This window comes from Grampus griseus, assembly GCF_964374135.1.
Source record: "Grampus griseus genome assembly, chromosome: 10".
NCBI classification, from domain to species: domain Eukaryota; kingdom Metazoa; phylum Chordata; class Mammalia; order Artiodactyla; family Delphinidae; genus Grampus; species Grampus griseus.
In genome coordinates, this window is record NC_139004.1 from 55,433,918 (window position 1) to 55,660,398 (window position 226,481).

Genomic DNA, 226,481 nt, shown 5'->3' on the forward strand with positions numbered 1-226,481 from the left:
TTCTCGTCAGGATTTCTGAACTCTTTGCACGTGTTTTTGTTTCTATGATAGCCTTAAAAAGTTAATACATACATATGCCGGATCATCAGCCTGATAAATGAAGGGAAAATCATCAAACCACATTCCAGGCCTTTGTTTCACATTTGTTAGGATATTGCTTGGTTGTGTCCAGTACTACTGTTTTAATTGTTGCCTGTTAGTGAAACAGAACAGAGGTGGACTGACTTCCTAAGGAAGCAGTTATACTAAGAAGTAAAAGCCAAAGGACTCAGCTGCGAGCTCCGTAGCGACTGTAGAGAAGGGCTGTGGGAATTCCATCATCGCAAGGCTCTGACACACCTGACCCAGAAGAATCTGAGACAGAACAGCAAGGAGCATAGGTGCAGTGCAAAGACAATTTAGTGGAAGCATTGTCCCTCCCACTGAGTTGATGAAGGTTATTGATGTAGCTTTATTTGAAGTTAACTTGTAATTTTGTTTTGCTTTTATGGTCGTGTATGAATTATACGAATAAGAAATGTATGCCTAGTATTGTTTGAAATATTTAAGTTTCGTTATATAAAATGATTTACTTCTTCTAACTGGTCTTCCTGTTACTATCCCTCTCCCCAGTATACACATATATACAGTATTATTTGTTGAAGGACTTACGTAAAGCATACAGAGGGTATGCTAGAAATTTCTTTCTCTAAAACGGATCCATATATGACTCAGTATTAGTCAGGTTTTGGCTGCAATAGTACTGTGCTGTGTACCAAACAACCCCCAATTTCCAGTGGCTTACAATGATCATTTGTTTTTCTCATCCACCGGTCTGCAGGTCAGTTGGAGGCACTCTGCTGTGGACTGCAGGCCGGGTTCCGGTCTGCTCCTGGTGTCTCTCGTCTTTGAGCCAGCTCATGCTCTTTTTGTGGCAGATGGCAGAAGCACAAGAGGCCAAGCTAAACAGGTAAGCACATTTAAAGCCTCTGCTCACATCATATTTGCTCACATCCTATTGGCCAAAGCAAGTCACATGGCCAATATCAACAGGGCAGGGATAGATATACCTCCCACGGAGGGTGAGGGAAGCCAGGACAAGGGCCAGGAGGGAAAGTAGAGTTGTGGACAAATCATACAACCTATCACAGACCCACATTTTAGAAATACTGCCTTTAAGGAAAGGGATCATTTATATTCCCATTATTCCCTTTAAAAAAGTATAGCATCTCCCATCCACGGGGTAATCAAGTCTGTGCATTTAATTCTCTTCTCCCATTTCTGAAGTCTCCATCAAAGTAACTAAATGAACTTAGGGTCAAAAATTCTAAATTGCAACAGGAAACCGGAAGGGGAGCAAACACATGCTTAAAACTTAAAAACTGGAAAATTACAGACAAAGGGGACCCTAGAAGTAGTGTCAGCCTTTTCACTGTCTGCTAAACAGGCTTCTAAGAAGGGTCCAACTGGAAGTTAAGTAACGTGATCCCAGGAACCTTGCTTTCACCCATCTTTTCACCTGTCTTTCAACTCTGAGCCAACGTGGCTAGAGATGGGGAAGGGGTACAGTCCTAGCAAAAGCAAGTCCTAGAAGAATGGCACCTTACCCTGCTGTCAGGGCCAGATGGAATGTGGTCCTTGGCAGGGTGACCTCACTCTCCCACAGCTCACCCGTGCACTGAACCTGTGGGGAGCAAGCTTAGGTGCTCGGGCCCTGCTGAGAATGGCTCCCGCATGGGCAGCTGGGCTGGTTGATGAGGGGACCGTGAGCCTGGCAGCTCTGGTCAGCTGAAGTGGGCATGGAGGGGAAACGCCCAACACAAAGCAGGCACTCCCATGGCAAAGGGCCTCACTCTGTGGAGAGGGGAACCTGCCCCAGGGTCCAGTCTCCTCTATGAGGATGAGCAATCAGAATAACCGTGGGATGTACAAAACAACTCCACGGTGTAAAAGAAGCAGCCTGTAGTCATTAAAGCATGGTGACTCTGGCACATGGGTTAACAGGTTAATGAAACAGAATACAGATGGTGCCTGGCTTACAATGCTTCAACATGATTTTTCGACTTCATGGTGGGGCATAGACATATGCATTCAGTAGAAACTTATTTTTTTACTTCACATTTTGAATTGTGATCTTTATCCGGGCTAGTGATGTGTGTGATGTGTGATAGATCCTCTCTCGTGATGCTGAGCAGAGGTAGCTCCCGGTCACCCACCTGATCATGAAGGTAGATACACTTATAGACATTCTGTACCCAGACAAGCATCCCACGTTTCACTTTCAGTACAGTACACTTTCCATAAATTCCATGAGATATTTGACACTTTATCATAAAATGGGCTTTGTTTTAGGTGAGTTTGCCCAACTGTAGGCTAATATAAGTGTTCTGAGCACATATAAGCTAGGCTTGGTTAAGCTATGATGTTCAGTAGGGTAGGGGTATTAAATGCATTTTCAACTTAAGATATTTTCAACTTATAATGGGTTTATTGGGACACAACCCCATCATAAGTTGAAGAAGATCTGTGTACTTTAGTTACAGACTTAAAGCATAAGGAAATTCAGTATGTAACTAATGAGGTACTCTTTAAAAGGAAAAAACAATGGATAAGTCAAAAAAAGTGTGTCAGGGCAGCTGGCTAGCCACCTGGGGGGAAAAATAAATCTGAATTTCCTACCTAAATCCTTGCATGAAAATTAATTCTGGATCGATGAAATATTTACTGTTTAAGTGTTTAATAAAGGTACACATAGGAAAAATTTTTAATATTTAATCGTGGTGTGGGAAAGGTCTCTCTAAGCAATACATCAGCCTCAGAACCCAAAACAGAGAAGACCAGGGAGGTGGACCATCAGAAGAGGATCATTTTTCCTTGAAAGGGGAGCTTACCAGGGGTGTGCCCCTGAGCCATGGACAGAAAGCAGGAAGTGGCATTTAGGGGTGGCAACAGAGAGACCCAGTATTTCCTGCCCGGCCCATACCCTCCTCTTCTTAGGAAACCCCACTGTCCTCCCAAAGGGGCAGCCCTTTATCCTGTGATCTTCCACCACCATCAGACACAGTGGCGGGGGCTAGATGTGAACCCCTGACCCACACTGGGCCGATCCAAGTCCTTTCCCAGGAGTTTGGAAATGGACCCCTGAGAGACTGGCCCTGCTGGCTCTGAGGAGACAAGCTACAGGGTAACGGGGACCCGGGAGCCAGAGTGGGCACCTTGACACCCACAGATGCCAGGCAGGGAGCCCCAGGAAGCTGGGGTGAAGCTAGCTGTACGTGGGAGGCTGGGGGGTGACACCCGGTTCAAGGCTGCTGGGCCTCAGAGAGTCAGCGAAGCTGGAGAGTCCGTACCGTGACCCCGGGTTTTCTCAGGAAAACCTCTTCTGTGAGCGCCCCCCATGACCTAGCAATGCACCCCCTTCTACCTGCTCACCTTACTTGCAACTTCGTGACATTGGTCAAAGATGCAGCTTCTATAGATAATTGTACAGTTGAGTTAAGAAAAGTGCCTTGGGCTTTCCTGTTGGTGCAGTGGTTAAGAATCTGCCTGCCAATGCAGAGGACGTGGGTTCGAGCCCTGGTCCAGGAAGATCCCACATGCCGCGGAGCACCTAAGCCCGTGCACCACAACTACTTAGCCTGCGCTCTAGAGCCCGCGAGCCACAACTACTGAAGCCTGTGTGTCTAGAGCCCGTGCTCCGCAACAAGAGAAGCCACCGCAATGAGAAGCCCACGCACCACAATGAAGAGTAGCCCCCGCTCGCCACAACTAGAGAAAGCCCACATGCAGCAACGAAGACCCAACACAGTCAAAATATAAAAGAAATAAATTAATTTAAAAAAATAGAATCAAACTTCGCTGATGGCATTTTGGGGAATGGAGACTCTTCAGGAAAAAGCAGTTTTGTTTTTGTTTTTTAATGAGTGCAAAAGTGCAGAGCGGCCCAGGGCCACAAGCAGAAAGTCAACAGATGAGCCTCAGAGAAAAGAGGAAATGGAAACTAAGAGGCATCCAACAGATCAGAGACCACTGTCATCTCTGCTGGGATGTTTCTAGCCAGCGAGCCTTTGTTGATTGGTGAAGAATCTGAGCTGAAAAGCAATTTTAATTGCTGCTGATGACTAAGGTGGGTGAGGGAACAGGTATCTCCCTTTCTGTACATCTGTCTATGAATCACCAACTGCCATCTCATCCTCTCCTCAGTATTAGAGGCACCAGGCGTGAGAGCTGGAAGGAGCCTTTGAGACAGAGCCCAGCCCTCTAGTTGTGTGTGGCCAGGTAGTATCCTGAGATATTAATTTATGATTCATCCGCCCTGCATGTCCCCTCCCTTTTTCCCTCAATTCAAACTGGTTTCAGGGTACACAGCAAGACAAAAAGAGATGCAAGCCATAGGGTCTTCTTCTGCTTTTGTTTCCAAAAACCATGGCCAGGATTAGGGTGAGGCAGTCTCTTCAGCTGCAAAATTTAAGGAGCCATCACAAAACTTAATAATCAAGATCAAATAACATTTTAATGCAATAGTTTTAAAAAATCAAAATAGGGCTTCCCTGGTGGCTCAGTGGTTGAGAGTCTGCCTGCCGATGCAGGGGACACAGGTTCGTGCCCCGGTCCGGGAGGATCCCACATGCCGCAGAGCGGCTGGGCCCGTGAGCCATGGCCGCTGAGCCTGTGCGTCCGGAGCCCGTGCTCCGCAAAGGGAGAGGCCACAACAGTGAGAGGCCTGCGTACCGCAAAAAAAAAAATAATAATAAAAAAAATAATAAATACCCCCTAAAATCACAGTTTTTAAGGTTGTACTCATAAATTTAATGGCTGAGGAGAATACCTCATTCCCCTCACCTTAATCCCAGCCCTGCCTGAGGGAGAATTTGGAGGATCTACGGAGGTTATAGGGAAGGAGAAAGGAGTTTTCAGAGAGGGAAGGAGGAAGGAAGGGCTCCCTCAAGCCATACAAAGAGATTCTTCCTGGCTTGAGGAAACAGAATTCTATAGGCCTTGGGAGCCCCAGGCTTCCAAGTAGAGACATGGTAAAAGGTCAGGACTCCAAAGAAGAATAATCAGTTGACCATGGAGATAAGAATATGGACAGCTGTACAAAGGGTTCCCAGGCCCTAGAGTGGCAAGGGGGCAGCAGAGAAGTGGGCTTGGATGGTGGATGTGTCAGCAGTGACCCCATGGGAACTGGTCACTAAAGGACGCTCCCCGGGACTTGACTTCACAAGACCCTAGAACGGTGGTCCAGTGTGGAGCAGATGGCTGAGGTCACTGCCCACCAGCCAGTAGGATGGGGTACACACTCAAAACATAATTCAACTGACAGAAAATAAAAGTATGCAATAATTGTTGCACAACTGTGGTTCCAGACAAACGTTATTAATACCTGCCAGATCCAGACTGGGAATCCAAAGTCCAAAGGTTAATTAAGCAACTTGCATCAAGATTGGATTTTTTTTTTAAAAGACCGGATGAATCTACATTTGTTGGAGAAACATCAATTTCAACATGTCAATTTAAAATGACATCCTTAGTTTTAGGAAGAATGTTTATTAAAATCATATTTTCTGTTTTCAGTTACCTCCGTGATGCTCCTGCATAAATCTTCTCTCTCTGTCAAATGCCTGGCAGCCTTTGGTGATGGCTGATGAGAAATCAGAGCAATCTGAGAACCATCTGTCTTCCCCTCCCCCCACCTCCCACCAAAAGTTCTTTTGGGAACTGAAAGTTTATACAGCATGCTTCCTTCTATCAGATCAGGAGAGAGCCCAAGATCTCGCAACTGAAATTTACTTTCAGATCATTATGAAGTTATTGGCTTTCTGTTGACATAAATTACATGGGTACCACAATACACGAAGCATCATTTTCTCTGTGCTGCATGGATTTTATAATAGCAGCTGGATTTCTCAATGTAATTTTTCTTAAGGTCAAATTTTCTCCTCCTCCAAGTATATTCAGTGATATGAAACTTGTCAGAACAAATCTAGATATATTTTTATGTTCTTGTGTTATTCAATTCCCAGATCCTATCAGGAAGATAGACAAGGAGAAAAACAATATACCATTAACACCAAAATAAATATCTGATGCTGCTCTTTACAGTATCTGTGTTAAACAGAAAGAATACAACCCAAGGGAAAGAGAGAAATTTCCACCATTTATTCCAAGTACCACTGCTTTCTGGAAACCAATACAGAGTTTCCACTGCAATTTACTTCCAAATTCTAGGACATCATTACTGCAGGATACACCCTAGGTTTAATAAGAGCTTTCAAGAGGGAAAGGAAACTATGTTAAGTACTCATCAATTGTAAAATGCATTACAAGAATCAAGACGAACTACAGTCCTGCAGCCTGTGGAACAAAAACCACATTCACAGAAAGACAAGATGAAAAGGCATAGGGCTATGTACCAGATGAAGAAACAAGATAAAACCCCAGAAAAACAACCAAACAAAGTGGAGATAGGCAACCTTCCAGAAAAAGAATTCAGAATAATGATAGTGAAGGTGATCCAGGACCTCAGAAAAAGAATGGAGGCAAAGATCGAGAAGATGCAAGAAATGTTTAACAAATGGGCTTCCCTGGTGGCGCAGTGGTTGAGAGTCCACCTGCCAATGCAGGGGACGCGGGTTCGTGCCCTGGTCTGGGAGGATCCCACATGCCACGGAGCGGCTGGGCCTGTGAGCCGTGGCCGCTGAGCCTGCGCATCCAGAGCCTGTGCTCCGCAGCGGGAGAGGCCACAGCGGTGAGAGGCCCGCGTACTGCAAAAAAAAAAAAAAAGAAATGTTTAACAAAGACCTAGAAGCATTAAAGAACAAACAGAGATGAGCAATACAATAACTGAAATGAAAAATACACCAGAGGAATCAACAGCAGAATAACTGAGGCAGAAGAACAGATAAGTGACTTGGAAGACAGAATGGCGGAATTCACTGCTGTGGAACAGAATAAAGAAAAAAGAATGAAAAGAAATGAAGACAGCCTAAGAGACCTCTGGGACAACATTAAATGCAACAACATTCTCATTATAGGGGTCCCAGAAGGAGAAGAGAGAGAGAAAGGACCCGAGAAAATATTTGAAGAGATTATAGTCGAAAACTTCCCCAACATGGGAAAGGAAATAGCCACCCAAGTCCGGGAAGCACAGAGAGTCCCATACAGGATAAACCCAAGGAAAAACATGCTGAGACACATAGTAATCAAATTGGCAAAAATTAAAGACAAAGAAAAATTACTGAAAGCAGCAAGGGAAAAATGACAAATAACATACAAGGGAACTCCCATAAGGTTAACAGCTGATTTCTCAGCAGAAACTCTACAAGCCAGAAGGGAATGGCATGCTGTACTTAAAGTGATGAAAGGGAAGAACCTGCAACCAAGATTACTCTACCCAGCAAGAATCTCATTCAGATTCAACGGAGAAATCAAAAGCTTTACAGACAAGCGAAAGCTAAGAGAATTCAGCACCACCAAACCAGCTCTACAACAAATGCTAAAGGAACTTCTTTAAGTAGGAAACACAAGAGAAGAAAAGGACCTACAAAAACAAACCCAAAATGGTAATAGGAACATATATATCGATAATTACCTTAAACATGAATGGATTAAGTGCTCCAGTCAAAAGACACAGGCTTGCTGAATGGATACAAAAACAAGACCCATATATATGCTGTCTACAAGAGACCCACTTCAGACCTAGAGACACATACAGACTGGAAGTGAGGGGATGGAAAAAGATATTCCATGCAAATGGAAATCAAAAGAAAGCTGGAGTAGCAATACTCATATCAGTTAAAATAGACTTTAAAATAAAGAATGTTACAAGAGACAAGGAAGGACACTACATAATGATCAAGGGATCGATCCAAGAAGAAGATATAACAATTATAAATATATATGCACCCAACATAGGAGCACCTCAATACATAAGGCAACTGCCAACAGCTGTAAAAGAGGAAATCGACAGTAACACAATAATAGTGGGGGACTTTAACACCTCACTTACACCAATGGACAGATCATCCAAACAGAAAATTAATAAGGAAACACAAGCTTTAAATGACACAATAGACCAGATAGATTTAATTGATATTTATAGGACATTCCATCCAAAAACAGCAGATTACACTTTCTTCTCAAGTGCACACAGAACATTCTCCAGGATAGATCACATCTTGGGTCACAAATCAAGCATCAATAAATTTAAGAAAATTTTTTTGAAAAAGCATTACAATTGGAGAAATGCTGAAATGGGAAAAAGTAGCCATCTTAGAATGAAGAAAAACAGCTAAGGAGATTCTGTCTCATTGCAACTCAACCATTAGTACTTGACCTAGAGGGATGGCCGTTGTGATCCCACATGGGAACCAAAGGCAAGGTCATAAAACTTGGGATCAAGAAACAGAAAACGGGACGGATGTGCTTTTCCAGGTTCCCTAGGCAAAGTGACATGGAGAGAGGAGCCATGCCTTTGGTAATTATGGGGTCAGATCCCAGCTCTGCCATTCACTACCTGTGTAATATGGGTCCTTGGTCTCCTGGTCAGGGGAAATCAGGGACTTCTTCATTCATGCAACAAATATTTATTATGAGCTTAAAATGTTCCAGGCACTGTTCTAGACACTGATGATACCTAAAGGAACAAGACAGAGAAGGTCCCTGGCCTCCTGGAGCTTAGATTCTAGCAGTGGAAGCGGAGGGGGCAGGGCACACAGAGAAGTAGACAAATGAAATAAGATCACTCCACACAGTGCGACATGCACAGAAAGAGATTAAACGGGGATGGGACAGCATCTCAGAGAGGCAGCTTCTCTGAGGAGGGATGCTGGAGGGAAGTCATTCCAGAGAAAGAAAACAGCCAGTAAAGGCCCCAGAGATGCTCGGCATCACTAATTATTAGAGACATGCAAATCAAAACCACACCTCTCAGAATGGCTGTCATGAAAAAGACTACAGGTTACAAATGTTGGTGAAAATGTGGAGAAAAGGGAACCCTCTTACACTGTTGGTGGGAATGTTAACTTGGTATAGCCACTATGGAAAACAGTATGGAGGTTCCTCAAAAAACTAAAAATAGAACTACCATAGGATCCAGCAATCCCACTCCTAGGCATACATTCAGAAAAGACAAAAACTCTAATTCGAGAAGATACATGTACCCCAGTGATCACAGCAGCACTATTCACAGTAGTCAAGACACAGAGGCAACCTAGTGTCCATCGACAGATGAACAGATAAAGATGTGATACACATAGACAATGGAATATTCATCATAAAAAAAAGAGGAATATTGCCATTTGCAGCAACATGGATGGACCTAGAGAGAGAGTATCATACTAAGTGAAGTAAATCAGACAGAGAAAGACAAATATATGATATCATTTATATGTGGAATCTAAAAAATAATACAAATGAACTTACTTACAAAACAGAAACAGACTCACAGACAGAAAACAAAGTTATGGTTACCAAAAGGGAAAGGGGTGGGGGGATAAATTAGAAGTTGGGGATTAACAGATACATATCACTATATATATAAAATAAACAATAAGGTCGTACTGTATAGCACAGGGAACTATATTCAATATCTTGTGATAATCTATAGTGGAAAAGAATCTGATATATATATCTGAATCACTTTGCTGTATGCCTGAAACTAACACTATATTTAAATCAACCATAGTTCAATAAAAAAAAAATAGTCTTTCTTGTTGTAGCTTCTAGGAAAACAGACTCTGATTTATCTCCTAACTCTCCATCCATTCTTCTGCTGGTTTCTTGTCCTCTCCCTGACCCGCTGATATTAATGGGCCCAGATGCTTCCACCCTTTCTCCCTGCAATCTACTCCCAATACAGCAGCCAGAGTTAGTCTTAAAATGTGAGTCAGATCATGTTACTCCTTTGCTTGGGACCCTCCCATGGCTTACTATTTCACTCAGAGTAAGAGTTCTTACAGTCACCCTTGAGGCCCTTTGTGACCTGCCTTCCCTAATCTCTTTGACCCCAGCTGACTCTGCTGCAGCCACTGTCCTCTTTGCTGTTCCTCCCACACATTCAGAATGCTTCTGCCTCAGGGCCTTTGCACTGGCTCAGAATTCTGTCTGCCTGGAATCCTCTTTGTCCAGATATCTCGGGAGTCAGTCTCTGAACTTCAAGTCTTTGCTCAGATGTCACCTTTCAGAGAGACCTTCCCTGACCACTCCTTTTTTTTTTTACTTTTTTTTCCACTTTTTTCCCCAAAAGTTTTATTGGGGGAAAACTACAAAACATTTACAGTACAATGTTTACAGTCACAATTTGTACTGAACTGATTCCCCAAATATATTATAACTCAAGTTCACTTAACCTTGTTACATTTAAATACTTCTCTCAAAGTAGTCCAGAATACATACATACATAGTGCTCCAACTGTACCCACATACAAACAAACTAAAGCTACTGCTCACTCATCTGCTGTCCAGGAAAGCATTCCTGCCTTTCCACACAGAAAAAATATATATATATAGTACAACTTTTGGAATTTTCTGTAATTAAACAAGGCATATTCATGTACTACATACCATTTTTGTACCATTCATGTACTACATACCTCCTCACTTTATTTCTATATAAAAAATGTGATAAAAATCTTTTCCTTTTGTGCAGGTGAACCCATCCTACATTCAAATTCTCGCAAGCACTAATAGACAAAATACTTATTTGGTTGAGAAAGATTTAAGGCAAGTTCTGGCCCTTCCAAAGACACTGTGAGATTACCCTCCCCCCCCATTATTGCTACATGTCTTTATATGCAGAGTATGTCACAGTAGACCTGGTGGAATAAGCAAACAAAAAAACATTTTTTGCTGATTTATAAAGATGGAATGAGAAAAGCATGCCACATGTAAGCCTGATTGCAAAGTATGGCTGACCACTTCATTTTAAATTGCAACACTTCCCCCCATCCTGTTACCTTTTTTCGTTCTTTCTTTTTTAGTAGCCCTTATTACCTCTTAATAATACTATATCATCTACTTACTTGTTACATTTATGCTTTACTGCTTTACTGTCTCTTTCTTCCACCAGAACATAAATTCCACAGAGATGGGGTTCTTTCTGCTTTGTTCACTGATATAATCACTGATATAATCTTTGGATGATTCTAGATACATCCTGGGGTTTTCCCTAAGGGCTCCCCTCTACCTGAAGGGGACTGTTCCCCAGACCCTGGGTGCAGAAGGTCCCTCAGAGTCTACATACCCTGCAGATGATAAGGCTATTTAGGATATAACCTTGGATTTGAAGCAGACAAGGTAGATGTGGGGCTGAGTGGCCCCTTCCCAGCTCTGTGATCTGGAGCAAGTCACTTCACCTCACTAAGATTCAGTTTCTTCATCTGTACAATGAGGTTAATACTTGTCCCTCCTGCCATGCGGGAGTGTGGTGGGAAGTGACCCAGGGAAATGGCCCACACGTTAGCAGGTGATGACCAAAGGTCTATGTCCATGTGTGCCAACTGACCTTTGGGAAAAAATATCGGTTCTGGGGGAGGACACATTGTGTTTAAAACTCAGAGATCCTGGGCTTCCCTGGTGGCGCAGTGGTTAAGAATCTGCCTGCCAATGCAGGGGACATGGGTTTGAGCCCTGGTCCAGGAAGATCCCACATGCTGCAGAGCAACTAAGCCCGTGAGCCACAACTGCTGAGCCTGCGCTCTAGAGACCACGAGCCACAACTACTGAAGCCAATGTGCCTAGAGCCCGTGCTCCGCAACAAGAGAAGCCACCACAACGAAGAGTAGCCCTCGCTCACCACAACTAGAGAAAGCCCGCGCGCAGCAACGAAGACCCAACACATCCAAAAATAAATAAATTAAAAAAAAAAAAAGACAACTCAGAGATCCTGAGAGCATCTGGATGAGGTGGAGGAGGAGTGAGATTAGGGTGTTCCAGACAGAGCGGGCCATATTCACAAGGGTGGAGGAGGGCCATGCATGCCATGGTCATGGGATACTAACATGGGAAAGCCAGGCTTTGAGAGAGTGAATCCCTTCCAGAAGTCCTCATAGACCTTCTGGTGACTCCAGGACTTCTAACTCCCAGACCAGCACTTTCTCCATCACTCCCATCTTCCTGAAGAGTGATAAATGCAATTATTTTAGTAATACAGTTTACATTTTCAGGTCCAGTTCCTTGGGCTCACAGGATACATCACAGATCGTTGTGCTCCTGTTCAGCAGCATGAGCTGTGTCTGTATCTAGTTTCCAAGAATCTTACCAGAACAGGAAGTAATCCCAGGTTATTGTCCCAACTTTGCCACTCACCTGGGTCCCTGTCCGTCCCATAGCTCTGTGTCTCAGACCACATTTCCCTTTTAACACAGTGGTACAAGTTTATGCCCGTTGGATCTTCTATTTTTTGATACCTTATTGGCTTTGTCTCGGGTTTATTAGTCTGTAATTTCAGGCTGGGCCCCAGGGGTATTTCTGAAATATAATTGTGTGTTTTGTATGTGGGTGGGTGTGCAGGCATGGTCTGTGGCTTTGAATCTGAAGTTTAATTGTTAATAATAATAATTGATAATTAACAATTTGGATTAATAGAATAACATTTTAGTGATAAAAATAATAACACTAGTCATCCTATATTAAGTGATTGGTTTTTGCCAGCCACTAAATTAAATTGAGATAGGGAGTATTTAGGGGTGAAAAAATTGATCACACGATGTCAGTGACAGAGCCAGGATTCAAGTGCAGGCAGACTGACTCAGGAGTCCTTTCTATTCTTTACAAGCAATCACTGCATTCTCATGTTCTCCCCTCCTCCATTGCTCTTACATCTCTTCAGTAATGGTTCCCAGAACTTCCCTGGAGACTCCGTTGGGAGACTCCACGCTCCCAATGCAGGGGGCCCAGGTTTGATCCCTGGTCCAGGAACTAGATCCCACATGCATGCAGCAACTAAGAGTTCACATGCCACAACCAAGGAGCCGGCGAGCGGCAACTAAGGAGCTGGCGAGCCACAACTAAGGAGCCCTTGAGCCGCAACTAAGGAGCCCGCCTGCTGCAACTAAGGAGCCCACCTGCTGCAACTAAGAAGCTGGTGAGCCGCAACTAAGGAGCCCATGAGCCACAGCTAAGGAACCTTCCTGCTGCAGCTAAGACCCGACACAACCAAATAAATACATATCTTTTTAAAAAATAAAAATAATGGTCACCAACTCTTTGCTGCCCCAACTCACCTGGTGGATGAGGCTTCCTACAGAACTCACTTCCTTGGTGAATCTCCAATTTCTAATGCATCCTGCCCAGTTCTCTGCTGCTCACTGATTACGTCTCAGGAGTGACTGCAACAACATCATGGGGACCTCTGCTCTGGGAGAAAGGCCATACTCTGCAGACAAGCAAGAAAGGATTCTCCCACTCTAGCCCCTTCCCCATATCTCCCCACACCCCGATTCCTCACACTTCCTCCCTTGAAGTTTCCCTTTGAGTCAGGCCAAGAAGAGTTCATGAGAGGCTCTGCTGAGAATGTGCCCCTCACCTGGAAGAAGCTATTCTTGCTGGCTCACATCCCACATCCTCCAGGAACCCTCTTGTACAAGGCAGGGTTCTCAGGCTGCCAGCCAAAGAAACTGACCCTTAAAAGACCTTATTGGAATAATATGGGGAAGCTCAGAGAATTTACAGAATCTGACATGATAGGCCCCAGAAAGAAGAGGAATTAGGGTACCTAAGGAGTCCAGGTAGCAGGAGTTAGTGGGCAGTTCTTTAAGGATCCTCCATCAGGGTAGGTTTTCTACCCTTATCTTCCTGTGCTCAAGGTCCAAATTCCTTGAAGAAAGAGTGTGAATGGCCTGGTTTGGGTCATTTGGTCACACATACCCCTTGGCCATGGCACTTGAAAGAATCCAAGATTCTATGCAATGCGTTGGGGCAGTTTCCCAAGGGTAATCAAGGTGCTCCAACCGGAAGGAGAAGGAAGGGATGCTGAGCAGATGAGACCCTAGACCACAGCCTCCCCTCCTTTCTCTCTAACCTAGATCCACATTTCTGTCTTCCCTCACGATGGCCACTCACCCATCCGTCTTGCTTAGGGTTGTTATTTAAACTGCGTGCAATGAAATCATAGTCATAAGCCATCATTGGGCCTTACGTTGTGGCTTTCTCTCTTCTGAGAGGGAAATTTCCTCTCTTAATCTTCCTGTTTCTTCCTCAGAGAGCAGAATGTTTGCTTCTAGGGTACCAAACATAATCTTCCTTAATGGTTTTTTGGGGGGGGTCACAGATTCAAGTGTACACTGAAGCCAAGCAGGAAATGTCAATTGTGGCAGACAATAGGGAGTGTTGGGGACTCTGATAAACTGGAGAGCCGAGCCCTGCGTGGCCCAAATCAGACTTTTAAAAAGTACCATGTGGGCCAAGCAAACCTCATCTGTGAGAGCTCTAAGACCAGTGGACCATCAGTTTATGGCCTCTACCAATCTTTAGGAACAAGCCAGAAAGATGTGTCAAATTTTCACCCTGCAGCATGGCTCCCCTGAGACCACATGACGGTCTGCTTAAGTGGAGGAAGGGGAGAGGAGGAGATGTCCACTGGAAAACAGGATGTAGGTTAATATCTTCAAATATTATCCACCCAAAAAAAAAATTATCCAGCTATATCCACATTTGGCTCAGGTAGAAACTTGTCTTGGGCTAGACTACATAAAATTGCTATAGAGGCACAATTACTGGCTCAAACAAAAGCTGCCTTTGACCATTGAGAGAGGAGAGTCTGGGTCAGAAGGATCAATTTTCTGATGAATCAGTGAACAATTCTGAGTGGAACTAATCAGGTTGGTGTTGTGTCGCCCTTTCTTTATAACCCATGGTTGAGTGATTTGAAATCCAACCACCCTCCTGCGATATCCCCACCTCCTCTTTTTGCTTTCCTAACATGTGTGCAAACACACTGCATATGTATGCACACACAGAGAGAATAAGAGGATGTAGAAAAGTACATGTTAGGGATAAGAAGGCTCAGAGAAATGCTAGAGGCTTCCTGCACAGGACTGGAAACAGAGATGCAAGAGAATGACGACCAGTGGAAGGAATTCAGCTCTCTGCCTCCAGGGAATCAAGGTCTCGGGGAAACATAGCCCTGGGTAACAAATTAACTCCTCAGCAAGGCAAATTCCTGGAGGATTAAAAGATGGGGAGCATTCCTAGCAAAACGTACAGTTACTGAAGCCAAGAGAATAGGAAGGGTAATCAGTTTTTCCCTCAGGATTCCAACTGATGTTCTTCCACAAAGGATTGAGTCCTATCTCCAAAGCCATGTTAGGTCAGGCCTGGATTACCCATCATACTAGTTAAGGTTATATTGGTTTCAGGGAAGAGAAATGGACTTTGGCTGACTTGAACAGAAAGGGGGATTATCGGAAAGCTCCCGGGGTCTTTTATGAAACCAAAGGGAAGCTGAACAACCACAGCTCAGCAAGGGGAAGACCATGAGCTCCAGGAGTGCATGGCTGTGTTGACATTGATGGGGCCGTCTCAGTGTGCCTAGGCGCTCGGCTCTTTGGGGAAAGAGGATCTTATGGGCCCTATGACTTACCTCGGTTTTCCTAGAAGAGGAGGGATGCTGGTGCAAGTGATTTATTGGGGGAGTGCTCTCAGGAGAAACCTGATAGGCAGTGAGGGAAGCAGGATGGAGCAGGAGACAGAGCTGCACTTCTAGCCTCAGGCTGCTCCCACCCTGGAATCTGGAGAGTGTACAGCACTGCAGTTACCCCATCTCGAAGCATGGAGCCTGCTTTTGTACCCCGATACCCATCAGTTATTGACTGTGGGCTGCCTCTGGTGGGGGAGGGCATAGTTTCTCAAGCATTTCTGGGCAAGGCGATTCAAGAGAAAGGGCAGCTGTGAGCTGCTAGCAGCCAGCGTTCACAGCAGCTGGGGGATGGTGCACTGCCCAGGCAAGGGGATCGGGGCAGAGCCTCGACTGCGTCCACGGCGCCTGGTATGGGTAAGGTGCCCACTCACGAGCAGTCAGCCGTTGAGAGAAAGAGAGGCGGAACCTTGAGGTCTAGACGTGGTCATGGGGCTGTTTGAATTTGTGGCCCCAGGTCTAAACCCCTTAGGAAGATTTATGTTAGGTGTCTAGGTATGTACCTAGGTATGTACCCAGAAGTGGAATCTGTAGGTTATCGGGTATGAATGTGTTCAGCTTTAGTAGACATTGCCAAAGAGCTTCCCAGAATGATTGTACATTTGATACTGCTTTTAACAACGTGTGAAATTTCTTTGTGCCCCACATCCTTACCAGAACTTCATATTGTCTGTCTCTTTCTCCTTTTATTAAAATTTTTAAAAATTTTTTGGCTGCACCATGTGGCTTGTGGGATCTTAGTTCCCCAACCAGGGATTGAACACGGGCCCTCAACAGTGAGAGCGCGGAGTCTAACCACTGCACTGCCAGGGAATTCCCTGTCTTTCATTTTAGCTCTTCTGGTAGACATGTAGTATTCTCTCATAGTGGTTTTAATTTGCATCTCTCTGATGATTAAGGAAGTCAAGCACCATTTCATATAACTTTTTCTTATTGACTTATGGGAACTCTTTATATATTCTGTATATGTGTCCTTTGTCAGATATATACCTAACAAATGGTATATGTATATATATATATATATAAATAAGATAGGTATAGATATAAATATAGATTTATAGATATACACACATATACACACACACACAAACATACACATATATAGAGTTGGAGGAGATACATGTGATTTATATACAAAAATATATTTGTTATATATTATAATTTTACATTTAATATAAACAACATATTTATATTAAATATATTTATTTAAATAAATATTAATAAAATACATTTTTGTATTTATATAATTATATATTACATAGGTTTGATGAATTATATATATAAATCACATATATCTTCTCCCACTCTGTGGCTTGCTTACAGTTCATTTTCGTAAAGATATTTTTTAATGAATACGAACACTTAAATTTAATCTAGTTCAATTTATCAATTTTTTTCCTTTATATTTAGCATTTTCTGTGTCTTACTTAGGAAATCTTTATCCATATCATGGTCGAATAGATATTCTCCTATTTTTTTCCTAAAAGCTTTATTATTTTATCTTTTCAATTTAGAAACATAATTCATCTGGAATTTATTTTTTGTGTTATGAGTTAGAAATTGAGGTGTTTTTTTCTCCCTGTGGATAGCCAGTTATTCAGCACTATTTACAGAAAAGACCATCCTTTCCCAAATGGACTACTGTTGGGCCATATGTCAAAAGCCGATGATAAAATATGTATGAATCTATTTCTGGTCTCTCTGTTCTCTTTCATTGGTTTATATGTTTATACTTGAGCCAATATCACACCATGTTAATAACTATAGCTCTATACTAAGTCCTAGGGTGACTGACGTGTCTTGGTTTTCCCAGTACGTTTTGGTCCCCACCCAACATTTTTATTGAGATATAACTGACATATAACATTGCATTAGTTTAAGATGTACCACATAGTGATTTGATATATTTAACTTTCTAGGTTTTAAAACTGAAAGTATTGCATCTCAGAAAACTCCTCAGTCCCTGGCAAAGTAGGACAGTTGGCCATCCTAGTAGATGTGATATCTGGTGACCTAGATGCTCCAGCTTTGTTTTTCTTCTTCAAAATTGCCTCAGCTATTCTTCACCTTTTGCATTTCTTTATAAATTTTAGAGTCAGCTTATCAATTTCCACCAAAATAAAAAGTCTTCTGGGATTTTCGTTGGGATTGCGTTAACTTATAGCCAATTTGAGGAAATTGGCTCACATCTTTTGTTATATTTAGTCCTACATATTTAATGTTTTTTGATGCTATTGTAAATAGTACCATTTTTTAAATTTCATTTTATTTTTGTTGTTATTGTGTTGCTGGTACAGAAATAAGATGAAATTTATATTGACCCTCATCCAGTGACTTTGCTGAATTCACTATTAATTGTAATATTTAATAGATTTTTTGAATAGTATATGTATATAATCACACCTGTAAAAAAAAGGTAACTTTTTTCTTTACAACCTTTATGCCTATTATTTCACTTTCTTATCTTACTGTGCTGGCTGAAAAGTTTAGTGCAATGTTGAATAGAAGTGGTGATAGTGGTTACACAATTATATTTTAATTTGATCCTCTAAAAGTTATTGTTCTTTAACTTAAAAAAATTTGTCCTGAGGGTGAGAATTTTAGGTACTGTGGCCAAGGAAGAGTTTTATGGCAGGTGGGCCTAATTATGCCCCTCCTTTTATACCAACATGAAATGGAAATACCCCTAACTGACCCCCAATGAGATGACTTACTCACATTTACCCATTTGGTGCTGAAGTTGGGATTAAAGCCTGTGTTTCCTGAGAAGCTCCCTGTGAGCACATCTGCTGGTTTTTGTTTGCCTGGCATCCCATCCTCCTTCTTACCTCCTCTTTCTTCCTTCTTCATTCCAACCATGGAATTCCAGTGAGTTCCCACACACATCGCTCCGTTCCCTGGGCTCCAGGGCCATAAACTGGGCCCATCAATTTATTTCTCCCAAAAATTCAAATAGAAGCCTCCTGAAGTCTTGTGGAAATGCCCTGAGAGCAGATCCAGGGTCTCTTGCTGCTGGTGACCTGGAGCTTACCAGTCTGCTGTCCTTCCAAAGGTCATGATCTCTAGCTCTTCCCTCAATTTTGGAACTGCTCAAGAATCCTCTTTCCAACGAACTTCCTCTTTCCCTTACTAAAGTCGGTTTCTATTGTATGTTAGAGAATAAATATACTACTCCCAATTCTCTTTACTTTGCTACCAACATTGAGCAAAATGAGAACATATTTTTAAGGATTTAATTGCATTCCATTTATTTATATTTTACTTATTATATAACTTTTTCTTAATTGACTCAAAACCAGTCATTGTATATTAAAACCATAACTGGGGGTTTCTTTTGTTGCATATACATAATTTGAGTCCATATATCCCAGGTTTATTTATCCTGAGATAAAAAAATAACAAAATTTTTAAATTTCTGTCCCTTTGAACCTTCTATTCTGGCAATAGGCAAACTTTTCTGTAAAGAGCCAGATAGTAAATATTTTAGGCTTTGTGGACCATGTATGTGGTCCCTCTCACAGCTCCTCAGCTGCCATTGTAGCCATAGACAGTAGGTAAATGAATGGGTGTGGCTGTGTTCCAATAAATAAATGGACACTGAAATTTGAATTTCATGTAATTTTCATGTGTCATAAAATATTCTTGTTTTGAATTTTTTTTTTTTTTAAATTTCAAAATGTCAAAACAGTTCTTAGTTTGCAGGCCATACAAAAATAGGTGGTGGCCAGATTTATGCCATGGGCCATAGTTTGCCAACCCTGTTCTTGTTCCCCAGTTGATTATATATTATTGAATAGAAGAAATATTGATTTATGAAATTGAGATTATAAAATAATAAGCATGATTTATGGAATATGTAGCAACTTATTTGTCTCCTAAATTGATGGGCATGTATTCAAGGATATAACTATAAAATATTAACTGGGCAAGATTTTCTTATTTCCAGGAATTCCTATGTAACATAGGAGAATGCAGAAAGATCATACTATACACTAAATTTCTCTGTAGTTGTTTCTTGACTATCTAGTTTTATAATGTACTAATTAAATATTTATTACTAGCATAGAATCAAAGAAATAAGAAGCTTTAAGATATAAATCAGCTAGGGGTTTCCCTGGTGGCGCAGTGGTTGAGAGTCCGCCTGCTGATGCAGGGGACACGGGTTCATGCCCTGGTCTGGGAAGATCCCACATGCCGTGGAGCGGCTGGGCCCGTGAGCCATGGCCGCTGAGCCTGCGCGTCCAGAGGCTGTGCTCTGCAACGGGAGAGGCCACAGCAGTGAGAGGCCCGCGTACCGCAAAAAAAAAAAAAAAAAGATATAAATCAGCTAGTCATTTAAGGTCAGAATGATATTTGACCTTTATATCAAATTACATATTTGAATAGCATTTTATAGTTCACAAAAATTATACTTCCATATATTATCTCTTAAGATCCTCACAACAGCCCTGGAGGTAGAAAGGCAAGGTATTATTATCCTAATTTAAAGAAGGGCGACCTGCCCAAGATTATGCAAGAGACAAGGAAGTGGGAGGAGCACTCTGGTCACGCCACCAAATCATGGTCAGAGTCATTTCCATGTAATACAATGATAGAATCATGCAATTCGAGAACTGGGTAATGAGTAAATCCTGCTTCACCAGCTGACAAATGCACAGTGTCTCACCATAGGGATGTCTCTGGTTTGTCAGTGCAAGCCCCATACGTCTAGATCAGTTGGGAAACCCAGACCCCCCCTTCTCTCCTTCTCACTCCACTCCTTCCCCTGTGTCTAGGAATCACAGCCATCACAACCAGGGCTGATTGCTCTGGAAGTTGTTACCCTAGTGCTGTAGCAGCTGGGAGCCTGGCGTCACTGCTGGCTCTGGAACATTCCATAGCTATGCCCTTGGAAAGCAATGATCTTGTCAACATCCACTGCTGCCCACAGGATTTGAGCACACTGTCCTTATACCTCTTACGTATGCCCCAGTCTAAGATAATCACACCACAACTCAGACCCCAGCCCCAGGTGTCAGGGAGGGCTTCAGCTACCACTCCTTTGATCACCTGTGGATACACAGGCCGTCCAAAAGAAATGATTTGGATTGAGCTTCTTGTCCTCACTGTGGCCGTTACTGGTGCGTTTCCCCTCAGGGGTTCCACAAAAAAGAAAGGAAGATGCTCCTTTCCTCAGGATTATACATTTAGACAAGTGCACCCATACTAACTGGCTCAGGGATCCCAATATTATAGTTTTTTGGATTCATTCACTCAGTCTCTTCCCCAGGTAACAAGTCAGGTGCAGAAGTAAGCCGCCCTAAAGCCTTTATATATGTATGTATGTATGTATGTATTGATTTAAATTTTGACTTCCTATTATGGCAAATTTAAAACACACACATAAAATAGAGAATATAGTATTATATCCCATCTCCAGCATATGCGCATCACTCAGCTTTAACACCTATCAACCCTCGCCTAATCTTGTTTCATCTGTCCTGCCATTTCCCCCCTTCCCTCTAGAGTATCTTAATGGCAGTCCTGGAGATCATAGAATTTCACCCTTAAATTATTCATTATATGTCTATAATAGACAAAAGACTGTTTTCAAAAACATAACCACTGTATGCTGTGACACAATATCATTATGACACTGACAAAATTATTAACCTTTAATAATAATTCCTTAATATCATCTAATATCCAGTCTTTGGTCAAATTTCCCCATTGTCTCAAAAACGTCTGTTTATAATTGATTGGTCAAATCAGGATCCATATACTGTATTTGGTTGTTAGGTGTCTTAAATCTCTTTTAATTTATTAAGGTAATTTCTTTGTTGAAGAAATCCTCTCATTTGCCCAGTAGAACTTTCCACATTCTGGGGTTAACTGATTGCATCTTCTTGGTGTTGTTTGACACTTTCCTATATTGTTCATTCTCCCTTCTCTCCATAAATTGATAGTTACATTTACAGGCTTGACTGGATTCAAACTCAAAATATTTTGGGGAGTGGCAAAAATACCTCATAGGTGATTCAGTATATTTTTGATTGCACCACCTTAGGACGTGTAGATGTATGGTTGTTCAACTCTTAGTGATGTTACAATTGATCAGTGGGTCCAGGTGTTATAAGCCCAATCCATCCATATAACTCTATCCATCAGTCTTTCACTTAATGGGTTTAGCAGGCATCGATGATTGTCATTTAAATCTGATATTTTTTTTTGAGTCTCCGAAATGATGAGTTTTTAAATCATTCCTTTTACATTTATTAGTTGGAAATATTTCATACAAAAGGACTTTTCCTTAACAACTCTTTGGCTACCCGAAAATACAATTTGTACAAGAAAGGCAGAATAAATGTTTTATTTACCGATTACCATTAATGTATAATTTAGCAACTTACTGTAACAACTTATAGGTAACTTGTAAGTTCTTTCTTTTCTTAATATTACTATAAACTTGTGGATGTTAACATCACTGATGTGATAAATGATTTAGAAAAGTTCTGTAGGCAATGGTGAACCACCAAAGGCAGTTCCCAACTTTCAAATGTAAAGCACACCTGCAAATGTATCTAACAATCAAATAATAAACTTCCTTGGTTTAGGAGGAATCCTTTCCTACAGAGCTAAAAAGTAAGATCGAAATCTCTAAACATAGCTAAACTTTTAGCTATGACATTGAACAATGAATATTTCCAAGATTCTGCTTGGTCTCTGATTTTCTTCTTTCCTTCACTGTCTACAGGCCTTCATTTCATGAATGTCTCATCGTCTGGTTGAGGCTAGACACTCACTGCTTCTGGCACACTTGAGGATTTCATCTTTACATCATTCACACTACACTTACAAGATCTACATTTCCTATAACTAGTATTTGTGTTTCATTTTTACAAAATAAGAGCAAGTAAATACTCGAATAATTTTTTCTTTTTTTTTTAATTGAAGTATAGTTGATTTACTATGTTATATTAGTTTCAGCACAGTGATTCAGTTATATATATATATTCTTTTTCAGATTCTTTTCCCTTATAGGTTAATACAAAATATTGAGTATAGTTCCCTGTGCTATACACTAGGTCCTTGTTGGTTACCGATTTTATACATAGTAGTGTGTATATGTTAATCCCAGCCTCCTAATTTATCCCTCCTTTCCCTTTGGTAACCACAAGTTTGTTATCTATGTGTGTGAATACTCAAATAATTGAACGCTGCTCTAATAATTGAAAACTAGCGTGCGGACAGCAATGGGGATGAGGCTCAGACTGAAGCATGGACCAGCAGTGAGTGGCACCATGGGAGAGTTCAACATGCTTGTCAGCTGATGTGCCAAGGCCAGAATTTATTCTGTAAAAGGAGGGTTGGGTATTTTGGTGGGAGTGCATGAAACTGCTATTGAATATGACACACTGGGTTTGCTGTCAGCTTACTCATTATCCACTAGACAGTCAGTTAGTTAGTTAGTTAGTTAGTTCTAGGAGGGCAGGAGCCGCACTTGTATTGTTCATTTACTCCCAAGCATCCAGGACATGCTTTTTTGTTTTAAATGAAAGAATAAATGATGTATGCCAAGCAAGAGAAAAATCTACAATGGTTTTGAGCAGTGAGAATCATAATTAGATCTATTTTTCAGTTGTATCTGTTGCATATTTTTGACTCTGGGGTATTGGTATTATAAACTCTTTTCTTTAAAAATTAATTTATCTGGGACTTCCCTGGCGGTCCAGTAGTTAAGACTTTACCTTCCAATGCAGGGGGTGCGGGTTTGATCCCTGGTCAGGGAGCTAAGATCCCACGTGCCTCTGGGCCAAAAAAACAAAAAAAACATAAAACAGGAGCAATATTGTAACAAACTCAATAAAGACTTTAAAAATGGTCCACATCAAGAAAAAATCTTTAAAAATTAATTTATTTGAGACAGATGTAGTACATTTCATCTAGGAATATTTTGAAAAGTAAACAATCAAGTCAAATCACTGATAATTTCATTTCTTAAGGTTAACATTTGGGTATCTCATCCTGTAATTCTCTATGTATAATATTAAGAATAATGGAATCATCCAGAACATATTGTTCAGTAACCTACTTTTGACATTTAAATACATGCTTAACACTATCCTATGTTACCTTTTCCTGCAATAGAAAATTTAAAAGTAACCAGACCTGGGCTTCCCTGGTGGCGCAGTGGTTAAGAATCGCCTGCCAATGCAGGGGATTGGCAGGGACACGGGTTCGAGCCCTGGTCTGGGAAGATCCCACATGCCGCGGAGCAACTAAGCCCGTGCGCCGCAACTATTGAGCTTGCACTCTAGAGCCCGCAAGCCACAACTCCTGAGCCCATGTGCTACAACTACTGAAGCCCATGCACCTAGAGCCCGTGCTCCGCAACAAGAGAAGTCACTGCAATGAGAAGCCCGCGCACCGCAACGAAGAGTAGCCCCCGCTCACCACAACCAGAGAAAGCCTGCACACAGAACGAAGACCCAACGCAGTCAAAAATAAATAAATTAAATAAATTTAAAAGTAACCAGACCCAAATCCAATTTCTAAACATGAAATTCTGATGAACAGGACCACAGAGCAGTGATTCTGATCAGAATTGTGCTTGTTAATAAAAGCAGGCTATTCCGTGGCACACACAGCTCCAGGATGTGAGATTAACTTCAACAACCATTCATTTAGATTTGGTTTGATTTTCGGCCAGTCTCATGACCAACTTGAAGCAGGTCCTAGGACAGAGAATGTTATGTTTGGTGTCCAGGGAAGCAGCAAAGTAGAGGAGCCACCCCAAATTCCAGACAAATAGATAGAGTCAACATTCTCTTTATAGCAAAGTTATCCATTTACTGCAGCAAAATTTAAACTAAAATGTTAAAAATGCCACATAATTTAGGTCAGACATCTTGTGGGGAAAGTAACCTGTTAGTATAGAAAGGAATGGAAACGGTGAACCTGAAAAGAAGCTGAAAAGACATATCTGTAGATACATTTTGCTTTCAAGATTCTACACTATGTAAATGTCCTTCTAGAAGATGAATTTAGGCTGATTCATTGTCACTTGCTTCTGCAGTGGTTTTCCAGGCACCTTAGCTAGCAGCCGCCCTGCCTGCAGGCTGTTGAGGGCAAAAAAATATGTTTCAGGCAGACTGACAATAGGAAATAATTGTAGGACAAGAAACTACCTGCAATACCTAGGTGGGAGTATCCTGGAAAGTGTTGTGCTGAAATATTGACCCTTCCAGCTGGTTAACTTTGAGGTTCCTGCATTTACTTTTGGTGAGGTTCACTCAGCAATAACAAGTGAATATATGACAGCCTAGTGATTCATGGGGAAATAAAGTATTGCATACAGAATCGGAAAAGATTCAACATGAGTGCATGGCATTACTGACTTCTTTTAAAAGCTTAAGGAAGGAACAATGTTTAGGCCTTTCGAGTTACCAGGTGTAGAATGCATTGTTTTTTGACATCACTATCCAGTTCCTTGTTTTGGTGACAGCAACCCATTTTTTTCCCCAGGGAACCACTCCTCTTCTATATTCCATGCTCTTTGGGTGAACCAGAGGTGAAGCATATGACTCATATTTGGCCAATCACAGCACAGAATTTTCCTAGCTCAGTAATTTGTTAAGGGATGGGCAGTTAACCAGGTTGGTTCAATTAGTGAATCCAGGACTACTGGGAAGGATCTCTTTCTTGCCGGACTTGGACTGGGGTGGAGGTACACTTTGAAGTTGTTGGGAACTGTCTTGCTATCACGTGAAGTTTGAGTATAAAGCTAATATGGAGGAGGGCTGAGCCTTTTTTTTTTTCTTTCTTTTCCCCAAGAAGGCTCTCTCTTATTCATCCAAAGTGATATGGGCGTGAGGGGCAAAAGACTGAAAATTCTAAGTCTACCCTTATTTTCGTTAAGTGTAAACTTATGAAGCTACAAGTGTCCAAATTAAATATTTGTAAGAAAATTGATGCTTTATGATAACAACAAACTCTACATTCCAATAATTTATTATATGAGCATTGTAAAATGTCTTTGTGATATGGCATTGTGGAGTGTGTAAAAGAAAATAGATCTTTTCTCAAGAAATGTATAATCTGTTTAGATAAGACCAACATTAAAACACAAAACCCTTTAGAATGCAAGTGAATAGCAGATAGTGATGCATATAAATATTCTGAATGGTAATATAATGTAACTGGTAACTACAGACAAAACTAGCCTAGAGGGCTTCCCTGGTGGCGCAGTGGTTGAGAGTCCGCCTGCCGATGCAGGGGACGCGGGTTCGTGCCCCAGTCCAGGAGGATCCCACATGCCGCGGAGCGGCTGGGACTGTGAGCCATGGCTGCTGGGCCTGCGCGTCTGGAGCCTGTGCTCCGCAACGGGAGAGGCCACAACAGTGAGAGGCCCGCGTACCGCAAAAAAAAAAAAAAAAACTAGCCTAGAACAAAAAGCATGACAGGCTTTAGGCTAAACTGAGTATCTCCATTTAATTCTCAAAGCACTGATCTTTATATCTTAGTCTTTAGGTGGATTCATACATTTGTATTTCCTACCTGGATGTTTCCTGTGAATTAGATTTGTATATTCAATTGCCTATTTGATGTCTCCACTTAGATGGCATCTAAGACAGGCATCACAAACTCACCTTGTCCAAAAAGTCTTTTCCTCCAAACCTGTTTGAATAGACTGCCTTTCAGATTTCAGTAGATGACAACCCCATCCTTCCAGTGGCTCAGGTCTAAATGTTAAGTGTTATCTTTTTTCTCACATCTGGCAGCCATTCTATAAGCAAAGCTTACTGGCTCTATCTTCAAAATATATTTGGAATCTAACCACTTCTTACTATCTTCACTACTATCTGAATTATTGCAGTAGTGGTCTTCCTGATCTCATCCTTCCCCCCACTAAAGTCTGTTTACAATCCAGCAGCGGAAAGTCTTCTCATTTTATTAGGAAAAATTTAAAGGATACAGCAAAGTTGAAAAATTTTACAGTGATCCCTCTGTATACCAATAACAGAGCAGTCCTTTTCAAGATGACAGATTGTGTAGCTCCTCTGCTCAAAACTCCTCAACAGCTTACATCATTCAAAGAGGAAAAGCCAATTTCTTACTGTGGTCTACAAGACCCAGCACGCCCTGGTCCCTACTACCATTCCTCCCTCTTGTCCATTACTCTTCAGCCACACTGGCCTCCTCTTTGCTCCTCAAACATGGTAAGTACATTCTTGCTTTAGGGCCTTTGCGCTTGCTTTCCCTTAGCTTGGGATGCTCTCCCCACCACAAATTTGCACAGCTTGCCTCTTTCTTTGCATCACCTCATTAGGTCTTCTCTGACTCTACCAAATATTAGGTTGAACAGTATAACACTAATGTCATCCTACCAGGCTGTACCACATAAACTTAATATCATCCTGAGGTTAAAAAGAAAAAAGATATAAAAAGATCAGTACTTTCATATAGTTCAAGCTAATAAAATAGCAACAGCACCCCACTCTCTTATTCTTACCTGGGTTCCAATACTCTTGATAGCACTTCCCACCATCTTATGTACCATTTATGTATTGTCTGTAAGATCCTCAAAGACAGGGAGTCTGTGCATTTTGTCCACCACTGTGTACTCAGTGTGCAGACCAGTGCTTGGCCTATAGTGCGCACCCAGGTCACATTTATTTAAAGAATGAATTCTTTACACTGAAGCTAGAGTGATCATTTAAAACCACAAAGTCTGATCATGTCATTCCTACTAAAACCTCTTCAATTCATTTGCATTGCTTTCAAAACAAAGATAAGAATCCTTAGGAAGCCTGTAAGGCCCTGCATGGTGGGCCTTTGGTTCTCTAGACTCATCTCACATTATCTCCCTCATTTCTTTATAGACCCTGAGACTGCTTGTCCCATCCTGAGGTCTTTATGTTCTTCCTTTCTCTTCCCTAACTTCTGCACTGAGTTCACTCTGAAGCAGTTTTAAATCTTGGCTCAGAGCATCTCTTGCTAGGAGAAGTCATTTCTGATACTTCTGATTAGGTTGAGTTCCACTTTGATGCCCTTGATTCCTGTGGTCAAAAGCTGGAAGAAGGACCTTTGTGTTTTCTTTGAAGAAATAATTCAGCCAAGAGACCAAGATTGTGTAAAAGATAAAAGCATTTATTAGAAACAAAGTACGTGTGGAAGGAACAAAGTATGTGTGAAAAAAGAAATATGTGTGGAACACACAGTGAGCTCAGAGTGAGTTGCCCCCAGTAGGGGCAGCTTAGATTGCTTATTAGGGGCAGTTTTCCAGCTTGTCTCTGGCCAGTCATCTCCATAGCTTGTCCTGGTGTGCGCACGCATCTCTCAGCCAAGATGGACTCCAGCTGGCATCTTCTCCCTCCTTTTGTCCTTCCCCTAGACTGAGGGCCTCTTCTGCACATGTGCTGGGCCGGGAAATCCACAAGAATGCACCCAGTCAGGGCCCAATGCTCCTGCTGGTTTCCCATCTCAAAGCATCAGCAGGAGACCAGTTACAGCTGCTCAGACTGGGGCCTGTCTCTCCTACCTCACCCTCATGCACCACATACCTACCCTTAGTAATACCTATTAGGATTATAAAGTTAATTTTGTGTGATCGTTTATCTCCCTTACCAGACAGTAAGTTTCCTGAGAGAAGGAAACACAGCTTTTTAACTTCTCCTTGAATCCCTAGCATCTAGGAAGTATCTTGACACATAGTAAGAGCTTAATACTTAAAAAATAGATCCTGTTGGGCTTCCCTGGTGGCGCAGTGGTTGGGGGTCTGCCTGCCGATGCAGGGGACGCGGGTTCGTGCCCCGGCCCGGGGGGGGGGGTCCCGCATGTCGCGGGGTGGCTGGGCCCGTGGACCGTGGCTGCTGGGCCTGCGCGTCCGGAGCCTGTGCTCCGCGGCGGGAGGGGCCGCAGCGGTGAGAGGCCTGCGTACAGAAAAAAAAAAAAAATCCTGTTGGGCTTCCCTGGTGGCACAGTGGTTGAGAGTCTGCCTGCCGATGCAGGGGACACAGGTTCGTGCCCCGGTCCGGGAAGATCCCACATGCCACGGAGCGGCTGGGCCCGTGAGCCATGGCCGATGAGCCTGCACGTCCGGAGCCCGTGCTCCGCAACGGGAAAGGCCACAACAGTGAGAGGCCCGCGTGCCGCCAAAAAAAAAAAAAAAAAAAAAAAAAAGATCCTGTTGTGTTCCTGTGTTACTAGTGCCTAACTGGGGGCCTGGTATACAGTAGATGAGTAAGTTTGCTAAATGAGCTGTAATATGAAGAATGTTTGATTACTCATTTACAATGTATATACAATGCAGAAGAGCCATCACTTGATTATCTGTGATTAGGCATTTATACATAACTGATACCTACACGAATTTCCAAATTCTCCCTTCTCATCAAACTTTCCTCATCACTAAGTCTGAAGAAAGTAACTTACACTTCTCTTTCCTTCGTTTGCTCTCTGGTGGAGTAAAGGATGAGCTGCTCTGGCTAGGAGAATCCATATGGAGCTAGAATTAGCCATAAGTGAGATCTGGCTTCCAAACCAACAGACCACAGCATTCTCATTCGGATAGTTAGATGTTTACAAACTTTTTTCTTTCTTTTCCCAGTCAAATGAGGACTTTTGCATTCTTTGTTTGTTTGTTTTTGCGGTACGCGCGGGCCCCTCACCACTGTGGCCCCTCCCGTTGCGGAGCACAGACTCCGGACGCGCAGGCTCAGCGGCCAGGGCTCACGGGCCCAGCCGCTCCACGGCATGTGGGATCTTCCTGGACCGGGGCACGAACCCATGTCCCTGCATCGGCAGGCGGACTCTCAACCACTGCGCCACCAGGGAAGCCCTGCATTCTTTTACTTTAATAGCAATCTCTTTGAAAACATTTCAGTGGTCAGAGAATGTATTAAAACACACACATACGCAGGTTGTATACATTTATAGGTTTATTAGGGCAGGAAGACATGGAACAATATAAGCAGAAAAAACAAAAATCTTACAAATAAATCACTTTTAAGTGTGTTGACCCACAGAATTTTTTAGTAAACTTGTAATTCCAGACGAGTATTGTGGCAAGCTTATTGATATTGTCGTCTGCTAATTAAGGAAAGGGAGAAGCGCCAGATATAACAGAAATGAATTGTTGCAAAGTGGTAATTTTCTGATATGATGAAACACAAAAAGAAACTAAAAGTCTAACGATAGCAAGATGTCAGTTTCTTAGTTTTAATAATGTATTATAGGTTATGTAAGATGCTGCCAATGGGGGAAACTGGGTAAAGAGTACACAGGACTTGTCTGTACTATTTTTGTAACTTCTTGTGAATCTATAGTTATTCCCCTCCCCACCCCCAAAAATAGGAAAGCAAGAAAAAAATAGGAAATCTAGATAAGAAATAATGTTTGGAAAGAGAGCTTAAAGCAAATATACATAGTCAGCAGTCACAGACTGTTGCTTTGCTAGGTTTCCATAGGTTTGTAAGGAGTTAACCAAAATTTTAAAAATTCTTTCAAAGTATGCTACATATACACTTTACTAATAAAAATACTGGGCTCTGAAAAGTAGCATCCTATTTTTAATGTTTGAACTAATGTTTTCCAGAGATGTGTGTAGAGTGAAACATAGTGTTGTGTTTGCAAAAGTCAATTTTGTGAAAGCCACAAAAATGAGTGTTTGCTCTTGAGAAAGGAAAATTTGTATTTCTTGACATCATCAAAGAAAAATGTGAAGGATCTGATATGAAATGAACAAAAATGTACAGATCCTACCACCTCATTGCTCAAAACCATATAAACACTTTCAAAATTTTCCTTCATCTATTAATATGTCCCTAGAGCGGACAGCCCACACAGACCTGGGGGCATTCACATGTCAGAATTATTCCATAAAGATTTGGGAACCCATATTTTTGGCAGAAAGAATGTGCAGGGAAAGACTGTTGTGAAACAGTTCAGAGTGATGCATTGTCAGGATCCCCTTGCAATGACAAAATGTTAGTGTCATACTTTATAACATTCTTGGGAGCCTTTAAAAGACACATGCCATCATGAACTTTTGTTTTGTTTTGTTTTCGGTACGCGGGCCTCTCACTGTTGTGGCCTCTCCCGTTGTGGAGCACAGGCTCCGGACGCGCAGGCTCAGTGGCCATGGCTCACGGGCCCAGCCGCTCCGTGGCATTTGGGGTCCTCCCGGACCGGGGCACGAACCCGTGTCCCCTGCATCGGCAGGCGGACTCTCAACCACTGCGCCACCAGGGAAGCCCTGAACTTCTTTTTAATATTTATTTATTTGGATGCGCCAGGTCTTAGTTGCGGCATGCAGGATCTTTAGTTGCTGCATATGGGATCTAGTTCCCTGACCAGGGATCGAACCCAGGTCCCCTGCATTGGGAGTGCGGAGTCTTAGCCACTGGACCACCAGGGAAGTCCCCATTGTGAACTTTAAAACAAGTGGAATAGTTTTTTTGGCAACAGATGGCAAATATCCTATAGTGGGAGAAGTAAAAATACAGAGAAGCTCCAAAATTGCCTCATACCACTCTACCTTAAAGTATACTCTTATAATAAAATTATAAGAGCAATATAGAAATTTGCTTGGCCGTACACTTCATTTATATTTCCTTTTTAAATATTAAAGTACAGCAATATAGCATAAAGTAAAAGGGGAATTAGGACCAGAAAGACTGGAGTTTCAAATTCTGACTCTCAGCTACTAGTTTTGTTACCTTAGGCAAGTCATAATTGCTCTGAATCTCAGTGTCTTTGTTACTAAAATGGGTATAATAATCTCCATATCTCAAGGCTGGTCCTAGTACTGAAAGGGATAATATATTTAATAGCTTAGTACAATGCTGTGCAAATAGTAGGTAGTCAATAAGTGTGAGCTTCCTCCCAGTTTTCCCAGAAGATATGGCAAAACCTTTCTTTCTCTGTTAGTTTGCTATGAGCCAAAACAAGTGGCTAAGGAGTAAAATTTTAAAAAGCAAGAGCATCTAATCCTAATATTACCCAATCTTTCCATTAATTATGCAGTTATATAAACTTAAATATTTAATAAACATTATTGGATTTATTGGTATTATTCAGGTACCTGAATAGGTTTTCTCTTGAAAGTCCTCTTTTTATTTTATCTTTAACTGATTTAGCAAAAATATGTCATTAATCCTTTTATTCAGATCATAACATAGTATGATCTTTTGGGAATATTAAGCCCCTATTGATCCCAGGTGAAAACCATAGTTTCAGTGTTTGCTCACAGGTCTGAGAAAAATAGTGACATGGAAAGAGAAAGTGCGAGGTTAGAGATTTTGTCTTTCAAGGCTGATGGTATGATAATTCTCCTGTGGTGAAGCCACCTGTTGAAGTCTCACTGCTTAGACACCAAAGTTCCCTAATTCATGCCTCCCTCGCAGTGCCATACTCCAGCCCTCATGAACTCTAAAGGGAGAGCAACCCTTCTGAAATCGCAGGGGTGGGCAGCAGAGAAACAGCCCTTGGAAGGCATTAGAGCCAGGTTCTTAACATGGAATTGTGGGCTTATTCAGGGGGTTCTGCAACCTACAGTCCCTGGATGTAAAGTGGTGTCGAAGTGTATTTCGTGCCTTCTTCCCAGGAGGTTGCTCAACTACCACTTCCCTCTAGAGGTCTTCTCCAACCATCCCATCCTGCCAGAGGTCTCGCCCACAAAATCTCTCATCACCTTTGTGTATTTCCTGCGGAGCCGCATCGCAATCTGTCATTGCCTTGTTTGCTTAAATCCGTCTACCCTACTAGAAGATGAGCTTCCCAAAGCGCAGTACCCGGTCTTTCTCCAGGGCCTTGAACCTGGTGGATCTCGAGAGATACTTCCGGAATGAAGGACAGGTCCGTGTCCATCAGATATTTAACGGACTCTATATCTTCCCCCCTCGCCCCCAGCATTCTTCTACGGAAATCATTTCAAAATCATTCATTTTGGAAATAAGGCTTTCAGCATTTCGACCACACCCACCCACCTTCGTTCCTACCGTTAGAACTGCCACCCGGGCCCACTCACCCAAGCCCACTAGGCCGGACAGTTTGGAGGTAACCAGGGCCGGGGCTGCCTCGAACGGGCACGCGCATCAATTCACATTCCCGGACCCGGTCCTGGGTCGGAGGGGTTGGGTGGGCCTCGCGGGCCCGGAGGAGCCACCTCGGGAGGCCACCCGGGCCTCCACCTTACCCGCGGTCCCAAACCTCTTCCCCACAGGCGGTGCGCAGCCGGTGGCTGGGGGACAAGCCCGTCCCGCAGCGCGCGCTACCGCGACCACAACTGCTTCCGGGTGAGCGGGTCGTAGACACTGTGGCCCCGCCCCTCCTCCGCCTCCGCCGCCCGCCGCTCGGGCTGCGGCTCCTCCTGGGGGCCGGTTCCCGCTGTCTCAGCCGCGGCGCCTAGGGACATCGGCGTGACTGACCGACCGGCTGCCGCGCCGGGAGCCGCCGCATCCAGCCCGGCCCGCCTGGCCGGGGACCCAGGACTCAGTCCGTCCCCCGCGCCCCTCGCCCTTCGCCCCGGCGAGCTCCCGGCCGGCGAGCTGCGCTCCGGCCCTTCCCGGGCGGCGTCGCAGCCATAGCCCGCGCCCGGAGACAGGTAAGGGCCGCTCCTCCCGCCGGCCTGGAGAGGAGCGAGGAGCGGGGCCACCTTCCCGGCCTCTGCAGCCTGGCGAGGTCCGCGCCGCCGCGGACTCCTGCTTGGGGCCGGGCCCCCAGGCGGACCCCGGGGTCGAGGTTGCCCCCTGCCTGCGGCGTCCTCGGGCTTCACGCCGGGTCTCGAACGCGCAGCCTCGGTCCGCGAGCGGGGACGGCCTTATTCCCATTGTGGGAGAAATGAACTCGGGCCGCTGTCTCTCCGCTTCGAGTGCTCGGGGCTCCTTCTCCTGCACCCCGGACGCGGCACTCCGTCGGTTCTGTACCCGTCCGGCCACCCCGGGGAAGGGTGTCAGGCCGGTGGAGGGCGTAGCGCTTTTGTGGGATTTTTTTTCTTCCTCCTTGACCCGAGCTGAAGCGCGGGCATAACAGGCGCTTGTTAGGAGTGTCAGGGTTAATGCTTGACTAATGCGAGGTGTTATTCACACCCAGATTGTTAAGCTATATAGCTCCAGCCAGGCCTGCTTCTCGTGCTCGTGGATATCCCGCAGGAAGCCGGAGGACCTAAGGAAACCCGTGTCTTTTTCTTTCTTCGAGGGGACGGAAAAGTGCAAGTGTTTGCTCTACTTTTTCCACCGTGGGCGATACAAATATAAGGCTGCGGAGACCTGGCCAGGGAAATGTTGCATCCTAAACTGTAACTCTTTGTAGCGTATTTTCTTTGAGTTTCCACTTAATGACTCAGCATTTCTGCCCTAAAAAGAAAAGCTGCAGCGTAGGTTCATTGATTAAAAGATAATATGTAAGGATAACAGTGCCCGTTACTTTTTTATGGCATCACAATGGGAAGAGAATGTGGATACAGTAATGGAACCACAGAGATGGAGAGCAGGGTGTGGATGGATCAGTTCTTAATTAGTGTTTAAAATAACATTGTTTCAAGGTAAAATGTTTATTTGGGGGATGCTTCTGTATGAAGAGGTGCAATTGTTGGAAAAGGCAAAGTGTTGCAGGTAAGGGTTAGTTGGCAGGGACTTGGCGTTTGCTGTGGTTTGAAGGTCTTGCAGAATTAACCGTTTAACAAACATCATGCTCTGTTTAACACATGTAGAGATGATGACCCAGTATTATACTCATGTAGAATAAGAATTTCGGAAAGTGTGATTCATTTAGGAAGTTAGGTCACTCGCTTTGTGAATCATTGATATGCATATTAAACTTGGAATAGAGGAAAGCTAGAGGTTTGTTACTGCCTGTTTAATTAGATGCCCTTGCTCATAGGAAGTGTTGTATTGATGCTTTGTTAGGTTTGTTGCTGCATATCTATTGTCGTGAAGTATGGTAAGGAAATAAAAAGTGAACTTTTGCAGAAGCTTTGGATTTAGAATAGTTTGTTAGTTCCTAAGTGGATTGTTGTGATTTTACCCACTTTTCTTTTTTTGCCAAATGTGGGAAGATAAATAAAGGAAGGTAAGTGTCTAGAAACAAAATAAATATCGGTGAAAAGGAGAGCTACATCTTTAAGGCAGGAAAAACTTCACTGAAAGAACCTGCGGTACACAGAAGAGTCTTGAGTGAAAGGCCTTACCCATTTGGGGGAATCTGCCCTTAAAGATGTGCAATGAGACTATACTGAGCTCATACTTAAGTTCTGGTGGAGAAGAAAGTGTGTACTGAAGTGGTGATTCATTATTGGAATGAATTCATTTTAAATTAGAAATAACTTTTTATTGCAGAAATGTAATTTGATCATTTTGGCTTTTAACGTGTTGCTAAGCAAAATGACTTTGAATCACAGCGTTCTTGATACTCTTAGCCTTCTTTTCTTTTTCTTCTTTTTGGAAGTCAGCTTATTTTACCTTGATTTTGATTTATAAGGAACTTTAGTTAGTTATCAGTTGTAAAGTAATGGTAAGTTTACCCTGTTGGTCTTGCTTACTAAATTCCTTTAATTCTTTGACTAAATTTCCGCATCTTATTTCCTTGGATATCCATTCTTATATTCAGAGCGTTCCCTAATGTTGCTTTTGATTTGTGTCCAGCTAATAGTGACTTAAGAGTTTCAGTTTCCAGTGAACAGCTATTCCCTTTTGGAAAATCCCTTGTGGAAACCGCCTGAACTGACAGTCCTGATAGGTAGATATGCAAGAGAAGCCTTCTTAGGTCAGGATTTAAGCATCTCCACAATGAAGGAAAAAAGTGATACGGGGAATATATTTGGCAAAGTAGAGTCTTTTTCTCTCAAAACAAAACCAAAAACTGATCTTTACTAGAAATGAGAGAGAGGGAGCAGTTTCTTGCAAAGCTGTTTGTGAATTGTTTACCCTGCTCCTAGTTGGAAGAGGAACAGAATTGATGATAATATATATATTTTAAAAAACTCCCTATAGCGTGTTGGGAATGTCGATGAGGATCATTTTAGAGGAAATACAGTTCTTCTGTCCTCAGCATAGAAGCACTTTCCATTGCACCTACATAGAGACCATTTCATAGCCTTTTCCTTTTAGGTGGTTGCTTTCTCTCTGGAGAATCTGAACGGAGAGATGGTCCTTTAACAGGAAAACTGTACCACCTTATCCAGTTTGCAAATAAAGACTTTATGACCATCATTCAAAACTCAACTTTTAAAACTTCAGAAGGAAGGAATTGAGCAAAATTTACCCTGTGAGTAAAATAACTTTGGCTTTTTCTCCATTCTTTCCTTTAAGGTAATAGATAGGATACCATTAGAAATGATTTTTTGTGTGTTGCACATTGTGCTTTCACTTTAAAAACTTTTTGGCCTACAATAAATTAAGCCACACTTAAAAGGAATCAAACACTGGGCTAAAAACTGGGTTTATTATATGCTAATACTTTTTCATTTATTCTATTATATCTTTATTTTGGTTGGGGAATGGAGAGAGAATTCTGTTTCTTGTAGAAACTCTGAGATTTGCTCCATATGTATGCTTCTGTTTTGGTCTAGTGGTGGGGAGAGCAGTAGATAAGAATACAGGTGGTTAAGAAGAGGGAAGGGACTTCCTTGGTGGTGCAGTGGTTAAGAATCTGCCTGCCAGTGCAGGGGACATGGGTTTGATCCCTGGTCCGGGAAGATCCCACATGCTGCAGAGCAAATAAGCCCATGTGCAAACCCAATGAAGCCATAAATTAATTAATTAATTTATTTATTTTTTAAAAAAAAAGAAGAGGGAAGAAATGGCATCCATGAAGGGGAGTGCTCACTTCATGGGTTCAGTAGATGTTTGTGGGACTTTTTAAAATTGCTAAACATTTGAAAAGAAAATGTTATATGGTGAAAAGGAAGTTTTCTTTCCACAATAAACTTCTAACCTTCTTCCCCCACCCCCTACGCTGACTACATAATCCAAACAACCACTCTTAATGGTTTCCTGTGTATCTCTCTCCAAATTTTCTCTTGCATATATAATCACCTATGTTTAGGAGGAATGTCCTATACCTTTCATTCTTACCTTTGATATGTCTTAGAGATCATTGTATATTAGCACATATGTCCATCTAATTTTTAAAAAGAATGGATGTCCTGCCTAGTGTAGATGAACCATAGCTTGTTCATTTTCCATAATTTATTTTAACATTCCCTATTGACAGACATTTAGGTTGTTTTTAGCTTTCCACTAACACTGCTGTAAGGAACAACTCGTATGTAAGTCTTCGCTCTAGTGCATAAGTGTGTATATGGAATTTATTTCTGAAAGTGTGAATGTAAGTTTGGGAATTAAATTGTGAAATTTTAAAAATTTATTTCAAGCTTATATTGGGATTTATTTTATAATAGAAGTTACCTTTTTCTTAACCTTGTAGGAGAAAAGAGTGCTTAATTGCTTTGTATTCTTTATCCTCACAATTTAAAAATATACTGTAAATGTATTTTATAAGGTAATTTTCAACATTTTAGAGTGACAGCTGGGTAATTTTATTTATACAGGTAAAGATAAAAGTACTGTACCTTGAAGACTGTGCTATTACAGACGAACTACTTCATTTATATTTGGTAATACTAGTTAAATGAGTGCCTTTTGTAGTAGCTTGATTGTTTTAGGATTTGATGACCAATATCAATTAAAAACATTGTATATAGTTTTATTTCTTGCCCTGCAGAAGTCTGCTGCCATATTATTAGTCACATGGGAAATAAATGGCCTACCTTCTCTCTTCCTTTATCTTCCATAGCCTAGTCTATTCCTAATAAAATAAACCTCTGTGGGGTTTGAGATCCAAAATCCTTTTGCAAACCAAAGTGCTATTGATGGATTAATTTCTCAAGGCAAAAGGTAGGTACAGATTTAGTCTTTATTCTTCAAAGTGTTTGTGAACAGAATAAGGGAGGTTTACATTTTTAATTTCAATGTTATACAGCTCACTCATGACCAGGAGGAGGTTCAGGAATCTTTGCCCTTTTAAAATGAGAGAGACTAGTGGAAAAAAAAAGTGCTGAGGGACTAACATATGAGGATGAAGTTGGAACTTGTGAGTGGCAGTTTCCCTGGCTGGTGCCCAGGATCTATTCTGAGGCCTTGTCAAAGCTCGTCTGACAGAACCCACCACATAACCACAATCTGTCCTGGCCCCACTGCAAGTCAGGAAGGCCTGCGGTTTAGGAAAAGTGGCAACAACAGAAGAGGGAGCTTATAAAGGACATTTGCCTTCAGAAGATTAAGGCTAAGTTTTGGGGTGAAAATGTGCTTAGCAGGCGTATCCTAGGATCCAGTTTTTTTTGGTCTTCCCTTTTTAGGGAATGAGCATGATTAAGGAGAACTAACGAGGCCAGCATTTTAGAAAAATGTGCACAAAGAGGAGCACAGGATTGTACCAGTATTGATGTCATGTCTGGTTCTGAGAGTGTTTGGCGGGGATCAGTCAAATGTTTTACAACAGGGGAAAGATATTACTGTTACCCACACAGGGAGGCCATGCCCCGAGTTGAAATGGTAGTCCAATTCAGAGATGTTCACACTTGTCCCTGGGATCAAAAGGACACTGGGAATGATGGGCTGTTTTACAGGATTATTTTGAGTTTATACAGAGAAATCAGCTTCTTCCCAAATTCTCATTCTCTTCTTCCCATAGAACTGTACAGTAGCATGTGTAATATCAGGAAGTTATCTCTTTAAACTCTTGCTATTACCAGATGCTGTGTCCCAGCATAGCTGCCTTTCTGTACCAGGTGCTTTCTCATGAAAACCTTGGTCTTTCTGTACTAAGTGAATAAAGTACTTGGGTTTGAAGTTCTTTAACTGATCTCACTTCTTAGGCTAGAAAGCAGTTAAAGAGCTTAGTGTGCCAGTCTTTTGATCAAGGTTCATGTCACCGTATTTATCCGCAGCCTTGGATTAGAGTGGAGGTTGTTTGAAGAATTTGGCATACAGACTTCATTTATAGATGCAAAGCCCGCAGATAGTTTCCTTTCTTTTGCCTTAGGTTAGGTTGGCACTCCAGGAAATTGAGTTTTTCTTGCCCTCAGAAATTTGGATTGTTAGCATTTGATGATGATGATGTATTTAGTATTCAGTGTGAGGAGAAAAAATAATAGGAATATTTTTCTCTCTTCTCTATTCCTATTATTGGGTTTATTCCTCTTATCTTGTTATATCCGTTCCCTGTTTCGGCCTTCCCCTCCTCCTCCTAAAAGAGTGGGATTAGAACAGAGCAGAGGGGAGAGAGCGGAAAAGAGGTTGGGAAAACCTTGGAGTGCAGCGGCTTATCAGAGTGTTTTTATTTTCTCAGAAGTAGATTATTACTTTAAAATCATAGTCATCTTTTTCCAGTGCTTTCAATTTGAACCCTCTATATCTTAGTTTTCTTTCATTATGAACACCAAAATTTTAACTACTTTTGATACAAAATATCTTTACTGCTTTAGGAAACAAATTTAACTTTTAAGTTGCTTATTCTGATCACTTTGTTATTCTTTCTACATCTCCCACTTTCCTCAATAGAAACATTTTAACAGCTAGGAGCAGTTTTTTGGCTGTCTGATTTCTGCCTTAAGTAGAGTATGCTGTGTGCAGAGGATTAGGATGTTAAAATTTTTATTTCTCTGTTAAATGGTTTAATCATTTATGATAACAAACAATATAATTATTGTATTTATTGTATAATTACAATATAATTAGTAAGCATACATGTTGTTTCTATTAAAAAAAAAAGAGAAGTATTCCAGTTAAGTGATGCATAGATTATAGGACTAAAAATAGGGGGGGAAAATTCATTGTAGGTTTAGATTAGATGTTTTTCCCCTATCATGGTTATCACTATGTCTAAGTAGATAGTCAAGGAAATAAGAGGGTCGCTGTCCTCCTGTCTTACTACACTCATCTTTTGCTCTCTATCCAAAGTGGTTTTTTAGTTGTGGTAAAATACACATAACATAAAATTTACCATTTTCAGCATTTTAAAGTATACAATTCATTGGCATTAAGTACATTCACATTGTTGTGCAGCCATCACCAACATCCATCCCCAGAAATTTTTCATCCTCCCAAATGAAAACTCTGTGCTCATTAAACAATAATCCTCATTCCCCCCAGCCTCTGGTAACCACTATTCTACCTTCTGTCCCTATGAATTTGACTACTGTAGGTACCTCATATAAGTGGACTCATGTGGTATTTGTCTTTTAAAAACTAGTTTATTTCCCTTAGCATAATGTCCTCAAGCTTCATCCATGTTGTAGCATGTATGAAAATTTCACTCCTTTTTGAGGCTGAATAATATTTCATCATATAGATATACATATATAGCATATTTTGTTTATCCATTCACCTGTTAATGGACATTTGGGTTGCTTCCACCTTTTGACTATTGTGAATAATGCTGCTACGAACACAAGTGTATATCTGTTTGAGTCCATCCTTTCATTTCTTTTGGGTATATATCCATAAATGGAATTGCTGGATCATATAGTAATTCTGTGTTTAATTTTTTGAAGAATTGCCTTACCATTTTCCACAGCAGCTGCGCCATTTTACAGTGTACAGTGTTGTAATATCTCTGCATCCTTGACACAATTATTCTCTCTCTTTCTTTCTATCTTTCTTTCTTTTTAAAAATAATAGCCATTCTAATGGGTATGAGGTGCTATCTCATTGCGTTTTGACTTGCATTTCCCTAATGATTAGTGATGTTGAGCATCTTTTCACATGCTTTTTGGCCATTTGTATATCTTCTTTGGAGAAATATCTATTCAAGTCCTTTGCCCATCTTTGAATGGGTTGTTTTTGTTGTTGTTGTTGAGTTTTAGGGGTTCTTTATATATTCCAGTTATTAATCCCTTATCAGATATATGATTTGCAAATATTTTCTCCCATTCCATGGGTTGATTTTTTTTTTACTCTTTTGATAGTGTACTTTGATGCACAAAAGTTTTAATTTTGAAATCCACTTCATCTAACTTTTCTCTTGTTGACTGTGCTTTTGGTGTCCTATCTAAGAAATTATTGCTATATCCGATGTCAGGAAGCTTTTTGTGTATGGACAGTTTAAGCTCTTACATTTATTTCTTTGACCTACTAAGGATTAATTTTTGTATATGGCATACACTAAGGGTCCAACTTTATTCTTCTTCATATGGATATCCAGTTTTACCAGCACCATTTTTTGAAAAGAGTGTCCATTCCCCATTGACTGATCTTGACACCCTTGTTGAAAATCATTTGACCACATGTGCCGGGTTTATTTTAGTGCTATCTATTATATTCTGTTGGTCTGTATGTCTCTCTTTATGCCAATACCACACTGTTTTGGTTACTGTAGCTTTCTAGTAAGTTTTGAAATCAGGAAGTGTGATACCTTCAACTTTGTTCTTCTTTTTCAAGATTGTTTTGGCTATTCGGGGTCCCTTTAGATTCCACAGGAGTTTTAATGTTGGGATGGGTTTTTCTATTTTTGCAAAAACTGTCATTGGGATTTGATAGAGATTGCATTGAATCTGTAGATTTCTTTGGGTATTTGACATTTTAACAATATTAAGTTTTCCAATCCATGAACCTGAGGTGGCTTTCCATTTATTTATGAGTCCTTTAATTTCTTTCAGCAATGTTTTGTAGTTTTCAGTGAACATCTTTTGCCTTCTTGGTTAGGTTTATTCCTATTATTTTGTTCTTTTTTCTTATTGTAAATGGCATTGTTTTCTTAATTTCCTTTTTGGTTTGTTCATTGTTAGTGTATAGAAATGCAACTGATTTTTTTTGTGTTGATTTTGTATCCCTACAACTTTGCTGAATTCATTCATCCACAGTTTTAAAAGCAGTTGTATTTGTTTTCTGTGTTGTATAACAAAGTACACAAATTTAGCAACTTAAAACAACACACATTTATTATCCTACAGTTTCTCTGGGGCAGGAGCCTGAGCGAGGTTGAACTGAGTCCTCTGCTTAGGGTCTGGTGAGGCTGCAATCAGATGTTGGCTGGGCTGAATTCTCACCTGAAAACTCAACTGGGGGAAAATTTGCTTCTAAGCTCACTTAGATTTTTGGCAGAATTAATTTTCTTGTGGTTTTATTACTGAGGCTTCTTGCTTACTAGAAGTTACTTCGTCATCTAGAGGCTATCTTCAAGCTCCTAAAGGCTTTTCTCAGCTTTTTTATTTATTTTTTTTCTGGGGAGGGGACTGCGTTGGGTCTTCATTGCTGTGCGTGGGCTTTCTCTAGTTGTGGTGAGTGGGGGCTACTCTTTGTTGTGGTGCTCAGGCTTCTCATTGCGGTGGCTTCTCTTGTTGCGAAGCATGGGCTCTAGGCGCACGGGCTTCAGTAGTTGCAGCACATGGGCTCAGTAGTTGTGGCGTGCAGGCTCAGTAGTTGTGGCGTGAGGGCTCTAGAACGCAGGCTTAGTAGTTGTGGCACACAGGCTTAGTTGCTCCATGGCATCTTCCCAGACCAGGGATCGAACCCGTGTCCCCTGCATTGGCAGGCGGATTCTTAACGACTGTGCCACCAGGGAAATCCCAGCTGCTCTCAGCTTATAGGGGCAACCTGAAGTTCTTGACCCTCTGGTGTTTCCCAGTCTCACCACTTCATCAGACCGTCAGGGAGAGCCCAGAGCAAGTCTGCAGGCTAGACAGTCTTATGTAATGTGACATAATCATGGGAATGACATCTCATAACCTTTGTCATATTCTGTTGGTAGAAGCAAGTCATAAGTTCTGTCCACATTCTTGGGGAGGTGTTTACACAAAGATGTGAACAGCAAGAGTTGGGGGTCATGGTGGGGTGGCCACCTTAGTGTCTGTCTGCCATAGCTGGTTACAAAATAGCACATATTTTATAAACCCATTTTGTGTAAAAAACATATATGTGCACTTAAAATATCTTCAAATGGTGGAAAACTGTTGTTTTTTATTGTTATTTTGTGGTATTTCTTCATTGTTTCCTCCTACTTCCTCTCCCTGCAACATTCCAGTTTTGGAATTTTAAATCTGTGTTTTCATTATAACTAAATATGTATTATTTACTAGTTAAGCCAAGAATTATATCATGATTGTTTCCTTTCTTGTTTAACTTTCTTTTTTTCCCTGGGGGTTAAGGCCTTTTCTTTTTTTTTTAGCTTAGTTTTCTATTCACCTTATTTTTCCCAAATGCTCCAACAGATTTTTCAAGTGTCTACTACTCTTTCTAATTTATTTTGAGCAAAATAATTAGTGGTTTATTTGTGAAATACCTGTAGAGAAATAGAAAGCAAAAATACAGCTTCAGGAAGAATAATAAAATGAGCAGCTGCAGTCTTACTACCTAGGCCAAGAAATTGAACATTACAGTATCCTAGAAGTTTCCTGTAAATATCCTTAAATGTCACCTTTTCCCCCTCCAGGTAGTCATAATCCCATTTTACACGTTAATCACTCTTTTGGGACCATTCCCTGCCTAGCCCTGCAGTCCCATCCCTCCCTCCAAATATGTATTCCTAATCAATACATGGTTTAATTTTGAGAAACTGAATAGTTTGACCACCTTTCTGTGTCTGTTAGTCAAGTTAGGCTAACCTACTGTAACAAACAAACCCCCAAGTTTCAGTGGTTTAACATGTTAAAGCTTATTTCTCACTCACATCTCTGCTGTGAGTTGGGAAGCACTGGCAAAGGAGTAGTTGGTTCCACAGAGCCACCCAGGAACTCGAGCCCCTTTCATCTAGTGACTCTGCCATTCCCTGGGGCTCAAAGACTTTCACAGTTTCACTGAGCTGTCTGCGTCTGGCTGGCAGATTTGAGGGCAGAGAGGGAGAGTGGTAGATTCCATGGGAAGTTTGATGGGCCTGAACTAATACATACGTCACTTTTGTCCACATTCCATTGGCCAGAATTCAGTCAAATGGCTGTACTTAATGCAAGGAAGGTTGTGAAATGTAGCATAGCTGTGGGCAGAAAAGGGAAGTGACCTTGGTGAACAATAGGTCAGTTTCTACCATAGTATGTATCCCTAAGGAGTATCTTTTTTTGGACAGTTTTGAAAACCTGAATGGCAAGTATAAACCTAGCTATGAACAGAAAGGTCCATATTGCCACTATTAAATGAAGGCTTACAGGAGAAGATAAGCTGAACAGAGTCTTCCTTGAGTCCTTTCTGTAAGTCCTTGGGAAAGTTGGCTTATGAGTCTTGGGAAACCATAAGACTCATCACAATCAGGGCACCTGGCAGAGGTGAAGTTTTTACAAGGTACTAAATATCTAGAAGAAATATGGTTGGGGAAGTACAGTGCTATTTCTAAGCAGTTCCTGCTCTAGCCGTTAAGAATAGATAAAAGCAAAATGTGTCCGTGGTGTGAAATAAGGCCTCAGCCAATCTAGGCACCTGGGGGTAGGACAGCGGGAACTTCATCAACATGGGGTCAAGACAAAGTAAATTCAGATACAAACCTGGGCCAGATCAGCTCATATTAAGAAGTCTTAAAGGCTGTGGGAATTTGGGTGGTGACAGCCCTCTACTATGTCTCTTGAATCTCATTGCTTCAATCTGTAGCTTTCTTCCTGGGATGTCTCACCCTTGCTGGGTATCAATTCCCTTTGCCTTTTCTGTGTTGGATTTATTTCCTGTATGCTAAATTTCCTCCCTTTTGATTTTCTCTTTTATTAGAGATGTATCTTCTAGTAACTTATTAACAAAGGGTGTAAAAGAGGTAAATTTTTGAGAACTTGTGTGTCTGACGTGTTTTTAATAATCAAGTATGAGAATAGAACAGTGTGGCTGGGCATAGGTTGTCTGTAATTTTCTTTCAGGAATTTGAAGGCATCACTCTATTGTCTTCTTGTTGCCAGAATTACTTTTTGTTTCCAGAAGACTGAAAATTCTAATTGTTAATCCTTTATATGTGACCTGGTTTTTCCACCCCTGGAAGCTTGTAAAATCATCCTTGCCCCCATGTTTGAAATTAACTATAATAATTCACTATGAAATACCTGTGGACTCAGGACTTGTGTTACACATTCTGTAGGCCCTTTGAATCTGGTGACTCATGTCCTGAATTTCTGGGAAGTTATTTTATTAATGATTTCTTTCTCTTTGTTTCTGTGTGTGTGTATGTGTTTCTGTGTGTGTGTGTCTTGTCTGTGTGTGTGTGTGTGTGTGTGTGTGTGTGTGTGTGTTGGGGGGATGGGGGTAGTGGGTGAACAGGTATGGGAGGGTCAGTTTCTCTTTATTTTTATAAAAAGGGGCCACCAACTGTTGGTATTGAGTCTTTTCTGAGCAGAAGTGATGTGTCTAGAGTGGACCTCATTGCCTGTATCTTTAGATTGGAGTAGCACTTGGATTACCTACTGTCACAGCTGTGCTGTCAGCTCTGCTCTCTAATCATTCCCTCATGAACATTGTACTTATATCGCGTTGTATCTTGTTGACTTCTTCCTTTTATGAGCCTAATCAGTATCTTGCCTACCATTTCAGGGCATTATTTTGTCTTACTATGTAAGACAGGTTTAAGCTACACAAACCTGACCAACGCAGCTCAAGAGAGGGAAAATGCTGGCATCTTCCTTTCTGCTATAAAAGTACCTCATGTCACCACTATTTTTTTTCCCTAGTGGGTGAGCTACATGGTGGAAGGAATCATACAGGTCTTCAGGGAAACCCAAAAATTTTCGAGAATTTTGCTCTGATAATAAAAACGTGTGGACTTAAACATTGATGTTTTCCCCAAGACTTTAGAGGACATTAATGGTTGCTTCTTTGTTCTAACTTTGACCTGTTGATTTGAGTCAGAGTTTTAAATTTATTACATTTTTAAGGTTAATATAATGGTGTTCATTCTTTTTAAAATTAGCAATGTGTTTTTCATTTACTTAGAATTTGATTATGTCCATAAGTGTATTGGTTGATGTGAAATCTGTTAGAAAATTATGGTTTTACCAGAGATGACCAATATAAATTTTTATAGTCATACTTTGCAGTTGGTCTGAGAGGCTAAATGAATCTTTCCCCCTTAAAAGCTTATTAATATAGTGTCAAAGTTGGTTATCCTTACAAGTTTTCATACTATGAAATAGCCACAGAATTGTAGCTTTTAGCTTAAATCAGTTTTTGGTAAGGTGATTATCAACAGTATATAAAGCTTAAGAAAAAAGAAAATTCTTTTTTTTTCTTTTTTACATGATTGCCTTTGCCATTTATTATTCATATGTACAAAATTTTACATATTTTCAATCAAACTTTACATGCCATTTTGTCATCTTTCTGTACCTTATGGGCATGATATCAAACTTGTCCCTGTCTTTGCTTGCTTCCCGTGAGTTTTCTAATGCCACAGTTTATTGCATCATGTTGACTGGCCTTGACTTAAAGCTGTTGTCAGTTTGGGTCATTTTCAGCTTAGTGTTTTGTTTTACCGTAGATTAAAAAGAAATTCAAATGATTGTCTTTATTCATGTAATTTTTTTCTTTTGTTGTATTATGTTCTAAGTTTTATTTTTGTTACTATTAGAATAGAGTTATTATGAGTATTGTCAGTAGAATTCATTCCCAATCAGAAGGAGAACCTAAGTTCTAAGGCTAATTCTTTTTCCCCCTTTGGGATTTAATTCTGGTCCCTTCTATTTTATTATTAGTGGCAGAGGTTAGTTACATGCTTCTATCATATTCTGATTTTCATTCCTTTTCATGGAAGAAGTATTTCAGTAATAATTCCACATACCTCAGAAAGAAAACACACCCTTGTACAGTTCAGTAAAAGATGTTGCTACATATCTAGTTAATTGGAAATAGTGAAAAGTGCCTTCCCACAAAGTATGTAGGTCTGATGTTGGATTAGATTTGTGTTTGAAAATGTACAGTTTCCCACCCACCTACCCACCCACCTGTGGCTCAACTAAAATTAACTTTAGCCAGGGGATTTACTTCTGAGTTTTGCTTTGCCACCTCTTTTGCTATTTTGATTTCAGATCTTTTGTGGGGGGTTTTTTTTTTTTTGGTGTCAGTTATACCTTATGTTTCTGAAGCATTTTACAGCTTATAGAAACGTTTATATCCATTTGATCTTTAAAACGACCCTTGTGATGTGAGAAGAAATTTAATAAGAGAAGTTCAAGACTTGTTCATTGAAAATCACAAAACATTGTAGAAAGAAATTAAAGAAAATCTAAATAAATGGCAAGATACCCCATGTTCATGGTTTGGAATCTTAATGTTGTTAAGATGGCAGTACTCCCCAAGTTGATCTATGATTCAGTATAATCCCTATCAAAATCCATTCTGCCCCACCCCCTTTTTTTTCCCTGCACCAGTTTTTGGTGCAGAAATAGTCATGCCCATCTTAAAATTTGTATGGAAAGATAAGGGACCCAGAATAGGCAATACAATCTCAAAGAAGAACAACAAAGTTGGAGGGCTCATTCTTCCTAATTTTAAAACTTACTGTAAAGCTACAATAATCCAGACAGTGTAATGCTGGCATAAAGATATACATATCAATCAATGGAATGGAATTGAGGGTCTAGAAATAAACCCTTACTTTTATGGTCAGTTGATTTTTAACAAGGGTGCCAAGACAATTCAATGAGAGAAAAAAATTGTCTTTTTAACAAATGGTACTTGGAAAAGTAGATATCCACATGCAAAAGAATGAAGTTGGATATCTGCATCACAGCATATAAAAAGCTAACTCAGAATGGATCATATAAAACCTAAAACTGTAAAACTCTTAGAAGAAAACACAGGAGTAAATCTTTGTCACCTTGGGGTAGGCAGTGCTTTCTTAGCTATGCACCACCAAGGCCTTACAACAAAAGAAAAAAAAATTAGGTGACTTGACTTCCTCAAAGTAAAAACTTTTGTGCTTCAGAGAACACTGTTAAGAAAGGATATGCAGAAATAGTATAAGTACATTCTCTGACCTCTTTACCATTTTAATTTTCCCATTGTAGTCTTTTGCCTACTTAGAAGGCAGTGATTAGTGTGTACATAGTACCTTGCAAATTCTCAGTAGATATTTGTTGAAAAGGGAAAAATTAAAGGTATATGATTTATTTTATTAAAATTTCCTAATTTTACAATCTCCATATTAATTACATTAAAAAATCATATCCTTATTGCATGCTTTCATATTTCTCCCTCGTTTTTGGTTTTATCTTTGTTTTCGTCACCTGAGCTTCTGTTAACCCTAGTACTTCTGCTGTTTTCTTGTTTTCTGCTTTATTTCACACTTTTAAGTGTGACCTATCTTCAACAATATGTAATTTTCTCTCTCCCTTCCTTTCATTCTCTGAACATACGACCGTGTATTTCTGAGATACTTTAAAAGGCGTAGGGAAAGGAGGCCATTTGAGTGGTACTAGAACATGGTTTACTTTGTAGGGCAAACTGAGAATGCAATTGTTGGTAAGAGACATCTTCCTAATTTAGGTTGTGCACAGTTGATGAAGTAGTATTATAAATCATGTTGAACATACAGCCCATTAGAGTTCATTTATTGAATAACATTGTTGGCAAGGAAGGAAGTACATCACTGGCATGTCATTGTATGAAAAGAAGAATTGGAAAGATTGTCAGTTGTGTTGTGTATATGAGAATACTATGTATTCAAAATATGAAACTTTAAAAAACATTTTTGGTAATTCTTAGGACTTCTGAATGTGGAAGTAGGAGATGTGATTATACGAGTTCGCTTCGACCCTTTACAGGCATTATATTTTATAAAAGATGAGTTTAAATGAACCATTATAGGTTCTGATACTTTCCTGAGATTTAGTTTGTGCTTAGCATCTACCTTTCCTTGTTCTGCCAGGCCGTCCAGTGTTGACTCATGTATTTTTTGCCTCATATATATATTTTTTACTTTGCCTCAAGTTCTAGACGTTTTTTTTTTTGGTCAATTTTGTAGGTCCTGGTAATGATTTATTCATTTTGTGTAATGGTCTCATCTAGATATTTGCAGAATTGGTATTTTCAATTATAATCCCTACCTCCTTTTTCCTCCCTCCCTTCCTTCCTTTCTTTTTCCTTTTTTCCTTTCTCCCCACCCAACCCTTTGCCCTTCCCCCTCCTCCATTTTCTTCTTTCAGTCCAGGAATTCCTGTTCTCTCCTTTTCCTAATCTTTCTAAGGTATACATAGCTATTCGTATTCTTCTATCCTCTGGTTACCTCTGCCTTCCGTTTTTGTTTCAAATCAAGATTTTTTAATTGCAATTCCCAGTTCCCAGGCCTATTGTTCATTTAGTCATCTACCTTTCTCACCGGTTACTTTTTTTTTTAATAAATTTATTTATTTATTTGTTTTTATTTTTGGCTGTGTTGGGCTTTCGTTGCTGTGCGCAGGCTTTCTCCAGTTGCGGTGTGCGGGCGTCTCATTGCGATGGCTTCTCTTCTTGTGGAGCACGGGCTCCAGGCGCGCGGGCTTCAGTAGTTGCAGCATGCAGGCTCAGTTGTTGTGGCTCGCGGGCTCTCTAGAGTGCAGGCTCAGTAGTTGTGGCACACGGGCTTAGTTGCTCTGTGGCATGTAGGATCTTCCCGGACCCAGGCTTGATTCCGTGTCCCCTGCATTGGCAGGCAGATTCATAACCACTGCACCACCAGGGAAGCTCTCACTGGTTACTTTTTTCCTAATACTTTATTATAGAAAATTTCAAACATACAAAGAAGTTAAGGGAACTCCCTTGCCGTCCAGTGGGTTAGGAATCTGCACTTTTACTGCAGGGGTCCAGGTTCGATCCTGGTCCGGGAACTAAGATCTTGCAAGCCTCACAGCGTGGCCAAAAAAAAAAAAAAAAAAAAAGGTTGACAGAGGTCTGTGAACACTCACGTACCTACCACCTAGATTCTACTATTAATATTTTATACTTTGTCACCTATATATTCCTTTATCCATTCTTCTATCTATCCATTATTCTATCTTTTTTTGTTTTTGTATGCATTTCAAAATAAGTAGCAGTTATAAGTACGCTTCAACCCTAAATATTTCAACATGTGCATCATTGACTAGAGTTCAGTATTTGTTTAGAGGACTTTTTCTTTTGAGGTGGAATTTATATAGAATGATGTGCACAGATCTTAAGTGTACTATTTAATGACCTCTGTCTTTCCTTCTAAGTCAATTGTATTCTAATAAGAGGACTAACACTAACTAAGAGCATTATGAGGCCATACTAGCAAAACTTGTGTATTCATTTGGATTTTCCAGAAAAGACTATGAATACCACAGAGTACCTTAAAACTTTCTTCTTATTTTTGTTTTTATTATGTAAATGTGCTACAGTATAATGATTATAGTTAAAAGTGTTTTTATTTTTTCCATATTGTTCCATGCTTCACCAAGAATTCTTAGTATGGCCAATGATATCACATGATGCATGCTGGAATAAATAACTTGAGGATACTTTTATTTAGTTAAAAATATGAAATTTTAAAGAAAGGCTAGGATGGCCCTTTTGTCAGCTTCATAAGCTAAATATGTAAAAGAGCTAGTTAATTCAAGACCCTTTGAACATTTCTGGAGTGCTTTGTGGTCTTTTAAGTGCTTGCATTTATCTTAACTCATTTGAGCCTCACATTAGCCGTATTAGGTAGTTGGGACGGTTGTTATTTCTGCTCTCTGGATGAAGAAAGCAAGGCATAGGCAGTGGGAAGGACAAAGCAGCAGTTGGTCATACAACCAATTGAACTCAGATCCTCTCACTTTAAATCTTGTCCAACGGCAACAACTACAATCACACTAATTCTTTAGTTCAGGTGCTATTCTGGATCCTTGGATTTGCTTATGAATAACTAACAAATGTCTTATTGTACAAACTAGGGTCAACTGTAATACCAATGCTGACGCGAAGACTTATGCCAATATTTTGAATTCTCTATGATGAAATATTTAGATATAAGGCAACCGCAACCATCAGGATCCAGACAGAACTATCTAAGTGTGCTATATTTAGAGTGTGGCACACTGATATTCTGTTCTCACGAGAGTGAACAATATCATGATTGAAATGCCACTTAATGTGGCAAAATGCCTATTTTTTCAGAAATGTATTACATGAGAAGCTTATTGGAGAAGAGAAAGCCTAATTGATATACCTGTTTTGGAAGGTTTATATTCCACAACATCCTTTCTTTCCTTTAGGTAGACAAATACTTAATGACAAAACCATCTGGAGAAAATCAGCTTGATGTTGGGTAAAGGACTTAACAAAAACCAGTCAGTTTTGTTCTTGTCAGTGAATGTAAAGGTTTAGCTCTTGGTTTAGTTGATAGCACTAAGGAAGAGCTGGGAGAAATTAACATGGCTCCCGATGAAAAGTGTTCTTGAGAAAACCTCCTTGGAATAGAAACTTACTGAAAGTCCTTTAGAATCAGAAACCGGAACTAATTTATTCGCGGACACCTTTGAGTCTGTACCTTTAATTTTGGTATTTTGTTGAAAAGTAGTTTTCTATCAACTGTGCCAGAAATCTTATTTCTTTTAAGGTTTCCTCCATCGCTGGTGTAGAATGTTCTGGAGTTGTTAGAAGATAGTTGCATAGGAGCTGAAAACCAGATTTTTCTGGTATTAGTAAGTGTGTCTGCTTACAGAATACAAATAATATAATTTTTTTCAAAAGCACTAGATTGAAATAGGTAATGGTCGATTTGCCTCATGTGCAAATGAAAAAGGTGACAGGACCTGGCCAGTCATGCACGTAAACACCTGGGTACCCTTGTAGATAGGACACGAAGGATAAGGAAGACAGAGAAGTTCCCATTTCCTGCTCATTAGCCTGTGCCTCTGTCCCTTTCACTGTTATCTTTCTCTCGGGGTGGGTTAGTCTGGAGCTTGTTGAAACAGTTTTGTTTTTTAGGCGTTTTTAAGAAAAGATAATTCTTTATATAAATCTGCGTGCTAGGAATATCCTGGCAGCTCTAAGGTCTAAGACAGTGTTGGTTGAGAAAGATGGAAATTGGATTACAGGGAAAGAGGAGAAAGAAATCCTACATTCAAAAGAGCACCACCAGCAGTGGCTTCACTTTGCATGTCTCAGCTGTGTAGTATATTGAGCCTAATTTGGGTGTGATCCACTTTGGGGCCAGTTTATTCTTTGATATGAATGTTTTTATTTTTAAATGCATCTCTTTTTTCCTTTTTCTTTAAAATGCTATTGAAATTTTAAAGAATCAAGAAGAAAAAAATGCGTCCATAATCTCGTCCTCGTAACAAAACTGCTATTAAGCTTTTGCTACACTTCCAGCCAAATCTTTCTTCTGTAATTATTTTTGTGTGTCTGGAATTAGAAAATGGCTGTTTTTGTGAAATGCCTGCTTCTGTGAAATGTCTTTTAGTCAGTCCTTGGAAAGTTGGCTGAAGGACAAATACTGGATGATATCACAGCACATCAGCTAAATTGTCACTCCAGTCTGAAAAGGAACTTTGTGTTGCGTGCTGCATTTTTCTCAGTGGGTGACTAATATTTGTAGAGCATTACTATTAAACAAGTGAATGATTTTTAAAATGATGCTGACGATGAGGATGATGGGAGACTTCTGAAAAAACTCCTCTGTGGTTTCCAGAAATTGTCTTGATTTCTGGCTAGAAGTTATCCACTGCTGCTTTCACATATACATTCTTTTTTTTCTTCCATTTCCACTTAAATGAATCCTTTTCTTGTATCAGATATATTTTCTATGGCAGAATAATAAACTGTCTTCAGTCTTCATTCTGATTGACAGATATACAAGTCAGCTATGTGGGAATAAAAATGGTGTCAGCTAAGATGGGAATGGCCTGAGTTTTCATTGGAGAGAACTTTTTTGGAAGAATGAAGTGGTTCTGTTTTATTTTGCTTGAATCAAGTAAATTACAATACATTAAAGTCACTTGTACTTTTCATATAGTTCATACTATTAGGATAAACTTACTTGAGATTTTCTTTGTGACTCACTGTGTAATGAAATTTCGCCAGTCTATTTTGATAAAGCTAGGGAAAAAAATTAAGTTAATGGATATTTCACTAAATGAGAAGGAGGTCGTATAAATTGGGATGCATTCTCAGGAGTATTTTTTTTTTTTTTGCTGTACGCGGGCCTCTCACTGTTGTGGCCTCTCCCGTTGCGGAGCACAGGCTCTGGACGCGCAGGCTCAGTGGCCATGGCTCACGGGCCCAGCCGCTCCACGGCATGTGGGATCTTCCCAGACCGGGGCACGAACCCGTGTCCCCCGCATCGGCAGGCAGATTCTCAACCACTGTGCCACCAGGGAAGCCCCTCTCAGGAGTATTTTTAATTTCATATACCATGTGTTAGAAAGCTTAGATGGTCTTTCTCTTCCTTGTTATTTAATCCTGGCAGATGAATTTTTCTTCTCTTTTGTAAAAATACATCTATCTTATAATAATAACAATAAAAATAGACCCATAGATATATTCTTAGTTGTTGGCCTGTGTCATCACTGTTTTGTTCATCGGAGTATCTTTGGCATCTCCCATAGTACCTACCTGGCAATAGCAGGCACTCAGAATTTGTTGCATAGAGGGTGTTGGTTATTGCTAATTGCAGAGTAATAAACCTTCATTTGTTTTTTATTGTGTGTTTTTTGATGTGGTAATGGTTTAAGTGGAATTGTTTCTTGAATTACATTAAAAGCCAACTTACCCTTGTAGCTTTAAGGCTCTATATTAAAATTTCTTGAATATGTGCTCTCAAAGTTTTAGGCTGAATGACTTTTCTGAAATGTTTTTGACTTTCAAATGGAAATAGATTTTAGAAATAGCTGTAGTAACTTTAACCTGTTAAGTAGAATTACTGCTCTTTGCAGTTTTCTGAGGCTAATATGGTAATACATTCTGTGTTTAGCATGGTAAAAAGAGTTAGGAGGTTTAGTAATTAGTATAAATTTAAATATTCTAAAATTTATTGAAATAAATTGATAGTGGAGGACAAAGTGTTTGGTGACTAATTTCTTTAATTTATACATAAATATATAAATATTATTTCTCTTTGTTAAAAGTGTAAATGAGCATTAAAGTGCATAAAGAGAAGCATCCTAAATTATTGTTTCTTTTTATTTCAAGGCTGAAAACAGTGAAGTCACTTTTCACAGTTAAAAGACTATTAAGAAGACAAGATGGGGACTCCTGGTTCTGGAAGGAAAAGGACACCTGTGAAAGACCGATTTTCTGCAGAAGATGAAGCTTTGAGTAGCATTGCCAGAGAGGTAATGTCTGGAAGACCCCTCTCAACACTGAGTTATACAGATGAGAATGCTATAAAAATTCTGGGTGGAGGGTTGGAGATATATACAGACATTCATTCATTAAGCTAGTTTCAGAATGTTTACTATAAATAAGATGTTAAATATGCCCTCTAAAATACTGTATTAGAGTAAAATACAGTTACTGTCTCTTTACTTGAATATTTATTTAACTCATTTAAAATTAATTTTTCATTTTATTTTTGTGGATTAGTTGACTTCCAGGTATTTGTCCTGATGTTTTGAAATTTATAATTAATCTTCATTATTGAAACTTAAGGTAATTAGAATGTTGAAGATATGATAACTATATTACAAAAATGCTCATTGGGCTCTACAGTTAATATATTCCAGGAAGCACTGTATAAATGTTAACAGAAATAATCCTTATTTGGTGTCTGCTCAGATTCAGTGTCTTAGCTGTTTTTTGAATAATTGCAGTGGAATTTTTATGTCTAACTTTTAGCTAGTAATAGAGCTTCTGGAGCATTTTTGTTTTGGTTTGTTGACAACTCAAAAAAGGAAAGGGGTGTCACCTATCGAATCTCTGGCAGCATTTCCTGTTGCATATTGAAAATTTAAGATAACTCCCAGCTGTGATTTCTTAGTGAGGAGCCAACTTTGTTTCAGCCTCTTATCTGCAGCTGCAGACCTGACCATATACTAACCTGGTACAAGAATTGCTTAGAGCATTTTAAAATTGTATTCTTTGGGTGAGAATTATTCCCTCATCACTTCCTCTTTGTTATTCTTAGTAAATAACTCATTTAGGACTAGTGCTGTTTCCTTTTGACATATTACACAGTCTTTTTTTGGATCCAGCTCACTGTTACGTTTTTCCTTTTATAAGCTACTCAGCTTTTGAATTAGAAGTCAAATTTTGTAGGAGGATATTTGAAGCAGAGGAAAGTTATCTAAAAACTGATGACAAAACTGTGATAATACTTTAACAAAATTACTTTTAAAAAATCTGAGATATTTTTAGATAAAAAGGTAAAAGATATTTTAAAATGAAGTAGTGGATGACACTTTACAATGGTCTTAAGTATTTACCCGAATGAAGTATTTTGGAAGCCACGTAGTTTTAGTTGAAAATTGAAACTACTCAAAATGTTTGCTTCCAAAATTGGAGGAATTTACATACCCAGATTTCTGTAAGGGGGGAAAATGCCGGTATGTTTTAGGCTCTTTCTGTACTGTCACTGGGTGCTTGAACTCTTTTTTTGGATGTGATGCTTCATTTACAAAACTGGGTAGCATTCTAGCATCCAACACTGGAGTGCTTACTATGTGACAAATACTGTTTAAGCATTTTAAATGAATTAGTTTATTTACTCTCCACAAAATTGTGAAATGGGTTCTATTATATTCTCCATTTTACAGATGAAGAAATCATTGCATAGAAAAGATAAGTAACTTCCCTAAGGTCACACAGCTAAGAAATAGCTGAGCTTGGATTCAAGCACATAGTCTCACTGTGCTGGGCTGTTTTCAGTCTTCTCCATCTCCTCCATTAATATTTTGTTTTTCTATAGCTTTTCATGATTTTAAAAGCACTTTCACATCTTGATTCTCACAATAACCTTATGAGTTAGGTAGGATAGGCATTGTTATTAGCCTTATTTACAGATGAGGAAACAGATGAAGCTGAGAGATTAATGTCTGGAAGGTATCAGAACTGGGACTCACATTCAGCTTTTAAAGCCATTGTTTATTTTTCTGTATCATACTACTTCCAGAAGAGCTGGACTTTTGGAGAGTTATAAGCGTGGCTTTGAATTCTGGCTGTACTAGTTGCTGGTTGAGTAATCTTGTTAAGTAACTACTCTGGACTTCATTTTCCTCATCTGTAAAATGGGAATACTATGGGCCTCCTGTATTATAGGGCTGCTGTGACAATTAAAGTAAATAGTGCATGTAAACTTTACCATAGTGTTAGGCTTCCAGTAGGCTATTTTGTTGCTTATTAATAAGTTGAAATAGAAAGTAAGAATAGAAGTAAAATATTCTTCTTTTACAAAAAATATATTTATTAAGATAGGTGTTCTAAAACGTGGTTGATCATCTGAATCTCCCAGGTTGCTTTTTCAATGTACAGATTCCCAGGTGTTACCCCATACTTGCTAAATCTGAATCTATGAGGTTGAGCTTATAAATCTGTATTTAAATACACACAAACACACACACACACACAATTAGGAGTAAAAACTAACAGAACCCCCATAACAATTAAAAAGGACAAATAGCTTAATCTTTCTTTTTTTTTAAGTTAAATCTAAGAGTTTAATTTGTCTTTTCCTCACTTCAAATTGTTTTTTGAGGTAGACAGGGTATACCATAAATAAAGAAAACTAGCCTCTTTTTCCTCCTGCTTACCGTCTGCTAAAGTATCCATGCTTCTCAGTTGGCCCCAAATGAGGCAACTAGAGGGAATGAAGAGCAAAAGAAACAAAAGGCATGAATATGTTCTGCAAACTGGATAATTTGCATGCTAAAATGTGGAACCGAGTGCACTTTAAAAATTGTTGTAAAATACTCATAAAATTTACCACTTTAGCCATTTTTAAGTGTACAGTTCTGTGGACTTAAGTACAGTCACATTGTTGTGCAACCATCATCACCATCCATCTCCAGAATTCTTCTTATCTTGTAAAACCTGTTGGCATTTTTAAAAGATGTTGAAATGTTTGAAGATTGCTCCATGAAGGCAGGAATGTGGATGGATCTAGAACTCCCGCCGTGTCTGTAATAGGCATGTTGCTGCTTTGCTGGGTGAGCATGTATGTCACAACTCTGTGAAGATGTCATAAGAGCAGGTGTTGGAGGAGGTCAGCAGCAGGTTCTCTAGGGTATCAGAAGGCCAATCTGGATGCTTACCTTTCTCGCTTGTTTGACTTTGATTGTCCCACAGGTTTGGGGGGAAATGCAGTTGGAGAGTTGACTTTCAGTGAAAATTACCCGAAAGCACAGAGTGTATCAAATGGAGACCCTTAGGCAGCTAGCCTCGCAAAAGGAGAAAGATAGGGATGGATGAAAGCCAGTTATGCCGCCTTACCACGGTCAGTTTGGTGAGTGTTATGAAGAGTGTTCCTATGAGAAGTAGAAGCTTCTTGGAGGGTTTGCAAGCAGTCTTACTATGGCCTCACTGAAGCCTGGCATATTCCTCCTTTCCTTGTTGTAGAGCTGAAATTATGAAGAAAACATGTTTTCTGCACATCTCTTCAAATGGAAGTCATCAGAACGTTGCTTATTTTTGAAGCTGATGATTTGAAAGCCCTTGCAGTTCTAAAATTCTGTGATCTCTTTTGAGATTCAGGACCCAAAGAAAATTCATACTCATAACACACAACTCTCTTGAATCTAAAGAATCAATGACAGGCATAGAAAGCGATCGTCTTTTATAGGAGTTAGGGTCTAGTAAGTGGAATGTTTGGAGACTTTTACGTTGAGCAGAATTTACGTGTATACATATTTGGTGTGCAAACCTACTTGTAATAATAAGGAAGAAAAAGAAACTATGGCTGTTTAACATTTGTAGCTGCTAGAACTTGGATTTCATTTTTTTAAATAACTTTATTGAGATATAATTCACATAACATATAGTTCACTCATTTGAAGCATACCATTCAATGGTTTTTACATGATTCACTTTTAATTTGTGGTTAAAATATATATAAGAAAATTTGCCATTTTAACCATTTTTAAGTCTACAATTCATTGGCATTAATTACATTAACAGTGTTTTATAACCAGCACCACTGTCTATTTCAAAAATCTTTCATCACCCCAGACAGAAATTCTGTAACCATTAAGTAGTAACTCCATTGCCCCCTCTTTTAGCCCCTGGTAACCTCTAATCTACTTTATGTCCCTATGAATTTGTCTAATTCTAGATACTTCATATAACTGGAATTTTACAATATTTGTCCTTTTTGTGTCTGGTTTTTTTCACTTAGCATAATGTCGTCAAGATTCATCCGTGTTGTAGCATGTGTCAGAACTTCATTCCTCTTTTTTTTTTCCTTGTAAATAACTTAATTCCTTCTTTTATAGCTGAATGATGTACCATTGTATGTATATATTATACTTTGTTTATCCATTTATCTATTGATGGACCCTTGGTTGGATTTTATTATTTTGCTGCTTAAAGAGGTAAATTCCAGGCATCTGGAATGATGAGTAGTGAGAACCAGAAGTTTGTGGTTTTGATTATAGATTAGCAGCCTGAGAAGGATACAAAGGGAAGAATTGTGCTTAGTTTAAAAGATACTGTCCAGAGGGCTTCCCTGGTGGCGCAGTGGTTGAGAGTCCGCCTGCCGATGCAGGGGACACGGGTTCGTGCCCTGGTCTGGGAAGATCCCACATGCCACGGAGCGGCTGGGCCCGTGAGCCATGGCCACTGAGCCTGCGCGTCCGGAGCCTGTGCTCCGCAACGGGAGAGGCCACAACAGTGAGAGGCCCGTGTACCGTAAAAAAATAAATAAAAAAGATACTGTCCAGTGTTATTGTTTTATGGAATAATAATCATAATAGCTTGATAGAGCTAATGATTTTCTCATAGTTATTTAGCTATTTTATTTGAGTATTCATTTTTAGGCCATGTCGAACTAAGGATAAAAAACTCTTGGCAAGGATAGCAGTTTTTTAAAATGCAAAGAATTACCATAATCAATAATAATTATGAGTAATACCATCTTTCATTTAAGACTAAAGTAGTCTTGGGAGCTTCCCCGGTGGTCCAGTGGTAAGGAATCTGCCTTCCAATGCAGGGGACATGGGTTCGATCCCTGGTGGAGGAACTAAGATCCCACATGCCGCGGTGCAACTAAGCCCACACGCCTCAACTAGAGAGCCTGCATGCCACAAACTACAGAGCCCATATGCCTTAGAGCCTGTGTGCCACAGCTATAGAGAGGAAACCCGAACTCCACAACTAGAGAGAAGCCCGCACACCACAGGGAAAAGATCCCGCATACCTCTATGAAGATACCGTGTGCTGCAACTAAGACCCAAAGCAGCCAAAAAAATAAAGAAAAAAAATTAAAAACTTAAAAAAAAGATTAAAAGAAAAGAATAAAATGGGTTCCTTTTTTAAACGTGAATTTTGAATGTCATTCATTTAGTAAATGTTTATTGAGCATTTACTCTCTGTAGATGCTGTGTTAGGTAAGGAGGACAGGGAATGGACAGGTCTAACATGGTCATTTCCCTTTTTGGAGCTTAAGTTCTAGAGGGGAAAATTGACGCCAAAAAATCATTACATAATGGACCTGTTCTTTGATTTTCAGCTTCTTTTTTTCCTTCAAATTTAATGTCTACATTTAATATTGTAATTTCTGTCTTGAAAGCTGTGATTGTCAGTGTATATCACAACCAGTGGCATTCTTAGAATTGAGCAAATGTAATAATACATTTATTTACAACTGTGCTAAATGCTTTGAGTGAACAGTAAATGATTTCATTAAAGAGTGTGTGATGGGGGACTTGACATTTTGGGGGCTTTGGGAAGGCTTCCCTGAGGAAGCGCCTTTTCAATTGAGTTTGAAGGAGGAATGCAGTGATTTAGGGGAAGCAGTTGTCAGATGCGGGGAGGAGCTTTACAGTCAGAGGGAAGAATGTGTGACAAGCTTGGAGGCTGAAAGAGTGTGGAGAATTCAAGGAGTAACAACAGCACAGCTAACATTTGCTGAGCTCTTATTATGTACCAGGCACTATTCTAAGTTCTTTAAACAGATTTAATCCTCTTGATAACTCTATGGGGTGGTCTACTATTCTCATTTTATCCGTGATGAATCCAAGGCATGGAGAAGTGAGGTAACTTGCGCAAGGCCACATAGCTAGAAAAGGGTCGGGCTGAAATGTGCACTTTGGCTCCTACACTCTTAATATTTGCCTCCCGTGATATCACTGTTAACTCTGACACGTACAGCAAGGAGGAGAGTAGCCAGAGAGGTAGGCAGGAGCCAGGTCACACAGGCCGGTGGTTCTCAACTGAGAGTGATTTTGTCTAGCTGAGGGCAGTTGGCAGTGTATGAAGATACTTTTGCCTGTCATAACAGGGGGAGGGGCACGCTAGTGGCATGTGTGGGGAGAGGCCAGGGATGTTGCTAAAAATGCTACAGTGCACAGGACAGTCCCCACAGCAAATGTCAGTAGGGCTGAGGGTGAGAACCCTGATATAAGATTTTGGTCTGTGTCCTAAGAGCAAAGGAAAAAACATTGAAGGGTTTTGTGTAGGGGTATGACGTGAACAGATTTGTGCCTTCAGAGGATGACTTTCCTGCGGGTTGGAGATGATATCACAAGGAGACGTTAGTGGATGCGGAGAGATGAGTCATGAGACTTGCAGAGGCATTGGTGGCCCGGCCTAGAATGATGACAGTAGGGATGGGGAGAGGCGGTTGGAGTGCAGAGGTAGGAGGAGGTGCCCAGCGAGTGGCAGTGCTTAGGTGGCAGAGAGGGGAGGTTTGGGGTTGTGCATCCTTGGGGTGGTAGGCAACGTTAGTGCGAGGAGGAGGTTTGGAGAGGGAAGACCATGAATTTATGTTAGGACGTGTGGTATTTAACATGCCTGTGAGGCATCTAAGTGGAGATTTTGAAGAAGCAGTTTGGGGATTTGGATCAAGAGGTCAAAGGAGAAATCTGGGCTATACATACATATTTGAGACTTGTGCGCATGTAGGAAGTAATTGAAATCATGAGTTGTGGATGAGATTGTCTAGGGAGAAAGTGTAGAGTTGAGGATAATCACTCCTCAGGCTGAGCCCTAAAGAACTCTGTGATTTCAAGGTCATGTCTTAAGTCTTTCTTAATTTTGGCACTTTTTTGATCACCCTTTTGTGTTTGGTTCAGGTTGTTCTTTGCAAATTGGATTTGTCTGAAAAATTAACTGCACAGGAGGCAGAATTACGCTTATTTAAAATACCTTTCAAATGCCTTTAATACACTCAATGGTGGTACACAAAAATTTATAAAAGATTATGAAATATGAGTTAATTTTTCAAGGTTATGAAAAATGAATGTTTTTCTTTCCATTTCTGTCCAGTTAAAAGTTTTCTTTAAAAATTCTCCCCCTTTGTACTTACTGTTTTTAGTAGACAAATTCTTTGAAAGAGCAGACCTAAGTTGTCGTTTTTAGTCATTTAGGAATCTTTCCAGTGGCATTAGTACATGAATGCAGCCAATTCCTGTCAAGTGCAGACCTCTCTGTTTTTTCCCCCAAAACCCACTGGAACTGAGGCGAAGGAGGGTAGGCGATGTGGTTGGGCACTCCCTCCCGCCCCCCCCCCGCCCCCGCAAATCCAGGGCTCTGTGATGGCCAGCGTTACTCTCGGTATCTCACTGTTCCTTGATTTATCCCTCTAACCAGAATTAAGGGAGGATTATTGAGCCCTATTACTTAGTTTTGTGTCAGCGTGACTAAAAAATACTTGGTGTAAAGTTCATTGTCACAATCTTCACCATTCCCATGAGTTACAGGTATTTGGAGAAAAAATTCAGATAGCGCAGTACCCTTATCCTAAATGTAAGGACGCTACTAGCAGCCCCACCGCCACCCCCAGCACACACACAGAGTATCTCTACCACAACTGTGGGTCACATTTCCCCTTCGGTTAGATGCGTCATTGCTGAGCCAGAGTTTCAGTCTTCCTGGGCTATCTATTTACTAGATTGTAGTCAAACCTCAGTAATAAAGTCTGTAATATTAAATTCCTTCTCTCATTCCAAAAGAATATTTTGCTGTCAGAAGTTTTCTAAATAAAAGGAAGATATAGTTGTTTGACATCAGAAGAAAATGGGTTAAAATCCCTAGATTTTATCTAATACATATTGGTGTTTATGCTCAGAAAAATTTATATAGTTGGTTTTCACTACCAAAAGCTTTAAAAAAACGGTTAAACACAATTATATTGTAAGATCTAATTAAAGGGATTTCCCTGGTGGTGCAGTGGTTAAGAATCCACCTGCCAATGCAGGGGACATGGGTTCGAGCCCTGGTCTGGGAAGATCCCACATGCTGCGGAGCGGCTGGGCCCGTGAGCCATGGCCGCTGGGCCCGTGAGCCATGGCCACTGAGCCTGCGCGTCCGGAGCCTGTGCTCCGCAACGGGAGAGTCCACAACAGTGAGAGGCCCGCGTACTGCAAAAAAAAAAAAAAAAGAAAAAAAGAAATGCACCTCTTTAAAAAAAAAAGAATAATCGTTAAAAAAAATCTAATTAAGAAAAATGGTACCTAAGATTTTCTGCTAAAGGGAAGTTGCTAGGAAATTGAGTAATGATTTTTATTTGTTAATTTGGAAACCATAGCAACACAATAAATATTATGTCTCTTAATTTGTCTTCCAGTGTTCTTTTGGCATGAATGTCACGGAAGAATAAACAAAATTAAACACAGTAAACTCTTGAGTCTTTAGCTACCTGAATTAGTCATTTGCCTTAAATGTTTCACTTTCTAGAATTTTGTATTTCAAATTTCTTGATATTAAAGTGTGGTCTGTAAAGGTCCAAATTATACCTTATTTTTCTTTCTTATGCCAGTTGCATGGATTTTATATTATGGATATACATGCAGGCTGGCAATTCCATGTTTGGCTCAGTTCAGTGCATTTCTGTCAAATCATGAAATTTTAATTTGCCTCCCTTTAAAGCTGTCACATGATCACAGCAGGACAAAAGTTTAAAAGCTAGAGGTTTCCCTTCCTTTAAAGGCATTTGAGTATGTGTTATGTTCTATTCTTTTTGAAAAATGTTAAATGCAGAAAGGTTTTGATGATAATGTCAGTACCCATGAGTCTACATTAAATGATGCTAACATTTTGGGACAGTTATTGCAGACCTTTTCTTATAAAGATCAGAAGGAAGGGAGAAGACATTATAAACCAAGTTTAGGGCCCTTTATTTTACCCCCAGGCCTATTTTCCCTTTCCCCACCCCAACAGGGAACCACTATAATAAAATCATGAGGTATCCTTTCTGTTCCTGTTCTAAAGGTTCTAATACATATCACTATAAACAGTATTGTTTTATGGGTTTGTGTGTGTCACTTTCTAAGTGTTCTCAGGCACAGGGGTGTGAAACAACTAGAACATGTGGGAAGCTGCTAGAATAACAGCTCAGTTTGGCTGGAGAGATGGTGGGGGGAATGGGAGATGACGCTGGAGAGACCAGAGGGGCCGATCAGGAAGGGATTTGTGTGCTAAGGAGTTCACGTGTGATTTCGGCATCTGTGGGGGAGCCCTTGAAGGGTAAAACCTTCTTCAGATTTAGCCACCATGTAAAGAGTGACTGGTAAGGAGAAAACTAGTTAAGAAGCTTTGTTGTCATCTTGGTGACAGTTGATGAGAGCCTGAATTAAGGCAGTGATAGTGGGAATGGAGAGGGAAGTTTGGACTGAAGAAATAGTAGAGAGAGAGAATCTTGATGAGAACTATAGCTGAGATTTAGTGACAGGGTATGGACGGGGGGATATAAACGAGGGAGGAAGGAGCCTTACGGGGATCCTTCATTTCAGTTCTGGGTAATGGGACAGCTGATGGGGACATAAAGAGGAAGAGGAACTTTAAGGGAAAGATTATAAATTCCATTTGTGATATAGCAAATCCGAGGTTCCAGTGGGACAGCCCCAGTGTTTAATAGCCAGTTGGATCAGGACTGTGACAGAAAAGTCTGGGTTGGACACAAAGCTTTGCAGACTCTCAGTATCAACCAGGGAGGGAACATAGAGTGAAGAGAGTGAGATGAAGCCTGGAAGCTTTGGCTATATTAAAGTTTAAGGAGCTAGCAGAGAAAAATGAGCCCATGAAGGATTATGAGGAAGAGAGGTCAGAGAGTCAAGAGGAAAACCAGGAGAGACGAGTATTGCAGAAAGCCAAGAGAGGAGAGTTTTCAGAAGTTGCGTGGCAGTGATATGGGAAGCCAGAAAGGACAAGTGAGATAAGAAGAGAAAAATTCTATTGGGTTTGGTAGTCAGAGGTCATAAGTGACTTTGGCATGAGCAATTTCACTGAAATGATTTGGGCAGAAGCCAGAAAGCAGTCATTTGAAGGGAGTGGGGAGTGAGGAGGGAGGTGCTAGAAAAAGTTGGCTGTAAAGAGAAGACGAGGCAGAACTGAACCAGGATGGGACTGTTTGTTTGTTTGTTTGTTTAAAGATAAGACAGACTTTGAACCTACTTATGATGAGAAAGAACAAACCAGTAGAGGAAGAGAGTGTAGACAGAGGAGAGAGATCAGATAGTTGAGGCAAGGTCCCTAGGGAGGGTGGAGTTCACATCATAGCACAGAGGGTGTGTGTCTCTTTATATATGGACACGTCCATATATGTTTTATATGTATATTTTATATAACTTTACATTTGTGTTTTATGTGTATATACATATATTTTATATTTATATTGCCATGTAGCTTTATAATGAACTCTCTTGCCTTTGACTCTTAGGATGATGGATTCAAACTATTTTTTTTAAGTGGATATAACTTTGTTTCCCCCCAGAATATTCAGCCCCCCCAGAATAGTTCCAAATGAAGTTTGACATGTGGGTTATATTCCAAGGAAACAGAGGGCACTGTCCAGTGGATAGGATAGATCCTGCTTTACTTGTAGACCCACAGGACAGTTATAATAGGATTGGCCTTAGCTGAGTTTCTGATTTGGAAATTGATTTGGGCTGATTTGGTTTATTTTAGCCTGTTCAGTGTTTATTTGACCTAAGCAGTAACAGAATCTAAATTTAAAATTCTGAAAGTGTAAGGATGCTTTTGGATATTGGGCATCATAAAGTATATTATGGCTAATCAACCACTTGTTCCTTGGTGCAGATTAATTTAACAGTGTGTAATGTGGAAATAACACGGATAGGAGGAGAGTTGGAATGGAGAAAGTGAAGTTAGAATTAGGAAATAAAGTATCCTAGGTGGAAGTGTAAGGGCCTGCTTGTAAGAGGGGGAGTCTGTAGAAATGGATATTAAAGGTTGCATTTAAGGGATATTGTAAAGAAGGTTTAGTTAGGAAGTAGGAGTCCCTGAGACTGAGTTTTCAACAAGGGTTCCATTTCTGGAGATTGAAAAATAGGGAAGCAAAAGCGTATTCACTGAGGGAAGATGAGGTTGCTTTTATTCACTCTTAGTATATGACAAGAGATCCACTAGACAGTTAGAAATGTAGGCTTTGATTCTGGTCAGAGCTTGAGATGCTAGATTTGAATCATTCTCGTTGGCTGATAGTTGAAAATGTGGAGTAAACAGATGAGAGGAAAGTCTGTGTAGAGCAAAAGGAGATTAACTACATTTGGGGTAAAGTCATGGTCAAAGAAAAAAGGGAACCAGAATGGTACAGTTTCACAGAAAAGAGAGAATCTATGCTAAATTGAAAAATCACAGGTTAATTCATCCAAAGTAAACTTTTATTATTTGCCTAAGGATATGTTCTTACACTTGGGGTATAAAGATATAAGTTGTGGCAACATAGTTAAGAGCATTAACTGGAGTCAGATTCTAAGGATGTGGATCTCAGTTCCAATATTTGCTGGCCAGGAGATATTGGGCAGATTACTTAATCCTTCTGTACCTCAAGGTGTTACTTTGTGGATTAAAGGAAAATAAACACCTAGCTTTGCTAAGTGTTCAAATGATGGTAGTAATATTAATGAGGTCTCATCTTTTCTGTCATCTTGAAAGTTTGAGTTTTGATTCTATGAAGATCACTCTCAAAACATTGTTTAATTTTATAAATATTGAGAGCAAGGGTAAGCCCCCCCCCAACAGAATTAGAACAGTTTGAATTGGGTCCTGATATATTGCCAGAGCTTAATCATTATTTCCCACATGTGTTCCTTGGAGCATAATCCTTGAAGAATTACTTAGGGCTTATTTAGTAATGTGGTTAGGTAAGTCTGAGAAATGCTTTTTTATTTTACCTTTTTCTTGGCAATTCATAATGTGTATTATTAAAGATTTTTAAAAACTTAACCTGGCATTTTCCAGACTTACTAGATCATGAGTCCCTTTCTCCCATTTTATATACTGAGTTTTATGTGTTGGAGTTTTACATATTTTACTATTTATTTAATTTAGCATATTTTTTATTCACTGTGTCTCATTTATTTAAAAATTTTTAATTGAGATATAATTCACATACTGTAAAATTCACCATTTTAAAGTGTGCAGTTTTTAGTGGTGTTTAGTGTATTCAGAAGGATGCACAACCACTGCCACTTCCTAATTACAAATTAGAGACATCTCATCAGCACAGAAAGAAACCCCATACCAATTAGCAGTCACTCTCCATCTCCCCCTTACTCCAGCCCCTGGCAATCAGTAATCTACATTCGGTCTTTGGATTTTCCTATTCTGGACATATCATGTAAGTGGAATTATACAATATGTGAAGTTTTGTGTCTGGCTTCCTTCACTTAGCATAATGTTCTTAGGGTTCATCCATGTTGTAACCTATATCAGTACTTCATTCCTTTTTATGTCTGAATAATATTCCATTCTATGGATGATACCACATTTTGTTTATCCATTCATCAGTTGATGAATATCTGGGTTGTTTCCATTTGGGGGGCTATTATGAATAATACTGCTATGAATACTTAATGTACAAGTTTTTGTGTGAACACATGTGTTCGTTTCCCTTAGGTACATATCTAGAGGTGGATGCCAGGTCTTCTGGTCTATGTTTAATGTTTTGAGGAACTGCTAAACCATTTTCAGTAGCAGCTACACCGTTTAACATCTCCACTAGCAGTGTGTTCTGACTTCTCCACATCCTTGCCAACGCTATTTATTTTCCATTTAAAAATTTTTTTGTTATAGCCATCTTTTATAATATTTGAAAGCATAATGATCAGAATAATGTCTAGAAACCTGGTCCAGTACTTACTGGATTTCACAGGTAACTTCTGAACCTGAATTTCCAGTTCCTGAATTTTCCTGTTAACTTGATTTAAAAGTTTGGGTCATGTCAGCCTAAAGACCATACAAATACTTAAATGATTTAGGCTCCTGAATACTTATGATTTCATTCATGTCTTATGCTAACTTTTAAGTTAACTAACCTTTTTTTTTTGAGGTAAAATAAACATAACATAAAATTTATCATTTTAATCATCTTTAAGTATACAGTTCAGTGGCACTAAGTACATTTAGATGCTGTGCAGTCATCACAACTATCCATCTTCAGAACTTTTTCATCATCCTTACTGAAACTCTGTACCCATTAAATAATAACTCCCCATTCCCTTGTCCCCACCAGCCCCTGGAAACCACTGTTCTACTTTCTATCTCCATGGTATTTGACTACTTTAGATCCTTGAGATAAGCAGAATCATTTAATATTTGTCCTTTTGTGTCTGGCTTATTTCACTTAATAATGTCTTCAACAACATTGTAAAACAACTATACTCCAGTAAAACTTTTTTTTTAAGACTCAACTTCCTCATATATTTTATTTATTTGTTTGTTTGTTTGTTTGTTTATGGCTGCATTGGGTCTTCATTGCTGTTGCACGGGCTTTCTCTAGTTGTGGCAAGCGGGGGCTACTCTTCATTGTGGTGCACCGGCTTCTCATTGTGGTGGGCTTCTCTTGTGGCTGAGCACGGGCTCTAGGTGTGTGGGCTTCAGTAGTTGTGGCATGCAGGCTCAGTAGTTGTGGCTCACAAGCTCTAGAGCCCAGGCTTAGAAGTTGTGGTGCACGGGCTTAGTTGCTCCGTGGCACGTGGGATCTTCCTGGACCAGTGCTCGAATCTGTGTCCCCTGTATTGGCAGGCAGATTCTTAACCACTGCGCCACCAGGGAAGTCCTCCAATAAAATTTAATTTAAAAAAAAGTCTTCAGAATTCATCCATGTTGTAGCCTGTGTCAAAATTTACTATTAAATTATTATTATTATGTAGCATTTTAAAGGCTACATAATATTCCATTGTATGTACATAACACATTTTGTTTATCCATTCATCTGCTGATGGACATTTGGGTTGTTTCCACCTTTTGGCTATTATGGATAATGCTGCTATGACCATTGGTATACAAATACCTGTTTGGGTCTCTACTTTCCATTCTTTGTTGTATGTACCCAGAAGTGGAATTATTGGATCAAGTGGTGATTCCATGTTTATTTTTTTTTAACCAACTTTGTTTTGAACTCAGTTAAATCCTCATGGTCCTTTAGTTTTTTATCTTTTTTATTTTATATCTGTCAGGGTGGGTTAAAACGAATTTGCAGTAGCTCTTTTATGCAATAGTATTCTGAGGGGAAAGTGCTAGTGTTGGTACTTAGAAGTATGCTTTGTGTACTTATAATTTGACTATTTCAAAATATGTCAGTATAAGAATAGAGTACACGTCTTGTCTTACCAGATTGGAATCACCGTTAGCTCCTTGCTACTCCTGTCAGGCACGTGGAAGCAATGTACAGAAAAAAAACAGATAAAGTAATTTTAAATCGTCTTTACCTTTTTAAAGCTTGCCTTATTTAATACCAACTCCAAGGGAGGTAGTATCTGAGTTTTGCATAAAATTGGCTAAGTAACAAAGAGAAGGATGTTTTTCTGGCTCTGAAGCCCATGTTCTTTCTGTTATACAGCAGTTAGGTCCCTTCCTTTTTTTTTTTTTAATTTTTAAATTTAATTTTTTATTTTGGGGTATAGTTGATTTACAGTGTTGTGTTAGTTTCAGGTGTACAGCTAAGTGATTCAGTTATACATATATTATACATATATCCATTCTTTTTCAGATTCTTTTCCCATATAGGTTATTACAGAATATTGAGTAGAGTTCTTTGTGCTATACAGTAGGTCCTTTTGTTGTGCAAGAAGTTGTATTAGAGAATAGATTTCAATTACCTATAATTTAGGTTTGGTGAGAGAAGTCCCGTTTTAGAATAGATTGTGCAGAATTGGCCACAGATCTCAGGAGGATGAAATTGGCATTCTCAATAAATTTCTAAGGGAAGCTACAAGTGCAAAGCTAATATAAGTGTAAATGAAAATTCCTACACATTGCTGTGGCTTTCTTAAGTTAAAAAGAGAGATTTGAAAATTTTTCCCAGAAAAATGATAATTTCTAATTTTAAAACGTATTTGTTATCTGCTGAAGCATAACTTAGCCTTGAAGTCTTTCTCTATAAAATACAAACTCTGGTAAGAAAATGGTGACCATTCATAGAGGGGTAAAGAAGGTGGGGAATGTAGGGTTTTTAATGATAGAGGCCAATGTAAAATTCATGTGAGAACACTAATTGCTCTGGTGATGACAGTGTGAGAGCTTTCGGTTGGCAGATTTCCGTTCACTTTGCAGCGTTTTTGCTACTTAAAGGTCAGTTAAACAGACTAGGAAATTGCCAAAATTGGGGTAGTTGAAAAAGTAGTAACCATTAAACTGTCTCCTCTTCTTAGAAGCCTGCTGTGACCTTGCCAGGCAAAACTGATTGCTCCTCCCTGCATGCTTCCTTCCCTTTAAACATTGTGTTTGTCTCCCTTGGCTAGTTTGTGAACGTCTTCAGGGCAGAGGTGGCATGTCTTAACTCTGTATTTTCAGTGCTCAGTATAATTGCTTACACACAGAAGACCACTTTAAACATTGGCTGAGTCTCTTCCTAGTGTGAGACTTAGGCACAAATATAATAGCATGAGAAGAAGCAGCTACTGTCATTATCAGAAGAGAGGGGATCTGAATCAGAGTTGGGATGTGGCCAAGAACTGAGGAAACCACCGCAAGGGAAACCAGAGAGATTTTTTTGTTTCATGTGGTACATCAAGCTGTTTCGTTGGCTCATTTCCTCGATACTTTGGCCCATGACCTGAAAATCTCTTGTTTATTTAGCAGGCACTGAGGCATGAAATTTGTGGGGTGACAGAAGTATGTAATTTTAATACCATATAATACCATGTAGTACATATAATACAGTGTAATAAGCCACAGTAGGCACATGTCCATAGGGTATTACTCTGTGAAAGAGGGACTGGGGGAACCCTTCATAGAAGGTAGCACGGTAGCTGAAGAAGAGAGAAGGGAGAATACCTCCTGCCAGCAGTCTGTGAAGAGAGGCTTAACCTCCCAGCACAGTAGATAGAGTCCAGGAGTGGAGGAAGGTGGATGCGGCTGGCGCAGGTGGGGCACATAATGGGAAATAAGGTGGAGAGATGACTGGGAGAAACCTTAATCTCTGCTTTTGCTTTTCGTCTCCTGTCTTCTCCTTGTGCTAGTCTATGGAATTTTTGCTTTAACCATGAGTAATGGGGAGCCACTGGAGTATTTTACACAGCAGAATGATTGACATGATCAGAAACAAAGGCAGACTGGCAATCATGTAACCACATAGAGGATGAATTGAAGGGCAGAATCTGGAGTTGGGTAGATGGATTTGGAGACTGTTGCAGTATCCAAACAAGAGATAAAGAGTTCCTATTGTATGATTTCATTTATATGCTATGTCCAGAAGAGGCAGATTCATAGAGACAGAAAGTAGATTAGTGGTTGCTAGGGTCTGGGTTTGGGTAACGGGGAGTGATGACTGATGGGTACAGGTTTTCCTTTTGGGGTGATGAAAGTATCCTGGAATTAGATAGTAGTGATAATTGTGCAACTTTGTGAATGTACTTGAAAACCCACTGAATTGTATGTTTTTAAGTTGTGGATTTGATGGTGTGTGAATTATATCTCAATGGAAAGAGAGAAAGAGAGGAAGAGTTCCTGAAACAAGCAGGAACAGTGAGCATAAAGAAACCTGAGATGGGTTGGAGAGAAACTCAGTGGTCCAGAATTGACAGGACTTGGAGAGGGAATACTGGCAAGGTTCAAAGTGAAATAGAGGCTGGCCCTGCAGTTTCTAATCTGTATGATTGAATTGATGGGGAAGAAAATTCTGGAAAAAGCAAGTGTGTAGAAACATATAATGAATTGTGTGAAATGTTTTGAATGTGTAATCAAGGCAAGCAGTTGACGGTAAAGGCCCAGATTTCAGGAGAGACTCTGGGACTAGGAAAAGAAGTGAGTACGGATGGGATGTTGATGGAGGAAGTCAGTCGGGCTGCTGGTGGATGACATCTTGCCCCCCACCCTCTTTGGGAAGTAATGTCCCATTGGCTCCTTGTCCTTCAAGCTGATGTACAGGTGTGGTGCTGGTGGTGGTGGTTTTTAAATAAAGCTGAATCTTTACATTACTTTTCAGGCAGAGGCAAGACTGGCAGCAAAACGGGCTGCCCGAGCAGAAGCAAGAGATATCCGCATGCGAGAACTGGAACGGCAACAAAAAGAGGTAATTTGGGTGGATAACCCTGATTTAGTGTTGGTCTCAAAAATATCAATACTTGGCTAGTTTCCGTCTGAAGTAAAACTGGTTTCTTCTGAAACACTGGGAATAGAATAACCTGATGTATATATTTTAACAAGCCATTTATGTCAGCAAGTTAAATGCAATATTTGTTTTAAATCATAACAGCAAACACATACATAGCTCTTACTCATTATAAGTTATTATTGTGTAATAAGTGCTTGCAACAGCTAAAGTAGGCTTAGCGATGACAAAGTTATTTCCTGTGGTCCTAAATGTCCTAGAATTTTGACTAATTATGTTATGATGTCTGCATAGTAAAACTGAAATCATACAACCTTACAGTTTGTAAGCATATTTAATAATAGAAGAAAATATTCATCTAAGAAAATGGAAAAAAAGCACAACTGTAAGATGGGTGGAACTCCAGTTTTGTGTTACAAAAACTAGTATCTGTATATAGGTCAAAAACTACTGGAAAGAAGTGATTACTACCAGTACTTTGGTTTATCTATGGTGGAATTATGATTGGTTTTATGTTCTTATGCTTTTCTGTAGTTAATACATTTCAATATGTTTTAATTATTGGAAAGAAAAGCAAAAAAATTTTCTAAGTAGGCATATAGAAATTGGGTTGCTTTAAAATAAAACAAATACTCTTTTTTACTCTTTCCTTCTGACATTGACCTAGCTCTGAAAATTCCCATAAAAAATATTTCTGATGTTGTATTAGTACGAAGTGGGGTGTAAAACCTGCAGGGCAGTATTAAACACTTTAGAGGTTGGTGGTGGATCTTCTGTTAATGTGTTAAAGAGATGTGCATAGAGTCCATATTGTCACAGCTCAAAAACAAAACCAAAAGCAGTTAATATATTGCTAAATTTTTTAACCTCATAGCTTCAAATATGAATGCAATTCTTGGCTTGAAATGAAAATGTGACAATGTATTGTCTTTTATACTCCTAAAATTATAAGGATACAGTTATTAAGTATAAGTTTTATTTATAGTTCTCTAAACTACAGAGGACCATATATCTCTATTATTGAGCATATTTAGCTTAGTATGTTCTGTATTTTGAATGTGTAACAACTTTGAATTAACAATCATTGCTGTTCAGGGCAAATGTATGTGATTAATTTAAGACTTTTCATAGAATGCAGTATGTTGGATGCTTTAGTTTATGAAACTTTTGCATTTGTAGCACTCTTATCATTCCTTTGATCGGAAATGGGGACAGATTCAGAAGTGGCTGGTAGGCCAGGATTGCCTGCCCTGCATGTTGTGATCAGTTGCTGAAATATGCAGTCTCAAAGTAAAACATTGACTAATCGTTTGCCAAGTAGGAGTGTTTGTCATGTTTGAACCTAAAGGTCAGAGAGTGTCTCTTCTGCCTGTAGTGGACCAAGTGTGTGCTTGGAGTCCAGCCATTTCTGTTCTAGTTACAGCCTCACACTCATCTCATGAATGCTCCTGACCAAGAAAGATTGAGTAGATGAATGTGTTTTCTTTCTATGGGTTTGTTCTTCTGTCCCTCAGATTTGTCCCTCTACCCCTCTCATTCCTTCCACCGCCCTCCACCCCGCCTCGCCTTCCCTGTTCCCTTCTTCCTTTCTCTCTTTTTTTAAAAAAACTAAGTCAGCAGGGTTTTCATTGAGGGATGACCCAAGTCATTCTTTCATTTCCTCTGAAAATTACTTTTTTTGTTTTACCATCACTCCCAAATTTGTTAGCTACAAGAACAAACTGCAACCAGTAGAGTGTTAGTTACTGTGAATCATTCTTAAATTTGAACTTTTTTCAGTGTTGATAAGTCTCCCAGCTGCCTCCTGTTGCAGGGGTTGTTAGCTTGGTATGTGAATAGGCATGGGGGATGGGGCATGAAGCTTTAAAATCTCAGGCAAGGATTTGAGTATATGTATGTTTTCATGTGAAATGCCCACAGGCATTTTTATCATCAGATTCTCAGAGGAGTCTGTGATCCTAAGAGGTTAAGAACCACTATCTAATTGTTGCTAAACAAGCAACTTGCATAAACAAATCCCTTCTAGAATAGCATTCTAAGGTATACCCAGAATGAAAATAGTTATGACTGTATTGACCTACACATTTAAAACTTTATCATACTTCTCATTGTGATATTTTAGAAAAGAGAGAAAAAAGATGTTTGGTTGCTTAAAATTAAGCGAATCCTCATGTATGTGTTTGTTATTTTGGAGTGGAACCTGTCCTTTCTTGTTACTAAAGCTAGCTTAATGATTTTTATTTAGAGTGTCTTCTGCATGTAACTGGCTTAATATTACTGATGATGTCTTAAAAATGTTTGGTGTGAATATAAGAAATCGGTTTTATTTACAAAAATGGAAATACTAATTTCTTCTTTTAATTATGTATAATAGTTCTCAAATTAAATTGCCTAAGAGTTTAATGTCTTAGGGCAGACCAAAACATTAAATGAGAAGAAAAGTCTAAGTTAGAAGTTTAATATGTGATTCCTATGTTTAAAGGCCATGAAAATAAACATATTTTTTATCTCTGTGAAAGGTGTGCAGGTCAGGCAGTGAACATGCTAGATTTTCATGGAAGGGGGTTAGAGGCTTAAAATGCAGGTGGCAACTAACCCAAGTCTTCAGTAATAGGTAGGATTTGGACATGCAGGGAAGGTGGGGTTTAGTTTCGGATGGGAATAATTAACACTCTAACCCCTTCTGACACTTGCTTTTACTGCTTTAAAACTGATTTTTCCTCTCACTTCTTACCTTATCCTTGTCTCTCTGGCTGCTTTCTGTCTATGAGCTTATAGTATAAGTTGGCATGTGATAGTCACAATATAAAATATAAATTACTAATAAATTTATAATGAAATAATGTATATACAAACAATTGGATTGTCAGTTATTAGAAGGGAGAATCTTCCTATATTAATAATTTCTCCTAATTTTATTACTTTTTCGTCTGGGGGTAGGCTGTTGGGATGTGAATAGGGAACCCAAGGGCGTGAGGCTCAGGAATGAAGCTATTGTTGAGTGCATATCTGTGTGCCAGCACTGTGCTCATGCTTTTTATATATGTGCTCGTTCCCCATTATAAGATAGGTACATTATCTCCATTTTATAGATAGGTGATAAAGGATTGGTGAAGTAAACAACTTGCTTCGTTGTGACAGACGCAGAATTCTAAGGGATGAGAGGGTGCCCCATGTGCTAATAATGGAGCGGGAGGTAGAAGGACCAAGAAGAAAAGGGCCTATGTCTCTCCGGGCTTCCAATTGGTCTTAGGTTAGCCAGTGCTTCTGTTTATAAACTGGATGTCTGAAGCAGTGGCGTGTTGGTGACCTGAAAGAGTAAATGCAGTTTCTCAAGTTTCCTAATTTAAAACTGAGGGAATGGCTGCAGCCTTGAATTAAGTATTTGTTGTCAGAGAAGATGGCCAGGTGTATTCACAGGGTTGTGGGCTTTTTTTTTTTTTTTAATAAAACCACTTCATCCTCACTCCAAGTGAACTTTTAAAAACAGAATATGGGGTTTCCCTGGTGGTGCAGTGGTTGGGAGTCCTCCTGCCGATGCAGGGGACACGGGTCCGTGCCCCGGTCCAGGAGGGTCCCACGTGCCGCAGAGCGGCTGGGCCCGTGAGCCACGGCCGCTGGGCCTGCACGTCCGGAGCTTGTGCTCCGCAACGGGAGAGACCACGACAGTGAGATGCCCGCGTACCGCGAAAAAAAAAAAAAAAACAGAATATGTTTTATTTCCATTAATTTAACTTGAATGTATCAAAACATAATTTTCCAGAAAGCTTTAACGATAAATATCCATCTTTAAAGGCATTGTCCTGTTCGTTCAGCTTTGGATCCTTTAAACTAATAAGGAGACTCACAGGACAATGAAAGTGTTTTGTTTTCCTGACGTGGAAGAGAGGGATACTCTGCCTTGTAATTGGTACCTAAGAACACAGTTTGCTGAATTTTTTTCTATTGGCTTTCTGATGCTAGTAATTCAAGAAAAGCCAATTGGCAGTTTCAATACTATCCCAGAAATACCTGCAAAAGGAAGCTTTTTTTTTTTTTTCTTTTTTTGTATTCCAGAGGAGGAGAAAGCTCTGAGTAAAAACCGGGATACCTTGCCATTTTCTTCATGTTCTTTCTATGTAATCAGTCTGGATTTAGCCGGTATAGGTTCAATGGTCTGGTGAGTTAGAAGATATGAATGCTGATCCCAGCTTTCTGACTTTGTTGATTCCTAATCTTTTTGTGCTGCAGGGTTTTTTGTACTGTAAAATGAAGGGATCAGACTAGATGATCTTTTTTTTTTTTTTTTTTGGTACGCGGGCCTCTCACTGTTGTGGCCTCTCCCATTGCGGAGCACAGGCTCCGGACGCGCAGGCTCAGCGGCCGTGGCTCACAGGCCCAGCCGCTCTGCTGCATGTGGGATCTTCCCGGACCCGGGCACGAACCCATGTCCCCTGCATCGGCAGGCGGACTCTCAACCACTGCGCCACCAGGGAAGCCCAGACTAGATGATCTTTAAGAATCCTCTAGCTGTTAAAAATAATTCTAGAGTTGGTGCTAGGGTCTTTTCTTTTATACAAGGGTTTCCTTCTGTTTCTTCCTATTTGCCACTGTGCAAAAGTATTCCAGGTAGAGGGAGTAATTTAAGACTACCTGAATACCTGCCTTTCTGTAGAAGAGTAGCGCTCCATGGCAGACTCTTAGTAAAATGTGTGCTTTGAGTCTTTTTTGGTGTAATGAGAATTTGCTTTGAGCTTCCCTTACTGTTTGTATGGTTGCCACTAGCCATATGTGGATAATTAGATTTGGATTTAAATTGATTAAAGTAAAAAATTTCTCTCCTCAGTTGTACTTCTAGCAGTTCAAGTGCTCAGTAGCCACATGTGGCTAGTGGCTACCATACTAGACAGCACAAACATAGAGCATTTCCATTGTCACAGAAAGTCCTGTTGGATAGTGGTTGTTTAAGGGGTCGTTTATGACTATGGAATAACCTGTATTCTCTCAGTTTAAATTAACCAGCCTGTATGGGTTTACATTTTATTCCGTAGTTCTTCTGAACTCCTTTTAGGCCATTTTTTTCAAATGGGGCTAAAAAGAAAGCTGTGTAAATCTAGGGGTATATCAATACTTAATAAGATATTGTTATTTAGGATTATTTTTATAATAGGTATAATTAAGAATAAATATGAATTCATCTGTCTGCTGCATCTTTAATGGGCTGTGCTCTTTAGAGGCAGGTTTTTAATTTCTTTTTAATTAATTTTTTATTGGAGTAAAATTGCTTTACAATGTTGTGTTAGTTTCTGCTGTACAATTAAGTGAATCAGTTATATGTATACCTATATCCCCTCCCTCTTGGACCTCCCTCTCCCCCTTCCCCCACCCATCCTACCCATCTAGGTCGTTGCAGAGCACCAAGCTGAGCTCCCTGAGCTATACAGCAGGTTCCCACTAGCTATCTGTTTTACACATGGTAGTGTATTTATGTCAAACCTAATCTCCCAATTTGTCCCACCCTCCCCTTCCCCCCCTGTGTCCACATGTCCGTTCTCTACGTCTGCATTTCTATTCCTGCCCTGCAAATAGGTTCATCTGTACGATTTTTCTAGATTCCATATATATGCATTAATGTACGATATTTGTTTTTCTCTTTCTGGCTTACTTCACTCTGCATGACAGACTCTAGGTCCATCCACATCTCTACAAATGACCCCGTTTCTTTCCTTTTTATGGCTGAGTAATATTCCATTGTACCACATCTTTATCCATTCATCTGTCAATGGACATTTAGGTTGCTTCCATGTCCTGGCTGTTGTAAATACTGTAGCAGTGAACACTGTGGTACATGTGTCCTTTTGAATTATGGTTTTCTCAGGGTATATCCCCAGTAGTGGGATTGCTGGGTAATGTGGTAGTTCTATTTTTAGTTTTTTAAGGAACTTCCATACTGTTCTCCATAGTGGCTGTATCAATTTACATTGGCACCAATAGTGCAAAAGGGTTTCCTTTTCTCCACACCCTCTCCAGCATTTATTGTTTGTAGATTTTTTGATGATGGCCATTCTGACTGATGTGAGGTGATACCTCATTGTAGTTTTGATTTGCATTTCTCTAATAATTAATGATGTTGAGTATCTTTTCATGTGTAGAGGCGGGTTTTTTAGAGTGCTCTTGTGTAGTAGGTGGAATGAAAAGAAAGGGTAGAATAAAGATTGAGCATTAAACCATGTATGTCACCCTAGTACCCCAAATAATACTGGGAGGGGGCATGTAGAATTAACTTGCCTGTGTAGCACAAGACTCTTTATACTAACCAAGCTAACTAGCCTAGAACTGGTTACCACTTAATAAGCTGTACCTACTCTGCTGGGCTAACACACATGCTCCCCAAACTTTTGTGGTATATCACCTGATAATCAAAGAAAGGGAAGAAATTTGCTTGGCTCCTTACAGATTACATGTGTCTATTACATAACAAAAATGTGAATCGGTGATGAATTCCTAAAAATCAGAACACCATATTGGATATTGAATTATTGAATCATACTGGTGCTTATAAACCGACTTCTGAACAGATTTGATCAAATGCATCAATGTACACAGCACATGACAACCAAGAGTTTTTTGGACTTGTATTCAAAGATCATGACCAAAATAAAACATTAAATTGTGGTGTTTCAGTTGAATTACTGTTTCTGGATTTGAGATGAATGGTCAGGCATAGCCGTCTGCTCTGCCTGCATGATGATAGTGCCGTATCGTCATGGGGTGTTGAAGGATTGATGCATTTTGGAAAAAGCAGTGTTGATTAGCTATGAACTCAGCTGGACAGTTTTGTGTAGATTCTTTGTCAATGCAAATTACTTTAACACTTGGGACTTTGAAATTCTGATCAGAAGTTTCTTACACTTGATTAGGTTCTAGGGACTAGTCATTTAATTTCACGACTCTACTTAATGCTCCAGTGCTAATAGCTGAATATGGAAAAGTTTAGAATTACGTTTAATTAGTCAACTGTTTGGAGGTTTTTTGTTTTTTTTAACAATCTTCATAAGGCATAACTTTGAGTAACTTTATCAATTCTGAAATATTTATTCGTTTTCTTCTAATTTTAAGTAGTTTTTCATATTAACAACACACAGTCAGGGGCTATTTCATTTAGTTGTTCTCTTCTTTTCCAGTTAGAGTGGTAAAAGAAAAAGAAAAAACTTTTTTTGCGATGAACACAAAATTATAACCCAAATCTTTTTAAAGCAACACATTGTCACCTTAAACCACATCTGTAATAAAATAAACATTTCTTCCTGCCTTGGGTAAACATCATAATGAAAAAATAGATCACAGTCTGCTTTTAATGCTGACCTCAATTTCTGTTTAAGTATACTTGCTTATTTTTATCTTGGTACATTGAACTCCCTTGGTCATATATAGAGTACCTTCTACAAGTGGTCAGATCTATCTATCTATCTATCCATAGATAGATAGATAGATAGATATAGATAGACAGACAGACAGACAGATACATGATAGATACACACACACACTTGTTCAAATAAAAACACTGCCAAGATTATTTCTACTTTCTTTCCAACTGAGGGACATGGCAGCCCCAAACCCAGCTTTTGAGACTGAGCTGTCCCTACCGCCTGCTGTGGGGAAGGTGCTGCTGTGCTCAGCTGTTCTGACCAACAGCCCTCAGCTGAGTGATTAACTCTCCATGTACTTTCTCCTTTCCCAGGATGAGTTGGAAAGGGCCAAGTATTCCCACCGGTCCAGTCATCATCGTCCTTCTCTGGTTTGTAATAACCTACAAACTTGCCTCTAATACTTTTCCTCATCAACTTGCCATAGTCACTCACACACCTTCACTATGTTTGTTTTTATTTTTATCAGGGAGTTGAGGATGCGTTGTCCATTCGAAGTCTTGGCAGTCACAGGGTTGGTATTTTAAGTTGTTTACACCCCCATAGCAAAGCTATCCCTTTGCCTTTTTTTTTTTTTTTTTGTGGTACGCAGGCCTCTCACTGTTGTGGCCTCTCCCGTTGCGGAGCACAGGCTCCAGACGCGCAGGCTCAGCAACCGTGGCTCACGGGCCCAGCCGCTCCGCGGCATGTGGGATCTTCCCAGACCAGGGCACGAACCCGTGTCCCCCGCATCGGCAGGCGGACTCTCAACCACTGCGCCACCAGGGAAGCCCCTGCCTTTCTTTAAAACACAGAAATATTGGCAAAGCTATTTCATTGGAAAATGATGCTTTCAAATTATTGCTGTAAGTAAATCAGTTCTAAAATCATGAATATTTTCATCTATTAACATATATATTCACTTTCTATAAAAGGACCTTTGATTTTGGAAAACCATCACAACATAATAAGGTTAATTTTATAGAATAACATCGGCATGGTTCTAGCTTTCAGATTTTTCCTACTTTCATATTTTTTAAAATGACAATTTATTAAATAAAATTTATTATTTTGGAGCTTGGGTGACTAATTATAGTTTTAGTCAGTGGGAAAATTGCGCTTCTGATTTTAAAAATGCCTGTCTTATCATACTTTTAGAAATTATCATGCTTCAACATTTTGATTAACATTTTGTAGTTTGTCTCAGGTTTTTAGCGTACGTCATTGTAAATCAAGATAAATGAGAAATCGCTCATCAAAGGCTTGCATATTGTGCCAGGAAACTGAGTCTCTTCTTAAAGAATTGTGCTTTAAACCTTAGAGCAATGCTTTTTTAATTTACACATTGATAATATTGTATATGTACTTACATCTAGATTTTTCATCAGTAAAATTATCTTTCTTGCTAAGGTCTATATTTGTTAATTCTCCCCAGGTCTAGTTTTCTTCCTATCTTGTATAACGTATAAAAATACACTATATTAAACTGAGTGTGTTCTGGTATACTAATTATTGATGTGTTTGTATTCTTAAATAGTCTTTTACTCTGGTTATATTTCTTATTGGTGAATGTAATCTACTGTCTTTTTAGAATAAGTTAGTAAACTAATTCTTGAATCATAAGTATTTTGGTTAATTATAAAAATTTAGATTTATAAGAATATTAAAAAGCCTTTATAGAAATCTAATCAGTAGTTTAAGAATGGTTTTGCAGGGGAAATACTTTTTTTTGTTTGTTTGTTTTTGTTTTGTTTTATTTTTTTTTAACATCTTTATTGGAGTGTAATTGCTTTACAGTGGTGTGTTAGTTTCTGCTTTATAACAAAGTGAATCAGGGCTTCCCTGGTGGCGCAGTGGTTGAGAGTCCGCCTGCCGATGCAGGGGACACAGGTTCATGCCCCAGTCCAGGAAGATCCCACATGCCGCGGAGCGGCTGAGCCTGTGAGCCATGGCCGCTGAGCCTGCGCATCCGGAACCTGTGCTCCGCAGCGGGAGAGGCCACAACAGTGAGAGGCCCGTGTACCTCAAAACAAAAAAAAAAAACCCCAAAGTGAATCAGCTATACATAAACATATATCCCCTTATCTCCTCCCTCTTACATCTCCCTCCCACCCCTCTAGGTGGTTACAAAGCACCAAGCTGATCTTGCTGAGAAATACTTTAAGAAAAACTTGTCATGCTCCTCCCTGGAGATATTGTTTTTTTTCTCACAGGGAGTTAGTCAACAGAAGCTTAAAAGTTGAGCCTTAAGGGCTTTGAAAATAATCCCATCTTTCCTCTTTTCAAAAAAACGTATGAGTTTTCCCTTTACTTTTCATTGTAATGTTCATAGTGTGAAGTTTCACACAGTTTTTATCAAGCAAATTATTTTAAATTTGTATGGAAAACTTGATTATATATTAGTTTAACCTAATGGTAAAACCATCCAAGTTCAACCTAATTTAGGGGCCTTTAAAACATCTGCAAACAAACAGAAAAGAAACCTGCAATTAAATAAATAAGGAATTGTTTATCCAGGGTGTCTATAAAGTAATGAGGTTGATTTTCATTTCATGGAAATTATATCATTAAATAAATTTAAGATATAACTAGAACTCTCACAGTATTTTATTTCATTATGGTAATTATGAAAATTTGCTGTTATGGGAAAAAGAGTAAAGCTCCTAATTAAAAAAATCAGTATGCAAACTTAAAGATTAACAAAAAATTTTACCCTGTAGAGGAGACTTTGGAACTTTACTGTGTGTGAGTGTACATTTAGCACATTTAAAATATTTAGACTTTCCTGGAAATGTCTGATTTGAAATGAAAGCTCACTGATAACATAGTTTAAAAGAAATGTAATTGAGATAAGAGTTTTTTTCTTTTTTCTCTTAACTAGATAATATTGGGAGTTCTAAGTTTGCATCAGATTATTTGCTTTTTAAAGTAACTTTACCATCTACATTAAACTGAATAAATATGTAGACAACTTTTGTTCTCTGTAAAAATAATTGTGATGGTTTAAAACACTGACCTAAATTTTATTGGGATTTGCTATATTATTTGGGGGGGGGGTTGGTATTTCTCTGCCAGTTTTTTTTTTTTTTAACTTATGAGCTGTATATTAAAATGTCTAAGACTTTTGGACCTTGTATTTGATATATGAACATTAGATATATGTACCTGGATATGAGGCAGATGTATTTATGGTTTTATGCCACATTCTTAGGACTTTGATCTTTCCTTTTGTCCAGTTAACTTGCAGGTACTGCTTTCTTGAAAGGTGTCCTGCCAGAAGCTATTTGGGCTGGAGATGGTAACAGTGTTATAGACATTCTCCATAAAAATAGAAAGAGCAAAGATAGTTCAAGACTGAATGGTAGGTTTGGGGAAGGAAGATTAAATCAAAGCCCTGAGTCTAGAACTGAAACAATCTGTTTCTTTAAAAAACATCTACCTTAAAAAAAAAAAATCTTACAAAGTGCTTGGTCACTGCTTTATACAGTGAAATACAAGAAGACTATAAGGAAGAGATCCAAAATTAGAAGATGAGGTGATCTTGAATCAGAGTGGTAGAGATACATTGCAGTTTTAATTGGTGGAGATTTTTACTGTTTTTTTTATCAGTTCCTATTTATATATCAGTTGCCTTAGTATAATTTTTACGAAGTTAATTTTAATATGCTTGCAATTTGTGTTTTGTCACTTACTCCTACACTGTTTAATTCCATGGAAGAACCCATCGAAGGACGTAATGGGGACACATTGGAGCAGAGCCAGTACACCCAAAAGGAAAGGCATCATGGTGTGTAGCCCAGAGAAATGTGCCGTGTTAGTATTGTGCGTTCACTGTTGACTCACAGAGTCCTGGCGGCTTGAGAAATAGGTCCATTCTAACAGAAATGAACACCTGCTGAACTTTGTTTCTACAACCTGTTTTCTGTACTTTTTAAAAATTTAATTTCCAAATGAAAAGTTTGAGGTAACTTTTTCTGAGTGTTAAAAGAAACATTTTTGGATAGATTATAATAGCAAGTTTGGAAACATTTTATTTAGCTAGAGCCCTTAATATTTTCAGTTCTCCCTCCTTTGATGAATCATTTGTTTTTAAATAACATAAATACCAACTGGCACATATTGGAGGATTCTTTTTGTTTACTCAGTTGTTCTAGTAGCAAGTGGGTTGTCCAAGTTATGGATTTTTTCTACCAGATTCAGCAATTTTTAAAACTACCTGAGGGAATTCCCTGGCGGTCCAGTGGTTAGGACTCCGCTCTTCCAATGCCAGGGCCTGGGTTCAATCCCTGGTTGGGGAATTAAGATCCCACAAGCGGTGTAGCATGGCCAAATAAATTAATTAATTAAACTATATGAGCTCTGCATTGTATTTTGGAAAAGGAAAATCAAAATAGGTCAATTTCAGTTCAACTTGTTAAATCTTAAGCTTTTGCAAAAGGCTATTCGTGTTACAGGGAGGATGAGAAGAACTAATAAGACATGACTGATCCCGTCAATGAACTTATCTGGTTGGGAGAATGGAATAGTTTATATGCAAGAATGTGTGACTTGAGAAATACATGTTTTGGTCATGGGGTTTTTTTTAAACAAAAAAGATATTTTGTTAACTGAGAAAAGACGTTAAGTGAAACTTCCATAGAGAAGGAACTTTATTTTCAGTGAAATGTTATTCACCACAGTGACATTTTACCATTACACATCATTTACCACCAAAGGCACACCCTTAGGCATTTTAGAAAATTCTGGATAAACAAGATTTTTTTTACACATGTAATAACACTCTTTATATTCTGTTTTCAAGATAATATAAGAAAAGCATGCAAATGCAGATATTTTGCTCCAGCACTTTCTAGTATTTATTGCAATATCATTTTCACTGAATTTACACTGGTGTTAAAATTATACCACTTAGCCTTATACTTATGAAGTATATTTTCGGGGGGTCCTGCAATATCTTTTGTACATGACCATCTCATTGGGCATGAAGGGAAGGCCTTTGTTCTATCTGAACTATTATTTTAGTGCTTTATTAGAACTACACTATATAATTTGATCTTCTAGTCTATTTTAAGCTTTTTAAAATTGCGACCTCTATAAAAGGAATGCATTTTACACCAAAATCCAGTATACATATGCAGACATATGCCTGTGTGTTTGTATGTATATAAGTATATAAAATATATTATAGAAACAGAAGTTTCACAAAATAGTATTTACTCTTACTGTACATGATAAACTCTAGTATTTTCTCTTCTATTTTATTTTTTTTTAATGCTGGTTGAACCCATAAATTGATTTTATGAACTACTAATGAGTTGCAGTCCACACTTAGGAAAACATTACTTTAGATCAGGTTCTTGAATAGTGTTCCCTAGAATCCTAAATGGGTATAAAAGTTGCCAAAGAAAGATATTTTTACCAAACTACCTGAGGAACTTGTTTATTGCTTTTGTTTTATGCATTGTTTTATTGTTTTGTACATTGCTCTTCTGGGTCAGATTGCTTAAAAAAATCTGAGCTAGAATGCTTAAAAAATAAAGTTAGGAAACCACAAATCTGAGTAGTTAGTTACTATTTAGTTCAGTTTCTTGGATTTGAAATGTGGTGTTACACATATTATTTTTGTAAAGACCCTACGTGAAATGTGGTTTTTCTGGTCTTGTCATAAATGTATGTAATCCACACTTTACTCTGGCCAAGTTTCTAGTTTTGTTCACTGTTTTTCGTAGAGAAAGTTCTTGAGGAAGGAAGTTTTTCAGGTGTGTGCACAAGCAGATATAAGAGAACTCTCCCCCTTTTGATGCCGCAATTGTTTTTTTGCTTGTTTGCTTTTTGTTTTTGTTTTTTTTGTAAGCTTTATTATACTAGTTATGTGATCCTGCTTCATTGCCTCTCCATGCCTTGCTTTTGCCATGTTTCAAATAATGGAAAACGATGGTGACAGACACAATAAGAAAAAGTAAAACATCTTTTGACTTCAGAATGCTTAATTCCTGCATTTAAAGGCTTCCTTGGGTGTTTTGTGCTATAGTGTACTGGGATGAATCATCTCACCATTACTGATTATAAATTCTGTTTCTGAAAGAGAACATGCAGTTTTTGCTGTACGTATAGTTTAGCAATAACCTATACTAGGAAAGAATGAGGGGGAAGAATATTCTTTAATTCAAATGTCACAGCCTTTGTGTTTAATAATTTTGGGCTTTTAAAATACTGCTGGATTTTTAATAATTTTATGAATGTTACTTTTTCCCCTCCTTATATTTCTGATTTTGGAAATACAACCAACTTTCACCTTTTCCTGAAATCCAGTATGATGCTTTCAAGGATACATCGTCAAGACTTTCATCATTAGTATGTAGTGCATAACTTCATGTTCAATGTAGAGTTTTACTTTATAAACACCTGATGATGCTAAATATAGATTATGACTTTTTCATAGGTTTGTTATGATGTTTGGGGGAAATGTATGACTAACAAAGCAAAATCTAGTGTTGTGCAATTGTGGCATAATTTAGCACTTGAATAACGTTGTCTTTTAGAATATCAGGATCAGATAAAAATTATTTGCTTCCCTATTTAGGACTAAGATTGGCAGTAGTATCTTTTCTTAAAATAATGAGCCACCCAGCTGACACATACTCATTGACCTGGAAGACATGTTTCCAGCAGTGTTTTTATACATACTGAACTAAGGCAGCACAGGCCCTACTGTGTTTCATGTTCTGTGTCACAAGCCAGCAGGTGTGAAAGCATCCAGCAGTGACAGATGATAACTGAAGCATCAGTTACATCCACTCATTTTTTGCTTGATTTGGTTTTTTTATGGTATGTCATTTTGGCCAAGGAAGTTTAGTTATCGCATGTTTTTCTTGGGTTAATATGTCAATAGATTGCCTGAGTTGCTAGACTATATCAGCAGCTCTTAAATGTTCAGGGTAATATATAAAAGGAAAGATATGCATATTCTAAAAAGAAAAATGAGTGTATAATTACTGATTCAGGATCTAGCTGTGCATGTTTCAGATGATTTGCGTAGAGCAGACTGTTAATAGCTAGGACCCTTCTAGCTGCACCTCCTCATTACAGGCCAACGGTGCATACCTAGATTGGACTTCTTGTCTACCAATGGACCAGTTTAGTAGTATTGCTGTCCTCTATCCCCTCACATACACTTGGCTCTGTACTCCTAGGAGAAATTATGTGTTGAGACGGTGCTATCTTCAAAGGACTCAGATGTCAGATTATTGTCTAATGATGCTGCTGCTACTCGAGAAAATCCATACATACCATGTTGGCTGCTTTCCTCTGAGCAGCACATGCTGTGGGACCACTAACTTGGGTTAAGAGGACTGACTGTCTTGGGCAGTACAATGTTATGTTTTCTGTTCTCAATCTTGTTTTGATTGATGAACGGGATTGCTTTTTGGCCTTTAGGTAAGGAGGACTGTGGAAGGAAGTAGACTCTCTTGTCACTCATACCTTTTTAAAGAAGATAGTCCCATGGGCAGGGGCTCAAATGAGGTGTGGGGTGAGGGTCCCCACAAATATCCTGCCTGGCTCTGAGTCCTAATTAAGTTTTTAGTTGACTAGACACTGAGCTGGATGGCACAGGGGAGGTGAGGGGGAATGCAGGTGTGTAGAGAGGCTGTGTGTCTTAGCCAGTCAAGGGCAGTGAATCATTTACTAACAGGTGGGAAATAGAGTGCCTGTAGGTTACTCTGTCTCAGGTGGATCGTTCTGTGTATGATTTTAAGATGAATTTTATTAAATTATTTTTAAACTTCACTATATGATCCTTGTATTCAATATTTACTTCCAGAATCATTCTGACAGTCACTCTGATGGAATGAAGAAGAGATCTTCTGGTTCTCATAAAGACCCACTGGTTAGTTCTGTTGTGTCTCATATCACAGTATTTTGTGTGGCTGTAAAATTCACTGATCACTTTTACAGAACTGAAGAATTATGACTGCACTGGTGTGCTCTTAAGGCATTATTGAAACTTGATAATATACTGAAACATGACTTATCAGAACTTATTTAAAAATAATTTTGTTTTCATTTACAAGATTTAATATCAAGTTAATATATCTAACCCTAGTGGCTAGCATTAGGAAAGTGTCCCACGAAGTTCATTAACAATGTATTTTCATGTATGAACTGTCCTTTGGAGGACTATACCTTAAGAATAGGCTTAGTGAGATTCTTATACCTATTTTAGAAATTTGAATTGATTTAGTTGTGGTATTATAAGTAGTACCAAAGTCATATATAGGTTTCATTCTGAATGATTGTTTTTATAGATTTTATAATTTTGGGAACTTGAAATTAATTTTCTGGTAGAAACAATAAAGTACACAATGGCAGAGTTCCCATGCTGTCTTGCAGAAGACTCTTCAACCAATAACGTAATTAAACTACGGAACTAATAGTGCTCTCCATTCCAGCAGACCTTGCTAAACATTTCTGTGGAGGAAAAAATGTCTAGAATGCCCATTTGGGGTGCTAGGAACACCTCTTTCCTGTCAGGTTGCTACAGCACTGGCAGAGGAAGTACAGTCCTAAGCTCCCTGCTAACTCAAGGTTCCCATGGGCAGGGTTCTGACCATTGGTGGGGTGGAGAGAGGGTTGGGAGACTTTGGCTGGTAGCAGTGAGGAAGGGGGAGAGAATGAAATGGAGAGGATATTAGTGAGATGCCCTGGTGGGGGCAGTGTTGGGAGCTCTGGGGAGAGGTGAGTCCTGGTGCCTCGGGCAGGGCCAGGAGTTTTGAAAAAATAACTTTAATGATTTCTGTGGCATTGCTAAATAGATTATAAAAGGTAATTATTCATTCATCCTGGGTTTTTCAAGGACATTCCTAAGTATGACATGAGAATAAATCATTTATTATTTCCATTCCATTTTGTCTGAGAGTTTATACTCTTGTTTTTAAAGTAAAAAAAAAAAATTAGCAATGACTTGGTTTGAAAATAGTTAATATTTTAATATTAATATTTTTTAAATATTAATCTTTTTTGAGAGACCTGAAATAGTTGTTATTTTCACTTTCACCTAATATGATTCAATGCTTTAAAATCATTGTTTTGGAGCAGAAGGGTTTTGGCAATATCCGATTTTGCCTCTATGTTTTTAGGTTAACAGCATTTAAGCTAAGAAAAATGTGTTTAATTTTGCTTTTTGCAGAGTGGCCTCTACTTTGACCAGAGAAACTATAGCAGTCTTAGCCATAGCAAACCCACTTCTGCCTACTATACTCGGGTTTGTCACAAGTTTTTTGGCTTCGTGTGTTTTATCCAACTTCAACACATTTCTAATCCCCTGTTGCATTTTGACTAGTTAGAACTAATCTGTGAATGGCTGTGTATATACTAGTTTGTGGGAACTGAATTCACATAGTCTGTGTGAGTGTATCTTTAAATAATGGGAACTATTGAATCACCATATTTAAAATGAGTACCATTTTTTTCCAGTTTTTTTAATGAAAAATATTTAACATATAAAAAAAGTTCAAAGAATTTTATAGTAGCCACCTGCGTACCTACCACTCAGATTCTACAATTGATATTTTACTATATTTCCTTTATCATGTAATTATCTGTCCAGCTGTCCCTCTATCCATCCATCAGTCCATCTTTTTGGGGGGATGCATTTCAAAATAAGTTGTAGGCATCAGTACATATCACAGTGTATGCCCTTTTATTAAAAATATACATGTGAAAATTTAAACTGTACGTGGGATGAGAAGAATGTAATTGTATTTAATGTTAGAATCTCTTGTTTTTACAAGGCATTTGGCACATCATACATTTAAAACACATGTTTAAATATATAGCGCATAGTGCATTTGAAATAATTCAGTTGTCAAAACATAACTTAGATATTTATGTATCTTATTTTCCATGTCTGATTGGGCTTGGTGAAAAAAACTGAAAATTGTGTCTTGAGATGACATCAGGAAAAAGATTTAATTCCTTTTTTAAAAATGCTGTGCCTTGTTAGTGTGTGGATTCATTGTGACCAGTACAATTTATCTAATTAAAGTAAGGCACTTGGTCCATGGCTTGTTGTGAAATACACGTTTTCTAATCTATTTGGGAGAGTGTTTATAGCAATAACTCAGAGCTCATTTACCTGGTTCCCCAATAATCAGGATAAGCCCATTAGATGTCGCAGGAGCTGCTGGGGACTGGGATGTGGACACTGTTTGCCACACTCCCTGTGCCATGGCCCTCTTTTCCTGAGTGTTTTCTTAGGTGCCCATCCCATCTCCTAACACTAATGTTCAAAGACCAATAGGACTTACCCATTTATAGGAAACTATTCCGAGTGTTTTTCTTTCTTATCCCTTAAAATTGGTATTCAAAGAGATTTCTAATGATTAAGTTTTTCTCACATTGTGTGTCACTTAACTGCCTTAAACACTCAAGAATTACTAATGAATTATGGAGTATAAAATAAATTTGTCTTCTACTTGCATGATGGTGAGGCTGATTCTCCTTTTCTTTTTTCCTTTTTTTTTTTTTTTTTTTGCTTGTTTTGTTTTATTTTGTTTTGTTTCTTATCAGTCTTCTTCCCTATACAGTGACCCTCTGGCAACATCTAAGAGCTACAGGGTTAGTACTTCCTGGGGAGTATGGTGCCTTCATAGCTATCAGTTGCTTTTCTTTGGGTTAAATCATGTGCTTTCTCCATAGGCCTCCCCTACTGCAAATTCTGGTCTTCTGAGAAGTGCCAGTCTGGTGTGTATTTTCCTCTTCCAACGTGTGTACTCCTGGTGGGGCCATTGTCACGGTGCTGACTCTGGCTTGCCATCTTTCCTCCAGAATAGTCAAGGACACATGGCTTTAATGCTATGTGTACTGCAGACTGTGCTGCCTGTGCTTAAAATACAAAACTTTTGAGGAGCAAAAATGAGCATATCATAGCAGTAGATACTGCTTGGCTGTTGGTAGGCCCTTGCTTAGAATCGGCTTCCTGTAGAGGAGGTAGACTTGCATGGGTTGCACTACACTTGCATACTTTTGTGAGATGGCTGCCCATGCATGGGGTGTCATATTTTGGGGGGGAACAGCTGTGGCCTTGGCCATGTTAATACTAGACTCTAATGGAGCCAGCTGACTAGAAAGACAAAACAGTAGCTCTGTGTAATGTGCGAGTTGGAATTGGTTGCTTTCAAGCTGTTGTTTGTTGTCTTGTGGCCTGTTCTAGTGGACTGGGAACCTGAGGCTTTGTACTTAATTTTATCGTAACAGTGGGCAAAATGCTTTCTGTACCTCACTTTCTTTTCTGTACCTTACTTTCTTTTCTGTTTTATTTCCTCTTTTGAGAGAATAAAGTCGTAAATGTTCTCCTAATTTCATAACGTGATGATGAAAGGCAGTGCTGTAACCAGTGGTGCTTTTTAAATGAAGTGTGAGTTTGAAGTTTTAATGAGGCTAACGCAGGAATTTATGCATACATAAATGAGTGTTACCACCTCAGGAGGCTGTACACGTTAACACCATTCTTCAAAACTTTTGGAACTAGGTACTGCAAAGAAGTTATGTCATTTTCAAAATAACTTTGATGCTGAATAGATAAATGGCATTTCCTTTGTTCTTTAGGCGTCGTTGTATGATGGTGGATTATATAACCCTTATGGTTCTCGAACTGTAAGTCTAAGCAGGTGGAGGTGGTGAGGAGGGTGGTGTGTAGGTGGGCACAGTTTACTTACAGAGTCATTTAATCTGACCTATAATTACTCTACAAGCTGTGATCCATCAGCTTGACAATGGTGGCTCTCACCCAAGCTGCGAGAAGGCACCTGCTGGAAACTGTGGCTTAAAGCATGAAGGCAATACAAGTAGAGAAACCTCTTTTCTGGCTCATTAGTTCCTTAGGAAGAGGCTGGGAACAGCGCTTCTCAGGGCCTTTCTTCTCCCTCCTGCCATGGGCTGCTGGATGGTGAGGGTGGTGGGAGTGAAGAAGAGTTCAGGCCGGGGAGGAGCAGTTATCTTCACCTGAGAGCCAGGGGCGAGTTAGGTCCAGGGGCACTGATGTATTCCCAGCAGGAAAAGGAGCTGATCGTTAATTGTAAAACCTTTCTTCTTGGAAACTTTATAGCCATCTGAATACAGTTTTCACTCATCAAGAACAAGTTCAGCCCGAAGCAGTCCTGTGGTGAGCTGTCTAGTCTCTTTGCATGCTTTATAGACACTTTTGATTGTTTCATTAATCTGTACTCACCATTCAGAATATTGAGGATGTGGTGTGTTTCACTCTGTTGTGCATGGATTATCATTTTGCTTCAGTACACAAACTCAAGAACTAATTTGTCCTAACGGGTGGTTTCTGTATGAACGTGACTTAAGCACGTAATTTCTTAAATGAGTCTGGAACCAGTGCCATTAGAATTTTTAAAAAAATTTATATATAACTGTCATTTGTGTGGAAATTCTTGTCTTCTCAGTGGTGATAATTTAGACTATGAGTTGGTTGCCCTATCCTTTTCCTTCCTCCTTTTCATGTCTACTTCCTACATTGAACCATTTCACTTGCTTACCAGCCTGTCAATCAGTGGAGTGGGAGGAGAAGAAATCAAATAAGTCAGCTTTTAAAAATTGCTCCAGGGCTTCCCTGGTGGCGCAGTGGTTGGGAGTCCGCCTGCCGATGCAGGGGACACGGGTTCGTGCCCCAGTCCGGGAAGATCCCACATGCCGCGGAGCGGCTGGGCCCGTGAGCTATGGCCGCTGAGCCTGCGCGTCCGGAGCCTGTGCTCCGCAACGGGAGAGGCCACAACAGTGAGAGGCCCGCAAACTTTTTTAAAAATTTATAAATGTAATATTAGCTTAAGGAAAGTACAAAATAAAAGTTCTCTGACCCTTTCCTCCTATATCCATTCCCCAAATGCAACCTCTGTTCTTGTATATCCTTTCAGAGATATTTCATGTATATATGAGTGTCCTTTATTTGAACAGTATGTAAAGGACTTGTATACATACTGCTCTTCAACTTGTTTTCTTTACTCAAAGTATCTTTTCAAATCAGTATATAAAGATCTATTTCATTTTTTTGTCAGTCCTTTTTTTTTTTTCATTCTTTTTTTGACATTTAAAAGATTTAAAAAAGTAAACCATGTCCGTTACTGTTTCCACTGAGTGCCTCTTGGAGATAGGTTTATGTCAGCACATTTTTTTTTAATGGCAATGGATCATTCCATTAGTGCCTGGGCTGTAAATTTGAAAAATTGCTCCTGTTTTGATGGACATTTAGGTTGTCAGAGTTTTGCTACTACAGACACTTGTACAATGAACATGCTTATGCAGGTATATTTTTGTGGACTTGTATGAGTAGATCTGCATGGTAAATTGCTAATTATGAAATGATGGGAATCAGAGTATTTACATTTAAATTATGCTATATATTGCCATATTACCCACCAAAAAACTCTAATAATTAACATTTTCAATAACAAATGATGACTTTAGGAACTACCTTGTTATTCTTGACAGTGTCAAAATTGGAGAAATTATTAAGCAGTTTCTTAATGGTCAACATAGGTTACTTTGTGGAGTGGAATAGGTGAGATATATGGACTTTCTTCTACATATATGTTTGGCTCATTTCTTCTGCCATTTCCAAGTGGCACTTATCAAGAATTCTACTCTGATAGCTAACAAAAAGTTATTACACGGATGTTTAAGGAGATAAAAGTTATTACAGGTATGTTTTCACATGAGGAGGAAGTTTACTTTTAACCCACCGGGTAATAAAATTCCACTTGGCAGTTCTTGGGCCTGGTAGCATTTTTAGTGTCCCAACTGTGATGGTCCCTTGCAAACAAAATTATGGTAATATTTTCAGTCAAGTGTAGAATCTTGTCCGTGTGTGCTGGCTAAATGCTCTTTCATTTGCAAGGGGGCTCAGAGGTATTATCCCAGTGATGCCAGAATGGTTTCTTAGTGATGTCAGAATGGAGGCAACCTACATATATTGAAGATGAGTCTTCCACTGCTGGTGAAAGAGGAAGAAAACTGTGTGGTGATATTAGAAATATCTCCACCTGCTGCATAGGAATGAATAAAGGACAGTAAGAATCATCATTTCAGTGTCCTTGCCGGTAGGAAATTCTGTCTTTGACTTATGTTATTTCACTTAAGAAGATTCTTTTATTTTCTCTCCCAAACTAAAACATTAAATGTATTTATTGACTCCTGATAGGACCCCAAAGAGCCTAGAGGTTTAAAAAGCATGAAGTCCCTGGCTGGTTTTGGCCAGTAGAGTCATGCCCCCCACTTTTCGTTCATTTAACTTAAATAAAAGATGAAGTACTATTTTATTCTTTGTGCTTTTTGGAAATATCTTTTGGTTTTTAATGATCGTTCATTATGCCTTGAAACAGCTTTTTGGTTTAATGGTGCACAATAGATGGTGCTAATTATTATGCTCATGGAGAGTGTTTGTGTGCTTCCCAAAGCCTTACCTCATGTGCCTTCAGTCAGGGAAGACCTGTAGTGGAATTGCATCTTTTTCATTATCTGCTTTTAATATCTATAGTTTATCGACGATGACACTGCAAGCATTGCTTCTTCCGGTCGTGCCAGCCGTGGGCGAAGGGAGAGTGTGGTGAGCGTGATTTGCATGCAAACACATACGATGAGTTTTAAAATTGCAACACTGTGTGATCATGTGAAATCTGTTGGAAAATGAAATTTGCACTTGACAAAATGAGTGTTTTCTTCAAATTCAGTTTGTATGAATAATTTGCCTTCAGAAATGTATTCCTGAGAATACATTTTCTTAGTGGGCTATGTAAGCTTTCGTAGTGACACCTCTTATGTGCTAGTCATTGTGTACTTGACAGATTTTCACTTTTAATTTTTTGTTGCTATTTTATGCACGTGCATGTACGTGCACAATTCACCAAAACCAAAAAATTTCTCAAGCAAAATTAATGCCTCCACATTGTTTAAAACTCATTACTATGGATTAGAAATCATGCTGCCATTAATTAGTTGTTTTCTTCGCTGTGTATTTAAATTTAACCATAGTTTATACATCTTTTAAGGCCCATGAATACTTTGAGTTGCTGATGGCAAAATTTAAAAATTTTGGTCTTAGAATTCAACTAGAGTTACAATTATAGAGGTAACAAATAGCTATGTTAGAATACAAATTATATAATTTCAGGTTATTCTTTTGATGAAGCAAGAAATTTTACAGAGGGCTGATGACATTTTTGCTATACTTAAAAATTGATTCAAAAATTACATTGGTGAGGATGGTGTGTCAGCTTAGAGCTAAAACAAAAGAGCCCAATAAGTAAGAGGCTATAATTCCTTTAAGAAAATAGAAGGTCGTTTAATACAAGTCATGTTTTGTGAAAGATTGTAAACACAAAGTTTTCATAGAAAAGGGGAACAGCAAGAGTTTGTGAGCTTTGTTGCCAGAAATCCAGTGATCTAATTAAGACAGTTGTGGTCCATTGGCAAGCCAGTTAATGCTCATATTCAGAGCTGCAGGAGAAACAACAGTCCATGACACCTGAAAGTACCCCAGAAAGTGATGGAGTGGAAAGGGCAGGGGCTCTGAAATGATGATGCCTGGGCTTGAACCATTTCTCCAACCTGTTAGTTGTGTTAATGGCAATTTCTTTATTTGTACAATGGGCATGTAATGACTATCTTTGTAGGTAGGCTTAATATTATGGATTAAATGAAACTATATAGAAAATAGCTATCAAAATTCTGAGATAGTGGGTACCGTTATATTATTATATCTAAATCTAAGTTGTATTATTGTGAACAAGAATACTATTGCTTGATTATCTCAGCTCTTAGCAAAACTTCATATTTGTAAGCCTTAAGGAAGGCATCTCTGTGGATGGGCTTCCAGATTCCTTTCTGGAAGAGAAGAGTTTTTGAGCAAGGGAATCAGACAGAGCTGAGGTAAAGAACAGCTGATGAGTGAGGTAAAAAATATTCATTATTTATTAATTCAACAAATGTGTATGGAGGGAGTACCTGTTATATGTGAGGGACCATGTTAAGTGCTGGGAATAATGTGGTAAGCCACATAGACCAGATTTCTGACTTCATGGAGCTTATATCCTGGTGAAAGAAATAGAAAATAAACTGATAAAGATAGGAACAAAAAAGAGAAAGTAAACCCGGGAACTGTGAAGAGAAAAAGCAGGTGATATTATAGAAGACATTGAGTGGTTGGTGTGTGTGTGTGTGTGTGTGTGTGTGTGTGTGTGCGCGCGCGCGTGTGTGCGCGTGCGTGTGTGGCAGAGAGAGAGAGAGAGAGAGATCACCCTTGGATGGGGTGATCAGAGAAGGCTTCTCCGAGGGAGTTGACCTTTGAGCTGAGAGTTGAACTGCTTGAAGAGCTGCTTGAAGAGCTGGGAGGAGAGCTTCCTAGGCCAGTGCCAACGACGAAGGTGGGAAGACACTGGGTATGTTTGGGGAACCAGAAAGAGGCCAATGTAGTTTGTTCATTATTTTGTTCTACAGTTCTCGGTCCTGAGGAATATGAAAAAGAGGAAACTGTGGAAATTGGTAAAAGGCACAGTAAATATTCTACAGATAGTTCCACATTCAGGATATATGTGCTTAACAGAGCTGATAGCTATAATGCATTATACATTTGTGAAATATAGTAGAGGCTTTAGGTAAATGCTATCCTAGAATCCCTCATGGTGAGGGTGCCGCTGGTTCTCAGGCAGTACATGGATGATCTCTATAGCATAGGACTCTAGCTAAGATGAATAAGAGCTTATTTTAGGGAGCTGTGATGTCATTTAGGAACCCTTTACACTTCTTTCTCACCTTCTTGAGTAGGTAAGTCACAGCAGTTTCCTCATTTCATTTCATGATACTTTATCACACACCAAAGAAAAAAATTTCCCCCATATGCCAATGTTCTTATCTTTTTCTTCTCTCTCTTCTTAACTTTTAAAGCATCTCATTTTTTTCCTGACTGAAAGGTTTCTGCAGCTGATTATTTTAGTCGCTCCAATCGTAGGGGGAGCGTGGTCTCCGACATGGATGATGTCAGCATCCCAGATCTGACCAGCGTGAGTGCAGCGCATGGGGATTCACTGTCTCAGGCTTGTGACTAACAGCTAACAAAATAGCTATTTTTAAATGAGGCACTTAATTTACTGCCTAGGAAATATTTATTTCAGCACACTAGCATAAAATACAGTTATTTGTTTTGTTTTGAAATGTATATATTGATATGTTCCAATTTTTTACAACATTTTTCCTGTGGAAATTTTCCCCCATAGAACCCATCAGCAGCTCCAACAATTATCAATATTTTGCCAATTTTGTTTCATCTATTTCTTCCCCTTTCCCTCCTTTTTTTCCTGAAGTACTTTAAAGCAAATCCCATACATCGTGCCATTTCCCAATAAATAGTTCAGTATGCGTCTCTAGTTGAGAACTTTTTTCTTTATTTACTGTGCCATTATCATACCTAATGAAATGAAAAATAACTCCTTAAAACCATCTAATACCTAGCCCATATTTAGATATTCCTGATGAGTCTTAAAAATTTTTTTCCCTTTTCATTTTGGAGAATCTATAAATTTTTTAGGTAAACTTTGAAGGTTGAACAATAAAATATTCTACTTAGCAAAGAGTCACTAACTTATAGTAACTGGGAAGAATCTGAATAGATTTTGAACATTTGGATTATGGCATTGTTTTGAAGAAATGCCTATCTATTGCTTTCACATTCATTGGGAACTGAATTTAGGAAAGACTGTCCAGTAGAAATGCCTTGAGGCATTTACCTTAATGAAGGAACCTAGACCAGCAGATGTCTACCTGCCTGATGTATGTAACAGCCTGATTTTCTGTCTGTGACGTCTCTCCGTAACTGGCATTAGTGTTGTTTGCCCTTGGACCAACGCTGTCCTAATTATCAAGCGCTTTGAAGCAGATGAGTCAGGGTTTCTTAACAAAAAATTAGACAGTTTTTTAATGAAGAGAGAATTATTTATATTTAGCATGTCACCAATTGTATTTAAATAGCTATTTCTGAATGACTAATCCTAGAAAACAATTTTGAGTGCTGTCCTTAAGTATTCCAGATTGTTGGCGCTCGAAGCTGGCTGGCTGAGCAACAGTCCCATCTTGACCTTGGTCACATCAACAGTCTCTCTGCACACAAAGTTAGAAGACTGGCTCCCAAGTCCTTCCCTTGAAATATTGCCCATTTTATTAATTTGCTTAGTAACCTGTTTTTTCATAGATATAAACAATTTAATTTATTGTATACACCTTTTCTCTTAAAAACTTTGAACTCTTTTAGCATCTAATGTGATGTCTGAATTACTGGCTATGTCCTCCTTACGTTTACTTCTTGGCAATTTATTTTAGTAACTACACAGGAGTGAAAAGGTTGACAGTTTTTTTTTAGTCTTCCACTGCCTCTACTAATTAAATAAAACTCTTTTCTTTTGCCAGGTAGTTATTTTGATCTGTCTACATATTTAAATAAAAAGTATGCATATTTAAGGTATATAGCATGATGATTTGATATACATGTATATAGGCTGTGTATATGTGTATCGAGTCATGCTGTATACCTTGTAACATAAGCACAAGCTTCTCTAGAGCAGTGGTTGGCAAATCTGGCCAGCCCCGTTATTTCATAGCCTACCAGCCAAAGTTTTCTTTGTTTTTTAATGGTTATCTAAGTACCTATATAATATCCTTAATTTTACCTCTTGGCAAAGCCTAAAATATATGTTGGACCCCTCTCTAGAGCAAAAAAAATTTGGAATAAAATACATCTTTGTTTCTAAACAACTCTTTCAAATGATGATATTAAAATGTGTTCATGGGGCTTCCCTGGTGGCACAGTGGTTAAGAGTCTGCCTGCCAGTGCAGGGGACACGGGTTTGAGCCCTGGTCCGGGAAGATCCCACATGCCACGGAGCAACTAAGCCCGTGCGCCACAACTACTGAGCCTGCGCTCTAGAGCCCGCGAGCCACAGCTACTGAAGCCCGCGCACCTAGAGCCCATGCTGTGCATCAAGAGAAGCCACCGCAATGAGAAGCCCGCGCACCGCAACAAAGAGTAGCCCCCACCCACCACAGCTAGGGAAAGCCCGTGCGTAGCAACGAAGACCCAACACAGCCAAAAAAAAAAAAAAAAAAAAAAAATGTGTTCACAACTAGAATTCTGTTTCCACTCAAAAAGGTTCAAATTGTATTTTACCATTCTAGTAGGATAAAATTATCTGTCAAAGTAGCCATTTGCTGAAATGAAGGTCAAAGGGCCTCTTAATCAGAGAATAAGAAATATCTTTCTTTTAAGAAGAAACCAAGGGTTTCAAAGATTTGACAAGATATGTATTCTAAGAAATATTTCTCATGTACTAATTTCAACAAATAAGGAGTGTAGATTTAAAGAGAAACAATCTATACTCTGATGTCAAGAGCAAAGCATTTTCAGATTTCCCAGACATAAATAAGGCAAAGGCATTTATCACTGAAATATGGAAAAGATGATATTTAAGACTTTGTTTACGAGTTGATAATTTGAAATTCTTAAAAGAAGCAGTAAAGTTTGCCATCATGTGCTCTTCTTTGTGCATTAATACGAATATGAAATATTATTGATACAAGCCTATCAGCTAACTTTCCATTTCTAGCTATCAAGGGGACCCTTTTCTTGATTGGAAAATTACCAATTTAATTATGTAGGAGTGTAATGGCATAATATTTACTTGAAAGTTTTTGAGAATAGTAGGCTGTAGTCAGTATTCATGAGCAAGTCCTGAGGGCTTTACTAAGGAAAAAAGCCTTGCTTTCTGTTTTGTTGTTGTTGTTTTATATTTTAGTCTACCATTTTGTTTAGCCACTTTTTTTTAAAGCAATTTGATGACTTATTTTCCGTATTTTTCTCTATCTCAGTTTACTTTGCTTGTTTTACAAAAGTGTGACTATATAGTACATATAGCCTTTGTTTTCTGGTTTTTCATATTATTGCATATTTATTTTTTCCATGTTATTCATATATAACAATTTTTTAAAATCAGCTGTAGTCACCATGTTTTACATTAGCTCCTCAGACCTTATTGATCTTCTAGCTGAAAGTTTGTACCCTTTTACCAACATTTCCCTCTTTTATACCTTAGTATATTAAACATGATTATATCTTATTCCACTTAAGAGCCTTTTGAGGATCTGGCAGACTCTTTTGGTCATCATTTTGAACACTAGCTTGTCGTTGCAATGCAGCTATGTAGACCTCCCAGGGCTTTTAGAATACCAGGTTTCCACTAGCTTTTCGTCTAAACGGAAGGCTGCGTATAATGCAGCACAAGCCTGCAAAGTGAGCACTGAAGAGTCTCTGGCCAAGTCCCTGCAGCGGGGCGGCTCTAGGCATTTTTGCTACCTCCACAGTCCCTGAAGTTTGGCACACGATCAGCTTGGGCAGGTGCTGCAGTTGGGATCTGTCAGGAGATAGCGAAAGCAACAGAATCAGTCCTGCAGTGGACTGGGTCAGCGATGCAGCCTCTGAAATGTAAGATTATTCTCAGGTGACTGTCTATTAAAAACTGGGTGGGTTTGGGGGTCATTTGTGTGAGAGTGGGATAAGAGACAGGGTTTCAAATGGACCTGGAAGAATGTTTCTGAATGCTGCTTGTTTTTCTCTTTAACTCATTAGTAGAAGAGAGTTGGAAGATACTCTAAGGAAAATAAGTCAGTTTATTTAGATATGATATTTCTTTCACTCTGAGGAATAACACATTAAATATTAGACAATATATCTTACTAGTATAGATGTGAGGAAGATAATTCCTTTCTATGGCAATAACTGCCAATATTAAAAACTGTTGTCATCGCCTGTTTTAAAACATTTCATATGTGGTTTAAAGAAGTCAAAATGAACTAAAATCAGTTCCTTTTTTTAAAGAGTATTACAGTAAGAAGTAGCAAAAAGAATTTGAAGTCTGAGATAGTATTTATATTCTGATTTGGTACTTATAATAAAAGGTGTTTACTGAGACAGAAAATGAACACAAATAAATGTGGGTAATAAAAAAACAGAAAAAACTGTCAAATATGAGGAAGTTAGAGTGAAGTGATCTGAACTGAGCCAGAAATAATGACATTTTGTGTTTTAATAATTAACTAAGGAAGGTTTTCAAATCTCTTCTCTAGATTGGGCTGGGAGGGTTGGTCTAGGAGTTGGAGTCTGGGTATATTTTCATTTAGTTAAATTTTTCTGTGACTTTTTTCCCCCAGTGGTAATTTGGACAGTATATACAGGTAAATAATACGAAAAATTCACAAAACTGAGGTCTGGATTCAGCTCTGACATTTAGCAGTTATGCATGCTTCAGCAAGATCTTTCACCTCTGAATTTCTCTTTCCTCAGCTATAAAATCAGGGTTTTAGACTAAACCTTTAAGGTACTTCCCTTCTAGAAACGCCAACTAAAACAACCGTAAGGCCTATCTGCAGAAGATAGGATAACTCAATTATGGTATGTCCAGATAATAGGGTACTATGCAGCTGTTAAAATAAATGAGGTAAGTCTATAAGTACATATGGGATATAATTCATTTATTCGTTCATCCAAGAAATTTTGAGTCCTGTATGCCAGGTGCTATTCTTTTTTTTTTTTTTTAATTTATTTATTTTTGGCTGTGTTGGGTCTTTATTGCTGCGCGCAGGCTTTCTTTATTTGCGGTGAGCGGGGACTACTCTTCGTTGCAGTGCACGTGCTTCTCATTGCGGTGGCTTCTCTTGTTGCGGAACACAGGCTCTAGGCACACAGCTTTCAGTAGTTTTGGCTCGCAGGCTCTAGAGCGCAGGCTCAGTAGTTGTGGCACACCGGCTTAGTTGCTCCGTGGCATGTGGGATCTTCCCGGACCAGAGCTCGAACCTCTGTCCCCTGCATTGGCAGGCAGATTCTTAACCACTGTACCACCAGGGAAGCCCCAGGTGCTATTCTTGGTGTTAGGAATACAGAAAAGAACATACAGACATAGAGCTTACATTAAGAGAGAGAGATCAGACAATTAATAAATAAGTTTATTTATTAATAAATAAGTTAATAAATATCATGGGGTCAGGGAGTGACAAATGCCATGAAGAAAAATAAAGTACTTTCTCTGATCTCTGAAACATGGTAAGAGGAAAAAGAAGATATGGAATGTATTTGGACACTACTGTTAGAATTTTTTTTGTTGTTTTTTTTGTTTTTTTTTTTTTGTTTTTTAATGTGTTAGAATTTTTTAAAGACTGGGTGTAGGTTGCCCTTGAAGATCTGGGTATGGTGTACCTCTAGAGAGAGGCTTACTTTGCATACCCTTTGTGCTGTTTTTTTCTCTTTTTTTGGATACGTGAGCGTGTGTTACTTAAAAAGCAAAAACAAAAACCGGGCAACCAATTTCCTTAGTGCTGTGGGGAAATTTTTTTGATGATATATTTTACATGCTCTAGCCCAATCTGAACGTTTTTGTCTAAGTATGCTAGTCTTAATCTGTGTGTCCTGTGTCAGTAATGCTAAGATAAGAAAGTTTTTTGGCTTTTGGTTTTATCAGAATTTTCTTTTTGATGTATACACTTTTTTGTGTGTGTGCGTTAACTTCTACAATGATAAAATTTAAGTTTAACATATAGTTTTCTTTAATATGTTTCAAATACCATGAAAAGAAAATCTGTGTAAAAGTTCTAAATTTTTTCATAAGGACAGCTTGCTTACTCCATGTCTTCCTTAGATAAGAATTAAAGTTCTTAACATCTTGTTTTATGTGTCCCAACTTTTATTTCAGTTTTAGTATGTTTGCTTTTAGGTTCCAAATATCGATTGAACTTGGAGAACTCAAATGAGGTCACTTCTTTTTTTTCCCCATAAAAAAATCAAAATGCTAAGCATCTTTTCTGATTTTTATGTCTGTTCTTTTCTAGTTGGATGAAAAATCTGACAAACAATATGCTGAAAATTACACAAGGGTGAGTATCTAAATTTCTAAGGAAATTAAGTTCTCAAGGTCAATAACTTACTGTCTACTACTATTTTATTCTTGATTTTACAACAGTTTAACTGATGGAGCTACTCTTCCTCTCTTCATCTACTTCCTGTCCTTGACCCCCGGATTCCTCTGTGGTTGAATCATGTGAAGCACTGGGAAGAGAGAAGACACTGCATTTTATTTCCTTGAATGTCACCTCTTAAACTTTTGGCTGCTCTTTTGATTTTCATTCCTCTAGAATTTAATCCTTAGAAGAAGCCATTAAACACTGAAAATGAAGAAGTGTCTTTAGGAATGGTGGTGACAAACTCTGAGGGTTTTGTTTTTTTCCGATTATAGATAAATTATTCTTCGAAGTACAATAAAATAACTCCTTTCTAGGAGTTGCTTTGTGTTTAAAAAATCTCTAATTTTCTTCCAGAAATATTTTTAGAAAGTCATCTTAGGGAAATTATCAGGATTAATTTTGTGCTATGCCCCCAAAAGGTGTACCAGTTCTATCCAGCAGAAATACAGTGCAAGCCACAAATGTAAACCACATATGTAAGTTTAAATTTTCTAGCAGCCACGCTAAAATAGTAAAAAGAAACAGATAAAATTAATACAAATAATATATTTTATTTAACCCAAATGTCCAAAATATTTAAACATAATCAATATGAAAACTTATTAATGAAATATTTTACATTCTTTTTTCTACACTAAGCCTTCAAAATCTGGTGTGTATTTTACACCTAAAAAAAAAATTCTCAGTTTGGACTAACCACATTCCAAGTGCTCAATCACTGCATGTGGCTAGTTGGCTGCTGTATTGAATAGCACAAATCCCTGCCATTTATTACTCCAGTAGCATGATGTCGCATTTAAACTCATTGTGGGAAGAGCAGTCTAAATTCATAGTGATACACGGTATTGTTGCTGTCAGCTGCAAATAGTATCTCCAACTTTATCAGCAAAGTATTAGGAAGAGAAAAGATTCTAAAGAAGCAGCTTCAGGAACTAAACAGGAGGACTGCTAACTAGCATACCAAGTATAACATTCTAAAACTGTTTAAAATCAAGCAGATGTACTCACCCCAGTGCTGTTTACAATACAGCAAAGATAAACTTAGAAAACAGACAACTCTCACACGAACCATTTCCTTCTTAGTTATTATGAATTCTAGATTCCAGGAAAGCGAGCGAACACAGTTGTGCTTAGTATGCCTGGGCCCGTCTCTGGGTACCCTCTCCCCAGAGCCAATCTAAATTGCCTGTGGATTGCATTCGGTAACTTCTTGTCACACTGTGTTAGATCTCTCCCCACCACCCTGGCCCACTTTTAGTTTCCACAGCAAATATATTTTTAAAGAAACAAGACTTAAAAGTGCCATATTTCTTTTTCTCTAGCCTTCATCTCGAAATTCTGCCTCAGCAACAACCCCTCTAAGTGGAAACTCATCCAGACGAGGAAGCGGGGACACGAGCAGCTTAATAGATCCAGACACCTCATTAAGTGAATTGCGGGTAAACCGCGATTTTTGGTTTGCTTTTTATAAACAATTTTTTGGCTTCTTTGTAGTCTAGTGGAACTATTTAACATTTAATGTGTCTTGGTAGGAAGAAAAAAGTATGGTATGAGTTCTTTAAAAAAAATTGTTAGTGCAGTTCAAGAATGTGACTAGGGTCTGAAGGGAAGGAGATTAGTTAATTCTTCCATTCTCTTTCCTGAACATTTGATGATATTGGAATGACTTCTGCTAATTTACAAATGCCAAAAAATCTTTCTAATGTATATAAAAGTAATTCTCTCAAATAATTGGCCATATTTTAAATGGAAAATACGTGGATGTACAAGGAACCAGATTTGGGGAATTATTAGTCTTTTGAGCCGTTATGGTGTTATTTGGCTGCCTGAATACAGTTATCTCTCAGTGTTTCATGATAAGACAAGTATAATAATATTTGGGATGACAGAAATACCTGAGTAACGTAAGCTCATTTAAACCATTAGTTGAGTCTCCATTCTTATTAATAACACTTTCAAAATGTATTTGAATGTCTATTTGCTGGACATGCTCTTTTTGAGGAACGAGGGAAGGGCAGTAATAAAAATTGCATTTATTCATTCGTTCAACGTTGTTGAGCACTTGGCCCCACAGAGTCAGGCAGTAAAGCACACTTTGGACTTAAAGAGTTCGCTGTTTCATAGGGAAGACAAATGGATATAAACCAGTAAAACCAGGTGGTGTGATGCCATGGCAGTAGTAAGAATAGGGCTGTTAAGGGAATTCAGAGAAGCATCATCTAAATTAGACTAGAAGAAGAGATTTTAAAAAAGGTTTTTCGGTGGAGAGAGGGGGTGAAGGAAGAATAAAAATTAACCAGGCAAAGAAGCTGAAGGGTGAAGGCTTTCTCAGATAGTTAAATTCAGAGACCCACAAGATTATGTGTATAGCAAAGTTGCCAGAGGGTAGGATGAGAAGTGAGGATTCGTAGTGGGTGAGAGAGAAGGCTGGAGAAGTAGTGATGGGCCATATCACAAAGCACCTTGTGTGGCAGGAATTCAGGTTTACCCTGACAACTAGGGGATATTAAATAGCGGAGCAGTACTATCTGATTTGCATTCCTAAAGATTGACCACAGACTGGAAGAAGCATTGGAGGCAAGGAGAAGAGTTACCCTGTGGTTGAACAATGGGGATGAGATGAGCAAGTCGAAACTGTGATGGGAGAAAATGTAGGCAACTTGCTCTGAAGAGAGTATTGGAGAATGGAAGTTGTTTGGTCAGTACAGAGAGAGAGGAAGTTAAGAGGTTTTTGTGTTCTTTTAAAGGCAGCATTAGTTGTTGTTTTCATTGGTTGGATTGAGCCAGTAGAGAGAGACTATGAAGGTTAAGGAAGGAGAAGGGGTAGCTGACTGAGAAAGTGCCTGAGTGGGTGAGAGGAGTGTCCAGGGATCAGATGGATGGAAGGTGGCCGCCCCTTCCCACTGACACAGTAGAGGAGGAGGGAGGGACCGGTGGGGACTGAGTAAGATTGTGGGCAGGGTAGGAGCAGGAGTCTGGCTTGTGAAATGGGCAGCTCGTAAAAGTGGGCTGAAGGTTAGGAGAGGGTGAGGATTGGAACAGCGGCAGCGGCACTGCAGAAGGAGGCCCAGGTCAGCCTGGTTCTGACTTTGAAGGGGTCAGTGTTATTGAACTCTTCCTAAGTACCAGGCATAAGCACAAGGGTGCAACGTTGAATAAGCTTAACTCTTGCCTTTAGGTGCTATTTTCTAGTGGGACAAAAGGATGGGGCATTCCAGCCTCAGACTGAGCTTGTGCTCGCTGTTTACTTGTATTTCTTCTTTGAGAGAACAACCTCCTTGAAGGAAATGAGATTTTTGTATCCTAGCATTTGGCTCCTAATAGGCACTTGATAAATGTCTGTCGAATGAACGAATGAATAAAAGACAAAACTACCAAGGAGGGAATGAAGGGGGCAGGGGAAATATAATATAGAAACTCTGTATAATGGGCCTTTGATAATTGATCCTGCCTGTAATTGTACAGTTATGTTCAGGGCCCTGTATCAATTATTTCCCCCCTAAATCAACCATCCAGAATAGACCTCATGTAGCAAGGTCAGGTACAAGGGAAACAATATTTTCCATTTAAAATTTGGCCTGCTTCACTTTTCTTATAAGGATTATGGTAACATTTGGAGCAAAGGCTTTTCTCATCATTTAAATGATGTCCTCAGGATAGACTCTCTCATTTGACACTGTGTTTAAAATATTTGTTTAATACCCCTCCCTTTACCTGTCTTTCCCCCAAATTAATTGTGGTCAGTAACCAAGTCATTGAAAGACAACTTTGTTCATCTCTAGTTTTACATTTTTTAAAACTTCTGCATGACTCAGTAGAATCTTCAGCTTATAATTAATTTACTACATATTTTAGTAGCTATCGGTGGAGTGTTATGCTAAAAATTATTTGAATGATTGATACAGTTTTTTAAATTGTATTTTAAAAAATGTTATAACTTATATAGCTTTTGTACACCGCGCCAGCCCCATTTGCTAATGTTTTTTCCACAGGAGTTAATGTCAAGGAAGTATTTGATATGTTAGAATGATTACTCCAGGCCTTCCCCAGCCCCACCATCACTTGCCTGTTTGCCCCTTTTAGCAGTTTGCAGTGGCAGTTACGTTTGTATACCTCAGTTTCTCTGCTTTTAGTCTGGAATATGCAAAAGTAATTCACATTTTCATCTGAATCCTTTGAGACTTTGTGTGTGGTTTTATGCAATGGTTCATTCCTATGTCCTGCAGGATATCTATGACCTTAAGGACCAGATACAGGATGTAGAAGGGAGATACATGCAGGGGCTTAAGGAACTAAAGGTATCAGGGCCCATTTTGCAGCCCAAGCATGTTCTCTGTACGCAGAAGCGTTGGTAATGGTGGTTTCACAAATTCTATTAACCCCACTGCACATAGCTTTACTAACAGTGTTTGTCTTTCAAGCATGTGCTTAACCTGCAATGCATAGGAAAGGCGAACTTCCAATCTCTGCTTATGTTTAAATGTGTACTGTAGTTTTTGGAATATTCAGGAAAAGATATTATGCCTTACAGTTTTTAAACCTTGTAAAATACTTACGTATCCCTTGTGTCTTAGCCTTACAAAATTGAGTTGGGCAAAACCCTAAAAAGTGTTCTAAGAATATTTTTTATTGAGAATTAGACCTTAAAATTCTTCCAAGCTAAATGAAAGAGCATTGCCTGTTTCTGCCACCAAATTCAGTCAGTATTAGGAGTAGAAGGAAGAAGCATCTAAGAGAAAGAGCATTACTATAAATATTCCTTCTGGAGGAAGGACCCTGAAGCATGAGGACTGTGTTTTCTTTTTGTTTTGATTGTTTTTCACATAGATCAAAAAGGGTTACACAGATTCGGTGCCTTGAAGCATTTGGAGGTAAATTTAAATGGGCCTTATTTCTTCCAGTCAAGGATGGCTACCAGTTTTCAGTAGAAGTGTCCATGTGAGGCAGACATTTACTTGTAAATGGCACTTGATTTTCATGCTCTTCCCTATGTTTTCTTATGAAGTTCAAACCTAGTATTATGAATTACTCTTAAGTTTCTCTGAATACATGTAGGTCCCTATTTGAAATAGAAATACACACCAGGCCTCTAAAAATGTGTAAGCAGGGCATTCAGAAAGGTGACTCAGGATATGCTCAAAGGACAGAGTGTAGACCTGATGGTCAAGGCTTTGCTCAGCCACCAAGCATGATTGAACTTAGCCCAGCTACCAGCCAGAAACTTCATGCAGGGGATTATGGTCCAGAAAGGGTGGGAAGGCCTATGGAGAGCGCCCCCAGGAAGCCTGGACACTGCTGACAGCAGTGTGTGGTTGTCGGTAAACATCAGGAAGATCCCAGAGTTAGTGAGCTGATGTGCTCAGTTAGTCTTACTGCTCTCATCTTCAGGATTTAATCCCCCTTTTAAGGTTTTAGAGATGTGACTTGGAAATATCTTAGATCAATGGAACAAATCCAGTACATTCAATAAATACATTCATTTTAAAGTCTTGTACGTAACATAATGTATCAGGAAAGCAAGTGATTCAAAGGCATTCTTACTCGTTTTTTATTTTATCTTAAACATTTTCCCCTTACCTTTTAGATCTACCATTTATTTCATTTTTTGAAAGATACAAAAAACAGATTAACCTTATTTGAGACTCTGAACAGATAAGTCCCCTTTCCTTAATTCATGGTTAGTGTATAATTGAACTTGACTTCAAATTATGTTTATCCTTGAAATGACTCTTTTAAATGGAAAAAAATCTTTTAAAAAATTACCTGGTTGGTGGTCAAAGCATGGTGGTGTGATATATCTATATTCTATTAAAAAAGGATGCTCAGTCACTGCTTATGACATTATTCTTGAGTATGTCTGCCTTTGAGGTGTTTTTTCCCCCCTCTACCCTCCCTCCACAGTCACCTGGGTCTTGTTATCACAGATTGCTGGACTCTACTCCCAGATTTTCTCATTCAGTAGGTCTAGGACGGAGTGGTTGAAAATTTGCGTTTTTAACCAGGTCCCAGATAATGCTGTTGCTTCTAGTCCAGCACCTACACTGAACATCGCGGCCTTAGACACGTTTAAGTAAAACTCATTCCTTATGGGTATCACTGTGTGAGCTAGATTAAAATCATTAAAACTACCTTGAGGGAATTCACTGGCGGTCCAGTGGTAGGACTCCGATCTTTCACTGCTGAGGGTTCAGTCCCTGGTTGGGGAGCTAAGACCCTGCAAGCCGTGTGGCCAAAACAACAACAACAAACTACCTTGACACTTAAGTTTAAAATAGTCTTCTGTGGTCTTTTGTTTAAAGGAAAAAGTACACTCCATACATTTTATGTCAGTTTTATTATGTTATATATTGTGTCCTTGCAGCTACTGCTTGAACTGTCTTAGATTCTGGTGTTCATGCAGTCATGCCCCATTTTGTATGGGACTGAGTTGTGAGGAGGACTTTTTTTTTTGCTATTAGTCTCTGAGATGGATGAGAATCATTCTAAATTCTGCATTGTGTTAAGATACCTACTATATTTGAACCATTATACAGTTAACTGGGCTTATATTCTTTATTTTGGGTACATTTGTTCTCAATCATAATATAAATCTTACCTGTTAATACAGTCCTGGGTTGTGAAGAATTATTAAGTGTATGCATATGTGTTTGTGTGTATCTTTATTGAGATTTAAATCACATACCATAAAATTTACCCATTTAAAGTGTACAATTCAGTGGGGTTTTTTTGCATAGTCACAGAATTGTGCAACCATCACCAATTTTAGAACATTTTCACTACCCCAAGAAGAAACCCCATACTAATCAGCAGATGTTCCCCACTCCTGCACTCCCACTCCTGCACCTAGCCCTGGGTAACCACTAGTCTATGTTGTCTTTCGTGATTGGCTTTTTTTTTTTTTTTTTTTTTTTGCTGTACGCAGGCCTCTCACTGTTGTGGCCTCTCCCGTTGCAGAGCAGCACAGGCCATGGGCCCAGCCGCTCCGCGGCATGTGGGATCTTCCCAGACCGGGGCACAAACCCATGTCCCCTGTATCGGCAGTGGACTCTCAACCACTGTGCCACCAGGGAAGCCCGTGATTGGCTTTTTACTTAACATAATGTTTTCAAGATTCATCCGTGTTATAAAACACATCAGTGTGTGTGTGTATATACACGTATACACACATATGTATACATATGTGTGTATACATATATGTACATATATACACATACACACACGTGTGTGTGTGTGTGTGTGTATAAAATGGCTGAGTAGTATTCCACTATATGGATTTACTACATTTTGTTTATCCATTTGTGAGTTGATAGGCATTTGGATTGTTTCCAGTTTGGGGCTATTATGAATAATGCTGCTGTAAACATTTGTGTACAGCTTTTTGTATAGACATATCTTTTCATTTCTCTTGGGTAGATTACCTAGCAATAGAATTGTTGGGTCATATGGTAACTCTATGTTTAACATTTTGAAGTACTGCCAACCTGTTTTCCAAAGTAGCTGCAGTATTTTACCTTCTTCCCAGCAATGTATGAGGAGTCTAGTTTTTTCATATCCTCACCAACACTTATCTTGTTTCTCATTTTTTGATTATAGATAATAACCATCCTAGTAGATCTGAAGTAGTATCTCATTATGGTTTTGATATGCATTTCCCTAATCACTAATTATATTAAGAAAGTTTCTGTATTCTTATTGTCCATTTGTACACCATCTTTGGAGGAATATCTGGTCATATCCTTACCCATTTTAAAATCGAATGATGTGTCTTTTAATTATTGATTTCCAAGTGTTCTTTATATATTCTGGATACAAGTTCCTTATCAGATATAAGATTTACAAATATTTTCTCCCATTTTGTGGGTCGTCTTTTTACTTTCTTGGTGGTATTGTTTGTAGCATAAAAGATTTTGATAAAGTCTACTTTTTCTTTCATTGATAGTTTGGTATCGTATCTGAGAAACCATTGCCCACTCCAAAGTAATGAAGATTTACTCTGTGTTTTCTGGGAAGCGTTTTATAGTTTTAGCTTTTAATTTAGGTCTCTGATCCATTTTGAGTTAATTTTTGTGTTTGGTGTGAAGCAGGAGTCCAACTTTATTCGCTTGCATGTGGATCTCAGTTGTCCCAACACCATTTATTGAAAAAACTACTCTTTCCCCACTGAGTTGTCTGGGCACCCTTGTCAAATATCAGTTGATCATAAATGTAGGATTCTGGACTCTCAGTTCTATATCACTGATCTTTTGTTAAACATTTGCATTAATATTTTAAAATTTTATTTCCAGGGGTTTCCCTGGCTGTCCAGTGGTTAAGACTCTGCACTTCCACTGCAGGGGGGTGGGTTCAATTCCTGGTTGGGGAACTGAGATCCTGCATGCCGCATGGCCAAAAATTTTTTTTAAATAAAATAAAAATTTACTTCCAGAAGTGATGACTTTTTCTATGTGAAATGTTTTTCTTTTTACTTTTAAAAATACTGCTAGGTAGTAGTAATCTACCAAAATAGATGTAGTTATTAAGAAACAGGCTGTAAGCTATTTTAGGCAGAAAACTTTGAAGTATATAAAAATTTAGGCATTGAGTGGTAGCTCTTTTTGCTTAAATAATAGTTTTTATATTGCTTACTTATTTAAAAATGGCTAATATTTGAAGTTGCTAGACAAAATGTTTATACATTTACATTAATGTTATGCAGACCAAGAAAGTACTGAAAACACAGGTCCAGGAAGTGGTGCAATTCAAATAAGTATGAAATTTACTTGAGTAAAGAGAGGCTGTCTTCTGTTGTATCTGTATTCTGTTGCAAATAGCTGTTGTTAAAAACTACAGGAGTAACATTTCTGAAACCATTAATGATTCTGTATTTTATGATTTTTACACTATGACTCTTATATGTTGTCTGCACACCTTTTCATCGTTCAGAGGCTGCACTGCTGCTTGAATTTATTTTGGATAGCAGAGAGCCCATAAAGTGCTTATAATGATGCGTCCTTGGCTTCTTGTCATCCTCATGTTTTATGTGCATGTTACTAAACAAAGGGTTCCCCAAACTGCTTTTATTTTGCAAAAATGCATCTTCATGTGTTTGTGCCAGTGCTATAGTTTCCTGTTATATGGCATATAGGCAATGAACATATTTTAGATATTAGGCTGATGACTTTGACTTTCATTTAGGAGTCTTTGTCTGAAGTGGAAGAAAAATACAAGAAAGCCATGGTTTCCAATGCACAGTTAGACAATGAGAAGAACAATTTGATATACCAAGTAGATACCCTCAAGGATGTTATTGAAGAGCAGGAGGAACAGATGGCAGAATTTTATAGAGAAAATGAAGAAAAATCAAAGGTAATTGCTCATCTTACATCATGCCTTTCTCTGGGGTCAGAAAATTAAAACCTGCCATTTAAGAAGTACTGGGTTTGATGGGAGAGCACAGCATCCCCGGGAATGATATTTCCATCACAACTGATTGGTGCAAGGAAATTGACAGAACGTAAGATTGCAGGTCCTGAAATGTTTTCCTTTCTTAATTTTTATAAGATTTAACTTATTTTCATAAGGGGAAGCTTATGACCTCCTTTAGTTTCCGAAAATAGAATACAGCTCAAATTTTATCTTTATTTTCTCTCTCTTAATTGGGACAATTACAGTGAATTACTTCTTCCTGCTATAACTGGCTGGAACTGCCCAAAGCTCCAGAGGCTTTCAGTGAGGTGGTTCATTTTATTCTCTTTTCTTTTCTTTTCTTCTCTTTTCTTCTCTTCTCTTTTCGTTTCTTCTCTCATTTTTCAAGAGAACCTGTTTCCTAAATGGTTGGAGAGACGTCTTTAACCAGTTATTTAAAAACTGCAGTGTGGAGATGTGGGTCAAAAATCAACAGATGTTTTCTTTAGAGGTTTGTAAGCTATATTGTTAAAATGTGCAGATGGAAAATAAAAGCCACTGCCCAAGGCCTGGATTTGCCTTTTGACAACTGCAGAAAACAAGTTGGGTTCTCTTAAAAGCTTACTGGATTTTTAAAAGCGTTTTAGTCAGTCCAAGCAGAGGACAAGTGGATATTACTGTCAAGAAATGCGTTGCCAGTACATTGCAAAAGTTTTAAAAATAATAATAATAATTTAGGAAATAAGCTTTGGTGAATTGTTAGAAACAACAACAATCTGTATCTGTACATAATAAAGGGAGAAAAGCTGTTAATATAACTTCTAAGGGACCAGCATTATTACTGTAGACACTGTAGGAATTTCTTTCCTTGAGGACCAAAAATGCTCATTCCAGCCTGTTTTGGTCACTTTTAAAGTATTAGGAAGTATTTGTAGTGGGTTTGGGGAAAGGAGGGATGAAGAGGCAGAGTGCAGGAGATTTTTAGGGCAGCAGTACTATTCTGTATCATAGTGTAATGGTAGATACATTATACATTTATCAAAACTCATAGAATGTACAGCACTGAGAGTGAACCCTAATGTAAACGGTGGGCTTTAGGTGACAGTGATGTGTCAATGTAGGTTCATTGATTGTAACAAATGTACCACTCTGGTTTGGGATGTTAATAGTGGGGGAAGGCTGTTACTGGGGGGCGGGGAGAGGAGTGGGAGTATATGGAAACACTACTTTCTGCTCCATTTTGCTGTAAATCTAAAACTCCTCGGAAAAAAATAGTGTCTATTAACAAAAATGTTAAAGTAAGAAAACTTGTGTCTAGATAAAGTGACAAAGAGGCCTCTGGGTATTTTCATATTGATGACAGTGGCTCATTGAAGATTTGGTGACAATAGATGTTTCCTCTTTGATTCTTCCTGTATCTCATAGGCCAATTGTGGAGTGTCTGAGCTGTCATACTTTTCTTAGTCCTTGGACTCCTTTTCTGCCTTCCCACATATTTTTCTTAGCTATTTCTGGCTCTTTGCTTCTAACAGATTAGAAGAAAATCTCATGCTAAGTATTTAATGATCAGTCCTAAAACGAGTTCTTATCTTTCCATCTCCTCAAATGTCCTTGAGCATTTTAAAAATAAAAAAAAGTCCTTATGATAAGCTATTTTAACCAACTTCATTTTTCCCTCCTATAATTTTCTAAGATGCAGAGATGTCTTAGTATACAGAGAGTTGTGGCTTTTCAGTTTGTTTTTGTTTTTAAATCATGTGCTTTGTGATTTTGAAAAATCTGTATGCTTTTTTTAATACCCTGGGGATCTGCTTCAGGTACTGTGATGCAGAAGACTTTGTGGTTGTGTCTCTCTCTGCTGTACCTTCACCCTGAGCTCTCTTCTCCTAAACAGATATTGCCTCGTGCAGTAGATGTTCCTGTTCAGAGTCATACAAAGAGGTCAGGCACTCTGGTATGTTTCATTATAGCAGCAGATTGTGAGGGTAGAGAATGATATTCATACCATTTTTCAAAATGTCTTTAGTGTTTCCTGCTGGAATTATGGTAACTGCATCTTAAATATTGTCTCTATACCTACTTCAGGGACAGAATGCCTGATTAGGAATGTCTCAGGTGTATTATTCTTTTCTTAATAGCTATTCATTATAGTAGGGAATTTTTTTCCTTTTTTTTTTTTAAGCTTATCTGAGATTTAATAAAATCTTTTATGGCAGATTTTAAACATACAAAAAAAAAAAAAAAAGAAGAGTATAACAAACTCTCCTGAACCCATTACCTACCCCTAACAAACCATCAGTGTATGGCCAATTTTGCCCTGTCTACTTCCCCCACTCACATTATTTGAAGCAAGTCCTAAATACCCCATATTTTAATATGAATTTAATATGAATTTAAATGATATGGACTTTCTTTTTTTTAAATATAACAAGACCATTTCACATCTTAAAAATTAATAATAATTCTTTCATATTACATATCCTGTCATTGTTAAAATTTCAGTTGTCTCAATGTCATAAATGATTGTTCTTTTTCGCACTTAAAAAAACAATCAGGATCTAGATAAGTTCCACACATTGGAATTAGTTGTCATGTCTTATAAGTCTGTTTTTATTTATAGGTTTCCTATCATCTCTTTTTTTCCCTTGCAATTTATGTGTTGAAGAAACTGGATTGCTTTTCTTTTAAGTTTCTGACAGTCTTGGGGATTTTGCTGTTTCATTACTGTCGTTCTTTACCATGCTCCTTTTTCCTCTGTATTTCCTGTAAATAGTTAGTTAGGTTTAGAGGTTTAATCAAATACAGGTTTAGTCTACTTCATAGAGAAGTAGACTAAACCCTTCAGGAGGCCCAGATGTATGGCTCCTCTCTCTGTGATGCTGTAGCTGGATACTTATATCCATTAGTTGATTAGGGGTTGCAAAATGAGATATTCTAATTTTATCATTACTGTTTTCTTTCATTTTCTTTTATTGTTTTAAAACAGCTTTATTGAGATATAATTCACATACCATACACTTCATCCATCTTAACTGTACAGTTCAGTGGCTTTTTGGTATCTTCACAGACAAATTCAACCATCACCACAATTTTAGAATATTTCATCACGTCAGAAAGCAATCCTGTACCCTTTAGCTGTCTCTCACTCCCCTCAGCCCTGAGTAACCACTATTCTACTTTCTGTCTCTATAGGTTTCCCTTTTCTAGACTTTCATATTAATGGAATCATATAATTTGTAGTCTTTTATAATTGGCTTCTTTCACTTTGGTTAATATTTTCAAGTTCACCTGTGTGATGCATGCATCAGTACTTCATTCCTATTTATGACCTAATAATAGTCCATTGTATAGGTATACCACATTTTGTTTATCCATTCATGTGTTGATGGACATCTGGTGTTTTTTCACTTTTTGTCTATGATGAATAATGCTGCTGTAAACATTTGTGTACAAGTTGTTGTGTGGACATAAGTCTTTCTTTCTTTTAAATATACACCTAGGAGTGGAATTGCTGGGTCATATGACAACTCTATGTTTAACCATTTGAGGAATAACCAGACCCTTTTCCAAAGCAGCTGCACCATTCCCTCCAGCAAGTGTGTGCAAGTGTAAGCAGGTTCTGATTTCTCCACATCCTCACCAACACTTGTTTTTATCTGAGTTTTTTCCTAGCCATTCTAGCAGGTGCGGTTTTGCTTTGCATCTCCCTGATGACTAATGATTTCAAGTATGTTTTGATATGCTTACTGATTCTTTGTACATCTTCTTTGGAGAAAAGTCTGTTCAGATCCTTTGCGCATTTTTAAATTGTATTATCTTTGTGTTACTGCATTGTTAGAGTTTGTATATTCTCGATACAAGTTCCTTATCAGATACATGGTTGGCAAATATTTTCTGCCATTCCATGGGTTGTCTTTTCACTTTCCTATGCTTTATTTATTAGTGTAAGTCCATCTTTAAAGAGAAATTTCCCCTCATCTCTTATTACTCAATGAGACAGTTTACATAGGAAAGGCAGGATTAAAACTTGATTCTTTTCCTTTGTTTACAAGTTTTCAAAATAAGGAATTGGTTGTTTGGCATCTTCTCATAGTGCCCAATTATTTTTTAAAAAATCATGATGAAGGCAAGAATTCAAGCATTTGATGATTTCAATCCATTGTAGCTTTTATTCTTATTGATTTTCAGGTTGTCCCACCTTTAACTAATGTGAACATCTTCAGGTTGATTCCCAAGTAATTTTGATCTGCGTCTAATTGGTTGTGATAGCTTCTTTGCTGTCTAGCACAAGAAAGTGTTCTGGACTCGTCTGGTACATTTCCTGCTCCAGACCTGAAATCAGCTGTTAGTACAAGGACCCCTGGTTCTCTTTTAGTGGAGCAGTGTGGGTGCTAAGGGTGTACTTGCCACCAAGATGGTAACTGTTTATAGACCTTTTTAGTGGTTATATCAGGGAAATATGTATATGGGGTATTTTTTTTTGTTTTTAAAGTCAAAATATGTTATGCTTATACTTCTAGTTTATATTCAGGATGTAGGGCTTTTACTTGACCTCCTTTCTCTTATATATGTGTATCTCCTTCTTCCCACACTACCACTCCCAGGTCTCAGAGTCACTAGGGACGCTAGTAATTATGTTATAGTCTATTTTCATTGCTTTATCCCACAATACCTAGAATAGCAATACCAACATTACCACCAACAGTATAATTACTGAAAATAGTTAAAAGTTTTTTTGTTTTTTTTCTTTTTGGTTGTTATTTTGCTTCTAGGTTATGTATAGTACAACCATTGTTTTTAAAAGTTACTTTAAGTAGTTTCTCTGTGCTTATACTACTAACTGGACGTATATAGCTAGGTTCGCTACGTTTTATTTTCAATACTTAGGAATTGCTTTTTAAATTTTTATTACGAAATTACTTTTAATTCTGGTAAAAGCATATAACAAAATCTACCACCTTAACCATTTTAAAGTGCACATTTCAGTAAAGTTTATTCACATCGTTGTCTAAGAGATCTCCAGAACTTTTCATCTTGCAAAACTGAAACTCTGTCCCCATTACACACCTCCCCATTCCTCCTCCTCCAGCTCCTCACAACCACCATTCTACTCTCTGGCTCTGTGAGTTTGACTCTTATAGGTACCTAATATAAGCAGAATCATATAATATTTGTCTTTTTCTTACTGGTTTATGTAACTTACCATAATGTCCTCAGCGTTCATTCATGTTGTAGCATGTGTCAGAATTTCCTTCCTGAATACTATTCCACTGTATTTATGTACCACATTTTGTTTATCCATTCATCTGTTGATGGAAACTTGGCTTGCTTCCACAATGAATTGCTTTTAAATTTACTTTTGTTTTACAATTTTGTGAATTATTTACACAGATCTGAATCAAATCAATAAAGAAAATATATTCAAAGAAGTCAGTCTTTTGTCTCTTTCTCTTCATCCCGATTTCTTCCTTCCTTAAGGAAATTTTTTTAACATATTTATTGGAATATAATTGCTTTACAATGGTGTGGTAGTTTCTGCTTTATAACAAAGTGAATCAGCTATATGTATACATATATCCCCATATCCCCTCTCTCTTGCATCTCCCTCCCACCCTCCCTATCCCACCCCTCTAGGTGGTCACAAAGCACTGAGCTGATCTCCCTGTGCTATGTGGCTGCTTCCCACTAGCTATCTGTTTTACATTTGGTAGTGTATATATGTCCATGCCACTCTCTCACTTCGTCCCAGCTTACCCTTCCCCCTCCCCGTGTCCTCAAGTCCATGCTCTATGTCTGCATCTTTATTCCTGTCCTGCCCTTAGGTTCTTCAGAACTGATTTTTTTTTTTTTTTAGATTCCATATATATGTGTTAGCATACAGTATTTGTTTTTCTCTTTCTGACTGACTTCACTCTGTATGAAAGTCTCTAGGTCTATGCACCTCACTACAAATAACTCAATTTCATTTCTTTTTGTGGCTGAGTAATATTCCATTGTATATATGTGCCACATCTTTATGCATTCCTCTGTCGATGGACACTTAGGTTGCTTCCATGTCCTGGCTATTGTAAATAGAGCTGCAATGAACACTGTGGTACATGACTCTTTTTGAATTATGGTTTTCTTAGGGTATATGCCCAGTAGTGGGATTGCTGGGTCGTATAGTAGTTCTATTTTTAGTTTTTTAACTGGTCTCCATAGTGGCTGTATCAATTTACATTCCCACCAACAGTACAAGAGGGTTCCCTTTTTTCCACACCCTCTCCAGCATTTATTGTTTGTAGATTTTTTGATGATGGCCATTCTGACTGATGTGAGGTGATACCTCATTGTAGTTGGTTTTTTTTTTTTTTGGAATTTTATTTTATTTATTTTTTATACAGCAGGTTCTTACTAGTCATCACTTTTATACACATCAGTGTATACATGTCAATCCAATCTCCCAATTCATCACACCACCACCCCTACCCACCCCCCCACCCCGCTTTCCCTGCTTGGTGTCCATACGTTTCTTCTCTACATCTGTGTCAATTTCTGCCCTGCAAACTGGTTCATCTGTACCATTTTTCTAGGTTCCATATATATGTGTTAATATACTATATTTGTTTTTCTCTTTCTGACTTACTTCACTCTGTATGACAGTCTCTAGATCCATCCACGTCTCTACAGATGACCCAATTTCGTTCCTTTTTGTGGCTGAGTGATATTCCATTGTATATATGTACCACGTCATTTTCCATTCGTCTGTCGATGGGCATTTACGTTGCTTCCATGACCTGGCTATTGTAAATAGTGCTGCAGTGAACATTGGGATGCATGTGTCTTTTTGAATTATGGTTTTCTCTGGGTATATGCCCAGTAGTGGGATTGCTGGATCATATGGTAATTCTATTTTTAGTTTTTTAAGGAACGTCCATACTGTTCTCCATAGTGGCTATATCAGTTTACATTCCCACCAACAGTGCAAGAGGGTTCCCTTTTCTCCACACTCTCTCGAGCATTTGTTGTTTGTAGATTTTCTGATGATGCCCATTCTAACTGGTGTGAGGTGATACCTCATTGTTGTTTTGATTTACATTTCTCTAATAATTAGTGATGTTCAGCAGCTTTTCATGTGCCTCTTGGCCATCTGTATGTCTTTGGAGAAATGTCTATTTAGGTCTCCTGCCCAATTTTGGATTGGGTTGTTTGTTTTTTTAATATTGAGCCGCATGAGCTGTTTATGTATTTTGGAGATTAATCCTTTGTCCGTTGATTCGTTTGCAAATATTTTCTACCATTCTGAGAGTTGTCTTTTTGTCTTGTTTATGGTTTCCTTTGCTGTGCAAAAGCTTTGAAATTTCATTAGGTCCCATTTGTTTATGTTTGTTTTTATTTCCATTACTCTAGGAGGTGGGTCAGAAAAGATCTTGCTGTGATTTATGTCAAAGAGTGTTCTTCCTATGTTTTCCTCTAAGAGTTTTATAGTGTCTGGTCTTACATTTAGGTCTCTAATCCATTTGGAGTTTATTTTTGTGTATGGTTTTAGGGAGTGTTCTAATTTCATTCTTTTACATGTATCTGTCCAGTTTTCCCAGCACCACTAATTGAAGACACTGTCTTTTCTCCATTGTATATCCTTGACTCCTTTGTCATAGATTAGTTAACCATAGGTGCGTGGGTTTATCTCTGGGCTTTCTCTCCTGTTCCATTGATCTGTATTTCTGTTTTTGTGCCAGTACCTTATTGTCTTGATTACTGTAGCTTCGTAGTATAGTCTGAAGTCAGGGGGTCTGATTCCTCCAGCTCCGTTTTTTTCCCTCAAGACTACTTTGGCTATTCGGGGTCTTTTGTGTCTCCATACAAATTTTAAGATTTTTTGTTCTAGTTCCGTAAAAAACTGCCATTGGTAATTTGATAGGGATTGCATTGAATCTCTAGATTGCTTTGGGTAGTATAGTCATTTTCACAATATTGATTCTTCCAATCCAAGAACATGGTATATCTCTCCATCTGTTGGTATCATCTTTAATTTCTTTCATCAGTGTCTTATAGTTTTCTGCATACAGGTCTTTTGTCTCCCTAGGTAGGTTTATTCCTAGGTATTTTATTCTTTTTGTTGCAGTGGTAAATGGGAGTGTTTCCTTAATTTCTCTTTCAGGTTTTTCGTCATTAGTATATAGGAATGCAAGAGATTTCTGTGCATTAATTTTGTATCCTGCAACTTTACCCAATTCATTGATTAGCTCTAATAGTTTTCTGGTGGCATTTTTAGGATTCTCTATGTATAGTATGTCATCTGCAAACAGTGACAGTTTTACTTCTTTTTTTCCAATTTGTATTCCTTTTATTTCTTTATCTTCTCTGATTGCCATGGATAGGACTCTCTATGTATAGTATGTCATCTGCAAACAGTGACAGTTTTACTTCTTTTTTTCCAATTTGTATTCCTTTTATTTCTTTATCTTCTCTGATTGCCATGGCTAGGACTCCAAAACTATGTTGAATAATAGTGGTGAGAGTAGACATCCTTGTTTTGTTCCTGATCTTAGAGGAAATGCTTTCAGTTTTTCACCATTGAGAATGATGTTTGCTGTGGGTTTGTCATATATGGCCTTTATTATGTTGAGGTAGGTTCCCTCTTTGCCCACTTTCTGGAGAGTTTTTATCATAAATGGGTGTTGAATTTTGTCAAAAGCTTTTTCTGCATCTATTGAGATGGTCATATGGTTTTTATTCTTCAGTTTGTTAATATGGTGTATCACATTGATTGATTTGCGTATATTGAAGAATCCTTGCATCCTGGAATAAATCCCACTTGATCATGGTGTATGATCCTTTTAATGTGTTGTTGGATTCTGTTTGCTAGTATTTTGTTGAGAATTTTTGCATCTATATTCATCAGTGATATTGGTCTGTAATTTTCTTCTTTAGTAGTATCTTTATTTGGTTTTGGTATCAGGGTGATGGTGGCCTCATAGAATGAGTTTGGGAGTTTTCCTTCCTCTGCAATTTTTTGGAAGAGTTTGAGAAGGATGGGTGTTAGCTCTTCTTAAATGTTTGATAGAATCCACCTGTGAAGCCATCTGGTCCTGGACTTTTGTTTGTTGGAAGATTTTTAATCACAGTTTCAATTTCATTACTTGTGATTGGTCTGTTCATATTTTCTATTTCTTCCTGGTTCAGTCTTGGAAGGTTATACCTTTCTAAGAATTTGTCCGTTTCTTCCAGGTTGTCCATTTTATAGGCATTGAATTGCTTGTAGTAGTCTCTTAGGATGCTTTGTATTTCTGCGGTGTCGTAACTTCTCCTTTTTCATTTCTAATTTTATGGATTTGAGTCCTCTCCCTCTTTTTCTTGATGAGTATGGTTAATGGTTTATCAATTTTGTTTATCTTCTCAAAGAACCAGCTTTTAGTTTTATTGATCTTTGCTATTGTTTTCTTTGTTTCTATTTCATTTATTTCTGCTCTGATCTTTATGATTTCTTTCCTTCCACTAACTTTGGGTTTTGTTTTTTCTTCTTTCTCTAATTGCTTTAGGTGTAAGGTTAGGTCGTTTATTTGAGATGTTTCTTGTTTCTTGAGGTAGGCTTGTATAGCTATAAACTTCCCTCTTAGAACTGCTTTTGCTGCATCCCATAGGTTTTGGGTCATCGTGTTTTCATAGTCATTTGTTTCTAGGTATTTTTCGATTCCCTTTTTGATTTCTTCAGTGTCTCTTGGTTATTTAGTAGTGTATTGTTTAACCTCCATGTGTTTGTATTTTTTACATTTTTTTTTTGTAATTGATATCTAGTCTCATAACGTTGTGGTCAGAAAAGATACTTGATATGATTTCAATTTTCTTAAATTTACCAAGGCTTGATTTATGACCCAAGATACGATCTATCCTGGAGAATGTTCCATGAGCACTTGAGAAGAAAGCGTATTCTGTTGTTTTTGGATGGAATGTCTATAAATATCAAGTCCATCTTGTTTAATGTATCATTTAAAGCTTGTGTTTCCTTATTTATTTTCATTTTGGATGATCTGTCCAATGGTGTAAGTGGGGTGTTAACGTCCCCTACTATGATTGTGTTACTCTCGATTTCCCCTTTTATGGCTGTTAGCATTTGCCTTATGTATTGAGGTGTTCCTGTGTTGGGTGCGTAAATATTTACAATTATTGTCTTTTCTTCTTGGATTGATCCCTTGATCATTATGTAGTGTCCTTCTCTGTCTCTTGTAATAGTCTATTTTAAAGTCTATTTTGTCTGATATGAGAATTGCTACTCCAGCTTTCTTTTGATTTCCATTTGCATGGAATATCTTTTTCCATCCCCTCACTTTCAGTCTGTATGTGTTCCTGGGTCTGAAGTGGGTCTCTTGTAGACAGCATATATATGGGTCTTGTTTTTGTATCCATTCAGCCAGTCTATGTCTTTTGGTTGGAGCATTTAATCCATTTACATTTAAGGTAGTTATCGACATGTATGTTCCTATTACCATTTTCTTAATTGCTTTGGGTTTGTTTTTGTAGGTCTTTTACTCCTCTTGTGTTTCCTGCCTAGAGAAGTTCCTTTAGCTTTTGTCATAAGCTGGTTTGGTGGTGCTGAATTCTCTTAGCTTTTGCTTGTCTATAAAGGTTTTCATTTTCCATCAAATCTGAATGAGATTCTTGCTGGACAGAGTAATCTTGGTTGTAGCTTTTTCCCTTTCATCACTTTAAATATGTCCCGCCACTCCCTTCTGGCTTGCAGTTTCTGCTGAAAGATCAGCTGATAGCCTTATGGGGATTCCCTTGTATATTATTTGTTGCTTTTCCCTTACTGCTTTTAATATTTTTTCTTTGTATTTAATTTTTGATAGTTTGATTAATATGTGTTTTGGCATGTTTCTCCTTGGATTTATCCTGTATGGGACTCTCTGTGCTTCCTGGACTTGACTATTTCCTTTCCCATGTTAGGGAAGTTTTCAACTGTAATCTGTTCAAATATTTTCTCAGTCCCTTTCTTTTTCTCTTCTTCTTCTGGGACCCCTATAATTCAAATGTTGGTGCATTTAATGTTGTCCCAGAGGTCTCTGAGACTGTCTGAATTCTTTTCATTCTTTTTCCTTTATTCACTCTGCAGTAGTTATTTCCACTGTTTTATCTTCCAGGTCACTTATTTGTTCTTCTGCCTCAGTTATTCTGTGATTGATTCCTTCTAGAGAATTTTTAATTTCACTTATTGTGTTGTTCATCATTGTTTGTTTGCTCTTTAGTTCTTCTAGGTCCTTGTGAAACGTTTCTTGTATTTTCTCCATTCTGTTTCCAAGATTTTGGATCATCTTTACTATCATTACTCTGAATACTTTTTCAGGTAGACTGCCTAAGGAAATTTTTTTAATTAAATGGTTTATCCTTCCATTTTTTTTGAATCTTAAGAAGACATTTTTTTGCCATTCAAAAATATGTATGTGTGTGTGTATATATATATGTGTGTATATACACACACACACACACACATATTTGTATCCGTCCATTCTTAGCATATTATATTGTTCTGCATCTGGGTTTCATCACCTGATGATTGTAGTATAGAGAGCTCTTCCTCGTTCTTTTCTTATAACTGTACACTTATTCCATTGTACTATAGTTTATTCCACCAGTTCCCTGTTAATGGACGTTGGAGTTGTTTGCAGTGTCTTGCTGTTAAAAATAGTCCTACAAAGACGAATGTACTGCATAGGTCTTTCTGTGTTTTTGCTGGTGTCTATGGGAGTCAGAAAAGTAAGTTTGCCGGGTCAAAAGGTGTGGTAATCCTGCTATATGTAACAAATTCTCCTTTGTAGGGATTATACAATTTTGCATTCCCACAAATGAGAGTGTCTGTTTCCTTCTCCACACTACTTTTCCCTGAGTATATTGTCAAGTTTTTGGACTCTTACTGGTGTTTCAGTGAGAAATACAGTTTTAATTTACATTTCCCTTAGTATGGGCATCTTTTCGTATTCAAAGCAATTTGTTTCTCTGTGAACTGTCCATTTTTTTAGCCTACTGTTCTACATAATAGTGGGTTTTTTCCTCTTTATTTCTAATTTTAGAGGCTCTCTATATGGAAAGAAAGTAAATATAAATTGTAAAAATTTTTTATAGTCATTTGTCTTTTTGCCTTGCTTATCGTGTTTTTTGCCATTCAAAAGTTTTCATTTCTATGTAGTCTTATTTGTTACCCCTTTCCCCTTCTTGCTTGTGGATTTTTGAGTCATTTTTGGGTAATTTTTACCTGCTCCTTGGTTATAGCAGTTCACTCATCTTTTCTCTAGTAACTGTATGTTCTTACTTCCTTTCTTCTTTCTCTGTCTCTCTCTCTGCCTGTCTTTCTCTCTCTCTTTCCCTTCTGTGCATTTGTTCTGGTGTATGGTACAAAATTTGGTTCCAATTTTCTTTTTCCATGTGTATATCCAGTTATGCCAACATTTCATTTAAAAGTCTATCTTTTCTCATTGATTTTAGCTGCTCTTTTTGGTTTTTTTTTGTTGTTTAATGTACTTGTATATGTAATTGGGTCTATTTATGGATTTTCTATTCTACTCCATTGGTCTGTATTCATGAGCCATTACAACATTGTTTTAATTGTATAAGCCTTATGTTTTAATATCTAGTAAGATTAGCTTTCTTCGTTTTCGTTTTGTGTTTTTCTAGCTTTTTTTTTTCTTGTTTTTCTTCCAAATAAACTTTATAATCAACTTGTCTTACTCTGATGAGAAAAAAACCTGATGGTATTTTTATTTGGACTGCATTAAATGTATAGATTAATTTAGGGCATAACGTGTATTTTTGTGATGCTGAGTCTTTTCATCCAAGAAGATGCCTTTCCTTTTGTTCAGTCCTACTTCCCTGTCTTCCAGGAATGTTTTATATAATTTTCCTCATATTGATTTTGGGTATATCTTGTAATTTTACATGTATGTATTTACTTTATTTTTTGATATTGTGTTTATTATATCTTCTCTCTAGGTTTTATTTTGATCTGTGATGATTATTGAATTTTGTATGTTAATTTTATAACCTGTTACTTTACCAAGGCATTTCATTGTTCATAGTAATTTTGCCATTGATTAGTTTGGGTTGTCTAGATGTATAATCGTATGAGATGAAAATTGAGAATTTTCTGAGCCTTTCCAAAGAATACAGAATTTTTCTAAGTTAACAATACATGGGCAGTGCAGGTGTGTTTCTGGAGATAACACTTAGCTGCTTAATGGTATATTGTAGATGTTCCAGTCTGTCATGTGCCATGATCTGTGTTAACTGTATCATTTGTTTAATAACAGGAGTTAGAAAGGCAGAAACATATGTGTAGTGTGCTACAGCATAAGATGGATGAACTTAAAGAAGGCCTCCGACAAAGAGATGAGCTTATTGAGGTATGTACATGAACTGTGGAAATACTTAATTTTGGAAAAAAATGCACTGAATTGGATGAGGGCATGTGTGTTGGGAGGGAAGGGAGTTAAAATGCCACAAACTTGTCTCTTCACATTTGGCTGTACCCTAAAATCTTACAAACGTGAAACATGAAGGCAGGCTTAAAAAATTAATACTGTGAACCCTATAAATATTTCGCCTTTTAATAGCAGAAGCTTTTATAATTGTCTTTTATTCCTAAGCACATTGTTTCCTAAAGATATCTTAGGAAATGGGCAAAAGTACCATGATTCTTTGGAATGTAGTGAATGCTATATTTGGGGACATGATTCTTGGGGAATAAGAATTTTGATCGTCACTCAGGTAGGTGCATTTCTGAGATGGCTAAATGAAAAGAAGAAATTGTGTCAAGACGCCTGGTAGTAGACAAGAGGTGAAGGTTGCCCGGGGCTGTGACTCAGGTTCCTGGGGTGGAGGAGCTCTGAGGGCCACAGCAATATCCTAGGAGGGAAGGAGGAGTGTGGGCCTCCAAGGAATCTTTGAAAGCATGTATCATCCTTTTGTGCCTGCCAGCTTGCATGCATCTCTGTTTTTCTTTAAATGTGGTTTTCCTCTTGAGGTTGTCATTTTTTATAAATATGGGGTGAGGTTTGTTGGGAAGGGGTCATGCTCACTTTCTTGGTGAGGTTATCAAGGACGTCTAATGTTAACTTAGTGTTGATCCCGTGGTGATATCAGGAAGGCAGCTTTTTTTTAAAAAAAATAATCTATTTGTTTCATTTTTTAAATTATTTTTTATTTTTTGGCTGCATCAGGTCTTCACTGCGGCACACAGGCTCTTTGTTGTGGCGCGTGGGCTTCTCTCTAGTTGTGGCACGCAGGTTTTCTCTCTCTAGTGTGGCACGCGGGCTCCAGGGTGCATGGGCTCAGTAGTTGTGGCACGTGGGCTTAGTTGCCCCAGGCATGTGGGATCTTAGTATCCTGACCAGGGATCGAACCCATGTCCCCTGCATTGGAAGGCGGATTCTTTACCACTGGACCACCAGGGAAGTCCCAGAAAGGCCAGCTCTTGACAACCCCGGAGATGCCACATGCATCACAGTCAACTTAGCCTGGCCCCTCGTCCTTCAGAACCACCCCCCCTTCCCTCCCTCTTTTTCTCTTCCCCCATGGGCCTGCCTCACTTAATCTCTCCCCCTATAAATGACTTTAAAAACCATTTAATAGAAGAAAAGAAGTGACTCTTTTTGTGGATTTGTGTTACTTTTTTTGTCATTCTTGAGAATAATTGAATTGAACATAGCCTGCTGAAAGCAGATAGAATTTGTGAATTCTAAATGCAAACACAGAACCCTTTGAAAATATCAGATTACATGTGAAGTTAATTGCCTTAGTTTTTCCATATATGGCAAGAAGCATATTATCCAAACTCTGTATCCTGCTGGCAGTTAAAAATCACGTGAATTCTTCTCCCTTTTTGTCCTCTTTTTTATGTGTGTCAATATGCCAGCCACTTGTTATTTCTTTTTCTAATTAAAATATGTACTTTTCCCCATATGGTTTCCAAAGAATAATAAAACTACTTTGGGAGCTGCTTCTCAAATTCAGTAACTTATGTTAGAATTGGTTAAGTGTTCTAGTTTTTAGTTTGTTGATTGCATTTAAGAGCTATTTTAATGCTTGATTTTTACAATTTGTCAGTATGGTTTCCAATTTAAAAGCCCAGGGTGCAGGGTATACAAACTTTAAAAACCTTAGTTTTAAGAGTTTTTTTTTTTTTTTTTTTTTTTTTTTGCGGTACGCGTGCCTCTCACTGTTGTGGCCTCTCCCATTGCGGAGCACAGGCTCCGGACGCGCAGGCTCAGCGGCCATGGCTCACAGGCCCAGCCGGTCCACAGCATGTGGGATCTTCCCGGACCGGGGCACGAACCTGTGTCCCTTGCATTGGCAGGCGGACTCTCAACCACTGCGCCACCAGGGAAGCCCTTAAGTACTTTTTATGTTTAGAATTAACATCCTTCAGATGTTAATATGCACATTTACTTATAACTGAAGAATCCTGACTTTGCCAAAATAATGTTTTTTGGTCTTTAGAATGGAGAACCACGTGGTAAAGTAGATGAGAAATGTATGAGTAGGGAACGTGGAAGATGATAATTTACCAATAATGCATAAAAGAACCTGCTAAATATAAGAGAGTATAAATTGAGCATCAGTGCCTAGTCAGAAGAGTTAAGAATTGCTAAATGCTAGAAATCTAGTTTTTCTAAAAACTGATGTGAAATGTGTAATTTATGATGTTCTTGCTATCATAGATTCTGCTAACAGGAATTCAAAATGATTGAGCTATGGCCCTCTTGTAGTTTTTTAGTTCTTCTTAAAAAAATAGGGTTCAAAACTACTGCTTGTTGTCTGTGATAAGGATCATTTGTTCATAAGAAAATCTGAATTTCCCTCTCTAAAAGTGTAAGTTGTCCCATGTTTGGGGGAAAGGCACTTATGAGAGGAAGAGTACATGTGTGGAGCTGGGTGTACACAGAAGCCCCAGCTGGCTTGCTGCCTCATAGCTGTGGCTGGAGCAGCTGCCCCCAGTCCTCTCACTTGCTGTCATACCGACACAGCGCCAAGACGCTGGATGTCATCTTTCCTTCTAAGACACTGGATGCCATCTTTCCTGTTGATCACAGACTTTCTGCTTTTGTTAAGTTTCTTTATTGGCTTTATTTTTGTTCTGTTTTCCTCCCTCTAACCCCGTCCCCTTTTTCTTTGTGCTCTTTTATTACTTCTCTTCCCCTCTTCCTCTGCAGGAGAATCAGCGTATGCAGCAGAGAGTAGACACCATGACAAAAGAGGTGTTTGAACTCCAGGAGACACTGCTTTGGAAAGATAAAAACATTAGGGTATGAGATCAAATTGGGCATTGGCCCAAAGCTCATTGATGAGGAATAGACCAATGTAAATTTAACGTAGAGATTCCTAAAATTCTGTCCTTTGACTATTTTTAGAGCATTTATACAGAGTGAAATATGAATAAGCAGAAGACAGAAACTTCCATGGGAAAACCTAATCCTATGCCTGGAAAGAACTCTTCTCTCCAGCTGACTCTGGGCTTGTAAAACCTACAAGTAGGAACTTTCTAAGGAAGTTGTTCTTTATTTCCCCAGGATTTTTATGCAGAAACAGCCACAGGCGTTTAATTCAAACTCTGTGGGTAATTTGATATCCTTACATTGTAAGAATTTGGATAAGAAGCAAAAGGATAGGGGGTGGGGGAAAAGTTATTAGCATCCCATAAATCTTTGGTGAATAAAATAGGAAGAGATTAAAATCATTTTAATTACGGAAGTGGATAGGAATGTAAGATTTGCTGGAGCTGCCAGACTATGATGTCACCTCTAATCATATCCTTGCAACTCCCTAAAGCAGGGGCCCAGATAAGGAAAAAGTCTTCAGTGCCTTTTTGCTAAACCCTTCAGGTAGATTCCAAGGACACTGGAGCTGAAAAAATCCCTGCCAGTTCATCCCATGTGGCCTTTTGACTGGCAGCCACGTACACCTCATGGCATATGAGCTCTCTGTTCCACAGAGGCTTAACTTGTCAGGGAAGGGCAGCGTGGAGGGAAAAGAGAGAAGGAAACCCTTGGCCTGAAGACATAGTTAGGAAGCCTCCGTTCTACCAGAGGTTAGGTGGGGTAGGGAAAAGCTGGCCAAAATCCCCAAGAGCACCTGTGGTGGACAGGCGTGGATGTGAAGCCCTCCGGATCACACCCTCCATAGTTAGGGGCATTCTGGTATCCAGGTCATTTCACACCTCCAAGGACCCTATCTTCTCAATAGACACTTGGGAAACAAAATTACTTGTTAAAGTGTGGTAGACCAAGCAGTTTTAAAGAAAGAAAGCTACCTTTTAGAGTTTCTGCTGCTAAAATACCAAGTTCCTGTAATTCTGTCTAAAGCTGGAAAAACCTTCTGAGGTATTAATTAACAACTCGGTTAAGAGTTTTGAATTGTGACTGTGAACTACTGATTCTATTTAAATTTTTTACTTGGGAAATTTAAAATGAGACGTGAAAACTGTATAGCAAAAGCAGGTAGTTTGTAAAGTTAAGTTGAAATCTGGTCACTATTTAGAATGGGCTTCTTTTAGGATTTTACATAATTTTCTTTAGCACAGATCTGCAGCTCCATGATTTCTATTTTGTATAATTATCTTAGCATATTAAACTGATTATTTTGGACCAGCCATAGAAAACCCCCAAATCTCTCAGTCCAATAGCTATTCAAAATAAAACAAAAATTTTTTTCTGCCCAAAAGATGTACTGATGGTTACAGTATAAATAGTTTGACTTTTAAATTTTCCTGCTATTATTGAGTGAATGAGTGGGTATCTTCTTTCTGTGTAGCATATAATAACATGTTCTTTTGGCTTTTGTTGTTGTTGTTGGCACCATTTTTCCAACAGCATTTGCTTATTACTTAGTGTCTGTGTCACATTTATTTTAATTTTTTTTATTTTTTTATACAGCAGGTTCTTATTACTCATGAATTTTATACACATCAGTGTATACATGTCAATCCCAATCGCCCAATTCATCACACCACCACCACCACCACCCTGCTTTCCCCGATTGGTGTCCATACGTTTCTTTTCTACATCTGTGTCTCAATTCTGCCCTGCAAACTGGTTCATCTGTACCATTTTTCTAGGTTCCACATATATGTGTTAATATACTATATTTGTTTTTCTCTTTCTGACTTACTTCACTCTATATGACAGTCTCTAGATCCATCCATGTCTCTACAAATGACCCAATTTTGTTCCTTTTTATGGCTGAGTAATATTCCATTGTATATATGTACCACATCTTTATTCATTCGTCTGTTGATGGGCATTTACGTTGCTTCCGTGACCTGGCTATTGTAAATAGTGCTGCACTGAACATTGGGGTGCATGTGTCTTTTTGAATTATGGTTTTCTCTGGGTATATGCCCAGTAGTGGGATTGCTGGATCATATGGTAATTCTACTTTTAGTTTTTTAAGGAACCTCCATACTGTTCTCCATAGTGGCTGTATCAGTTTACATTGCCACCAGCAGTGTAAGAGGCTTCCATTTTCTCCACACCCTCTCCAGCATTTATTGTTTGTAGATTTTCTGTTGATGCCCATTGTAACTGGTGTGAGGTCTCACCTCATTGTAGTTTTGATTTGCATTTCTCTAATAATTAGTGATGTTGAGCTGCTTTTCATGTGCTTCTTAGCCATCTGTATGTCTTCTTTGGAGAAATGTCTATTTAGGTCTTCTGCCCATTTTTGGATTGGGTTGTTTGTTTTTTAAATATTGAGCTTCATGAGCTGTTTATATATTTTGGAGATTAATCCTTTGTCCGTTGATTCGTTTGCAAATATTTTCTACCATTCTGAGGGTTGTCTTTTTGTCTTGTTTATGGTTTCCTTTGCTGTGCAAAAGCTTTGAAATTTCATTAGGTCCCATTTGTTTATGTTTGTTTTTATTTCCATTACTCTAGAAGGTGGGTCAAAAAAGATCTTGCTGTGATTTATGTCAGAGTGTTCTTCCTATGTTTTCCTCTAAGAGTTTTATAGTGTCTGGTCTTACATTTAGGTCTCAAATCCATTTGGAGTTTATTTTTGTGTATGGTGTTAGGGAGTGTCCTAATTTCATTCTTTTACATGCATCTGTCCAGTTTTCCCAGCACCACTTATTGAAGAAGCTGTCTTTTCTCCACTGTATATCCTTGACTCCTTTGTCATAGATTAGTTGACCATAGGTGCATGGGTTTATCTCTGGGCTTTCTCTCCTGTTCCATTGATCTACATTTCTGTGTTTGTGCCAGTACCATATTGTCTTGATTACTGTAGCTTATAGTATAGTCTGAAGACAGGGAGTCTGATTCCTCCAGCTCCATTTTTTTCCCTCAAGACTGCTTTGACTATTTGACACACACTATTTTGTGTCTCCATACAAATTTTAAGATTTTTTGTTCTAGTTCCGTAAAACATGCCATTGATAATTTGATAGGGATTGCATTAAATCTCTAGATTGCTTTGGGTAGTATAGTCATTTTCACAATATTGATTCTTCAGTCCCAGAACATGGTATGTCTCTCCATCTGTTGGTATCATCTTTAATTTCTTTCATCAGTGTCTTATAGTTTTCTGCATACAGGTCTTTTGTCTCCCTAGGTAGGTTTATTCCTAGGTATTTTATTCTTTTTGTTGCAGTGGTAAATGGGAGTGTTTCCTTAATTTCTTTCAGATGTTTCATCATTAGTATATAGGAATGCAAGAGATTTCTGTGCATTAATTTTGTATCCTGCAACTTTACCCAATTCATTGATTAGCTCTAATAGTTTTCTGGTGGCATCTTTAGGATTCTCTATGTAGTGTTTCATATCATCTGCAAACAGTGTCAGTTTTACTTCTTCTTTTCCAATTTGTATTCCTTTTATTTCTTTATCTTCTCTGATTGCCATGGCTAGGACTTCCAAAACTATGTTGAATAATGATGGCGAGGGTGGACATCCTTGTCTTGTTCCTGATCTTAGAGGAAATGCTTTCAGTTTTTCACCGTTGAGAATGATGTTTGCTGTGGGTTTGTCATATATGGCCTTTATTATGTTGAGGTAGGTTCCCTCTATGCCTACTTTCTGGAGAGTTTTTATCATAAATGGGTGTTGAATTTTGTGAAAAACGTTTTCTGCATGTATTGAGATGGTCATATGGTTTTTATTCTTCAGTTTGTTAATATGATGTATCACATTGATTGATTTGTGTATATTGAGGAATCCTTGCATCCCTGGGATTAGTCCCACTTGATCATGGTGTATGATCCTTTTAATGTGTTGTTGGATTCTGTTTGCTAGTATTTTGTTGAGAATTTTTGCATCTATATTCATCAGTGATATTGGTCTGTAATTTTCTTTTTTTGTAGTATCTTTGTCTGGTTTTGGTATCACAGTGATGGTGGCCTCATAGAATGAGTTTGGGAGTGTTCCCTCCTCTGCAAGGTTTTGGAAGAGTTTGAAAAGGATAGGTGTTAGCTCTTCTCTAAATGTTTGATAGAATTCACCTGTGAAGCCATCTGGTCCTGGACTTTTGTTTGTTGGAAGATTTTTAATCACAGTTTCAATTTCATTACTTGTGATTGGTCTGTTCATATTTTCTATTTCTTCCTGGTTCAGTCTTGGAAGGTTATATCTTTCTAAGAATTGGTCCATTTCTTCCAGGTTGTCCATTTTATAGGCCTAGAGTTGCTTGCAGTAGTCTCTTAGGATGCTTCGTATTTCTGTGGTGTCGTAACTTCTCCGTTTTCATTTCTAATTTTATGAATTTCAGTCCTCTCCCTCTTTTTCTTGATGAGTCTGGCTAATGGCTTATCAATTTTGTTTATCTTCTCAAAGAACCAGCTTTTAGTTTTATTGATCTTTGCTATTGTTTTCTTTGTTTCTATTTCATTTATTTCTGCTCTGATCTTTATGATTTCTTTCCTTCCGCTAACTTTGGGTTTTGTTTTTTCTTCTTTCTCTAATTGCTTTAGGTGTAAAGTTAGGTCGTTTATTTGAAATGTTTCTTGGTTCTTGAGGTAGGATTGTATAGCTATAAACTTCCCTCTTAGAACTGCTTTTGCTGCATCCCGTAGGTTTTGGATCGTCATGTTTTCATTGTCATTTGTCTCTAGGTATTTTTTGATTTCCTCTTTGATTTCTTCAGTGATCTCTTGGTTATTTAGTAACGTATTGTTTAGTCTCCATATGTTTGTGTTTTTTACATTTTTTTCCCTGTAATTCATTTCTAATCTCATAGCGTTGTCGTCAGAAAAGATGCTTGATATGATTTCAGTTTTCTTAAATTTACTGAGGCTTGATTTGTGACCCAAGATGTGATCTATCCTAGAGAATGTTCTGTGCGCACTTGAGAAGAATGTATAATCTGTTTTTGGATGGAATTCTTATAAATATTAATTAAATCTGTCTGGTCTATTGTATCATTTAAAGCTTGTGTTTCCTTATTTATTTTCATTTTGGATGATCTGTCCATTGGTGTAAGTGAGGTGTTAAAGTCCCCCACTATTATTGTGTTACTGTCGATTTCCTCTTTTATCGCTGTTAGCAGTTGCCTTATGTATTGAGGTGCTCCTATGTTGGGTGCATATATATTCATAATTGTTATATCTTCTTCTTGGATTGATTTCTTGATCATTAGGTAGTGGCCTTCCTTGTTTCTTCATTTTAAAGTCTATTTTATCTGATATGAGTATTGCTACTCCAGCTTTCTTTTGATTTCCATTTGCATGGAATATCTTTTTCCATCCCCTCACTTTCATTCTGTATGTGTCCCTAGGTCTGAAGTGGGTCTCTTGTAGACAGCATATATATGGGTCTTGTTTTTGTATCCATTCAGCAAGCCTGTGTCTTTTGGTTGGAGCATTTAATCCATTCACATTTAAGGTTGTTATCAATATGTATGTTCCTATGACCATTTCCTTAATTGTTTTGGGTTTGTTTTTGTAGGTCCTTTTCTTCTCTTGTGTTTCCCACTTAGAGAAGTTCCTTTAGAATTTGTTGTAGAGCTGGTTTGGTGGTGCTGAATTCTCTTAGCTTTTGCTTGTCTGTAAAGCTTTTGATTTCTCCATCGAATCTGAATGAGATCCTTGCTGGGTAGAGTAATCTTGGTTGTAGGTTCTTCCCTTTGATCACTTTAAGTATATCGTGCCACTCCCTTTTGGCTTGTAGAGTTTCTGCTGAGAAATCAGCTGTTAACCTTATGGGAGTTCCCTTGTATGTTATTTGTCATTTTTCCCTTGCTGCTTTTAATAATTTTTCTTTGTCTTTAATTCTTGCCAATTTGATTACTATGTGTCTCGGCGTGTTTCTCCTTGGGTTTATCCTGTATGGGACTCTCTGCGCTTCCTGGACTTGGGTGGCTATTTCCTTTCCCATGTTAGGGAAGTTTTCAACTATAATCCCCTCAAATATTTTCTCTTGTCCTTTCTCTCTCTCTTCTCCTTCTGGGACCCCTATAATGTGAATGTTGTTGCATTTAATGTTGTCCCAGAGGTCTCTTTGGCTGTCTTCATTTCTTTTCATTCTTTTTTCTTTATTCTGTTCCGCAGCAGTGAATTCCACCATTCTGTCTTCCAGGTCACTTATCCGTTCTTCTCCCTCAGTTATTCTGCTAATGATTCCTTCTAGTGTAGTTTTCATTTCAGTTATTGTATTGCTCATCTCTGTTTGTTCTTTAATTCTTCTAGGTCTTTGTTAAACATTTCTTGCATCTTCTCGATCTTTGCCTCCATTGTTTTTAAGGTCCTGGATCACCTTCACTATCATTATTCTGAATTCTTTTTCTGGAAGGTTGCCTATCTCCACTTCATTTAGTTGTTTTTCTGGGGGTTTATCTTGCTCCTTCATCTGATACATAGTCCTCTGCCTTTTCATCTTGTCTACCTTCCTGTGAATGTGGTTTTTGTTCCACAGGCTGCAGGATTGTAGTTCTTCTCTCTTCTGCTGTCTGCCCTTGGTGGATGAGGCTATCTACTTGGCTTTTTTTTTTTTTTTTTTTTTTTTTTTGCGGTACGCGGGCCTCTCACTGTTGTGGAGCCTCTCCCGTGTCTCTCCAGACACGCAGGCTCAGCAGCGACAGCTCACGGGCCTAGCTGCTCCACGGCATGTGGGATCTTCCTGGACCAGAGCACAAACCCGTGTCCCCTGCATCGACAGGCAGACTCTCAACCACTGCGCCACCAGGGAAGCCCTAGGCTTTTTTTTTAAATTAAACTTTTTAAAAATGTTTGAGGTCATTGTAGGTTCACATGCAATTGTAAGAAATAATACAGAGATCTTGTATGCCCTTTATCCAGTTTTCCCAAAATGTAACATCTTGTAAAACTATAGTACAACAAGTGTATTGACCTTGATATAATCAAGATGCAGAACCTTTTCATCACCATAAGGGGTCCCTCCTGTTGCCCTTTTACAGCCATATCTACTGCCTCCCCTTCACCATCCCAGGTGCTGGCAACTGCTAATCTGTTCTCCATTGCTATAATTTTGTCATCTTAAGAATGTTGTATATGGGATCATACAGTATGCAGCCCTTTGGAGTTACATTTTTTTCACTCAGAATAATTCCCCTTAAGATTCATCCAAGTTGTTTCATGCATCAGTAGTTTGTCCCTCCTTTGACTTAAAAGAAATTTTTTTAATTGTGGTAAAGTCCAAAAAAATAACAGAAAATTGACCATTTAAATTTAAATGTAGAGTTTGGTGGTATTAAGTCCATTGACATCCTTGTGCTACCTCACCATCATCCATCCATAGAAACCTTTGCATCTTGCAGAACTGAAACTGCCCATTAAATAGCAACTCCCCAATTTCCCCTCCTCCAGCCCCTGGCAGCCACCCTTCCACTTTGATTTCTATGAATTTGACTACTCTTGGTACCTCATAAAGTGGAATCATACAGTATTTGTCTTTTTGTGACTAGCTTATTTCACTTAGCATATATCCTCAGGGTTCAGACATGTTGTAGCATGTGTCAGAAGTCCTTCCTTTTTAAGAATGAATAATATTCCAATGTATGCTTGTACCGCATTTTGTTTATCCGTTCATCTGGACGCTTGGTTGCTTCCACCTTTTTACTATTGTGAGTAATGCTGCCGTGAACATGAGTTTGCAAAACTCTCTTGGTGATTTCTTTTGGGTATGTACCCAGGAGGGGAATTGCTATATTATATGGTAATTCTATGTTTAATTTTTTGAAGAACAGCCATACCGTGTTCCATAGCAGCTGCACCATTTTATCTTTCCACCAGCACTGTACAAGGATTCAAGTTTCTCTACATCCTTGACAATGCTTGTTTCCTCTTTTTTTTCTTTCTTTTTTTTTTGATAGTAGCCATCCTAATGTGTGTGAGGTGGTCCTCCCTTGACTTTTAGAAGACACATTTTTAAATATGATCTGTGACTACCTAATATATCACTTGTCTCTAGGAGCTTCATTATCAAGATTTAAATTTAGTAACTCCATGAAGGAACATGGCCATTATTCTCATATTAAAGTTCAGTTTTCTTTAGTTCTTTCATTGATCCTCGTGGTCGTACCTCTAGTGTAGTTCTGAGCACCCAGTGGTCATGCGTATAATCAATACATATGAAGGGCTTGTATATCCCTATAGCCCAGAACAAGGCTCACTCCCATTCTGACTAAAGATATTTGTGCCTGTATGTAATTATAACCTGTTGTCCAAAAGTTCAGCCTTTAGGCTTCTTGACACTAGAATTTGAGGTTAGGTCAGGGGTAAAGAATTACTTAGATCTCCACAAGCATGTACTTTTTACCCTAAAAAAAAAAATCTCTAGGAACAATTATGGAATACAAACACAAGGGTAGTGATTATATGGTCAGGTAATACAGAGGATTTCAGATCCAGTGTGAATACATTTGGTCCAATTATAAGATACTTCAGTAGTCCTCAAACTTTGTGGTGAAATGGAAGGATTTGCAGGATGTATTTTATTTTCCCATCCATAATTATGGGAAGATGAAATTTAAAAGTCCAAAAGTAAAGATAAAATCTGCTATTAGATTGGGAAGAGGAGCAAATGGCATGTACTAGCATTTGATAGAATTCTGGGTTTCAAATTGGTCTGTTCCTAACGGGTCTTTTATCTCCAGTGGTGTTTCTACAGAGCATGTTGTGACAGTGGTTGCTGACCCAGTTACGTGTGGTGACGCATGGCACGACTATGCACACAGATACCATAACCCAAAATAGCCAACGCAGCAGAGATGAGAGTGGCTGTCAGTAGATGGGAGAGTATTGCTTGGGCTTTGCTGTCCTAATGTTACACTTGCTAGTAATGTAATGGAGTGTTAATACTAGCTTGGAGTGGTAGAGTAAATGCCTTATGGTGCTAGAAACGCAGATTGTTAACTTACACACAGACTGTAGACACACAGTATGAATGTAAATTGTTGACAGGAAGTTAGATGTTCATGTTGCAGTTTGGGCAGGTAAGGAATAGGACTTGCCCTGTGAACTACTTTTCCAGTACTATCTGGGATGACAATAAGGGAACATAATTGTGGCCTTCATGGGGCGACGATAGATAAAGAGTACGCAAGGGCTTTGGAACCAAAAAGAACTGGATTCATTTTCTGGCTTTACCAGTTACTGTGACTTTGGGTGAAAACGTAGCCTCTCTGAACCTCAGTTTTCTGATCTGTGAAATGGGCATAAGGAAAGTACAGGGTATATAAGGGAGAAATTAAGTTAAAAATATATGAGAGAAATTATATGTATATTTAACACCTGGAGCTACACAAATGACAGTTGCTATCATCCATTATTTACTTATTGGTTGGAAAATAGGATTATAATGATTTAAAAAGTTGTCCAGCTATTCAGCAGTCAGTAACGAAGCAGTTAGCCCACTTCTAAACTCTGTAAACCAAGAGGAAAGTTACCTGTTGTAGTTTAACTTCTTACATTAATGGGAATGCTGGTAGAAAACATTAAATATAGGAACAAATGTGCAGAGAAAGGCTTTTTCAAATAGCGCAGCTGTCAGATACCTGCACAGACTGCTTATCCTGGGTGGGTTCTGAAGTATGGGGTATTTTATTACACAGAGTAACAGTATGTCATTGTTGACCAAACGTGTGTTCCTGCTTCTGCACCACTGTCCTGAGCTCTTGACAGTGTGAGATTTAGGCAATGGTGGGAAAAATGGAACCCAGTCTGGCTTTTCCTGAGCCTTGCTTGCATCTTACACACTGCAGGCAGGGTGCTTGACACTGAGTACTCCTTTCAGCCTGTGCCCGTAGGATGCTGCTGTTATTTATCCCCTTTTCCAGTGAGGAAACTGAGGCATAGGTCAGTTAATAGGTGCCAGGACTCAACGTCCTGTTTCCAAACCCATATTCTGCTACCTGCCATAGGTGGACTATATTTATTTTGTCAGTATTTTTTTTTGGTTTTTCACATTTTGAAGGTATATCAGAAAACCAAATAACCGTTACTTAGTTATTATTTTGTTAATTAAATTAACAAAAACAGATCCTTGAGAATTTGGGGGGGGGGGAGATTAGCTTTTTTTTTTTTTTTTTTTGCGGTACACGGGCCTCTCACTGTTGTGGCCTCTCCCGTTGCGGAGCACAGGCTCTGGACGCGCAGGCTCAGCGGCCATGGCTCACGGGCCCAGCCGCTCCGCGGCATGTGGGATCTTCCCAGACCGGGGCACGAACCCATGTCCCCTGCATCGGCAGGCGGACTCTCAACCACTGTGCCACCAGGGAAGCCTGAGATTAGCTATTTTTAATTAAGCGGTATCTGAGGGATATTTTACCATACTCCTGGAGAACTATTACTACGGCCAGTGTTTAATTAAAATACCTGTATATATACTGGTTGTTTTCCTCCAGAACTAATTTTTATTTTTTAAAAAATCAGGTATATTCTTGAATATACTTTAGTTTAACATGAAACGTGGGTTTTTTGGTCTACCAAACAAACGTACTTAGGAGGTTTGTAAGGAAGACTTTATTTTAGTATTACTAAATGACTGAAAAAGAAAGATTTGTTTTCTTGCCTGATGTGATAAGCATGTTTTGCCAAATTTATGCACGATTAACCACTTACTATTAAAACTTTCTTCTTGGAGATAGATACCCGTATAACTGTGTATTTCCTCCCATATCTAATTGCTTGTTTCCAAAGCTTTTAATGCTTCCTTGTCTCCTATGCCTTTATCTTTTTTGAATTTGAATTAGGTCCTTCTCTGCTACCTTTCACTTGCTCTTTTTCTGTGCCATTCTTTCTCTTGCTACCCTGTCTAAACCAGGCCCTAGAGAAACAGAAAGAATACATTGGCTGCCTTAGGAGTGAGCGGGACTCGCTCAGAGAGGAGCTGGCCGAGCTGAAGGCAGCAGTGGAGACGGGAGAGGTACGTGAGCTCCCCCGCGCGCCAGGCCCTCACTGCTTTGTTCCTCCTTCCTTCCGTCCTGTCCTCTTTCCAGCCTGAATACAAAGCACAGTGTTCACTCCTCAGCCCAGATTTGGTAGGTGTGAGTCCTGTCTCTGCAGAGCTAGATTCCGTGTAGCTAGTGCTGACCAGGTGTTCCCGTGGCAGGCATGTGTTGTCGCAGGGTCAGTCGCCTCACTGCCATGTCCTCCTTCCCTGGGGGCCGTTTTTTGTGATGGTGGGTTTCTTCCTCTCTGCAGAAACATGGCTTAGTCATCATCCCCGACGGCACTCCCAACGGCGACGTCCACCAGGAGCCAGTGGTCGGAGCCATCACTGTTGTGTCTCAGGAAGCCGCTCAGGTCTTGGAGTCGGCAGGAGAAGGGCCACTGGGTAAGACACCGCCACTGTATTGACTTGGATTAATGCTGTCCTCTTGGACTTCCAGCTTGTTCACATCCTCTCTTGGAAAACAAAAACACACCAGGTCTGTCTGAGCCTTATCTAGATCCCTAACGGGAAGAAATCTGGGCATGCTGTCTTCAGACATCCTTGACCTTGGGAAACCAGCATTGGGGTCATTGACAGGCAGTAAGTGTAACTGTAAGGCCCCTGGTTGGAAGCACTGTGGGTGTATACATGTTGCTTTTTCACTTAAATACAACCTTCTGCAAAGAGATAATCTAGCACATCCGTCCGGGGGAACCAGTGGGCTGGTCGGCAGCTTCCAGAGTACGTGTAAGTTTCTTCTTCCTGGAGCATCTGGTTTTCTGTCCTGCTACTCATGCCAGGATTCTGTAGCTCTTTGCCACTGCATTTCTTAAGGCAACAAACAGACGACCAAGAAGATATCAGAGGAGTGTTACTCCAGAGCAGGGCTTCTGAGCCTCCTAAGGGCTAAGCCTCTTAAATTTGACCCCTTGAGAACCTAATGACACCTGTCTCAGGAAACCACTCAGATGCCCATCTATTGCCTCCACTAAGATTCCTATTCTAGAGAAGAAGAATGGCACAAGTAGATACTGTATCATCAGCTCACTTTTGTATTAAAAAATGATCGTTTTTTCTTCTTTGTCTTATTTTCATATATATGTAGGTTTCCTAGAAGAATAGATATAATATAAAGGGGGGCGGGCAGCCAAAAAACGTTTTAAAGGGCACATTCTCTAACGTACAGAATTCTGGAAGTGTAACTGTCGAGAACTTTGATAAAGCAGAGGATGCCGGCGAGGTGAGTGAGAGCTGCCGTGGGGAATAGACTGAGTGTACAGCCACGGGCAGCTCAGATGGTTTTCTCTGCCTGATGGGAGGTGCCGAAACATTTGGCCATGACCTTGGTGGATTGTGGGGAGTGCTGGCTGGGTGTCAGGTGCTTTTGTAAAAAACTCATCTGTAGGTGTCCCCTCAGTCCAAGGGGCCTTTTTTTTTTTTTTGGCGGTACACGGGCCCCTCACCGCTGTGGCCCCTCCTGTTGCGGAGCACAGGCTCCGGACATGCAGCCTCAGCAGCCATGGCTCACGGGCCCAGGCGCTCCGCGGCATGTGGGATCCTCCCGGACCGGGGCACGAACCCGCATCCCCTGCATCGGCAGGCGGACTCTCAACCACTGCGCCACCAGGGAAGCCCCAAGGGGCCTATTTTAATGCATGTTGGGAAGAAGCAGCCCTCCCCTCCGGCCAGGAGCAAGCCCTAGCAGTCCTGCTACCAAGCCTCAAATGGCTCTTTTGGGGGTTTTTTTTGGTTTGTTTGTCTTTTTAAGATGTTGGGGGTAGGAGTTTATTAATTAGTTAATTTATCTTTGCTGTGTTGGGTCTTCGTTTCTGTGCGAGGGCTTTCTCTAGTTGCGGCAAGCGGAGGCCACTCTTCATCGCGATGTGCGGGCCTCTCACTATCGCAGCCCCTCCTGCCACAGAGCACAGGCTCCAGACGCGCCGGCTCAGTAGTTGTGGCGCACGGGCCTAGTTGCTCCGCGGCATGTGGTATCCTCCCAGACCAGGGCTCGAACCCATGTCCCCCGCATTAGCAGGCAGACTCTCAACCACTGCGCCACCAGGGAAGCCCCTCAGATGGCTCTTGACGGCACACATCTTAGAGTTGGTCCCCTTCCCTCCCCCAACTAGCTTCGTGGGCCTCTGCTTCTTCCATCATTGTGTTCCTCTGTTTTCTTTGCTCTAGCACGCCTCTCAGGCCCATTCTTAGTCCCTGCCTTCTCTCCCATAGTTTGTTTTCTCCTGCTAAGGGCTTAAGAGCCTGTGGGAGTACCCTTGGCTTTGAGTTGTCTATCTACTGGTAAAACTTGGAAATTTTTGAAACAAGGAAATGATCTTTGTACTTCATTTTGTCTTCAGATGGAAAATCACTGCTCTTGGGAGCAAATGTTGTATTTAGTGCCCTGATAAATATCAGTTGTGTGGAAATATGTGTTGAATAATTAAGTACTTTTCCTTTCACCATTAAAGCCTTCATGTCTTGATATTCAGAGCTATGAACTGTTTATCAGATGTTTGCCGTTTGTGAATTTGAAGAATTATTTTAAATTGTTTATGTACTACAACATTACAAATTTTTCATTTGTTTTAGATGTAAGGCTACGAAAACTTGCTGGAGAAAAGGAAGAGCTACTATCACAGGTAAAGGTATTCTTCTCATTGGAAGGGGATGTTAATTGTAACTGACTAAATCATATGGTAAAATGTTAGCAAACTAAAATGTACACTAGAAAGAATGTGCTTGTTTCAAACATCATTACTCAAGTAAGAGTTGAAGGATAAAAAGATAATTCATCTTTGTTGTCTCCTGTTCTTTAAAAAAAAAATTAAAGGACACGAAGTTTAAGGAGTCAAATAGTTTTAAAAGCCTGTTCTGAAGACAGAAGTGCCCTGCCCTGCCCTCTCCCCACCTCCAGCCCCAACCATCCCTTTTGCTTCCTTTAGCTGATTCTTGTGGTGTGTACCGCCCTTGTATGCTTCTATATAACATGCTTATGTTGCTTCTTGATTGTTCTGTTTAAGGCTACTCTGTTGACATCCCTCTATGGGACGTAAGGATTTATCTTTCCTTCATCCCCTCTCCCTACCACACGCATGTATACTTTCCATTCCCACATCCTCCTAATAAAGGAGCAGTGAGATTCCAGTCTGTTTACGTTATCAGGACTCTGTAAACACTGCTCACAGTGGAGCCATGGAACATTCTAGGATTCATCTCCCTCACAACTCCTTAGTTCGCCTGAAGTTAGTATTGTGGTTTTTCTTGTCATTTGCTTGGTTTCCTATGTATTTGTTACTAATCTAGCTGCAGACTCTCCAATAGTCGTTTCAGTCCACTCTTGGTGTTTTCAGATGCATCAGGTATTCCCTCAGTTCCATCTCTTTTGGTTCTTGGTGCATCTGACTCGCCCCTTGTGAACTTAGAGGCTCGCTCCCCCGGGACAGAGACGTGACCACCTTTCACCATCATCTAGAGTTTCCTTTGCCTGTGCTTCAGGCTGGAGCAGCATCTTATGCCTCCCTCCTTCTGTGTCCATTCTCTTATTCTGGTACAACCCCCAGTAGCTTCCTGAGGAAAGAGTTTTGGGGCTGTAAATTTTTCTTAACTTTGCAGGACTGAAATGTCTTCATTTTGTCCTCTTACTTGATTAACAGTTTGATGGGGGTATAGAATTCCTCATTGTAATCATTTTCATTCTTTTTTTTTAACTTCTTTATTGGAGTTAATTGCTTTACAATGGTGTGTTAGTTTCTGCTTTATAACAAAGTGAATCAGCTATACATATACATATGTCCCCATATCCCCTCCCTCTTGTGTCTCCCTCCCACCCTCCCTTATTCCACCCCTCTAGGTGGTCACAAAGCACTGAGCTGATCTCCCTGTGCTATGCGGCTGGTTCCCACTAGCTATCTGTTTTACATTTGGTAGTGTATATATGTCCATGCCACTCTCTTACTTCGTCCCAGCTTACCCTTCCCCCTCCCCGTGTCCTCAAGTCCAGTCTCTACATCTGCATCTTTATTCCTATCCTGGCCCTAGGTTCTTCAGAACTTTTTTTTTTTTTTTTAAATAAATTGCTTCGTTGTCTTCTGGCCTCCTGCACGGCTATTGAGAATTTCAAGGACATTGTGATTTTTGATCTTTTGTCTATGACCCGTTTTTCCCTCTCTGGCAGCTTGTACCATACTCTCCTTTCTCCCTAGGGTTCTCAGATTTCAGTGATGTGGTTTGGAGTTTTGCGTGAATGCATTTATTGTGTGTGCTTCTCCAGGCACATGTAGCTGCATAGATACATAGGCATGGAGTGGGTAGAGAGATTTTACCAGGTGAGCATAATAGGGCAGAGGAGGTGAGGGCTTGTGCGAGAGAGTGATGATGACGGACCTGGAGATTAAACTGGGTAAGGAGGTTTGAGGGAAATCCAGGAAGATATCAAGGCACAGCAGAGAGAAGATGGAAACAGTGGACTATAGGTGCCAGTGGGGTTGAAGGATTTTTGGAGTTGGGCCCAGAGGGAATGAGCTGGAAAGATCAAGAGTAGTGGTTAGAGAGAAGATACATGGAACTGAATTCAGTAGGGACTGCTGTTGTCTAGTGGTGAGATCTAGTATATGACGGTGGGAGTGAGAGGCTGAGGGCAAGGTGGGATACGTGGCAAGATCCTTGCTCCAGAAACTAGAGATCCGTTGTAGGAGAGATCACACTTAGATGTATTTTGAATTTGCCAACAATTAAGGCAGGAGTAGCCTGGAGATCATGTGAGTTAGGAGCTAAAATGGTGACGAAAGAGTGGGGAGATGGCAATGATGAGGTGGGGTTAGTACTTATAATCTGAAGCGATGCGATTAGGAACTGCATTAGGAATTCAGGGAGGCTAGAGGGAGAAGAGTTTGTGACAGCAAGGAACGCAAGAAGACACCTGATCCATTCTCAGGCTCAGGGAGAGGTGGGCTGAAAGGACAGCCAGGCTGCAGAGGAAGCAGGCCCCTCAGGGGAGGGCAGGTCTCTATTAGAGCACCGATGGGGTAATGGGGATGCACAGAGAGGGTGGAGGATAGTCCAGAGGGTGCAGTGCAAGAGTGTCAGGCTTTGGGAAAGGTTAGGAGATGAAGACAGAGTAGGGCTTGTACCGGGCCTTTTGGGAAGGAGTGCAGGAAAAGGGACGACAAGCCTTTTCGAGATGGACATTGAACAGGAATGATTGAACAGGAATGATGGGGATGATGAGATTAGTCCCGGTTGACCCGAGGCAGATAGTGGTGTCATGGTTGAAAGGGCAGAGTTGTCTGGGAAGCACAGATTTAGTCCCAGTGCTGAGCTCACCCTTTCTCCATCAGGGGAGGGGCAGACCTGGTCGGAGTGCTGAGCTTTCCCTTTGACCCCTGTGGATGGAGCCGAGGACAGCTGGGGAAGCCACCTGGAACTCTGAGCACGCAGACTCACCTTTGACCCCTGATGATGAAGGACGCAGGAGGCGTGGGGACGCTTGGTCTTGGTCCGGAGGTGGCCCGCTGTAGGAGAGGGCAGACTTGCTCTGATTTGTGCTCCTTCCTCGATCTCTGATGATAAGAGTTGTAGGCATTTGGAGAAACACGACTTTGATTTGATTTGGGGGTGGCGAGGGGGATCAGACCTCGGGACAGATATTGTTTCTCTCCTGTTTTTCCATCCCTTTTCGTCTCATTTGTTCTGCTTTCTAAAAGATATTCTCACCGTTATCTTCTCATTTTTATTGAGTTTCTATTTCTGCAGTCATTTCAAGGATGCAGATATTTTCCCTTATCTCAGAGGGTATTGATAGGCTGGTTGGTTTGCTTCCTGATTCTTTTTTTCTATCTGCATAGTTTGTTTCCTTCCAGATGTTCTTTTATGTACATTTAGTTGGTCTTCAGTTTAAAAGTAGAGGACTAAAAAGCTGGTGGGCAGCTCTGAGCCTGTGGGTAGGGCTCGTCCAAGTTTCTGTGAAGCCTGGTGTGGCTGGGTGTCTTATTGGGAACCTTAGGTGTGGTTATGTTGGTCTTTTATTTTAGGCTAGTCAGAGAGTTCTAAAGAGAGAGATCCCGTCCTGTGCCTGAGCTACAGTCCTAGCTGGGTGTGCAGTTTGGGAACTGAGGGTGGACCAGAGGCCTCAGCATGCAGTTCATTTCTGTCTGTCTAATCTTATTTTTCACATGTGAGACTCTTGTCTCCACCTGGGCCTTCTTTTCTCCCAACCCAAAGTCCCTCCTAATTTTATTTTTTAGTTTATTTTGTAAATTAAAAAAAAACCTTTATTAGGTTATAACTGGCATAAAGTAAGCTGCACATACTTAAAGTGTACAGATGTACATACCTATATTAGTTTCCAAGGGCCGCCATAACAAAACACCACAAACCGGGTGGCGTAGAATAACAGAATGTCCTCTCACCTCACAGTCTGGAGGTGAGAAGCTCTGTGTCAGCAGTGTGGGTTCCTTCTGAGGCCTGTGATGGGAAGTCAGTTCCAGGCCTCTCTTCTAGCTTCTGGCATTTTGCTGCCCATCTTTGGGGTCCCTTGGCTTGTAGATGACATTCTCTGTCTTAGCACATCTTCCCTCTGTGCCTGTCTGTCTCTTCATGTGGCATTCTTCTTATAAGGACACCAGTCATATTGGACTAGGGGACTAGGGGCCCACCCTATTCCAGTGTAACTTCATCTCAACTAAGTGCCTCTGCCGTGACTGTTTCCAAATAAGGTCACATTCTGAGGTACTGGGGCTTAGGACTGCAAAATACGAATTTGGGGGGACAGTTTAACTCACAGCAATACCTGTGAAACCATCACCACCATCAAGATGGTGAAAATATCCATAACTTCGCCAAAGTTCCTGTGTCCCTTTGTAAACCTTCCTTCCCCTCCCACCTCCCTCCCTCTCTCCAGGCAACCACTGACCTGCTTTTTGTCCCTTCAGTTTGCATTTTCTGGAGTTTTTCACGCAGCATATACTCAGTTTGAGATTCACCTTGTTGCTGCACGTATTAGTAGTATGTTCCCTTCTTTGGCTGAGTAGTAATTCCATTGTATAAATCGACCGCAATTTACTTATCCTTCTCTTGATGGACATTTCAGTTGTTTCTTGTTTGGGGCTATTAATGAATAAGCTGCTATGAATGTCCTTTATTTTGGGTAAAATAAGGTAGATTATGTAGCTGAACTCAAAAATATATTTCCAATTATTTCTGTATACAGTTTTTCTAAATAAGAATATTTAACCTAACTCTAAACAAGAAACCTCTAACTGCCCATGAATTTTCCATTTTTAATAAAAAATAACAAAAAGAAACTCCTAAGATGTACTTTTCCACAGACCTGCACAAATAATAAAATATGGCTGTTTTAACTGGGACACCTGGTCCTGGAGCTTGCTCCTTTTGATAATTAGCTCGTAGCTGATCTCCAGCACCTGAGCACAGCGTGCCCCATGGCAGGCACTCCAGGAAACAGTTTCTGAATGAATGATTTGTGGCCTTATTCTAAGATGTGGACACCAGGCCAAGCGTCTGTTTCATTTGAGAGACTGGATCTCATGCATAAGCCTTTACTTCCTCTTCAGATTAGAAAACTGAAGCTGCAGTTGGAGGAGGAACAGCAGAAGTGCTCCAGGAACGATGGCACAGCAGGTGACCTGGCGGGACTGCAGAATGGCTCGGACCTGCAGCTCATCGAAATGCAGAGTAAGGCTGGGGCCGGGCCTCCACTGACCCGCGTGGGGCTGTGTCCGGGACGTGGTTGTGAGCAGGCTGTTAGAGCCTGCAGTTCTGAAGACTGGTTAGTTCTCAGCTGGACTAGAAAAGCCATCCTGGTCAGTCATGGAACTGAAGAGGTTTCTACTAGGCTGTGTGCTTCCTGGGGTGACAAGGCCTGAGAGGTAATGCTCTCCCCACTTCCTGGCAAAGTGATTTCTAGAACATTTTGCAGATAGTGACATCATGACACTATCCTTTCCACATCCCCAGGTCATCTGTAAGCACCCTTCCTAATGACATGTTTTTCTATGGAATTTATCTTAGATAACTGGAGGGGAATATATTTGGAACTAACTCACACTACTCTGGAGTAGTTTCAGAATTTTCCCAAAAGTAGTCTTGTTAACCCAAATTAATCTTTATTAGATGGAATTTAAACCAAGGCCACAAAGTAAGCCTACTCAGTTTACCCAAATTATTTCAGTTGTTCTGCCTTTCTACTTTTGACCCCATATTATTTTAAAGTGCCTACGGTATTCACAGTAATCCCCACAGCGGGGAGATTTTAGCAGCCATTCATGTACAGTTAGATAATGTATAATCACACAGGGGAGACACTTATTTTTCCAATTTGAATAAGGCTTTTCTGATAACTTATTTTAAAATAGTGGTTATTCCATGGCCCTTTTATCTAAATATTCTGAGTTAGGGCAAATAGACAAGCTTTTTGAACCAGGCTTATTAAAACTAACTTACTGCTATTAACTTTTGAGGTTAGTATCATTTCCTCTATTAGATGTCAGTTGGAACCCTTGTGATATAGTTCAAATATTTTGTTCTAGAAATACTGATTTGGAGTGGAGGGTAGATGAAAAGAGGGGCATAACAAAAGGTAGGTTGACTAGTTAGGAGGTTGTGATAGTGACCAAAACAGTCCAGTGGCCGCCAACAGTCTTAGAAAGAGGGCAGTGCACAGATTTGTAAGAGTTTGACCTAAAACAGCAAATTCAAAAGGAATCATATTGAGGAGGAATGGGTGTGCGTTGATGTGTGACATCTTCCCAGAGCAGGCACCACGACAGAGCTGGCGTCTGTGGCAAGCAGGGCAAGTGACCGGGGTGGGGCTGTGACCCAGGTGAGCAGAGCAGGGCCGGGCAGGGCTAGGCTGGGCCGGGCCTGGCATGTAGCGACAGAAGCAGGCAGCTCCCCTGCACCGGAGGCCGGGACAGGAACCTGGTGACTCTCAGTTCTGGACAGCTGCCTTGTCTGTAAGCATGGTGTTTGGGGATGGAATTTCAGAACACGCATGAAATAAATGGCTGAGACCAGGGATTTATACTTTTGAAAACAGGAAGGAATGAGTGGTTTGGTGAGAAGGAAGCAGCACATTTTGATAATAAGTTGCTGGAGTTAAGAATTAAAAAACAGTATCCTAAAGCTTCAGTTCTAGGCCCAGAAATGGGAGTAGTTCTCTTTCGCTACCAGAGATGGCTTTTGGGGAGAGGCTTTTATAACCACATTAATTTTAGGGTGACAGTAATTATCCAATTAGAAAAACCTTTTGCATTAAAGATTATGTAGGTAGTTTTAACCTTAGTTTTATGGAAAAGTAGAAAAGTTCTTAAGTAGGGTAGATTTGGTTTATCTCCTGCAAACCTTATGATTCCTATTACAGTGTAATTAGTTCAGAGTGATTTTTGTTAAATTTGGATTGCTGGAAGTTTTCTCCCCCAGCATTTCTAAGCTTCTCATTTTAAATGGTTTGCTTCTTAGGTCAGATATACAGCTAACGATTTATAGCTCTATCCTTAACACATTATCACAACATATTACTGAAAAGCATTTATTTTCAGTAAATATTAAGCATACATTACGTGCAAAGCACTTGGCTAGAAACAGAGGTAGATTCAAGAAGCCAAAACAGGGCCCCTGTCCTTACATATCTATATAATGTTAGGAAAGCATGATGTCATAAAAGAGAGTCCAAAAAAATGCAACAAAGGAAGGAGAAGCTCGAGTTAACTAAGGAGAGTCATGAAGGAGGTGAAAATTCAGCAGGACCTTGAGCAGGACCTTAAAGGTTGGTTAGACTTAGATCAGAGGTGGGGAGAAAAGGGCACTTGGGCTGTGGGGGGGAGCAGGATACCTGGGGAGATGGGAAGGTGTAGGGCTGGGGGCAGGGAAACTGGAGCGGGGGGGGGGGGGTGGCCTGGTCCCGTGGGCACAGAGGCTCCCTGGGCCCTGGGGCTGCAGGTAAGGTTGGCAGGGGCCCTGCTGCGCTGACAGGGCTCCTTGCTTCAACCTCTACCTGCACACATCATGGTGTGAAGAGAGAATTTTCTTCTAAAATGCTGTTGCAACACAAGTGCTAGAGCTTCTCATAGCATAGATGCGCCAGAACCTGTGCTGCAGGAGATACCGCAGTTGCCTGTGTGCATGTGTGCTTTGTCTTCTTCCTCTGCACAGTCCTCTCCTGTACTGCAGGGGGCCTCACTGCCTCACGTTCACACCTTCACCTCTGTGAGATGGTTTATTATTCTCTTCTGTTCTAGGAGATGCCAACAGACAAATTAGTGAGTACAAGTTTAAGCTTTCAAAAGCAGAACAGGATATAACCACCTTGGAGCAAAGTGTAAGTCCTTCTTGTGTACGGTACCAACACATCTGCTTCCTGCATCTCAGTGATTAACCGCATGAATGCCTAGGTTTTTTGAGCTGCCTTTGCAGTTGAATCTCTATAAAAGCTCTAACGTGGAAAAGCCAGCGGAGAACACCTGATAGGGCATTTCAGCCTTTTCTATGAATGAATGAGACTGAAGCTATAATTCTGTTTCTTGTAGCTATTTCAAGAGCCTTCAAGAAGATTGTAGTTTATAACATAATCCCTTATTGTATATTTCAGAAAGTCTATCGGGGAGTCTCCTCCTGCGATGTTACTATGGCTTTTAAACAATATGGTTGTCGTAAAACTTAACGTGGGAAATTGGCCCTATTATGACACTACAGCTGTCATCCTCTCTAGGGACAGTTCTAGATGTATAAATAGCAGTCGAGTTCTGAGAGGACCTCTGACTCCCCGAGGGGACTTGTTAGTGTTAGATTCTTGGAATCTGTCATGACATTGTATTTCCATCTTGGCTGCAAAAAAGTGGTGGTTCCTAGTGCCAGCACCAGAGGCCTGTGTTCTCATATTTACAGATCAGCCGCCTGGAGGGGCAGGTGCTGAGATATAAAACCGCTGCTGAGAATGCGGAGAAAGTCGAGGATGAACTGAAAGCAGAAAAGAGGAAGCTACAACGGGAGGTACTTGCTTTTATTATGCTTCTTGGAATACTTTCCTAAAAAGAAAAAATCCTTTGGAGATAAATTCTTTGCTGCATAAGGAATTTAATCCTGGCTCCAATCTTAGTGAAACAGCAGTGGAATCACTGTTCTGTGTTGGTTTCTGACCTACACAGTGACTGCCATTTACTTTTATGTTTTGGTCACTTAGGTAATAAGAAAAAGGAGAGTTTTTATTTTTGTTTTAGATGAGGTCTGTTTCTCCAGCTTCTCTATGTCCTCTCTGTGATTAATGTTCAGCACCGTTGGTTAACACCTCTGGCTGCCTGAAAAACAACGCAACTGCAGGATCGCATGCAGTGCTTCCACTTCCCAGAAACTGGAGAGGAAAGTAGCGCTGGGTTTCGTTTTTGACCATGTGAAGTGACCAAGGTCTTCCTGTCTCCAGTTACGAACAGCACTGGACAAGATCGAGGAGATGGAGATGACCAACAGCCATCTGGCCAAGCGGCTGGAGAAGATGAAGGCCAACAGGACAGCACTGCTGGCCCAGCAATAGGGAGGCCGCCCTGCTGCCCGGGCCCCGCCTGGAAGGACTGATCTTTCGTCCACTCAAACCCCTTTCAGGACTGTTTGAGCTTTGTCATTAAAATAGCCACCTTTGTATTTTATAATTTATGAGAGAATGAAACAGGTTTGAATCTTCATGAATGAACACTTTGGATTTTGTTGGTAGTTTGATTCTAGACTAAGAATTGGTCCATGCCGTTATTATTTTTTATTTCCATAATTTTAGAATCAAGTTTACTCACCATTTTTCCCCAGCTGCCTCAGTGACTGGGCACTCGGAGGCTTTGGCACGGGTTCTGGAGGACAGCGATTCAGCGCTCACCGAGGTACTTCCTGGAGACCTCAGAAAACACAAGTGCCTTCTCCACAGTGCAATTCAGACTTCAGTGATCTCCAGTGGTCAAAAGACATTTACCCTTAATATCAGGTAGCATTTATATTTTAGTGAAGAAACAAGTTCACAGGTGGGGAATATATGTTTCACTCAAATTTATATGTTTGGAGGAAAAAGCCTTTTTTTGTAAGATATTTAAATTTATATAAGAAAATGTTTGTTAGAAAAAGATATGGGGAGTGTATATAAAACTTGCTTTATTGCATGGGGCAGGGGAAGTCCAAGGCCTGTACTCTTAAAGTAAGAGTAGGGTCCTTAGTCTTCACATCAACTGTGCTGTATCTTGAAAAGTATTTCATCTGCTGCTCATCTGTGGAATGAAACCTCAGACCAGCCCGATGAGGGAGGGAGGGAGGGCAGGCCAGGCCAGGCAGGTGGGAAGTCAGCCTGAAGATTCTATTAAATATACCCTTTTGCTGACTACAGTTGGCTACTGACACATTCATTTTCTTAGAGGAGCCTTTAAAACTAGTCATTGGCAATCATGCCCGCCTAGCTCACCCCTCTTTTCTCTCCTTAAGGAAAAATAATCTGGAATATAGAATTTCTTTTAAGAACTTCAGTTTCATCTTTAAAGGCACCCAGTTTGAGGATTTTATCATCGAGTCGTAGCCATGTTACAGTATTTGTGATTCTCTTTTGCGCTCAGAATTGAGGTGGTTTTATGGAAATGATTATTGTATCTTCAATGTGTTTACACAGAAAAAATATGGGGGAAAGTCTAATGAATTAAGGCCACATAAGATAAAATTAGACTTGAAACTAGGTAATAAAGTTAACTTAAATATGAATAAAATCTCTAATAATTATTCCCTTCTTTAGAATAATTAGCTCTTTGTGTTTAAAACATGGAAACCAGGGGCTTCCCTGGTGGTGCAGTGCTTAAGAATCCACCTGCCAATGCAGGGGACACAGGTTCGAGCCCTGGTCCAGGAAGATCCCACATACCGCAGGGCACCTAAGCCCATGCGCCAGAACTACTGAAGCCCACGCACCTAGAGCCCATGCTCCGCAACAAGAGAAGCCACCGCAAGGAGAAGCCCACGCACCGCAACGAAGAGTAGCCCCAGCTCGCTGCAACTAGCGAAAGCCCACAAGCAGCAACGAAGACCCAACACAGCCAAAAATAAATAAATTTTAAAAAATAAAGTAATTCAGGAAATTGGTTTCCATATTTTGAGATGATTTCCTATAAGTTTTCTTTCAGTTGATGTGTGGGAGTGGGCAGTGACGAGGCATGTTCTGAAATGCAGATTTATCCTAGAATCCCATACATACCTGGAACTGAAACATCGTGTAGTCCACCTCTTGAGGCCTTGGAAATCCCTCTTCCTCTCCACCCACGGTCACTCAGCCTGTGCTCCTCCTGGAGCTGTTTTGTTGTCAGTCTTTTCCAAATGGAATGGTTCCACTTCTCGTAAAATAGACTCTTCTCTTCTTTTCCACAGAACTTTCTTCACTGAGCCTTGTAATCTGGACTTTACCTCAAAACTATAGGCATTCTTCCTCCCTGTGCTGACTGCACATTTCTATTAATGCAGGCTAATATTAAGGTAGCTTATTTTAATGGTACTTACAGTTTCAGTTTGTATTTTTACAACACCCTTCAAACAAGAATACCTAGAAATTCCTTTATCTTAAGCTGGTAGTATTGATAGCCATTAACAAAGTGAGCTAACTTAAAAACTCATGCCTGTTTTGGACTGGATAAGAACTATTTTCGTCAAATTTTTAAATTAAGAATAAATTAATTAGCTTTGGTTACTGAAGGTACTAATAGAGTGACTACGCAGAAAGCTGAATTGACAATGTCATCAGCACCTCTTATAGGTTCAGGACCTCTTTTTTAAAAAGGCACCTGAACCAACATAATATTTATCACCTGATATTAGAAATTCACCAGAACACAGGAAGAATCGAATCAATGCATGATCTATAAAGTCTTTAAGGCCCCTTTAGAATTCTTATCAGACGTCCAGGAGGCTTTCAAACTACTTTTGGGATTCTTCAACACAATCAGTATACACTAGGTGAAAATGGATCTAGGAAAATTTCAAGTGTAATGAAATTAAATAAAAAACCATGTTAGGACAAATTTGACTATTTATTTATAGTCAATCCACCATGCATGAAGGAGTGCTACTAGTTAAAATGCAGGTGTGAGTTCAACCTACCAATGTCGGGATACAGAGGAAGAACGACCCATCCCAGAGGCCATGGACGACCATAGTTAACACCTCTCGAAGACTTTATATAGATCGGGCAGGTTAGCAAGCTGCAGGATGTTTCCATCTTCTGTGAAATGTTTCGGAGGCAGAAGGTGTGAGCGGAAGGCTTTATAGACGACATGCTCCACAGTCCACTTCCAGGGGTTTGGAGTAGAGCTGGGCACTTCACTCTGAAAGAGACATGTTAGATGTTCACATCCCAGTCTACACTGGTTTCCTGGCTGATGTGCACTGGGCCTGGAGAGTCTTGGTGGCTTATAATAGGCTGTGTGACCTAATGCTTGTGAAGTATCTTTTCTAGGCCAGCCTCTCAGGGATCCTACAGGCCTGAGCAGAGAGATGAGATGGAAGAAAAGAATCAGTCGTGGCTTTCATGATGCTTCCTCCCATAGAAACTGTTACCATTCAGGGAGAGTGTGTTTACTGTAGCAGGATCTAACATAATGTTTGGATGGCAGTAGTAGGAAGTACATTCTGTAATTACCACTAAATTTGGAGTCTCAATGTAGTTCTATTTCCCAAAAAGCTCCACAGGTAAGAAATGAAAAAATAAATGAGGATTATTTTACTCCACCCTTCCCCTCCTACATCTAAGCCTTAGGCTGCCTCATGTAAAAGAAGATGTTCTTTCCCATCCACCCTTCCTCACCTTGAAGTCAGTGTTTCCAATCAGACGGGATACTCTCAGCACAGTTTGGTAAGTGTGCTATCTTGCCGCCTCCATTGGAATGAGATGGTTCCAGGGGCTCTGGCCAACACGACCTGGGACTGGATCTCCGCTCCACCACCCACAGGCTCTGGGAACCCTTGAGCACCCGCTGAAACTGTCCCTTAGCTTCCTCACCCATGAAGCTGGAGCAACAGCATGTCATCTCAGAGGAGGACTAGGAGCAATCACCGAGCCAGTTACGTGTATCAAGTACCCACCCTTCCATTCTTACACTGCAGGCAGGCCTCAGTTTACTGCACTTTGCAGACTGTTGCGGGGTTTTTTTTTTTTCTTTTCTTTTTAAACACAAATTGAACGTTTGTGGCAACCCTGCATTGAGCAAGCCTACTGGCTCCATTTTTCTAACAGCATTTTTTAATTTAGGTATATACACTGGCTTTTTAGAGACAGTGCTATATACTGTACACTTAACAGACTACAGTATATAGTATAAACATAACTTTTATATGCACTGGGAAACAAAAAAAATTGCGCAACTAGCTTTACTGCAGTGGTCTGAAACGGAACCAGTAAAATCTCTGAGGTACTCCTGTATTTCAAAGTCCCCTCTCCCCCACCCAGCCAAACCCTCCGAAATAGTTGTGGATTGAAAGAGCACTGTCATCTGACACAGAAACATGAGGAACCCAGGCTGACCTTCCGTAAGAGCTGGGGCCCTGACCCAAGTACAGCCGTGTCCTCCTGGCACAGCAGTGGTCAGAGGCAGAGTGAGGCACAAGCCGAAAGAGACTGGGGAGACTGACCCAGAACCTGAAGGCTAAGGCTACACGCTTCCGGGCTCACAATGGGAGATACAGTCCACCCACTAGCCCTGAAACTTCCCATTTCTCACTGCGATGGCTTGTGCTTGTACATCTGACAGTGAGGTCACTCTGGAGGCACCTTCTATATTTCAGAAGGAAATAAAACTCGTAAGAGCTGACCACTGTGTTTGAAGCTTACATGCAGCGGATCCTAGGAATTTAGAGAGGGCAAGATTGTGCCCCCAGTCCCGGGCACCAGTGCGCACCCTCATACCTGCTGGCCTGAGAGGGTCGACTCCTCAGACACATACTGCTTCCGGATGGAGTAAAACATCGCACATTCTTTACCAAGGCTTTCAAAACATTCCTTTTCGTCATCCCAGTTCACCTGCTCCAAAGAGAGAATTCAATACCTCAACATAGGTACGTGCTTTAAACACATTTCATTTCTAAATGGAGATAACAGACAACTTAAAAACTAAACGTGACTTTTTAGGCATTAAAGCTGTAAGTTGGAACTACTGAGTATTGCTGGGGTGGGCAGGGATGAGAGGGACCTTAGCCATGCTACCCTTTTCCTCTTCATCATTACAGACGACGGCAGGGCCATGTGCCCTCCCTGCCCCACACACACACACACACTCACACACCCACAGGACTGTCATCAGGATTGGCTCCATCACTTGCCTCAGTGGCCAGTCGGAGAATGAAGATAGGCAGACCCTCCAAGGGGGGCACGTAGTTGTCGATCAGAAGGGGTAATCCAACCAGGTTCCCTTCCTGCTTGTGGAAAAAGGCAAAGACAGGGGATAAGAAATCATGCCGTTACAGTTTAAACAAATTCTCCCTGGTGCTTCCTCCAGGTCTTGTCCTCAGACCAACCGTTCTGGGCAACCAGGTGCTTGACCAGGTTGGGCACTGGGGGCAGCAGAACTAAGCACTTAGAGCTTTCTGTCCTGACATGTAGCAGAGCCACCTTCTCTTTGGATCTGCTCACCAACCAAAGAACACATCAAGGAAAGCCCCAGAAATCAAGGGGTAAGAGGAAGAAAGCTCTTAGGAGAGCAAGTGGCAAAGCATCATTTCCTTCACTGGGGCCTGCAGGGACTGTGGGATTCAGCTCTCCCTCCTGCCTGGGTCCTGCACCCTGGGGACAGGAATGGGCACGAATGGATGATAAAAGTTGTGGAACTTAGAAATGCAAATAGGGAGTGAAGATGTCACAGAGGTCACAGGCTGCTTCTGAGAGGGGGCCCAGCCTTCTTGTCCTGATCCTGGACCAACTACAGAACTTGACTCTTATCTGAAGAATACAATGGAGGTATAAAAATGACCGTCGCCCACCTCATCAATCTCCAAAGAGAAGTAGTCTGCAAGCATCTCAGCCTTCTTTTTCAGAAACTCAACAATGTATTCGGCAAGTCCTTCTTTGGGACCATCTTCCTCTGTCCAGCCACTCTCAGGACTATCTAAGGCAAGCATGGCGAGGTCAAAGAGTGGCGCTGGCTCCTAGGAAGGATCAAAAACATTAGGGATGAGCATAACAGGGCATCCAACGCAGCCTGAATTCCCACAAAACCATCTTCACAACAGCAGGTGAGAAGCGACAAATCTAACACTCATTCTGCAGTTCCCCCAAAGAAAACACCTGAAAATCCACAACAGAAGCTCATCCTCCTCCTCACCAATGGCCATTGCAACAGAGAAGGTGTGACCAACAAAAACACCTGCTGAACAGGTGGGAAAGGCGAGGCCGTGAGGCGGCACTTTCCTTCTGTGTAGCTTTAAGGACCCCAATTTCGTATTTCTAGAAAATCACAAGGCAGACACGAAGCAGATCATTCATTTCTTCCTACTGCCTTACCCATAACTAAAGCAAGGGGGAGGGAGAGTGAGTTAAATCGAACGACATTTCAGGTAAATCATCTGATTAGGAAGAAGACTGTAATCTATTGTGAAAAATAAGATGCCTAAATTTTCTTCCATTTCTCTCCTTCAGACATTGTAACTGTTGTCATACATTTTACATATTATAAACCCACAATACACTGTTCTTACTTTTTCATAACAACAGAGGAGTCAATTAACAAAAAGACCTAACAATCCTAAATGTTTATGCACTCAATAACAGAGCTTTAAAATATATGAAGGATAAAACAGAACTGTGAAGAGAAATAGACACAACTACATGGAGGCTTCAATATCCTTTCCCCAATAATTGACAGAACAAGTAGACAGAAAATCAGGATACAGAAGATTTGAGCATCATTATCAACTTGATACACCTGCCATTTATAGAATATTCTACTCAACAAGCCCATTTTCAAGTGCACATAAAGTATTTACCAACATAGACTATATTCTGGGCCACAAAACAGGTCTCAATAAGTGTAAAAGGATTCCAATATGTTCTCCGCAAAAGTGGAATTAAGGGGTTCCCTGGTGGCGCAGTGGTTGAGAATCCGCCTACCAACACAGGGGACATGGGTTCGAGTCCTGGTCTGGGAAGATCCCACATGCCAAGGAGCAACTAAGACCGTGCGCCACAACTACTGAGCCTGCGCTCTAGAGCCCGCAAGCCACAACTACTGAAGCCCGCGCACCTAGAGCCCGTGCTCCACAACAAGAAAAGCAACCGCAATGAGAAGCCCACACACCACAACGAAGAGTGGCCCCTGCTTGCAGCAACTACAGAAAGCCCACGTTCAGCAACGAAGCCTCAATGCAGCCAAAAAATAAAATGAAATAACTTTTTTTAAATGGAATTAAATTAGAAATCAATACCAGATCTCTGGAAAATCCCCAAGTAATTAGAAACTAAGTAATATACTTCTAAATAATGTGAGGGTCAAAGAAAAAAATCAAAAGGGAATTTAGAAAGTATTCTGAACTGAATGAAAATGAAAACAACTTATCAAAATGTGTGGGAAGCTGCTAAAGCAGCACTTGAGAAATTTATAGTACTTAACACCTATACTAGAAAAGAAAGATCTCAAATCAGTGACCTCAGCTTCTGAAACAGAAAAACAAATTAAACTTAAAGTAAGTAGAGGAAAGGAAATATAAAGATCAGAGCAGGTAGCAATGAAACAGAAATCAGAAAATTAACAGAAAAATCAATGAAACAAAAAATCAGTTGAGATCAAACCCTCAGCCAGACTGATCAAGTTAAAAAGATATAAATTACCAATATTAGGAATGACAGAGTACAGTACATCAGTACAGATCTACAGACATTAAAAGAATAAAAAATATTCTGAACTTTATGGCAATAAATTTGAAAACTTAAACGGCCAAATTCCTTGAAAGAAACCAAATACCAAGGCTCACTCAAGAAAAAGCTAACATGAATAGCTCTATATCTATGAAAGAAATTGAATTTTTAGTTAAAAATCTTCCTGTGAGGAAATCTCCAGGCCCAGATGGCTTCACTGATGAATTTTACCAAACATTTAAGGAATAAACAATTCTACACAAACTCTTTTGGAAGATGGAAAAGGAAAAAGTATTTCCCAACTCATTCTATGAGGCCAGCATTACCCCATACCAAAACCAGACAAAGACAATACAAGAAAACTACACACCAATATCATTCGTGAATGCAGATGTTACGAGTTGTAAACAAGGGACTTCCCTGGTGGTCCAGTGGTTAGGACTCCACACTTTCACTGTCGGGGCCCGGGTTTAATCCCTGATCAGGGAACTAAGATCCCACAAGACGCGCAGCCCAGCCAAAAAAAAAAGTTGTAAGCGAAATTTTGACAAATCAATTCCAGTAATATATAAAAAGGATAATACATCATGTACAAGCAGGGTTCGCCCCAGGAATGCAAGACTGGTTTAAAATATGAAAATCAATCAATGTAATTCACTATAGTAACAAACTAAAAAAAGGAAAACCATACAATTAAGAGGAAGCATCTGAAAAAATTCAGCATCCATTCCTGAATAAAAACTCTGAGCAAACAAGGAATAGAAGGGAACTTCCTCAACCGCCTAAGGGTCATTTACAAAAAACCTACCGATGGCAGAAAGCATACTTCATAGTCAAAAACTGAATGCTTCCCCCAAGATCAGGAATAAGAGAAGGATTTCCATTCTCACCACTACTGTTCAACCTTGTACTAAGCTTCTTGCGAGTGTAATCAAGCAAGAGAAAGTAAGAAAAGGCATCCAGATTGGAAAGGAAGGAATAAAACTGTCTTTACTCACAGATGCTATGATCATCTACGTAGAAAATCTGCTGGAGTCAATAAAAAAGCTACTAGAACTACTAAGTGAGTTTAACTAGGTCACAAGATATAAGATTAATGTACCAAAACACTTGTATTTCTAGATACTAGCAACAAATGATTGACAATTTATAAAAATGTCACAATAGTATCCAAAAAATATGAAATATTAAGGGATAAATTAACAAAAGATTTTCTCCCCAAATTGATCCATAGATTCAACACAATCCCAATAAAAATTTCAGAGGGTTTTTTTGTAGAGTATGTCAGATGTAAAAAGAAGACATGAAACTACATAGATAGGGCATCTACTGAACGCTGGCAGAAGACCTCAGACCTCCCAAAAGGCAAGAAACCCCCCACGTACCTGGGTAGGACAAAAGAAAAAACTAAACAGAGACAAAAGGATAGGGACGCGTCCTGCACCAGCGGGAGAGAGCTGTGAAGGAGGAAAAGTGTCCACACACTAGGAAGCCCCTTCGCGGGTGGAGGCTTCGGGAGGCGGAGTGGGGGAGCTTGGGAGCCGCGGAGGAGAGCACAGCAACAGGGGTGCGGAGGACAAAGCGGACAGATTGCAGCGCAGAGGATCGGGCCGACCGGAACTCGCCAGCCGAGAGGCTTGTCTGCTCGCCCGCCGGGGCGGGCGGGACTGGGAGCTGAGGCTCCGGCTTTTGTCGGAGCGCCGGGAGAGGACTGAGGTTGGCGGCGTGAACACAGCCTGCAGGGCGTTAGTGCACCGCGGCTGGCCGGGAGAGAGTCCGGGGAGAAGTCTGGAACTGCCGAAGAGGCAAGAGACTTTTACGTCCCTCTTTGTTTCCTGGTGCACGAGGAGAGGGGATTAAGAACGCTGCTTGAGAGAGCTCCAGGGACGGGCGCGAGCCGCGGCTAAAAGTGCGGAGCCCAGAGACAGACATGAGACGCTAGGGCCGCTGCTGCCGCCACCGGGAGGCCTGTGTGCGAACACAGGTCACTAGCCACACGCCCTTCCGGGGAGCCTGTGCAGCCCGCCACTGCCAGGGTCCCGGGATCCAGGGACAACTCCCCCGGGAGAACGCACAGGCGCGCCTCAGGCTGCAACGTCTAGCCGGCCTCTGCCGCCGCAGGCCCGCCCCGCACTCCGTGCCCCTCCCTACCCCCGGGCCTGAGTGAGCCAGAGCCTCCGAATCAGCGGCTCCTTTAACCCCGTCCTGTCTGAGCAAAGAACAGACGCCCTCCGGCGACCTACACGCACAGGTGGGGCTAAATCCAAAGCTGAGCCCCTGGGAGCTGTGAGAACAAAGAAGAGAAAGGGAAATCTCTCCCAGCAGCATCAGAAGCAGCGGATTAAAGCTCCACAATCAACTTGATGTACCCTGCATCTGTGGAATACCTGAATAGACAACCAATCATCCCAAATTAAGGAGCCGTGTGGATGAAAGGCTCTTGGTGCTGCAACCAGGAGTCAGTGCTGTGCCTCTGAGGTGGGAGAGCCAACTTCAGGACACTGATCCACAAGAGACCTCCCAGCTGCACATAATATCAAACAGCAAAAATTTCCGAGAGATCTCCATCTCAACGCCAGCACCCAGCTTCACTCAACGACCAGCAAGCTACAGTGCTGGACATCCTATGCCAAACAACTAGCAAGACAGGAACACAACCCCACCCATTAGCAGAGAGGCTGCCCAAAATCATAATAAGTCTACAGACACCCCAAAACACACCACCAGACGTGGACCTGCCCACCAGAAAGACAAGATCTAGCCTCATCCACCAGAACACAGGCACTAGTACCCTCCACCAGGAAGCCTACACAACCCACTGAACCAACCTTAGCCACTGGGGACAGACACGAAAAACAACAGGAACTACAAACCTTCAGCCTGCAAAAAAGGAGACCCCAAACACAGTAAGATAAGCAAAATGAAAAGACAGAAAAACACACCGATGAAGGAGCAAGATAAAAACCCATCAGACCTAACAAATGAAGAGGAAATAGGCAGTCTACCTGAAAAAGAATTCAAAATGATAGTAAGGTTGATCCGAAATCTTGGAGATAGAATGGACAATAGAATGGACAAAATGCAAGAATCAGTTAACAAGGACCTAGAAGAACTAAAGATGAAACAAGCAACGATGAACAACACAATAAATGAAATTAAAAGTACTCTAGATGGGATCAATGGCAGAATAACTGAGGCAGAAGAACGGATAAGTGACCTGGAAGATAAAATAGTGGAAATAACTACTGCAGAGCAGAATAAAAAAAAAAGAATGAAAAGAACTGAGGACAGTCTCAGAGACCTCTGGGACAACATTAAACGTACCAACATTCAAATTATAGGGGTTCCAGAAGAAGAAGAGAAAAAGAAAGGGACTGAGAAAATATTTGAAGAGATTATAGTTGAAAACTTCCCTAATATGGGAAAGGAAATAGTTAATCAAGTCCAGGAAGCACAGAGAGTCCCATACAGGATAAATCCAAGGAGAAATACGCCAAGACACATATTAATCAAACGGTCAAAAATTAAATACAAAGAAAACATATTAAAAGCAGCAAGGGAAAAACAACAAATAACACACAAGGGAATCCCCATAAGGGTAACAGCTGATCTTTCAGCAGAAACTCTGCAAGCCAGAAGGGAGTGGCAGGACATATTGAAAGTGCTGAAGGAGAAAAACCTGCAACCAAGATTACTCTACCCAGCAAGGATCTCATTCAGATTTGATGGAGAAATTAAAACCTTTAGAGACAAGCAAAAGCTGAGAGAGTTCAGCACCACCAAACCAGCTCTACAACAACTGCTAAAGGAACTTCTCTAGGCAAGAAACACAAAAGAAGGAAAAGACCTACAATAACAAACCCAAAACAATTAAGAAAATGGGAATGGGAACACACATATCGATAATTACCTTAAATGTAAATGGACTAAATGCTCCCACCAAAAGACACAGAGTGGCTGAATGGATACAAAAACAAGACCCATATATTTGCTGTCTACAAGAGACCCGTATGCTAACACATATATATGGAATTTAAGAAAAAAAAAAAATATCATGAAAAACCTAGGGGTGAAACAGGAATAAAGACACAGACTTACTAGAGAATGGACTTGAGGCTATGGGGAGGGGGAAGGGTAAACGGTGACAAAGCAATAAAGAGGCATGGACATGTATACACTACCAAACGTAAGGTAGATAGCTAGTGGGAAGCAGCCGCATAGCACAGGGAGATCAGCTCGGTGCTTTGTGACCGCCTGGAGGGGTGGGATAGGGAGGGTGGGAGGGAGGGTGACGCAAGCGGGAAGAGATATGGGAACATATGTATATATATAACTGATTCATTTTGTTGTGAAGCTGAAACTAACATACCATTGTAAAGCAATTATGCTCCAATAAAGATGTTTAAAAAAAAAAAAAAAAGAAACTACATAGATAGTATGATTTTTAACTCTAAATTAAAATTAGGCAATGACAAGGTCTTGAAAGAAATGGACTAAACTTGTTAGCTGGAGTTGTGTTTGGGTCATGGGCTTTAAAGAATGTTTACTTCTATTTTTATCTCTTTCCAAGTTTTCTTAAGTAGATATGTATTAATTTCTATAATAATAATAATAAACATTTAAGTTGGCTACCAAATGACTGTTCTGCTTTGTATAAAACTATATGAAGATACCTCCATATGCAAATCATACAATAAACTATTCTAAGCATATTTAGAAAAATTTAATATACTACAAATAAGATAATAAGGCAGAGCTATTTTCAGGAATGACCAGTTGTTGAAGTTTCAGAAATGAGAACCAGGAAATAAACTTACCGATAACCTCAGAACACCAAAATTTGCAAAATCATAAATGAGAATCTGGTAGAACAGTTCTTCACTGAAAATAAAAATGAAGTGACATTAAGGAAAAGCTGAATCCATGCTTCAGAGCCAAGCAGTAGGGACAAAATGGGAGAGATAACCCGAGATGGGCAGGACAGAGATGTGCTGCTTCGCGGTGGCCTTTCTAACAGTCCTGGGATCTCCTGCTCCACCAGGGCTTTGGTGGCCGGCCTCTGCACACAGGTCAGACCACTAAGACCAACTGCCTTGTCATCACCCGTGCTCTGTCCCCACCCCTCTGGTGCTGTAAAAGGTTCTAACACTCAGTAGTGATAAAGTTAAGGAGTTTTTGTTTGCTCACCTTTTCCCCACTTGCAAAGAATCCTATAAATCACTTCTTTTACAACTCACCATTTAAAAAATATGGGCTGTATAGGGAGGGCAGGGACGTGACCCCGGTTTTAAATCCAATCAGTTGGATTTAAAGGGCTGAGAGTGGGCGGTGCAGCAGACGTCCGCCAGAGCATCTCCCACAGTACCCTGCTGTACACAGCACACGCTGCGATGCTCCACCAGCACTAAGCCCTTAGCACCCAGTTCACAGCAGCCAACTTTTATTGAGCACTGGGCATCTACCAAACCCAGGCATCTCATGTAATTTTACCTTCACAAAACCCTGCAAGTTAAGTAGTAATAACCCAAATTTCTCATCTTACAGATGAGAAATCCGAGACACAGATTAGGAAAGTGACTTGTCCATGGTCACATAAATGGTAAATGGTTGAGCCCAGATGTGAAACGACATGTGACTCTAAAGCCAGGGCCCTTTCCAACTATGTCATCCTGCTCTCCCCGGCTTTTCCTGCCTCTGCCTCCAGGACTACTCTTCTAGCAGCTCTGCTTTTTTCACATTCGCACCGATTTACCTAAGTTTGGTGGTGTTGAGAAGGTATAACTTGGTCTGATGCTGTGCCAAGGCCCACTGAGGATTCACACAGCCCACAAATGAGTGGTTACGCAGCACCTCCCGGAGAGCTGGAAAACAAGACACAGGTCAGTAACTGCACCCCACCAACACCTCTGCAGCCCAAAGCACCAGAACTAGAGACAACAAACAGGTACCTGAATGGAACCTCTTGCTGAAAGTACACACAAAGAATGAATAAGACAGAACTAATCTTTCAAAATGCAACAAGGAATTGCCAAAAGATTTAGGAATACTCAAAGATCACCATCCAAGACAAAGCAGGAAGCCAGAGAAGTAACAAGAGCTCTGAAACCAGCTTTAACCAAAGACACTGGAGGAACTGCAGGTATCAAGAACTTCAGTTTTTGCAGGCTCTGAGGTGTAGAGAAAGAAAAACAGAAGCCTAGGAATGTTGCGAAATGTGGACTGTAACAGGAGGCCACTTCCCCTCTTTTGCAGCCAGGATTCACACTAAGCAGGTTGCTTGACAACTTAAAGTGGAGATTTTAGTTTAAACTGATTCCAGGGCTGACTGTTCCTCCAGGTTCCTGATAGAATCAAATGCAAATTCTCTCTGGAGAAATTCATCTTCAACCCAGACTTCCAATAATTCCTCACAGATAAAGTACCAGAACTTAGTGGTCAAAAAGTTACAAAATACACAAAGAAACTAGGCACCAAGAATTAGAATCCAGAAGAAATCACAGAATCACATCTGCCAAGTTTTAGAGGCTGGAAATATTGGCAAAGATGATAAAATAATAAGCATGTTCAGTATGCTTAAGAGGTATTAAAACATTGAGTAAGTGACAGGAGACTATCAAAACTGATCAAGGAAAGACAAATATATGATATCACTTACATGTGGAATCTAAAAAATAATACAAATAAACTTATTTACAAAACAGAAACAGACTCACACACAAAGAAAACAAATTTATGGTTACCAAAGAGGAAAGCAGGTGGGGATTAATTAGGATTATGGGATTAACAGATATACACTACTATATATAAAACAAGGACCTACTGCATACCACAGCGAACTATATTCAACATCTTGTAATAACCTAGGATGGAAAAGAATCTGAAAAAGAATATATGTGTGTGTGTGTGTGTGTAACTGAATGACTGCTGTATATCTGAAACTAAGAATATTGTAAATCAACTATAGTGCAATTTAAAAAATAAATAGAAAAAGGAAACAGAAATAACACCAATCTTACATAAACTCTTTCAAAAAATAAAGGAAGAATAATTCCTACCTCACAAGGTTAGCATAACCCTAATACCAAACCTGAGAAGACATTGAAAAAAGGAAAATTTTAGACCAATATCCTTTACAGTCATAGGTGCAAAAATCCTAAACAAAACATCAGCAAATTAAATCCAGCAATATATTAAAAAAAATAATAAGAATAATACAATCAAGAAGAGATAAGCCCAGGAAAGCAAGGTGATTTAGCGTCTGGAAAATCTCACCATATTAACAGAATAAATGAGAAACACGTGATCATTTTAGATATAGAAAGAGTATTAGACAACAACAATTTATAATTAAAAACTCTCAACAAACTAGGAACAGAAAATAACTTCCTTAATCTGAAAAGGGCATCTATGAAAAACTTCCAGCTAACATCATGTTTAATGGTGAAATACTGAATGTGTTCTTTCCACAATGGAGAACAAGATAATTAACACCCATGCTCACTCATCCTATTTGACGTTGTACTGGGGGTCCTAACCACTGTAGTGAGGCAAGGAAACAGTATAAAAATATGAAAGGAAAAAAGTAGAACTGTCTCTATCTGCACCTTTGGCAAGGTCACGTGATACAACATCTTTTGTATTTTAATATGCTAACAGGTGGGGGTCAAAATACCATGGTAAACAATGGGGAAAATGATTTTATTCTGACTCAATCTTAAAAATTTAAACCAAAGTTAATAAAAATAAGTTTATATTAAAAATGATCAAGGAGATTTCAAAAAAAAACAAATAAAATTTCTAAAAATAAAAAATATAATAACTGAAATTAAAAATCAAGATAGACTGGGGCTTCCCTGGTGGCGCAGTGGTTGAGAATCTGCCTGCTAATGCAGGGGACACGGGTTCGAGCCCTGGCCTGGGAGGATCCCACATGCCGCGGAGCAACTAGGCCCGTGAGCCACAACTACTGAGCCTGTGTGTCCGGAGCCTGTGCTCCGCAACAAGAGAGGCCGCGATAGTGAGAGGCCCGCGCACCGCAATGAAGAGTGGCCCCCGCACCGCGATGAAGAGTGGCCCCCGCTTGCCACAACTAGAGAAAGCCCTCGCACAGAAACGAAGACCCAACACAGCCAAAATTAAATAAATTGTCTAAAAAAAAAAATGGCATGAACATTACCACAATAAAGGGGGAAAATACTCTTTAAAAAAAAAAATCAAGATAGACTGAACAGAGTGGACAAAGTTGGCAAGGTAATTAATGGTAAGGTAGATCTAAAAAAATTATCCGAAGTGCAGCACAGAGAGACAAAGAAATGGAAAATATGAAAGACAGCTTATGCAATATGGAGAAGAATAAATATGTAAGTAAGTCCCGGAAGGGGCGGGGGACAGGGAGAGACAGTAACTGGAGACTCTCAAGACAAAAGATCAGAGAATATCCCAGAAGTGATGAAAGACACCAAACCTCAGCTCCAGGAAGCCCAACAAAATCCACACCTGAGATAAGCAGGACACTAAAGAGATCTTAAAAGCTCTCAGAGAGAAAAGAGAGAATACCCACAAAGTATTAAAATATAAGACTGACAGCTGAATTTTCAACAGCAACAATAGAAGCCAACGACTGATAAAATAACACCTTCAATGCACTGAGAAAAAAATAATTGCCAATCTGGAATTTTAAACCCAGCAAAGAAACTTATCAAAATAAAGATGGATTAGACAAAGCAAAACTCAGCTTGCCATCTCAGGCCCCACAGAAGGAGGTGCTAAGGGCAGACCATGAAAGGTCTGAGGAAAAGAATTATGAGCAGAAAATATTGGCTAAACCCAAACAAACTGACAGTAACAACATAATATGGAACAATGAGATATACACATGGAAACTGTGACTATAACACCATATACCAAAAATTAATTCCAGGTGGACTAGAGATTTAAGTATAAGCATTTTAGGAGATAATATAAGAATATAGATTTAATTATCCCAGAGATAGAAAGAATTTCCTAAATAAGATTAAAAGGCCAATGTGTGGTAGAGGAGTGATCAAGATGGCAGAGTACTAGGACATGAAGCTCACCTCCTCCCACAAATACAACAAAAATACATCTACATGTGAACAATTCTCACAGGATACCTACTGAACACTGGCAGAAGACCCTAGACCTCTGAAAGGGCAAGAAAATCTCCAAGTAACCAAGTGGGGCAAAAAATAAATAAATAAATAAGAAAGCGAGAAAGGAATCGGGACAGGACCTGCATCCCTGGGATGAAGCTGTAAAAGAGGAAAGGTTCCTGTACCCTGGGAAGTCCCATCACCAGTGGGGAATCAACCAGGACAGAGGGGGAGGTTCAGAACCTCAGAGAACACAGCAACCAGTTTGCAGCAGTTAGAACAGAAAAAGACATGCACAGACAGTCAGTACCACAGCTCTGCACTTCTGAGCCTGAGACACCTATCTGCCGATACAGGCGGGGGCTGGGTGCGGAAGCTTGAGCTTCAGAGATCAGACCCAGAGAGAGGACTGGGATGGACTGCACGGAAACAGCCTGAAGGGGCTGGAGCCTGGTGCAACCACACCTGATGGTGTATGCAGAGGAAGCCTGGGCTGCCTTAGAGGCCAGGTGCCATTGTGTCAGTAGTGCGTGAGGGGAGGGGCGGGAACCACCACTACAGCCTTTCTACCCACAAGAGCTCTAAGGCAGCCAGACACTGCCTACACGAGCTCCAGGAGCAGTCACGAGTCGCTGCTGTTCCCTGGACTTTAGGAGCAGTCTCGAGCTGCGCACCTTGCCCTCCCAGACTCCAGGAGCAGTCCCGAGCCACCTCCATTCTAATCACGCGCTCTGGGGGCACACGTGAGCTGCCACTGCCACTGAGAACTCCACGACCAGGCACCAGCCACAATATCTGCACATCCACTATCAAGAGGTAACAGCCAGCACACACTAAGGAAAGAGGTAGCAGACATCCAGACTAAAAACAGCCCTCACACCAAAAACTCTTAAACCCACACAAGCTACACAGGGAGGCTTCCACATATAAATAGCCCTCCAAGACCACAGCAGATAATTGTTTCTCCTAAACTCATAGAGCAAGAGAACTATAAGTAAAATGAAGAAGCAGAGGAACCACTCCCAATTAAAAGACCAAGAGAATTCCCCTGAAATAACAAACAATGAAACAGACCTCTTCAGTCTAAGAGACACTGAGTTCAAAACGGAGATAATGAAAATACTGAAGGAATTTAGAAAGGCTATTGACAGAAATGCAGAGTACTGTAAAAAGGAACTAGAAGCTATAAAGAGGGACCAAGAAAAATTAGAAAACTCATTTGCTGAGATGAAAACTGAACCAAAGACAATGAATAGCAGAATAAATAATGCAGAAGAATGAATAAGTAACCAGGAAGATAGAATAATGGAAATGACCCAATCAGAACAGCAGACAGAAAGCCAAATGAAAAAAAAATGAAAGCAACATAAGAGACCTATGGGATAATATAAATTGTGCCAATGTATGCATAATAAGGATTCCAGAAGGGGAAGAAAGAGAAAAGGGGATCAAAAATGTATTTGAAGAAATTATGGCTGAAAACTTCCCAAACCTAAAGAAGGAAACAGATATCCAGGTACAGGAAGCACAGAGGATCCCAAACAAGGTAAACCCAAACAGACCTACACCAAGACATATTATAATAAAAATGGCAAAAGTTAAAGAGAGGATTCTAAAGGCAGCAGGAGAAAAACAAAGGAGGCAAGGGAACCCCCATAAGGCTATCAGCTGATTTCTCTACAGAAACACTGCAGGACAGAAGGGAGTGGAAAGATATACCCAAAGTCCTAAAAGGGAAACATCTGCAACCTAGGATACTCTACCCAGGAAGATTATCATTTAGAATAGAAGGAGGGATAAAGAATTTCTCAGACAAGCAAAAACTAAAAGAATACAGCAATACTAAACCTATCCTAAAGGAAATATTGAAAGGTTTTCTCTAAATAGAAAAGAATCCATAGGAAAGAGAAAATCACAATCAGAAAGCAAATCACCTAAATAAGCCAGTACACAGATTAAAAAAAAAAAATTCTGTGAAACTAATAATAACCAAAATGAAACAGCAAAAGGATGAACATGAAGATGTAAATAAGGAGATCAAAATCATAAAATGTGGAGGAGAAAAGTAAGAAAATGTAGATTTTTTTTTTCATTCCCTAGAATGTGTTTGAGCCTAAATGACTACCAGTCTAAGACAAGCAGATATAGGAAGGGGTTAATATACTTGAAAAATGGTAACCACAAATCAAAAACACAATAGATTCACAAAGACCAAAAAGAAGAGAACATAAGCATAATACAAAAGAAAATCATCAAACCACAAAAGGAAAAACAAAAAAGGGACAAAGAAGAAATATAAAATCAAAGGGAAAACAAAGTTTAAAATGGCAATAAATACATATCTATCAATAATTACCTTAAATGTCAATGGACTAAACACTCCAATCAAAAGACAGAGTGGGAGATTGGATAAAAAAGCAAGAGCCTATAATATGCTGCCTACAAAAGACCCACTTTAGAGGAAAGGACACACATAGATTGAAAGTGAGGAGATGGAAATAGGTATTTCATGCAAACTGAAATGAAAAGAAAGCAGGGGTTGTAATATTCATATCAGACAAGATAGACTTTAAAACAAAAGCCACGAAGAAAGATCTAAGGACACTATGTAATAATAAAAGAATTAATACAAGAAGAGGATTATTACATTCATATATGCACCTAATACAGGTCAACATATATGCAACTAATACAGGAGCACCCAAATACATAAGATAAATACTAAAAGACATAAAGGGAGAAATTGACAAAAATACAATAACAGTAGGAAACTTTAATGTCCCACTCACATCAATGGACAGATATTCTGGACAGAAAATCAGTGAGGCAACAGAGATCCTAAATAATACAATAGAACAGTTAATTAGACTTAATTGATATTTTCAGGACATTACATCCAAAAAAAAAGAAATTCTTTCCAAGTGCATATGGAACATTTTCTAGGATTGACCACATACTAGGGCACAAAACAAGCCTCAACAAATTTAAGGATATAGAAATTGTCTCGAGCATCTTTTCTGACCACAACAGCATGAAACTAGAAATCAACCACAGAAATATGTGGAAAAAATGATTACAGGTAGGGCTTCCCTGGTGGCACAGTGGTTGAGAGTCCGCCTGCCGATGCAGGGGACACGGGTTCGTGCCCCAGTCCGGGAGGATCCCACATGCCGCAGAGTGGCTTGGCCCGTGAGCCCGTGGCCGCTGAGCCTGCGCGTCCAGAGCCTGTGCTCCGCAACGGGAGAGGCCACAACAGTAAGAGGCCTGCGTACCGAAAAAAAAAAAGGGGCAGAAAACCTAAATAGACATTTCGCCAAAGAAGACATATATTTAGGTCTTTAACCCATTTTGAGTAAGACCGGATACTATAAAACTCTTAAAGGAAAACATAGGCAGAACACTCTGACATAAATCACAGCAATATCTTTTTTGATACATCTTCTAGAATAATGGAAATAAAAACAAAAATAAACTCAAAGCCTTTTGCACAGCAAAGAAAACTATAAACAAAACGAGAAGACAACCCACAGAATGGGAGAAAATATCTGCAAACAATGCGACTGACAAGGGATTAATCTCCAAAATTTACAAACAGCTCATGTGGCTCAATATCAAAAAAAAACCCAAACAACCCAATCAAAAAATGGGCAGAAGACCAAAATAGACATTTTTTCAAAGAAGACACACAGATGGGCAACAGGCACATGAAAAGATGCTCAACATCACTAATCATTAAAGAAATGCAAATCAAAACTACAATGAGATATCACCTCACACCAGTCAGAATAGACATCATCAAAAAGTCTACAAATACCAAATGCTGGAGAGGGTGTGGAGAAAAAGGAACCCTCCTATACTGCTGGTGGGAATGTAAATTGGTACAGCCACTATGGAGAACAGTATGGAGATTCGTTAAGAAACCAAAAACAGAGCTACCATATGATCTAGCTATCCCACTCCTGGGCATATATCTGGAAAAAAACATAGTTCAAAAGGATACATGCACCCCAATGTTTATAGCATCACTATTCACAATAGTCAAAACATGCAAGCAACCTAAATGTCCATCGAGAGATGAATGCATAAAGAAGATGTGGCACATACATACAGCGGAATATTACTCAGCCATTATAAAGAATGAAATAATGCCATTTGCAGCAACATGGATGCAACTAGAGATTATCATACTAAGTGAAGGAAGTTAGAGAAAAACAAATATCATATCACTTATATACAGAATCTAAAAAAAAAATGATACAAATGAACTTATTTACAAAATAGAAACAGACTCACAGGCTTAGAGAACAAACTTGGCAGGGAGAGATAGACTGGGAGTTTGGGATTGACATGCCCACACTGCTATATTTAAAATAAATAACTAATAAGGACCTACTGTATAGCACAGGGAACTCTGCTGAATACTCTGTAATAACCTAAATGGGAAAAAATTTTGAAAAAGACTAGATAAATATATCTATTCTTTAGATAGATATATATAACTGAATCACTTTGCTGTACACCTGAAACTAACATAACATTGTTAATCAACTATACTCCAATATAAAATAAAATGTTAAAAAATAATATTAAAAAGTTTAAAAAATATATATGGGGGGAGCATTCATAAAAAAATACCACATGAGCCCCAAACTGAGGGAAGATATTTTCACGTAACTGATTACTGTCTAGAATAAACATATAAAGAACTTCTAAAATCAGTTAGAAAAGACCAAGCACCCAACAGAAACATGAGCAGAAAACTAGAACAGGCACTTAAGAGGAAATACACCTACTCAGCTTTATCAGTGATCAGGGAAACACGAATGAAAACCACCATTAGACACCTTTTCACTAACACCAAACTGGTAAAAAGTCTGACAATATCAAACACCAGAGAAACAGTGGAGCAAAGCAACTCTCCACACTGCTGGTGGGACCACACACTTAGCGACCCGTTTGGAAAACAAGCTGTCACTTTACAAGCCAGCAGTAACTCTAAGTGTGTGTCTACTCTGCACAGAGCTTCCCGGCCAGTGTGCCAAGCTCCTGATCTGCTCAGGTCCAGGAAAGGGGCTGGGGGCTGAGAGGCAGAGGTGACACCCCTGGAGTCCTCCACATGTCCTTCCATAGCAGAATGAATGACTAAACATGTGGCAAAGTCAGGAAGTGGAATCTATTACAAGCAGAAAAAGTAAACCAGAACGTAGCAAGATGGATGAATTTTAGGAATATGTGTACACTTATATACACTGCAGAAAAACAATATAATTCCCTTTATACAAAGTTTAAAATTTGTACAAGTAAACAATGAATTTTGTAGGGCTACAAATATGGGTGGTAAAACTATAATAAAAGAAAGGAAATAATAATCACAAAATGTAGGGTCACAGTTACCCTAAGGGAGGAGGGAAGGGGCTGGACAGGGAAAGAGCACACAGGGCTGCACAGGTGATGGCAACGAGCTGTTCCTTTTTTTTTTTTTTTTTTGCGGTACGCGGGCCTCTCACTGTTGCGGCCTCTCCCGTTGCGGAACACAGGCTCCGGACGCGCAGGCTCAGCGGCCATGGCTCACGGGCCCAGCCGCTCCGCGGCATGTGGGATCTTCCCGGACCGGGGCACGAACCCGCGTCCCCTGCATCGGCAGGCGGACTCTCAACCACTGCGCCACCAGGGAAGTCCCGAGCTGTTCCTTTAAGTTAGCGTTCATTTGTTTTCTCCTGTAGATCCTACTTATGTTTCATAAGCATGATTTTGCATCTACTAATTTATCTGAGTGTGTGTGTGTGTATGTGTACATATATATATATTTAATGGAAGAAATAAACATACCACCACAAAGGGGGACAGGGAAGGGGGTGGAGACAGCAGGGCAAGGGCCTGGGGACAGCCATAAGCCTGTACATCACATTTTTACTGTACTTTTTTTTTAAGCTTGGACACCACACATGAGTTCTCACATTGTTACGTAAGTTCTACAACACTCTGCTCCCCCCGCAGAAAGAGGCTTATTTTCCTCATTTTTAGAATAAGTGTTCCCCTCTGTTCCCACTGGAAACTCAAAGTCTCTACAGGATGTTCTGCGTAGGTGGAAAATGATTATTTTAAAAGCTGGAGAACATCAAATAATCCTGAATAATGAGGCACTGGAGGAAAGAGAAGCAGTGTAATTTACTAAAAAAGGGTCAGAGATTTTTCCATACAGATTTTTCATCAATGCTCTGACGCATCCACAGGCCACCAAAGGCTCAGCCTGGGCAGGGGGCCGCGAGGGAGCGTTGGCTCCCTGCAGGGGGTTCAAGCCAGGCAGGAGGTCGACAAGGAGGACAGGCAGGGCTTCTCCTCCCTGGGCTCCATGAGGCTGCTTGCACCCATTCCGGCCTCCTATCAGGACCTCTAGAACCTGTGCTTTATTCCTCTCCTAGTTACGCCCACAGCACTGGAGGTCTGCGGGCGTTTCCCTGCCATTCTGCCAGCAGCAAAATAGGACCAAATGCTCTGTGCTTCAAAGCCAAACCACACATCCGAGTTCACAACGGCAGCCTAGGGTCTCAGCACGTTCTCTGAGAAGCAAGTAAAGCCACCTGAAGGAAGGGTGAGCTGTCCTCTGGTTCCTAAGGGCCACATGTGGAACTTGCTTCCTGGCAGCCCCCAGGCGCCAAGGCCTCTGGCTGCTGCCTGAGCTGATCAAGCAGCCCTTCCAGGCAGATGTCACCCTGTCACCCTGGTGACGCGGCCTCTCTCTCTGTTCCAGAACGTCCCTCATTCTACCTTATGTCACAGCCGGTGATTTACCAAACACCGGCCCCCCAACAGCGTAGACTCCTTTAAGACAGGGGTTTGAGTGCATTCAGTGCATTTTCTGCCTCAGGGCTCAGCGCGGTGCAATGTCTGCTGAACTGACTTCTGTGGGGGGGGGGGGTTAAGATTTTTTTAATATTTATTTTTATTAATTATCATTTATTTTTGGCTGCGTTGGGTCTTCGTTGCTGCACATGGGCTTTCTCTAGTTGCGGTGAGCGGGGGCTACTCTTCGTTGCGGTGCGTGGGCTTCTCATCGCGGTGGCTTCTCTTGTTGCAGAGCACAGGCTCTAGGCACGGGGGCTTCAGTAGTTGCAGCACACAGGCTCTAGAGCACGCGCTCAGTAGTTGTGGCGCACGGGCTTAGTTGCTCCGCGGCATGTGGGATCTTCCTGGACCAGGGCTCAAACCTGTGTTCCCTGAATTGGCAGGCGGATTCTGAACCAATGTGCCACCAGGGAAGCCCCCTGAACTGACTTCTTGAACTAAAAGAAGCTGTTACATGGTGACAAACCATAGAAGAGTGTGTACACTTAAACCCAGGACTGTTCACCAAACATCAAGAAAATAAAGTTGTGGATGAAATGCTAAGCACATTTTCAGATTCAAGCGATAGCAAATAACTTATGACATTCCTCATCCTCCTTAACAGATCAAAATTATGTGACTGGCAATAAGTAACTTAGTCATTATTAATCCAGGATAAGCCTAATTCCACGGAACACGTGACGGGATACCAGGCCAGAAATTAACCTCGTTGGTTGCTCGAAAGTGTACCCAGGAGGACTGGGTAAATCCAAAGACTCCAGAGTTGTCTGATGGAGCATTCAACTCTGACGTCCCTCAAAAATAGATTCCAGGGCTTCCCCTCTGAGGCAGCTCCTCCCAATCCCTCCTTCAGCAAAGATCTCCTGAGTCCCTGAGCCAGGCACTCTGCCAGGTACCGCGATGAAATAATCACACAAATAAGTGCAACTAAGAACATCGTTAAAGGAAAGCATCTTCCTTCCTTCCTGGGCCAGGGTCACAGCTCTGTGGGGGCACAGCCAGGCTCTGGCCTGCCTCCCCAGATCTGAGCTTCAGAGAAATCCCCGTAGGCATTCAACTCAGAGACAAGCAGCACCCGCGCCTGGGGCCACATCAACAGATGCAGTGAGCAGGGCCCGAGGCAGCGGCACCCCACCCCCACCTTTGCACATGGCGTCTCAGGTGTTCACCACAACAGCCCGGTAAGGGCTGTAGCAGGAACACCATTTCACAGAGCAGGGAAAGGCCCCACAAAGGTGAACAGACTTCTGAGTGGCTACGGAATGATGTAGCTGGCAGGGGCTTCAGCAGAGTCCTCCTGGCTCCAAAGTGCTCACCCCACTCCCCACACCAGGACTGGGACTCACTCTGTAGACCCTACCCTGCATGTCTGAAAATAGCCTCAAGTCTGAGGGATCAGGGATCACATGCTGTGCTCATCCCAACATGTGATCTAGAGCAGCTGATCTAGTTTTGCACCTAAATACTGGGGCTAGCATCTCTGATGCAAGCCACACCAGTAACGACCCACCCTCCACAAGGCAGGCACCCAGGCCAGTTTTGCCTTGTAGGGATGTTCCAACTAATCTGTCCTCTCCATCTTCCATTTCCTTATCTTTAAAACAGAGATAACAGCATCTGCTCTGCCTCCCTCACAAGACTATTCTAGAATTAAATGAGGTAACACTCATGAACATACAATTTCAGAACATTTAGATTCATCAGCATTTCATCAATGAACTCCAAACCTGACCAAACCTGGCGCAGGTTAGCTTTGTACTGCACTGAAAACAGTTTTCAACTATTCAGAAATTTATTGAAATTATAACTTTAAATAGCCTGCTTTGCATAAGGAATACAAATCCTTAAAGAAAACTCAGTAAATTCCAAATCTGAGGGAGTCTGTCAATTAAGCAACTGTGAGGAAGGCTGCTAAATAAATCAAGTCATGGCCCAACCTCCTCTTAATTATTTAAAATGGTTTTAAAAGCTCCCAGCTTGAAGGCCAATAACAGAGGGAAAGAGCAATGGGAGAAAATCTTAACGGAAACAGAAATCAGAAGCCAACTGGCAGCGCCGTCTACAAGTTGCAAGGCCTTAGTCACAGGAAGCATACAGCCTTCCAAGGGAACAGGCCCCCTATGCCTTTCCCCACATGCAGACACACAAAGGCCCAGAGTGCGAAGGAAAGAAAGAACGGGCAAGGAAAGGCAAATTGAGGCCTTCCTGCATTCATTCAAACAAGCAGTAACTGAGAGAGAAGATGTAAGGGGCCTCTGAGTCAGAGCAGCTGTTTAGGAGGCTAACAGTCAGTGGGAAAGGCACTAAATTCCTCCTTGGCCACGCCGCACAGCTTGTGGGATCTCAGGTCCCTGACCAGGGATCAAACCTGGGCCCTCAGCAGTGAAAGCGCAGAGTCCTAACCACTGGACTGACAGGCGATTCCTCACTCATTTCTTTTAGAAGTCCAGGTTGTCATACTTTAAGATAACTTTCAACACTGCTATAAAATGTTAACTTGTTTAATCAAGAAATGGGTAGTAGGGCTTCCCTGGTGGCGCAGTGGTTGAGAGTCCACCTGCCGATGCAGGGGACACAGGTTCGTGCCCCGGTCCGGGAGGATCCCACATGCCGCGGAGCGGCTGGGCCCGTGGGCCATGGCCGCTGAGCCTGCACGTCCGGAGCCTGTGCTCCGCAACGGGAGAGGCCACAGCAGTGAGAGGCCCGTGTACCGCAAAAAAAAAAAAAAGAAAGAAATGTGTAGTAGATGAAAAATGGCAAGGCCAGGGCTAAACTGTGTAGACTCAAGTGCAGAGCCGCCCAGCGGAGCCCAGCAATGATGGCTCCACCTGGAGCACGACTGTAACTCATAACGTGGGGTCAGGACTGCTATTAGGGCCAAGTCACTATCACACACCTCAGTCCCTGTGTCAGTTCATCCCTGAGAGGTGACGAGCCCCCTTCCATTACTAAAACCATAAAGTTAGTTTTGGAGTAATGGGGACTCAAATGGAGTTTTATACTCAGGTGTTCTGAAAGCTATTTCTGAGGGATTTTTCACTTTATCTTTAGGATATAAAAATATCTATTGACTCCTTACTCTGTACCAAGTGTTTTACTTACATTTTCTCTCTAACCAGCAAAATAATCTTCAAGCGTGAAATTAATCTCATTTTACAGATGAGGAAAAACTGAGTCACAGAAAAGTTAGGTCATGAGTCTAAGGTCACACAACAGAAGCAGTAGTGCCCAGATACAAACTAGGGCCCCCCAGAGCCTGTGCACTTTCAGCAACAGCACACCCAGGGCAGGCCGTGCTGCTTTTAGCTAAGACAGAAATCAAACTGAAGATTATTTAAATGACCACTTTACTCTGACTCCTCTGGTTTAACGAGAGTACCAATTAATTCTAACTAAAACCAGAGACTACTTTTTCCCTTCTCTCCCAGTTGAAAATTATTTTTCAGCTGCTGCTGCTGTGGGTTACTAAAGGAAGCGAGGTTTGTTCAGCACACTGCAGAGGCTGTCCCAACACAAACGCTTCCTGAACTTCCCAAACCTTCACATTAGCAGTTCTGGCCCTGGGAGTCGCAGGCAGCCCTCAGCACTTACGTACTCTCATGTCCCCGCTCACTGATTTCTTCCTGGAGACTCAGAATGCTGGTAAGGTTAATGATCCTTCTCCGGGGGGTACAAGCTGCTGTCATTTCCTTTTGGGATGCATCCTCCACCATTTCCAAATCAGAGCCTTCCCGATGTCTCTTTCTGCAAAGTAAACGAGGAACTGGCAGCTCATAACTATCTTAAAAAAACTGTTTCAAACTCAGTCAAATTTTGTGCCTTGCATTTTGGAGAAGGGAGCAGCTTCTCTGTACCAGCTCTCCACATCTGGGAAGGGCTCCCTGTGCTGGAGGCGGCCAGCCAGATCAGGATGTCCTCCCAGATACTGCTTCTCTGACACCCCTCAAGCCTTATTAGTGGCCACTGCAGGCAGCAGGGTTTTGGAGTCTGGCTCAGCCCGGAGACGTGCAGGGTCTCGATCAAGTGCGCTGACCTCACCACATCTCATTCATTCAGCCCTCCATCCATCCGTCCATCGGGCACTGTTATAGTACCAACCTCACACAGCCATGACAAAGTGCCTGCCCTCACCATGCTACCTTTCTAGTGGGAGAGTCAAACAGCAACCGAAGAAAGATCATTTTAAGTAGCAACAAATACTGTGAGGAAAATAAAACAAGGTAACAGAATGAAGGGGAAGCAAGAGAACTTTAGATTAAATGGACAAAGAAGGTCTCTGGTAAGAGGCGACATCCGAGTTGAGACCTGGGTGACAAGAAGCCGGAGAGTTCCTGCACCGAGGCACCAGCAAGAGCAAAGGGGTGAGAGCTCAGGGAGGTCGGGTCGGCACTGGAGCAGCGTGGCCAAAGCGCCACGAAGGGGAGGAGAGTGATGAGCTGGGGGCGGGCAGGCTGGTTTCACCCCAAGTGCCGCGGGAAGCACTGGTTTTCAGCAAGGAGTGAGACACCCTGGTTCCTGGTTCAGAAAGATTCCTCTGCTGTGTGGTAAATGGCTCGCAGCATTAAGTCCCCAAGTGATAAACAGAAATGTCACACTTCCCAGCAGGGCTGTTAAGAGCATTAACTGAGATAATGCATATTAAGTATCTGGCACACAGTGGATGCTCAGTGAACGTTAGCATCCTTTATTATTCTCTGAAAACAAATCCTTAGAAGCCATCTCCCTAGACTGACTTGGAAGTGAGCAAACCAGAGTTAAAAAACTCACCCAAGTTCCACTGGGCAATCAGAGCCAGGGTTTCAGTGGTCAGACACCAGGGGGATGTGCGGCCTCAGGCAAAGGACTTCACCCTGAGCTCCAGGGTCAGTACCCGCACACACTGAATAAGGAACATCCACCTTACAGATGTCAGTGAGATGTCCTTGAAGCACCCACAGAGTGTACACTGAAGATGCTCAAAATTAACTGACAGTCATTAGTACGGCTGTTCCTGCCCCCTCTCTCTAGCTCTCGTTCACCACTAGCTCATGCACTTCAGGGAGTTTCATAATTTGAACTGAGAAACTGTTCTTCTGAAAGGAGTGAAAGCAGCTTGCAGTAGGATGGAAGAATCCTCCAGATATTTTAGGCCCCACTTTCCAGCCACCTCTGCTGTTGAGGCTTTATCAAAATTCAATACTAAAATTAAAGGATAGATCTTCTGATTTTTTTTTTCTGATGTGTTTTTAAATAATGTTTGGAATCACGGACATTTAAGATATTTCAAAGGCCACTGTGATGGGTGACTCTAAAGCCATGGTCAAAGGCCAACAGTAGACCAGGCCAAAGCACCAACCCATTGGAGGGAGAGGGCAAATCAGGGAGAGAAGATGCAAGGGGTTTGTGACAGTCCAAGTTAGAAGGTAGTTTCATTAAAGAACCAAGGAGGACTTCCCTGGTGGCGCAGTGGTTAAGAATCCACCTGCCAACACAGGGGACACGGGTTCGAGCCCTGGTCTGGGAAGATCCCACATGCCGCGGAGCAACTAAGCCCGTGCGCCTCAACTACTGAGCCTGTGCTCTAGAGCCCGCGTGCCACAACTACTGAAGCCTGCATGCCTAGAGCCCATGCTCCACAACAAGAGAAGCCACCGCAATAAGAAGCCCGCGCACCGCAACAAAGAGTAGCCCCCGCTCACAGTAACTAGAGAAAGCCTGTGTGCAGCAACAAAGACCCAATGCAGCCAAAAATAAAGTAAATAAAATAAATTTTTAAAAATAGTTTAAAATAATAATGATAATAACGAAGGAGGCAAGCTGTGCTTTCCCACAAGGCCATACCTGGGGTTCTCAGGGCTGGAAGAGGGCCCTCTCTTCTCTGACGAGTCTGCAGTCCTCTTTGCTGCATCCTCCTCCAAGCCCTGATTCTTGGCAGCCACTTCAGCAGGAGCTGAGAGTTCAAGCATTTCCTCATCCTGCTGCCTGGCCCCGCTACTAGAAGCAGCTGTCCTGTCCTCTACGACAACAGCCTGGGGCTGACTGGATAGGGCCTTGCTCACAGGCTGCACGAAGGCATCGAGTTTCTGTTCCCGGCAATCTGTGCGGACCATCTGGTGGGCATACACCTTGTCGCCACTTCCAGCAGTAGATGAGAGGGTCACACCTGTTGTGGATTTAACCACTTCCCCAGAGGGGCCAGTAAGACCTGGTAGTAAAGTCTGTGTCAAAAAAGACGACAGTGGGAAGAGTCAGTGTATGAAGGACAGAAGCACAGGTCCCAAAATGGAGTAAAAGCTAGAACCAGGTATATCATTACAGAATTATTATAGAAGCAATTCTGACCAAAACTTGAAGTATGAAATTAAAAATACACAAATGTAAAATTCAGCTAAATCCTTATAATTTAAAAACTGGTTTGAGGGCTTTCCTGGTGACGGAGTGGTTAAGAATCCACCTGCCAATGCAAGGGACACGGGTTTGGGTCCTGGTCCGGGAAGATCCCACAAGCAACGGAGCAACTAAGCCCATGCACTGCAACTACTGAGCCTGCGCTCTAGAGCCCATTAGCCACAAGTATTGAGCCCACGTGCCACAACTACTGAAGTCCGCGTGCCTAGAGCCCATGCTCCACAACAAGAGAAGCCACTGCAATGAGAAGCCTGTGCACCGCAACAAAGAATAGCCCCTGCTCACCGCAACTAGAGAAAGCCCGCACGCAGCAATGAAGACCCAATGCAGCCAAAAATAAAATAAATTTATCAAAATAACCCTTAAAAAATAAAATAAAAACTGGTTTGATATAAAAATACTAGTGTAAAACTCTCATATTTTTGTCTACTTTTTATTTTTTTGCTGCCATAAGAGATTTTTTTTATTGTGGTAAAGTATACATAACATAAAATTTATCATTTAACCATTTTCAAGTGTACAGTCCTGTGGCATTAAGTACATTCACACTGTCGTGCAACAATCACCAACATCCACCCTCCCAAACGGAAACTCTCTACCCATTAAACAGTAACTCCCCATTCTCCCCTCCCCTCTAGCTCTGGCAACTACCTTCCTACTGACTATTTTTAAATATACATATTTCCTAGGTCTGTCCACTGGAAAGGCCTGAAAGCAATGACCACCCAGTAGCAATGAGGTCCCCCAATCCCAGATTATAGTGTCTAAATGCCATTCCCCACTAAAATAAACCAGAGTTCCTTGGAAAAGTGGCCAATTCCAGGGCATGGGCTGGGAAAGTACAGAGTGAGCCTACAAACATCCTGTCTCACCAGGCACAAGGAAACTATCAAAAACTCATGGAATTGGGTCAAAAGGACAAGAGCCCCAGCCTGAATGGCCTTCTGCTGGCCAAAGATGGAATAATTTGACTACAACTGATTGAATTATGATGCTTGTTAACAACTATGACAAAATACTAAAAGAGAAAGAGAGAAAAATGGAGAAGCGAAAGAGGGAGGGAGAAAGGGAGAGACAGAAAAAAGTCATTAAATGTTACTGGACATTGCTAGGACACCAACCCATTTCCCTGCAAATTGATCATCAAAGGCATAGAACTCAGCATTTATCCTTACTTTCTGGTATGAACTGTATTTCAGGATAACCTGTTAGCTCTAACAAATGAGTGAAAATTATTCTGTACAGAAAATTATAGCTTATTAATAAAGAAGAAATGATAAAATCAGAAAATCATAATCTTGCAATCCTAATGAAATAACTGATGCAGGCAATGGTCATCAATGAATGGTGAAACCTTTAAGCTAATCACTAATAGTGAACTTCATGGTGAAGGAATCAGGCTGTCACCAGCTAAGCCTGCTGAGAAATCCTAACACCAGGATGATAGAACAAGCCATCACACGCCTCCTGCTGGGATTCGATAGAAAGTACATGGCAGGGGCTTCCCTGGTGGCGCAGTGGTTAAGTATCTGCCTGCCAATGCAGGGGACACGGGTTCGAGCCCTAGTCCGGGAAGATCCCACATGCCACGGAGCAATTAAGTCCGTGCACCACAACGACTGAGCCTGTGCTCTAGAGCCCGCAAGCCACAACTGAGTCCACGTGCCACAACTACTGAGCCTGTGTGCCACAACTACTGAGCCTGCGTGCCACAACTACTGAGCCTGCGCACCTAGAGGCCGTGCTCCACAACAAGAGAAGCCACCACGATGAGAAGGCTGCGCGCTGCAACAGAGTAGCCCCCGCTCGCTGCAACTAGAGAAAGCCCATGTGCAGCAACGAAGACTCAATGCAGCCATAATAAATATTTTTTTTAAAGTACATGGCATCATCTATCACAACTTCTTGCAAACATTTTTTTAATCTGAATATAATCATACCTCTAGATCTAATTTTCAGTTTATAGGAAATATGGAGGATTGAAACAAATTAGAGGACACTAAGAAGAAGCAATCGGCTAACCCAAAATGTGCATTTTTCTACAGGACACCTTCAAAATAAGCTAAAAAGAACTATAACCAAAAAAGGTAGGGTGATCTTTCTAGTTTCAAAGAGACATAACCAAATATAATGAGTGGAACTTGACTGGATACAGATTTGAACAAAGCTATTTTTTTTTTTTTTAGCCGTGCCACATGGCTTGCAGGATCTTAGTTCTGTGACCAGGGATCGAACCTGGGCCCATGGCAGTGAAAGCACCGAGTCCTAACCACTGGAGCACCAGGGAATTCCGGAACAAAGCTACTTTTATAAAAAGATCTTTTTTTGAGCAATTAGGGTATTTGAACACAGACTGGATGTGAAATGGTATTATTACTATTAATTATATTAGGTGTAAAAGGACATTGTGATTGTATAAGGAAAAAAAATGTTTTTAGATGCATAATGCAGTACTAGGGGAAAAATAAGTGCCTGGAATCTGCTTTAAAATACTCCTCCCCAGGGACTTCCCCAGTGGTCCGGTGGTAAAGAATCCGCCTTCCAATGCAGGGGACTCGGGTTTGATCCCCACTCGGGGAACTAAGATCCCACATGCCATGGGCAACTAAGCCCACGCGCCACAACTACTGAGCCCGTGCACTTCAACTAGAGAGAGAAAACCCACATGCCACAACTAGAGAGAAGCCCGAGTACTGCAATGAAGATCCCGGGTGTCGCAACTAAGACCCAACGCAGCCAAATAAATAAATAATAAAAATTAAGAATTAATTAAAAAACACTCCTCCCCATCCCCCACCCTCAAGTGGGAGAGGAAGAGAGAAAACAAGATGGCCAAGTGTTGATGATCTGTTGAAACTGGGTGATAGGTACATGGAGATTTGCTGTATTACCTGCTTTTCTGTGTGTTTAGAAAGATTCAGTAATAAAGAGTTAAATAATAAAAAGTTACAGTAGCAACTCTGCTCAAAAAGGAAAAAGTCTCCTGGCACAGTTTAAAAAGGCCTTGCGATGCACTTACTTCATCTGCCTGTGCAATTTCCACAGGTGGATTTTGGGAGGCAGAAAGTAACATAACTACTCAGTAATTTTAAAGTCCTGAAAAGTGAAATACCTTGTCCAATATGACAGAGTCGGAACAAACTGCAAGAGCCGCCAGGGTTCCCGATTTCCATACCAAATGGCCTCACAGCAAACCAGGGCTCTTGCTGTACTGGCCTCTGGAGTAGAGTGCAAGGCACAAGCTGGGGAGCAAGACAAAGGCGACCCACAGCCAGAAGGTCAGGAGCCAGGGCAACCTGCTGTTGGCAGGGCAAGAAGGTGTTCTGATGACCCCACAGGAGCAGGGGCAATCTGAGTTTGGAGCCCTCCACGCAGAGCAATGCACCAACAGAGGGAGGCCCTCTGATCCAGAAACCCACCTTCCTTCTAAAGACACACTGGTCAGGACCATGCAGAGTTCTTTTGGGAAATAAAATGTAATCTAACTAAATGAATCTGCCTCATGCAAGATGAGACAAAGAGGGAAACTGAGAGGTTCTTTTCCCAGTGGAGCGACAGACTCCTCCTGGATCTCTGGTGAACCCCTTCCTCTGGGTCTCTCCCCCAACTCCCCACCAGCCAACCTATGTCCAGGTGCTGGCAATTCCAGATTTTTAACTATTAGTGAATGGAGCCACGTCCTCTGCTCAGACCCCCTCCCCACTTGTCCCAAGTCGCTGTGGATTTCCATCCACTCTCCAGGCCACAGCCAGAGAGCTCTTCATAAAATGCAAACCAGATCCCGTCAATTCCCATCAAGTCAAGGTCTAAACTCCTTAACTTACTGATAAAAACCTCTCGATCTGGCCTGAATTCTGCGGTGAGCGTAGGCCTTCAACACGCAGACTCCGCGTTGCTTAACCCCGGCTGCACATGCCAGCACCCAGCAAAGCTTTTAAAAACTACTGATGCCCAGTCCCCACCCCCTGAGATTGATTTATTGGTTTGGGGAGGGCCCAGGTATTATCTAAACGTTCCCAGGTGATTCTAATGGCAGCCAGCATAGAGAACACTGACTCAGCACGCTGAGCATTCAGATCCTTAACACCTGTTCTCTTGCACCGCACCCCACCCCTCCCCGAGGCCTGTTATCCTCATCCTTTCCTCGGCCAGAAACGCCCTGTGCACTCCTCGTCCCCTTCTGCCCACCTAATTCCTTCTCAGCCTTGGGGGCCCAGGCTCCACATCCCTTCTTTCACATCTCTGAGGCCCAAGCCCAGGACAGGAGCCCCCTCCTCCCTCCTCCCAAGTCTCTGTTTTTCTCTCTTGTGGGATGGGGACTCGAGGAGAGGAGACCGTACCCAGCAGCACCTTGCCCATGGGGGAGCCTCAGCACATATTTGGGGAGGGAGCAGTAAAGGGTGCTGAGCAACAACGACGGATGAAAACCACCTGCCAGTTATGGAGCCCCCCCGTGCAGCTCCTGTTCCAACGGCTCACACACACCCCACCCTCAGCTCCAGCAACCTCTAGGCGTGCGGGCCCCAGGGCTGCCCCAAGTGTGTTCATTTCACTGCTGGTCTCCCACCTAGGTTCTTTCCAGGTGGTAACTGTGAATACTCTTATGGGAAGCACTCATCTGCTTGGTCACTCTGAAAGTTTTCTGAGAAGCAGGGCTCACAGAAGCCTGCTCTCTGCTTGCAGGACCCAGTGTAATTTAACAGGGAAAACGTTTCCATTTCTGTAGTTTTGGTGTCTGCTGTGCTTCTGATGAACCCATCAGAACCCATCCTCACTATGAATACAGTACAGGACTGCCCAGAAATGATGTCATCTCAGAACTGGGACAGGACACTAGAGATCATATTACCAACCCACTATTTTACAGATGGGAAAACTAAGGCCCCAGAGAGGGCGAGCAGTTTATAATCAAAGCACTTAGAACCTGGATAATTGTAATAAGATGAACGGCTGGACATTTTCCATCTGCTGTTCACCAACCACTTGTAAACTTCCTTGAAAGTGGGGGTGACCACTTCCACCTTTACTGAGGGGGACATGGAGGCCAGGGAAGGTTAGTCACACAGCAGTAACCCAGGTCTGACACGAGAGGCCCCGTCCTTCCCCTGCCTCTCCAGAGCCTGGCCCCTGCACTCTGCCCTAGGTATGTGGAATCAGCCTCCTCTGAACGTCTCCAGTGGAGAACGCAGGGGAGCGGCGCCCTACTCTGTTTCAGACAGCTCATTTTCCTAGGAAGGCAGTCTAAGGTCAGAAGGAGGCAGAGAGAAGAACTCAGGGCTTGGCTCCAGGCCCAGGAATAACACCACAAAACCTTTACAGTTGGGTTCAAAGAAGGAAATGCTGCTGAAGGAAAGTCCTAAAGCAACCGTCAAAAACCTGGGCTCTCGTGTGACAGGGCACATTTAAGGTGGCAAAAGCACCAGAGAAAGAGCTGGGTGAAGCGCCCCCACCTGGGTGAAATAGGTCCTGGAGGCGTTGGAGCCCAGGAGCCTGCTCTCAACGTGCTGCTGCACCCGCTCCAGGATGCTGTCCTCGTGCAGGAAGTGAACTTCGTGCTTCGTGGGGTGCACGTTGACATCCACATTCTGGGGGCTGATTTCTAAACTGGCAGGAAAAAAGAGAACAGTTGCCTCACATGGTGAAGAATGGGGGCGGGCAGTTCACTCACGGTGTATGTGGTGGGTGGAAGACTTGAGGCCGAATGACACAGCGGTTAAGACTTCAAGGTCAAGTCTGAGTGACCTGGGTTCAAATGCTGACTCTGCTACTTGAGAGCTGAGTGGCTGTGGGTAAGTTACAGCATCTTTCTATGCCTGTTTCCTCACTTGTGAACTGGACATAACACATGGTGGGGATTAAACTCGTGTAAAGCACTTGGCATGTACATGGCATGTTTATCATACGTCAGCTGTTATTATCACCTCTCCAGAACTAGTGGAATTTCTCATTACATAACCCAGGGCCAAGGCACTTAACTTCTCTGGACTGGTTCCCCCATCTGTAACCATGAACCTGTCCTTATTTAGTGCTCAGTATTACATGGAGATCAAAACAGTATATGTGAGAGAACTTTCTAACATTAAAATGTAATACAAAAGTCAGTTTAGAGGCTGTGCCAGCTATCACCTTATTGCCTCAGGCCAAATTCACCACTAACTGCTGGCTCTGATAATGGGGCGTTGTAGTGTGGATCTTTGTAGGTAGAGGGCACTGGACAGACCCTGGAGAAGGAAGCGTTTCTCTGCCAGGTTCGGGCAGGTTCCTCCTGGGGCAGGGGCAAGACCTTATTCACCTTTGTTTCACTAACACACTGCCTGGCACAAGGGAGCCTCTCAGTGGGATTCTGCAGGAGTGAATAAAGGAAAACTGTGCCCTTTACCTGTGAAAAGGGAAAGAACAACCTGTGCCACTGGGGTATGGGATTCACTCTGACCAGACTAATTAGCAAGTCCACCTCTTTCAAAGAGGACCGCTGGACAGAATTACTCTTCCTTGTGAGTCTTGGGTAAGGAGTTCAGAGCTGCATTACCTGAGGTACAGGAACGGGTGTGTGTTTTTGGGCAAATATGCTGCATACACCGTTTCTATGGCTTTTCTTAAGGAAGTTGACTCTACCAGACGATCTAGAAAATAAAAGTAATTAGCTCAAATCTGTCCCAAGGGGTGAGGTGACAGGTGCACACCTATACTATGCCATGACATCAGCTCAGGAAGAACACCTCTGGGGTGACATCCACATCAGCCCCCTTTACCATTATGACTCCTCAGCATCTCACTGTGGGATTGGGGCTCTCCTCTCACCCGAGTAGCAGGAATACGACGGGGCAGTCAATTCTGCCTCCCCACTCCCTTCCCCCTGCCAGTCCAGGTGGACCACATGCCCTTGCTCAGAATTTCATTCTGCAAATACATCGTGGGGACCTACCACACGTGCCACAAGTTGGGAAACAAACTCTGGTAAATAAACCTAATTCCAACTCCCAGCGGTAAGGGCCACAGGGGAGGGAGTGGCTACCTCTACTCAGGGACCTCCAACAGTGGGGGAGCCAAAAGGAGTACTTAAGGTTAAGACTGTGTTTTCCAGACATTTCAGGTGGTAGAAATATCTGAATGCATGTTGGAGGTAATTTAGGAAATGAGGCAGGCTTGAGGGGGTGGAAAACAATAAAAGCTGGGAGAGATAAGACTAAAATCAGGAGAGATAAGACTAAAATCAGGGCATTGGCAGGTGGATTCTTAACCACTGCACCACCAGGGGACACACGTTCGAGCCCTGGTCCCGGAAGATCCCACATGCCATGGAGCAACTAAGCCAGTCCTCCAAAACTACTGAGCCTGCGCTCTAGAGCCCGTGCGCCACAAATAACTGAGCCCACATGCCACAACAACTGAAGCCCATGCGCCTAGAGTCCGTGCTCCACAACAAGAGAAGCCATCACAATGAGAAGCCTGCATGCCGCAACTACAGAAAGCCCATGTGCAACAACAAAGGCCCAGTGCAGCCAAAGATAGAATAAATTTTTTTTAAAAAGGAGCTGCTTTCAAAAAAAAGACTAAAATCAGAGGAAGATCTTCATACAACACAGCTCTCTTTTCTCCTCAGACCGATGACCTGCTGATGACCTGCTGTCCTGCGTTGGTGGAGCCAAGGATATGCCACATCTTTTTATTTCCAATGAGAAGACCGGCCGTGATCTTAGCAATGAGGAGACTATTATTCTGAGTGCTCACTACATCACCCACAGCTGCCTCAATAATGCTGCTGTACTGTGTAATCTGACAAAAGGACAGCTGGAGCCCCTCAGCTGAGATTTCTGATCTTGAGATATGCCTAAGGCGTGTTCTTTGTCCCTGCCACCTGAGCGAGCCTGTCCAGTGTGTAGATAAGTGAATGACACACATAAGAGTCTGAACTAACCTCTAAAAAGTCTACAAATAACAAATGCTGGAGAGGGTGTGGCGAAAAGGGAACCCTCCTACACTGTTGGTGAGAATGTAAATTGATACAGCCACTATGGAGAACAGTATGGAGGTTCCTTAAAAAACTAAAAATAGAATTACCATATGATCCAACAATCCCACTCCTGGGTATATATCCGGAAAAGAAGAAAACTCTAACTCAAAAAGGTATATGCACCCCAACATTCACAGCAGCACTATTTATAACAGCAAAGACATGGAAGCAACCTAAATGTCCATCAACAGATGAGTGAATTAAGAAAATGTGGTTTAGGGACTTCCCTGGTGGTCCAGCGGCTAAGACTCTGCACTCCCAATGCAGGGGGCCCAGGTTCAATCCCTGGTCAGGGAACCAGATCCCACATGCTGCAACTAAGACCCAGCACAGCCAAATAAATAAATATTTTTTTTTTAAAAAAAGAAAATGTGGTATATATATGTATATACACAATATTACTCAATCATAAAAAAGAATGAAATACTGCCATTCGCAGCAACACAGATGGACCTAGAAATTACCGTACTAAGTGAAGTCAGAGAAAGACAAATATTATATGATATCACTTACATGTGGAATCTAAAAAATAATACAAATGCACTTATTTACAAAATAGAAAGACTCACAGACAGAAAACAAACTTATGGTTACCAATGGGGAAAGTGGGAAGAAGAATAGGAGCATGGGATTAACCAATACACACCACTATATATAAAATAAACAACAAGGATTTACTGTATAGCACAGGGAACTATATTCAGTATCTTGTAATAACCTATAATGAAAAAGAATCTGAAAATATATATATAGACGTGTAACTGATTCACTTTGCTGTGTACCTAAAACTAATACAATACTGTAAACCAACTATACTACTTCTTTTTTTGGGGGGGCAGCTACACGCAGCTTGCAGGATCTTAGTTCCCCAACCAGGGACTGAACCCAGGCCATGGCAGTGAAAGCGCTGAGTCCTAACCACTAGACTGCCAGGGAACTCCCAATCAACTATAGTTCAATTAAAAAAAACAAATACTGCCTGCACCTGAGATACCCCCTCCCTGTATCCTGCTGTGCAATTTCCAGTGGTGGGCCTTGATATAAGGAGAGAACAAAGATCTGCCCAGGGCCTGCTGGTAAAGGCTCTGAGGCCAGCAGGCGAGCAGGCTGAACTGGCTCCCAGGGGCCTAGGATGCCGTCTCCTGGGCGCCCTCTCACAGGCAAGAACCAGACTCCCCAACTGTCAGCCAACAATGAGCACATGTGAGAGGGCTGAGCAGACTAAGGGCAGAAATTAAACCACATTTCGGCATGAGGTCTTCCTGGGTGTAATCAAACCTGTCCACGAGGAATTTTTCCATGGCCCCCTAAGGTTCCCTGTGGATAGATTTCCCCACGTGGCTCTTTCTCACTTACGATTGATGAAGAGTAAGAAGATGCACTTCTTCACCGAGTAGTTTGCATTGGATATGTAGCCATTCATTTTGAAGGCGAGGGTTTTATCCTCACACCCAACTTCTATCAATTCTCTGATTGGAAAAGAGAAATTTTGAGGCTTTGGAAAAAAAATGGAAAATTCAAACTTTCTAAAGAATCAGAGTTGGAAAAATCAGGGCCCCTTCCCATAAATTGACTGCCAAATGTGGACCCCTGTGACTTGGTTCATTGAGATCCCCGGGGCCCGCCCATTCATCCATCTGTCCACCCATCCACCCACCTACCCACCTAGCTAGTGTTTTCAAGCACTTATAATATGTTACGTGCCAAGCGTCACCGTCACTGCTAGGACACAGCAAGTCTAGGCTCTGAGAACTTATTTTGCCGAAACTTTTATGTATCTTAGTAACTAAGTCCCAAAGATGAGATTCCAAAGAACTCATCTCTGCTAAATCCCTCACTCTGCTGATGGACACCACGACGGGGCTCCTGTGTGGTGCTCCCCAGAGTGTGTTTATGGGGAGGGGAGGCTAATAGGTGAAAAGAGGTTCTCCCACAAGCCACACTCATTTCTGCCTGAGGGCCTCGCAAGTGCTGGTCCCTCTGCCTGGAAAGCTCCCACTGCTAGCTAATTAATTCCTCCTTATCCCCTGTAACTCGGGGACCACTTCCTCAAAGAGCCTTCTATGACAATCCCTCTCCCCAACCACAGGAGATTCCCCCACCTTATACTTTTCCTTTGAGGCATATAGCACAGTCACTAATGAATGGAATAATTATTTCCTGTGTCTTTCCAACTAGAATATGAGTCCTCTGAGGGCAAGAATCCTTTCTGCTTTATTCCCTACTGAATATCTCTACCACACAGCACAGCACCCAGCAAGGAGCACTTGCTCATTAAGCACTTGCTGGATGGATGGAGGATGCTTTGCAGGCAGTGGTGTGTGCTCCCAATCTGAATAGAGGGCACAGCTCGCCTTTCTTCCACCACACGGTGAACCATCAAATCCTCTCTTCCCCAAAAAAGAGGCTGGTGCTCTGGAAACATATTTTGGGAACTGCTGCTCTCTTACAGCCCCTAGGAATTTCATAACAACTAATTCTGAGTCTTAAAATTTGGTCAATGAGCTCTTAAAAGTTTCACTGTACAACACAGCTCTCTTTTTGCTCTGGGAGCACAGCTGAAAAAACAATTCCTTAATACTTAATTAGTAAGAAAAGGGTAGTTAAAAGCAAATTGACTGTTCCGTAGCTAGGAACGTGGTTTTATTCCAAGAGTGAGTAATTTGTCCTTCAAAGTAGAAAACTGAGTTCTAGGACTATTGCTCCTGCTTTTAAGATTATTGGAAAAAGTGAAGTCAGGGGCTATCTAGTTCATCTGTGTACCCCCAGCATCTGGTGCACACCTGGCATATAGAAGGCTCTTAGTATTTTTCCCCTCAGATTATGACACAGGCACTTTGGGCTTTGCAAAGTCCTGAGATTTAGCTATGGATCTGTGATGGAAACAGTGGTTTTCACCCACAGAAGGGAGTGCCGTGGAAAATCTATAATAATACAAGCAGTTTTCCTGCTTAGGCTTTCCGTGACAAGATTTGGTGACACAAAACTGCTTGCCCCCAGACAGGCAAGTGTTTAAGGGCAGAAACATTTTATTTGTCTTTATATCCTTAACTTCTGACACAAAGACTTGGAATATGGGAGGCAATTAATAAATGCTGAATGATAATAAATGCAATCCTAAAGTGATGATAATGAAAATACAAGGACAAGAGGGAGCACTGGAAGATGACAGAATTCTCCTATACTGGAGATATTTTGAAGACAGAGACCTAGAGAGAACACACTGATTCATAGCCAGAGCATCTAGGAGATGTCATGTACCCAAGAAGGGTTGATTCCATGAAATAATCTGAAACATGACACTAAGCCTGAAGCATGAAAACAAGCCTGCATATTTGGTTAAAGCAAACTCTTAAGGCAGGTGTTAACAGATTCCAAAATAATGTGACGGAACGCAGATTTTTAAAAATATAAATTATCAACGTACCGGCTAACAGCATTTCCAAAAATGGAGCGAATGTTGTCCACAGTTGTGGCATTGGGCAGTGTCCTGACGTCGGCTACCGTCTCACCTTGCTGATAAACAGAACAGAAGATCCAACTTACTGTCTCACAGGGCTGACTGAAACACCATAACCTCGTCTCCACGGGCAACTATAAAAAAATCCTTTCTTCTTTTACAATACATAACCATCCCCTATAAATCAAGAACTTACTTTTTTAACCGAGAAACTAATGCCTGAATTGTGTATGGAATACCTGGCAGAGAAAAAAACAAAACAGTAAAAAAAAGAGTGGCCAAATGCAGAGTACATGCCCCCTTTCAGTTAAACAAACTGGTGGAGTTAAGTAATCTAAACAAAGATATATACAAACAAAAATATCTTTAAATGTCATATTTTACCCACAGGAGAATAAGCCAACAGAGACGACATGAAGATATCAATGCTAAATGTGGCAGAATCGAATAAAAAACAAAAAACTTTGCTTCTATACGTTGCTGACTAGACTCAAGGATATTTCAATACAATCTCCTCCTTGCCTACAGTTTTATTTTCACAAACTCAAAAGATCTGGGTTGCCTCAAAGACATCTTGAGAATGTAGCCTGAACACCCCCTGCACTCTGTTGTTCTGTCTCAGAGTCCCCAACACACGCCCTCCCCACCCGCTTCTTCCCCCTGAGGTCCTGTCCTAGTATCTCCCAGCCTTTTCTCGGTTGGCTATCATTTACTACTCCTCCCACCATGGGCCCCAGGACCTGGAGGATTGTGTCTAGCCAAACGCACTTATTCAGTAACAATTAGTTCACTTATCACACCTAGAACTAAAACAGCCAACCAGAACTCCTCTATTTCCAGGAGCTAATTGATATTGTGATACTGATTCATACGATTCCAGGGGAAAAAAAGCAAAAAAACTTCATGTGTCTGTTCCACTTTAATAGAGGTAAATGTTTTACTGATTTTAATTTTTGTAGCAATACTGAGAAATAGTTAACACACCTCTGTTACAATTCAAGGACACGCAGGCTCAGAGAGCCATGCTGGGGCCACTGTACTAGCGGGTTAAGTCAATCCTGGACATAACGTTGTTTTCACCTGCCCTGAGTCCCTTCTCACTCTGTTAACAGGCCCTAGTCTTCCTTTGGGACACTACCTCTTCCCCATTTCACTTGATATATCCTTAGACTGCCAGTCAAGAAATCTGCTCCCCACAAATGTGGGCACACGATGGGGGGACCCAGGCTATGCCAATAAGATGCACTCTCCTGGGAGACAGGCTCTTGAGCAGAGTCAGGAAAGGAATGAAAACAGTTGGAGCAGGGCCACTATATTAAATCCCTGAAGCCACCCTGCTTCTTGTTCTCCCCAAGGAGCAGCCGTCCACACACTTCTTTCCACTTGCTGAGTCACTCCTCGTCTTTCAATAAACGTCTTTTGGGCTCAGGTTAGTACAGTCAGTTTGTTTTGCCTGCCACCAAAGGACCCTCACTGATACAGAGACCAACTCTTGCTCTCTCCTGGGGACATGAAAGACAACCCAGAATTGGTGACTAAACCTTGACCAGAAACAATCTGTAGGCTAGTACTGCTGCTTACCATCTAGCTCAGCAACTGTTCTCAATTTCTAAGCAGCAGAACACATTCCTTTGGTGAGAGAGTGGTTCAGAGACACCCGCCCAGATTTTGGACTGTACCTGCCGACAACTTCCAGAATTTTCCCATACTCTTCACTTGGATTTTTTAAAGCTTTCCTCCTCGTGGATATGTTGTAGAAAAGGTCCTCTACCTGAATAGAAGATTGATTTTTCTTGTAAACTCACAGAAATAGATGGAAATAAAGCTGGGTCTTAAGGCAGAGAATCCAACTACATTTATCACCAGCACAGTTCTAAGCATTAGGAGAGGCGGCAAGAGATGGGGCAGTCTTAACAAAAGAAAGAAGGGATATTTCACCTGCCTCCCACTTTACTCACTGATTTCTCAGATAGGTACTGGGGGCTACCTCCATGTCAGGCTCTTTGCCTTGTGCTGGGAATAAGAAGACAAATGAAGCACAGTACTGCCCAGAGTAGCACAAGATTTAGTGGGGCAAACATAAACTTATAAACAATTACAATACCACATGGCATTCAAACCTATTTTGCAGACTAAGAATAATTATCAGATCTTTTAGGGGTTATTGGAAATTACACTGTGGTCCCAGTTACAGGATTCCCCTTAACACGCACTACGAAGTACACGTTCATTTCAGCCCCCACCCCCCACTCCACCTGCCTCATCAAGCCCAGGGCTTGGAACCTTCGAGGAGATGTGCTCTGGCTGGGGCTGAGGGTGGTAGGGTGGGATGTGTAACATGACAGTGGGGTGCTTTATGGGATCTCGGAACGGGAAGAGACCAAATGTGGCACCACAGAAATAAGGCAGTGTAACACTTTCTCCTAATTAATGATACAATCTGTTACTCAGAGCCCTTTGAGTGAGTGGCAGATATTCTTCGTTACATCCTTCCTTGATAGATGAGCAAAGTGACGTTAAGGGACATTAAACGACTTGCCTCTGGACACACAACCACTGAGTGGCAAGGCTAAGACTCTGACTCCTCAACTGGAGCCAAGCTTAAGGTTCTTTCAATGCCAGCTACCCTGCCACAGAGTTCTGTGGTCTCAACAAAAGAAACTCCCAGCCTCTTAAAAAAAAAAAAGGAGGCGGTGGGCAGGCTGCCATGCCACAAAAGTCAATAATTATTTCTCTTTCTTAGAGTGTGGTATCTTGGGGCTCCCATTAACTAGTAAATATTCATTTTTTTTAATCCTTTGAGAACTCAAAGACAATTTTGTTTTTTACTTCAATATTTATATAAAGCTCCCTTTCAAAACTTTCCCCTCCCGTGCACCATTCTTACCGTGATCTGGGTCCCTTGATTGCCTGCACATGGTTTAGGTGGAGCTTTCAGCTTTCCATCTGAGTAATGTGCTCTAGCAGAAAATATAAGAGATTACTGAGAGCTAACAAAAAAAAGAACAGACACTTACCCAAAGAGTAAAAAGGTAAATTACACAACAATAGATTAAAATATAGCCATGTTATAAATTGTCTTAGTTACCTGTTTCCTCTCTTTTTCCACTTCCATAACCATTCTAATTTGATACCAAAGGAGGGGGGAAAAATCCATTTTTTGGTTTGTTTGTTTTTTTTGGCAAATATTGCTTTTTAGTTGCTGAGTTCTGGGCTACAAACAATAGTTTTGCCATTGCCTAAGATGACTGTAAAATTTTTTCCAATGATTCTGCAATCATTTATTTGAGGGGCTACCATGTTATCAGGCCTGTAAACGCCCTGTAATAAAGGCAGGCCTTTGGAGGTTCTTGATTTAGTGAGGGGACAGACTTTTCCCTTAAGTGTAGAACAAGGTGCTAAGTGATCCAGAGTAGGAAAACATTTAGCCTGGGGTGGGAGTGGGGGAAGTGTCACAGAAGAGATGACAATTCACCTGGACTCTGAAGCAGTATAATCTCAGGTGGAGAGAACAGGGAAGACCATCCAGGAGGGGGAAAACATAAACAAAAGCAAAGAAGCTTTAGAATATGCAGCAGCTGAGGATGTGTGGAGGGGAGAGGCTGGAAAGATGGACTGAGTCCATTGGGAGGATGCTAGTTGCTATGACAATGACTCGATTTCATCCTCCCACAGAAGGAGGGCTACTAGAGGTCCCAAGCAGGGGCATAACACCCCAGAGGCAAAGAAATGGAACCTGTGTCCCAGACTATTTCAGAAGATATTCACTCACAAGTGGCTCCCCAGTTTGTCAGAAGGGATTCTAATCATATCAGCCCAGCTAGGTCCTAGGGCTGTTACAATTTGCATCGAGTAAACCCGCTCTAGCACCAGTGCTGCAGACTCTGAAATGTTCCATCTTCCATTACTGCACACACTCAACTGTTAAAGAGGGCTGAGAAACAGGCAGAACTGCCCTTTGTTGAAGCTATTTTCTATATAAACTAACAATCTGTATGATAAAAAAAAAAAAAATCTGTTTTTTGGCGTGAATTAGACACTCAATACCCATCTTTCACTAGGGAATGGCCAGTGCTTATGAAAACAAAGGTGTGATTTTGATTCCCTGAATCCCCTTTCTGTTCTGTTCCAAGGTCATTCAACAGCCTCTGAAAACTGTGCCAACATAAAAGTGGCCACCTGTGGGAAGGTGCAGCAGGGGGCTCAGAGCAGCTAAGGAACCAGGATCCTTCAGCACCCCAGCCATGGCCCCATAATCAGGCCAAAGGGACATCCTGCCAAAGGGCAAAGGGGCAGAATGACATCACAGCTCCCACGGACTCAGAATTCCTCTGTGTAACAGACACCTTGCTAGGCACTTGTAATCTGTTACCTCGTAGCTTTCACGAGTCCATAAAGTAAGATTATTACCTATGATGATCCCTGTGGATTATCAACTAATCCAAAGGCAGGAAAGAAAAGTTACCCAAGATCTAGGCCAAAAAAGATAACACTGGTGTTCAGATAGGATTACTTTGAGATGCAGACAAAAAGCACATTTCAGGATGAATTTATACACATAGCAGAGGACAGCACTATACCTGTATGCACACTTCCCGTCAGCTGTTTTGGTTGTAATGCTGACGTGAGCCACATGGCTTATGCTGGCCAAAGCCTAAGGAAAAAAAGGAAATGAAATGAAAGAAAAACCCACTGCTGGGTCACCCCATCTCATCATTAATGGAGAAGTTATCTCAATTGCCTCTTCTGTTTTGTATTAACAAATGGCAACAATGAGCACTCTGCTCACTCGCTTTGATGATGCTTTTTTTTTTTAAAAAAAAAGAAAGCTATTGAGTTGAATCTGTAGCATAATTGCTAGAACAAGGGAAAAATATATATATAAAAGTCCAAAAGGAAACACACCCAAGCATTTTTTTTTTTTTTTTTTTTTTTTTTTTTTGGCCACACCGCACAGCTAGTAGGATTTTAATTCCCCAACCAGGGATTGAACCTGGGCCCTCGGCAGTGAGAGCACTGAGTCCTAACCACCGGACTACCAGGGAATTCCCCACCCCCAAGCATTAACGTTAACCTTAATAGCAACTGTGTTCAGGTGTAGCGTTATAGGTGTATTTAATAGTCTCAATGATTTGTCTTCTAACAAGTTTAAAGCCTGCCTTCAGAAATGGATAATGGAAACACTGCAAATAGATAGTGCTGTATACTATTATTCAAAACTGTTTTCTATAAGCAATTTTATGTTTAGAAATATAAATTTAGGGACTTCCCTGGTAGCGTGGTGGTTAAGAATCCGCCTGCCAGTGCAGGGGACATGGTTTCGAGCCCTGGTCAGGCAGGATTCCACGTGCCGCCAAGCAACTAAACCCGTGCGCCACAACTACTGAGCCCGTGAGCCACAACTACTGAAGCCCGCATGCCTGGACCCCGTGCTCTGCAACAAGAGAAGCCCCCGCAACAGGAAGCCGAAGCACCGCAACGAAGAGCAGCCTCCGCTTGCTGCAACTAGAGAAAGCCTGCGCTCAGCAACGAGGACCCAACATAGCCAAAAATAAATAAAGTTAAAAAAAAAACGAAATATAAATTTAAAATTATGCAGGGACTTCCCTGGTGGTCCAGTGGTTAAGACTCCGTGCTCCCAATGCAAGGGGCCCGGGTTCGACCCCTGGTCAGGGAACTAGATTCCACATGCTGCAACTGAGATCTCACACCGGGCAACGCAACTAATACCCAGCCCAGCCAAATAAATAAATAAATATTTTTTTAATTATGAAATTAAGACTAAACAAATTAAAAGAAAACAAAAGACCATTTTTTCCCCCTTAAAATCAGGATTGGTTTGCTAGCCCTTTGGAATCTGTATCTCCTTTCCCAAGGACACCATAGCATAAAAAAATGCAACCCAGGCACTGTGATGGGGTCTGTGTGACAGCATCTCAGGAGACAGTGAATACAGCTGTGGCAGACTCAGTTCATTAACAAGGACCATGGCTCAGGCTCAGAGATTACCAGGTCCTAGCTGGATTTCCCTGGTGTATGTAATTGAGCTAATGTTCATCATTAAAAATGTAAATGATTTTGCAACCTGTGGTAAGGAAGGACATTAAATACATCAAAAACTACAATGCTACCCAACACCAGGAAAAGAAAGGGCCACTGGCAGATGGTCCTGCTTCTTCAGGGGCCTTTGTACCGGCACCGGAGCAAGAGGACAGGAACACAGACTCTGGAGTCAAACTGCCAGGGCTCAATTCCCCATTCTGCCACTTCCTAGCTGTGTGCCCTGGTCATGTTTCTTAAAGTCTGTCAGTTTCCTCGTATATATGTAAAACATGGTAATAATAATAATAGAACCTACTCTATGGAGTTGTTAAGAGTGAAAGGGTTAATACACACAAAGGGCTGAGAACCATGGATGGCACACAGCAATCCTTCAATAAATCTTCCCTATTTAATTACAACCCCAAAGATACCCTACAGCTGGGCTAAGGCTCCAGGAGGCCATGCGCTTAGGAACTGACTCAGGAAGTTGCAAAGCCAGAATGAAACTGCTTTGCTAGGGTTGACCTGAGGCCTACTTAAAGTCAAGGGGGCCTCAGGGTACACAGTCTGATGTTGCCCCTACCTGGAACAACCTGGGGCTCACTGTGAGCCAGAGGGTGCTTGAGACTACCCGGATTTGATCTAAATTGCAGTGACTGGGTCACAGCTGCCTTTTAATTTAAAAAAATCAAATAGGGAATTCCCTGGTGGTCCAGTGGTTAGGACTCAGACGCTTTCACTGCCGGGACCCAGGTTTGATCCCGGTTGGGGAACTAAGATCCCGCAAGGCGCTCAGAGAGGCCAAAAAATAAAAGAGAATAAAATAAACAGATAAGTCAAATAAAAGTAAACTACATTCACATGATAAAAAATCCAAAAACTACAGAAAGGCCTAAAACGAAAAGTAATTTGCCCCATTCCCCTCCCCGACACTGGCTCTCATTTCCCCCAAATAACTACTCCAAACAGTTTCTCTGGTACCTCAGAACGTGTGGAAAGGAATACAGCCCTGCCAACACCCGGATTTTAGCACAGTGAGACCCAGTGACACCTATTTCCCCTAACCTCCAGAACTGTAAGATTACAAATTTGTGTTGCTTTAAACCACGAAGGTTGTGGTCATTTTGGGGGGCAGCAATAAGAAACTAATACAAACTACTTGAAAAGGATACATATTTTTACTCACGAATGCTATTTCTATAAATTTATCCTAAGGAAATAACTGAACAAAACACATTGTATGTACATGAATATTCACCAGAGCATTAAACACGAAAAAAATGGCAAAGAGCATAAATGTTCAACATGAAATTATATAAATAGACTGCAGTATGTACAAGTAATAGAACAGGGACTTCCCTGGTGGCGCAGTGGTTAAGAATCCGCCTGCCAATGCAGGGGACACGGGTTCGATCCCTGGTCCAGGAAGATTCCACATGCTGTGGAGCAACTAAGCCCGTGTACCACAACTACTGAGCCTGTGCTCTAGAGCCTGTAAGCCACAACTACTGAGCCCACGTGCCACAACTACTGAAGCCCATGCGTCTACAGCCCATGCTCCACAACAAGAGAAGCCACTGCAATGAGAAGCCTGCGCACTGCAACGAAGAGCAGCCCCCACTCGCCGCAACAAAGACCCAATGCAGCCAAAAATAAATAAGTTTATAAAAAAAAAGAACAGTATGTAGCCATTACAATTTATGTTGCTCTACATATATTGAATAATATCTTTATATCCAGAGTATTGTCATAAAAATATGATACTATTTTTATCCATTTTCTATTTAATATATCCCTATGATACATCATATAATTTCATTCACAGCTATTTCAGAATATAACTTAAAAGGACTCAAAAAAAAAAACCGATGAAACTATTTTTATACCAAGAAAATTAACAGTAATTTCTCCTTAATACCATCAAATAACCAATCTGTGTTCAAATATCTGTCTCAAAAAGATTTTAGTTTGTGCAAATCAGGATCCAAGTAAGATCAATACATTGGAGCTGGTTCACATGCCTCTTAAATCCCTTCTAATCTATGCTTCTTCCTCCTTTCTTTACCTTTTTTCCCCCATACAGTTTACTTTACAGGAAACAAGTCTTTTATCATGTGATTTCCAGTCTCAGTACCATTTACCATGCTCCCTTGCTCCTTGTATTTTTCTGTATATGGGTACTTGGATCTAAGTATTGGTAAGATTCACATTTGATTTTGGACAAGAAACCTTGGTAGATAGTGCTATCTTCTTCCATCAAGAGACCTGGGGGGGGTCTCTGTAGATACAGTTTATGGTGTATTAAGTATTTATGGATAGGGAGGGTGGGAGGGAGGGAGATGCAAGAGGGACAAGATATGGGGATAAATGTATATGTATAGCTGATTCACTCTGTTATAAAGCAGAAATTAACACACCATTGTAAGGCAGTTATACTCCAATAAAGATGTTAAAAAATAATTAAATAAAATAAAATAATTAATTAATTATTTTTAAAAAGTATTTATGAACAATTCTCAGTTTTGGAAAATTGAATCTAAGTTTGTTTAGATTCGCATATATTTTAACAAGTAAAAAGTATCATGTCTTATTGACCTGCTGAGAAACATATGCTGACAAATGGCAGAAATATCATCACAGGAGGATGTTTTACACATTTCTTCAATCCTCAGCTTACCTCACCCCGAAAGCCATAGGTAGAAATATGAGCTAAATCCTCAAAGGACTGCAGTTTACTTGTGGTGAACCTCTCACACACAATCTCCAGATCTTCTTTCTAGAAGGTGCAAAAAAAATCAGTGAATAATTATGTTACTCATTTTTCCAAATCTTTTTTAATTTCCCTCTTCTTGATTGAATCCAGGAAGACATTCCTCTTGGGAGAAGAGTTCTAAATCAGCAGGAGCCTCCTCTCTGGACGTCCAGAACTCCACTCGGTCCTGCTGCTCCTTCTTCCTCTCTCGCCTCATTCCTCAGCCTCATTTGCTGCTTCTGTCTCATCTCCCCTGAGAGTGGATAATTCACAGTTCCATCCCTGGACCTCTGCTCTGTCTACGCTCACTGTCTTGATGATATCACCCAGGCTCACAGATTTTACAAAAATCATTACTGTATTAGAAAACTTCTTTATTAAAAATCTATAGGTACATTTAATTGTAGTAAAATATACATGACAAGATTTACCATTTTAACCCTCTTTAAGTGTACAGTTCTGTGGCATGAAATACATTCACATTGTTGTGCAACCATCACCAACATCCATGTCCAGAACTCTTTCATCTCCACAAACAAACTGTACCCATTAAACAAAACCTCTCAGGACTTCCCTGGTGGTCCAGTGGTTAGGGTTTCATGCTTCCATTGCAGGGGGCAAGGGTTCAATCCCTGGTCGGGGAACTAAGATGATTCCGCAGGCCATGTGGCGCAGGCCCCCAACCCCCTGGAAACCACCATTCTACTTTCTGATTCTATGCATTTAGCTACCCTAGGTACCTCATACAAGTGGAATCATATAGTATTTGTTCTTTTGTGACTGGCTAATTTCACTTAGCATACTGTCTTCAAGGTTCATCCACGTAGTAGCACTTGTCAAAATCTCACTCCTTTGTAAGGCTGAATAACATTTCATTGTATGTATCACATTTTGTTTATCCATTCATCTGTTGATACTTGGGTTGCCTCCACCTTTTGGTTATCATGAATATGTTGCTATGAACATGAGTGTGCAAATCTCTTCAAGGCCCTGCTTTCAACTCTTTTGGGTATATACCCAGAAGTGGAATTGCTGGGTCATATGGCAATTGTTTAATTGTTTTAAGGAACCACCATACCATTTTCCACAATGGCTGTACTATTTTATATTCCCACCAGCAACATACAAGAGTTCCAATTTCTCAACATCCTTGTCAATATTTTTAATTTTTATTGTAGTTGAAATATTTGGTTTTTATTAATTAATTAATTATAACAGCCATCCTAGTGAATGTCAAGTGGTATCTCACTGCAATTTTTATTTGTAGTTCCCTAGTTACCAGTCATGTTGAGCTTCTCTTTATGTGAGTCTCATGGCTTTTAATACCATCAAAATGGAATACACCAAATTTTTATCTCCAGACTCATACATGTATCCAACTAACAGGCATCTTAAGTTGAACATACCCCAAAATGAATTTCTGATCTTCCCCCAAACCTGCTTGTTCCATAGCCTTCTCAAGAGTAAATGGCAACTCTTTTTTTTCTATTTGCACAGGCCAAAACCTTGAAGTCATTCTTGACTCCTCTTTTTCTTACTCCCTGGACAAGCAAATTCTGAGAGCTTTGGTCTTCATCATCAACCCAGAATCTCACTGCTTCTTACATCTCTGTCACAACCAAACCGGTCCTGTCCGGTCCTTCTATCCTGTCCTGCTACAGTCTATTTTCTGCATTGCAGACAAAAGAGTTCTTATAAAACTTGCCAAAGCATGTCACCTCTTTGCTCAAAACCCTCTAAAGAATATCCCACCTCATCCAGAGTAAAAGCCAAATATTTTACAACATCCTACAATGTCCTACATGCTCAGCCTGGTTATCCTTCAGACCTCATTTCCTTTTAGGCTTCCACTCCCTCCACCACCCATTCTAGACATACCAACCCCCTTGCTAGTCCTTAAGCGTGTCATGCAAGCTTCCATTTCGTGGTTTTTGTGTGTATTGTTCTCTTTGCTCAGGACACTCAACCTTTAAAGTTTCATGACTCGCTCCTTGACCTCCTTATTCTCCTGAACAGTACCCAGCATGGAGTAGGTACTCAATAAATATTTATTTTTCAAACAATCCCACCCATAAAAGCCTAAAGTTTCCAGAACAGGGAGAAGTCCCACCACTTCCTGCAGATGTAGCACACGAAGCACACAAACATCCTGCCGCTCTGAGGTTTTCCTTACCCTGATGCCGGTGCCATTGTCTTGGATCTGAATCAACTTCAGGCCTCCCTCTTTAATAACCACTTGAATACTTGTGGATTTTGCATCTAAACTGGCAAATCAAACAAAAAAATAATAATTTATTAGTCTGCAACTACTCTAATGCACATATTTTAATACGAGTCAGGGGATAAGAACAAATTCCAGACAAATATAAGACTCAGTGTGTTTTCCTTTGTCTCACAGGCTCTGTGACTACATTGTTATCAGTTTACATGCTGTGTGAGAGAGAGGGAAGGAAGAGAGGGACGGAGTGAGGAACCATCATTTCCAATAGGACATTCAGCAACTTTTCTGTTCCTCTAGGAAAAAAAGAAAGGGAAGTTAGAAGTGGGACCTTTTAGTACATGCCTCTTTCTTACCTACTTTTCAACTAATTCTACCATCTGTTACTCAAACTTTATTCAGCCTCACGCTCCTAAATGACTCTTATAAAATGTCATTAAAAAAATTCTAAATGTTTTTCTCTACTATTTTCTTTATGCAAATATATTTATGTTGGGGGAAAGAAAAAATGGCAGTGCAGAAAGCTCTTTAAGAAGTCAATACATCTTTTTATTCCTTCAAAGAGTAACCTACAAGCATAGAGCACCTACAGAGCTACAGAAAATAAATCCAGACTGAGGCTGCATGAGAAAGAAAAGTTTCCTCCTCCTCACACAGAAAATTCTTTATTCAGAAATAAGATATTAAGTTACTTAAATATTAAAGATCTTTCTCAGGAGCCCCTAAATTGAAGTTGTACTTAGCCGTCTTGACTTACGTATTAAAAAGAGCATAACTGGACTCCATACAAAATCTCTGCTTAGAGAATTCTAATCCACTGATCTAACATGTGTAGTGTTGCCGTAGTCTTCTGGCACAGTACAGTAACAGGCCTAAATCGTTCTGTCAGTTAATTCTAACACTGCAGAAACAAAAGCCAGCCTTTGTGAATTTAAAGTCAAAAGGAGAAACCATCCCCAGTCTCCCTGCTCCTTCTTTTGTCTACCTTCTAATTCTCTTCCTTTCTCTCAGTGGTCCTTTAAGACCCACTGTTCTTTCAGTCCCATTACCCACGATGGTTGTTTGTGTTTTCACAACAATCCCTTTACAAACCTACCAATCTTCGCTGGGACATTTTTTTCCTTTTAACGTATAGATTTTATTAACATCAATGCATTTTAACACAAAGGATCTGACATAACGTTTAGGTACACTATGAGCCTCTGTCCTTTTTAAAGTTTACAGTTTACACCCAACTTTCTTTCCACGTTTTTATTCTCCTCCTTCCACAAGGTTTGTGTGACAGTTCTAAACTTCAGAATCCATAAAATCAGATATCTTCAAAGTGACCCCGCAAAAAGTAAAGGGCAGGAAAATCCTAAGTGGGGTCAATCACTTGGCAATAGGGAAATCACAAGTTAAACCCCAAGTCCATCGAACTCTCCTAAAATGTCAGCAATTTATTTAGAATAAAACTCAAAATGAATCGTACTTCTGAATGTAGATGGATGACTTCCGGAATAAGCAAGAAACTGATAACACATAGTAACCTCTGAAGGATGAAGGAAGTTTTTTTCCTTTTAAATTATAAAATTTTTATACATTTAAAAATTTGCACCTTCCGCATATATAATTTTTAAAGGACTTCTCTTAATGACAACATGAAAATATTGTGTAACCCTCTCCTTGCCCCGCAACAACCCTGAAGTCTCGCGAGGACGCTCGAGGACCCGTGAGGGGCGAAGGCCAGACCCCCGGCCTCCGCCGCCGTGCGCCGCACACGCCTTGGCTGCGGGCATGGAGGCGTGTCCGCCCTATCCTGAGCATCGGCCCGTTAAGTCGTAGCCTCTAAGGAAGCCTTGACTCCCTTCGTACCAGTTCTCTATCATCTCCTTGATGGCATTAGCCGGGCGCTGGATAACTTCCCCTGCCGCGATGCGGTTCACCACTGTCTCGTCCAGCCGCCGGATAACCCCCGCTACCAGCGACATTTTGGCGCCAGAGGAGCCCGAGTCACGGAGAGAAGCTAACTGCAAGTGCCTTCAGCCAATCCCCTTAGAGCATCGTGCCCACATCTTTCCATCAACTCCGCTGACGCCGTCCTGCCCCACCCTCTAGCGGCAGCGCCGCTTCCGGGACAGTGAGCTATTGATTGGGCAGCGTGAATGCCAGTCAAATACGTGAGTTCCGGTTCTCTTAGTCCCGCCCTAAAGCGCCTTCAGTCCACTTTGCAGCTAGAAGGATGTGCGCCTGCGCACTAAAAACCGCTGTCCACTCTTCCTATTGGCTCATGTCTGGGGCAGAGGAATACGAAATCTCCAGCCAATAGGAACAGAGGTGTCGGAGCCGCAGGTTGGTGTCCCCAGCTGGGGTGATCTGGCGCAGAGTGGAGGAGGCGCTTGCGGCTCGCTCCTGCTCCTCCCCTCTCCTTGCGGCCTCCCGGAGGTCTGCCCAGCTCCTGTGGCCTCCCGTGAAATGTGGATGACGCCCAAGAGGAGCAAAATGGAAATCGACGAGTCTCGGGGGTTCCGGGCCGAGTGGACACAGCGGTACCTAGTGGTGGAGGCTCCGGAGGGCGAGGGCGCCCTGTGCCTGGTGTGTCGCCGCCTGGTCGTAGCCACCGGCGAACCCGACGTCAGGCACCACTACGAGGCCGAGCACGACTATTACGAGCGGTATGTGGCGGAGGGCGAGCGCGCGGCCCTGGTGGAGCGTCTGCGTCAGGGCGACTTGCCCGAGGCCGCCCCGTTCACTCCGGAGGAGAGAGCTGCTCGTGCAGGTCTCGGGCTCGCCCGCCTCTTGGCCTTGAAGGGTTGCGGCTGGGGCGAGGGGGACTTTGTGCACCGGTGCATGGAGGTGATGCTGAGAGATGTGCTGCCCGATCACGTAAGCGTTCTGGATGGCATTGATTTATCTCCGGAGATCACGCGGCAGAGGGTCCTGGACATTAACCAAAATCTACGCAGTCAGCTTTTTAACCGAGCCAAGGACTTTAAAGCCTATTCCCTTGCCTTGGATGACCAGGCTTTTGTGGCCTATGAGAACTACCTCCTGGTCTTTGTCCGCGGCGTAGGCCACGATTTGGAGGTGCAAGAAGAGCTTCTGACCATAATCAACCTGACTCATCACTTCAGTGTTGGTGCCCTCATGGCGGCAATCCTTGAGGCCCTACAGACGGCAGGGCTTAGCCTGCAGCGGATGGTTGGACTGACCACGACCCACACTCTGAGGATGATTGGTGAGAACTCAGGACTGGTGTCATACATGAGAGAAAAGGCTGTAAGCCCCAACTGTTGGAATGTGATCCATTATTCAGGATTTCTTCACTTGGAACTGTTGAGCTCCTACGATGTAGATGTTAATCAAATCGTAAATGCCATATCTGAATGGATAGTTTTAATTAAGACCAGAGGCGTTAGGCGGCCGGAATTTCAGGCTTTACTAACTGAATCTGAATCAGAGCACGGTGAAAGGGTTAATGGACGCTGTCTGAACAATTGGCTTAGAAAAGGGAAGACTTTAAAACTAATATTTTCCTTAAGAAAAGAGATAAAAACATTCTTGGTTTCGATAGGGGCAACAACGGTCCATTTCACAGACCACGAATGGCTTTGTGACTTTGGCTTCTTGGTGGATATTATGGACCACCTTCGAGAACTCAGCGAACTATTGAGAGTGAGTAAAGTCTTTGCTGCTGCTGCCTTTGACCATATTTGTGCGTTTGAAGTGAAGCTGAATTTACTTCAGAGACATATTGAGGAAAAAAATCTAACACACTTTGCCGCCTTGAGCCAAGTTGTTGATGAGCTTAAAGGGCATCTTCAAGAAGACGAAAAAATACTCGATCCTGATAGGTATCGAGTGGTGATCTGTCGCCTACAAAAAGAGTTTGAGAGACATTTCAAGGACCTCAAGTTCATTAAAAAGGACTTAGAACTTTTTGCAAATCCATTTAGCTTTAAACCTGAATATGCACCTATTTCAGTAAGGGTGGAGCTAACAAAACTTCAGGCAAATACTAACCTTTGGAACGAATACAGAACCAAAGACTTAGGGCAGTTCTATGCCGGATTGTCTGCTGAATCTTACCCGATTATCAAAGGGGTTGCCTGTAAGGTGGCATCCTTGTTTGATAGTAGCAAAATCTGTGAAAAGGCTTTTTCATATTTGACTCGGAACCAACACACTTTAAGCCAGCCATTGACAGACGAACACCTCCATGCCCTGTTTCGGATTGCCACCACTGAAATAGAGCCGCATTGGGATGATCTTGTGAGACGAAGAAATGAATCAAATCCATAAACTTTTGTAGTACAACATTGAAACACTCAACAAGAGTCCAATTCTAAAAGCAAACATCTGTTTGATTTTCAAGTTTACTAATTTGGATTGTGGGAAAGCACCACATTATTCATCCAAATTGATCACAATTCAAATTCTTCAGACATATTTTTTTTCCATATCAAGAGGCAGCATGGGACTGAAACATGCAGACACCTTTTTTTAAAACTTAATTTGATGGCAAAGTCATTATCTTTTGCTTTTATGATACAACTGTTTTTAAAGACATTTAGTACTAATAATGTGAGTTGAATTAGAAGTCTGTTTTTAAGGTGTTTCAAAGAAACTTTAGCTCTTATTTTAACAAAGTGTTAAAATTCTGATGCATATAGTCTGAAATTATCAACTGCTTAAATATATGTTTGAGCCAATTTGCAGAAACTCACATAGCAAGTGCAGAAGTTTCTGAAAAGGAGGAACGTACATACAGTGGAGGTATTTTGTCAAACTGTCAGAATGTTTGAGACTATTTTTTTAGACATATTTCTGAGTCTGAAGTAAATATTGACATATTTCCTCCCTCTCACCTCCCTCCCACCCGCCCTAGCGATAATGATATTACTAATACAGAAAATAAGCACGTAAAATTTTAGTCAGAGGAGCAAGAATTTTTTTTTAATTGCTAGTTTAGGAGGCTTCCTGCAGTCTGGAGATCAGACTAACCAATTTTTGGAAGTTTCCCCTGAATTTTTCACAATTGGGTGCTGTTTTATGAGCTTGCCTACTAAAGGACTACGGTAAGTATAGACTCTTAGGGGTTGCCCGCTAGTAATTCTTTTTTCTACTCTAGACAGTTTGGCCCTGTCAAAAAAGGATGAGGAAAAAAAGATGTTTGCATCCCAGGATCAGGAGGTGTGAGATATTTTAGCTAATTTGTCCTATCTGCATGAGTGTTGCAGCTTTATAAAGAAATCCTGCTTAGAGGAAACCCTTTATTTTAAAGTGATATAATATCAAATGTTGTTTGTTGCTGGAAATGGATTTATTATAAATTTGACACTATCCCACACATTGTGTATTTAAGACAGTGCACAAGTGGAAATATTTAACTCTTAAGAAGCAGCTTTATTTACAGATTGTAGCACTTCCGTATTTCTAAGTGAGACATCTGCTTTGTGCTAAAACAGTAATTTTCAAACTTATGTTAACCATGAAAAGGAAATCTTACAGTAAAGCCAAATATGTGAAATGATTTAAGAAGAGGACCCAACTTAGAGATCCTCTCAAGTACAATTTGAAAACTTGTGTTCAAGTCCTGTCTTAACTATTGTAATGCATTTTTCTGTGGCCACTAATTCAGCAAATTCAAGGAACCAGAATACAAACAAGAATTTAGAAGGAACTGAAGGCTGAGCTATCAAAATAGATGCCATAAACAGCCCAAGAACCAAAATTCTGCCAGTGGTTCTCAACCAGAGACGGTATGCCCTCTTTCCAGAGGATGTTGGGAGACATAAAGGGGACTGTTTTAATTGTCACACTTATTGAGGGAAGTTCCGCTGGCATGTCAGCATGAATGACACCCCATCCCCCACAGTGCATAGGACAGCACAGCACAATAAAGACTTATTCCTCCCAAAGTGCCAGTAGACCCCCTGTGTAGATTCTTTTATATTTCGAGGAACAGGGCAAATTACCGGTAGAAGCAGAATTAGAAGGGCAAGTTGGGAAGACTGATAATACTTGATAAGGGACACTAATTCCAGCATTCCAGGTTTGGCTGGTAAGATGCAATCAAGGCCTTGCTAGGTTCTGGTAGCTCACAATAGCATTTATAACTCAGTAATTGGTATTGAACCAGATTAAAGGGCTCTGTTCTATTATACATAATTGGTTTAGGGCAGAAAAGAACGTGTAATGTATTACTAAGATACTTAGCAAGAAGGGTCAAGTTAAGATTTGGGTTAACAGGAAGTAAACTTAAATATCTGGAAAAACAACATAGTGAAAAACCAAACAACAACAACAAAAATCTACCGGTAGTTTCCCAATAGTTTGGCGTATTCTCTTTCATGCAGGTGCTTTATTGAAAGGATAATTGGAACACCTGAAAGCTGCTTCTGCTTTCTAACCCCAGTTCCTTAAATATTGAACTCTTGTACATTTTGTGAAGTTCCACTATATATTTTGCTTAAGGTAATAATAAGATTAGTTATATAGTCAGTGAATGTGGGGGAGGCATAAGCTAAGAATTTTAAATTCACCCTGAACAATAGAGAATTGCCATAAACTAGTCTTTGTAAAACAGAAAAAAAAGTGTGTATTTTACTGTTTTCTGTACTAAGTAATTCTGTAACTGCATGGCAGTCTTTAAAAATTTCTTTTTATAAAATAGTTGTTAACTAGTCCTGTTGTATCAGTAAATATAGTTAAAATAAGTACTATTTTTAAAAAACTCTGTGTCCCCATATCTCCCATTCCTACTAGTTTTCTTAAAAGATTTGTCTGTGTTTCCACTGTCCCGTATCGCTGCTCAGACTGCTCTACCAAGCTTACTAAGTCCTTGTCAATATTCCTACCCTCTTTACCCCACTGGCCACCCTTCATTAAATACTTGTTTAGTTTGGCTTCAGGGAGATACCATCTCCAAGTATGCTTTCTCAGTCTTCTTTGCAGGTACCTCTTTCCCTTAAACATCTGTGTCCTTGGGATTTTTAAATTTGGTTTTAAGCTGTCTTATTCTATATCATCTCCGTAGCTGATCTCTTTTTTCTTTCATGGCTTCACTTACCAACTTTATGCAAATGACTCCCAAATTCATATCTCCTTTCTAGACCTTTCCTGATTCCTATATCTAATTGCTAACTTAAGTCCACTTTGCTGTCTCATAGGCACCACAACATGTCCTTGACCTTGCCCCCCAAACCTGCTCCTCCTTTCCTGGTCCCTCTCTCAGTAAATGGCACCACCACTGCCAACCATTCAGTTGCCCTGACCCAAGGCCCAAACCCAGTTAGCCATGACTTTTCCCTCTTCATCACATCCACTCACACACACCTTTCTGTTAAGCCTGTTGCCTAAACTTTCCTTGATTCTACAGTGCTACTATCCTGATCAAGGCCATCAACCTACCTATATTATAGCACGGGCCTTCTCAGGCTCCATTTCTCTGGTTGTGATCCCTTTCACAGTGCAGCCAGATTATTCCAAAAGACGTATCTGGTCATATCACTCCTCTGCTTTCACCACTGCTCTTAGGATACGGCTGTTCAAGTTTCAGTTTATATGCCACTTCCTCTAGGAAGCCTTCATCAATACCCTCTAGACTAGGTGCCCCTACTGTGCACTCCCTAAATACCCTGTTCTTCACCAGCCATATACTTAGCACACTTTGTTGTTCCTTCTTATTGATCAGTGCTAGACTGTAAGCTTCACAAGGGCTGGGACCATATATATGCCTGCACACTGCTGTATCTAGTGCTTAGCACAATGCCTGACATTTCAATAAATGTTTGGATGAATAAATACTTGTATAGTGCTTTACGATCTTTGCAGCCCTTTCATAGTCTCCTTTGACCTTCACAGTGGTCCTGCTGTACCTGCTTGCTGGGTAATTGTTATCTACATATTACAAATCAAGAAATGAAACTAAGTTCTTTGTGACTAGGGAATTGTATTCCTAGAATTTAGTTTAGTGCTTGGCACGTGGCTCAAATATTTACTATGTGAATGTTGTTGAGGAAACAAACTTAGATTGCAGTTTGCCCTAGTAAACGTAAGTAGTAAAGCTGAGTATACTCACATAAATCCACCATGTAATATTGTCTTTACCTCCTTGATGTAGAAGTCTTAATTTTTTTTTTTTTAATTTCTAAAGGGAGGCTTGCAAAGGAACCTGGATGAGAAAGACTGGACAACTATTTAGTGGACTAAAACAATATCTCAGTAATTAAAAAGTTGCATTCAGTATTGGAAAAAGATAATGCTGCTTAAGAGTTAATATCCATTTTCCTTCTGTAAGCATCAACCCTAGGAGAAAATGGCATCTTATTTACTTGCTCTTTTCCTTTACAGATAATTTCTGGCTCTTCTGGGATTTTAAAGTAAGTAAATTTAACAAAATGTTAGAAGAATGACTCAGTCAGCCCTTCTGGTCGCTAGATATTCAGTTCACTTGCTTTCCTACCTGCAGAATGTCCTCATCACCTCCCCAAGGAAGGTAATCCGAAAGTGACATCTGGTCAATATGTACTTCTTAGATTTGCTACGTTTCTTTGCTTTCTTGTTCGCATGCCTCTCTGAACTTACTTTCTGGGTAACTTGGGCTTTCAGGCTTTGTGGGAGAGCCATACCCTTAGTCTCTTTTTCCCTGAGCCATTTTTTTCCAGTTTAAGGGATTAACCAGTGTTACACTCTTAGTTGGACTTTTAATCTGAGGCCCATTAACTAATTCAGAGGTTTTAACAGTAGGTGTGATAGTCATCCAGTGATTTGATCCTTGCTGCGAAAGTGGGTTTTAGTCAACCTTTGGCGTATAGGATTTCTCGCTTTTATCTCTTTGTAATTGAGAAGTAGCTTCTTCCTACCCAGTAAGTACTTGAGTTTGTGAACTCTCTTTATTCCCTTGCTTTTTTGCTTGCAAACTGATTAATTCTTTTCTGAGTTCATCTCTTTCCTGTCTATTTTGTCAAATGGGGCCAACAGCAACCATAACATATTTTGTTTTCTTGTCTTTTTTTTTTTTTTCTTGAGTAAAGTATAGATTCTCTGCCTTCCAGGTTCTCTCCAGACAGTTTCATCACTCCATTAATATGCATCGCCCCTGCATAAGTTATTTCTTCCATCTTCCACTAGCAATTTCCTGAATGCCTGCCAACTAAGCCAATGTTCAGTATGCTAGGTTTTTCAAAAACAGAACCAGTTTCTGTATCAGAATGGCCTAGGTTGCTGTGCGGTAACAACCCCAAAATCCCAGCTTTTCTCTTGTAGTTTGGCTAGGGGCTTTGCTCTAAGTCAGGAATTGAAGAACTATGGCCATGGGCAAAATCTGTCCTGCTGCCTGTTACTGTAAATAAAGTTTTATTGGAAAATAGCCTTGCCCGTTTGTTTATGTATTGTCTGGCTGCTTTTGCTCTACGGTGGCAGAGTCGCGTAGTTGTGGAAGAAAGTGTCTGGCCCACAAAGGCTAAAATATTTACTGTGTGACCCTTTACAGAAAATGTTCACTGATCCCTGCTCTAAGTGCTCCTCATTCTAGGACTCAGGCTGACCAAGCAGATATCATGTATGGTGTGGCTGCTCATTTTGGGAAATGAAAAAGTCTGACAAATCACTTATAGGCCGGCCCTTAAAGCACTTTCACTGGCCAAAGGAAATCACATGGCCACACCAGAGTTCAAGGAGGAGTGTAATCCTTCCTCGAGCCTTGGAAGAGAACCCGAAATACTTGGAAGACAAAACTACCGACTACACATATAGTTATATCTCCCTATTTATAAAATTTCTTTGAAAATATTTTTTCTTTTTAATTGAGGTGAAATTACATTCAGTAAAATGCAAATATTTCATGTACACCTCAGTGGATTTTTATATACATCCTTGAACCCATCCCCCAAATCAAGATATTGAACATTTCTCGTACCCCGGTCAGTGCCCTGTGCCCCCCCCCACACACACAAATAACTGCTATTCTGACCTTTATCACCATGGATTACTTTTGTCTGTTTTAAAGCTTCATGTAAATGTAATAATTATATGTACTCTTGTTCAACATTGTGTCTGTGAGTCATCCATGTTGCGTGTAGCAGCAATTCGTTTTTTACTTCTGTGTAGTATACCATTGTATGACTTATACCACAATTTATGAATCCATTCTACTGTTGATGGAAATTTTAATTGTTTCCAGTTTGTGGTTATTATGAATAAAGTTGCTATGAACATTTTTGTGTCTGTCTTTCAGTGAACGTGAGCACCCATTTTTCTTGGTATTCTCCTTGGTATATACCCTGCTTCCATACTTCCCTCATAATTATTTGCACAGCAACTAAACTGACGCTTAATTTTTAAATATAAATCAGCATGCCAGTCCTCTGTTCAGAATCCTCCAGTGGCTTACTATCACAATTAGAATAAGATCCAAGGTCTATCGTGGTCTGCAAGATCTGTACCCACACACACCCTTTTTCTTCCTACCCCATCTTATATCATAACCGTTATCCCTTCCCTTCCCCCAACTTGCTCTGCTGTGTACTAGACACTGCTGGTAAGTTGGGGATTGAAGATAAATGGCTTGACCCTGTCCTTAAAGTTGTTGTAGTCTACATAGATAATTTTAACAAGCCATGACACTGATTTACGTTGTCAATTACTAGTTCTGTAGGGAATGAGAGGCAAATACGCCCTATGATTAAAATAATTAGTATAACATAATTTACAATAATATTTAACTCCTGGAAGGGATTTAGAGAAGTAAGATTAAAATGTAAAACCCTGTTGATAAATTCAAGAAATGTGTAAGTTCTTGCATTTTAGTTCCACTGATTATGAATTAGAGTTCACCAACTTGGTTACATTATTACAATTTACTATTACATGTTCACTTCCATGAGGGGTAGGTGGGGGCTGAGAGGGGTGAACAGGGGTGAGAAGGCATTGGAATAAATAAGTGCTGATATTAAGCACAGTCCAAAATAGCAGTCATAACAAAGGCCTCCTTAAATTATTGGTACATTATTGGTTATTATAAAATAACTGAAAGAATTCGACTTAAGCACTTACCACATTTTTTATAACTTTACTGATGTATCAATACAATGAAGTAACAATAAACTGCACATATTTAAAGTATAAAATTTGATTTGTTTTGACAAAAATGCATGAAACTCACCACAATCAAAATATTTCCTCACCTGCAAAAGTTTGCCATTTGGTTTTGACTAATGGGAAGGAAATTTTACTCCAATTTAAGGGGGAGGATGTCTCTCAGAACCACCACTGTCAACTTCCCTCCATTTGCCAGCCAGCCTCGTACACCTCCGTGGCTCTCCATCACTACCCCACTCCAGGGCCATTGACCAACTAACCCAGTCTCATATGCCAGTTCCACATTTCCGGGCATGAACTTGTGGCAGTTCAGTCTTTGATGTCTTCCCTGAGGCCAGAGTGATGGTTGTGAAGGGAACGGTCCCATAACGTATTTGATAGGGATTTCTGATTGTGAGAACCAACAAGCACTAGCTTAAAGGGAAAGAAGGGAATGCTTAGAGAAATACGGAAGTATTTTACAGAAGCCATGTGGGGGAATTGAATTCAGTGGTCATTCAGCAATTATTTAATGAAGGCCCGCTAGAGCCAGGCACTGGTCTGGACACTGGAGATTCAGATTTTGAAGCCAAATAAATTTCCTACCCTCATGGATCTTGTGTGTTCCCTCTGCACGTCTGCTTCATTCTTCTCTCTGAACACCAGCCTCCACTGCTCATATATATATTTTTAATGGGAGAACACTGTTATGACTGGAAAGATATTTTTCTTAAAAGGGGTCCATAACATACACTCCAGTCCTGCGGTTGGGGTGGGTTGAAGAGGAAGACTCTACAAAAGAGTTTGGGCTGGGCAGACACACCAAAAGTTGTCTATCACATCTCTGGTGGTTAAGCAACCATTGATATTCAAAACCATTCCGATGGATTTATTGTCTCCTGTTATCAGAGTTCTCATTGATCCTTCTGAGTCAGAATTTATAGAACTGAATGTTAAAGAATCCATAGAAAGCTCATTTATCCCAACTCCTTTACAGGTAAAGAAATTGGGTCCCAGATTGGGGGCTAAGGTTATTCTGAATTACGCAGCAGAACCGATTCCCCCTCAAGGGATACACATAACAATATCTTTGAGCTGTTTAGCAGATACTGAAACGCCCACCAGGTGGAAGAAGTTAAGGACGGTATGCCACCCACAAGCATGTAGACCCCAGGCTAGTTGGAACCAGAAGGTTGATGATGCTGACTCCCACTTACCTCACCACCAACCAATCAGAAGAATGTCCACAAGCTGATCATCCCCTCTTTGAACGATTACTATAAAACTTCTCACTACCCCTCTAGGTTGGGACACAGAGTTGTGAGGACATTAGCCCTCTGTGGCCCCCTTTGCCTGGCAAAGCAATAAAGCTATTCTTTTCTACTTCACCCAAAACTCTGTCTCTGAGATTTAATTCAGTGTCGGGGGCCAGAGGCTGAATTCAGCTTCATTCTGAAACAGTTTAAATACTGTACATATTACCAGTTTCCGGAGGGCTTTGTTGGGGAGCAGGGCACAGCCTTTAAAAGAATGACAGAGCCGTTGAGGATACAACAAAACTGGTTAAAACCAACTAGGTCCAAGATGGTCAAAAATTCAACTTCCAGTAGACCTTGAGCCTCATTATGCGCTCATTGTAGCATATTAGCATATGCTAAAGAACACACCCACAGGCACCATGACAGTTCCGAGCCTCCCATAAAAGGCTCAAAAGTGGATGGTGGCCCAATTCCTGGAAATCCCTGCCCCTTCCCCAAGCTAGTTGGAATAATTCTCCCACTCATTAGCCTATGAAATTACCCAGCCCCTAAAAACAAACTATCCCATATTCTGGGGCCGCTCTCGCCTTCTGAGACGACCTACACTCTATGGAGTATCTCAATAAACCTGCTTTCACTTTACTACGCAAAGCCCCACTTGGTGGCCCGTCCCAGGAACTCACCTGAGACCTGGGTCATGACCATCCTCTCGCACCCCATTTTCCTGCAACCTCTTTACAAAGGATGTTTTTAAAAAATAGACACTTTATTATATACACAGGTGATAAAATCCCAGACTCACCGTTAGGCACATAAATATAGACCCTGCTAAATATTTAATATTGTCAAGCTTGTACAACTTGAGCATGGTTTTGAGGCCAGCAACCTCAATGTCTATCTAAATGGGGGTCTGATCTTGCTAAGATGTACTATCACTTTTTTTTTTATTGGAGTATAATTGCTTGACAATGTTGGGTTAGTTTCTGCTGTAAAACAAAGTGAATCAGCTATATGTATACATACATCCCCTCCCTCTTGAGCCTCCCTCCCACCCCCCCATCCTACCCTTCTAGGTCATCACAAAGCACCGAGCTGAGTTCCCTGTGCTATACAGCAACTTCCCACTAACTATTTTACACTGGTAGTGTATTTATGTCAGTGCTACTCTCTCAGTTTGTCACACCCTCCCTTTCCCCGTCCCCCATGTCCACAAGTCAGTTCTCTATGTCTGCGTCTCTTTTCATGCCCTGCAAATAGGTTCATCAGTACCATTTGTTTTTCTCTTTCTGACTTCACTCTGTATGACAGACTCTAGGTTCATCCACATCACTACAAACGACCCTACTTCGTCCCTTGTACGGCTGAGTAATATTCCATTGTATATATGTACCACATCTTCTTTATTCATCTGTCGGTGGACATTTAGGTTGCTTCCAAGTCCTGGCTATGGTAAATAGTGCTGCAATGAACATTGGGGTACATGTATCTTTTTGAATTATGTTCTTCTCAGGATACATGCCCAGTAGTGGGATTGCTGGGTCATATGGTAGTTCTATTTTCAGTCTTTTAAGGAACCTCCATACTGTTCTCCATAGTGGCTGTATCAATTTACATTCCCACCAACAGTGCAAGAGGGTCACCTTTTTTCCACACCCTCTCCAGCATTTATTGTTTGTAGATTTTTCTTATTATTTATTTTTATTTATTTATTATTTTTTGGCTGCGTTGGGTCTTTGCTGCTGCGCGTGGGCTTTCTCTAGTTGTGGCAAGTGGGGGCTGCTCTTCATTGCGGTGCGCGGGCTTCTCATTGCAGTGGCTTCTCTTGTTGCAGAGCACGGACTCTAAGCGTGCAGTCTTCAGTAGTTGTGGCTCACAGGCTCAGTAGTTGTGGATCGTGGGCTCTAGAGTGCAAGCTCAGTAGTTGTGGCACACGGGATTAATTGCTCTGCGGCGTGTGGGATCTTCCCGGGCCAGGGCTCGAACCCGTGTCCCCTATTGGCAGGTGGATTCTTAACCACTGAGCCACCAGGGAAGTCCCATTTGTAGATTTTTTGATGATGGCCATTCTGACTGGTATGAGGTGATACCTCATTGTAGTTTTGATTTGCATTTCTCTAATAATTAGTGATGTTGAGCATCTTTTCATGTGTTTACTGGCCATCTGTATGCCTTCTTTGGAGAAATGTCTATTTAGATCTTCTGCCCATTTTTTGATTGGGTTGTTTGTTTTTTTAGATATTGAGCTGCACGAGCTGCTTGTATATTTTGGAGATTAATCCTTTGTCAGCTGCTTCATTTGCAAGTATTTTCTCCCATTCGGAGGATTGTCTTTTCATCTTGTTTATGGCTTCCTTTGCAATGCGACAGCTTTTAAATTTAATTAGGTCCCTTTTCTTTTAATAAATTGATTTATTTTATTTATTTATTTTTGGTTGCGTTGGGTCTTCATTGCTGTGTGCAGGCTTTCTCTAGTTGCAGCAAGCAGGGGCTACTCTTCGTTGTGGTGTGCAGGCTTCTCATTGCAGTGGCTTCTCTTGTTGCAGAGCATGGGCTATAGGCGCACAGGCTTCAGTAGTTGTGGCACATGGGCTCAGTAGTTGTGGCTCACAGGCTCTAGAGCGCAGGCTCAGTAGTTGTGGCACACGGGCTTAGTCACTCTACGGCATGTGGGATCTTCCCGGACAAGGGCTCGAACCCGTGTCCCCTGCATTAGCAGGCGGACTCTTAACCACTGCACCACCAGGGAAGCCCCCCACTTATTATTAATAAATCTACTTCTTACCTATCACTTTGCCTCTCGCTGATTTCCTTCTGCAGCAAGACACAAAGAACCTGAGCTTCATTAAGTCCTGAGACCAGGTGTGTGGTTTCAGTTGGAAGATTGTGGGTTCGACTCCCATCTGAGGTGTGGTTTCAACAGGGCTTACACAGAAAGCCTTTAGGAATCTAGAATTCTTTGAGATATTGCTACATGAGGTATATAATAAAAATATAAAATTTTCATATTTTGATGTGTATTCTGAAACAGTTTCAATACTGTATATATTACCTGTTTCTGGAGGGTTTGAAAAAAGTTATCTGAAAAGAATGAGACTGCAGCCACTTTAGGGAGTTCTCTGACAGTTTTTGCATTTCCTCTTATGTCTCTTGTATATTGAATTAATTCCAATTTTTGGAATTTTCCATTAAATGAAGGTTTCCAAATTTATCAAGTTGTTCATAGCATTTTTATTTTATCTCCTTGGTATCCCTGGTTATACTCTCTCTCTCTCATTCCCAATGTTTGAGCTTTCTTTTTCTTAATTAGCCTCATTGCAGAATTTTTTTTTTTGCCCTTTTCAAAGAATTTGTTTCCGTGTTAATGTATCAGTACCATTATTTTCTAATTCATTGATTTCTGCTTTTATTTTCTTTAATTCATTCTTCCTATTTTCTTATTCATTTTTTCTGTTAATGTATTTTTCCCTCATCCTTGAGATGAATATTTTTACACTTTGTTTACTAACTAACCTATCCTCATTGTACCTCAAACCTATTATCAATATAAAATAAAATTTTAAGACCTATATTATGCCTTTCATTGCCCTGAATTATTTGACTGGTATGGATACTTTGACATGCCACAATACCTCTTTTAGCCCTGAAGTTTTTATTTCATCCTTAAAAAAACAAGAACATTTTCTTCTATAATTACAATGCCACTGTCACACCTAATAATAATTCTTCGACAAAAACTAATGCCTAGTCCATATTCACATGTTCCCATTTGTTTGTAAAAATTAATTTTTTTTAAACATCTTTATTGGAGTATAATTGCTTTACAATGGTGTGTTAGTTTCTGCTGTATAACAAAGTGAATCAGCTATACATATACATATAGCTCCATATCTCCTCCCTCTTGCATCTCCCTCCCACCCTCCCTATCCCACCCCTCTAGGTGGTCACAAAGCACCGAGCTGATCTCCCTGTGCTATGCGGCTGCTTCCCACTAGCTAGCTATTTTACATTTGGTAGTGTATATATGTCCATGCCACTCTCTCACTTTGTCCCAGCTTATCCTTCCCCCTCCCCATATCCTCAAGTCCATTCTCTACATCTGCATGATTATTCCTGTCCTGCCCCTAGGTTCTTCAGAACCTTTTTTTTTTTTTTTTGAGATTCCATGTATATGTGTTAGCATACAATATTTATTTTTCTCTTCCTGACTTACTTCACTCTGTATGACAGTCTATAGCTCCATCCACCTCACTACAAATAACTCAATTTCGTTTCTTTCTATGGCTGAGTAATATTCCATTGTATATATGTGCCACATCTTCTTTACCTATTCATCTGTTGATGGACATTTAGGTTGCTTCCATATCCTGGCTATTGTAAATAGAGCTGCAATGAACATTGTGGTACATGACTCTTTTTTGAATTATGGTTTTCTCAGGGTATATGTCCAGTAGTGGGATTGCTGCGTCATATGGTAGTTCTCTTTTTAGTTTTTTAAGGAACCTACATACTGTTCTCCATAGTGGCTATATCAGTTTACGTTCCCACCAACAGTGCAAGAGGGTTCCCTTTTCTCCACAACCTCTCCAGCATTTATTGTGTGTAGATTTTTTGATTATGGCCATTCTGACTGGTGTGAGGTGATACCTCATTGTAGTTTTGATTTGCATTTCTCTAATGATTAGTGATGTTGAGCATTCTTTCATGTGTTTGTTAGCAATCTGTATATCTTCTTTGGAGAACTGTCTATTTAGGTCTTCTGTGCATTTTTGGATTGGTTTGTTTGTTTTTTTGATATTGAGCTGCATGAGCTACTTGTAAATTTTGGAGATTAATCCTTTGTCAGTTGCTTCATTTGTAAATATTTTCTCCCATTCTGAGGGTTGTCTTTTCGTCTTGTTTATGGTTTCCTTTGCTGTGCAAAAGCTTTTAAGTTTCATGAGGTCCCATTTGTTAATTCTTGTTTTTACTTCCATTTCTCTAGGAGGTGGGTCAAAAAGGATCTTGCTGTGATTTATGTCATAGTGTTCTGCCTATGTTTTCTCATAAGGGTTTTATAGTTTCTGGCCTTACATTTACGTCTTTAATCCATTTTGAGTTTATTTTTGTGTATGGTGTTAGGGAGTGTTCTAATTTCACTCTTTTAACATGTAGCTGTCCAGTTTTCCCAGCACCACTTATTGAAGAGGCTGCCTTTTCTCCATTGTATGTTCTTGCCTCCTTTATCAAAAATAAGGTGACCATATGTGTGGGGTTTATCTCTGGGCTTTCTATCTTGTTCCATTGATCTATATGTCTTTTTTTGTGCCAGTACCATACTGTCTTGATTACTGTAGCTTTGTAGTATAGTCTGAAGTCCAGGAGCCTGATTCCTCCAGCTCCATTTTTCTTTCTCAAGATTGCTTTGGTTATTCGGGGTCTTTTGTGTTTCCATACAAGTTGTGCAATTTTTTGTTCTAGTTCTGTGAAAAATGCCATTGGTAGTTTGATAGGGATTGCATTGAATCTGTAGATAGCTTTGGGTAGTAGAGTCATTTTCACAATGTTCATTCTTCCAATCCAAGAACATGGCATATCTCTCCATCTGTTTGTATCATCTTTAATTTCTTTCATCAGTGTCTTATAGCTTTCTGCATACAGGTCTTTTGTTTCCTTAGGTAGGTTTATTCCTAGGTATTTTATTCTTTTTGTTGCAATGGTAAATGGGAGTGTTTCCTTAATTTCCCTTTCAGATTTTGCATCATTAGTGTATCGGAATGCAAGAGATTTCTGTGCATTAATTTTGTATCCTGCTCCTTTACCAAATTCATTGATTAGCTCTAGTAGTTTTCTGGTAGCACCTTTAGGATTCTCTATGTATAGTATCATGTCATCTGCAAACAGTGACAGCTATACTTCTTCCTTTCAGTTTGGATTCCTTTTATTTCTTTTTCTTTTCTGATTGCTGTGGCTAAAACTTCCAAAACTATGTTTAATAATAGTGGTGAGAGTGGGCAACCTTATCTTGTTCCTAATCTTAGTGGAAATGGTTTCAGTTTTTCACCTTTGAGAATGATGTTGGCTGTGGGTTTGTCATATGTAGTCTTTATCATGTTGAGTTAAATTCCCTCTATGCCTACTTTCTGGAGAGTTTTTATCATAAATGGGTGTTGAATTTTGTCGAAAGCTTTTTCTGCATCTACTGAGATGATCATATGGTTTTTCTCCTTCACTTTGTTAGTATGGTGTATCACATATTAATTTGTGTATATTGAAGAATCCTTGCATTCCTGGGATAAACCCCACTTGATCATGGTGTATGATCCTTTAACTGTGCTGTTGGATTCTGTTTGCTAGTATTTTGTTGAGGATTTCTGCATCTATGTTCATCAGTGATATTGGCCTGTAATTTTCTTCCTTTGTGACATCTTTTTCTGGTTTTGGTATCAGGGTGATGGTGGCATTGTAGAATGAGTGTGAGTGTTCCTCCCTCTGCTATATTTTGGAAGAGATTGAGAAGGATCGGTGTTAGTTCTTCTCTAAATGTTTGATAGAATCCGCCTGTGAAGCCATCTGGTCCTGGGCTTTTGTTTGTTGGAAGATTTTTAATCACAGTCTCAATTTCAGTGCTTGTGATTGGTCTGTTCATATTTTCTGTTTCTTCCTGCTTCAGTCTGGGAAGGTTATACCTTTCTAAGAATTTGTCCATTTCTTCCAGGTTGTCCATTTTATTGGCATAGAGTTGCTTGTAGTAGTCTCTTAGGATGCTTTGTATTTCTGTGGTGTCTGTTGTAACTTCTCCTTTTCCATTTCTAATTTTATTGATTTAAGTCCTCTCCCTCTTTTTCTTGATGAGTCTGGCTAATGGTTTATCAATTTTATTTATCTTCTCAAAGAACCAGCTTTTAGTTTTATTGATTTTTGCAATTGTTTTCTTTGTTTCTATTTCATTTATGTCTGCTCTGGTCTTTATGATTTCTTTCCTTCTGCTAACTTTGGGTTTTGTTTGTTCTTCTTTCTCTAGTTCCTTTAGGTGTAAGGTTAGATTGTTTACTTGAGATTTTTCTTGTTTCTTGAGGTAGGCTTGTATAGCTATAAACTTCCCTCTTAGAACTGCTGTTGCTGCATCCCATAGGTTTTGGATCGTCGTGTTTTCATTATCATTTGTCTCTAGGTATTTTTTGATTTCCTCTTTGATTTCTTCAGTGATCTCTTGGTTATTTAGTAACGTATTGTTTAGCCTCCATGTGTTTGTGCTTTTTACTTTTTTTTCCCTGTAATTGATTTCTAATCCCATAGCATTGTGGTCAGAAAAGATGCTTGATATGATTTCAATTTTCTTAAATTTACTAAGGCTTGATCTGTGACCCAAGATGTGATCTATCCGGAGAATGTTCCGTGCACACTTGAGAAGAAAGTGTAATCTGCATTTTTTGGATGGAATGTCCTATATATATCAATTAAATCTATCTGGTCTATTGTGTCACTTAAAGCTTGTGTTTCCTTATTAATTTTCTGTTTGGATGATCTGTCCATTGGTGTAAGTGAGGTGTTAAAGTCCCCCACTATTATTGTGTTACTGTCGATTTCCTCTTTTACAGCTGTTGGCAGTTGCCTTATGTATTGAGGTGCTCCTATGTTGGGTGCATATATATTTATAATTGTTATATCTTCTTCTTGGATTGACCCCTTGATCATTATGTAGTGTCCTTCCTTGTCTCTTGTAACATTCTTTATTTTAAAGTCTATTTTATCTGATATGAGTATAGCTATTCCAGCTTTCTTTTGATTTCCATTTGCATGGAATATCTTTTTCCATCCCTCACTTTCAGTCTGTATGTGTCCCTAGGTCTGAAGTGGGTCTCTTGTAGACAGCATATATATGGGTCTTGTTTTTGTTTCCATTCAGCAAGCCTGTGTCTTTTGGTTGGACCTTTTAATCCATTCATGTTTAAGGTAATTATCAATATGTATGTTCCTATTACCATTTTCTTCATTGTTTTGGGTTTGTTTTTGTAGGTTCTTTTCTTCTCTTGTGTTTCCCACTTAGAGAAGTTCCTTCAGCATTTGTTGTAGAGCTGGTTTGGTGGTGCTGAATTCTCTTAGCTTTTCCTTGTCTGTAAAGCTTTTGATTTCTCCATCGAATCTGAATGAGATCCTTGCCAGGTAGAGTAATCTTGGTTGTAGGCTCTTCCCTTTCATCACTTTAAGTATATCGTGCCACTCCCTTCTGGCTTGTAGAGTTTCTGCTGAGAGATCAGCTGTTAACCTTATGGGAGTTCCCTTGTATGTTATTTGTCATTTTTCTCTTGCTACTTTCAATAATTTTTCTTTGTCTTTAATTCTTGCCAATTTGATTACTATGTGTCTCGGCGTGTTTCTCCTTGGGTTTATCCTGTATGGGACTCTCTGTGCTTCCTGGACTTGGGTGGCTATTTCCTTTCCCATGTTAAGGAAGTTTTTGACTATAATCTCTTCAAATATTTTCTTTTGTCCTTTCTCTCTCTCTTCTCCTTCTGGGACCCCTATAATGTGAATGTTGTTGCGTTTAATGTTCTCCCAGAGGTCTCCTAGGCTGTCTTCATTTCTTTTCATTCTTTTTTCTTTATTCTGTTCCACAGCAGTGAATTCCACTATTCTGTCTTCCAGGTCACTTATCCATTCTTCTGCCTCAGTTATTCTGCTATTGATTCCTTCTACTGTAGTTTTCATTTCAGTTATTGTATTGTTCATCTCTGTTTGTTTGTTCTTTAATTCTTCTAGGTCTTTGTTAAACATTTCTTGCATCTTCTCGATCTTTGCCTCCATTCTTTTTCCGAGGTCCTGGATCATCTTTACTATCCTTATTCTGAATTCTTTTTCTGTAATGTTGCCTATCTCCACTTCATTTAGTTGTTTTTCTGGGGTTTTATCTTGTTCCTTCATCTGGTACATAGCCCTCTGCCTTTTCATCTTGTCTATCTTTCTGTGAATGTGGTTTTTTTCCCACAGGCTGCAGGATTGTAGTTCTTCTTACTTCTGCTGTGTGCGCTCTCATGGATGAGGCTATCTAAGAGGTTTGATGGGAGCGACTGGTGGTGGGTAGAGCTGACTGTTGTTCTGAAAAATGTATATCTTAATGAATTTTTTTATACATTTATTTATTTTATTTTTGCCTGCATTGCGTCTTCATTACTGCGTGCAGGCTTTCTCTAGTTGCGGCGAGTGGGGGCTACTCTTCGTTGCAGTGTGTGGGCTTCTCATTGGGGTGGCATCTCTTGTTGCGGAGCACGGGCTCTAGGTGTGCGGGCTTCAATAGTTGTGGTGCATGGGCTGTAGAGTGCAGGGTCAGTAGTTGTGGCTCACAGGCTCAGTTGCTCTGCGGCATGTGGCGTCTTCCTGGACCAGGGATAAAACCCATGTCCCCTGCATTGGCGGGAGGATTCTTAACCACTGCGCCACCAGGGAAGCCCCTATCTTAATGAATTGTTATAAAGTAAATACCCATATAACCACCATTCAGGCCATAAAATAAAATTTTGCCAATACCCTAGAAGTCTATACCAACATTCTCACCCCCCAGCTTATACTCCCCTTCCTGATCACAATGCTGCCTTTCCCTCCTAGAGAGATCCATAATTCTGAGTTCTGTGTACATAACTTGCTTTCTTTCAAAAAATAATGTTATCGGGAACTCCCTAGCAGTTCAGTGGTTAGGACCCAGTGCTTTCACTGCCTGGGGCCCAGGTTCAATTCCTGGTTGGGGAACTAAGAGCCCACAAGACGTGTGGCAAAAAAAAAAAAAAAAAAAAGTTATCATTTACGTATGCATCCCAAAACACAGTCTAGTTTTGCTTATTTTAAGCTTCATATAAATAGAAGAATATAGTATATATTATATCTGACCTCATTTGCTCAATATTATATTTTGAAATTCATGTTGTTGCATGAGGCTGCAGCTCATTCATTTTCATTGCTGTATTCCATCAGATGAATCTAATACAATGTATTTAGCCCTCTACTGCTGATGCATATTTACGTTATTTCCAGTTTTTGCTACTGTGAGTAATGCTGCTATAAAATATCCTTGTCTTGGAGATTTGTAGAAGAATTTTTTATGGGTTACTAGTATAGCATTGTTAAAATCTCCCACCAGCGTTGCAAATTTCTCTTTGAAGAAAAAGTCTGACAACTTTTGCTTTAGACATATGGAGGTAGTTTTTTGGTACGTACACATTTAGAATTGTTCATTCATCCTGATGACTTGAACATTTTGTCAGCATGAAGTGGCTGTCTCTAATGCTTTTTGACCTAAATTCTGGTTTTTTGTTTTTTGTTTTGGCTGCATTGGGTCTTCATTGCTGCACCCGGGTTTTCTCTAGTTGCAGTGAGCAGGGGCTACTCTTCATTGCGGTGCACGGGCTTCTCATTGCAGTGGCTTCTCTTTTTGCGGAGCACGGGTTCTAGGTGCGCAGGCTCAGTAGTTGTGGCTCGCGGGCTATAGAGTGCAGGCTCAGTAGTTGTGGCACATGGGCTTAGTTGCTCCGCTGCATGTGGGATCTTCCTGGACCAGGGCTCGAACTCATGTCCCCTGCACTGGCAGGCAGATTCTCAACCACTGCTCCACTAGGGAAGCCCCTAAATTCTGTTCTGTATGATGTTACTAAAGCGAGACCAGCTTTCTTTCTTTCTTCCTTTCTTTTTTCTTTCGGTCATGCCATACGGCTTGTGGGATCCTACTTCTCCAACCAGGGATCAAACCCGGGCCCATTGCAGTGAAAGCACTGAGTCTCAACCACTGCACTGCCAGGGAATTCCCCTCTTTCATTTTTTAAATTGTGGTAAAATACACATAATGTAAAATTTGCACTTTAGCCATTTTAAAATGTACAGCTCAGTGGCATAAAGTACATTCACAATCACCACTATCTCATTTCAGAACTTTTTCAATCTTCCAAACAGAAACTCTATACCCATTAAACAACAACTGCCCCTCCCCCTTTCCCCTCGGCCCCTGGTAACCACTATTCTACCTTGTCTTTATGAATTTGAGTGTTCTAGGTACCTCACACAAGTGGAATCATACAACCTTTGTCCTTTGGTGCCTGGCTTATTTCACTTGTTTTTGGAGCTTTAAACAAACTTGCTATAAGACATCATCTTCATATAAATGCACTAAGCAGAGATTTAAAAAAAAACAAAACAAAACACCCACTGAGCGTAAGGCCCTGTGGTAAAGCAAAGATAAATAAACCACTGTCCCTACAGCGGAGGGCATGATGGATTGTGAGATGAGTGGCGTGTGGTCTTCCTCTTGCTTGACCTCAGCTGCTGTAAAGAGAAGTCTGTGTATGACATTTAGATGCCACTGAAGTTGCATCCCTAAGCGTGCGGGGCCAGAGCTGTTTTCGCTTGATGGAGGTAAATCCCGAGTCCACTGCCCAGGTGTAGTTGCTTGCTCCGGCCTCACGGTGGCGCATTTCCAAAGCAGCAAGGGTGCTCCTACCAGGGGAGGAAACAAACCCCTTCCCAAGTGTGGTGGCCGTGATCAGGGTGCTGCAAGACCTTTCTTCTTCTCATGACGCCACCTCCGTTGTCCCTACACAACCCTCACCCCACAGTCCCCCTTTACACAGTCACTGCCTTTCACCTGCGGTCTTAACATTTCCCCCTGCCATCCTCACCGTCACAGCCCACCAGGGCTGTCCTTTGAGCCCTCAGTTTCATTTCTGGATTGTTCTTCTTTTGCTCCTCCCTCTGCCATATGAGAATCAGTTTCCACATTGAATTGCAAATTTCTTGGCAAAATCCTGCTGAACTTTTTTTGTTTGCTCCACTCCTAAGCTCTTAAGATGAGACACTCGTTGTCACAAATACCAACTTGGAACTATAGTCAGCAGCTTTGAGACGAGGGGCTCATTACTGACGTGTATTGTTTACTCATTCATTCCACAAGCATTGTGTCACTAAGTGCCAGGGAGCTAGCAGCACAGAACCAACAAGATAAAATCCTAGGGTTCAAGGTATGTGCTGTCCAGGGGTAAATAACAAGTAAACTGTTATAAAACAATGTGGTAAGGGCTGTAAGAGAGAATAAGCAGCAGTGAGCAGGAAGTGCTGAAGACGGGGAGGTGGGGCTGATGGATGGTCAGCTTAGGCTTCCATGGGAAGCGAGGATGGAGATGAGTCATCCAGAGA

The 226,481-nt window shown here is 40.5% G+C and overlaps 3 protein-coding genes across 9 annotated transcripts; 2 read left to right on the forward strand and 1 right to left on the reverse strand.

The window, feature by feature from the left end:
• The first annotated feature begins 32,950 nt into the window (after positions 1-32,950).
• On the forward strand, positions 32,951-151,441 carry LRRFIP2 (LRR binding FLII interacting protein 2). Of its 7 annotated transcripts, none has more exons than XM_082664500.1 (29): positions 32,951-33,197; positions 53,665-53,807; positions 71,012-71,098; positions 72,317-72,367; positions 78,858-78,914; positions 79,013-79,057; positions 82,241-82,309; positions 84,835-84,876; positions 86,345-86,410; positions 87,710-87,784; positions 89,092-89,139; positions 89,221-89,265; positions 90,130-90,177; positions 90,629-90,685; positions 93,062-93,130; positions 95,493-95,582; positions 101,446-101,490; positions 102,900-103,016; positions 105,804-105,875; positions 110,752-110,922; positions 124,242-124,334; positions 127,143-127,235; positions 138,201-138,302; positions 138,581-138,713; positions 140,901-140,950; positions 145,883-146,003; positions 148,568-148,647; positions 149,214-149,318; positions 149,746-151,441. In XM_082664500.1, the coding sequence occupies exons 2-29, from the start codon at positions 53,718-53,720 to the stop codon at positions 149,854-149,856; spliced, it is 2,232 nt and encodes a 743-aa protein (XP_082520626.1). In that variant the 5' UTR covers positions 32,951-33,197; positions 53,665-53,717; the 3' UTR covers positions 149,857-151,441. The 7 variants fall into 7 exon arrangements, with proteins under 7 accessions (XP_082520626.1, XP_082520625.1, XP_082520627.1 ...); XM_082664499.1 differs by lacking the exon at positions 32,951-33,197 and adding an exon at positions 35,730-35,857; XM_082664501.1 differs by lacking the exons at positions 32,951-33,197; positions 84,835-84,876 and adding an exon at positions 35,730-35,857.
• Positions 151,442-152,387: 946 nt separating this feature from the next.
• MLH1 (mutL homolog 1) lies at positions 152,388-204,083 on the reverse strand. The gene is made up of 19 exons (XM_082663989.1): positions 203,863-204,083; positions 201,964-202,054; positions 199,716-199,814; positions 195,577-195,650; positions 193,884-193,956; positions 192,676-192,767; positions 191,193-191,235; positions 190,964-191,052; positions 188,893-189,005; positions 186,052-186,145; positions 184,973-185,126; positions 178,956-179,332; positions 176,731-176,879; positions 162,929-163,037; positions 161,994-162,057; positions 155,307-155,471; positions 154,650-154,742; positions 154,237-154,350; positions 152,388-152,659 (listed from the first exon to the last, which is right to left on the reverse strand). The coding sequence occupies exons 1-19, from the start codon at positions 203,976-203,978 to the stop codon at positions 152,492-152,494; spliced, it is 2,277 nt and encodes a 758-aa protein (XP_082520115.1). The 5' UTR covers positions 203,979-204,083; the 3' UTR covers positions 152,388-152,491.
• A 385-nt stretch (positions 204,084-204,468) lies between these two features.
• Positions 204,469-206,289, forward strand: EPM2AIP1 (EPM2A interacting protein 1; the record flags this gene model as incomplete). The annotated part of the gene is made up of 1 exon (XM_082663501.1): positions 204,469-206,289. One exon carries the CDS (start codon positions 204,469-204,471, stop codon positions 206,287-206,289), a length of 1,821 nt encoding a protein of 606 aa, XP_082519627.1.
• Between the last annotated feature and the right edge of the window lie 20,192 nt (positions 206,290-226,481).

Coding starts and splice junctions, on each gene's coding strand:
- LRRFIP2 (XM_082664500.1), top strand. CDS start 53,718: ATGGGGACTCCTGGTTCTGGAAGGAAAAGGACACCTGTGAAAGACCGA. Junction 93,131..95,492: donor GTGGGCGAAGGGAGAGTGTG/GTGAGCGTGATT, acceptor CCTGACTGAAAG/GTTTCTGCAGCTGATTATTT. Junction 140,951..145,882: donor AGGAAGAGCTACTATCACAG/GTAAAGGTATTC, acceptor CTTCCTCTTCAG/ATTAGAAAACTGAAGCTGCA.
- MLH1 (XM_082663989.1), bottom strand. CDS start 203,978: ATGTCGCTGGTAGCGGGGGTTATCCGGCGGCTGGACGAGACAGTGGTG. Junction 154,743..155,306: donor TCTCTTTGGAGATTGATGAG/GTGGGCGACGGT, acceptor TTCCACAAGCAG/GAAGGGAACCTGGTTGGATT. Junction 152,660..154,236: donor CGACCCTCTCAGGCCAGCAG/GTATGAGGGTGC, acceptor TGTCTCTTTCAG/AGTGAAGTGCCCAGCTCTAC.